Source organism: Cygnus olor, chromosome 18 (assembly GCF_009769625.2).
Source record: "Cygnus olor isolate bCygOlo1 chromosome 18, bCygOlo1.pri.v2, whole genome shotgun sequence".
Classification (NCBI taxonomy): domain Eukaryota; kingdom Metazoa; phylum Chordata; class Aves; order Anseriformes; family Anatidae; genus Cygnus; species Cygnus olor.
The window spans coordinates 6,946,722-7,189,573 of record NC_049186.1 but is presented as its reverse complement, the minus strand read 5'-3'; the positions used below and the strand labels follow the sequence as shown (position 1 = coordinate 7,189,573).

Below are 242,852 nucleotides of genomic sequence, written 5' to 3'. Positions count from 1 at the left end.
ATTTCAAAAATCCAATATGGTATGGAGGGCTATACTGTAGAATAGCTTCACAACTTTTTTTCCCTACATTTGTTCTATATCTTTAAGCATTAGAAATGGTAAATCTACAGCTTAGACTGACAGAGAAAATTAGCCACCTAAGGATGTAGGTGGGCATTCTCTTGGGACTGATGGAGCCACCCAAGCACGCTAGGTGCCTGACACCATCAGGAGCAGATTCCTAGACAATTTATACGAATCACATAAGGTGCCTGTCTCCATCTTTTTGTGTTTTATAAAAACCTGTGAGTTTAGCCTTGGGTACAGTTTAAAACAAAAACCACAAAACCCAAGGCCAATTAAAATAAGGCTTCCAAGTGGTGTTTTAGTTTTCTTTCTTTTCACATAAAGTGGAAGATATAATACTTTACCCTCCTCAAATGAATGTATTCTAGAAGGGCAAGGCATTGTATCCTATGCTTTTATTGGATTGGATCTCAGAACACTCTCCAACAATAATTAATGAACATCGCCTCACTGCTCTTTTTTAATCTAGATAAGCATCAGCAATATTTTACACAGCAGGGAATAGGGAAACACAGGTGTTAAGTGGCTTGCCCAAGGTCACACAGCAAGGCTGTACCACAGCTAGGGATGAAACCAGCTCTCCTTCACAATACACCCATCCGTAAACATTAAAAAATACTGCTGAAGTAATGCTGCTCCTCCTAACTCACAAAGCTGTGTAAGTGCTTACATGCACTTTGTGAACATCTTTAACATCAATGTGAAGAGAAGACCCTTCCTTTCCATGCCATGCTCCCCTCAAGTGAGATGCAGGCTACGGAGAAGCAGAAGGGCTCAAGAGCTGTCCAACAGGGCTCTACCATCCCTTTCTTGCACCTAACTGAGCATTTGCCCTGGCCCAGAAGCTACCTAGACACGCAAAGGGCAGGCCAGAAGAAAATTAGTGTGATCAAATATATCACACCACCCAGTAATCCTTCAACAAATAAGAATTCTGGACTGTATTAATTTTCTCTCACACCATCCTGCAAGTGAGACTCCTTTCTTAAATGTGACACCAATGGCCAGAGAGCCCTGAAGGGTCACTGGAAGCCAGGAGGAAATGGCAGAGCTGGGGGCTTCATTCTTATGTCTATTTCGTGGAAATGTAAGAACAATCCACACCTAAAGAAAAAAAAACAACACTGTCTGTTTGACTTTCTCTCTCCTAGACAGCTTTATGAACTATATTGTTAATATAATGACATAGCTTGTTCAGTTCTTCAATTGCTAGTCACCTGAATGTGGCAGACTTTGTAAGTCCAAAAACAGAGAGAAGGCAGCCAGTAATTACCAGAACCAAACCCGCTATCCTACTAGTAGAAGAGCTAGAAAACACAAATTATCAAATATCTATCTATCTATCTATTTCTATATATTCAGTTAAAGAAAAGGGCTACATACTAAGGACAATATGCTTCTTTTATTATGTCACATCAGAAGTTACCATGACCACCAGTTTTAATCAACATTTTTCAAACAGTAAGGAAAGTATGTGGATTCCTCGTGGTCTTTCAGTCGCATTCTTTGTTAGTGCACCGCCCTTGTCACCCAGCTAGCACTGTATTGATGTTGGGTGTGTAGTGCAAATTGAATTAAAGAATTTTGTCATACAAAAGATAAAGCATGGAGGTTTGTTTAATCTGCTTCCCAGCTCCTGGCTACTTTGTGATACCCAGGTTTATTCTTCTTTACCAGTCCTATGATATCCTTCCACACTTTCTTAACAACTAACAAGACTAATTAAGCATCACTTTGAAAATTCATAATCTACTAGGAGGAGAAACTTTTCTGAATATTATGGAATTATTTAGTTTTCCAAGTTGGAAAACTGACAGGGGGTTGAGTTTTCAGCTCATTTGAGTTGGTATAGCTGGAACCAGACTGTAGCTGCCGGCATTATCTACCACAAGCTAAATCTTTATTCAGGAGAATAGATCTTCATAAATACAAGGAGTAATGTTCCTCCCCTCCTCTCCCCCCAAAAAACAAAACAAACAAAAAACCACTATTGACTGTAACTGAGCTCTTTATGAGTAAGGATTACTCACAAGGGCAGAAGGTGCCCAAGGAGACCACTAAATCAAAACACACTCAAAAACACATAGGATTATATTATAATAAGAAATACAGACAAAAATCAAAGAGGGCAGATATTTGGAGGTAGAGAAGAGTGGCAACAGAGATTGAACTGCACTTCCCACATTCTCAGCTGTCTACAAGGAATCAGCTTTACCTGCTGCTGGTAGTAAAATCAGATTCTTGCCCTGTTAGGAATATTCCACACTGTTCTGCCTTGTCCCCTTCAGAAGTCCCCATGTGAGCCATCTCTTCACATGCATATTAGAAATAGGTATAACTACAAATAGCTAATTTCTACAGCTTTCTGATGGCAAAGTTTGTCTTAATCAGATGTAGAGCAAGTGACATCTTGCTGCTCTGTCATTCTGGCTGATATGTCACATCCATTCTCTAGGCACCACACTTAAATGACAAAAGAGGCACACTTCACAACGAGAACAGTCTTCCCATTGCCAAACTGGGAAACCTCTGAAATGAGCCATGGCTCTTGCTCTATTTGTGTCTGGGTTTTGCTCTGATGAAAACAAGGTCATGAAGCAGAAAGCAAGCAATAGAGTGTGGAAGCATACCCAGACCTTCAAGTTATGGGACACTCCCAAGCCCTCCAGTTTAGGTGCAGCTAATGATAATGCGCCATAGGTCACGAACATTAAAAGAATAAATGTATAACTTATGTCTGATAAAATATTTAATATGAATGTACTAGAAATCCTAATTACATCTGGAGAGTTTAAAATGAGCTATCCAGATTGGATAGTGGCAATTAACCAGCTGTGACTAGGAACAAAGGGAAAATAGCCTGTACTGAGGAAGAAACAGCAATGACATTTACATAATTTACACATACTGATTATGTGTAAATCAGGGAAGGGAAGTAGCAAAGCTATTAGCTCCAGATAGGATCATGGGGCATTTGCGTTTATATCCAACACTTAGTTCTGAAGCAACATACATAGGTGTAAGGTGGGAACGAAAGTCATCCAGAACTTAAGGAACTAGGTAAATATCATAAAAAAACAACCTTTTATTTACAAGGTTAAAAGTTCCCCTTCAAACTGTAACTACACAGACACAATTACTTGTGTTGGTCATATTTAAAAAAAAAAAAAAGTGTCTCAGCCATGATTACTTCTCATTTGGATAATTCAGAGTGTCACTGTTAGTAGTTTGCATACCAAACCTTGGCTGAAAGGGCAGTCAGAATGGATCCCTTTACCCATTCTGTGTAAGGAATACTCTTTTACCCATCATTGACAGTCCAATGTTTGATTTGAAGCAGTTTGATTTGCAAAATACAATCGGCAAGATCAAAAAAGTCATTTTATTCTTTCTTATTCCCACAGAAAATTTCAGCCTTTGTACCACCTTCAAATACTGTATCATATTCCTTTTATCAACTTATAATGCAAATAGGACACCCTTTATTCTCTACAGGCTTACACCGCAACAATACACATTAGTTAGAGATGTCGATGTATGTTTTATTACAGAAGTTAAACTAGGCTTTATCCATAATTTTCTAAATCTCATTAAAGGTTCTTCTATATTCCAGATAGGATAAAGTAGCACTTTAAACTTCACGGATCTGTTTCTGCTAGTACAAGGAATCTATTGCCATCTTTAGTTACAGTATATGACAAAGGGATGCCTTGGAGGTGAGTGTGTTCAAATGTAGATAAGGTGGCCTGCAATGAATCACTGTCCTCTGGAAGAGACTACCTTGTTAATAAAAGGTCAGAGATCATAGCATCACTATTTCTCCTATTTCTTCAGCAGAAAGAAAAGCAGTGGCTGGATTTTCCTTATCGCTTCCTTTTTTTTTTTTTCTTCTCACCAAAGTACTCTCAAGTATAGGTTCTTGTTCCTACTGTCTGTTTTGTAGATGAGCAGTGCTTTTTGAGACACCACAATTGCGTAATATATTTTTAAGTAGGTAGGACTACTGTAGAATTGGACTGTACATATTTCAGACTTATTTGCAGGATGTTATTCAATTTCACTTTTGTAACACAAACCCTCCTTTTTTAAAATGAGGCTAATACCAAAAGATGGGCCTTGGAGGGCATTGCTAATCAGGGATTATCCCCTGGGCCTGTCAGTGATGGCAGGTTTATTCCTCTTGACTAATTCCGCTGGATTGTCTGAATGAAAATATAATAACGGAAGTTTTTCTACATAACTTACCAGTGTATATGTAACAGTCGAGGTTATGTTTCCATTTAAAACTTATTCAGCCTCAAGCCCCGATTCAGCAAAGAACTTCAGATCATGACTAAGTGCTTTGCAGGAACAGCATTTTGGTGGGTGCATCTTGGCTTGGCAGTCATTTCACAAGCTAAAATTCCAGAAGCACTAATCAGAAGTGGTTAACTCTTCTCATATAAATTTGCATTTGGCCAGAAGTCTGGTGATCTCTCAAATTCCCAGATGTACTTTTATCAGGATAATTTACCTGGTGAAATTTGCTGTTAAAGACTCCAGGGCAGCTATTCTTGTGTTTAGACTGAGAAGGCAGTAAGAGCTCTAGCCAGGAAACGTTTCCAAACAATATAGGGAATAATTGGTATAACCCTGTTTGTATTTATCATACACGCTCAAGGGACTGCTCCCAGAATAAAACAGTCCAAAACAAATTGACAACCAGGTCCCAGAAATTCTCCTTATTTTTGTGTTTTACACAATTATTTATTTATTCAAAATTATTCAAAAGCAGCAGAGCTACAGAATTCAACCTCAAAAATGGAAAACTTCCCTGAGAAACCTTGTTGACTGACAGATGGGAGAGAAGGGGAGATAGAGCAGTGCTGGGATTCCAGCTAAAACAGCTGGTCACTACTTAATGGATTTTATCAAGAGTGCAGGATTAAATTTCATTAACCTATACAGACACAGTAGGTACAATTCACCTGAGCAGATCAGCACATTTTATACTCTAGCAGACTTACAAGATTGTTTAAGTGTTGTGTGGGTCTTGTCCTGATATGAATTTCAGTGAAGAAAGGGAAATAATAAAGGAGAATCTTGAAAGGCAGTTTCTCTCACCTGCTTTTCAATTTCCTTGTTGGAAACATATTACATCCCCAGCTCCTCTGACCTCATCCTACCCCTAGAGAAATCTTATGATTTTAAAAGCATCTTTCTAGGCTGGCCATCTATTTATTATGTAAGTAGAGAATATGCTCTATGCAGTATTTGATGCTTCTGATACCTAAGAAATGCTGCCACAGAAAGCCAGCCTTTCAGTCTAGAAAGGAACTGTAGAAAGAGAGAATCTCCCATTAAAGCATCCTTTGGTCTCAGAACAACTGTCAGATGAATCAACTGGAATGGTAGCCGCAGACCCTTTGAAAGAAAAGAAGGGTTAACGCCCTTCTGGGACAGGGTCCTCTCCCCCTCCTTTTTTTTTTTTTTCTCCTTAGTTTTCCCCAGAGTCTCGGAACATTCCTCTGAATTGATCTGGATTCATGTTAAGATCTCACAGTCTGAGTCTGTTCAGCTGTGACTGTAAAAAACGTTGCTACAGAATTTTAACAGTATGATTTTGCAAAATTTTCACCGCCTTTGCATAGGTGACCATACTTGTATGAAGGGCAAAGTTGCACAGTGAAGCCCAATGAAATTCTCCTATACAAAAGATGTTGACTCTCAAATACACATATTTTCCATAGAGGGAGATAGCCTTGCCACTTTTCTACCTAAAATTTTAGAATACATTTGGAATTCAGAGGAACATGCGATCTACTCCACAAGGAACTCAATTCTCATTTATACAATGCTCCATTTATACCAGTCTGTCAACTTAAAGGACCTTTGGAGTAGGAGTAATTACAGTTATACACACTTCATGGCCCCATTATTCTGACAAAGTGGCATAAGGAAGCTCCGATGCAGAAGAAAATCAGGTCTACTTATTTTTTAACACAGTGACTTTAATATGGTTGTGTTTTATCTTCAATTCTGTCTATATATCTCAGTCCTCTCCTGTGCTTTTTTGTGTTATTTCTATTACTTGATACTACACTCAGTCTTTGTGGAGTATTGCCTCTTCAATAAAATATGAGAACATTAGGGGCGAAGAGTAAGCTCTTAATTCAAGTCACATACTACGTGACAGGGGAATGAAGGCCTGTGTGTTTTGAACTTACGCCATTTTCATCCTTTCAGATGTGTTTGTGGTTCTGCTCTGACTACAGGCCTGTTCTCAGTACTTTATTTATCAACAGCAACTCCACACTCACTGCATGGTGGAGATGTTATTAACTCAAATCCTGTGACATATCATACTTTTGAACTGTTTTGATTCTCCTTTTTGGCAATACTTCCTGCTTTTGCTATCCCCAGTTTTAGTAACTTGTAAAATACAGGAAAAAGTTCATTTCTCTCTTTTAATGTCTCTCATGAAAGAGTCACAGTCCTTGTACTTTATGGGACTTAATTTGTCTTTTGGGTTTTTTTAAGCAATCATTTCACCATGTTGCATTTTTAGAAGGTTCCATAAAACTGTAAGATGAAATGTAGATGACGTGGGACAGGTTGTAGGTAGTCACACCAAGGGATCTAGATATCAAGGATCAAGAAGTTGCCATCTCAGTAGAGTTCTAGGGTCTTCCTGGGGTTTTAGGTATCAGGGGATCTACGTAAACATAACAGAGATACTAGATCCATGAGTTCTTGGAAAGCCATTGCGAAAAATCTGAGAAGCTCTTCAAAAATTCCTAGAAGGATTCTCCATCAGTAAAGTGCTAGAAAAGCTTAACAACTAGGAATTATTAGCAAGTTCTGGGGAAATTCTAGGAAAGTTTTGGACTGGGAAATTCCTTGAAAGCATGAGGGATTCCAAGATGTGTTCTACATTAAGGAATTTCCAAAAAAACGGTGGGGAACTCAAAGCAAGCAGTAGTGAATTAATATCTTCTGGAGTGCCACACAAAGCAATTTCTGGGTTACACATCTTTAAGGGAAAAGGAAGAGTCATGCAGCAATGAGACAGCATAAAGGGGGACAGAAGGGTAAATGAAGAGATGACAGTTGTCACCTAGTCAGTTGTCTTCACTGTTATAACAGAACCCCATTAGTTGGGATCATTCTCATGGTGCCTTTCCAGCATCTTCATTTTTCCTCACCATAGAATCCTCTTTTCCATGATGATGTGTCTGACACAGGACTATAGCTTCTGACATATGGCAGAGGTCAATTGGAAGGTAAGCATCTCCAGGAGGGAATAAATTTCCCCTAACTGGCCACTAGCACACCTCCAAGTGGTAGAAAGATGATTCTCAAATTGGAGTGTGCCCACACCTCAGTTTACATCACAGCCCCTCCTGGAGGTTCATCTAAGAAGGCCATAAGAACATAGCTTATGACTATTTTCACACAAAGTGACCATGAGTAATGCTACCAGAAAACAGACCATACACCAAGCATTTGTCAGGGAAATACGGGTCAAAGCAATGGGACTTGCAATTTCAGCAGTGGAAGCGGCATTTCATAAAGTAGTATCAGATGACAGCAGGGCCCAGCTGTGCTAGGCTTTGTACATCATAGCCTGTCATCCACAGGGACTCGATGCAGGCAGAAGAAATAAAGCAGAGGTGAAAGGACTGTCTCAAACAAGCAGAGCAAAAATGCCATGGTAGCAGAAGGCAGGTTGATTCTGCAAAATTGGGTTATTTCACTAAAAAATTCAGAGTTCTTTTCCCTCCTATTTGCTATTGCTTTCTAAAAAAGAAAGTCCCTGTGCTAGAAGCCTATTAGTAGCAACAGTGATTTAAATATCTGTAGGCAACTGGATTCAGATTCAAGAATGACGGGCATGAATTTTACAAGGCATATTCATAGAAGCATATTCTTATGATGCAAATATAATGCATGTGAAAGCTTTGCTCCCTGCAGGATCTAAGGTCTCATATCTGACAATTCGGCTGAAGTACCAGGTAATTCATTATCATGCCAGAAAATATTGTAGTCATGCTCCTCATCTGTAGTGTGGGCAGTTCTACACCAGTTCTTCCACTTTTCCCTGTGCAACATTTGTCTTTCTGAAAGTGGCCTCAAAGACTGAAAAAATTATATTCAGATTTAGCTCTGTTAAAATAAATATAGCAATGTGTTTTTTTTTTTTTTTTACAAGTACATCTTAGGCAATAAAAATAACCTCTTTTCCATTCCAGTTTGTATGCACAAGTCTGCATATGTATATTAAAAAAAATGAAGTACCCATCTATGTACTGTGCTGGAATGTCATCAGACCATTTAGTCTAAGGTAGGAAGATGGAACATTTGATTCAGATTTGTCCTTCTGGAATCGGGGTTTTGATGCTAAGGGGAAAATGGGTGCGAGCTTTAGTAATCACAGTGAGCTAGCTCTGTTACCCAGTAGGATTTAAGCACTTAAATGTCTATATGGACCTGGTTTGTGGTGTGTCATGTTTTTTTCATGTCTAAACTGTTTATAAGCACAGAAAAATCAGTAACAATGACCTTGACTGTAAGCATATCACAATAGCATTGCGAACTCCTGGTTGTTCCTTCTTAGGCTAACAGGAATTTGTAAGGAATTGCCATGTTAATTCTAGTACTTAGTACTAGAATTCTTAGTTTCTTAGAACTCTTAGGAATCTCCCATCATGAACAACTGAGAGTCAAGGCTCCTGTGCTCTGCTATACTACTGTATACATTTATTGGTTTGCAGAACACAGGGCTTAGTTCAAAGATTTGCTACGTTTCAACTTCTTAAAACAAACCCAGTAACAAAGAATGTCACCAATTCTCTTTCTGAAGACCATCTACAAGGATGACTTCATAGTTTGCTGAACCATGCCATGCATGAAACAATAGGCCGGACAAAAGTAAAATAGTAGTGCTGAATAAGGAGCAAAGGATTTGGATATATGAAATTTACTGAAAAATATTTCAATTATGGTTACTAAATCCTCTACTGGAGGATTTTTTTGTGTGTAACAGGCTAAATATAAAAATGATTCACTTACTACAGCACTACTAATATGTGTGGCCAGAATAAGAACAAGTTACCTCCTTGCTTTGGTCTTTCACTTGTCCTCTTCCTTACTACTTTTGTCACTGAGGCTCAGTTCAGTTTTTACATACTACTGTGATTTCAAAGTAATGCTTGACTACATCCATAAATTACCAACTACTACACATACTCCTGAATCTCGGGTAGATTAACCAGCAAAATTGTGTAACAATGCTTTGCACCTAGGAAAATGATTGAAACAAATAGATGCACTTAAACTTGTTGGCCAGTTCCTTTTTGTTTTGTGTCTGGAATGTTCAGCTCAGACGAGGCAGCAGTTTCCAAGCAGAATTTTCAAGGCGAACTCTCTGCTAGACATCTTAAAGATATCCCTCCCAACCTTGAAGTTTACTTTTGCACAGATATTTTGATGAAAGGACTTGTCTAGCGATCAAGGTTCTAAAATGGATGATTTCTGTATAATAATCAAGTAATACAGAATGTTATATACGGTATTGCATATAGCAATACCACCATAAAATAAAGTCTGTGCGCTGTGTCAGATTATTGAGCACCTTGAGAACAATATTCCTGTTAGTTTTATGGTGCATTAAGATTCTTTTTGGAATAAATTAGTTTTATGCAAGTAGGATTGGTTTCTTACAAATAAAAGAGTAAACAAAACTTGACACGTGAAAGGAGATAAAGGAAAGAGAAGGACAGGAATTTAAATCTTCAGACTAATGGAGATGCATCATCAGAACAAAAGATGCTATGTATCCCAAGGAAAGCAATCGTAATAAATGTGGGAGCAGTGCACGGAACAAAATTCAGAGTGAAGAATTAAGGCCTTAATTTGGAGAAGAGTAGAAAGGAGAAGAGGTTGGATGGATATAGCCCTCCCTGCTCACAGTATTACATTTTACATTTTCCTAGTGAACAGACAAAGTGTGTAAAGGTGAGAACATACACATTTAAGAAAGTTTAACATGCTTTCACTCTATGAACATAGAAATTTTAATAAACTCATTTATAAATTATGCCTGTAATGCTGCTGTACAATGCATAAAGAAATCTAATTAACCATAGTAAGCCTAGCAGCACTTCCACTGTCAGTCAACAGAGCTGCACTATATGATGAAATTATTATGTGTGCTATTTGCTTTATACACAAATTAATTGACATTTTGGATGGTTGTTACCATGATCCTTTTACAGATTGCAATTGAAATAAAGCAAAATACACACCAAATGGAATCAAATCTAATTGAATAATGTAATACGAGCCTCAGTCCATTTCCCCCCAATCAAAGATGTAATAGGTTTTGTAATACTAATTATTAATGACTTGCAATCTGTAGAACAGATTTTTAACAGTTGAGTTACACTACCCACCAGCCTGTAATTTCCAAATTATCTTTTAATTCACTGGGATTACAGATTTTAATATGTGATGAAGTTTCTTTCCAAAAACTTAATGAACTTAATAAATTTTGGCAATACATGGTTTCTGTATTATGCACCTGTAGCTCTCTATTGAGAGATGATTATTTTGTTTCTACTCTGTAGCAGGCCAGTTAAGAAGTATAAACATCTCTAAACACAAAGAAAAGTCCAAGAGTTCCGGAGAAAAAAAAATACAAGTTTATCTGAGCAAACTATACAAGGAAAGTGGACTGTTGACTCTTGGTTTTGGTAAAGATGACTGAAGAACAGGTGATCAAGTTAAAAAAAAAATAGGAGCAGAGTCCAGAAGTAGTATGGATAGAGAAGTTGAAACAATTAATTAATCTCCACTTCTATGGGCTACGGTGTGCATGTCCTAATTATGTAGAAAACCAAGCAGCATGTTCTCCATGTCACACAGTGAGAGCCTACACGAAGCAGGGCTTGGTGGCACCAGAAAATGGCAATCCTCAAGAGTTTAAACCTCTGAGGCCTCCAGATCACCAAGAGGACCTGGCTCTGCAATAATGAACGTCCCTGTTAGAAGGAATTTCCCGTCTGATGGCAAACACAAGCAAATATGAGTGATCACTGGGTCAGGACCTAATGGGCCAACATCTATCCTGACATACCTGATGTTCTTAACAGTTTTGTATGCCTTTTACTCGGCCAAGAGGTCTAGCATGTGCTGAGCTGAACAAGGATGCTTACATTCAATTGCTTAGTTTTAATCTTATGGTTAAATACTTTGCTGACATATACTGGGGCACAAGTTAGTCCTTAGGTCTCTGATACTCAGTTTAGCTTACTACTTACTACCATTATTATTTTAATGAAGAGGAAATATTTCATCCAATTGTTAGCAAAGAGATCTATGGTATTATCCGTGTTTTTTACCAAACATTTTCCAAGTATTTGTTTTTCTCTGTGCAGAGCAGAACCGAAATTCTAGCCTGTATTTGCAACTGACTCGTATTAAATGAGGCATTTTGTTTCAGTGATTCCAAGCACAAGGACAGAAGGTGAATTTTGGGACAAAGAATAACTTGTTCGTGAAGGAGTTAAAGTGTTCATCAACATGAGTACTTCAAAAACGTAGGAAACTGTGATCCATCACTTAGCTGTAGGCTTATGTGACATTTACAACAAGCGTGTATATTTTGAGATAGTTGACAATGACATCTTTATGTTTTTGTTATCAAAGCTTCCATCTTACAATCCCCTTTGGTCCTGAGTATTGTTAAAAATGTGCCAGGGTTATGGCTGTTCATACCTTTCCTCTTCTAAGTGGTACAATGATCAGAGAAGAGCAAAGTTTTATGATCCCTTCAAGGTATTTGAAAATGACACTAAATGACGTTTATAAAGATTTCTAAAAGTCAGAACAGTCTTATTTTCTTTTTGAGGGCTCGTTCTCACCCTTTGAATTGTGTTAGGTGCCAATTCCCCTACTCTCTTTCTAGAAAGATACAATGCATAAGTTTCACAGGTCCTGTAATTCTACTGACAGCACTTGCAGATCAGCCAGCCAGGAAATTTTTTGAGTAACATCTTTTCCTAGGACTTACATGGTTCTTATCTTCAGACCTTACTGCAAGCATTAACTGTTAACCTTTTTTTGCATCCTTGTGAGGATTATTCCCATTTTACAAAGGAAAACTAAGGGAGACAAAACCAATTGAAAACAAAGCATCAGTACAAGCAATTCTTCCCAGAGCCTGTAAGATTTAGGGGAAGGAGTTACAAGAGGGTTAGTTTCTTCTGAAATGCTGCAAATGAACACAAAATATTGGTTCACACAGCAGCTGAGGAAGTGCCATGCAGACTGCAGCTATTCCAGTCTGTTGACTATAAACAGCAGTTCTGCAGTATGAGACGCTGTGCCTCAGGATGCCTCCTACAAAAAAAAAATTTGAGTGCATAATCTGTTTTAAGCACATAAATAATTCCATTTGCTGAATTACTTTTGTGATGAAAGTTATCCAGCTGGCAAAATGCTGAATTGAGGCTTAATTTCAAAGGAAATGTGGTAAAAATCAGAGGGTGAAACCTCCCATTCGCTGTAATGGAACCAAGCTCAAGCCCATAATTGATGCTTTATGGACATTTGCAACATGTGAAAAGTAGCAGGGAACAACATCTAATGTTACAATGATTGTATTAATCTCTGCTTTTGGAATACTCATATTAACTGTTTTTGCCTAAAAAAAATACTGGAGAAGTATTTTCTTGCATAATAAAGATCTGTTTAACGAAAACCTTGATTACAAAATGTAAGACAAAATCCAGAAAGAGACAAGAACAATATTACTTACTGTGTTCTTCCTTTTCCCTCTTAATTGCTATTTGTAATTACAAAAACCAACAACAACAAAAAAATGCATTTCCCACAGAAAGCAAGATGGTTCATGCATTAATATAAAAAACAGTGAATATAAATAGACAATTTTAACAAGATTGTGTCTCCTTGTCCACATGCACACAAACCTAAACAATAGCCGCACACAAGCCAGGCAACATGACTTTTTTGCTAGATATACATCCTTTAGGTTCAAGCACGGAGCTCAGCAGAGAAAACTTCTAATGAGTTCCTGCACTTCTCACTGGGCTGTCATGCAGGAAACAAGGTACGCTCAGAATTTACCTCTTTCCTTCCAAATGCCCTGGTAGTAGATTTTAGCACAACAGGAGAAATCCCCTGCGAACAGATGCCTTTACTTCCTAGCAAGAAACATGAGTTCCCTACTCAATCCGCTCCGAGAGGAGCATAGCCTGAAAATTTACAACATAGCTGCCTTGGCTCACACATATATATATTATTAATCTGATAGTGCAATCACCATTGCTCTATGCGGCATAAGAAATTATATTAAATAGGCACTAGGTGACAATTGACTGTCAGAATCTGTAATAAGGAACCAGTAAGATCCATATCAGAATCATTTTAAAGATATGTGTTCTTTTCTTTCAGATTGAGATGACAAAGAATCCTTGATATCAAAAAATATATATTGCTTTTGATCATTTAATTAATTCAAACTTGCAAGAGAGGAGGATTGTGGCAGAAAAACAGAAAACAAGAAGTTCTCTTTCCCATATCCACTGCAGGTAGCATTAGAAACAATCAGAAACACAGAGTGACTTTCTGAGGTACATGACAGCAACTTTGCAGCCCTTTTTCCAAACCAAACTTACCTTGAAGGTGGCAAACATGCACGGATTCTGGGGCAAAGCCCAGCAGTGTGCTAAACCCAACCCATCTGTGGTTGTGATGCCAAGAGTGCAGCTAAATGAGAGGGGACACAGCATAGGCACCCATACAGGCCAATAACTGCTGTTTTCCAGAAGAACCCTGCTGGAACATGAGGCACTTGGAATAGTTTATATCAGTCCATACAGTCTCTGAATTTAGTCAAATCCATGTGCTGGATTAAAAGAATGCCCCAGCTTATCATCCACTACTCTTGAACAGACTGCAGTCAGTTACACTCAAAACAACCCCTCTTTACCTCTAAATGCTGCTCTTTCAGCTTTTCATTTACTTCTAAAGGCAAGATCAACAATACACTTCCCAGCTGAGGGAAATAAGAATATTACAAGAACTGTAATCACTGCATCACCTGAAGTCAATTTTATCTGGTGACTGATACTAGTAAAAAAGAAAAAAGAAACAGTTTTCCCACTCCACTTGCCTACTCAGAAAAACCTACTTCTGTGGGCACACAGCTGCTAAGTCTCCTAGGAACCTACTGAGGTTTATTGAGGAACTGCAAGACAGCAAGAGGTTTTAAACACTCTTCTGACTAAATTCTCACTTCCAGGAAAACTAAATCACCGCAGTTCACATATGTCTTTTTGAATTAGAAGAATGTTATTTCACAAATACTTGATGTCTTAACACTGTTTATTGGAGTTCAGATATGAAGAAGGAGGTTTGGACTGAAAATAAGTCTTTATGATAATGAATAGACTGAGTCACGGGAAAAACACATTGATTGACTTAATAGTTAACTGCCAGTCATTTTCCTCACTCCTTTGTTAGGGGTGTTTTTAACTTCAAATAAATTGCATCATTATCTCTACCAGTAAAATGTAAATTCCATCTCAGTTTTGATAAAGACCATCAATACAAGAAAATAATTACCTTAATGTCCATCGCACTGATGGATTCTTAGAAGCTGTATTTTTATAATGATACGTTAAATTTTTTATCAGTTTCCTTAGTGAGGTCAGCACTATTTATAAGCACTGAGGATATTCTCAGAAAATACAAGAAAGCATGGCAGTAACAATATATGGAACAGGAGCACTAGGACTATTTATAGTTACACTGTCAGCAGCTCACCTATTGCTAGTGGCTTTCTAATGTTAACTCGCTTAACACCTGAACCAAGAAGGTACTTTAGCATCTCTGGAAATTGAGGGGGTTAACTAAAAGATTAGAATGAGGCACATGACTATGAAGACTGTGTTCACATGTAGGCAAGCAGGGAATTGTCACAGGCAGCAGACTGCTGACGATGATGAAATCCCAGCAGGGCTACAGCAGAGCCCTTAAGCCTCATCCTCCTTGGCTGACTTGGACCACCAATGCAGCAGGCCTCATGGTGCTGCTGCTTTTGTGGGGAGAAGGGAACACACAGTGCATTAGAGAGTGAGCAGTGTTGAAAAAAAATTGCAAGAGCTGAGGAAGGAAGGCCTGGAAGCTGGCTGAGTTCCTCAGTGCCTCCCTACTTGCTGGCTCATGGTGCTCTATAGCCTCAGAGGAGCTTGGGCACTTGTGAGCTGTTCTTACTCCTGAAGTGGCGAAAGTCAATACCACCTTTCTTACTGCAAATTCTTAACCAGGTCTTACTGAATTCCTTGCTAAATTGCAGCCTGTTTTATAAATGCAAGAAAATGAGATACAGAAAGCTTGTCCAAAGCCCTATAGTCAATGCTGGCACAATCAGGACTATGAATTCTTTCCTAATCCCATACTCATTTCCTAAGATTGGAGTTCTTTATAGAGGAAATAAAGACTGAAGGTGCGAGTAGACAAGTTTTGATTCTTGTATTAAAAGAACTGTGTGTTATTCTTTATTATAACTTCAAATGTTTGCGTAGAATGCACAGAAATTTTTTGGAAGGGTTTTGCTATTTATTATGATATTTTACTGCCTTATCTGAAGTCTTTTGGAACTTGCACTGAAAGACATTCAAATGTACAGCCTAAACACAAAAGTCCTTTTTGTCTTACTTCTACAAACAATTTAGTTAATTGCAATAATAAACTACTACTGCAAGTCCAACCTGGAGTATAAGTGGAAATATAGGATAAACTTAAGACAAGGAGGAACAGTATCATACTCAAATGATTTACAATAGCAAGGCTCAGTGCTATCCCTATGATAATTTATTCCAAGGAACCACTTTCATTTTAATAGTGGTCAGGGTCCAGTTCTTTTACACACTCTGGTGAGGTTCCCTAAGCTGGACACTAATAGACTGCTGGTTTTGGATGATCTTCAAATCCCCATTTGGATCTGGAGACCCTTGAGCTTTCTTCCACCTGAGTGAACTGCAGCGATAGCCCTCTCTTTGATTTTGATTTAGCATTGATTTTGGTTCATGCTTACATCCTAGCCTGTTCCCAGTGGCAATTTGGAAGCTGACTCACAAGTTCTTCCATCAGCCCTGCCATGGGGCCAGCAGCCCCCCAGACAGGGGAAAACAAGTCTGAGCAGGAATTGTTCCAGCTCTGCCAGATTAATTGCTGGAAACATGTCAGAAGCTTCAGACAACTTGAATAGCAGGCCTTTGCTGATCTGACTTACTTTGACAGAAATGAGCCAGGGAGTGCACAGGCAAGCTGCTGCACCACCTCAGTGGGAACCTTCGGCAGCTTGGTAGTGATGAATGGCAGCAACCTCTTCCATCGACACAGCGGGAGCCACCGGCCAACCCATTTTGTTCAGAAGTTGCCCAGCCCAAAACCATTTCTACAATTGATCTTTTCCCATCCAAGCTCATTTTGTGTCAAATGAGTCAAAATGCTGGCTCCTCTGAGAAGGTACGAACCATAGTTTTGTTTTATTGAATTGGAATGTTTTACATTGGTATAAAAACCTTTAAGCATGTGAATTTTTTGAGAACTTTTTGAACTCTGTTAGCATAGCTGAAACAAAAATATTTCCCTGTAACTCTGGCCTGAAGATACTAAGTGTCTGGCTTGTAATTAATATGTTAGGTACTTTTAAACTCTGACAGAAAATCCCAGCCACAGCTTCCAGACAGTAAAATCCTCACAATTAAAATATATGAACGTGGTTCAGATACTTGTCTAAGAACACTTTATAGTCATCTTTACCTCTAGGCACACGAGTTGTCCAATGACTTCAGTACAGCTCAAAGGCTGGCAAGATTAGGTTTAAGAAGTTTAGCCAACTGTACAAATACGAATGTAAATCAGATAAAACCAGCAAATACCAAACCCCTTCATTTTAGTGAGTTACAGAAGGAGTTTTTTATTAAATTACTTTCCATTCAAAATGATGCCACAACTAGCATTTTTGTCTATTTTGAACTACACCGATAAACACAGGAGAGTTACATTCTGCTCTATAGTACCTTTTCCTTCTCCCCCAAATACACTATACTATATTAAGGCATCTCTCTTGGGACCAAATACACTGTGCCAAATTTGGCAGTGAGAGCCTGGTCACCGAAGTCTGCAGAAATATTTCAATTGATTTCAGTGGGCTTTGGAATCGGCCCATATTGACATCCATTCAACTTCATTGAAGGAAGCTTTCCTGTGGAGCTGCAGCAGCCAATGCAGCCATAATGACTTCAAAACCAAGCTTTAAGGCCACTGCCAGTCAAATAACATCAGAGCGAGTGAACAACAGCAGAAGGAACTCATTACTATTTATCTAGATATTTTTTTTAAAAGTGTATATTTTCTGAGCTCACTACTGTATTTTCCAGGTGACAAAAATTTTCAACTTGCCTTTCATTCCTCCTAGATTCGCTGGTCTAAGACGCAAACTACTTCTTTATCTCAGGCCACTGAAATAAGCATGAGGATTGCATGAGGAGGATAGGATAAATATACCAGACTAAAAAGATGAACAAACATTAATGTAGTTGGGATTTTTGGCTATCTGCTAGCAGCCAGCATCATTTATTTATTTATTTATTTATTTCCTGCCATTAAACTGACATTAAAGTTCCACTAATATCAACAGGAATTAACTATGAGCTTGCTGCATAGGATTTGGCATTCTCTCGTCACCAGTCAGATTCCTTGCTGGCTTAATGGACAACACACGCTTTTACAACAAGTGATTTCAATACAGACGTTAAAAGACATGCTAGCCTTTCACATCTGCATCTTGATCCTGCATATTTCTCACTTGCTTGAGACATTCATTTCCCCACATATGACGCCATAATTTCAAGGGCACTGTTTTAGGAACAAGGGTGACTGTGTAAATATGAACATAAAAGATAAGGGTCTCTTTGTGTTCTGGATAGGGATGCTCTTTTAAGAAATGAATTGGGAAAGTCCAAAAGAGAATTTACAGCCAACTCCATGGGAAATGTTCATCAATTAAAGTAAAGGAGTTTAGTGAGCATCAATGAGAGAGAATTTCCTAAGGCATGCTTAAATATGTCTAGACGAGAGTGACACTCATTCCTTTCATAATGCCAGAGCAGGAGGTGTTAACTTGGCTTTTAAAAAAGGGATAAAAAAGAGTTGTATGCTATTTTATATGATTCTGAAAACACAGAATGCTCAACAAACAAGGTCTTGGGTCCAATAATAATTGTTTCTTCTGCTTATTGGAGTCTTCATTTGATAATGTGATCCTAAAGGAATGATTCAGAAGGGCTCCCTGCAGTTCTTATTTCATTAACTTTTCAAGAACCAGATGCAAATCATATTTCAACCTCTTTAAAAATCTATACTAGTTTGGTGCTTCTGGACAACTAACTCGGTGCCCAAAGGCATATCTATATTGTGACATCCTTAATAAATGCCTGCTCGCCCACAGTTCCCTAACTCCTATACATTAATTTTACTAACGAGAGATAATTCCCTCTTCCTTCAATTTAAGTATTCAAACTAAACCCAGCATTCTGCAATCCTATCAAGGAAAGAAATCCCTCTTGCTACACAGTCCTACTGTTTACTGAAAATCCATAGAACATTATGGGAATTCTTTAAATTAAGTCATTTGTCCTCAGAGCCTTGAATGACAGTGGCCCCTGACCAGCCTCACTTAGCTGGTCTCACTGCCCAGATGACGGCAAATAGTTTCTTAAAACCCTGAGTCCCTTTTAACTCATCAGAAGAGAGAGAGTAAACATCAGCAGAGGCTGCTGCAGTGCAAAGAGCACTTATACTACCTTAAAAACTGGCAAAACGAATACAGGAATTTATATTGACTACTAAGCACCTGCAGTCCAGTTCTTCCTTTCAAATACTGATGATTTTGTCCCATCCAGTGTCTTTGAATCACTCAAGGAACCTGATCTACTGCAATTAAATACTGTCAGGATGACTTGAAACCTATGACTCCTACACATTTCTCAGAGCCGATGAAAATAACAACCCAGGCTGTGGTTTCGTCTCTTGAAGATCCTCTCCTTCCCCGTTCAGAGATCCAGGCATTCCCATTTTGCTAGAATCCAGGCAAAGGTGCATTTTACAAGCATGCCTCGGGCTGGAGTGCTGTTTATAAGCCACCCCATGCTCACTCTATTATGCATGCATCCCCCGCTGGAGGATTTGTAATACGACCTCTGCGTACCTGCCAGGAGCTGGGGAAGCTGTTGGAAGCCCAAAGCAGCTCCCTCCCTCCCCTCCCTCTGTCACACGGTGCTCACGAAGGCTCCCGCAGTGGAAGCCGAGCCAGGTGCCCCTCTCTGCCCCGAGCCGGCATCCCCGGACCCCTCTCGCCCTCCCGGTAGGAGCCTGCCAGGGGCAGCCCCTGCCCCGCGGCTCCCCAGCTCCTTGCCGGTTTTTATCTCCGCAGAAAGGGAAGCCCAACCCCTCCCCGAGCCAGGTGCCCTCGTTTTTTGGGGCAAAAAAAAAAAGGCATAAAAAATAATAATTAAAAAAAATGGATCCACATTTAAACCAAAGTGAGCAGCAGCTCTTAGAACGTCCCTAGGAAGCCGGACAGCCGATGCGACCTGGAACCTTCCTCCTTTTGTGTGTCCCCCCCCACCTCCGGCCGGAGCAGCCCGGTGCCCGCCGCAGCCCCCCCCCGCCCCCCCCGCCCTGGCACCGCCTCCTCCGAGCCCCGCGCTCGCCGCCGCCCCCCGCCCGTGCGCGTCGCCGCGCCGAGCCCCCGCCGTGCCCGGCGCTGCCGCCCCGCGGCATCCCGCAGCGCGCTCCCGGCCGGGGGGCGATGGGCGAATAGTCGGCGATAGGGCCGGGGGGGGGGCGGCCGACCCCGGTACCTCCGCGCTGCTCGAGGGGGCGGGCCGGGGGCGGCTGCGGCAAAGCGGCTCCGAGCCTGCCCTCGATTCGCTTGTGGGACCGCGGGCAGCAGGGGCGCAGCGGGCGACCTGAGCGAGCTAACCGCCGGGAGGATTTGGGGTAAGTAAGAGGTTGCCCCCCCCAGGGGACGCTGTTATTTGGGGCTGGGGAGCGGGGCTGTGCCTCTGCAGGAGCGCGGCGGGTGCGGGATGCGCTCAGCCGCGCTGCAGCGCCAGCACTTCGCCAACTCCCGGCTGTCCGCTCCGCCTGCCTCCCCAGCGCCAAACCCGCCCGAAGTTTGCTATTTTTCGGCGTTCTCTCCTTTTCCTCCTTGTTTAAACAAGTTTGAAAATATCGCCAGCCTCAGCGGAGCCGGCCGGCGCTGCGCACCAGCCCCCGCTGCTAACAGCTGCCCCGCTGGGGCAGCTCGGAGCCGCCGGGGGGGGGGGGGCAGAGCCGATGTAACACCCCCAGCCCCACCGCGACAGGCGGGGGCGACCCGGGGAGGGGACCCAGGACCGGGTCCGGGGCCAGCCCAGGCGGGGAAGGGCAGCCCCGTACGCGGGGCAAGCCCGACCCCTGCAGTCGGGCGGCGGAAAGCCGCTTGGGCTCGCTGGGACTGCAGAAAAAGCCCGGCAGGGCTGGAGCCGAGCCGGCTGCCGCTCCGGGCTGCCCTCCCCGGGCTCTAGGGGCGGGAGAAGGCGTTGCAGCGGGTATTAATCTTTTTCCGCTCGTTTTGTAGCAGCCGGAGAGGAAAGCCCTCTCCCACCGCCGCCTCCCTGCCCCGGGCATGTTGGCAGCGCCCCGCTGAGCCGTGCGGAGTTTGGGGTAACTCGCGTCAGGCCGCCCTGGAATAGAGACACTCTCCGGACCGGATCGGTTGGGGTTTGTGGTCTATGTCTTGTTGGGAAATCTGGTGGATTTTTTACTCGCTTGTGGAGGAAGAGCCCTGTGCTGGCGGTCGGCTTCGTGCTCTTTTTTGGAGGGCGAAGGAAGGGAAGGGATCTCGCTTGAGCCATACAGAGAGAGAGCTCGGACATGTGTTGTCAGCACATCTGGGGAATACAGGCTGCAAGTCCGAAAGGAAAATTGCTGGGATCGTTCAAACTGCGATATTGATCTTTGTTATTTTTTTTCGCCGAGGGATGCACTTGGCATGAGAATCGGAGGATGGAAATTGTTTGGGAGGTGCTTTTTCTTCTGCAAGCGAATTTCATCGTCTGCATTTCAGGTACGCAACCGGCATCGAAAAGGCGGGTGTGGGGGAAAAATACCCTTCAGGGTTCCCAGGGCTTCCCTTAGCAAGGGGCAAGTGGTACAGCTACATCCAAGTCAAAACAGTAGTCAAAAAATGCGTGAACAACATATCATGTGTGGAACGTGACAGAAATCCCCAACCATAGTGCCCCCCTTAATTCCACTACCTGTTTCGTGATTATGATACGTTGGTTGCAAGAAATAACCACAGCGTGCTGGTTAAGGAGATGCTTAAAATTCCTAATGTGCTAATGGCTGTGATAATTAATCCCACCATCACAGTACTCTCAGAATTTCATAGTTCCTGAAGTTCTTAAACTTGGTTGATCTGTGGATCTTTCAAGGTTTGCGGTTCATTGGCAGACTTGTCATGTTCTGCTGCCACAGTTCAGGGACTGCAAAGGGAGGAATGATACTAACAAACGTGCCTCTGCTTTTAAACGGGAGCTTTGCTGTGCCTATGCTCTTAAAATGATTTTTATTTTAATAACCCCATCCAAAGAATGCCTTGGGGGCTGGGATTCCAGCTTTAGGCTTCTCATGTTAAGCTTGAAATGCTCTCTCTCTCTCCAGTATGTAGAAATCAGGTAATTTCAGTTGTCACCAGAGCTTGTCCAATTAATGAATAGGCACGGCCGGGTGTCTAGCGTAAAGGATTGGAACAATTTATTCTTGGGGAAAACACTCCCTTCTGCTGCAAAAGCCCTGGCTGCCTTGTTAATTTGTCATGTCAGTCATGCTGGAATAATTATGTTGCAGGAGGCAGTGGAGGGGAGGTAGCCAGTTTTCTAGTTTGGGACACTCTGGGGAGCCCCGTGGGGATTCAGCTGCCTGTGGCTCTTGCTGCTCCGCTTCCCTGCAGGCGGCTGCTGCCCCCGAGTTGTTGCGTAAGTCCAGAAAGGGGAACGCGAGCAACAGCAGGCAGAACGCTGCAGGGGGGCAGTGGGGCATCCTGGTGGGCATCACAGAATCCCCCCCAGAGGTGCCTGGGGAGAGGGAGCTCCAGAGCTCCCCTGGGACCGCGCAGACACAGGCCTGGCCCAGCACCTAGCCTGCAGCACCTGCAGCATCTCGCCCTGAGAGCGCCTGCCTGACTGCACTCTCTGCAGCACTGCCCGGCTGATCCACCCCTGCAACCCTTGGACTGGTGACACTGGTACTGACATTTGGGGTGGCAGCATCTACATTAATTTGTACTGCCGGTGCCTACCCCAAAACTTCTTGTATTCCTGAACAAATTCTGTTGCTCTCAGCCTGCGGGGTATGCAAGTCCTTCTTTTATCCTTACAGACCGGCACCATCTGCCACCAGCCACCCAGGTGACGCTGGCAGCACCCCAAGCTGACCTTCCACTTGTGCCCACTGGTACCATCAGAATAATTCTCTTTCTCGCTCTTTAGAACCGCAAAACCTGCCGCCTCTTGTCATTTAAATCTCACACTTACCTATTTAGCTCAGCATGATATGCCACCTGTACAGTTCCCTTCAAATTAGGCACTTCTGTAAGTACCACAGTGAGAATGGAAAAACAAACTCTCATCCCTTTTTTGGCCATTCTGACAGTAATATCTCGAGACAGAAAAAAGCTGTCCCATTCTGTGCAGGTCCTTATGCCACGCATTTAGCTGCCAGGGTTTCCTAACCTTCCCCCTTCCTTTTCTCACCTTCAGACATGGGAACCCAGGCATCTGAAACCGACAGTGGGATCAGTCCTGCAGGGGCTCTCTGCACCCTCCATCTCCCTCTAGCATTAAAAGCAGCCTGTTTTCTTTTTCTTTTTCTTTTTCTTTTCTTTTTCTTTTTTTTTTTTTTTTTTTGAGGAATACATTCAATAAGTGAATGAGGATGTTTTTGCTTCATGGTTAAAGCTGTGGTTTCAGATAATTTGTTTAAACCACATACAGGATGAATGCATGCATTTAGCCTTTCTTTTTTTCTTCTTAGGGATTTTTATTTTTTTCAGGAATCCTTCGTCATCTTGGTGAAAAGGATTAAGATTTGTAGATATCTGACTGGCACTAATGCTTTGTATCTGTCATCCTTTTTACACTACGTTTTGTAGCATATTATATAGCTGGGATGTCTGGATAACAGTCTAAGTAAGAGAAAGTGTAATGAAGCCTCTTAAGGTTTGCTGCAGCTTAACACTGGTTTTCAGAACTATGTATTTTTAGCACTTCAGCACTGGTCGTTCATTCAACATGTTTCTTAAAAAAGACACTATTTGAGCACATTGTTGCAAATTACAGAAATGTGAATTAAGGAATATGGTAGTGTTTTTCTTTTCTTAGTGAGTTAATTGTTTCAGCAATGAAGACTGTTCTTCTGTGCGTGGATCTTTCCTGAACATTAGCAAAGACTAAATTCAGTGTGTATTTAAACCTGTGATGGCCTTCCTACTAATTTCAGTGGATATTTGGACTAGGGCCTTTTAAGGGCTGCTGTTCAAAGGGATGATGTTAGTCACTGAACAGAATTGACTATTAAGTTAGCTTATGAGTACTTTATCATTATTAGTAAACGTATTTATTAAAGATAGGTTTGATGTAACGTCACACTTTTGGTATGTATTTACATGACATTTACACATAAAATGTGCTGAATGTAGTACTTACACTGTATCTTCATCAGATTAAATAATGAAGATATAACATACAATTGTTTTTTTGGTGTCTTGCGTGAATTTTTATAAGACTGTAAGTTTTGGTAGTACCTTCAGAGTACTTAGAATATGGAAAGCAATTTAATCTATTAAAAAGAGGTATATATTTTTTCAAAATATTTTATACCTAACATATTATTTATTGGTCAGTTACCTGTGTGTATGTTAGATTGCTTGGTTTGGAAGAAATGGTACTGATAATTGACATATATATATATTTTTAATTACTACCCTGTATGTTTGGGAAATGATGTATCAGTGAAAATAAATGGAGTATTTTTGTTCTCTTAACATATTGAATTAAGGCTTTTGCTATTTGAAATCGTTTGTTTGAAAGGAGAGTCTAGTTTCTTTGTACAGATGCAAACAAGAAATAAGAATAAATTGAAGGACCAAGAAAACAATTTCTGTCCTTTAGAAAGAAATGAAAGCCCTCTCTTTCCTTCCATGTCATGATGCATATTTATTCCTTTGAGTTGTAGTCTCTGAGGAAAACTAGTCATGATTTGTATTATGATTTTCGAGGGTTTGTTCCTTTTTATGATAGCACAGCATAAAGGGAACACAGAGTATTTGAAGTGAAGATGTCCTGTAGATAGAATGCTGAATTAAGACCCCTCTGGTTGTTGTTCCTTTGAAGATGCAGATAATCATAGCATGGGGACTATACTGTTTGTATAGAAAAAGAATTATAGTTGTTGGTATGATGACCAAAATATCCTTCCTGGCTGAGAATACTACCTAAGATTAATTATCATCAGTGTTCTCAGCTGTGAGTGAGATGTTTTTGATCCCTTAATGGCTGCCACATTTGCTTGCATAGTCATTTGTATAAACCATGCGCACTCTTTGTGATTCTACATATTAAAAATCAATTTCAGGATAAAAATCAGAATGCTGTTTTCAAACCCTTGCAGGATACTTCATTTAAATAAGGAAGTGCTACTATAGTAGGCATTGATTAAGACGATATCTATGTACATTTTCTGTTAATCCATCAACAAAATGATTTACAGAACCTGCATGTTCAACATCCTTGTGGCTTCCTATGAATTGATATATTATCTCTTACTGTTTTGGCTTGTGGGAACTAATATGGATGAAATTCATGCAAGCCCTACAGCTCTCATTATTTGAAAGCATTTTCATCCTTTGCTGTCATCCTAAGTCAGGTAGGGGCACATCCCTTCTATGATATAACTGCTTCAGCCTGTTTGACAGAACACACAGGAGTCATAAATCATGTCTCATGAACAACTATGATGGTATTAAAAAACTTCTGGGTATCAAGGAATCTCCTGTGTATTGAGCATCTCCTGGCATTGAGGTCTATGAGTGTTCTTGGAGCACAACTGCACTTCATTTTCCATCTTGCTGCTGCTTTGGTCTCTGAGCTCTTATTACCTGGCATAACACAGATGTCCTATAGGATCTCTAAATTATGCCAGGGCTTGAATTAGCTATTGAATGATGATGTGTAAGGTCTGATAACTCTTCTTCTCCTGCCCTTGTACAACTGGCGGTAATTCAAGGCAGCATGTGTGCTTGTAGAAGAGAATACCAAGGCTCTCATGTCCACTGGTAGCTAATGCTGAATGCTTCATTGTTATGTTTGGACAAAAATGTTGAAACCACGTTAATTATTCTCAATGTCATAGAAATAGCGTTTTCTGGCACTTTTGTTAAGAAATGTGATATCCTAGGGGAAGAAATTATTCATAGCACAGATATATGCGAGAGGAAAGCAATCACTAGGCGCATAGGCATGTGGAATATGCAGCCTGGTACATCTGGTGCCTAAGAGCTTCTGGCATCCGATCCACTATAGTATTCTTTTCTGCTTTATCCGATCTCCACAGCTTCATGTGTGTGGGCAAACCTTCATGCTTGCATGGGGTTTGTTGATGTTACTGAAAATCCACGTGGACTCAATCCTCCTGCTCACATTCAAACACAGGATGGAGGCCATATGTTGTATCCAAAGACTCTCAGTTTCTTATCATTTGAATGCTTTCTCACTTCAGAGATGTTGCCGCCTTTTCAAAAGGTGTGAAGATGTTTCTGCTTTAGAATTCTATGGAAATAGCCTTGTAGTCTCCTATAAATGTCTGCTTTACTTTTTTTTTGTGTGGTTGTGTGTGCGTGTCCTGTGTTTTTCATCATTCTATTTTTGTTGTTAGTTTTACAGCTAGAGCGTGACCAGATAGGCGCTAAAGTGTCAAAACAACACCAATATTTTTAACCTATGTAAAGGTAGTAGAAAGGAACATTTATGAATAGTTTTGCACATATTATGCTGAGCTATTTTCCATCCAATAAACTGAGGGGAAGAAAATGGTAATCATTGCTATTGTTTTCCAAATCTCAGTGATGAATATATCCAGTTTTCAAAGGGACCTCTTGTCCTCATTGTGTTGCCTCATTGGTAATCCAATTGATCTAGATACTAGCCCTCCAAAACAAAATTATTTAAAACAAGAATAAAACCCCAACTCAAATAAGCACTCTCAATTTAAAGGTATTCTTTAAGTCTTTAAGATACAGCTGATGTTAGAGAGAAATTTTGCCCTTGAAAATGTTTTTGTTTTAAAGTCTGTTACAGCTAGATTTTGAATTCAGCAAGGACTGAAAGGGCTTGCCATCTGCATTATGAATATTCCTTGTATAACAATGAACAAGGAATTCTGCCTACTATAAAAGGCTGATTTTCTGATTTGTTGCTATTGGTCAAAGCATTGCTTTCCCACTTGGCTGATAGGCTGTCATTTAGATGAGGAGTGAACTGCTGTTTTCACCGTTACCAATTGTTTATTGCTAAACTTAACATGGCAAAGAATGAAGATCGGTCCATCTGGGCTGTTAATAGAAGACTATATAAGCCTGTTTAACATCATCTTATTACCAGCTCAAGCATTAGACAAAACTAGATGACAGTTATGGACAACACTGACATACTGTGATAAGTGTTATTTTGATCCTATCTTCCTTTCATCTTAACTATGCATCATGTTGTGAGGAACAGAAAATAGGCAACAAAGTTTTTAATGACTTGTTTAGAGGCAATATTGTCTAGTATGACTGTATTTCCATTGTAATCATAGAATGGCTCGAGTTGGAAGCGACCTAAAAGATCATCATAGTTCCAACCCTCAATGCCATCAGAAGGTGCAAAAGTGCCTGTCCATACAGTGGAGAAAAAATGGAACAAAATTCCATTGTGATAGATAAATTGAAACAGTAATGCTAAATAATTAGGAAATACATTCTTTAAAAACAGGGTAATAGGGTAATTTATAGCCCAAACTGTTTACATTTGAATTCAAAGTAGAATGTTTTATTGCTGATTTAAACATTGATTGTTAAAAAGCTATCAAAGGTCTTCCACTGAAATTCCACTGGATCTTGAGATATAATAGGAAGTTATTATTGTCATAAAAATAGATGACTAAAACATTTTAGACCTATGTTCTGTGTAGCATAGTAACCTTTCTGGTGATACAGGCAAGTACTGGCTGTGTCATAGGCAGTGTAATGTTATTTACCAATATGGGAAAGGTTTCATGCAGTACTTAGCAGTTGACAGTTGAGGTAAGAAGGCATAAGGAAACCTATATTTATACACACTTTAAAAGACCTTGTAACTCTGAAAATGTTATAAATTGCTTTAGTGTTAATGAGATTTGGGCCTTACAACTTTCAAAAACTTAATGCTTGACAATGAGAAAAGCTTTAAATGGCAGATCTCCGTGCTGCTGTTGAGAACAATGGGGTGTCATGTACAGCTCTATCCAGGGCAACAGCCCTAAAATATTTCCTTTTATCTTTTATTTATCTTGAAAAATGATTGGTGATTAGTTCACACAGACCCAGAGTAATGAAAGCAATGGGCAGAACTAAACAAAAGATGCTTTCATTGTTTGGTGTATTTTTCCATACAAAAGTACTTGTGGTTTAGATTTGTGGATCTGTATTTCTGTAGTAAAATAATATTAAATTAATATGTCCCACAGTGTCATCTTTTGTAATGTTATTACTAGAAAAATATCACAGCAGCTGTAGTTCACAAAAAAATAATAATTGGAATGTACTTTTTAACAAGATAATGAAATAAAGATGGGTGTTATCCATAATGTTATCTATTCATTCTGACATTCTTTCTTCCTTTCTGTATCAAGTGCTTAACTTGATCAAGCTCAGAATACCCTATGTTTGTCATCTGGCTTTTAAGCATGGAACAGAGTTGTGCACTGTCTGGTCCAAAGTGGCTTTTAAGCACATGCAGGGAGGAGGAAGCTAAACTCTAAATGTGTTGACATCTCTAGCTTTTGGAAGTAATGTTTGAGTAGATGGATTTAGAGGGAAAATGGTTTTTTTTGCAAAATCATCTTGTCAGTTTTGTGGGTTGTTTCCAATTTAAGTTCTTTCCTACTGTTAACTACTATAATGCCCTGTTCTGCTTCAAGAATAGTCCTCAGAATGGAGTTTTTCTGTTCTGCCATGGGTAGAAAGACTAGCATAGCAGGACTCCTACAGAATTTGCCTTTTTAATGCTGCAAGATAATGAGCAATACTGAAAGGCCTTTTGGTGAGCCTGAGTATGGAAAACTGTATCGTTCAAAGTGATGTTGGAATGACCATGCCTTCCAGCAAACTGCCTGATAGCTCTTCTGGCAGTTGGGTAACTGAAGGGAGTGGGAAGGATTGCTACAGCCACAGCTAAATTTTGTTTGGCCAAATGACATACTTGGGCTGCTAGAAGGAGCGTTAATTTGCGTTTGCCACTGTGGCAGAAAAAAAGAAACTGATTCTAATTTTCTCTTTAAGAGCAAGGTGGTACTGAAGATTGCTGCATGCTGGCAGTAAATCATAGTAATACTTTAATACACAGTCCTCTAAAAATGAAATTATATGGAGAATAAGCTATTTGTTCATACATGGGTAGAAAGCTATAGCATTTGCAGGTATGTAATTTCCCATAGGGGAAGCTGCAGTTAGTTATGGAAAGGAAGGGCAACTGTTGCTTGAAAGAAAAGGTGTTTGATGCTTGGGAGGGTGTGAACAGCCACTGTCAGCAGATTTGTCTGAATGGGATTGTGCAGCCTGGATTTTTCCAAGAATGAAAGTAATGGATGGGAAGAGACTGGGTTGTACTTCAATAAAAAAGAAAAAACAATGGTGTGGTTCATTCGTAAACCTTGGAAGAATTTGCAGATAGTAAGTAGTGTTGGTCACACTTCCACAACAGAGATCCTGAGGTAAAATGTGTGACAAGTCTCCCAACAGCAATATAAATATTTAATTACAATTCATTTTCACTCTCAGTTGCACCTTGAAGCACTTGAATTACTCTTAAACCTTGTTTCTGGTCAGGCTCTGACACTGAATCACCTCAGTGAAATGAGGGAGCCCGTGGGTGCCGGAGCCAGGAGAGAAGGTGCTGACAGGCCCTGGGGGGCAAGCCCACGGGCTCTGCAGCCTCACCCCAACACCCCCAGGATCTGCCTCTCCCTTCCACGTCATTTCTGATCCTACACAGCCACATAGCCTTGGCTCAGACTGCTGTGGCAAGAGAAGCCACGTGTGGTGCCTCTGTGGCTCAGAACTAAATGCCTTTAACCTCAGCCCCCCACATGCCCCTCAGCCATGCGCACCCTGCCGCTCCTCACCTCACCTCGCCTCACTGACTGGATTAATCGGCTTGACAGCGGACCTTCTCGCTAGGGACATGTCTCCTCTCCTTGCCACAGCTGTGCCTGGTGATGGCAGGAGGGTGGCTGCCCTGCGTGGCTCTCCTTGGACCTGCTGTTCACCTCAGGGACACTGTGCCCCATAGGCAGGTGACTGCCCCCTGTGGCACTTCCTGTGCTTGCAAATGCCTTCTAGAAACATCTTCCTGGAAACAGTTTCTGTGAGGTACATACTAAGCTGTCTCTCGATTTCTGACTGGAAGGGGGACAGCTGCAGCTGGATGATGAAAACCAGGCAAATCTGCCCCCGAGAAACATAAAATAACCATTTCCAAACTTCTAAAACTTGAAGGGCTATGAGCTTGTGGTAGTTTCTGCTCCTTTGCCTCATGTAGTTTGCTTCAGCTAGATTTATCATAGAATCATAGAATATCCCCAGTTGGAAGGGACACATAAGGATGATTGAGACCAACTCCTGGCTCCACATAGGTCTACCCAAAAATTCAGACCATAATTATCCTTGGTGTTTAAACTTGCATGGCTTCATGCAACAGTCACGGCATGGGGCCTGGTGTGTTCTCTCAGGGTCTGGATCCCTCCTCCTCTCTCTGCCTGTCCATTAGAAGGTATTTTTTTTTCTTCATAATACTAGCAGTGAAGGTATGAGGAAGTACATTTATGGTGTATTTAAGAATCACATCAATTAGAGTTTAACTTAAATTGGTTTGCATGCTTTCCAGGAATTAGTGTATTACTAAGGTAAAATTCAGTCCTGTATTACAAGGTTCTTCCATAAACATGTTATTTAAATTCTGCTTAAATTTTTAACATTCATTCAGTTGGCCTCTTTTAAGTTTTTATTGTGACTAGGAGTAATGAACAGGTTCCTTGAAGTGCAGCACCTACATTCATGCCTCATGTTTCACATCTGCCTTGTGCTGGCGTAAGCAACAACAGAAGGTTGAGGGCACCACAGATTCTGGCCCTACATTTTCTTTGGAGTTCATGGTATCAGCAGACCAACAGATTCCTTTACTTACTACTCTAGTTATTGGATATGCTGTGCATATATATATGTGAATTTATTTTGTGGCCTCATCTCAGGGCATTTTGCTCATGATGTCTTAACTCCTGCTTTTTATTTTCCAGTATATTTGCCTGGCTTCACCATTTATTTATATATATTTTTTGTTAATATTCATATTTATAAGTGGTATCTTATTGTTGTAGTAAGTTTTCATGCCTGCTGGAAAGCAAAATAGTCTGCAAGGACTCCAGTCTTCTCTCATTTGCCCAGATGATCCTGAGGCAGTTAGTAATTGCAAGTGGGATTTAAAGTTACCTGCAGATGCATAATTTTTATCCTCAGTAAACCCCTTGGCTCTCTCCAAGGTGTTAACAATTCATCTTTGCCAGTCTGTAATTGTGTCTTTGCTCTAGAGTCACAGGTATTTAGCTCACTATGGAAGGGGATGCAATATAGAGTAATAAATAATACGATTTAACTTTATTAGGTAACATTAATGTGTTTTCATACTTGTCAGCTAAAAACTTATTCATCCTTTTTAGATTTTATCGTTATACATTAATACATAGATTCAGCAAAATGCAAAGCGTAAAAGACATGCTTAATTGTTTTGCTGCATCTGAGTCTTAATATGCAATTGTGTAAAATAACTTAGAATAAGGATGTGCTTAAGTGCTTTGCTGAATCAAGGACTAGCAGTGGTATCATAAACGAGTAATGCAAAATCTTTGGAAATGCCCAGCTAAAATGAGCAGAAATTTTCATAATCACTGATTAAGTTAAGCAGTTGTATAGAAAATAGTTTTGATCTAGGTAAAATCATATTAGTTCTTTGTGTGGTAAAGTCAAGTTGTGGACTTTTCTAGTATGACTAACATAGCAAGAGAGAGTACAATCAGAATTAAAATTATTTGCATTGTAATTAGTTAACTCTCTCTGTATGGATGCCCTGAATGATACAGATGCCATTTTTCACAACAGTAAATAGATTACCCCTAGACTGTGGTAAACAAAAACAAAAATAGCAAGAGATGGGTGACAGTACACAATCATTTTCATGTGTGACTTTCTGGTCCACTTATTTTCCAGTACAAATTTTAAATTTATTTTGATCAGACCTCAAGTACTGATATAAAGAGGACATCCTGTGTAGAGACCTGGGCTGTGGGGCTGCCTATGTGCCTGCTGGAGGGATGGGCTGTGGGGCTGCCTGTGTGCACTGCTGGGTTGTGTGATGAGGGAAGACCCACAATACTGGGTGCTGAACAGTGGTGCCTGGGTAAACCTCATGCCAATTTTGTGCAAGCAGCTGGGATGGTCTAAATTGCAAAAGCAGAGTTTAGTCAAGCTGATACAGGGAACTTCTCATGGGGAATATATAAAAAAAGTGTGGTTCATTCTATCCCTCTGTCTGTTACCGAAACAAACCAAACACTGCCTATCTACTCCTGAGGGAAGGTGGTAGCATAGTCAGTATGTATCAATTGAAAAGTTCTTCATGTTTTAAATGAGGTCAGGCTTCATATGTGGTGTTAAGAATAAATTTATACTGTGGTAAGAAAGTTTACCTAACTATTGCACTATTTATAAAAATGGATAGATAAAGCTCTATAATATATTTACATCATACTTAAGTATTTGGGCTGTGACTATCAAAGGACTTGGAACCTGCAAACTTTCTCCTTTTTCTTCTCCAGCCATTATCCTGCTTTGGTTTTAGTTGGTGCTACACAAAAACATAACTCTGATAACTTGTGCTCCTACCTCTCCCATTTTAACTTCATTACTCTTTGTGACTGGGACTTCCTATGTCTTCATGTTTTTAAATACTTCCTTACTTCACAGTAATAAAAGAGCATATCTGACAAGATAGTCATCATCTTCCTTTTAATGCTCCTGAAAAAGAGCTTGTGACTCAGATTTCAGAACGCAGCACATAACAGTGGAATATAAATCGTTTCTGAAAGGTCTCCCTTTCAATGGCTGCTTTACTGATTTCCTGGTAATTGCTCTGGAGGACCAAAAGATGAAGTTGTATCTTGATCACATAATATCATCACATTGCTTGACATCTAAAAATTGATTCTAGTCACTAAATACCCCAGAACCTAAAATCTTGGAAATAGAGCGTTCTTAGGTATAATAACAGAGTACATAGCATAATACTAGTTCATTTAAAAAACTCTTAAGTGTTTTGGATGTTACTTTCACTCATATTATATAAATGGTACAGAAATAATCTCCTGGCATTTGCTTGGAATGACAGTCATCAATACCTACACATTGATTAAAAGTCTTATGTAGAAACAAAAATGTATTTGTTTTACACAAATGTGTTTTGGATATTCTGCCGGGGGGAGGGTGGGGAAGTACAAGCTTTGCTAATATAGACTGAAATAAAGTCTAAAATAGAAGCTTCAGATCAGCTCCCAGTTCCTAGAGGTAGTATGCAATGGAATTACTCTGCCAAAAATGTTGGCATTGAGTTTAGTCAAGTATTAAGTAGAGGTCTCGTGGTAAAAAATCCCATTAAAAACACCCTGTGACCTCTGCTGTGGGATTCAGGTATGTGAGAGAACCATGCTTAGAAGCTTTGCTAGTCATGTGGTCAGAATGATTTTCAATCACTTTGGTCATTGCTGGATTAAAATTGAGGCTACAGAGATTAATGGTCTGTTGTTACTAATCCACTAAACCTCTGTTCCTAGATCTTTTAAATTGACTGAACCTATAGATTGTTAGGTTACTGAGATATGGTTTGTAATGTTTTTAACTGTCTTTCTTGATGTTTGGTGTTAGTAGTATCCCATTATTTATTGCTCTTTGAGATGCTGATCTGGGCTTTTCCTGAATGGAAGTGAATTTATACATTTTTATTTATATTACTCTATAGCACAGTAAAAGTTTATATCATTTTAAATGAATGTGGAAAGAAAGTTTTACTTTGTTTAGAGATGAGTTGTTATTAGTAGAGGCTCGAGTAAGAACAACAGAAACTAGATCTTGCTTTAACTTCCTTGGTACAAGGAAGTGGTGGTCACTGCTCCTAACTGTCAAAATAGCCACTACCTCTCTTCAGTCTGTCTGTCGCTAACAGTGCTGGTGGGTTTCACCACCCTCTGGTGGAAATCCACCTTCAGGTGGATTTCATTGACATTTGAAGATGTAGCAAAATGCAAAATTAGTTAGAGCTTTGGGGAAATTTTATTTTCTAAAACAGTGTAGGATTTGGATTAGTAGGGCTCAGGGCTGTTCCCAGAGATCTAGCCTGGCTAGGCTTAATTTCAGTACTTATTTCTGTGCAGGTGTAAGAAGTTTTCTTCAAATTAAAAACAATGTATAAAAAATAAGAGGAAAGCAATGAGGAACTGGTTGATCCATTTAGAGAGATATGAGGAAATTTGGGGCACTACAGTGTAGTGGTTTGGGTTTCAGCGGGGATCTATAAAGAAGAGGCATGAAGAGAGCTTTATCAGGTCTTCATCAGTACAATATGGAGGGGACTGGAACTAGGGGAGAGGGAACAGCATGCAGAAGAAATCAGATTGATAGTGGCTGGGAGAGTTCTGGGGACATTTAATTTGAATGGATGGTTTTATATTAGAGAAGCAGAGTGATGGAGGCCCTTATTATGTGTTTTGGGCCCTATTTACCACATCTGTGCTTAAAGTTGCAAATTGGAATTGTTTTGGCTTTCAAGTGTTTGTAATTTTCTGAAACACTCCATTCTAAAAGTGTAATTAAAAAAAAAAGAGTTTGATTTTGTTATAGGAGAATGTAAAATACATTCTTTTAAATACAGTTTCCTTTGATGAAAGGAGTTGAGTACCTGGTGCCTGCCAGATTGGTGTAGACGCAATTTCTACATGACATACAGAAGATGAAATGGGTTTTGATTGAATAAATAATGACAACAGTCTAGCTTTAAACAACTAGATTTTGGTGTTTGTTTAAAACACAACGTAACTTACTCTTTAACAGGAAGCATGCTTAAATTATCATCTAATTATATCTTGCTTTGAATGGGGTTTTGATTCCTATCATTATATGCTGAAAACAGGCAGAAATATTTTGCTTTTGTGTTCACTGCAGGAGATGTGGAAAAGTCGTAGGAAAGTATGCTTTTGCATTTTAACTGCAATTGCATTAATCTGCTTGGGAAAAGGGAGTATAAATTAATTACCCATTAAACTCACTGAAAACGAATGCATTTCTGATTTAAAGGGTCACTATGTCATAAAATTTTATGATTATTAACTTACTACAAATGTATTCTACATGTTTATACTAACATAAAGTAAGGTAACATGGCTTTAACTTTAACTTACAACTCTGTCAGGGAATTCTAGTAATTAAAGTAAACATTTTATTTCATGTGACCATCTCTGTTTCTGAACCCTGGTGATTTGGCTTATCCTTTTGCCTTCTGGTTATCACAGTAGTAGTAGGTCTTGATTAAGGACTGCAAAGAGCTTTTACGTCTGCTCTTGTCACAAAGCTATGTAGGATAAACGAGGCCAAAGAAAACTCATCATGCAAACTACAGACCTACAGTTATTTCCCTCCAGATTGAATAGTGTATTCAAATAAAACTGGGACTGTGGAAGTAAATCTGAAATGTTCAAATGGATTTTTGGCAATTTCTCAAAACTCACTTGAAAAAGAGAAAAATATTAACATAAGACTGAAATGTATGACTATATGAAAGAGGCAAGATCCCTTAAGAAGTTAATTGTCTTGACAGCCATTAGGAAGTACAGTCCTTATCCTCCAGGAAATGAGAGTTCATCATCAAAATGAAAACAACTGTTACACCTACTGAGGTGAGTAGACCAATGAGAACAGATATTGTGAAAATGAAAAGAAAAAGTGTCCTCTTTCTTACTTAAAACGGAAATACACGGTGCTATATAAATACAAGGACTCATATAATATTCTTTAGAAGACTAATCTGTGAGAACTAGACATTATATAAGCTCCCAACATATGGGATCTGAGTAATGTTTGCAGCTCCACAGAAAGTCTTTGAAGCTTCAACCACATGTTGCAAGGGTTTTAGACCTGGCTCTAAATTACAGCCCCACAGTAGGATCTTTAGCTAGCACTTTGGCCAGCCACTGAGCAGTTCTTCCCACTTGATCAGGTTCACATTGCAGACAAATGAGGCATTTGTTGAGTGGAGCAACACAAAGTAGTTTCTCTGTATCCCTGTGTTTGTGACTGTCTACTGAATGGCTTCAGGAGAATTGAAGTTGAGTAGATTTGAAGTTGAGTAGCCCTATCTAATAGCTGAAAATGTATTGTGCTGTCAGACTTATCTTTCTCTGTTTAGACACTTTAGGGACCAGGGGCTTGACTGTCCAGTGTCTAGCATCCAAAGTAGCTATAACCCCAGTGAGTTAGTGAGAAATACTACTCTATTAGAATTACAGCAGTTTTTACCCTCTAGGCTTGAGTGCAAAATAACAAGCAAACAGATCCTGTGTTTATGTAAATCAGTGCAACTTGAAAGATCTTTTCTGTTTTGTAAGATAAAGGAGCTAGCTCAAAGCATGTGTGCTGCAGGATCAGGCCCTGGGATCTGGGATGCATCAGTGTGGCGAGTTAGGCTTTGAATTGGAAGTCATATGGCCACTAGCTCTGCTAACGGAAATGTTTATTCCATGGTTCTAATCCAGATTTAAGACTGACTTAAATATTCTAACAGTTACCAAATAAACATGTAGTTTGCTCATTTTGGGGGATTTGTTTTTACAGCAGTCATGCAAAGAGAACCCTGTTATGGTTGGTCCATTTTTTAAAGCTTCTGCCATCTCTTGCACTCTTGGTATTGCTGTTTTTTTCTCAGTTGCTCTTAAAGGCAATATTAACAGATGGTATGCATTGCTCATTAAATCTGCATCTACACCTCTCCAAGGACTGCAAAGATGTTGGGAAACAGACCATGTTACTGCAGTAAGTGCTTAGAAGCCTGGAACTTACTGTGCTATTCATGATCAGTTTTCACAATCAGTGTCTTTTGAGTACTATAGCAGTAGAGTTAAAAATACATTGATTGAATATTTCTGATTTAGCCAAGCCCAGGTATGTCCCATTTTCTCACAGATTGGGTAAGGTGCCTGTGATTCTTTCATACTTGCCATAAATTCTTTGGTAGTGTTACAGCCAACAACTCTTCCCTTTTATATAAATTAGGTTCTTAATGCTGGGCATTAAACCTAGATACCTGTATTAATTTCCCACCTCCTTCTACATCTGCATGCTTTTCCTTAAGATTGCTTTCTCTGTGATTCTTAGCTCTTCTTTTTCTCCTGCAGTGGTGACACTCTTTAAATAAGTTAGATACATAGATGTTACTTCTAGGCCTTCTCAATTCCAATGTCTGAAGAGACAGCGCTTTGATATGTGGGTTGGAAGGGCATCGTGCCAGCATGGAAGTTGCTTTCCGTATGCTTCAGATTGGTGGTGAGAGATGCAGAAATACAACTAGCAGATAAGAAGTCTCATTTCAGCTTCTTTATTACTCTGATTTGGAACTGATGGGATCTGACCAGCAATCCCAAGCACATCAATATAGCCAGAAATAGGGTGCTCCCATCTTGTTTCTCTTAATCTTTTCTTTTCTTTAGTAAATGTTGGATCAGAAAGGTTAAGCTGTTGTTGATTTCGTGGGTCATGGAAGGTTAAGATTTAGTTCACATTTCTTTTATAGTTGACCCGTGTTAGGGATAAGGAAGCTAAAAAGTGGGTAGTACAGTAAGTGGAAATGATATCAACCCCTACTGTTTTTACAGAAAGAACCATTTCAACCCTTCTGTGTTTCAGGTGGTTTAAATGGGCAGTGAGAATTGGAAATTCAGTAATTTCTCCTAGTATTTTGTATTTTTATTTATGATTTTCTGTTGGCTAAGGATGTTTCATGTTCTGTAGGCGAAGCCTAAATAAAAAGTGATTTTAAATATATCAATTTAATTAAAAGGCTACAAGAAGTAGTGTAGGCACTCCTAAAATGAAATCAACCTTGTTTGTATTAATTTAGGTTGTTTACTTGGAAAGGGCCTAAAGTGAATCTAATAGAGTTTAAATTTATCCAGTGTACTTTCTGAGCATTAAATAGGAAGACCGCCTAACCTTACATGCACATTTTTTCCTTGTGATTTAAGAGGCAAAAGTTATACGCATGGAGACTTGCAAAAAGAGGGGGCCATCTAAAGCAGCATCAAAAAAATAAAAGATTCTTTAAATTCCCAACTTAAGAAGATGATACCAACCAAGAGTAGAGCAAATGTTCTTTCTTGTACTGTTAATAGAAGTGACATATTTTAAAGCTAAAGTATTTCAAAGGTTAGGGAGTATGAGGTCATACACTTGCTTTCCTGAGCATAATTTTCTTTTCTTCACCTCCTGTCATTGCTTGCACCCATTCCTTAATTCTAAGATAGGAGAGAGAAAGGACAGGAGTAGACCAGTAAGGGGGATAAAAAGCATATGGTTGTGGTGGATGGAATAAAAAAAAGAATGGAGGAATAGGTAAAAGAATGAGGATATATACTAATAGCAAGGTTGCAGACAATGGAAAATGGCACTGGGATTGGGTTTTTTGTAGTGCGCTTTGTCAGAAACAAATGAGAAAGAGCACTGATGATAGTCCACTTTCCTAATTGCTTTTAGTTCTGGTCCTAAACGTTCAGGAGTCTGGTGGCTTCCATAGGAACAAGACAATCTCTTTGTCTGAAGAATCACAGAGATAGAAATATAGAGAGCTTGACTGTTCAGTCATCAAATCTTGATTTTAAACCCATAAGTTGGAGCACAAAAACCATCAGAATCCTGAAAGACAAAATTGTTAATAACATAAATGCTCTAAAGTTCTTCACTATGTAGCTGTTGACCTTTGAGGAGTTTGACTGCTTACTCAGATTATTTCATTAGTATTTGCACATTGACTTCCTGCCAAAAAGTCAATCTGCTTTTCCTTTGCATAGTTTTGTTATTTTGAAGGTCTTCAGCTGTGGAATAAAATCCGCTATGTAAAAAAGAGCTGGCAGAGTTGGAAGCATTCCAGTAAAAGCTTTCCCAGGTTAAACTCTGGTGATGCTGAAACATTACAAGTGTTTTATGTGGCCTCTTTTCCCTTGTGCCTTACCTAACATAGCTGTTCCCGAAGAAGGGCAACAGTTAGTTTTAGTTCCCACTGCCCCCAAGAGAATGTTCTGCTTGTTATTTACAAGACGGAATTTATACGTCATTCGGACTTGGGACTTGGGTTTTGTTTTCATTCTTTTATCTAGCTCAAAACCATTTTTTGAAGATATTTATGATGAGCTTAATGATTCCTCTAACAGAGTTGATTAGTTATGATGTAAATCACAGTATGGATCTCATATCATATTTAGATGCTCAGCATTTCTACATTGTTGAAGACACTTATGCAAGCTGTTTAAAACAATCTGTAAACGACAATGAAAAAAGCACAATGAAAGGCTGTGTCAGAAAGGGGTGACTCAAGAGCAAATTAGCTATCAGTGGGCCAAAATGTCACCTGAAAGAGCTGGATGGAGCTAACAACTTTCTGCAGGCAGCTGAAGATGCCTGAACTATGAATGTCCTGTTTCTTGTGCCTACAGGGCTGATACAATTATTTATTGTTTTTTGTGATGGACAGATACTGAGTCAGTCAAAATACCTAGAGCCTGGAGAATGAAGGTATGTTTTATACCGTCTTATGAGACTTTGAGTTCTATCCTTTGCTATATTGGCAAGGCCTGCATTTCGCAAGGGGTAGAGTAAAGTAATTCTCATGTTCCAGTCCAGTGGAGTAAACAAACAACTACATTCTGCAAATGTTGCAGACTTGGGATCTGTTTCAAGGAAAGCCCAATTAGAAGCATATGAAGGCAGCCTAGCTTGTCTCCCTGGGATAGGGCATGCATGACTGTAGGTATTTATCTAGTGCCTGACAGGATGGAGCTCTCCTCCTAATTGGAGCTTTTGGATGGTACTCCAGCTTAACTGATATTGTACACAGTAAGTCAGCTCAGCTCCACTGATCTCGCTAAATATACATCTGACGCACACTAGCTGTAGGCTGTCTCTTCCTTGAGATGAGAGCTGGGGGCCTTATTTTGCTCTGCAAGTAGTAAGGAACTTGAAGCAAGAAGTCATTATTGGTACTCTCAGTTATTCCCAGGTTAATAGAGTGCAACCCCTGGCTCAGGAGATTCCTAAACCTCTGGCTGCAATGGCTGGAAGGTCTTAGATAAAGGATCTCTCTTGGCTGGCTATTTTTATTTTTTCCAAAGCTTTTGCTGATGGCTATTACTGCAGATAAACAGTTCTCAGACTTGTTTGCCTCTCTTTCAAATGCATACAGGTTATGGGCTGAAGGGGCTCTGAGAATCCTTTGCCAGAGAAAGGATGTCAGTGTGAGCAAGGACAGTCCATGGGTGTTAGGGCCTTAAGGCTTAAGCACTGGTTCACAGTTTTCTCCTATTGGGATTACATTCAGGACCTTTACTCACAATCAGTGGGGCTCAGTAAAATGTGTTCCAACAGCTGTTGTCTCTGATCCTGTCCTTGCTGAGTGCAGTGCCTGCCCCTTTCCTCAAGCTTCTTGCAGCTGCTGGTCCATGTGCTCACTTCCCTGGGTGTTTCCCCCTCCCACAAGTTCCTCTGTAACCTGCTCTTAAAGGAAGTATTCATCTCATCTACTGGTTGCTTCCCAGGTTATTTGATCTGAACTGTTGTTGTTCTTACTTTCATGTAAAGTGCATGAATGTTTATTATGGTGCTAAATATTATGCGTATTTGTAAACAGATGTGTACCATGTCACACACATGTACATGTAAGCGTGATAAAAATGGGATCAGCATCTGGGAAAATCAGCTCTCCTTCATAAGCTTCAAATAAGTTACAAAGCCCGCATGTTTATCAGATGAAGTGCTCTGGGCTGGATTTCGGTACCTGCTGTAACTGGGACTGGCTGGCTGGGTGAAGACAGCTGTACTGGGGCTAGGCTGGGGAGACGAAAAGACAGTTGGTGTGGAGGAGACTGTGCCTGAATGAGGTGCTGTGGAATGGGGAAGGCAGAGAGAGAAAGGAGAAAATTAGGTCTGAGACAGGTATGGCAAGGAGAGGAAAGACCTAACCTTGTGATCACGTTGGTAGATACTAGAATTATGCCATTTGGTAGATTTTTCTTTCTTTCTTTTTTTAGTTTTCTTCTAAAATAAAAGAAGGGGAGAGGCAAGTGAGGAATTTATACACTCTCACAATCTAAAGTTATCTTAATACTCCAAGTATGAAATAACAGAAGTATTGTTGCCTGCACAACAGTTACTAGTTTAGCACTTTCTCATTTTATTGCAGAGGTTGCGGGACACAGTGAATAGAGGGGACTGCAGGAAGAGGAAAAGATAGTCACATAGGAATTTAAGGCTTCTCTAGAGAATAGGATTTTATCCCTGTCTCTGCCAGAGTTTGTGTTGCTTGGCAACTCACTTTAATCAAACTTTTCAAGGGTGGTCACTAATTACATGTTTCCTCTTTCCCCTGAGGCCCCATTTGCAGAAGTGCTGAGCAGATACAGCTAAAAGAGGTCAATGGGAGAAATGTTTCGTATGTATCAAGTGCTGTGCAAGTCTTAGCATAGTAAAAATTGTACACTGAGGCCACAGATTGGGTAAGCAGATCTGGGGAGTATCGTTCTTTGACTGTAGTATTAATTTGTAAAAAAAAGGGGACACCACCTCCTCAGGAGTGCTCACGAATCAAACATTTTAGGAGTTTGAATCATGTGTTTAAAAAAAAACACGATACTTTTACCCTGAAATGCTAGGAAGACTATGACTGAAGTGGCCTTTCATAACATTGCTGGGTTGGCTTCAGATAATGATGAGCCTTTCAGGGTTTTCTTCTACACTGAGAGTCTAACCAGCTGCCTTTCTATCTCCATCCCAAGTGTAAGGTTGTGAAAAATAGTCAAATAGCCATCCAAAGGAAAGCATAAAGCAAAACCAGTCCCCTCCTTTTAGTCAGCTCTATGATTCCAAGTGTTGCCCCCCCTGAGTTTCTGCTAACTTACCTAACCTAAGAACCACAAGGTTCTTACATAATTGCTAGGTGCAGATCTGGGTTCAGATCTTGTTCTGTTGAAGTCACTCTACATTTGACCAGACTGCAGTGGAGGAGAAAGGGATCAGACTCTTAAAAAGACAGCTTTTGCTCTTTCTACAAAACGAGGCAATGCCCAGAGCTATTAGAGCTTTGGAAGTGTAGCAATCCTCTTCTCCATTGTGATTTGGAGTGAAGTTTGGAAATCTCTTCCTTTGTAAAGACTATTTAGGTCTTGTAATGCATGGAGGACTGTTAAAGAATTCCTATGCTAGCCTTTTAATATCAGCGTGGGTAGGAGGTTAAGTAAAATATCTCACCTTTTAATCCATTAGGAGGGATTGTGGTTTTTAAAGCCTAGAGAAATATAATTCATTTAAACAGAACTTTCTGTAGTACCTTTTGCTCAGGTATGTCAAAATGTTTTCCCCTAATTGTTGCAGAGCATTAAAGAGTTGCTGCTGCTCAGAACCCTCTTTGGTAAGTCAAAGAGTGGACTCATATCTCACTGCCAAATCAGTGTCACAGGGCTTTGCACTACATTGCACAGAAATAATTTCCCAGACAAACTATAAAGCAATAAAAAGACACCTTGAGGGTTTTGAGGATTCCAGGTCCAAATCTTCCATTGTTTTTACTGCAGATTTACGTGAGATAAGGCTGCACACAGCTAGTTGATACTCAAAGATGAAATAGTGTAAATGATACCAGTTTTATATTGCGTTAGTTAAACCCAGCACAAATATCTGTGCTGGCATTTTAAGTTGATTCTGATCTCATATATGTTGACTTAAGGTTGTGTTTATAGCTGGAATGCTAATCTGACTAGTACTGTACTAGTTTCTCTTGACTGATGTCAGATGAGTTCCTGTAGCTTCTGGGTTTGCAGATTAACTTCTTTGAGAAACAGTGCCAAGGAGAAGAGTAGGGGGTGTTAAATTATGAAGAAGCAGCTTTTATGCAAAATGCCTGTACGTGGGGGGAAATTGTCCTAAGAAAATATGCCAGTGCATGTCCTCCACATCATTTTCTAGTGCCAAACCCCATTTCACTATAGCACTTGTGCACATTATACTGCACTAAATTCAAGAACATGGCTGAACACAGGTGTAAGGAAAGTGGTGGTGGTGTTTCAGCAGGTGTTTGGAATTTGGGCTTTAACATTTTCCTTATATATACCTAGTATTTCTTTGTCTTCTTCTAAACCTGGGATGAATGAAAAGTTGCTTGGGGAAGAAGAGAAAGATTAGCACTTGAGATCAGAAGTGACACGATGTGAGAATTGTTGTGCTTTTTGAGACAGTTAAAATTTGCTAGGCTTCTGTATCACCTTGACGTTTATTCCAATTGCTGTAGTGTTATCCGTGGATTTCCACTGTGCTGAACAGAAACAGAACAGTTATGGCCTAACATTTTAATGTGTACTTAGCCTCTGATCTGTGACAAGTCTATAACTGTGAATTAAAAATCCTTTAAAGATGTATGATGACAAGTGATTAGTGATCACTTTTAGATTATTGAGTTAATTTCCAAAATGGAATGCCTAATCGTTTGGGTTTTTGTTTTAATTTTCAGTAGTATAGCTTGATGGTCCACAAAGCCTTACATGTTTGTTTGGTTGTTTTTTTTCTTCTACAAAGAATAGCTAGCAAAAGAATTACAAGAAAGAAAATGTTGATATCCTAATGTGGTAAAGATAGTTTGCTAAATGCCTGTCATAACAAAGTGTCATTTTACTCATGCCAAATTCACCAAAAAATTTTGCAATTGTATTAACTAAATCCCACCCAAAGAAGAAAATTTGTTCTTTTATTATGAGCTGTTTTTGTGGTGGGGAAGAGGGAAAGGAGTAGATCTTTCAACTCAAACTGCTGTTATCCCTACAGAGACTGCTAGGATAAATATTGCCCTACAACAACTGTTTGTGTAAATGTTGACAATTCTTGGATTGTCGTAGAAGAAAACCGTATTTTAAGAAAGCATTAACCTAAAATTGATTATTTTTAAGTAGTCTTCTGTTCTTGGGGAGTAAATAGACCTCACTTACGTCTTTAGTATCAGAGGTGGTTGTTTTGTTTACTATCTTGACATCTCCCATACACTCAGGCTACCCTCTAATGGCAGAAAATAATGAAAAGAAATGGTGACTGTTTGTAAAATAAATACACACCACTGGGCAAGCCTGCTGATGGCACAGCTACACAACCAGCTGAGCTGTGTAGCAATAGTACAAGCCCAGTGCCACATTCTTCACTTCTGCCTTGGGTTGCAGTTGGGGAAATCACAATTAAAGAAATCCAAACTCAAAAAGAAAGATGGTGATACAGATGGGTCTCCCTCCAGATGTGTGTTCTGGAACTCTATTCAGAGCTTATCTGAAGTAGAATAATTCCTATCAGTTTAAATCTTTTATAATGGGCCTAGAATAAGCTGCTACAAGAGCACCATTTATCAAAATGTTGTGTTCTGCAGAGCACTGTGTCAGTCTTGTTAAATCTTGTTAATCTTCACTCGTACAAGAAATCCCTTTGAGTTACATGGGCTGCTTGCATTACTGCGAGTTATAGACTCAAGCTCCTTATGTATATTGATGTACCAGTAAGAAGACCGTAAACATGCCTGATTTTCAGAACCAGGAGGTGAAGGCAGGGCTTTGGCAAACACTACAAACTGGAGATGCATACAGTAAGGATTTGTCCTAACTTCTGAAGGTCCGTAGAATAGTTTAAAGCAGGTAGAGTCACGATTAAGCTGTTCGTTCTCCAGCTAAAGAATGGGGTCTCTTAAGCTCTTGAACATTGATGGTCCTCTGTGTTTTATGCTGTTTCTAGCATATGACCTCTACAACTCTTCGGTGCTGCGAAAAGTACAAAAAATAAATAAGAGCAGTCTTATCAACATATTGCTGCACAAAATTGTGTTGGGGAAAAAACAAACAGATGCCACATACACAGTACCATAAGGATTTAAGAAAACACATGATTCCTTTTAGGTATGTGGCTGGATCAACTCCAAGAATGTATGGAAGGGTGGGGATCAGTCTGACTAAATGTAAAATAAGTTGGCATCTTCTGGTACTGTAGCTCCGTTGTCTGTGTAGCTGAGAGAAAACCTGGCATCGTAGCATGCCAGTTGCAGTGAACCTGTCCTGGTATGAAGCTGAGAGCTGGATAAAGGACCCTGGTGTAAGATCCTTTCCATGCATCCAGTTTTGTCATCCAATTTTGACCCTAGCATCTGTCTAACGGGGCTCAAAATCAAGCTTACAGAGTCAGTAGTATTGTTCGTTGCGTAATTGTATGGTCACCCAGCCAGATGTAATGGACTTTGATTTTTATGCATTATTCATCAGCCCTCACTGCATTTCCCTGGTGGCTAGTGCAGAGTTTTCACGAACAGCTCGGCAGGCATTTGTATTAAGGGAAGAACTGAGATGTGCAGCATTCAGTCAGTTTCTCCTGGCTGCTGCTGTGATGATTTTAATATCTGAGACTAATGTCAAAATGTCTTAATTTTGGGGGTGGGGGGGTGCACAAACAAAAGTTTGTTTTTGTTAGATTAATTTCCCTATTCCAAATATCCTGTCAATCTCCTGGATAGTTTGTCTAACATTCAGAAGGCTATTATAAGTGGACTTAGAGTTTATCGAGTAGCTGAGATGTTACATATAAAACTTGGTGTGTTCTAGTGGGAAGAGCAAAGGGCTGGAATTAACTTAGTTCCTCCAGTCTGACTTCTGCTAGCATTGTCACTGACTTCCACAGGCATTTCCAGCCAGCCCATATCTGTTTGTGCTCCTTACTGCCCAGGCACAGACCAGGTCTAATCCTGCAGCTGTAGAGCCAAGTTAGCCTGGTACTGCTGACAGACAGAGCAGTCTGCAGCTGCTTGGATATCTATGCCGTGTGTGACTCCAGGCAAATCCTAGTAAAGGCAATGTCAACAAGCCAGTTGTCAGCAGAATGTAGTTGGTAATTTCCTTTCAGGAGTGCAGACGCTTTGAAGTGGGCACGCCGCTTGGCCGCAGCTTTTTCATCTGTACCTGCAACCAATTCTGCATACATAAATCAAAGCATAAATCAGAGGCTTAAGTGACAGGCTGAAACACAGAGAAAGAAGCAAGTACAGGACATCAGGGCCTGATTTCTGTTAGATGCTATGTTTATGGACTAGGTCTGTAGTTCTGCATATCCTACTGTTCTCTGTTCCCATCTCCAGTGCTCAGCATATGTGGAAAGCTCAGCAGGCATTTATTTGTGCATAATCAGGTATGGGATGTCTGTGTCCCCAGGGTATGTAGTGTTTTCTGCAGGCAGCTGCATAGAAGAATTTGCCAGAGTTACCCTCAATTGTTCTTTGAAGCATTCGCTGATAAAAATTTAAAATAATAAGGATCTTAACTGAAAGAAGGAAAGCTTCTCTGAATTGCCTTGCACTTGAGGATGTTTTTCCCTGTCTCTGGTATTTTGAAAGCTGCTGTTCTGGGGCTCATGGGCTTACTGCTAAGGTAGTATGTTACTTTGTAGTACTGCACTGTGGTTGCATTTAGGTAGAGATTTAGTGGGTATCTACATATATCAATAGATGGATAACTGTTCAGCATGTTTATAAATTAAATGATGTGGGCAATGAGTATTATTGACGGACAGATTTTCATGTACTGCCATCATATTCAGTAGTTTGCTCAGTAGGTGGTGGGCAGCTGGTGTTTGTGGCTGAGCTACTGGGATGATCCCATCTGCAGCTTGTCACCAGTTCTGCCCCATGGAGTGTGAAGGAGGCAGGGCTTTCACAGTTCCTAGGATTTCTTTCTTTTTTTTTTTTTCATTTCAGTCAAGGTCTCGGCCAAAGATGAAACATAGAGAAATAACAAGGTTTAGCACAGAAGCAGACCTTGAGAAGTTTTCAGAATAAAGGTAAACATAAATAAAATATGGAGGAAACCTGGGTAGCAGATGCAATGCTGTCTGGTTTTCAAAGGACACTGGAAACTGCCAGGCATCTCTGCTTCAGATATGCAAGGCCAATAAGACGGGAAACATACACATTTAAAAGCTACAGCTTCCATTTCCAGTCCTGAGTTGGTTTTGTCCTCACTAAAGAAAATTCTTTCCTCTTGCTACTGGCAAATATAAAAGACTGTCTGAAACTTCTGTGGGTTTTGACTTGGAAGAAACAGGAACACAGATGAAAAGAAGGAAAGCTAGGAAATCCCTGATGAAATCTTTGCAGTGGTATATTTCTCCATACAGTTCCCTTAAACTAAATATATTTTTTGAATTCTTACCTTTAGTGTTTTTATTTCTTTTATCTTTGTCCAAAGTCTCATCTCTCAAAGACAAGGAGAGCAAGCTGTGAACAACAGAGATAACCAAATGAAGGTGTGTTTTTTTTTTTTTTTTCCTACCTGGGATTTATACATCAAAAATTTAGAAAGTGATTAAAATTCTAAAACAGCAAAATGAAGAAGGTACAGGTATTGCAGCCAGTGTGAAATGTCTTCCATCTTAACTTCAAAACTGAACAAGAGACAGAGGAAAGAAGCATATCGCTGCTTTCGACTAATGGCTGAAGAAGTGGCTGAGGAGGATGCATAGGGGACACCTTTGCAAGGACCAAGAAGCCACGAAATTTAGTAAGATTTGGAAGGATAAACTGTTCTCTACAGTCACCTAAGGTAGACATAGCTGCATCATTTCTAGCCAAGTGTATTGTTGCTTGGAATAGGGTGGTTGTTGAAAATGTTTCTTAAATAACAGAATAGTAGCAGAGTGCCAGAATAATGCTGCTATCTCAGGAATCAGTCCAGAGAGGGGGAAGGGTATGACTTTGTCCAGCATCAGTGGATAAATACAACTATGGACAGATGGATGATAGAAGTAATCTCTGAGGGATATTCCACAGAACTGCAGGGAAGCAAAAATGGTGAGGAGAGGCAGAGAGAGTGATTTGTCTTCTTTCAAGGTCAGGAGCATGATGAAGTTTAAAAAAAAAAAAAAGAGAAGTTTTTATTTTCTTCCCCATCTTCATTGGACCAGGGAGATAAACAAGCAATGCTTCCAAACTAGGAGAATTTGAGCAATGTCTGCTGTCAAAAATAATTCAAAATAAACCACTAAAAGCTGTACGTTTGGGAATTGATATGGTCGTCATCACTGTAATAGCTAAGCAGTAATTAAGGAATTGGAAATGTCGATACAATACAACATGGCTGGCTACTGAGATCAGTAAGATGTTTGTTTCTTACCTGTTTTGTCCTACTCTGGCAGCTGATCTGGCTCAAATGTTTTTTCCCTCTGGCTTCTCCTCTGGTTCTCCTACTGCAGTTCAACTTTCCCCAGTTGTTTCCTGCTGCTAAGTTTAGAAATCTGAAAAAAAGCTGCTTTTCTTCACTTTTTCTAAGTTTGGATAGTGTTTCATCTTAACATTGATGGTTACTTAGGATAAACAGGTAGTGGTGAAATATATGCATGTCATTTTATTGATAGAGGCTGACTCTCCATCATTTAGGTTACAAGGAAATAAGTGGATTGAGGTTTTGATGAGACTACTTTATTTTCTTCTCTACTTTACTAAGTTGCCTCTGGTATCATAAATTTAATTTATGCAAAGTAAGTTAATGCTGTTGATACACAGTGTTCATGTTTGTCTTGTGGCCAGGTTAATACTTCAGGGATTCTGAGCTGTGCACTTTGTTTTATTAAATGATTTGGGGTTCATTAATGATGTAGTGGGTAAGTATACTCTCAGTTTGTGACCTTCAATACCTTTTTATGATGCAGGACCAGTCTTTCCTTGCTTTTCAGGGTCTCTAAAAATCTTTTCTTGTTCTGAGTTGCCCTTGTATCTCGCAAGCAGATCTCTCTCTTCAGTCCTTTTTCTTGCCTCCAGTAATATACACTGATTTTCCACAGTTTTCCAGGAATGGAGTGAAGGAAATGTATATATAAACCTTGTATTGTTAACATGGGCCTTGGAGTTTTTGACAGTTTGTGGCATCTCAGTGTTTGGTTGCACACAGAATTAAACCCAATGAATCTAACCCTTTTTGGCAGTTTAAAGGGAATTTAATGAATTCATTGCTGTTTAAGACTCTTCTACACTTGTTATGTGTAGTGATGGTGATATGCACAAACGGGCTTTTCTGAAAGTCTGCATGATGTAGAAGCCTTATTCTGAGCAAGTCAAAATCTACGTCAGTCTGAAACAATACTTGAATGTTGAAAAATACTTCACAATCTTTTTAACACCACTGAAAGAATTTATGGTGTAATCTACTACTCATTGGCATAAAGGATGTCACTTTTAAATTCAGAAAAATTAGCTAGAAAGTTATGTTTGTTTGTTTGTTTTTTTGTATTCTGTTAGGAAATGTCTAGTAACTGTAACCAAGAACCACTTTCTGCTAAGAAACTAATAAACTGAAGTGCTGATGAAGAGCAATTGCAAGAAAGTCACATTATGATGGGTTCAATTTTCTGTCTTGATACCACTGCCTGAAATGGATCCATATCTTGGCTTATCCTCTGACATTAGGTTTCTTCTTGATGGTGGCAAAGCTGTTATTATATGGTCAGAAAAACATTTTTTGACTTTTTGATCTCTGAAAACATCAGGACATAAGGTTTAAGTGCTGAGGATTTCAGTAGTCCAGTGAGCTGTGAGATGATCTGGATTAGTGCCCTGACTATCAACCCCAGTATGCCTAGAAATCTAGGTCTCTGAATCCAATTCAGCATAATCAGAATAATTTTGCCTCCCCTCTATTATCTTTTGAATGACATTGTGTTATTGCAGTTGTTTATATGCAGCTTTGTTAGCCAGGAGAACATAATTCTTCCTGTCTCAGGAAAGTGCATCATTTGGTATTAACTGAAGTTAGAGTAACATGTGTGTAAGGCCTACAGAGTGTCATTTATAGTTCTGCTAAGTTTTCAAGGGTGATTAAAGGCAGCCTTCTTGCTTCTTTTTCAGGTATGTCCCCACTGTTAAGACTGTAGAAATATTTGTAATAGGATTGGTTAAGCATTTATTAATTCTTTGTGTATGAGGTAGCCCTCCAGAATGTTTCCATATCACATTGTGGAGGTTTCATGAAGCTGTAGAATTCAGTGTGATATGAGGCTGCTGTGTATTCTGTAGGATCAAGCACCTAATATTGATGCCATGCCGTTTGTCTTGAGGTTAATTGGAAGACCTTTATTTTTTCCCCTCGAGTTTTCCTAAGCAGTGACAAATATTAAATTCTGGGCACAGCTCCCTCACGGGAAGAATGCTGAAGAAATCATTTTTCTTTACTGTAGCCAAGGAAAAGAATAAAAAAAAAAATCTGCCTGTGGCACTTAACAGGACGGTCTCTGACTGTTTGTTCTGTTACTGGTTGGTAACTTTATGTTTAGAGAGTACAGAGAGCAAGTAGGGTCAGAAACCCGATGAGATGTCAATATCATGTGTGCTCCTGTGGAAGGAACTTAGTGGTTTCCTTTTAAAGGAAGCCCTATTAATTTAGCATTAATAATGTATTGAAGTTTAAAGGCTCAAGGATATTGAGGCTGTTGCTTTGAAGTTGCTGAGTGTCCCCAAACTGCATTGAAATTAATGGAAGTGGAGGGCATGCAGCACAATGTAAAGTAAGAGCTATTTCCGAAGTTAATATCACAAGATGTCTTGATTCTTCTTACTACATTATTTTATAGAGCTCTTCAGACTTTGTATCTAGACATGATTAAGCAACTGATCAGAGAGAAACTACCCCATCGATCACAACACAGAATAGACTATGCTGTGTGCTGATACTCATAGAGGAAACTCTGGAAAACGGTGAGAGCCAAATTGTGTTAACAAGGTTTAGGACCCATGAAACCCTAAGCATGCCATCAATGACTGTCTTGAAATGAAAGGTGCTGAGTCTCTGGCTTACCCTTTGAATTTCCTGCACCACTTACAAACAGTATTTTGTTCTAATTGCTGCAATAGAGCTATGTATTTTTCTCCTGCATTAATTTAATTGCTTTGATTTCTTACAGTAGTTCAGCTTTGATGCAGTTCTGACTCTTGTGCCAACCATACCTCATTCAAAAGCAAAGTGAGTCCCACAGATGCATCTGGGATCTGGGTAAGAAGAGGGTCACATCCCTAGTTGATAGGAATTTGTGGATAGAACCTTCAATATTCTGTCATATCAAACAAATCTGCTCAGCTTTCCTGGACAACACAGAGAGCTATATTGAAGTTCCCTATTTCTTAACCTCTTCAGAAGTTAATTTTTACTGAAGGAAAATTAACCAAAAAAGTATTATTTTAAAAATTGAAGCGAATAACATTAAATGGAACAGCATCTTAGCATTCCAGCCATTAATGCCAAAAACTACTTGGAGAGGGCTAACATACTGTCTTTGACATTATATGGACTTCCTATTTTACATGTGCATTAGTCACATTAAAAGGATGTCTTTACAGGGATGTTTGATGTTTTACAACTGGAGTTAGGAACAGTATGCAGTTTTCATGTTAAATTGGGCGCAGTGACATAAATTTACCCCGCAGTGCAATCCATCATTTACGTTGGTGTATTTAGATGCTCAGGGAGGAGTACTTCAAAGTGATTTCAACTTTTTCTGACTAAAAGCTTTAGATACAACTAAATTTAATATTACTTCAATATATTAGAACTTAAATAACGGTTGCATGGTTAGGCATATAACCTTTATGAAAAAGTGCTTATCACAAGTTAGGACCCACCACTCAAAACCATCTATTTATACGGATGCCTTTAACAAGCACCTAATAAGCACAGTTTCATGTGATCCCTTCTACTAAATCCTGCCATTTCCTTTTCTCGAACACAACAGGATGATAACTAGTATTACAACTCATATTTACTGGTAGGTAAGTGGAAGTGCACAGTCACCTGCAGGATTAATAGCAAAGGAAGAAGTGAAGTTCTGAAGCCCTTCCTGCTGATTCTGCGCACTGACTTCTAGACTGGCTATCCCTTACCTTTGCCCCTTTCCTCCCTTTTAAGTTTTGAAATTCTTCAGTCAAAAGGTTTACAAATGTATTTGACCAGAAGGGATGAGAGTAATACCTGCACAAGACCTGCCTCTCCACAGAACAGAGCTGAGCCTTACATACATGTTGCACGTCCTGCAAACCAGGCTATTGCCGGATACTACCAAAGTCTTGCAGAGTTCTGGTTAGACAGTGTTGTAAGAAGAATGTTTTTCCTTTTACTCTGGGCTTAAGCAGTAGCAAACATCTTAGTTTAAGGTTCTTCAATAAGCATTTAGTGGCTCTGGACACTTGGTGGCTCTCATCAAAAGCCAACTACGCAGGCAGAGTAGATGCAGCTGTTAGCTATATTGCGATATTATGCCACGTAGTTTGTCACTACTGCCTGCATACATATGAGCCTGCTCGTATGAAATCTTACCCTTTGGCCCAGGTTTTTAATTGTAGCCATACTGGAACACAAAATTACAATAAGTAGAAAATACAGAGAATAGTCAAGTCTCTGTGCCATAGCAGAGTTCCCATGGTAGTACTTTGCTTTTGCCCTCAGACATGATAAAAACAGGTCACGTCCCTTTTGCCTGTGTTGAATACTGTTTGCAATTCACAGCAGCAGTGAGAGCTTTTACACATGGGGACAGTGGAAGAAGGATTTATGGAATTGGAAAGTATTAACTTAATGAAAGAGCATTTGCATGTTTTCTGAGCAAAATGTTATCCAGGAAAAAAAAATCTGGCATAGCTGATGAAAGTATTTTATTTATTGATCCCTTTATAATCCTTTGTTTTGTTTTTCCTCCCTCATCGTATGGTGATGCATACAATGTAGGCTGTAATATTCATAAGCAGGCTAACCTTTCATGTCCTGTAAGTATTCATTTATAAATGATGCTTTATATAGTGCCTGAAGTGCATGTGTTGTTAGGTTTGTTTTGGTTTTTTAATATATAAAAGGTTACATAAAATGTCTTAAATAATAGCTACAATTATGTACAGACTTGTTTTAAACAAAGTGAACATTAATTTTAGAAGTCTGAATCTTAAGCTAATTGCATCTGCTTAGCTCCCCTGCTGTCTGGTCCACTTTAAACATGTCTATTCCATTTGCTTTAAGAGGCATTTGTTGGTGTGAGCCAAAAGCTGGCACTTGTATGATTCAAGATGTCAAAAATGATTGTTTAGATTGAGCAAGTCTGTGTTCCCTCCAGAATTTGGGCAACCCATCCTTGGGTTTAACAGTGTGCAAAAAATCCATATAAAATGTAGCAATTAAAACTGTGAATTTAAAATAATTACAAAGTGTGTACATTACCTAGCATTCTGGAAATGGAGTTTAGGAAGAAATATTAAACTTCTTCTTACACTTTTTTTTTGTTTAAATATATATTCTTATGTATTTAATACCAGAGCAATGCTAATCAGGTCATCAAAAGCAAGACTGTTATGAGAGAAACATACAGAATGATTGATTAATATATCAATCAGAAGAGCTCAGATCAATAAAATTCAAATATAAAAAGGTTTCTCCACAGTCCAGCATTTTTCATCTGTGTGAAATGGTAGTCAAGGAATGGAGAATTCTGATCTGGCAGGATGCTGCTGGCTTATGCTCAGGTGTGGATGGCATCAGATGCAAGCCATTCTATCTTTTGCTTAAATAGAGAAAGTAAATAACTAATCATAGAATGACTTATTTATCTAATCCAAATAGACATATTTATTGAGGGGAATTTTATATTAATTATTGTGTTTTATATTATGTTAGCATTAGCCATCCAACTAGATGAAGGCATCTCTGAATCTTCTTATGCAGGTATTTCAGCACCTGCATGCTGTACCCAGCATCTGGGTACACTGGGTACACTGTTATGTGATGATTTTAAAACAGTTTTACTGAGTACACAGCTGCTCTTTGAATTGCAAGCCTACAGGTTTTAACCAATAAGCTAGACATAGGTAACTGATGAGTTTATGTGGCATTGGCATCGTCTGGCGTTTGTGTTTATAGCACTGTAGCTGTAATACAGGAAGCGCTGCTTCCCTGTACATGGAAATCACAAGGAAACGAAAATGCTTGACACCTTGCAGAGGTTAGCCTTTAATTTTACACTCCACAATAAGATAGACCTCCAATAACCTGACAAAATGAAAGCAACACGTCATTTCTGCTCTGAATAAATATCCTGTCTCCTCTACAGCAGCTGCATTGCAATAGGTCTGACATAATGGCGTTATATCCGCATGATGACTAATCTCAGATACTAGTGATTTCAGTAGGAGGGAGAGAACACTGTAGCAAATGGAGGTCATTCCAATATCCTCTAGCACTTTGGACAAACGTGGCATTTTGGATCTTCCCTGCTAATGCAGAATACCTTGTTGATGCTAACATAGCTGTTGCAGAGCTACCTGTGCTCTGTTCCAAACAGTGAAGTGTTTCTTTGGTTTGGCCTGTTTATTTTGATGCCTTAGAGAAGCAATGATGCTTCTTGGAATCAAAAGGCACGTAAAGGTTCTCTACAAGTTCCTACCCCAGGTATTTTGAAATCAGCAGTAAAAGCATAAGTCCCAGAGGTATTGGAAATGATTTATTTTACTTAGATACTTAACCCTCTCCAGTAACATAGAAATGCTTTCTAGGCCTTTTGCCTCCCCAGTATTTTATGTGACAAGTCCTGCCAAAACAAAGGAGCTGCCACGTAGGCACCTCTCTATTCAGGTAGGCACGCAGGAATACCAGAAGCTACAAAGCAAGCACACGTCTCTTTTTACGGTCCTCAAGCAGGAGAATTGCAATGAGATGTACAATAGTTTCTCTTTAATTGAAATAAGAAGGATGTGGAGAGAATTTTGCTATTTGCAGTGTCATGAGGTGGCACATAGGAAGAATCCTTTTCCTTGGCAATAATTTCTAAGCCATAAGGTTGAACCTGTTTATCCAGGCACAGTGCCATGCTGTCAGATGGGCACTGATACACCAATTGTACAGACCCTGTGTTGTATGGGCATCAGGTGTAAGTGGCCCAGATAGGATTCCCAGCAAGGACTGTCCATATGTCTGTTCATTCTAATTTTATATTCCTTTGTTCCATTGCTAATCCAGGTATGGGTCTGTTTCATAAACAGAGAACAGCTTTTTTGCTCCTCTGATCAGACCACTTGCCCACTTTCAAAAGACAGATTGGGTAATGGGTTAGGAGAAGTTCTCAGAAGACACTGCTTCTTGCCCTTACCAGTCCCTTCTCCTTCTGCAGCAAGAGGAATGAGAGCCTTATAAATCTTCTTCCTTAAGCAAAGTCCCTGCAGGATCAATCGGAGTAAATCTTTGGCACCAAGCTAGAGTTCATATGCACGACAGAGTGAAAATCAGTGTTCAGTCACTGTGCTGTTATTGCAGGATGTTTTGCCTGAACTGGTATAAAAGATAGAGGTTTCAGGGTTCAGGAAGCCTTGGCAGGGCACTGGGCAGCTCCCTAGCTCCTCTCTCAGAACAACAATGTGCCTTTCTTCTCAATTTCCTCAGTGGCCACAGTTTTCTGTGAATCAGCAGTAGCCCACCAGTGCTCTTGCTCTATCTTAGGCATTTTATATAGCTGTGGAAAAGCAGATTATTTTGCTTATTGCATTCCTTTTTGTGTGTTTCATTTTCATGTATATTGAAGAGATAAGGATCTGGTATCTGGGGGAAGTGCAGAGTGATGCCAGGTCATGGTCTTCTTTGATAGCTGAAGTGATTGCACAGACATCCAATTATTTAGTACAAAGCTCTGATAATCTAATTTTCTTGCTCATCTCATGCAGTCTTTGTTTCCATACTAATGCAACAGATTTTTAAAAATATGGCAAAAATTTTAGTTTTCCTGATACTGCTTTGTGTGTGGGGGGGTGTGTGTGTGGGTGTGTATGTGTGTGTTTGGCTCAGCACAATGAAACAGAACTGCAGAGCTGGTGCCCTTTGATTTTGGTTTAAACTGAGTACTGGACTATTTCTTTCAGACCTGGCACATATTTAGATTGGGAAAACTTATACATTTTTCTGTTGTGTATGTTTCTATAAATGCTGACATAGAACAGTTGCTTTTGAAAATTCCAGCCTCCCTGAAGTCTCCTTAAGTTACCTGTATCTACATGTATACTTTTTTCACCCTTTTCTAAAATGCAGCTGACCGGTTGGCTGTACTAGCTTTAGATGTGTGTATTAGCAATGACTTGAATGCACTTTAATTTTCTGGGGAATTTTAAGTGGAAGAATAATTGCTGTGTTTTTTGGGACTCATGTATTAGTGTTCTCTCCTATTGCTGAAGCATCCTGAAATCTTTAAGGCCTTCTGTTGCACATAAGCATAAAAGTAACCTCTGTGAACCAGTGCTGAGATTCCAAAAATCACCGTTCAGACTGGGTATGAATATTTTGCTGCTCAGATATTTTGGATTGTGGGTTGGGATTTGCCATTTTCCAAATGTTTTTATAGTGTAGTCCAGCACAACAAAGCCAGACACAGTTTGAGTTCTCTACACAGTGATACAGAGGTTAAAAAGTGAAGGTAATGTCATCTGCAGATGGCAAAGAGTACACAGTATGGCAGCCCTTTCAGTTTAACATGTCACCATTCAACTGATGGCACAAGTGTGAGTACTGCAAAGGGAATTCTACATCCAGAAGCACCCCATTCCACTGTGTGCCTAGGCTTCTGGTAACCAGAAAGTGTTGGGCCTTCTGTCAGTATGTTTAATTAAATTCAGCTTTACTTTTGTTTCTGCAATTTACAGTCAGTTAAATCATAACTATTATTTTGTTGCTGATAGAACAGTGTGTAGTGGTCCTCATCTTTTATCCCTTTTAGTCTGAATATCACATTCTCTTTGTAAGTTTTAATGACGACAACAACAATTTTATTATATTGGAACTTTTCCCAGGGTAATTGTGCCTTCTGTATATAATATGTGATCTAGAAATGAAACTGCAGCAGAAAGCTGCTAAATCCAGCATCTTTGTAGCTGTGTATTAGATGTTAAAATTTCTTAGACCTAGTGCAAGGGATTGAAAGTATCTGATTAAAAAAAAAAAAGCTAATAATACACAACCTAGCTGAGCTTTCTGTAGCTCAGTGAAAGAGAGTTGCTCTAAACATGAAGACATCAAGCAAAACACAAGTGATGGCAGAACATTTGCATATTGTCTGATCTGCTGTCTTATGGAAATCAACTGAACGTTCGTCTTGCTGTGTCTGTATATGCTTTGAAACTATTATATTGTGTATTTTTGTATTAATACTTTATATTTTAACCATAAAATTTGTGCCAGTGCTGACTTCCTGCAAGTCAAAAGGAAGCAATGACCTCGTGGAGTGGTCAAGACCTTTCTATCATTTGCTTCTCAGGGAACGTAAAGAAGTTATTTAAGCAACAGTCTCATCAGGGACAAATATTATCCAAAGCTTAGATTTTTATCTTTATGGCATTCAGAATATTGGTCAGAGAAGGCTTTTATTGTTTAACTGCACTGTGCTATAGAGTTGCATGTCATAGGTAACAGAAGCAAGCATCTTGCCTAGCTTACAGTATGACTGGGGTGGGGGACAACTAGTGGGTGCTACGCTGCGGACAGAGAAGATGGCAGAAAAAACTTATCTTCCTGCCTGAGCAGTATAGTATGAGCCAATGTTTGTAAAGCCATGGGTTACCCATTTCCATTCTAGTTTTGGAACTCAGGGCACGTGGGATGAGAGGACAAACAGTTACAGATACAGCTGTTGCCTGCCATTCACTCCGCTACTTCTTCCTATTCAAAGTGAGAGATTACTGGAGAACTTGGGAAAGGAAGGGGAGAAACTGCTGCTCAGTCTACAAACTTGGGCTCCGATACTGACTACCAAAAATGATTGCAGTGCACTCTTTCTATCTGTATTTTTATACTGTGTTGAATTTACGGTTGGCATAGAAGTGTTCACAAGTGTTACAAATTCTCACTTTTTATTTGAAATTTTACATTTAGTGATCAGTTCTTCAGAAGGTATGTTTTACTGTCTGAGAAACAGAGAAAAGGTGCTCTAAGATAGAGGCACTAACATAATTCAGTAAATTGAACAGACATCATTTGGGAACTTAAGGAATGGCTCCTCTGTTGAAGATGATATTCTATTTAGAGTTCCCAAAGTTCTGTAATTAAATACTTCCTATGCCTTTTGTTAATTTTATGATTTGTTTATTTCTTTCTAGCTCAACAAAATTCACCAAAAATCCATGAGGGCTGGTGGGCTTATAAGGAGGTGGTCCAGGGAAGCTTTGTTCCAGGTAAGTGCATTTTAAAAATCTTTTTTTTTTTTCTTTTTTTTTTTTCCCCCACTGGAAATTAGTATAATTGGGTTTGGGGTGGCGTATTTTTTTTAGGTTTGTTTTTTAATAGACTGCAAAGATGTGAAGTACACAGGTAATCAGCATCATATTATTATTAAAGGTAGAAAAGTTTTTATCAATATATCCTCTGAAGACCATCGCTGTTTTCAGGGAAAGAGAAATTGCTTTGATGACATTCCTGTTTTCTCACAGTGAATGCGCTCTGTGTATAGGAAAGAGAAAGGGAAGACTGAAAAGCAGAGGACTGTGCTTATGTGATGTCACTTTTATCACTTTTAGACAATCCCATTTCTATAAATAGAGTGTATTAGGAAAACAACAAGCAACATAATTGAAACATGAATCTAACATGCAAATTTCCACTGTTTTTGGTTTTCAAAACAAGAAACACTGGGGGGGGGCGGGAAGACGAAACCTTAACTTGGCTTCAGTAAGATTTAGTAAATGGTAAATAATCAGTGGGTAGCTAAAAGGATATAAATGAGCAATGCCAACTGAATTTACCTGATAGACAGAAGTGAAATTCAGGATAGCAGTAGCCCAGTATTCTCAATACTGGTAGAGTTCCTCCAAAACATTTATACCAGGAATCCTAATGATATATGCTCCTTAAACAACCTGCGCTCTGATTAGGCCTTAGCTTGCTCTTTTCTAATTCTCTCTCTAACATTTCAGGATTCAAGCTGCCTGAGGTACTAGTTGTTCTTAGACTGACTTCTTTTTATTTTGTTTTTGACTCTCATTTGATACCTGATCTTTTTGTGCTACGTTTCTGTAAATTATTTTATTCTTCCTTTCAAACAAAATGACTTTTTTGGGCCTTTACTGTTCCATTTGACTAGTTGTTTCCACTAGAGGGGGCGTACAGGAAACTTTAGCAATGTTCATTTGCTATTCATTGCTTGCTCAGTATGCATTCACTGTATACTCAGAGACATTCACTGATTTTGTTCAATGTTTTCAATGTGATTGAGACAAACATGTATTAATTTATTTATATTAGCTATGTATTATAAGTTGAAACAGTGGTTCAAGTTCTGTCATGAATGCACCATAAAAACTGTTACACGATCTTTATTTCCTCAATGTACTAGAACACATTACTTTGCCATGATACGAACTATTCCTCAGAATCTGTTGCTTTAATCTATCATAGATATTTTCAGTGTTGTGACAACAGATAAAATCTGACAGTCATTAGAAATATCCAAAATGTTGATTATCTCGATAGGATACTAGTGCAAATTAGATGAAATATTTCAATGCAGACGTTTCTGGCATGGAAATTCATGTGAAAACACATACAAAAATCAAAATCTACAAGCCCAGAGCTTAATTTCATATAGATGCAATACAAAGCTGCTTTTCAGGTTTACTTGAGAATCATTTGGCCTGTTAGACACTACAGCGTGTGCATGTTTAGTTCCTAATGTTAACAGAGGGGAAGAAAACCTGGAAATCATAGTAAGCTTTGAAGAACATGTAGATGCTTGTGGTATTCCAGTCTTAATACCATGAGAAATTTGGGCTTGGGAACATGCTGAATATCCTTAGAAGAATCAGGAGGGAACAGTCATGATTCAGACATTCAAGACGGAAGACTTTTTAGACTAGTGTGGAGAAAGACATCCTTTCTGAAAGAACCTGGAATTACCCTTGCATGTTAAATATTGGACTAACCTAGCATACATAATCAAGAATAATTGGTCCAGAAGGACTATCATGAACAGCTCACTGATGTAGCCATGCAGAAAGTAAGGGTAATCTGGGGGCACCTTCCCTGCAGAATGTCACATGTCTTTCAAATTCAACTCTACAACCTATGAGCCCCAGCAGAAGAGAGAACTCCCACAAATTTTTACAGAACAAACAACTAATTCTTTTCAGCAACTTTGGAGTCTTTGACAACCACATTTAAAGCGTTTCAATGATTTATTTTATGGCTATGATCTCAGAGAAACACATCACAAAGGATATGTTAGTGCATATTAAACTCATCCATAATGCTAGCAGTCACACATCAGATCTCACATGAGATGCTAATTAACACCTGAGAGATGATAGCTGATGGGCAGCCTGAGGAGCTATAGCTGAAAGTGCTGACTGGTGCACCTGAAGCAAACAGCTATAGCCATGTGCAAAGATGTTTCCCTTCTACAGCTGTTTGTCCTGTCCTTGTGCTGGAAGTTACTGTCCCAAAAGCTATTAGAAAGGAGTATTTGTCCAAGCCTCTGTCATTGCAGCTCAAAATTGATATCTTTTGTCAGTGTAAGCAATGTGATTGACACAAATACAGCTCTTTATCTGCTTGGGGGAGAAACCACAGGCATAGAGATGACTAATTGAGGGTAACTGTACTATGAAACACTTCAGGATGAGTTGCAGGAGTTTGTCATGGCCTTGGCTGTATGAATAGTTTGCCTACTTCAAAGCAAAGTCACTGTCTTATTTTGCACTATTACTTCTTGTTTCATTTATAGCTATGTAAGTGCACATTTAGGAGTATACCACAAAGTGCCTACATTAGAATATTCCATTCATAAGTTTTTCAGTTGAATACTGTTTTGGATGTATTTCAGGTCCTAACTAATGCTGTGGATCCTGCAAAAATTTGTTTTTGAGCATTTCATAAAATCAAACCATACTTCATTACATTCCCCTCTCTGTATATTCTGGGACAGATTTTAGAAACATTATTTTAAATCCCTTTCCAGTCATAACACCTGTAGCGGCACACATTATTTTTCCCAGAATCTTGAATTCCCAGCTTAAATTACATGTTAACAACCAGTGGCTTACAATCACTGATTTGTATCTCACAGCTAGGAGAAGATATAAGCAGAGATGAGCTACAAGGCCCCTCACACTGTCTTCTCAACCCCCCATTCTTGCACTGCTCAACTGAGAAGAGAGTGATGGTGACTGTCAAGTTTTTCAGTTTTCTCATAGTAACTGTGGCTCAGGTCTGTCTTAGTGCTAAGCCTTACTTGCTAAGGGTGCAGAGTTACTCAGCACAGGAAGGAGGGTGCATCAGTGGCTGGCTGGGTCTCTGTGCATACCAGAGATCTTTTCCATCTCTCACCTGTTCCTAAAAGCAAAGAACTGCTCTTATGATTTAAATCATGTAGGCAAAGAAAGTAGTGCTTTAAAATGTTAATTGAATGCAAATTAGGTTCTGAATTAAACTTCAGGGAATGTTCAAGGATGAAGAATGGGTACTTTTCTTTCAGCTTGGTGATTTGCATAATAATCAAATAATCTATATTACATACTTTCACTACACAGACTTTTTTTGTATGGAATATCAAAGTAGTTCATGATGGGTTAAAATACTTCTCTTGATATATCCTTTGTTTGGCTGAGCTTTGCTCTGACTTTCAATATGTTGTGTATTGCAGTCATGCAAGCATTTTCAGGGTGGCAAAAGCAATAATATTTCGAACTGCTCTGTACCATTTCTTGTACTTCAGATACATGCTCACAACCTTTGATGCTCTTGTGTCTGACTGTATTGATTCTCTTGATCACGTTCATGTTTTTTTTGTAACATCACAATAGTGTGCTGTGGTATGTATAAAATACAAAGGTGGTTAAATCTAATTTGTGGTCATAGACTTCTCTTGCCAAAACTCCATCCTGTTACCAAATTTGTGGAATATATGTTAATAAAAGGGCATGCGTATTTCTTGCCCTGGGAAGACACTGTTTTCGTGACCCTTACTGAATTGTAGCAAGCGTGAAGTTACTTTACATGGTGATAATGCTAATCTTAGCTATGAGGAAGAAGCCATTTTGTTGAAGCAGATAATTTTCTTCTCCTTCCTTATACTAGAAGTTGTAAAATCACTTTCACTCCAGATAAAGATCTAATTCCGCAGTGATTACTGGCTACAGATCACGAAATCAAAGGCTACCCATTTCTCTGAGATGAGAAATCTGTTTTTCATAGTTCCTTTTGTAACTTGTTGTACTGTAAAAGGGAAGAAACAGCTAGAGATTAATGCTGCTCATGCTAGACTGCTGTTGATGGGATTATGCCCTAACATAGACCAGCTGGCAAAGCTACAATGACTCAGAAGGAACACAGGGCCAGCATTTGTGAAGCACTAAGAAATTCCCTCCGAGAAGGAAATGCATGAATTTGGTAGTGATTTACAAGGAAAAAGAAGCCTGAAATATCCAACAATTGTGGTCATGAGTGCCAAAACCTGGTATTAAACTTCCTGCTCTATCAATATGTTTTTGCTGTGGCCTGTGCAGGCAGTTCAAGTGTCCTCAGTTTCTCCTGTGTGGTCATTAAGATTTCTTTTTAATTACAAATTTATGTACATGTTCAAAACTAACCTTTGACAGATAGGTCACTGTAAGAACCATGAACCATTTGTCCAAGGCCTGAAACTGAGGTATGAAACTTCACACTCAGAGACATCTTAAACTCGTAACTGGAGGATGGCTTAGTGCATGAGCTTTCAGAAAGTTTATTTTATATGTTGAGGTCAGTAATCATTTAGTTTGGCTGCTTACATAATACAAAACATAAACCTATTGACTGCTACTCCCGCATTGCTCCCTTTTACACTAACTGTAACATTTCTTCTTGTCTTATTTTAGGACTTAAGGAGGCTGTAGCATTGCTCACCGTCTGGTGCATTTTGATTGTCAGTGAAAACAGTGGTGCTGTCTGAGCTACAATAGTGTTTTAAACAGTCTGCATGCACTCTCAAAATCATTCAGTCTAGTGCCAACTCTGAAGAATTAACCAGCCATATATAATTATTTATTGGAACAATAATAGCAGTCTTTCTTTTAGAAAGCAATATATTGAAATACTTCATTTCTGCAGGGTGATAAAGCATAGATTCTGGAAAGCATTCATTTATTGATTGGAACTTAGGTTAGTATATACAATATTTCAGCTTTGGTTGTCAGTTAAAGATAGCTCGAAGGAAATATATTTTGTAATAGATTTTTTTTTTTTTTTTTTACTTCGGTGATTCTGCAAAAATGGACTGTTTACAAATACTGTAATCAGAAAGGAAACTAAGTAGTGTTTTTTGTTTGTTTTATGGGAGTCAAATACAATAAAAAGTAAAGCCAGTCTCACTTTTGAATTAATTGATACCATCTATTATTTTAAAATAGCAAGGAACATGTGAGTTGACTGCTGTTAACTTGGAAGAAGAAAAGAAAATTATTGACAGTGGACATTTGATGGCCTCATTTTTAATACCAGATATGGCATCATTTGCTCATCTTCTGAATTGAAACCAAATTACAGCATTGAGTTTGAGATCATTTTTATCACTTTCTCCCATGAGTAGTAGCACTGTGCTTACTGAGACCATCAGAATCAGCCTGAAAATTTGAGTCTTTATCTTAAAGATATAAAGAGGCTGGTTAGAGGGCAACTTAGACCTCAATGGTTTGATTTATCCCTAAAATTAAATATGAAAACATATGAATAAATATGGAACTTAGCATATTGGGATCTGGTTATGATTCTACATTAATAGTATACCTTCACAAGGAAGTATAATACCATGTGATACAACCTGGTCTCCAGGTTTAGTCTACTTTTATTCTTACTGAAAGAAAGGTTTTTTGGGGTACTGTCTGAATTAAATTCTGAATTTTTCAGATAAAGGTTTGGTGCATTAGATTTTCCTGGCAAAGCCTCGAATACTCGTGTTATGTAGTGGCTCACATTTTACTGTGAGATGAAATATCCCTTGGCAAGTCACTGATACAACTAAGAACAATGCCATACTTGCTTATGGCAGAAAGTGTATTTAACAATCTCAAGCTGTGTCTCTGAACTTTAGATCACACAAAGCTTTAAGCAAATATAAATATCATGAGTTGTTTTATGTATTTACCTGCTTTTAATACAAATCTGAATCTGCTTGCTTTCATGAATAGATGGAGAAATAATGAGATACTTGATTTGGGTGGTGATCTGCAATGTTCCCCTTCAATAACAATCACAGCAGCGGTAGAAAAATCAAAGCTGACATTAATTGTGAAGCTGTATGTGTGAGAAATGGTATTAGTTTATTAATTTAAGAAATTGCTGCTGAACAGAAGTTTAAATTTAACAGCATTCTGGGATGTGCACTAGGGGCACGTTGCTCAGCTCGTCAGCACTTTCATAGCAAGTTCCAGTGAGAACACATAAGGTGCTCATTCATCTGGCTGTAGCCCAGTGGTATTTTGTCTGTCCAGTAACTCTAAGTAATTAAGCAGGATTAAGGGTTTTGTCTTAAAAGCTTTGGTAGTGATCCTTCCCTGGGTTTGTCAACCAAGCTGAATCCTGAATTCTCATCTACCTTGTAAGCAGTACAAAACAAACTTCAAAGGCACAAACCACTGTGGCTGATATGAACTCCCTGTTTGCTGACATTTCTGTTGGCTGTGGCTAGCCCTTACAAGGGCATGCCAACAAAGATGGTTGCATTAAATAGGAATATTTTTTTTAAGCTATATCCAGCTTCTGCAGTGGCTTTCCAATCTGCACAGGAAGTTTTCTTCTAATTGGTTCCTCATTTCAAGGTAGTTTTGAATTACCTAGAGATCTCCCTGGATGCTTTCTGAGAGACTGTTTCCTGAATTAATAACTGTGGTCAGCCTCAAACCAGGAAGAAAAACAGCCACTACCGCCTTCTGGATGGTGTTTTGTCCAGAGATGCAAAGGCTGACAGGCAATGAGGGGTTTTTGGAAACTCCCTTTCTGTTAGTATGGCAAAAGGAGGGAAAGACAAGAATGAAAGGGAATAAAACAAGAGACTGATGGGGAAAGTATGTGTTAGTCACATTATCTTGATCAAACTACATTATAAAAACTGTGATAAACTATTTGGCCCAGTCGTATCTGATTTATTCCCTCATCTGTGGCCTGTGGACTTTTAATGTTGCAGTGGTGGGTAGTGTGAGCAGGCAGAATCAAAGAAAACCTTCTGTCTATAGATGTTCTATGCTTGATAGTAATAGGTAGAATATTTCTTAATCAGAAGAAAGCAACTTCAGCTTTTTATCACTTTCTCCATTAGTTCCGCTTAGCAGTAAAGGAAGACTATAACAAAATATTGAGTCCATGCAGAGGAAAATATACAGGACCTCAAGACATTACACAGTTCTCCAGGGCATTCTGTTGTGAACTAAGCACAGTAAAGATCTCTGAAAATCTCCGATTTTAAACCTTGCTGTACTTGTGGTTGGACCACAGTTCTCTGCTGAAGTGGTCTCCAATCCCTTTTCCCATCAACAGCCTAATTACCTTTCTTGGCTGCTTTTTTTTGTTGCTGTTGTTCCTCTCCTAATTTACAGTTAACATCCACAGAATGAAAATTGCATCTAACAGATGTGTCTCAGACTTTGCTTTATTACGCTGACAAGACCAAATGATTCAAGTTGTCTGCCTGTCTATTTCTAGCCACGGTCAGGTACTCCAAAGGTCAAGCCTTCCCTTTATAACAAATACTGCACTGGATAGCCTGATGTATCTTGCTGTGTTACCAGCTGTCTTGTACCTCTCCTGCTGAATGAACCCGCAGGCTCCTTCTGCTAAGACACAAGCAATATCCCCCCTAATATGGAAGATGTTCAAGGCACTAATCTGCAGATCCTTGTCAATTACTGTATCTCACACTTTACTGTAAGGTCAGATGCCAATTTGGGGAAAAGTAACTCCAGTTACTATCCGATGAAGTTAAAATGCCTCTTTCCCACTCTTTTGAAATTGTTCTATTTACCTTACAGTGACACTAGTATGAGTTATAAGAAGAAAGAACAGCTAAATAACTAATTCTTTGTGACAGCTGTAGATGGTACGGCTATCACAACTTGTGTGGAAGATCGCTTCTAAATGTAAGGAAGTTTAAGAGATAGTGGTTGACATATATACCTTCAAACAGGAGAACAAGGAGAAGTCTCCAAAAGGTCTGCTGTCCTACACACTGTGGAGTCAAAAGCATTACAGAATCGATGATCGCTGTACAGGACCTTAGACATATCATTTAAAGTTTGGGTGTTTGCACTGAAACAATAAGGCCGATACTAGGAGTGTTTTTCTTAGGTTCTTCACTGTGACCTAAAAGCAAAGGAAGGAATTCTAAATATAAATACTGGTATATAGCAGAAAAGGTTTATTGTATTCTTGACAAGCTGCAAATATAAAAGCAGTAGTCCATGACTAAGTCATAACTGAAAGCTTGTAAATCCTTACTTTGTCTGAAGGATTGCTCAGAACGATTTTAAGTGCCAGCCAGCAAAGCTCCAGCATGTTGGTGCCGCTGAGTATACGTATTGTTACATTCAATAAGTTTCTCTTATCTTATGCCGTGACAGGCTACTCTTTACACAGTAGTTGTGGTATCAGTAGTTCATATCACCCTTTGGCAATAGGGGTTTGATAGTATCCATGTCCTAGAGAAGCAGAATTGAAGCACAAAGAAATCTGATAGAAGAATCAGTGGCTATTCAATCTCAGAGACCCAAAGAACTTCTCTAAATTAATAATCCATACTTTTCCTTATACAGAAAGAAGTCACTGAGAGTACCAAGAAACGGTATTTTTCTTTGTTCTTCTGTAATGGCACGTCATTGGATTTAACCACAGAAGGGATACAATGCTGCAGCTTAAGTTTGCTTTGGTACTTCTAGAAAACTGTAGTGGGGGGGGAATAGAACCGGGAGGGATCACAGTTTAGCATGGAAACAGTTAATGAGTGCCTCACCACTCCTCCTATCATTATCCCACTTACAAAAACACTCTTGTAAAGCACTTTGATGAAGAGAAGTATATTTTAAGAATTACAGTTTGCAAGTAACAATTAGGAATCCATCTCTTATTTTGGTGAGAATATTTACATTGGTTTATTACACTGTCTTCAGGGAGATTATTCCTGAGTGTTACATGGGTGATGAACCCAGCACCACTGATGATTTCCTATTAATACAGCATGCCATTTTCAGTTTGTACATCTTATTAGTACAATTTAGTGTCATTGGGGTAGAATTTGCCAAGTCATACAGAGGAAAATAATACTAATTGCAGACACACTTATCTATAAGTGAAATAAACTTCTGTGGAATAAGATCACGCCATTACACTGCATATGGTCTGTTGTAGCATGCTCTCTCGGTCACTTCTCATCAATGAAAGATTTATTGTTGCTCACAAAACTTCCTTGTCAAATCCAGTCCCCTGCCTAAGGGAGAAATAGGTCAAAAAGAAAAGGAAATGACACTTTTGCCTAAAGGAGATCTGTCATACCATATGCAAGTACTTTCTTTACAGACAGCTATGATTTAAATTGTAAATATGGAATCAGAGGACTGTAATATTATAGTATTTATTCAGTAGCCTGCAAGAGATTTATTTCCGAAAGCAGCGTGTGCATGTATGTATAGGATTACTCTTCAATTATGGGATTGCTATTGACTTGATAGTCTAAAACCACTCATTTGTACTCAGTGAAAATTTCCTCCTCATGTAGCACCTCTCTAAAAAGGTCAGTTGTGAATTCACTGAACCATGCATCCATTGAACAAATTCAGGAGCAAAATCCATGCTCATCATTTGCCGTGTCTGCCTGCCTAAGAGTATGTGGAATGATTATTTGGCAAAACTTTACTGCTGTTACTTACACATATTAAAATACAGCTATCATATAACATCATACCACCATGGTATTTGTGGATCCATGCTATTTGCAGTCACCAAGACATTTAATATGTCTTACAAAGAAATTCACCTTAAAACAGTCACCTACATAATGCATTTCCAGCTACCTGTTGACCCTTTTCAGAGCTGTAAATTGCATTAGAATTAATGACTCTGGCCAAAAAAAGGAAGCTTCCTTAATGTTATTGATTTTTTTTTCAAAAAGTGAAAATATTACTTAGAATTGCCACTTTTTGCTTTCTGAATAGAGTGTGGCATTTTATTAGGGCACTTTTTCATTTTGTATTTATAAAATGTACAAAAATGCATTAGTGTTTCCAGACCAAGCAGTCACCAACTTTATAGTCAGGACATAAACCCTGAAAATAACAGCGTAACATCATAATGGGAAACCTGACAGGTCGTTAACTACAGCTGTGCAAATGGCACTGCTATAATTCACAAGTGCATGTAGACAACATCACAGCCTACAGCCTTCAGGATCTGGTGGAAAGAGAAAAATATTGAAATATGTGACGCAAATAACCAGGTCATGCTGGAAGTCGTTCACTTGACACCAGAACATATCGCTGATAGATGTTGCCCCCCAAAGGAGAAATATTTTTTTTTTTTTAGGACCATCTTATGACCTCCCTTTAACTTATTTTCTGTATGTCTTTAATAACCAGGAGCTTCAGTTATGGGGATTTATGTGGAAAATGGAGATCTTTACACAGATAGGTCATTTTACAAATATTAAATGAGTTGTAGCTAACGTAAAAGATAAGCTGAGTTCAAGGTAACAATGCAGACCCTGGGAGAACTAACCAACCACTTGAGATGCCTGTTATCATCAGGCTAGTCTGTCTAGGGTCACCATGCTGTTGATTAGAAAAGAAAAAACATGTTCTTGCAGGTCCTTTGGAGAAACCTGTGCCTTTTGGCTGCCTAAAGTGAAGCAGTACAGCTGCCCCAACAGAGAAGCAACAGTAGCCAACAGGATTGGCACTGTGAATTTGGCATACCTACTTCATGCCCATTAGCAGATTTTTTATTTCAAAGACTCTTTTTAATAGAGTTGATGAAAGTTACATGATTACTCACAGTTAAGTTTTGGCATTATCTCACAGTATGGCATAGCTTTAGTGGAAAGGAAGAGGAAGAAAGGTGCAGGCCAAGCAACAGCCAGTTGCACAGCTGCTATGTTTCAATTCAAACACCCAAAAGTTGAGAAGCAGTAGCGTTTAAACACTGGTACTTCAGTAAAAATCATCAGATGGTAAAGAGATGAAAGTTTTCTTCTTTGCTTACAAGGAAGACTTCATGTTGTATTTATTTCAATAATGTCTCTGGAATCCAGGCATTATTTAAAAAAAAATACACTATAATATTGGAAAGCAAGTCTTTGCCACAGTTGTCTGTACAAAAGCCAGCCACTGCTAGTTTTGAAAATTGTGTTATTACTTTTGTCTGAAAATAGTTCCCACTGAAACCAGTGGGATTTGCTTGTTGAGTCAAGTGCTCCATCCCTTTGATAAGGACATCAGAAATGAGTTTTTAAAAATCATCAATATTTACAAGACTGTATTCATTTTATGATAGCTATATTTAAAAGAACTCCCTCCAACTTCTTTACCTTGAGTGAAATTAACTTATTTACACAGCTGTGCAGTATGGTATCCACCTCTTTTTTTTCTAGTGTTTACACTGCAATTGCATTAATAATGTACATTTTCAGGATATCACATTTTAATACTGTATCCTTTATTTCTTATGGGAAGGAGAGGCTGAATGGAAGGAATAAACCTTTGTACCTGGGATCACACTAGTGGTACCAGAGCACTAACCATATAGGGTGAATAGGATGCTCAGATGTAGTTAAGGCTCTGTCATGAGCCAGCTGCGTTTCTACAACATGCCGATATGACGGATGGCTAATTCCCAATTTAGAACAGTGGAATTTAGCTGTTCTGTATGACTCACAGGATATAGCATATAACGTAGAAGAAAGCATCCCGGATGATGTAGTTAAGCTTTCTGAGCTGTATTTTCAACAAAGACTATGTAGGCCGTGGCTACAGAATACCCATTCACTATTGCATGTTGGGCCATTTCCCAGGAGCAAGTTCTGATTCCATTCAGCTTTTCCTATCTAGTAGTTAGGCATCTTCAAATGGCTCTCTTCCTACTTTTAAATTAGGCTCTCTTAAATAAAGAGGAAATAAATGACTGAAGTTTAATAGGATTTGGCTGAAACACTTACATTGCATGGCCTCACCAGGCTCTATTATCCAGATACTGACATCTTTAGAATTACCTGGTACTTTAATGTGCATTTAAAATTGGTTAACACGAGTATAAATTAAAGTAATAGAGAAACTAATCTGTCAAGATTTTATCGCTCATTGTAATTTCATGTTTATGGGCATATTGCTTTGAGGCTGGACTTGTGGCTTTTTAATTCTAGAGTTTAATGGTAAGAAGACAGTGCCTTACCCCAGAGCCTGGTGAAATCAGTGGAAGTCTTCCACTTGACTTGAACAGGCTGTGGCTCAGGCCATAGTCACATTATTCTGGCAATTGCTTAGATATAGCTTCCCAGTTAAGAATGCCATCCAGTGCAAATTCATTTTTAGATAGACTTTTAAACATTGTATCCCAACTTGTTTTACAGTATTTTTCATAAAACTCCTATGCGTAGTTTAAGTAAAATAATAGTTAAGAGGCCAAAAAGATAAAAAATGAAGATACATTTACTGAGATGTGAAATGAGATGCGAATTGTGAGCAGAGACATGACTCTCTTCCTACACATCTAATTCAATGTAACACAGTGTTGGAATTCTGGAAAGGACCGAAGGGAAAGTAGTGATTAAAGTGGCAAAATTGCATTGAAATGAAAGAGATAGGGCTTTTTGCCTGTACTACTGATGCTCAGGTTTCTGCCTGCCTTACCATTGTTTCTCCTTTGTTGCTGACTCTGTAACTACTCTTCTTAAAGCCTTATTTGAATTATTAGTACATTCAGGCAGGCAGCAATACACAGTTAAGCAGGCATATAGGGCTACAAGTATTTATTGAAGATAACAGAAACGCTCCCAGGTAGTTACATCAAGTCATAAGTATTTATGGTTATTTGTATCCATTAAACATAATAAGCACTTTACATTTGTGTGGGTTTTGCATCAAAACTCTATCTAAATCACTACTAGATTGCAAAGATAAAGACATGAAGAAGCTCCAGAACATGAATATTAAAATACTGAAAAGTTACTCAGTTTCATAAGCAACACTTCTTGATTTAGAAAGTCCAGATTAAAACACAGGATAATTTTGTCTAAGAGTTTTCAGTTTCAGAAGTGGTTTAGCAATCTAAGTCCCAGTGGCTTTTTAAGATTGATGGCCAGATTGAGAAACTCTATTTAAATGGTTTAAAATGCAAACAACTGGATAAGGGAAAGGAGCTAAGTAGGTAAGATGCACAGTCTCTCAAAGGCTCTGGGAATTTAGCATCCAACTTTCTTAGGCAAGAAGATAAGATGATCCCAGTAGGCACCTACTGGATCATTCAGTGCCTGAAGACCGTTGTAATTCTCACTGCAGAGTTTCAAAGTATCTAAATCATCTTTAAGTGAGAATTTAGTCCCTGGAAGACTGTTCTTTATTCTTGTAGGGGTTGAGTGGTGTGAATAACTGAAGTTTAAGTTAAACCCCTACCCCTAAAACCCTGCCACATATTAAATGGAAATACAGAGAAAATTAAATGACTGCTAGGCGGCAGTAAAGGCAGAAGAAATAGGTGCAAGTGAAAGGTATTCTTGTTTCTTGACTCCTTCTGGGAAGATTTCTGGTAAACTGTTCCTAATGCGCCCTTCAGGAAGCTGTTACTGAGATACTGGCATTTAATTTTCAATTTCCTGCTTGACCCCATTCTGCAACATGAGCTTGCATCGGTTTTCGTGCATAATGTACATAAAGACACATTCCACTACTTAATACATACTACTGTTGCTGGGCCATATATTTACAGCGAGAATTTTGTGGAGCGTGCTGTTCATAATTGGAGAAAGGGGGATTCTTATTTGCAGACTCCTAAACACAAAGCTGTTGGAATAATGTTAGCTAGCTTTAATAAGGAAGTATTTTCAAAGCCATTTAATAGATGTATTTTTGCTTACCAATCACACACCTACAGTCACATTTCCTAAACTGCATTAAACTACAGAATGTTACCCTCTGTGTTACATTTGCCTTTGCAGAGAAATAGCATGCTAAATCTTGCAACATGACCTGTCTGCAAACACTGTGTTTGAGGGATTGAGGTGTAAAGAGGGTTACTGGGTTGTTCTTTGCGTTCTGGATAATCCTAGCACTTTTATAAATAGAACAGTTGTCAAAAACCCTGCCATTTGCTGTCCCAGTATAGAGACAGTAAATGAAAGTTTTAGTCATACTTTTCTGTACAAAAGGAATAGCATAAGAACTTCTGTCTTTGTGTCCGTAAAGGAAAGCTCCACTTCCCTCCAAATAGCCTGTTCTGTGGCTTGATGTATTTGCTTTTATATCCAGAGTCCGCTGTCAGAAACAGTGCATTAGGCTGTCTAGCCCAGCATATATTCTTCTATGATTATAAGGAGTTCTTACTGAATGTGACTTCTAAAAGTCCCCCATATTGCAGTGTTAAACATGCAGACAAATTTGTATTTTAGCAAAGCACTTTCCTTTTACAGCAAAACTGTAAGAAATAGGACTAGATTCAAGTGTCCTTATTCACAGAATCTCCGGATTTGGTACATTTTGACTCCCTAACTGTCCTCCATACTTCCTGACAGATATTTTCAGTGACCCCAAGATAACACTATACCCATAGCCTTTTGGAGTTAAGACAATCTCACAACGCCATGTTATTTTACATTCTCTCCTGACATATTTCGCATGCAAGTAACTGTTAAATAGATAGAAAATGTCATATTGTGAATGGACATAATCCCAAATATATTTACATCTACTCACTGGCTGCCTGAGCTAACACCCAAATTTATTCATTGACTGGAGTCTAAATTCACTATCAAGCTTAACAAAAATGATCAAATTTTAGTCTAACCTTACCATGAGCTCAGCTAGACTTTTTATCCTGAGAACCTCTGTTAGTGCCTGTCTCTGCTGAAGCAACATTAGCTAGCTGGTGGTGCTTACAAACCTGCCCAGTCCAATGAATAAGCAGAAATAGCTGTATTTTTAGACATTCCACTAAGAAATGATCAATTTCTGCTTTTTGTATTTTCTTCCTCTTAAACAGCCAAAACCTCCAACCAGCCAGTGCTTAGTGCAAGCCAAAGGAGATGATCACAATATTAAATTTCACTAAACTCTTAACAGCTTAAATTAATTGTTCTATTCATGCTGATAATTAGGTGCATTTTTCAAGTTCCATCTCAGAATTACTCTACTATGTGGCTCTGCAGTTGGCGTGCATACAGACACGTGTGTGTGCATGTATATAGGTGCATATATGCATATATGTATATAATTCAAACATTTCTAACATTTATCACTGAGGTGCTTGACATATACAACATTTATCTGTAGCATTCCTTATATAAGATCTACAGCTGTGTAACAACAGCAGAAAACATTTCTATGATAGAAATTAATCCAGTAGTTGAACAGCAGATGTAAATTATACTATAAAATGAGGGTTAGTTCTGTGGAATTTATGTGGAGATGAATAAATTGCTCCTTGAATGCTAGGTGGCATCTTTGCATGAAGATGCACAAATAAATTATCATGGTTTTATTTCTTTTAAGAATTGGAACAACTACTGAGATGCACAACTTTCCCATCTCTGTCCCATCAAGAATCAGTCACCATATCTATGCAATTTTTTGTTGTCGTTTTACATTTTCAGGGAATATTTTCCTGAAATGATTTGGGCTTTTAAAATTTTGTTTTCTATAAATAAGCCACAGGAAATCAGTATGATATGATAATGTGATGAGTATTTAATTCTACATTAATGTCAGCCAAACAATAGTTGGCAAAAGCCTATTGTCTTATTTGCAGATGCAAAAAGAGAGGTCCATATTGGAAACTTCTGATGCCTGTCCAGAGCTTTTAGTCTACCTGTTTTTCATTATTTCCAAAGAATTCTTACTCCAGATTTATTTTTTTTCCTCCAGTTTCATTGCTCTCAGGTACCAGACTGTGTGATGCACAACCATAGTTACCTTCATGTACCTTCAAAATGCTCCTACTATTTTAAGAATAGCTTGTACACTGCCATTTGTGAACAATTTAGAGCACTGTATCCAAAACAATGTCTTCAGCAATAGCTGTAATTCAGGATTTGGACTGATTTTAAATTTCAAACATAGATTGTTGAACCTTCAAATGACAAACCAGCCCAATTTCACATTCATATACAAAAGTACATGCCAACTTTAAGGTGAACACTGTAAGAACTTTTGTACATGTTTCTAATGAGAGCAGAGATCAAATACGCATATCAGTTGCTGTCAATTTATGAATCTGGTTTAGAAGTAATGGATGAAATTACAATACTCGATCATTGGAAACAGTTGAGCAAAAAATTCTTTCACTCAGTTGAAATTAAATTACTCCATATGTTTTTAACAACAGGAAATCCATTTGGTGAAGTTTAAAGGAGGGTCCACTGAATTAAGAGTATAAATGCAAGTGTTCTGTAAATAGTGAACTCGAGAGACTTTGAGGGGAAACTGACAATGACAGATGAATCTAAAAAAAAATGATAATAAATGAGGAAGAAAAGATCATAATGATCAAAGATGAAGTACACTAGTTTTTAAAGACTATCTTCTTTGGGATTTTGTGGTAGACAAGATTTCCAGGGAGAGACATTGAAATAGACTAGCATTGAATCTACTACCGCACTGAATCTACTACTGTAATTCATTTGATAAAAGATTGTAGGAATTTGGGTATTTATATCCCACATTTATAAACTAACCACTATTGCAGTACTCCTGTGCAGACACAATGGAGAGCTAACAGGGCTAATCAGAAAAGGGAGGATTTTCTTGTAACATTTCGGTTACAGAAACTGCATATCCATATTGTGCAAATGAAAGCAAAAGGAAGAGACTTAACCACTTTCATTTTGATTTAGCAATGCAAGTTAGCATGCACTTAATCCAACATCCTTTCCAGCTGCACTATCTAAAGTTAGTATAAGTATACATGAAGTATAAGAACGTCAACAGCAGACTTCGCTCTGACTGCTAGGTCCATGAGCAATAGTTTTATGCAAAACGGGGTTTTGCTTTGACTGAAATAAATGGGAATTTTATTTAGTAAAAACAGTAGGCCCAGAATTTAACAAAACTGGCAGCTAAATCCAAGAACATATGTCCAATTTACTGTGTGGGCATGGCATTTCTACAGAAGTCTAAAAATAAGTTGTTGTGTATGTTTTCTGAAGGTGGGAGTGACCTTCTGGAGATACTTGAGCTTTTAGGAATCATCTTTTACAGGAAATGAATCACCTACTGAGTTCACCGTGTTCTGTAGGTATTTCTTGTTCTAAATTTAGAGGCTGTGGGACTAAGTCTCTTCTCAGTTTTTTACCTCAGATTTGCCCTGGCATAACAGGTGTGGGGAATAATCTGTTTTTGGAGAATTGCTTTTGGATTCTACCACAGCCAAAATAATAGTAATGAGATATAGAAGTAAAAATAGATAACTAAAAATGACTATCCTCTTGTTTTTAAGGTGGGCATAATATATAAATATGTTAGACTAGTATGTAGCTCCCATTCTAATCTCCATTTTCAAGCTGATTATAAATGCTTTATTAAAATAGGTTGGTTCCCTGTTTTGAAAGCATCCCAAAGCATCTTTGACCAAAAGAATTATGTTTTGTACTTATATTTGAACCAGCTATCTTCTTGTATTTGAGGTTTTCAGATACCGTTTCGTTTCTCTGCTCTACATGGTATTGCCATTCAGTAGCAAAAGACAGTATTGGAAGTACCTAAGGTATGTCGCAATATTTAAGCTACCCCTGATAGAAGCCTGTATATACGATCACAGTGATGTCAAAATTATCAGCAGTGTTTTTGCACTGTCATGGCCTCATCACAAGACAGTACAGTTCTTAGTATGTGGCTTCTCACCCTTCTGCTACTGACTAGCATACTGTTGAAACTAATTTGTAGATACTGCAGCTAATCAGCTAAGCAACTGATGTTAATCAGCTAATCAACTTTGTAGATATTGCAGCTAATCAACTGGTTAAAGCCTTGTCACTTGTACCAGGTCCTCTGCTGGTTTATGCTAATAAGACTTTTGAGCAACATTCTTCAAAGAACAGAAAGGAGAAAATATGCAGCTTAGTTATGAAAAAGTTCTTATCTGGTTAGTTCAATGAGATTAATTATTAAATGTGCCCATAAAAGCAGAAAACCTCAACATTCAGTTCTTTTCAAGAATGAAAAGGGTTCCATTTCCCTCTAGTGGAGGGACATGTGGAAGTGTTCCTGATCAGCAATCCAAAATGATCAAAGAAAAAACACCAGGTGTTAAGACTTACAGTACTACTGACAACTCCCTAGACACATTGCTCTGCCCCCAACAGTATCAGGCAATAGAAGACCTGAAATCTGAACATCTTTGGAAAGAAAACCTGCTTCTCAGCAGGCTTTCATAGTGAAGATACATCAAGTGGTACTTGTTTTGGGATATATGCTATGACTTCATAGGCAAACTTCCCAGAGATTATTTAATGGAACAGAGAAGCCTCATGGCAACAGCCCAGCTGGCAGCCTCAACAGCACTTCATGATCTTTGGAACCTATGAGAAGCAAGCAAAGCTTCCTCCACAGATGGCTATCTGCCTCCTCCTCATCCGTTCCTCAGTCTGTGACTCCGAAATCAATATTTTCATAGGCGGTTGAAAATTACATCTGGACTTTCTATGGGCATGCATGCTTCCAGCCTCTGTAGGTAACCATTTTTTTTTCCTTTTTTGCATGGGCTTAGCCAATGGTTCTTGGTGTTGGAAGTCTTCATCCCCAAACAATAGGGATTGCACTCTCCAAGGTAAAGTTATTTCAACATCCAGTCTCTTTTTTTCAAGAAACTTTCTTCTCCCAAATATATCTACCAAAGTAAAAGACAAACTTTACAGTGGCAAAGTGACTCAGATTCTAAGTTGAAAAACAAATTTTCTAGCTCTAGTTTTAATAGGGCCTTTGGTCCTTGCACTTAGTTCCTTGGATCCATCCTTTAAATACAGAAATCATCAATGGTTTGGGAGGGGGACCTCCTGTTGTCTGCTGATTAAGATACTTTGTTTTTCACAGTACTGTGAAAGCGGAATTTTTCACTTTTTAGTCTGGCTATGGCACCATCATATTTCAGGAGAAGATTGAAGATTAGTCCTCTTTGGCAAGTAGCTAGCATTCCGGTATGCCTCTGTTTTTTGAAAGACTCGCATATGTCATATCTGAGTTGCCTGGTGAATTAAGAGAAATCTCACCCTTAGCCCTGATTTAACTGTTTTTGTCTCCCTCCATTGAATACTCCTAGTTGTTGTAACACAGACTATTATCCCCACATGAGAAAGGACTTGCTTCAAACTAGCATGTCAGTTATATACATCTATCATACAGATTATACAAGACTTCATAGATGAGTAGAAAGGAACCCAGATTTTCTGGTTCTGAGTTCAGTGCACCATCCACAGACCATTTCCATTATTCATAACTGTACATGCACATCATTTAGCTCTTTTGGAAAAGACATCTCAATATCAAAATACAAGCTTGTTTCATGAAACAGGGTTTCAGTGGCAGTATTTGTATTCTTGAAATTTTCTTTTAGTACATCATAATTAGAGTACCAAGGGAAAACTGTGTCAAAGCAGTGAATAACCTTAATTAGAGGCCTTGTTGTACCCTCTGATCCTAATTGTTGGTGTTCTTGCAGTTTGAATTAAGAAATATCTGATTTACTTTCATTAAACAATATCTTATAAGCATTTCCATCTTGGTTTCTGGTTATAACATCCACTTAATTTAATTAGAAAAATTGTATTCCTGTATTTCTGGGGACACACAAGTGTAAGCACTGGAATTAAAAAACCAAAACACTAATACATCGATAAAAAGGTACTAGCTTCAGGCTTTCTATTCTACAAATACACATTAAAAAGACTGTTCCTCAGTTGTCTTTAAGAAATGAACGGAATACAAAGTAATATAAAATAGTGAAAACATTGCACGTGTGTTTTGATATACTAAAACACTAATTTTCTGTGTTCTGTTACCATCACTTGTACACTACAGTATTTCATTTTGTTTCACTGAAAACCTTCTACATAGGCCCAGGAATAGGACAATCACCTGAAAGATTAGTCTTAGAATATTCTGAGGCTGATCATGGAAAAGGTATGCATCTTTTGCTTTGAAAATAAAGTAGTTCTCTATCAGACCTCCAACACTGCATATTTTAAAAACACTTATTTCTAACTAGAAGCTGTTACTTTCTACATTTTGCATATTGCTTTCTGTATTCTTTAATGTACATGTTAGTACACAGTTTAAGTTAATATTTCAAATGTTTTGCCAACTCATTACATCTCTTTGCAAAGCTGAAAGAACACCATGATCTGGCCTTCTGACAGTGTAGCCCAGGAGTAACTCCTGTGTCTTGACAATGTTGAGGCTTTTATTGTTGTTTATAAGCCATTGCCACTTTCCTAATTAGGTTTTGCCATGTTGTCTTTGAACAGCTAAATAGCTGATATCTTTCAGGTGTCTTTCCATTGAGATTAATTGTAAACATCTGCCAACTGGTGAAGACAGTAATTCTTGTAGTTGTTCAGAAGAGTTCCTAAGAGGATATTAGTTTATTTTCTGAAGCCCTGCTTTGCAATTTCTTTGTGACTTCAAATTCTGTGTATGGACTTTTCCCTTCTCTCCCTCATCAACAGTGTGTCCCTTGTTCTATATGTAATACTTCAAAACAGTAAAAAAAAAAAAAAAGGTGAAATCAACAACATAGCAAAACAAATACTCAGTTACTGTTATATTTCATTCATAAGATAGCATCAAAAATGTTTCTACAATCTGTAAAATCCTTTTCTATTGTCAATGAGAACAAATGAATTGAAAAGTTTAATCTAAACCTTTTCTATAAGGGAATAAAAGACTTCCAGTATCATACCAACACTTCTGAAAATCTCAAATAGCTCTTTCAAAGGCAAGTACAAGTAGAATATGATAGGAAAAGATTAAAACACATAAGCAACCTGAACAGATGGTTAAAAAAATGAAAGCGGATGGCTGAGAAAAGGTCCCTCTGACATTCACTATTAGAGACAACAGTGGCTGTTAATAAAGCAGAGTTAATTCTATAGCAAGGAGTGAAATATTATTTAATCAGCGGCACTTCATACATAATTCAATTAACTGCCTTCACTCATCAGTATTAATGAGAGCTGGAGCTTGGATTAATGTGCTTGAGCTTCATAACAGCACTCCCAGTCTACTTAAATGCTGCCAAAATTTAATAAAGCACTGCCAATCAAATTACAGTATCTGAGCCCAGTGCATCAATGTACTGATATTACAAATCATCCTATGCTCATCATTGTTTGCTAATTCCTTATTTATGCTGATCTCTGCACTAAACAGTTTAATTAATGTACAATGGTAGAATAAGTGAAATTTCTTACCACTTTCTTGATGATGTTTTTAGGATCATCCAAGTTTTTGAGCAGTAACTATAAATGGTGTTTCCATGTGCTTTCAGTGCATAATTTTTAAATAATTATTTATTATATATTTTTATTATATATATTTATATATATATATATATATATTTAAATAATAATTTTTAAATATCAACTTTAATTTGTTGCATAGGCTGCCATAAAGGGATTTCTGTTAGTCACAAAAAATAGATTGCTGATTTCTTCTTCTGTTCTAAAGAAGATTTCTATTGCTGTCTACTTTTGTAGACATAGCAAGGATCTCATCCTCAGTTACAACAACTTAACCCTGACTGTGCCATTTGCTGCTGCTAGTACTCCATGCACTTTCACCCCAGGGAGAGAAAAGAGACAATGAAGGTTTCCAAAATACTTTCTCCTCTGCCATTACTGAATTTGATTCTCAAGAAGCTGATACGGCTGCCCCATTAGATGCTGAGAAAACAGTTTTGGGGGGATATATCACATTCAATGCAACCTGTGGCCAACCTCATTTAGGAAACTTCAGAAGAGCTAAGCCAAACCTTACAGAACTGCTGAAGGTGGAGGCAGCCTGATGCTTATTCCACCTTTAACTGTACTGAAATAAATCTCTGCTGCTCCTCAAAATCCTTGGCCATGTTTCATCTGGGTGAATTAAGGCCGGATCACGGCACCCAAAAGGAGATTGAATTACTGAAAAGTTATTTGAAATGTAAGCTCTGGAAGCATTACAAACTGTCAGGAGAATCAGAATAAGATAAATGACATTATAGAAAAAACTACAGAAAGGCATGCATTTTTTATATTTCTTTTTAATCTTAACAGAAGGAAAGAAATGAAGATGTCAGAAAAATATATTATTGCCTACAACAGGGGCCTACCTGACAGTGTGAGGAGCCCACAGCGCAAGTTTTGGGGAAATTTTGTTTAAAAGGAATTTGGAACTATAGATCATTCAGAAACATGTTTTGCAGGACAGAGGCATGTGCAAGTCATACTTGAATGGATTCTGCAAAAATAGATTCTAACCCTTTGCTTTGCCTTTTGAATGTAATTCCTGTCATCTGGAGTGTGTGAAATCCAAGTAAAGAAAAGGTGCCATAACCATTCAGTTCCTCGATTTGAGGTGAAATATCAGACAAGGCTGAATTCGAAGAGGTATCATTCTGTTGGGAGCTCTAACACTGATTTTGGCATCAAGTCTGTTGAGGATAAGAAGATTATAAAGTGCAGTACAATACATAAGAACAAGAGAGCAACCAGACTTTTCTCAGATGAACAGAAAACCCGAACGTATTAAGTACCAAATAAGGAGGAATGATATTTATGCTATATGTTCACCAAGTACTGCCATCTGAGGATTTGGCAATTCATCCAAAAATGTTGGATGGTTAATGCTAAGTTGGATATATTTTATAAACTGAGAAAGTAATGGAGAACCAAATCCTTTTCAATAAAGTCAGTATGATTCTATTTAATCAGAGCCTCGGAAGCTTAGAACCTTTTTCATAAAGTTAGTGTTGTCTTCTATACCATGCTTTTGATAGGAATTTTAACAGAGAAGAATGCTTAAGTTTGCAGCAAGTATTTCCTGCTCCAATATCAGAAAAACCTTTAAAAGGGAGCAGATCTTCAGGTGATGACATTGCAAACACCTCACAGGTAGTGTTAAACTCTTAATTGAGCATTAAAAAAACAACGTACACTTTGGAAAAACATTCAAATCTGCTGATAAATGTTAAATCATACTTGACCCTTTTGCCTTCTATTTAAAGTATAAGAAATAATTATCATCTGAAGGAAAAAGTATAGTGTCTACACGAAATCTGGTCTAGACTAAGAGGCGCTTAGGCTTTAAGATGTTTTAAGCACTAAAGTCAACAGAGGAAGGAGAAACTGAATTAGAAAATGGTTCTAAGTTTCAGACACTTTTGGTGACGTTCAAAGTAAAAGATTGATCACAAAAAAAATCATAATACAGTGTTACTGTTCAGAATTTGAGAACAGAATGAAATGTGCCAATGCAAGTAGTATTTCAAGATGGAAAGAGAAAACTTAGTTATGAATGGATTGCAGCAGGATGCTTTTTTGGTAGTGGTTATATTTGCCAATGATATAAAAGCTGGCAACAAATACAGTGCTATGTAATTATGAATGATCTAGACAGTTTAAAAACTAAAGAATAAGTAGTTCATAAAACTCACTGCAGCAAAAGAATATGGTGCATGAAGCGGAAGGACATACAGAAACGCCCCATTCCCCAATCTGTACTCTAAATAGTAACGTAAAAAAAACAGTAGACAATCTCAATTTTAGTAATTATCACAAAAAGTAGATCCTCCTGCCAACCTTTCGTACTGGTGAGTTTTATGCCCTCCACGGGGAGGGGCACAGATTGCACGCTGAGTGTCACTGTTGGTCATAGCTCCTAAGTCAGCTGTAAATTCACAGATCTCAAGGCTAGATGCTGCTGCTAGATAATGGGTATGGATTTTCTGTACATCATGACTGTGTGTCATCCACCTACCACCTGTACTGAACCTAATAATTTGTCTGAATAAAGCAGTACTCCATAAACTTTACTGCTGAGCAAACAACAGTGTGCTGTTGGCAACATCATACTTTGCTCTCCCTTTCAGCTCATCAAAAGATGACTCAATTACCATTTAAAAGTTTATACTGCCTATGAAGTCAAGGACTGAAGAATTAGTAGTCAGCTTGAATGTGTTTTGAAAAGAGTAAATGTATCTTAATGTGAAGAACTGACAGGTTTGCATGCAAGTGTTAACAGATAAGCTGCAAGCCAGTTTTACCGATAATTTTAACTAGCAATATGTGTACAGTAAGTAACAGGCAGATAAAAATGACAGATTCTGTCAGCATTTAAGGGGGGATGGATCAGTCTGGTAATGAAAAAACTTGAACAAGCCTACCTAGTTTCTGCAGTTGCCCGAATTCAGAGAGAGACAGATTCAGAGATACAAAATGGGAAATACCCCCCAAATTGGCATCACAATTTATTCTCCTTCTGGAAAAGTCAAGGCAAAAGGCAGCACTGGTAATTAGAAACACGCTTGCGGTTTTGAACATTTTGCTTTCTTAAGAGCTGTGGCAGGTATTTGACTCTAAGGCGCTTTTACCATATTCAGGGAAGCATCCTTAATTTTACAGCTAGTTTGATGTTGAGCCTAAGCCTGAAACGTTATCTAGTTTTTAAGGGGTGAAAAGTAGCATACTGAATCTTAAATCTATTTATTGTACATAGTGCCACCTGCTCTCGTACAGCTAGCAGCCAGATTGGTCATTGCCAAATTCAGTTTCTGTGAAATTTGATAAGGCAAAATTTAACCAAATTTCTTTGTAATTTAGAAATGCTAATGTACAAGTGATAACAAGAACCTAGGAAAAAAGATTAATAACTACTGACAAACTCAGGAATTTCAATTTAAGCCTCAGTCATAGCAAAATAACAGGATGTGTGTGCAGACGTAAGTGTTTAAGTTTCAACACTTCCATGTTGAAAATTTTTTCCTAGAGTATTAGCCACAGAACATCCTGGGACATATTGCTTAAGTTTAAAGAAAAATGTTTAAAGATAGCTGAGTTAAAAGACTTATTTTTCAGTAGGAGAGCAGACAGAATAGACAAGCTATCTGCATTCATCTGTCATCCACATAATGCATCAAAATCTGCCTAGTAGATGGTTTGTTACAATCAAATCTAGATGCACCTGAGGCTATAGAAATAAAATAAACATAGAACATACAGCTTAAAAGTAAAGTAAATATATCCTGTGCATCTCACTAAGTTTTTGTATAAAGACTGGAAAGTTGCAGGAATTGTCCTAAACCTAATGACATGTTACTCAAAAGCACATTGTGACAGTGGACTAATGGAGTTCAAATCAGATCTCTGAAGAGGAGATTTTCTCCTCCTAGGTTTGAGTGTGTTCACTGGGTGATTTTCTCATTGGCCGTTATAGAAGGACCGTGCATTGTACTAGGAAGTACAATTCGTGACTACTTTTATGTGGGCAATTAATGCATGTGTGAAGGAGACACCTCTAACATGCAAATAATGAATAGATCCTGGGAGAAAACTTGAGTCCATCAAAATTGTTTTGTTTTGTTTCAAAATACACTGTTAACACCTGTTTTAAATGTGAGCTTTATGCAGCTTCAGTTGCCTTGAAAGTAATATTTGTTTTTGCAGAAAATGAGGTTCATCTCCTTAATGAGTTATAGAGCATTTCCAGACTTTTAAAGAGTTATGAGAAAGTGTCACCTCAGGGAGAAGAGATCTTAATGAAACTTCCTCGTGCTGCAAAAACTATGCTTTCTACTTTTTCAAAGAATATTCTAGAACTGGAGGCTTTGTAATCACTGGCATCTTTGGGGATACCCAGGCAGGTTGGTGATGGCTACTGCAGACTTGTACACTAGGCAGTCCATCAGAACTGCTTTATCCAGGCATTTCACATGAACTTTTGATTTAAAGTGCATCACAAAATCCTCCCACCAACGATAGCAGCAGGAAACTTCAGGTGGTATCAGAGAAGAAAATTCCCAGAGGTTACAATTTATGGAGTTTTTCATCCTGCAAAGTGCAGTGTATGTTTTTAAAGGAAGAGAAACTAAAAACGGGCAAGCCCAACTGTGTGAACAAAAATACAGTATTTTCCTCAGCCATTTGCAAATATCCCTTCTGCTTAAAAGGCTATGTCCACTTTGATTTTATAAGCTACATAACAAACATAGAAACATGCCAAGAAGCAGAAGTTTAAAAAGGGGAAATTCAGAGATTGTAAGAGACATTGAGCATAAATTTGCAATTAGATGTAGATAATATAGTACCTTTTAGCAAGTGATGTGTATTCAGAATGTTTATATAGCTCAGGGAGTTATTTAACTACAAACACTAATTGTATTTTAACAAAAAAAAAAGTTTCACCTAGAAAAGAAAGATAATCTGAGATAACCTGATAACCATGGCTTTCCTGAAGCAAACAACACTGAATACTGTTTTGCTGAAGAACTAATCAGAATTTTTTGAAACATGCACAAAAGGAGAGAAGGTGCTTTAGATAGTCTAAAATGAGATGTTCTTCCACAAAAAAAACAAAAGCAAAACCAAAAAACTGCAAGACATCCATTTTGAATCACCATGATTAAAACTGTTTTCTGCAAAACCAAGTAATATTTTTAGCTGCTACTTCTTTCTTGTTAGGAAATACTCAGTGCTCAAGTTGTTTCCTTTTGAAGCTGTTAAAATCTTCAAACTTAGTAAGTGTTGCCACTGAAGTCACGCTGAGGCTTCAAAAGAGTGATTATTACTCAAGAACCACAATCATAGCATAACAGTAGATTAACAAGAACACCAAGCATTGTTATGGTATTGAAATATCTCACATTTGAATGTGAAGATAGCAAAGTTTAATCTCAAGACTGAGGAGCAAATCATTGGACTAAGTACCAAGCAATGATGTATAGAGACTATTTTCCTATGAAACAGGCCACAGTTAATGCTACAGAAAATAAATGAATTCTCCTCTTGTACATTAGGTAGTAGCCTAGTGATAAGTGTTCCAGGAATTGTCATTATATTGCTCTGCTGGTTTTCTTCAGAACCATAATAGATATATCAGCTGCCCTAACTGACAACAGCTAATAGCACAGAACAAAGACAAAGCATCGCTATTGATGTAGATGAAGCTTCCAGTGATAATTACCTAGCTGGGAAACTCAGACTTTGCCCTGTTTCTCTTGTACCACAATTATGTAGCCAAAGTTCTTTTGAGCTGTTCAGGTAGGACTTTATGAAGACAATGTTCCTAATGCTAGCCAAGAGGTTAGTTTTTATTTATTTTTACGATTCATGCTCAACTTTCCACTTAGAAAATATTCCTGAAACAAGCACTTTCCTCTCCATTTTCCTTGTAACATATTCAATCTTTTCCGTTAAAGAAAAAATGCAAATGTACTGGAGTAAGTTCAGTCACTGCACATAACATGGTTGCTAACCTACTGCTGCTCTTCCGCTAGGCTGAATGCAAACCAAGAGGGATTTTATTTCAATGTACACCAGTACAGCTGTTTGAAAAGCAGGCTAGGAAGTGAATTGTTTTGATTCTTGAAATACCATTCTTAAAGCTCAGACAGAAAAATAATTATATGTATTGTTGTGAGATGAACATAGAAAGCTTTTCCTAAAGGAAAAACTGTTTGTCCTGTCAAGTCTCTCCATTCCCTTTCCTGTCAGCCAGGGACGGTGCTGAAATTCAATGAAGTGAACCAGAAAGAAATACAATTTTGATTGTAAGCCTGGTATTTACTTTTCTTTATTTGGCCAGATGATGCTGGAAAAACTTGTTGAGAGTAAACTTCATCTGTAGTGAATGGGTATTTGTACATGGCAATCGTAATAGGATTTATGATTACTGACTTAGCTTTGGTAGCTTTGTGTTAGACCAAGTTTAAACAGAAGTAAGAACATTAAAGGTGGCTAATCTGTACTTACTAAGCCTTCTGAATATTACTTCTACTGGAAGTGCACAATAGTAAAACACACTGCCATATATCTAAAGCACAAAAGGCTGTTATACAAAAATAAATGTTCAGTTCATAAATAATAATTTGTGTTCATTTTCACTGAAAGTACAAACTAAAATCATGCCAACTAACAGTAAATGTATTCAGCTAATACAGTTTGTGTTTAAAAATGTGTATTTTTTGCTAGTGTTAAGGCCAGACTGGAGCACTGATAGACACTGGCCAACTGTATGGGACCAGTTTATTGTCCTAAATGATTGTTAGACAGGAGCAATTTCTCTGTTGGTACAAAGAACATTTATTTCAGTATGTTTATTCAACTAATTCAACATAAAACTGAAAAACCAAGTGGCAACTTCACTCAAAATTTTTTGCTTCCAAAAGAAAACCAGGTAGGAAAGGTTACAATCTGATAATTGCCAAGACTTCAGTTGGTCATATTTCCAGGATTAGTTTGTATTTTGATTTCTAAAAATGGTAGCAAGTCTGTAACAAAGAAGTCAACTTGAACTTACATTTTCAGTGGTTATGAGGCTACAATTTTTGCCTGCAAATGATGTTTTGTTGATTACCCAGTGTATTTGATAATATTCTTAATGAATTTTGGAGTGATTTAGGAGCTCAGAACCATTAGAAAGTACTTTTGACATTAGTCACCTTTGCAGCCTTTTCCATGTACATAGCCATAAGTTTTCTGTCCCACTTGGATGTAACCATTTAATACTTCTTTCCCCTAAACCTCTTTCTCAGGGAAGGTATGATTTTTCTTATACTGCTAGAAAGACCATCAAATGCTGTGTCCACAGGCTGGAATAATTCAGAAAATAAGATGTATTCGGGTCTCTGTGAAGGTCACAAGTAATAAAGCCTCCAAGGCACTATCTTCTGGTGAATCTTGGCTGCCAAAAAGGCAACATACATTATCCTTCACATGCTTCCCCTGGAAGCAATTGACGCTCATTCTTTCTGAGCTGTTACAGTCTCTGGCAGAGAGAAATAGGCTGTCAGGAGCATTCTAGAGCTACAGGTCGTCTGTTCTCCCTGTGACACTCTGAGAAGTAGATTATAGTTTTTGTGCCTGTGAGTGGCTTTACAGTTTTGCATTCTGGGCATCAGACCTCTGAGTGGTCTCTCCACTGCTTTGCTAAAACATGGTGGTACTGCTGTGGTGCTTTGCAAGGTGGAACAGTTACCTTGCAGACTGGATGATGCTTGTGCACTGCTATATTTCTCACATACCTAATGTTTGCTACTGTCAGTTTTCACAAACTGAAATAAGTCGCTGCAAGCCATGGTAAGAAAGCATCACACAGTTAGTGCCTTACAAACTCGTGCCACCTACCAGTACCGGTCAGATGAGCAGCATTTTTCTGTAGTGCTCTGACTGACACTAGCATGAGGCACGCATACACACCCACAGCTTAAGAAAACAGTTAGCTAAGGAAAGGTTCAGGAAGGATTACTGCTGTGCTGAACAGCTTTGCAGTCATAACTTGTGGAGTTCTTAGCTGGAAATAATAAAGGGTTCTCCTTGTGGCAGCTATTTGATCTAACCTTGAGCACAGACCTGGCGTCCACAGCTCGGTTGGTCCTGTTGGCTTTATGTGAGGTGGTGCATTTCCATTTTCAAGCACTGATGGCAGCATTGCAGCACTATTACAGATCCTGTCTTACATCAAGAGGAAGTGTCCACTCCTTGCCAATAGCCCGCATCAATTTTTTTACTGGCACATTGAGAACAAATTCGATCGTATGATTCAGTTGCTAGATTGAATTATGTTTGCTAGCAGTCAGAAGCTTCCAAATTATTCTGGGAACATACTCTTTGTATGTATGTGTTAACAGTGACATCAGGCATGACCAGATTAGAAACAGCATTAGCAGTATATTAGAATCCCACAAGAGTGTGATAGCATCACCCTACAACACTGAGAGGAGATAGTTCCTTCAGCCTCCATCTTCAGAGTACCCATAATGTTCTGGCACCTCGGCGAACACTAACAGTCTCCTTGAGCTGTTTGCAAGTAATCTTGTCTGAACAGGCTGTCCTGTGCATCTGCTCTCTGACCTGATGCTCAGTCACATAGCTCCTGGCCTCCTGCCAGCAGCTGGGAGGCTGCTGCGTTGCACAGCCCTGCCTTATTGCACAGTCTCCGTGCTCGCCCTCCTCCAACTCCTTGTTTATATAATCCCTGGCCTGTTCTACCCCATCCATCCCAAGATCCATTTACAAGGGAACTGCAGACACTGAACCCAGAGGATGCACTAATAGAATCCTGCCCATTTCAGCTCCCTGGCCCAACACAAACCTTTTATGAACACACGGTCTGCCCTCTGGCGGCTATTTTTAGATGAAATTATGACAATACTTTGGCATTGAACTCTCATCTTCTGATTTAAGAATTCACTGTAGCATTTGAAAAGGCCTTTTCATAAAAAAAAAGCATTAAGAAAATCATGTATGCCCTGGTGTTACATACTTAGATTTCTTAGCACCAAAGACCTAGTAACTGTAACATATCCAAATATATATATTTACCTTCTTCCAGAGTTAATTCAAAATTTCAACAGCAAAATAGATGAAAATGCATATTCTGTGCTAAGTTCAACATAAACTTCAACCCCTATGGGCTAAGTCTACAGCAGCTGAAATCTGTAGGCTTTCTTAAGAAATATGTGGAACAGCAGTGGATCACCGGGTACCCTGCCCACCTACTCACTGTCCCCACACTTATTGCCTTGCCCCTGCACTGCTTTATACATTCCTGCACAAAGCCATTCCTTTAAAATCCAGCACTCTCTCCTTAGAGTTATTTCCTTCTTCACTCTCAAGCAATGCCAGAGTATTAATTTGCTTGGTTCCCTTCCCCCCCCTCCCTTCTAGATTATTTTTATTGGGGGGGGGGGGGGGGGCGGGTTGCAGACAAAACCAGTTTGAGAGTGTTCCCAGTTGCCTGTCTGATGGGAGCACTGCAGAACATTCTTCTGTATTTAACCGCAAATACAGAAACTTCAAAGTAAATAAGAAAACACTTAGTGGTGTCATTAAATACACATTTAGGTGAGTATTTAAGAACCTTCATAGCCTTGTGAAAACCAATACATTTTCAAAATGTTTTCTCACTGACAGCAGAACTCAGCAGTTTCATGCACTGCATCTCTCTTCAAAAGCAGCCTCAGCAAGATCAGCAAGGTTGTTTGGGAGCTCAGATTCACAGCAGAATTCAAAGCTGAATGCATTAGTGGACCAAAAGGTTTGAAATATGACCTTGTGATTAACAAAGTTGCAGTATATTTGAGCAACACATATGGCAATTAATCCAATAGTAGAACAGCTCCCAGTAATGGCAAGTTCTTTAAGGAAACTTGGTTGAATGATAGGTGTGCAAAACCATGAGTAAACAAGTAGCATTTGCTACAGAAGCCGACACGACCAGGGACTAACCTGCCTGAGTAACTCTAACAAGCAGTGGCAGAAGAGGAAGTGAGTGACATGAGATGCCACTTCAGCTTTTGGTACGTTTTATTCATCATCAGCAAATGGCTAATTTCATTCTTCTCTGGTTTGTTTGGGGGCTTGCAGATAGACTTGTACCAATGCAGTTTCTTTCCTTTTTAAGCAGTTTCTCAATATTTATGTTTGTACAGAATTTTTCTGGACGAGACAGCACACAGATAGAATTTTCAGATTATGTAAACGGCCCAGTTTTTCAAAAAAGTGACCTTCCACATCGTCCTGTGTTTTCTCTGATTTAAGAGAATTCTGAGAATATATTTCAGCATTTCTGAAAATTAAACCAATAATGACCAGCCTTACACTTACTATACTAGTTACCATTTGACATTCAGCTGATTGATGATGCAGGGATCTGTTGGGTAGAAAACCGTTACATTTTCTATGCAGCGTATTTGTCCCTTGGTGCACATACAGAATACAAAAATCAGATAATGTGGCATCAACCAGAAGAATACCCTTGCACTCAGCTATCCACTTACATCTCAGACAGTAATTCCTATGTAAAGGGTTTGTCCAATGTAGAGATCAGTAGGATACAACACCTATTCTGGAGGAAGGGGAAAGGGCAGCAAGTGAGACTGTCCTCTAGAAGATGCTTAGCTATTGGGGCTCCTGTGCAACCAAGTTCTCCCTAAATCAGAGGGACCACTAAACCTTCTCTGCTTCTCTTGGTTGCGCATGCAGCACAGCAGAAATAGCCACAAGTATTTGAGCTGAATCACTCAGTATAAGAGTGAAATTCTTCCTACACATGCAGGTTTTCCTAGGTAACTCTAGCTTCTGTATGCAGCAGCAGAAGCATACCTGCAGAGGCTATGTACCACGTGCTGCATGTACAAATCATTAAGAAAGCAGTGACTAGATTCAGAGCATAACTGCAGTTAGGAAAATGAGTAGATTACTTGGAAGATCAATTCCTGGACAGCAGTTAGCTGAGTGGTCTGATGTAGCAGCTAAGGAGAGGCCAAGGTTTCTTTCCATCCCAAAACATTTTGTAGTAATGGCTCTGTTTAGAGTTGTGGCTTGGCAGCACTGTGTTGGAATTCTAATAGATGAGTATTTCCCCAACAATATTTTCAGGCTGTAAGAGCATTTAATCAGCTGTCCTAAAGACTTCTGGCCTTTCCAAGAACAATCAAAGTTAGAGCTTTGGTAAACTTCCTGTGGAAACAGCATCCCCAGGCAGGGCCATAGCCCTTTGGAATGGGGTCAGAGAAATCTGATTACTCTAGAAAATATGAGAGCATAGAACATCAGTGTTACTGTCTTGAACTGTCATTACAGATAAGAACTGCAGCACTCAGTGGTGAGCTCTGTGCTTGCTCCTCGCTTGTCTTGGCAAGTCAGCAGAGCCAGGACATTCCTGCATTACGTGCTGTCATTAGCTGTAAGAGTCTTGTACACAGCTACAAGTAATTCTCAAGAGGCCACTGTCATCCACAAATGTTTTAGAGATCAGGACTACTTAACCCTTACTGATGTTCCTTACACACTGCCCTTAAGTTTCTGTGCCAGCCTTCTCCAAACTGAATCCTGTAATGCCCTGCAGTTTCTGAACATGATGCTTGTTATGTCCAGGCTAACGAACAACTGAAGCGCTCAACAGATGCAGACATTCAATTTGGCAAGAAATAGCTAGGTTCCGACTTACTACCTGAGCACAGAGTTTTAGTAAGTCTGCTGTGAAGCACTGCAGTATCCAGTACTCCAGAAAGAGCACTTGTGGAAGAATAAAACATTACAAGAAAGCATATGTATGTTCCTTCTTTCATTTATATTTTTTAGAAAAAGGATCAATAATATCCCAAAGACATTAAAATAAAACAATCTATAGAACAGAATTGCTGAATCTTTCTCTTTCCTTTAAAGTCTTTTCCTTTAAAGTCTTTCCTTTAAAAAATGTTTTAAATTACTTTATCTGAACAGTTTTCTGCTGCGTCCCAATTTCATCTATTTGAAGCTTTCTTCAATTTTTCTTCTGGATCTTCTCTAAAACCTTAGTGCTTTCACCCTGCCTCAGATCAGTCACTCATTTTAGTAGCAACAAAGTCCCCAGATTTACAGAATGAAAAACAGCACAAACAGAAAAATGAAAGATGAAACATGAAGAGGAAAGGTTGTGTTTAGAGGTATGTGATGCTCAAAACCTGGGTATCTTACATTTCAGTTTAAAGGACAGAATGACCATCACAGCTCTTTTGCTTTTCTTTTGCCCTTTCAGTCTACCTTTAAATCCAGGACAAACTCTTCCCCACAAGTTACAATGAACATCAGGCAAACTTACTCAGTTGTGGTTGCCAACTTGTTCTTTGCCTGCTTCAAGGGGAATGTGTTGAACCATGGCAGTGACTGATCACTGAGAGACTGACCGGGCTCGATGAGAAGCTGCCAGCTAGTGGCAAGTAATTGATGCAGCTAGTTACTCATACAGGCATCCCAGGCACCGGGATATTATGGGCAGACATAAGGGAGACGAATGTTTTATCTGAATGGAAGGCAGGCAGGGATCCAGACCACATGGATGCTCAGTATCTTGTGTTCTTTCAGAAAAGGGGAAGAGGGTGGTGCTTTCCCCCCAATCCCATCTTTTAATTTTTAGCTGTTCTACCAAGAAGGATTTCCTTTATCCAAGACTAGAGTTCAGTCTGTGCTGTCTCCACTAAACAGCTCAGTTTCTTTAACCTTTAAAGCAAACTGTCCTTGAACCTGTTTTCATCAGTTTCATTTCTTGCCATAGTTATTCTAAAATCTTTCAGCAGTGCGAACTTCACTAACATTACAGAGACAAACAGTTTTTCCCTGACTATATCTTCTTTCTGAACAACAGAAAGCACATTGCATTTTTAAAGCAGTAGTAACAAAGACCCTGGAAAATTCTTACTGAAGCTGCTTAGTCTTGGACCTGGACATACCTCTGCCTGTAGACACACCACTGCCATATTAATAATGCAAAAGATGAGAGAATGGGAAAGGCATCTATAAGTACCTTTTAAGTAGCTGACCTATATTTTGGGAAAGGCTGAAGTAGCGTGTGATTGTACAGTTTTAGGATACGTGTTAACTGTCCACATTGTGACACAAGATCTAATTACATACTGTTGTATAACTGCTCTCTACCTTATCATTAACATGGTTTATAAATGTGAATTAGTTTGTTCTTATCAGTGTGATGAAGGAAGTCGTGGTGTTATCTACACTGGTATCCCAAATGTGTACATGAAAATAAGCAAAAGCTTGGAAGGTTAGAGGTCACTAATTGTGATTACTAAATACTTTTTTTTCTGGGTAATATCTTTAATTGAAGAAAATGCTTAATTAGGCAGAAATGAGCAGCTATAATTTAAAAGGTAAATTGAGAAGAGTATTGCAGGGTGTCTGTATTAAAGCTACACTTCTAAAAAGTATATTTCCAGAATCTTAACCCTTCATATACCCCTTCTAGTTTTTTCCCCTCATTTAGCCAGTGGAGTTGTTGAACTTCCCGTCATTGAGAATCTTCCATACAAAGGGAAGATGACATTTGAACAGACCAGTATGGAACAACTAGTATGATGCTGTTGAGTTCTTCATGATTCCTACTTTTTGATACGTTTCAAGATCTATTGGTGAAAAAATTTATTTCTTTTCAATAATGGCAGTGCTGTCTTATTCTCAGTGATGTATTTCAGCTATCAACTTTTTGCTTGTTAAAAAGAAATCGGAATACTTTCAGTTCTCAAGTTTGAAGCCATTATGATACTGTCTGATATTACTGCGGTCTGGAGATTTCTGTGACCAATTACTTACATGAATGCCATTCTATACTGTCATTTCTTTAGTGTCCCCGATTTATCTCTCAAAGCCTTTATGACTTTACATTTGGCTTTTATGTAGAAGCAAAGCAGGTCATGTGGTTATCCAGAGGCATTAGTATGGTAATTTTCTTCAAGTTGAGTAGGTGGAAATAATTAATGGACTGCTTTATTGATGTACATAGATAGCTGATTCTCTCTGTGGTTTCAATTCCCAGCTTCAATAAAGTAGCTTGCGATTTTATCTGAGGGACCAGTAATTACACAGGGCAAGAATAATTGCTGCACAAATACAATCTGATTGTGTTTCATGCTATTGCCAAGGCTGATGGTAAAGCTTAAATATATAAACAAGAACTGCTGCATGAATAAGTTGACTCCTTTTATTTAAACTTGTCGACTCTAGAGTAACTTAAATTCACAAAATCTGTGCTCTTGAAAGCTGAGCAAATTTCAAGGAGAAAGTTATAGTCTCAGTGTAACACAAATAACTTCACTGTCTTGTCTAGATCTCATCTCCTATTATGGACTGTGACCAGTAGCAGAAGCCTTGGGAAAAATAAGCAACTATTAAACACTATTTCCTTTTGCTTCCAGCAAGTTGCTATTTAGGGTTTCTCTGCAACAAATAGCTCAGTTCTTCAGTCCTGTTCTCTATGGGGAGGGAAAAGGTGGAAATTAATTCCACGTGCCTGTTTGCTTTTAGGTCTGGAGACCTGCAAGTAGAAGACTCCTTAAGTCTCTTTAAAAATATGATCTTATTTGCTACTTTTTATCCTCTGAAGCAGTACAGATTTTAAGTGATGATTTTGGCAATTCAAGTCACCATGGTATTCATCCAAGAGTTCTGACTGACCTCAGTGAATTTGTTTATTTTGTCAGTTTATACTAAAAGTAATTTTCTGATGCTTGAGTTTGAGACAGTTTCTCAGATTCATTCCCCATAAAGAAGCTCCTGTGAGGGAACCTCCCTAGGCACCTTTGTAAGCAATAAGGAGAAGAATTGATATAGCTTTGCTGCTACATTATCTTTCATGTGCTTCTTTTGCAACAACCAGCTGGTCCTACAGACTCTAACAGGAACCTTGCCTCTCATACACTTGAGAGAAGTTGTTAGTGGTTTTTATGATTTTAGCAAATTGTTCTTCAATATCTTCTCTTGACTTGTCTTATTTAGTTTTATATTTAACATGTCAGAGTTACCATTTTTTCCATTTTTCTTATTTGAACACCATTTTTTGAAGGATTCTTACTTTAGCTTTCTTCATTTTTGTTGACACTTAATGACTTTTCCTTGACCCTATTTAAACATAGACTCTGAATAAACACACAACACCCAGTTTGGCTTACACTCCAGCAGTCCCAGTGTCCATTTTACCATTTAGTTCTTTTTCTTAAAGGGGTTACACAAAAATTCACTATATAAGGGTTTTTAATTTATATATGAAAATATTAAATTCAGTATAGTAGTATCTATTATACAGAGCACCTCTTCTATAGAGGCTTCTTAAACTAGAGTCTCTGCATTGCTCAGGTCTAAATCAGAGGTTGCTTCCTCAGTGAAAGGTTCGCACAGCAAACGCTCCCCTTACCACGTGTTAAAAACAGTGCCGAAATGATTTTACTGTCCTACTTATTCCAAGCGCCCAGTGCAGGAAGCAAGATCAGACCAGTGAGACACATGAGGTAGACAGGAGGTTGGTGCCAGAATAGTCTCAGCTTGTTCTATCACTGAAAACGTCATTTTTATTTTTATTTTATTTTTATCATGCTTTTCTCCCAGACATCCTCTATTTGTTCTGCTGCAATTCTATCTCATCTACTTATATGAGGCAACAAGAAACATATTAGAACAGCTACTGTGTCCTACTCTAAACTCAGAAGCTATAGTGAGAAACACTCGGATATTTCCTGGATATTACAGAGCTTTGCAGTCACACAGAGAGTCACGGAGTCATTTCAGAATGAAAAACATCTGGGATTTCCATGTAGCAAACTGACAGCCCAGAACAGCCTTACTACAGGATGAGCCCCAGGAGCACTGTGCCCCCAGAGCCATGTGTGCAAGAAGTGCCAAGCTGTCCCCCACTCTGAGGGTTGCATCTCTTCTCCTCTGAACTAGACCAAATCTCTTTCAGCCAGCGCCTCTCAAGGACTCTTCAGAAAGCACCTCAAATAAGTTCTAGTTAGACTTGTGGCTTTGCTAAGAACAAGATGCAGAAAGAGAACAGGGCAGAATTCAAACTGCTTTATAAATAAGCCCTCCAGTGCCAGAGAAATGAACTGGGAGACAGTACTTACCTGTCCCCAACCCTTTCATGACCTAGACCTATCAATCTAGCATCTTTTCTAAGATCAAGTAATATTTCAGATGTAGTACACAGCATGCACCTCTGATCCCATACTAGGAAAATTTCTGCCTCTCCTCTCACAGCATGGAGATTTGTTACTACTGCCTCCTCTACCTCCTTACAGAAACTCAGAAGCCATCAGGAGATGGTGCTGGGCAGCTGGTACTGGGTGACCCTTCCTGAGCAGGGCCCAGATGACCTCCAGAGGTCCCTTCCAACCTCAGCCGTGCTGTGGTTGTGTAACATGGGTGCATACTGCTACACGTCCAACACACACTACAGACGGTATGATTACACTTATCTGTAAGTTCACTGTACCTACAAAAGGGCGTCCTTATGGGACACTTAGCATTCATTGCTTTGCTTTTCCTCTTGAGATGCATTTATTCAGGCAACTCCACAGTAGTGATCACTAGGAGAATTGCATTCAATCCTTACTTTATTGTTCTAGCTGCTATTATTTCACTGTTGTTATGCATAACTTTGGTGAAAGCCATCAGAATCCCTCATTCTATCGTGTCATGCTGATACTAGAGCATTTTCATATATCTCAATATAACTCGTTCCTAGTAAATTGAAAAAACTAGCAGCTGCAAGAAGATCCAGGCTATGAATAAGGATATCAGCAATTTTTGCATAGGTATAATAAAATGTGATCCCCTCACCTCCTCCTCACATAACACACACAAAACCTGTTGTCCATAGTGCACAAACACAAAGTAAATAGACTTTGAATTTATCCAATTTTCTTTGTTATGAGAAGGTTGAAGGCATGACACTGGTCAGGCAAAAACTTGTCACCTCATATCTGTGTAACATGTTTGTGAGAAATGAGCTCAAGCAGCGTAAGTTTAGGAGGATTTATAGACAAAGGCAGAGATGACATGATCAATATACTGAAACTTTTGGCAGAATGACCAGTAGCTGGAGAACCTTGTTAAATGAGATTGTAAACTCCTGTGTGGGCTGCATGCAAACTAACTTATAAGAGCAGCTGCTGGACAGCACAGGAGCCAGGCTGCTGTCAAGAATGCTTCAGAGGTCCACACAAAAGATGCAGCGTATTCCCACTCACACATGACCAGATATTTATGGAAATACAATGCACGTAATGGTGATGAAGGAGGTACTGTTTCATTAATGACCTACTCTCTAGTAGAACTTTCCCTGATAGTTAACCTGGAATAATAGAATAATGCATATTTTGCTATGTTTTCCTAAATTCAGGTACTAATTTCTTTAGGCTAATCAGTTAATTCAGTACTTATATTTAATTTAGGCCTTGGTTTTCTACATGAATACTGCTGGGATTTTTCCATCGTGGTTCTGAATACTTTTCTATTACTTTGAGCATCTAAGCAGCAACACTAATTACTTCAATTGAATATAATTAGACATTAATATTGGATGATATCCCCATCCACTAGTTAACTTAGGTGTGCACACTTAGGTCAGTCTTCCCTAATTAACCTTTGTTTGAAGCATAAGCAAAGTCTTTCTGATCACAGAGGAAAGTTTACCATTACTGTACTTTCCGTCCAACCGTATATAATAGAGATAGCACCAAGCACATCTTGAGGAGATGCTCAAGCATAAACTACCCAGGCATTTAGAAAGACATCAAAGATAACAGCACAAAGTTATGTGTCTGGGTGACAAGACTAACCTTCTCTGTGCTGCATCAAGTCAGAGCTCCACCTCCTTGACTTCCCAGCAGTGGGCCAGCATGACCAGCAGTGCACAGAATGCAGAGTTGACCTGTCAGGACCAGAAGGGACATTATGAAATATCTACTCATAAAAGATATTTTCCATCATGGCTCTTCTGGGACAATCTCAGTTACATCATAAGTTCTTTAAGTAATACAAACTTGAAGATAATGGACTGCCCTATTTAGCTTACCATTTTATTGCCCTTACCATGTCTGACTTGTTTGTTTCTAAAAGGATTGCTAAAGAACTACACACTTTTAACAATACCAGAAGTATTCTTGCCCAAAAGATTTTTAGAAACCATCTCAGTAATATATTTCCTTTTGAATGTTTTCTCTCTTGAACCTACAGCTCTACAGTTTCATCATTAATATTTTGTTTGAATTAACACCACAGTGGGATCTATCAAGGTAAACCTGACCATCTCAATTAAGCAAGACTTAATTTAGGCCTCTGCATAATGAGGTATTTTCTCTCTGATGAAATCCATGCTGAGATCCTATGGTATTTCCCTTAAAAAAAAAGGGCACACAAATAATGAAATGTACTTTGTTTTACTTTAAACTGTACTACATTTATTTTATTCATTTTCAGCGCATTACCGCTATTGCTTAGTATACTCTGGAAACTCCTGAGGTTACCTAAATTTCCCATGGAAGTAGAAATTGACTAGTAGAGTAGACAGAGGAGGTGCAGGTGCACAGACTAGAGACTAGTAGAAAAAAAGAAAAAGCTTTCACTGAAAAAAGAGTTTTCAGGAATTTTGTAAAAGAAGTAACATCTATGAACAATAGCTTGTAAGCTACTGCAATAGGCTGATACTCCACTGCAAAACACTTTTCATCACTTCTATGTAGATACTTAAGCTAGAGCTTTGCTGTGCAACGACATCCTGAGAAATCCTAAAGATTATTTACTTTTGTAGCACAGTTAGACATAAAGTTATATACTAACTTACAGATTAAAATTAAACTTTGATTGGGTCAACATTAAACTTTGAGGGCAAAAAAAATGAGTTGTTCTATAAAGTATAACACAAAAACACAAGTATCAGCCACTGTCCTGAGGCTACAGTACTTGGAAGAGATTTTCCTCCTGTCTCCCCTCAAAGAAATACCTTCCCAATGCATTAAGTCCACTGCAAATGGACTTATCTGGGTCAAATCCAAGCAACGCTCCAAGTAGGTTCTCACTAGAGTAACCAAAAACTGCAGGCAGAAGCAAGTATTCACACCACAAAGTCCTCCAAACAGCAGGCTGTAGTAACCAGAAGGCTTTTTATAAGCAGCGATGGGTTGTGCGCAGCTCCACCCTCTAGGCAAAACACCTGTGCTTCTGCCCCAGGGGCTCAGCCACAGGCTCCTTCCCCCAGCCTGGGTTTGTAGCCTTTGTCACACAATTGATTAGAAGAATGCTGAGAGGCTCGAAGGTTAAGAAAACTTTCAGCAAAACATAAAAAGAAAAAAGAAAACCAACAAAGAACAGCCAAATGAGCACCACTGAAATTCCCACCTGCTACACGAAACCACACAGAATAATTCTGATAAAGTCAAAGTTGCCTTATATACTTTAGATAGGGATAAAGTGTGCACCTAAGTTTGAATCTGTCTCCCTGTATTTTATTAGTTGCTTATTGCTCATTTAGTCAGGATTTTTTCAGCATCCAATGAGAGGCTGACGTTGTCTGTAAATTGCAGATTAGATGCAATAGGAACCTTCAACCTGCAGTTATCTGATGAGAAGCAGTATATAGCTAATCAGATCACATTTCTTCCTTTTCCAATCAGGGACACAGAACCTTTTAAAGTAACTCAGCTTGTCAAAAGTCGGGGTTCCTCCATGTTCCAAACCATTGCACATACAGGGAAGGAACTATCACCACCAGAGCATGGCTTTTCCAACAAGATTTTTTTTTAGATCCTATTCTGACTTAAGAAAGACTTGGGTGAATGGAATAGAAATGAACAGAACCTGCCTAGAGAGCAGGCCTGTTCTCTGGGACCACACTGTGCGTTTCTCCTACAATTAAGCTGTATTTTTTAATGAATTCTACTAAATATAAAAACTTTTAAGAAGTTGAGTAAAATGGAATGGTTTCAGTCCAATGATACATAGTACGTGTGTAAAATTAGCATAAGGACAAATGAGTCACATACCTATTGCTAAGTAAATATTCTATAAGACTGACAACAAAGAAGCTATTTATAATTGAATCTGGGACTATAGCTAGGTACATTCATAAAGGCAAAAAAATTACACCTTCTTTCCTGATACAAAAATATATGAAACAATATATTTTGGTCTTTGTGTAGGAAGTTTTAAATATCAAGTGCTAGATGAATTTGCCAGTGTTCACTTCCAATGTGTGCATGCAAAGAGCATGACAAGTTTAATTGTCTGGCTATCTGCCTTGCATGTATTTCTCTACTTTTTCCAGACTTTTCTTGAACTTGCACTTTTTTTGTTTTACAGTTCCCTCCTTTTGGGGTTTGGTGAACTCAGCTTGGAATCTTTGCTCTGTCGGGAAAAGACAGTCACCTGTCAATATTGAAACCAGCCATATGATTTTTGATCCCTTCTTAACACCACTTCGCATAAACACAGGGGGAAGAAAGGTAGGTGTTCTATCATGTTCTGGTATAAAAACAAGACATTAATAGACTTACAAACATTAGCTGTACTTTATATTTCCAAAGCATTTACACTTCTGTCTCAGTCGGATCTGAGGCAGAATAAGAGCAACATAATCCTTTGCAAATTGTTCAATTTCATTCACCATTGGAGAGACAGCAACTGTACATTTTCAGATGTCTTCTAGCCCATATTTATAATTTCACATGAAACTCTGCTGTCTGGAAGAAAAGCATCTCACTTTTAGAAACTGCGTGTTTGTAATTAAATCTGGTGTTCACCCTGAATGGCATTTTAAAGCCATTATTCTAAAAGTGTTGTTTAAGATGGCCAGAACCTTCTTTTATTCATCTAAATCAGGATAACATTGCAGTAACATCATGTTAAGGGGTAGGAAGGGATGAATGACTTTATTTGTATTAAGAAATAAAGGGAACTATGTGATTCATATCCAGGCACAGGACAAGCGGATAAACATGTTCAAAAAATAACCTAGTTTCTGTGTTATCTGGAGAGTATTGTCACTTAGACTCATAGGAAGATTTTTTTTTTTTATTGGACATACCCTGACATACATTAATTAGAAAATAAAATGACATTTATTTTAATAGGTCATAAGTAAATCTCCAAAGATATTGGATCAGATGGAAACGTTAGGTTGACAAAGACTTTCTCAGCTTAAAAATTTTTTTTTCAGATAAAATCAGCATGGTAATTCCTTGTTGAAAAGTGACTGACATGGCTGACTAGTCTGTTAAGCTCTGTTTCTGACCAATAATACTTTTTAAATGTTGTATATAGAAACCTTATCTTGCTTAAACAGATTTGGGAAGTTTATCTTAAAAAAATGAGGTGTGCAACCACAGTCATCTTGGGTTAGCTAATGTGTCTACCTGTGGCTCAGGAACCTAGACATGCTGTTCAAACAGGTGGAGATTGGTGTCTGAGGTATGTGTACACACCAGAATACTACTGATAGGTCCTCATTAGTGATCTTTTTATACTGTATCTAAGTTATGGTAGAAGCTAAAATTTGTACAAGTTTTTTATTGTAGTAAAAAACTCAAGTTCAGTGATGTTTCTACAAGTTTTTGCAACTCAGATATTGCAGTGTTGTGCTAATACATGCATATAGGTCAAAGTAATTCACCAGAAATTATTTATGGCTATGAATTTAAAAAACACTCAAGTATGTGCATTTGTGCTTGCTGACTCAGAGCTAATAAGCAGAATTAAAACTTTTATATGTCAGTGTATAACATAAAAAAAATGTGGCAAGTTAGGAAATCTAAACAATGAAAGCAGGTTTGGATCCCAAGTATGTTTCACTCTTAATAGTCTCCTGTTCATACCAGTAGCATATTTAGGGACGTTTTACATACATGGTTCTTAAAATGATTTTCTGCATCGCTGAGGTTAGGTACTAATTCATTCTTCCCTTTTATGTTTACTAAAGAATTATACTTACTAAAAATTAGGGGTGCAGACAAATTTTAGCAGACAGCACTGAAAGAATCAGCCACTTCCATTTCTGAGATATACTTTGTTCCAAAATTACCATGCCGAGTGAAATATTAATTTGAAATTAATTTGATTATCCTTAATGATTTTATTTTTTTTTACTAAAGAATACATTCACAGTGTGGAAGTTTAAGAGCAATCCTCAAAAAAATGATGTATCAATTCTGTTCATCCAACTGGAGGGTTTATATTTTTCAATTCTCAAATTATTTTACAAATTAAACATCTTGTTCCTAGTAGAGCCTGTTAGTACACTTGGAAACAATCATTAGTTCCTAATTTTTCTGTTTTGTTTGTTTCTTCCCCTACGTGGGCATATTTAAAATGGTATTTTAAAGATTTGTTGCTTATTCTATGTGGACAGTTCTTTTATTCAGTCTCTGTAACACAGAGCAATGCAAATGAAAAAGCACTGTGACTTACAATATTGGAACTAGCAGAGACTAACAAAAGGTATTCCAAAATCATTTATCTTCTCCTGTTGTCTTGACAAATTAGATTTCTTCTGGAAAAAAATGTGAGATGGGAATTTGCTCTGTATAGAATCATAGAATCATAGAATATCCTGAGTTGGAAGGGACCCATAAGGATCATCGAGTCCAACTCCTGGCACTGCACAGGTCTGCCCAAAAGTTTAGACCACGTGACTAGTGCACAGTCCAATCTCTTCTTAAATTCAGACGGGCTTGGTGCAGTGACTGCTTCACTGGGGAGCCTGTTCCAGTGTGCAACCACCCTCTTGGTGAAGAACCTCTTCCTGATGTCTAGCCTAAACTTCCCCTGCCTCAGCTTAACACCGTTCCCGCGGGTCCTATCACTGGTGATAACGGAGAATAGGTCACCTGTCTCTCCACTCCCCCTCGCGAGGAAGTTGTAGATGTACTTCCCATTGAGCTTCTGGTGGTACATGTGCACATAGACCAGAATTGATGTAAACTTCGTCAGAGAAAGGAGAAAATGGTGGTATTGTTACTTACTGAAGGACAGTAATGCTCCCAACTATGGTCCAAATTTCAGGGGAATATGCACGTTTTGCTTTATACACAGAAATGCATTGAGACTTTTCATTTTGATACAAAAAAAAAAGCTGTATCAATTTTGCTATGTATGTAAAGAATGACGTTTTTCAGGTTCTTTATAAACTACAGTATGACATAATGCAAAAGTCAAGAAAAAAATTACATGGGCATTGTCAGTGAATCAAAGCAAGGAGTTTCAGACTATTTAATGCCTTCAGCAGTTCTAAGAATTTAACTGGTTTTTATCCCATTTCAGGATGAAGCAAATGTCTGATTATTAATAAAATATTAGAAGCATGAAGGGCCTGGGAGATGTTATATCAGTAATGAGATATTCTTATCTTACAAATGTTATCCTGCTGCTGTCAAGCAGTGATAGCTTTCTATTGTGTTATGAGAACAGGATTTGTTCTAGTTATGGCTAATCTATTTTAGAGATAGTTCTAAAATGGCTGAATCAAAATTCTCCTTTAAGGAAAAGATTGCAATTTGATGCCTTAAAAAATCTTTTCTCATAGTTAAGGCTTCAGTGTGGAGTTGATTTCGCAGGTAGTATATTTATGCTCACTTTTTTGGTAATGTGTTTTATACGTTAAAAACTGAGGTGTGTTTCAGTTAGGCTGAAGCACTTCAGTTTCAGGGCAATGAACCAATTGGTACAGCAGCCAGGGAATTTCTTAGACAAGACTTTACTCTGATTATGCTGTACACTAAAGAAATTTATGGAACTGATCCTAAGAAAAATGATGAATAAATAAAAAAGGTGGTTGATATGGTTTGAAATCAAATTTATAATAAACTAGCTTAAATACACAAGAGACAGGTAGTTGCATACAGAGACAAAATTATACATGGCTTGTGAAAAGGGAGCTGGAGGAGTCATGCCTTAGGAGAGCAGCTAGAGGGAAGGAAGTTTTCATACCAGTTACTCTTGAAACAGTAACTTCAAATTTTTAACAAAGATTTCTTCTATTAACATAGAAATCGTTTTTATTTGAGTTCTGATTTTGAAAACCACATTTCTACTTTGTGTTCTTCACTTTTTTAATTAACTTAAGAAAGAACAGAAGAGGTTCAACCCCAGGAACAGAATTCAAGCCCAGTCTAGAGCAATTCAAGTAACGTACAGCTGGGCAACTTGCTCACACACCTAGTATTTCCTCTGAACTTTCATTCCCTACCACTGGTTTCTTTTGCGGCTTTATTTTTTGGGGCTGGAGAGTGTTGCTTAATTTCTGTAAACCAGTTACCTGTTTAGTTCTCAATCTCTATAACAACAGACCAAAACTGTTCCGAACCATTTCCATTACTCAGTTTATCAGGACTGAGAATTCCACTTCACATTCTCACCTTTCTAGCCTCTTTCAACAGAGAGTTTAGTTTATTTCAGTATTAGTAGTGGAAGACGCTTTAGTAAACTGTATTGAGGTATTCCTGCATTTTTTTAGACCACTTGGGGAAAATATATATATATATATTTTCGTGTTCCTAAAGAAAAGGAATGGTCTAAAAGGAGAGTATGAAGGAAGAACATTACTGTCTACCTACTCCACAGCCTACCACGAGCCTGTGGCCTGTTACCCAGCAGGTAGGTTGATACTTCTGACCTGAGGCTGAGAAGAAACTTCTTCCCAATCCATTCAGAAGCAAATGGGATTGCAGTGCAATTTACCAAATATATCTTTGATCCAATTTGCACAGTACAGATGCAGTGAGCAACAGTATGTTGCTTTATATGCTGTTAAACCATTGCAGTGCAGTATCAACTCATGCGATTTACAATTCAAGAGTAGTCAGATGAATTGTGCTGTGTTATTTTGTATGTTTGTGCTTCTCCATTTCCTGAGAAAGTGGCTTTTCAGGTCCTCAAGGCTGAATATCATTGGTACAGCTAATTGGATTTCAAGATCCAGAATCTCAGCACAAGATACTTAATGAGTTTACATGCAGATAAATTCCCCCAAAGAAATGCTGCTTTTGAGGAAACTCCCAACATTTCAGCTCTCTCTCAGGCCCAGATTTGTCTCTTGATTATCCATTTTAGTGAATTTAACATGCAGCCCTTTTCAGATAAACAGCCCTTTTTAATAAACAATACAAACCCTTATTAATATGCAAATCACACTTCTCTACTCTGTCACAAAGGAAAATACAGTTTTACTTTCTCTACTTTTTTTCTTTGGATTCACATAAACACCAAGGCAACTAGCACAGTACAACAGAATAACTTTGCTGCCGAGCTGCTGCAGGCTCGTGCCATTTTGGCAGCAAGCACTATGGATTTCAGTCTATAAAGCAGGGCTTTCTGGACCATCACGTGTGTACTACTACTAGTAGCAGATGAACAAATCTCCTCATTTTGCACTGAGCTAGTCCTCTGCTGGGATTTCCTCCTTCATTCACCAGTGCTGGCATCTCTCTTCTCCAAGATCTCTGCCTTTGTTCCCCCAAAACTTGTTCCCTGTAAGTTCCAGTGGGTAATTTCACACTCACCTTCAAACTACATGTATGCCACTTCTGCCTTTAGATTTTTAAGTACTTGGCGATAGTGCACTTAGTTCTATTGATGGGATGTTAAGATCTCTTCAGGAAATCTTTTTAACCAACTAGCAGTTTTTCACCTGTTCTTGGCCATACTTTTTTTCTTTTCTTTCTCCTAAAACATGTTAAGTAACAGCATTTGCTTTAGACACTGAATCCCTGCCAATTAATTAAACCTTGTCATGTAAGCAATGCCCTGTGTTACTAATCATTTTAGGTCACGCTGGAGGACTTAAATTGTTGTTTACAGCAGGTAAAGTTCTGTTTAAAAAAATCACTTTATTTTTAAGACAAGGAAGAACGTTGTGCCTGATTTTGACCTCTGGGGAGATGAAGAGATTGATGTCTGCTGGCCAAGGGCTGTTAGATACATTCGCTAGCTCAGTGTACATAAATGAAAGTTGCTCGGTAAAATCCATAAGTCTGCCTACTTATAAGGGCATTAATGAATGCAATCACACATTAGTTAAATTAATATATTTATAAATAATGGGTTCATCCTATGCATCACAAGATAATGGTAATATTTAGCAGTTTCTAAACTAAAATAGGGTGGGAGAGAAGAGATTTATGAATTGAAATCAGCTAATGGTTTCTCTGCCAGCTAGTTCTGATTCCACACTGATCAATCAATTCAGAGTATTACTAGCATTTTTCTCAAGAGTGCAATATATGACAACTGCCAAGCTTTGCTTTGGTGATTACTAAAAGGACAGATACTGGTGTGAACCATATTTCAGCACTGCAGGAATATAAAAAATGAATTGTTAGAAATGGTCCAGGAGGAATGGATAGCAATAAGACATCAATGTCATCTGTAAACTGATTTGTGATGAATTTTTAGAGAGCTTACTAATATGATGTTTTGATTTAGAGTGGCTTTAGAAAGTCAAAAGTCTGATGCAAACATCAAAAACTTTAATGAATAAAAAATGTGATACAGTATTGCTGCTTAAACAATTTCTAATACTTCTACAGCATTGCGTGTTCTCAGATATATTAGTAAGTGAACATAAAACAAAACTTAGCACTTTAAAGCAACTGTTGTTTGTTAGTCCTCGTCACTGTTTAGAACAGGAAAAAAAATTGTATCTTTTCAGAAGTACTTAGGAAAAAGCATTTATCTAGGTTCTAGATCTGTCTCTTTACAGGGTCTCCTGCTTCCTTATCGCTTCAGTGATCCTATCTTAAGATTGAATTAATTTGGAATATGTGGGAACTCAGATGTGCATCTTGTTGTGTTTTCCTAAATTTTTGGTTGTCTATGATGGTGGAACACCACTGACATCGTGAAGGAGTCGTAAAAGGGCACTGGAATGCATTTCTACAGCTTCTTCATAGTATGGAGGTTTTGTTGCTGCTATACAATTCCTCTTCTTGCCATTTAATCTTGTCCAGTGTCATAAAACAAACTCACTTGTCTGCCATGGGAAATTTCCTAGGAAAGCCTAGATACGGCAGGAAGAAGTGATTTAATGGGATTATTTCACAAGCTATATGGTACCCTGGCTTGGATCTCAGGATGTCTGATTTTGACAGCAGCATCTTTCAAATGATATGTCAAACTGTATCTCAGCTGCAATTATGTAGTAATTAAAAGCAACCCATGGTATCCTTGCAAAGGTGGTTATGCAAAACCTGGAAATGCATGTAGTATGCACTATGCACTTCCCATGTAATTAATAGGAAAAAGCCATAGGTACATATACAAGAAGGGGGCAAATCTACCCTCTCCTATGCTGATTTAAGCATGCAGTAACTTAACTGAACAAATGTGTGGGCAGATACGTCTCATACATTGTAGTTAGTCTGCAGCATTCATGGGATGTTTGAGACTATTTGATGAAACCCTAGATAAAATTTGTAATGTTGTCTGAAACATCGAGGGGATCTGCTGATGTGGACATTGGACAGTAGAACCATGAGAACATGAAAGAGTCAGTGCTGTTACTGAAGCAGAGCTAACTGACACTAGCCATAGGTCTTGCCCACCGCTTTCTTTTTTCCTTCCTCAATTATTTCTTCCAATAAATTGCTTTCAAGTTTCTAGTACCTTGGAGAGAAGTACCTTGGTGGCTGAAGTAGCAGCTGGCCTCCGATTTCTAAATATTTTGATATATTCAAAGGAATTTTCAAAAGTAAAAATTTGCTCTAAATGGTCTTTTTCTATCTACTAATATACATTGTGCTGTATTTTGATATTATCTTATTTGGATTTATTTCATCCTGCTCTTAAGTCTATTTATAAACCTAGATGTTTATTTCAAACCTTGCAGAAGTAAAAGTAACATATATCTTGTCTTTGTACTTGATGCTGTACTTGAGGCTATAACCACTATATGGAAAAGCTGAAGATTTTTTTTTCTCTTGCACTGCTCACATAGTAAAGGTGTACAAGTCTCCTAACACTACGTACTTTAAATGGAATACAGTTTGTATTTTAGCATTGTTAAAACATATTTCCTGGTCTCAGATGCATTCTTTGTCTTTCATTTTCCTTCCCTTTCTTTCTTTTCATTAAAAACATACAATAATTAATGTATGACATTATATTGAAACCTATTAAAATATAATAATGTTTTCTTACAAGCAGATATTTTTGGAATAATATTAAATAAATGCTTTTTACAGACAACCTGATGTAATAAATGGGAATGAATCATATCAAAGTCAAGATATATGGAGAAGATACTAGCATATGTAAGATTATTTTTCAGCTGCCACTAGGTCAATTAAAGCAAAACACTTTCCATGCCAACCAGAACTAATGAGAATCCACGTACCTTCCCTCCTGGTAAATCATGGCCTCAAAGCTTTATGACTTTTTGTTCTCAATTCAATGGCAAAAGACTGCACTTTGGAAAGAAGCTTTTATGATCCCTGGTTATATATATTGGAGACTTCTTTTTCTAAGCAAATGTGTGATACTCGTTATATTGCTACCAGTGCCATGAATGTCCTTTAGGAAGGTGATATATTCTGAATTTTAAATAACTATACAGCAATGTAGCTAACATTATCTGTGTTTAAAAACAGCATTGCAACAGTTTCTTAAACGTTTGAGAATAATTTATCCAGCATCCAACACAGATTTTCTTTTTTCTCTTTGTAATCAATGTAAGGCCAACTTGAACTTACAATAATTATTTTGAACTGTTCATAAATAATTCTTCAGTTCTTCTTATTTCAATATTAGTTTATTCTCCTATGTAAGTTCAAACATTTGAGCTTTGCAGCTTCCTAGTTGGCAGGTGAGTATATTGCATAGCAAACAGTGCTTATGTAAGGCACTACCTTGACTATGCACTTGGCTCTTCACCACTGGCAGTTGGTGGCAAGGCTATTAGCCATTCAGCCTTTATAGCCTGCACCCATCGAATATGTGTTTATATTCAAGCCATTTTTCCTGAAGATGATTAACAAATTGCTCTGGAATTCTGTAATGGAGTGTAGCTGGGAATCTGTTTGTATGTGGGGGAACAGGAGGCTATGATGTATGCTACGTGTCTGCTGCCCATGTAGGCAGCAGATACATTTTGGCTGAAGATCTGTTTGTGGGTGAAAGGTGCTAAGTCAGCTTTCCAAATAGTTACGCAGACAGCAGGCACAGCAATAGCTTGTGGCCTGTTGGCTGCAGCTGTGAAGTGTGAGCTGCAAGAGATCCAGCACCCAATGAACTGGAATCAGACACAGCCCGTAAAGAAGCTGGAGAAAAGTTTCTCTTTAGTTTTGTACATTAGGTCTCACTTTCATCCCTGATGGTTAAAGTTATGAACTGTGTTTTTGTTGAGTTGCAGCAATCTCAAATAAGGAAACAATCAGGAAATAACTAATCTGTTTGACACAGATTTATCATCAGGTCATTCACATAAAAGTTAAGAAAGTTAAGGACAAGTAAACCTGCTCTGTGGCTGGAGAATTAGCACAAAATAATTGCAAGACTGGTGCTTTTAAAAGTTGTTGGTTTTTTGTCTCAAGCACAGCAGATAACAGTTCTCACAGTCACATCTCCTTACATTGTTTTATACTGAATGTAAGCAAGAAACCATCGTATTTTTGGCAGGGGTTTCTGCCCGTCTTGCAACTGGAGTAGGGACTTTATAATAGACACATGTCAATTCTGCTGCAAGCTAGTGAAGACAAGGATAAATAACACTGCTGTCAGGGTGAAATACAAATTGCTGTGGTAGTCAGATATGCCATTCAGAACTTTGAGTGTTAGAGAGAAGTGCAAGTTCGTTGTTCTTCCTCCTGATACTGTTAATCACTGATTGTTGAAGGGTGAAGCGGGCAGTTTGCTTATAGATAGGAGAATTAATCAAGGTGTTTTAGAATTTGATGCCAGAAAGGAGGGTAAGGGCAAAAACTGAAACAATGGTCAATTATCTATCACCAGTGAATTAGTGGTCTAATAATTAAAAACAAATCTGTGATCAGCAGCTCCTCGTCCAACTGGGAACTGGATGGTGAAACAGTAGGGGTATTTAACCTGTGTGTCACTCAACAGGCTGAGAAAAAAACATCAGTAAATAATTCTGAAGCAGGGGAAGAAAAAGTACACGAATTGGGGGCAAGAAATTGTTCTTAATGTAAGAGACAGTATATATTACAGGGGACTGCAAGCTGTACAAGGAAATTGGAAAGAGAAAATAATCCTTTGCATGTACCCTTTTTTATTTGGGATACGCTGTTCCTGTACAGAAAATGACAGAAAATCATAGCGCATGGTATTATTACTAAGATGTGTGGCAGCCCTCTGTGTCATGTAGGTAAGTGTTTGAATTTATAAATAGTTCAGTGTATGTACCTTTCAACTGAAAGCAATTATAACTAAATAGTTTTAAACCCAGCTTCTTTATCAAGTTATTGCTCATGTCCCTGAACGATACACAGTCCCAAACTGTCAATTTAAGTCTGACAATGGAAATCTTAGCTTCTAAACTGAAAAAAAAAAAAGTTAAACTTGTCTGCCAAAAAACACTAGGGAGTCTGTTTTAACTGACAAATATGGAGAAGATGATTAAAGAAACATTTTTTGATGTCTCCTTTTCTAAACTTGGATAAAAGAAGAAAGTGCAGAATTCTGGTACATCAGTAGAAAAACCCAAATACATAACAGTCTCATTTTCATGAGTTTTCTCTAGAATCCAATTTGTCTTTCCTATCTCAGTTTACAACATTTGTCTTGAAAGAAAAATAAGTACGTTTATATGTATCTTTCTGTCTGTACGTGTATGAGACTCTCACCTTACCTTTTTCCTAAAGGCTGTATCCTATCATTCATCATTTCAGCAGTCAAATAAAAGTGAACAAGCATATAATATTTCATCTGCAGTCTATTTTCCAGAATTTTTCAGAATCCAGAAACTCACTGTAAGACATTTGATTAAAGCATCAGTCTAAAGAAACAGCATCATCTGTAAAGAAAGTCAATAAACTGTTTATTTTCTGAATTTATGTTTTGTCTCTGTTGCATCAGCCCCAGCTCTGAATAATGCTGTAAAATGGCTAAAGGGATGGCTTCTGGAAAGTTATCTTTAACTTAAATCTGTATAACTTGCATCATAACTTAAAACTATCTGAAGAAAGTTCATTTGGGTGCTTATATTCCCTGAGGGGATCATTTCACAAGACAGTTGGAGCATCTGTAGTGACTATTAAAAGATAATTCTGTTTTTTCAAGAAAGATGACTCCTGGTTTCAGTGTCGCTATTATGAATTTGCAAGGTCTGACTATTTCAAAACTGCTTTTGGTACCAAGGTGAAAATGTCCTTCATATAAATTTAAGTAGTGCTAATCTCTAGCCTGTGACACACCACACAGAAGAAAAAAAAAATCTACTGCACTCTTACTTACTTACTTAACAGTTCAGTGCCACCTGTCTCAGGGAAGCTGTTCAGCAGAAGAGGGTGTTGCACAGAATACACTTACTTAGATGGCATGTTGCCACATTGATCCATTAGAGATATTTATTGGGGTTGGGGGCAGGAAGGAGAAAAGTGGACAGGGATTAATAAGGACAAATTGTGACTTCCTTGGGATATGTAGGAAAAAGGCATGGGTAGTATATCCTTCACTCCCATATACTTTCCACTGTGCCCCAGCAAGCAGCTGGCGGCAGCATATCAACATCATAACTTGCTACTTAAATCCCTCTACTTGCATTCTGCAGTCCTCTGTTCCCTGCCACACAAACAGTGCAAAGAAATACATCGCAGAGATGAATTTAGATCACAGCAGCTTCCAGGGCTATGCCAAGGGCAGTACAGCTGTGCTGAGGTGGCACATAAAAGCTCCTTTGAAGACACTTTGCCTTAACTAAGGATTTAGCCTTAACTAAGTATTTCATCTAGTCCTATTTCATCTAGGACTATTTCAGACCTCTACCCAAAATAGTGTTCAAATGTAGTGTGCAAAGAAGCCTTTGGAAAAAAAAAAAAAAAAAGATCAAAATGTGCATTACTTTTAGTCACACAAATGGCCTTTTGATATTATCAGAGCCCTTCCGTATAACTGCATTTTTGTGTTTAGTTTTGTAAAGCATATTATTTATGTGATGGACATTAATAGCTACTTTCGAGTGACTTCAGCTTTTGATGCAAATGTACATTCGTGATCTTTTCTTTCAGTGTGTTATTAAAAATGACAGTCTGCCATGGTTCCTATAGCCTGAAGACAGACTGGGATGTAAATCCCTACTTGACACATCTGGGGCCATTTACTAGGTATTGCTCAATTAGAAGTGCAGAAATACTGCTAAACAGGTCTCCTGGTATGTTGCCAAGGGACAGATTTGAATGCTGGAGAGAGAAACTCTGCACCCAGAACCTCACTACCAAGAAGGATTTGACATGGACAGAAGGCAGTGATATTGGAGAGATTCTCAGATTCAACAGATACAGAACACTAAATCCATGCCTCTAAATCTCAACTTCAGGCTTAAACCTTTGGCGCTTTATCTTGTTTATTTGACACCTTCTTGCTATAATGAAGCTACTGTCTGCCCATGACAAGATGGTTGTTGTATCAAGGCTCTATAGAACTTACACCAAACTCCTTGGTGTAAGTGTATAAATAAATATAAGTATACTAGAAGAATATTGTTTGGAAGCATGGAGATGTATGCCAGCATCTGTGGTCAAACTTCAGATGGAATCATCCTCTCTTATTGTGCAAAGTTGTGTGCCATCTTAGTGCCCATTTGCTATCACCCAAATGCCCATAGTCACTGAAGTGGCTACATATTAGTGGAATGATTTTTGTATTTAGTTTGACCTTCTGGCGGGGCTCTCTGTGGCAAGAGGTTATGCAGGTTTTCTTTTAACACAAAATGTTCCATAAACAGAAGAAATAATGAAGCCTGGTTTCCTACGGAATCACGTTAGCTTCCTTATAGCTTCTGTCCCCTGTTACCACTTCACAAATCCCCGTCATTAGAAGGCAAAGGCAGCAGATGCTGTGGCTATTTTCAAGCTCTTTGTGCCAGCCATCCTGCAAATGCACCTGCTGATTGCTCAGTTGACTGCTGCTAACAGCAATCTCTAATACCTTCATTTTACCTACCTCTTTCTAAGACAGAATATTTTGGTTCCTTCTACACAGTTTCCACAGAACGCTTAGATATCTTCTTCTTTGTCAAAGTTGGATGAAACTGGCCAGCAAATACAGGAGTTACTGAAGGGAAAGTAGAAAACGGGTCAAAAGCAGTTATTATTATTACGAATTATTTGTGGTATCATAGGCATCTTACTGAAAGCCATGTGTGTCTATGAAGGCAGGAGCTATAGAAGCTAGGGATTTATGCACCAAACAAGAAATTTCAAAGGTAGATATATATTAAAGAAATTCTGTATCCTGTAGATTGCAGCTGTTAGTACTGTAGTTTTGCACATCAGTGTTTGGCTGCTATTTTCTCCAGCAGAAATGCATCGTTTTCAGTATCTTTCAGGGAGTGCAGCACTGATAACTCAATATTTAAGCAAAACAAAGTCAGTAAACTAATAAGAATGTAACATTGCTTGTACAAAAAATCTTAACAGCATACAAAAGATTTGTGTCTTGTCCAAGGAGTTTTCATCTGTTTAGAAGATCCAGCAGCGTTTGAACATACATTGTGTGCTGTCTTCTTACTGTTGTGATAAATTCAAGTCAGGAAGCTAAGCATGACAAAGCTTTCTGGGAACCACTGCAAAGGTGGTAAGAATGTGTAAGGACTACAATACTCATCCTGAGCAAGGTCACAGCTGAAATCCTCATACAGTTATGTGATAAGTCTCACAGGCCAAAGGTGCACTACAGGAGAATCTGCTTAGAAGTACCCAAGCTAGTTCAGAGAAGAACAAGCAAAGGTATCAGCTCAAATAATGAAAATTGGGCAGCTGAGTTGGTACTGCCCAGCTGGTCCAGAGCTCCAACAGCCATGGTGGGCATCTCTGCATTGGTCTCTTTGGTTTGGGGAAAACTTCTGCTGAAACAGCTCGGGGTATTTGAATGGACTGATATTTTTTCCAAATGTCAGGTTCTTTAAATGCTATTTGAATTTGAAGGTTTGCTCAGTTCCCTTTAGAATTTCACTGCAAATATCATCAAGATGTTTATATGTGTCCAGCTGCTTTATCACCTCCTGTTCCTGCTCTCCCAGAACAGTGCATAGGAAGAGGAGAAATCATTTCACACAAAGAAGTCTTAGACCACTTTCATGATACATACTTGCCACTGCAAGTGAAGGCATAATACCCTCATGAAAGACCAGCCTTCCCTGTGCTGTGACTACCATACTGTCTGCATTTCTGCCTGGACTGTTAACAATTACCTCTCATCCCCTACAATCAAAGCAAAAACTATAAATCGGAAACACAGCTATGAATATATTCTTGACCACAAACTCCAAAATTTCTGTTCATCGAAGCCTGTGCTAATGAAAACCTCTACAAGGCACTTAATAAGAACCCAGAAATCATTGTAAGTGAGGGAGTATTTCACTTGCAGCTACATCTTTCTTTGGGTAAAAACTTGTTTCATTTGCAGATCTCTGCTAATCATGAGGCATTCTCAGTCCAGTGTCTTTCCTCAGCTAGTTCTGGGCTCTCTGATTATCTCATTGACAGGATTAAGCATTTTTGGCCAGCGGATTTTGCTCATATCCTCTTCTACATAGCCTCATCTTTTCCTGAAAGTATTTTAGCTGTACAACCACATATCCGTTTCAATATCTAAAATCATTTGTCTAGTATTGTTTGTCCTTTAGTACACCATAAATATTCACATGAATAAAGGCATGTGCAGTGAGCCATATACTAAAGAGATTCCTAAAGAGAAGAGCTACTGGGAAGTGCAAAATACATGCCAGCTCTTAACTTTTCTTCCTGCTTCCACCAGATACCATCTGTTATCTTCAGTAGGCTTGGGACTACTCTTTTCCTGTGAGCAGCATAGAGGTGATTACTGGAGAAAGAGCCACGCTGTTGAGCTGCAAGCCGGTGTGGAGCCGTGTGGAAGTCTGCAGCAGCCTTTAACTGAACACTCCACACATAAATTAGGAACAATATTACAGCATCTGGTGTACGTAATGGGAGAATAAAACAGCTGTGCTAGATGAAATATTGAGTCTGGCAAATTATTAGAACAAAGTTTATAAATATTACTGTTAGTCTGGCTGCAATTACTGTTTAATAGTTGAGGAGGCAGAAAGAGAGAGAAAGAGGCAGAAAGAGAAAGCAGTTCTGCATATCCAGTGTTATGAAAGAGTGATATATCAGCTGAGTCCAGATTTCCTTAGAGGTAGATCTCTTGAGGTACGATGGAGTGACTGTCCTGTCCAACCAGTGTCAATCAGTCGCATTGGCACAATGGTAAAGCAGTTTATCAGATAGAACACAATTTTTCTGTGATTGTCCTCAAGTGTTTGATGATGGAGAGAGTTTTAGCAATAAATCCTCTACTATAATCTTTGGAGACAGTTCTTTAGATAAAACTGGCTTCCTCCCAGGGATGCATCAGAAACTTCTGGGTAGCAGTTCAGGAGAGGTTTTAACTGCCCTCCATAATTACAAATTATAAAACCAGTTTGGTCCTTAAAGACTTCTAAAATGAATTGGCAGGCAGAACTGAATATTATCATGGCATTATTGGTGATACAAAAAATATAATATTTGTATGACATTTGTGAGAAGAGGGAAATTATAGGCAACGGCTTTGGATCAATACACTATCACCCACTTATCTTCCTGACACCTTAAAGGGAAGAATTGTTAAAGCTGTGTAGGAAGAAATTACATTGTCTTGTAGAATTTGAATCTATGCAAACAGTAAATCTATTTTAAAAGCTTCCCGGTTGTGGGATTATTTTTTTTTTGTCATTGCCATCATCTTTCTAAACCAACAGCTGTACTAGATGAAAAATTGAGTGTGTCAAGTTATTACAATGAACTTTATAAATATTACTGTTAGTCTGGTTGCAATCATTTTTTTAATAGCGAAAGAAGACAAAAAGAGAGAGGAGTTCTGCACATCAAACATTATTAAAAACAATGATACTACTGTACAGTGCATGAGGACCAGCATCCAATTAGAGCTGGCAGAAACTAGCTGCAAAGAAAAGGGAAACTGGAACAGCAGCTCCAGAATGAGGATAGTTCTCATCTCAAGATCTGCTATGGTAGCAAGAGCCCACAAACATTAAAGAGATGCACTTTGCAATTTTTCGCAAAATTAAAGTTACATTTCATTACATTTTTATGGTATTTTGAGCCCAATCAATAAGCTTTGCTACCTGCATCCTCCATTGTCTCATTGCAGCTAAGTGGACGGTCGGCTTTCTTTCTTGATGTTCTATAGATATGCAATCACACTTTATTAATGACTAAAATGGACACTTTTGGAGATAAAGGATTCTTCAATGATATATATAATTGTTTGCAGCTTATGCAGCTTTTATTGAATTATTATTGAAAACATAATTTCATGCTTGGATAAGTGGTAAATTTAATTCATTTGCTAGCAAGAGATAGTAACAAATACGGCTTTACCAGTATGACTTCTAAGAAAGGACAGGAAGTTCAGTATAACTACCCGACAAGTAGGAATTAGCTCTAAGCACTTGTTGGTTTGCTTTTCTACATTCACTGCTGATGGATTTGGAAATGCAGGAAAAAAATGTTCTATCAGAAGTAGATAGTTTGGTTACAGTTGTAACCAAAAGCTGTCATTTCACTGTAATAATATATGCAATGAAGTCTTGTGGGTACAATTTGCATCCCAATTTGTTTTGGTAAAATGGAATTACCACGGGTCTTGCTTTTGGGGGTTTTCAGAGCATGGATGAGTCACTGAATGGGCAAAGGACTTGCAGCTGTTTGTAGCATTTCATTAGCCACAACTAAAAATTTAGCATCTTCCTTCATGTAGATATGTACATATCTATGCAATATTTTTACAAATGTGTGCAAAAGTCACAGGGAAAAGGTGAGGACTATTCTTTGTTAAACTGAGGTCAGCGAGAGATGTCTGTATATAGACTAGGTAGAAGGTGAACCCTCTTCCCTTTCTCGTTTTCAACAAAACTCAGCTAGATGAAGCCATGGATTACCTGATGTAGGACTGACAATAGTCCCACCTGGAGCAGGCAGGAGGTTGGACTAGAAAATGCCAGAAAGCTCTGTCAACCAACATTGCTCTGAGTCTGTGTCTGTTGAACAGATTCCGCCTGCTTTAATTCTAGTTTCTCTCCCACAACATTGACTAGTATTCCTCCGCTTTAACACAGACATCTAAAAATACCCTGTGGAAATGCCTGCCTTTTTTTTTTTCCTAAGAAAAACCTAGCTTTTTAGATGGCTACAGTTAAAAAAATAATTATTTTCCTCTTCATTTCTTGAATATATAGTAGTTCAGACTGTATTTGACAACTCAAAGTAAATGCATTGTAAATTAAAGGTAGCTAGACAAATTTTCAGTGAATTTGATGAGATGAAAGGATGAAGCATTCACTGGAAATATATTTTCTTCATAATGGATTGGAATTTATGGAAACCCGTGATGAATTTGCAATTACACCACTTGTTTAGCATTTGTAACACTACTTACTTCAAATGTCATCATTTTTAGCTTACTAATTCAACTGATCATCTTATAAGCACAGTGAAATTACAATGAATATATTTATTTTTCCTTAAAAAACAAGATGATTGAATTATTTTTGCAACATTGCACAATATAAACATGTATTGCAAGATTTATGGCTTTGACTCTTACTGGCTGAGCTAGTACTATTTAATTTAAAAGTCCAAGTCCCTTCATGTAGTGAGTAACCAGAATTAGACACTGAAATCCAGGCTGCATATCTAAGAGACAATAGTGCCTTGAGATGATTAGTATTTAAAAAAACAAAACAAAACATAAAGACACACACAGGGGAACAGTAAATTCATAACTTTTGAGTAAGAATTGGCAAACTGCATGTCAATAGCTGTAAAATGCCTTCTCTGTGGGAATATTTCAGGACATTAAAGACAAGAAAGGTCATTTGGCCCAGCATGTTTCTCTCAATTTACAATCCATGTCAGTTTTCTCTTCCCATTTTTAATGCACTTGAATTTGTTGTTTTTCTTCTTCTCCATAAACAGTGGCCATGCAGAAATCAAAAATTCTAGTGATGCTAGATATTTTTTGTGAAATAGAGAGGTAGGTCACGGTCATTGCTTTGATGTTATGCTGGCCACCATTTTGTATCAGTGTTATCAAACTCAGCAGCAACCCAGTTGCTAGATGCTTTGATATTGTTTTCTTAACCAAACGTAAAAGTACCTGCAAAAAAAACTTTAAAGATATCTGAACTTAATTCAACAATCTCTCTCTGCCTTTCACAGGAGCAAAAGCTATTCTTTTTTTATAAAAAGCCTTTGATTATTTGTCCCTGGTCTTGATATCCTTTCAGAAGGTGCTTTACAAACATATATAGTCCTTCTCTATTGATAAAGGAAGTGCTCTATGTAATACCACATTTTTTCATTTAAATACTTAATCAGTGTTCCGCTTTTTTATTATTATTTTTGCATCTGTTTTAATGCACTTTAGCTGAAGCCTTCAGAAGTACACATGTGTCCTTTATTAGCCTTTCTGTCTTTGTCTGTCATGATCATAATTTTCTTTGAATGCCTACGTCATTCTTTGATAGTTGCATATGAGATTGCCAGTGTGGCTCTCAAAAACAAGGGTGCATTTTAAAGTGCCTGTGAAATCATTTCACTGCATTACTATAGCTTATCTTTCTACTTTCATAGTCTGTAGTCCCCATATGGATTCATTTCATCTGTGCTTGCACATAGCTTTGATATCGCCTTGTACCCTTACATCATTTGGTCTGTTTCGACTCACCATAAAGCCTTATACTTAAAGGATAATGTTCACGATGTGGGAAGTATACAAGGCAGTAAACAGCTTTTGCAGGTGATTAAACACACTGAAGCAAAGCTGAGGCATTTGAAAACCCCAAAAGCTGTTTATTGTAAGCAAGGCTACACGTCACAAAGAGAAGCTGTGCTCAACAAGCCACGATGTTAAATAAAAGCTTTTCTTTACCTTGTCTTGCAAGGCCTGGGAAATTTTGTAGTGCTGCCTTCATGTAACCGAATAGATCCTTTCCTTCTCATTTTTAATAATGCAGGTGGCTTTCATTGTGTCAGATATGGTGTAACAGGAGATAGTTCTGGTGTAATTGCTCAGGATAAAAGCAGTAAAATGCCTTTCTTTAAATCACCCTGGAGGTTCTTGATGATAGTCCTTGCCTCCTCTCCCCACCCCACAAGAGGCCCCCTTTATTCCCAACGCCTTTTTTTTTTCCTCTTGTTGCTACTCCCTTTGTCTCTGTTTCATGCTTTCCTTTTTTGTTGTGTTGATTTGTTTTTGTTTGTGTTTGGTGTTTTTTTTTTCAATGTTATCTTTACCTCTACTTTCCTCACCACTTCAAAGATTTCCTAAGAATAACGCTGGAGCCAGAAACATTTAGTCACTTAAAGGAGGTGGATAGAAGCAGGACTATTATGAGCCACAATATTTTCAATGCTAGGGAATCTCTGCTACACAAATTGCATCGCTTTTGTAATGCTGAGTTACCAAAACCTGAACAGCATTTTAAGCAATTAAAATTTACTAAAACATATTATTATCAAGAGTATTTGCTTTAAAATCTTTTAATTATTATTATTATTCCAACAGAAGGTCATTTGATATACTCTTACATATTTCGGTGGGTCTCGCTATCAGATACAGACAATCTAACTAACTGCACTTGCAATTTTTCAGCCCCAACTTACTGGCACACATCATAGTACTTACATATTACCATGGCTATATGTGCAAGTTAGACACTTACGTGACACTATAGTTAACAGCTAGCACAAAATGCATAACAGAAAAGTAAGTCATAGGTCAGTAACTCTCATGAAAGGTCTATAATTTCATACAGTATGAATGGAAGGAAGCTTACAATCTGAGGAAGGAATATGTAATATTTTGGAGTGGGTGACAAAGACAACCTTTTTACTGTTTATTGCTGTGAATTACAGCACAGTGTTTCTCATTTATAAATTTGCCCTTCTATCTTCTACAAAAGGCAAATATGAAAGGAATAATAGAATTTTGGTAACTAGCTTAGATTGAAGCCATATGCTGCAAAACAGAATTTATCAGATAAAGTGATAGTCAGAAAAAAATCTGGTTAGCAATTCCAAATAGCAGCTGACTGAGGATTTTGTCTTTCATCTTGTCCTTTAATCATTTCTACAAGAGCAACATTTTTTATGGAAACTAATATTTACCCATTTATGCATACAAAAACATTCTAATAGTATTTAAAAAACTCTGTACATTATATTCTTGTCTCAGATAAATGCAAATCCAGTGTAAATCTGGATTTGTACCAGTATTACTGAAACACAGATCTATTATTGAATATCTTTATCCATTGTGCCCTGTTAACTTCAGCTAAAAGGCCAGATCCCGAATCAGTAAAATTGTGGCTAAATATGGAGACGTGACATTCTTTAGCCTCACTGAGAACCAGGAAGATCATTTACATCATGGCAGCCCTTTGGGGAATTTGTAAGAACTGGATGCAGATGAATACCCTGTTTTTTGATGACTCCTTGAGAAGGCAAATTCAGAGCAGACACTCTGAATAATAAGAAAAAACACACACAGGAAAAATGTGTTTAATCTACAGTCACTGGAATACATTCAAAGGTAACTGCTCATCCACAGATTGTGCTGTACCATTTCTGGAAAACATGCACATGTTGTATCTGCACAAGGCAGAAAAGATGAAGTACAGAAAGAGATAAAAGTCACTGAATGTGAAAAAGATATAACTGGCAGATATTTGTGTGGATATTCTGGGAAGGTGGGTGTCATCTGAAGATGTGTTAAGTATTTCACCCATAGCATTTAGAACTGGAAATAAGAGTAGTGAGAGTAAAAATATTGACTTTCCTTTAGAAATCTCCTTTCCTTCTAAAAGGAATGAGTTGTTTGTTCCCATTTCAGTTTAGGAAAGAAGCTCTCACAGACTGTTTTGAATTTTTTCTCACAAAGGTTAATCTTCAATCTCTGTTCTCTTACTGTTATTTTACCAATCTCTGTCATGTATATCAATTAGCTTTTTTATATTTATTGTATACTTTCAAATATACTCAGAATAATACATGAATACATGGAACATGTTTGAAAGAAATAGAATAGGATGCTTGTATTTTATAATTTTTAAATCATTTTGAGTTAACCAAAACTGTTTTTTTGTAAATGGATATTCTCTTTTTGCTGAAAATCAACATTTCTCATGCATGCGTTTGACTAGTGGATTACATATACCTAAAAGAATGCTTTTTCTGACGAGTAGTCAGAAAAATCAGATGCTTTTAGTGGGAGTTTTTTGTTTGAAATAAATTTGTTAGGGCTCTTTTCTCCATCATGCTTTCCATCAAAATGTTTGTTGCTCATTTTAATTAAAAACATGAATTCTGAAAAGCATGTACTTTATTGACTATTTTCTGAACTACGGGGGTGAGTATCACAGTAAAGAATGTTTTCAAGAGAAATAAAGGTATTCTATTAAAACATTTTCTTCTGAAGCATAAAGCCATTTCCATTACAGAAACTTCAGAGGAAACTTTCTAAGAGGTCTAGGACCATTTTTTAAGGTAGTTACATACCTAATGAGGATTTACAAATGTTCTAATCCCCATTTTCATTAAGAGAAGTTAGCGCCAAAATGAGTCTGTCTTTCAAAATCACTTCAAGCGCCTATTTGTATCTTAAGGACTGAATTACTTTTAAATTCTGACCCTTTGACTTCTGTGAAGTAAATGATCACTTAAGGCAATGTTGTCCTCCACTAGATTAAATAGACATCCAATATTTTATCTTCATCTGAATGCATTTTCACTTCAGCCACAGTTAATATGAAGTATATTGCATTTTGTATTTTTGTGTGAAAGGATGATTGATTTATTTCAGATAGTTTATAGAGTATTTTTTTATTCACATCAGGATCTCATCTATTCGTTCTGCATTCATATTTTATAGCACTTTAACTGATTGATTTGATTTGACTCAACACTTTGACAGCACGTTTGGCATGGAGAGTGCACACATATAACACAAATCATTTACTTGATTCAACTTACGGCCTTTTGGTTCTGACCAAATTAACCAGGCAAATGCGGGTAAAACACAAGTCCCAAGTCTCCAGGGGTAAATGCCTTACTAACTTACATGTCTTATTTAAAGTGCTGTACAATATGCTCATGTTCATAATAATGCAGCAAAGGCTTCAGAGCTTAGGCCTGAAGTTGTGTAACTTCAGAAGCACCTTTTGGTGCTTGTTTGTCTCTGTCTCTCACTTTCCGGACTGAAAGGAACAAATCAGGTCTGGCATAAATGGTTTCATTTCTGCTGAAGTCAAAGGAACAATACTGTCTCTCACCCATGTCAGAATTTGCCAATTTTGTGATGCAGAAAGGCAGGATAAATTTTTATTCCCAAAAGCTTGCTGGTTTATCTGCAATACTTGAGGTAACTGTGCTGAGAAGGCAGAAAGAGAGCATGAATCTGTGCTCCCAGAGGCAGACATTTTGCACTATCCTTCCTCTATAGAACACCTTAGAACTCTACCATACTCATAATTTGTGCTGATCATTTACAAGCCCTTAATAAACTACTCAGAAATGGAGCCTAAATATAAATTCTTCCCCAAAAAGGTGTTTAAGTTTTTTTAGGACAAAAAAAAAAAAAAAAAAGTAAATCTGGGTATATTTTATGACTTCTTTCCTTTAATCTGTTACGTTTCCTTTCCTCCATGCTCCTGCATGGTCACAAATAAGGAGAGTTTTGGTGCACCCGGGTATTATCAGAAGATTTGATCCTTCTGGCAATAAAGTTCCTACTGCTTTTCACAGTTATGAGTGTTCCTCTTTCATTATAACTCTTCCAGAACTTTCTCAAAGTAAACTTACTCAAGAATAATCTGGCCTTTGTGACTGCTCTCACGCATATACCTCATGTGCTATCTGTGATACAAATGCAAACCTCAGTTGTAGCTATATTAAATGTAACTACAATAGAGCATAGTACTGCAATCCCTGAAGTGAAACTAGCTTAATGGGAAGTTGTGGTGAAATACACATCAGAAAGGAAACTAGAATGGAAACTTCATAAACTTTAATTTCAAAGACTAGCAGCTGTCCTGCATACATGCATAAAATACCTACTCACTTCAGTGAACCTGATCGATTGCACTGTAATGCTAGTGTTTATTTATAAAAATAAATACTATAGGATTTTTTTTAATAGAAATTGATGCTTTTCTTAAAGGTATAAGCTTGCAAAGAAATCGTATGGTTAACCTTAACATCAAGATAAAATTCATATCTCTTTATGGCTCTGACTTCATAGCTTTAATATACATATTATACATGTTGAATTAGTAACTATTGACTAGGACTGCTACCCCAAATTGTTACTTAATGATTCTCTTCATGGATCGGGACTGTTTTTTTTGTTGTTTTTAACCTAAGGGCTGGAGGACATTCTTTAGCTAAAACCTTTGTATCACAAGGCCAAAAAACTGACAGTGACTGTGTTTTCTAGGTGTCTTCTTTCTTTACAAATCTTATTTTATGATTGATCTCTGGCTTCATGGCTTACAAACATGCTAAAACTACTTTAAATCTCAGAGAAAGGTAAAATAAAGTTCCAAATAACAGGTTCTAAGTTCTCGAGCTTTCTGTAGTATATCTGCTGATGGTGGATGACATTTCTCTGACTGAAATGCTTTCAGCATCTGGCTTTTGTAAACAACAAAGGCCGTTCTGAAATGATTGTATTTGGGCTATGACCGAAGCTATGCGGCTGTTATATTTACAGTACAGTAGATGTCAAATAACAGTCAAAGTAATTTGGGCATCACGGGAAATAATAGGAGTGATTCTAGTGCTTTCTGTGAAAACCTTCAAATTCCCATTTCATTAAAAATTCCACTCTGCAGCTGGTAGCAGAGATTACTAGGTTTCACCATCTGTGCAGATTAATGTTTCCTAAAGGAGAATGAATGCAACAGATGAGATGGCTGGCTTTTCAGATAAAACAAAAACCCAAAGTAGAATCTCTTTTCTGACTCTTGCATCTCACACCTGTTTCCTTTTAATCACATGACTGAATTGTTTAGGACAAATGATTCCAGCTTTCCTTAAAGCTGATTAATTTTAAGACTGCAGATCACCAAGATGTTTGTGGGCTTGTAACTATGTAGAATTAGCGATGGGAAGAGTGAGATTATTGTTAGAAATAGGTTGAACACCTTCTTTAGATGTTATTCTGCTCATATTCAAACAAAATGTCTTCACCCAAACATGCACAGTGATTTAAAAGCATCACCATATGTGTTATAGGCTGGATTAACAATGACGAACCAACACGTGGAGTCTCGGTTGCTTAAAATCCATGCCCTTGCTGTTTTCAGTCTCATCTCTTTCTCTTCTACTGGCCATTACTAATCTTTCCAGGGAAGCAAGCATGTGATCCATTTAGATTGTGTTTTTAATCAATCCTATGTCACTACATATCTTACAATGTTATAATTTTCAAATTACATTAGCTTCACTGCACACCAAACACAGAAATAAATTCTTGGCAGTGATCACTGTATTAGGATGAATCACTAAAATTAATAGAGTTTCTGGATTTGTCAGGAAATGGGATCATTAATTTGATTATTTCTTGAGGGCAAAAAAGGAAAGCACAATAGGCAATTATGATGACCTTGAAACATCCACTGTGCTTACCAAGCCTGGTGTCAGCCATTGCATTGCCTGGGTTTCCCGGTATACAGGCATGTCTTCCCTCAAATAAAAGGTGTTTTGCTTTTTTCTTAAATGTGCTGGTGAATAGACAGCGGCTGCTACCTGAGACTGCAAATCACAACACGGTGGAGCCTACAGCCTCCCGTAGAGGCAGCACGCAGCACAACACGGAGGGGGCGGCTGCCTCGTGCGGAGGCAGGTGTTCCCAAAGCTCTCCAGGTGGCTGCGGAGTTCCATGTTTCGTCTCCACAAAAGCACTCACCCATGCGTGAGGAACAGCAGTAGCAGAGGGTATTACCATCCATATGGATTAAACATTAAAAAAGCCCAACACCCCAGAAACCAATTACTAATACAAACATGAAAGTGGATAATTAAACTCACTGGCAACACTGGTCCTTGCTCTCCCTTGCATTCTCCTTTTATTGAAACCCAGCTGTTCTTTGGCTGTTGCCAAGGGTAACCAGCAGTGACATTCAAGGTCATCAATGAAAAGCAAGCCTTTTTCCCATGAATATTTTCCACTTTCTCAGAAACTTGCATCTTTGAATAAATTCCTTTAAAACAACAACTTTGGGTTAATAAAGCATTCGCTTGTTTTGGTTTAATTTCCATTCCCTGCACTTCTTTGGTCAGACTGTTCCTGCTCTTCTATGCTAATTGCAACTAGCAATATCCCCAGTAGCTCAACGTTCAAGTAATGTCTCTCAGAAGTGTATTAACAGGGTCGCCAAGGCTGCTCTGTCCTCCTTTGAGACAGATCGGTGACTCTAGAGGAACGTCCTTGTAAGGCTTCCCGGAGCCACAGAACCGCCAGAGCTGCTGTGCTACCAGCAAGCCCTGTCCCATTCCTGTATATGCTTCCCAAGCAACTGCAAGTCTCTTCATTTTGGTATTTTGTATATGCTACAATTTTCCCCCTTCTATATAGCTGGTGATTCATTTTTATATAGTTTTCTGCCAAGCAAATAGTTTATAGAGTTCATTAAAGCACTTTCAGAGGAATAAAGTTAGAGTTTCATAGGAAGATATGGAAAAAATCCATTCTTTTAATGTGAATTCTGTGGTGATTCATCATGCAGTTCTACTTTATTTGATTCTGAAATGGTTAGGAGTACACTGTATGGTTTAAATTTATTTATTTATTATTATTCCGTTTTATATAACCTGTATTTGTCCATTGCTCATTTTACACTTCTGATGTAAATAAGCTGTCTGATTATGAACTAGAGAGAAATTAATATTTTCAAATGTTTCATATTGAATGTGAGTTCCCTGTGCATTTTTTATTATTTTGCCAACTTCTCAAGCCAGTATTTTTCTCTTAAAAGATACTGCTTAAGATACGAATATTTGGGGACAGAGGAGCCAAATTACAGCTTTGCTTAGGTGAGCATAACTGCTTTTGATGCAAGTGGGAGTTTCACTTGTTTACGTGGTGCTTAATTTAGAAAAGTGTTTTACATCTCGTTTGACCCAGATTTTCCTATATGATATTTGGAAAATACACAGAACATGCACAGCAGACATCAGAGGCTGTATTCAGTACCTTCCCTGACCTGAGAGCATCCATTTCAAAGTGTTTCACAGCCAGCAATTGGAAGGTGAAAAAAGACCTGTCTGCTTATCTAGGAAGGGATTCTCTCTTCCAGACGAGCACAGCTTTTTCTGAGTTGCTCAGTTAGCATCTAAAAGCCCTGGAAGTGGTTTAGGCTGGATTATGAGAAGTGCAAATGACAGTACTTACCTATTTTACAAGCAGATTATAATGATTAAGTATTAATTGCTTGCAATGTAGGTGGATAGATTTTCAAACTCACCAGAGGGCTTTATAGCTTTCCTGTGAAGCTTCCTCAACGGATAAATGTCAGACCCCATCTTAACAGAACAATTCTCACTGTCAAAATGTTGTCAAATGCTGGTGTGACAGCAGACATCACAGGCAGCATGCCGGGAAGGGAGCACAGGACTTGAGCTAAAATTGACGCAGCTGCAGGTTTACTTGCTCGGAAACGTCTCTGCAGCGGGGTGTGCCAGCAGAGGGACGACACCTGCATCACACATGGAGCAGTGGGTAAGAAAGGGCTTATACACACAACCCAATGCCCCCCAGCAAGAGTTTAAGATGGATGGCACTGTCACACTTTACAGAAAATACTATCTTTTTTTTTTATTTTTTGCACATGCATATTAATTTCCTAAGTGCTAGGGACCAAAAGGTGCCACTAAAGCACACAGCCTGGGCTTTGAGAGAATGCAGAGAAATTTTTCTGAAGCCCAGAGCAGCTTTATGGATTGTTACAGAAATTCAGAGTGTATAGCTAATTGGAGGAGTGTTTGTGCTTCACTGCTGTAGCCAAGGCTGCTCTTCTCTTCTGTTTTATCTTTTCTCCTTTCTGCACTTCACAGTCTAAGTAACTGCAAGTGGCTTTCAGACTTCATTTGCATCCTGCACAAGGTAAATGACAGAAACTTTCTTATATTACTGCAATTGAATTGACTGTAGGAGGTTTTGCAAGGATGACTCATCAGTCCTTATCCTATCAGGAGGGAGACATATTACGCTCAAATACAGTTATTATGTTACCTGCAAGGTAGGTTTCCTCTGGTGGGCCTGGTCTTCCACTTCCACCTCAGTGAGAAGGACGTTTACACCTGTCAAAATAAGATTTTCATTTTATGAAAAATAATTAGGACAATGGAGAAGAGGCTCATTGTTTCAAATTTGTGTATATGATAAATAATCCCATAAACCTTTCTTCCTGCATGAGTATTTCTGGGATTGGGCCTTGTATTTGGAAAATGACTGGAAAACACTCTTTTTTAAACACATATGATTTCAGAACAGTGAAGGTGGCTGAAATGTAAGCATCTCTGAAAATGGTAATTTATTTACACATCTAGGAAATAAAATTAACTAGCAGCTTTTGATGATCAGGGCAATAATTCTTGGGTGCTCTTCAAATTTCTGGAAAATATTTGCATTTTCTGTTTTGTTTTACTTACAGATACACCCCCCTACTTGACACCACTGGTAATACATGTTAGAACTACTCCCCTGAGTAGACTTGAAAAGGTTCTACCTGAAATATAAACCTGATTAAGTCTAGCATATTCTGATTTACAGAAGATTAATCGAATTATGCGAGGCCCAAACCACCTTTTTCTTCCTTATACAGATTGTTACGTTTACTTCAATGAATTATTCAAATGAGGAACGAAATATCAGGATGGGGCCCAGAAACATCTTACAGGGAGCTGAGAATACAATTCTGTCAAACCTTTGCTCAGTACTACAGATTTTCACTGGAACTTAAATTTTGCTGCAATACATCCACAGCTAATCTGACACAAATTAAGTGTCCTTGCTGACTTGTGAAACAAGGAGTTTCCACATACCATGCCTTTTGTGCCACCACCCCCTTTTTAACAGGATTAAGAAATCAATAGTTGTGCTGTCAAGGGAGCATAAGCATTTCAGAAGGTACTGTGGGATATTTTTGCCTGATAGTTCATTCAGAAAAGTATGCCGACCATATTTCAGGTTCATAATGAGTTGGAACCATTTCACGTGTCTAAAATTCAGGGAAGAACCATTTAAAATATAGGCCATATATAGCTAATTTAAAAAAAAAAAAAAAAAAAAAACCTTCCATAACATGAGTTAAGCCTTTTTAAAATCTGAAATACAGACATTTACTGATGTAAATCCAGAGATATACAACTACAGTTGTATTCTGACACTATCAGTTTCCATTGTTCACTGAATTAATAGAACGCTAAAAAGTTCACACCGCAGATGTGTTTAGAAACGCTTGGGCTAAGCATGTCATGTTGCTGAGCTGACAGACGTCAGCTTTGTTGAATATTCACAAACCAAACCTATTTGTTCACAGCTGTCTCAAATGTCAGAAATCTGTGTTTTTAGGGAATTCCCATAAGAATCTCTTCCACTTTTCTGTTCATCTTACCACTGACTAGATTTTGTTATGCTCAACTTCTTTTTGGCAGACAGTTGACTGATCAGGTGATGAGAGAGGTTACAGACATGTCTCCTTGGAACTACAGGCATTTGTAGGACATAATATTCTCTCTTTTTATACATTTCCCTAATATTCCAGTTTAAAACTGGTGACCCAGTTGGTGAGGAGAATGTCACAGGAGTGTTTATATTTCATACGGGACAGTTGCGAAGAAATACTGAGAACAGATGTAGTACAGGAAAATGCAGAGGAACAGGAAAGACAGTGTTTTTTTCAGATAATAACAGAAAGCTATTTTTAGTGGCCATGCAGGCTGAGAAAAGAACGAGTGCCTAATGGAAGCGGCCTGCTGGTTGTGTGGAGAGCTGTCCTCTGTGCATTTGCAACCGTCTGTCAAGATGAACTTGACTAGCAGAGCAGCCTTCTATACACCTTTTGTACATGTGTCCTGCTCCACCTGTGCCTGTGTGCAGCCTTTGCTGCAAGTCGTCATTATGTAATCCAAAATCACTTCAGCTCTTAAAAGTGTAGACTCTATGCCAGATGCAGTGAAATTCACTTTAAACATTCCCTGCAGGGGCTGTTTCTGCTGTCTTCATCTTGGATCAAGGTTAAAGACACAATACAAATGTGCAAAAGGCAAACTATTCCCTAATCAGCAACTCAATTTTCAAAATTCTGACCTTGAAAGCAGGAAAATATAAAAGAGATCTTATGAATAATAGAGGTGAAATTATGGAAAAACAGTGGCAGACAGAGTTTTGGGAAAAGGGGGCATTGTTCAGGCTGCATTGGGGCCGCATCTTTATCTGCATTTTGAAGAAACATCAGAAGAAGCTGAAGGGTAAAGCCATCTGCAGAATGATTGTCCTTTTTCTCCTTAATTCCATCCATTTTCACTGATGCTTACAGACCCAGCACCAACAGTTTACAAGTAAAAGGCTTATCTGTATCTCCATTCCTTTTGAGAACAGGATGATAAAACTCCTAATCTGTAATCATGTCCAGCCACCCGAGGGTATTGTAACTTCCTACTGTCAGAACAGAGAGACCATCACAGGTACTAGTAAAGAAGTTATTGAGTATAACCCACTTGTAAACCTTACATCCAGATCTCAGTCCCTATGTCCACTGCTATGTCCACATAGAAAATTACCAGGTCTCTTATCTGAGAGCGTAACACAATATCAAAGAGTCTAGTGCTAATAGCACATTTCCTACCTCTATAGATGGACATTCAAGATGCATTTCTTACTACTGCTGTCTTCTCAAGTACTACTTCAGACATCTTGCCATAGCAGCTGAGCCCATTGTAGTCAACTGTAAAAGCTGTCCTGAGAAAAGGATCTCTTTTTACCTGTATTATCAGCTCCTTATTCTTATATCCAACCAACCAGCCAAGCCAATACGGCTTCTTATATTTATATGGATAACGGGAGACACCACTGTAATAATGCAAAAGCCAAGGGCCTGCCACTGAGACACAAGTGGCAAATCACTGCCTTCTTGAGCAGATTTGTCCTGTCAGCCCTACAGGAAAATCGAGGGAAGTAAAATCATAACTGCACACACTACTCAGCTGCCACATTAAAGCTGACAATGGACCAAAAAAAAAGGGGGGTGGGGGAGAAGAGAGAGAGAAAGTAAAGGGAGAAATCAAGATTGCTGGGAATTTTGCAGAGCTGGACAGAGAGTTGGAAAAAAAAATTAAAATTTTGGCATCACGAAACTTCCCAGCTAGATCTGGAAAATCTTAGAATGATGCAAGAGCAGCTGCCATGGTTTGGAGGGGTACTGGTGAGTTGAAGCCATGGGTTTATCACCCACGCCTTTGCCGTGTTCATGACAGATGGGCATCAGCTGAGTATTCTTATGTTTGTCCATTTTAAAAGCAAGTATTTCCTCCATGAACAGCAGAATTAATTGGAATTCTGCACATGAAAATGTCAACAGTCTGATTCATCCAGTGGCCTGCTATGCAAATCATTTTTTCTGAGTGGAGCTAGATGTGTGGAGCCTGTATGAACTCTCATTCCCTTGTAGCCCCTCCAGGTTCATCTAAACTTGTTTCAGACTCTTTGTGGTATGGTTCTTCAGGTATCCAAGCAGGTGTTTATACAGGAAGCTGGCATTTCTAATGAGTGGTTTGAAAGCTATATATACTTAGCCATGTGTTTTAACCATAGCAGCATTTATATGTGTTTTCTTTATCCCTGCCTCCTCAGAAAGCTAGTGCGTTCTTAACAAGGTTGTTCTTCGGTATATATTTATGCTGGGATGCTCTTCTATGCATTTGTATAGGTAGAGCTTCTGTATATATTCACAGATTATCCAAAATAAAAACTCATTAAAATAAAGTTGAACTCATTATCTCACTTTTTGCAGGGCTGTAAAGTCACAGTAGTCACATTAGCGGTACTGCTGATATCAGACTCTGAGGTGATGTGTTCAAGAAGGAAAGGGGAGCAGAGCTGCGTACCAAAAACACTAGAGGGTCACATCATATGCACATCAGTATCTCCAGCTGAGACATTAATATCACTCCTGATGTATACTAGTGTAAGGAAAATTTTCAATTCAGTGGTCTTTGTCCACTGTTCTTTGGTGCTCATCTATACAATGTCAGCAGTCCTTAAAGCAGTCTCAAGCATCAGTTTGAGAAATACATCTCCAGAATGAGCTGAGACGGCAGACATCTACAGGAAGAGTATTAACAGTTGTTTTGAAAAAAGGATAATGGAAGCAGTCTCTTTGGGAAATAGTATTACATATTTCATGGTGCCTGACTCAGTAGCAGCGATGCCCAATCTATGTTAGCAGTCCCTAGACACAACAGAAATACAAATAGTGAGCAGTTGCTTTGTGGAGACCACAAACACATCATCAAAAATTAAAAAAAGATTCAAAGATTGTATACTGGAGATTAACAGAAGTACAGAAATACTGAGGCAGTTTTCAGAACTACTCACAGTCAGGCTCCTTTGATTTGCTACTTCTTGTCCTAGTTTGACTCCCATAACTTATCTTAAGACAAAGCAAAAAGACACCTACAAGCTTTCAGCTTGATATTCTGGGAGGATTCTCATCTGGAAACAATCCAAACATATCATGGAAAGGCTGAATAAAATCTAAGGGTCACATTGTCTCTTTTGTAGTCATTGCTAAAAGAGGGAAATACCTGAGAAAAAGCTATCCAAAACTATTTTCACATAATTTTTCCAAACCCATCTCACAAGTAACGAGCACCGAGCACCGGGCATATCCTTCAATCTCTTTTGAACCTGAAACTTTAGGGTTTTTCATTAGGAAGACCTTTTGAAATACTCACCTTGAAACTGCTCCACAAATCCCTAAGATGGGTTAATCTACGTTCTTATGAGGGTTAAAACAGAGTCAAATATTTCTCAGCTCTGCCTGCTCCTTCTGTTTCATCCTGCATTTTGAAGCAAATTAGTTGAGATAACAAAACTGAAAACCAGCAAGTGCTGTTACTTTCCAAGATAAAGCAGTATTGTTTCCAGGTTGCACCTGCTCCACTGAGCTGTAAAATACAAGCATCAAAGCAATAATGCTGTTTATTGCCCTGAAGAGCATTGGTGCCTGATGCCAGCGCTTTTCCATGGGGGGAACAGGAGAGGGAAGAAGCTGCATCAGTAGGAGTGCATGCAGGCTGGGAGGGGAGCCCTGCCTGGGGCTTTGGCTTCCTTGGCCGCCATCCTTAATCTGGTAATAAAGTTTTACAGTGGAGAATAACTGCGGTGTTGAAAAGATTCAGTAAGAAGTAAACTGCTGATGAAGCACAGAGATTAGGAATTTGGAAAGCAGAGTGAGCATATTTTATCTGGATGAACACATTGCTTTTTCTCTTGCAGGCTTCTACCATAAGTTACGAATTGACCCCAACCCAAATTGTCTAATCCAAACAGGGCTAAAGTCAAAACGGCTCAAATCAAACTCTGCCTAGCAGTAATAAGCAAAAGTATCACTCATCTTCACTGACATTTTCCTTTGCTTTTAGGTTAACAAGAACTGGATTTTTAGGGGATGTTTTTAAACTTAGTTCTCTTATATGGTTTTTAGTACAGCTGAGTAAAGGATGTTTGAAACACACACTGGAACCATATTAAACATTAATGAATAAAGTGCTAAAATAACACAGGTTTAGTAGTAGGCTAAAAATGTTAGGTCTGAAAAGAGGAGACCAGATTTCCATTTTTATTTTATAATACAAACACCAGCATTAATAATTAATCTGGGAGTCTATTAAGAAATACTCTGTTGTTCAAGGAGAGGATAAAAATGGGAGCAGCAGGAAAAGGGTTGAGACAAATGTGCCATGGCTTAGAGTTGTTTAGTCACCAGTGGAAGTAGCAAGTGTAAATGTATTCCTGATAATGCAGAAATTCAGAAAATTGTATTAGCTTTGCAAAAGAATCTTTACTCTCTTTGTTCGTTTTTTAATGCCTGACTTATATACCTTGCCAGCAGAATGAATAATTGCTACCATTCTGCTTTTGTTTGTATTTCCTTATAGTCCAACATATTCTACACCATCAAGATGAGATTCAAACATCAGCAATAAATTAAGCTAGCTGCCATGGCACCTTTATCGTTTCTGTGGATTGCATTTGTTGACACTAGATGGATGATGCAAGATAAAAAGAAAAAAAAATGTTAAAAAACGGTGGGGGGGTGAGGGAGAGGAGGGATTTAAAACTTTCTGAGCACTTTCATTTGATTCAAATGCTTATTCAGGTTTAAAGCAAACTAAATGTTACTTGTCTGCTCTGAACCATCACAACAGCTCTAAGTACTGCTGCTTAGTGGCTTGGTTTCCACTATATTCACCCACAGCTCTGGAAAGGGGACCCAGAGTGCAATTTAGCCCTAGATGTGTATTATAACAAAAAATTCAAGCCACCCATGGGCAGAGTTAGAGAGGCAGGATAGCAGAGCCCGTGCCTGTCAGTATGCCCTTCCTCAGAAGAGAAATATATAGGATGTTATCTTGCCTCAGGTAACAATCCCAAAGCATTGAAATGTCTTGTCTTTTCAGATTGGTAACCTGAGTATCTCCTCAGAGAATTTTGCAGGTTGTTAATTATAAAAAGGCAGTAAAATTGTAAAAGGAAAGACCAAGACTGTGATCCTGGGTTACACTGCTGAGCCATAAGTGGCACATAACTGGAGTTATGGGAAGAAATTAATGGAAAATTGAAGCTGAATATCAGGAAAAACTTTCCAACAGTGAGAGCTACTGGACTATGAAAGTCTCCCGTGCAAAATGGCAGATGCTCTTATTGCCTGAGAGTCTCAACACGGAGCTGGACAAAGTGTTCTGTAAGGAGCCATGCCGAAGAACCCCTGCAAACTGATCTTTTTTTTCCTGATGTACTCAAAATACTCTGAGAATACGAAAGACACAATGGCCTTGACAGGAAGCCCCTGTTCCTTTGCTTTCCTTGTCAATGATGCTACTTTACTTTGCTATTATATGAGGTTAAAAATATCCAGTTAAAATATGTAGTTGCTCTCTCACTATATGAATCAGTGCATGCTGAAGAGGAGAAGCCTTCCTGAACATGCTCGTACATGTAGGTGCCCTTTACACAACAGAATGCATTTAATTTTCAGTCCGAAATTTCTTCTCAACCCTACTTTATTCATTCTTCCTAGCAACACGAGTCTTGTAGCACTCATCTTGAATGCTTTAACGTACAATACTTAAGTGGGCTCTATAACGTTTTTCAGAGCAACTTTTGTTTTTTATTAATGACATTCAAAAACCAGTTTATAACCATCTGTATGCATTTCTTTCAAGTCTGTTTTTTGTAGGACTAGCCTACATACCACTGGATGTGACAGTTTCTATCTGGTTTTATTTTTATTGCTGAATATAAATGTAGAGTTTGTCTGTGAATATTACTGCTGCCCTGCAGCTCTGGTAGTTTTTTATGCTTAGTCTTTTTAATGATTATGTATAGTTTGTCTTCTAAATGCCTTTTCTACTGTTTACTGGAGTTGTGAAGTATTCACTGACTTCATGAGATGTGACCAGTGCGTAAGAAGGAAAGGGGATTTGATTATTTAAATTGCATGGAAAAATATGCGTACTGTCAAAACAAAGAAATGCGTAGGATTGTATTCTGACTTACACTCATACACATCAGGAATAACTGCATTTAAACTAGTGGTCTGGTATCACTGCAAACCCAATTTAAATGTCAGTAAAATCAGGTCTACCACTTCCGTATACAAGAATATTGTAGTTTTAAAGATCCCGTTATATTCTGGAAACTGTTTACCTTTTACTTACCTTGCTATCAGTAACACTAGAAGTAATTAAAATTTGCATAAAATATTTTCCAAATCGTGGCTTCCCCCCCCCCCCTTCAACAACATTTCTTACAATCACTTTCTCTCATTTTATGTGATTTTTTTTTGGCAGTAGGGAAAGCATTTTATTATTATCGCTTTTATTATTCATTATTGTGAATATGAGACTTCACAAATCGGCAAGGATCTCAGGATATGTTTTCATATCCAAACTGTGTTTAAACCTTTCTTATTAAGCTGCATATCTCAAGTTGATTGAAGCATATTGAGGTTTGGATTGGCTTGGGTCACACAGCATAAATTCAGCAAGAGTTCAAATTACTCTAGATATATACTTGTGCAACTGAGTTAATGATCTGATTCCTAGAGTGGGATTCATCTGCTGTACTTCAACCAACCACTTTCATTCAGGCTGCAACAATGCAGAGAGAGGGGCATTTCCACCAGTAATTTATCCTACTCTAACACAGTGATCAAAGATAGGTGAATGATAGGGACCTGACACTCTCCAGTAAGTATACAGGTAGCTAAGACAATTATTTAAAAGATAATTAGGTATGAATAGTAACAAATAAGGCAAGATGAATCTTGGCCCTAATACCTGAATAAACTTTAAAAAAAAGAAAAAAAAAAAAAAAGACAAACTGTTTCCTCCAAAAAAAACTTCTAGATTTCATTTTTCAAATATTTACGTAACTGTAGAAGCATTTAGACTGCATACAAGATAGTTGTTGCCAGGGGCTATCTTTGCTGTGGCACCTTGCAGCCTTTGGGCCTGCTGGGTTGCCTACATGCACTATGCAGCACGGCAGAAATACAGCATGGCCATGGCCACTGTAGCTGAAAAGTCTCCTGTAGCTGTACACATGTGCTGGTAGGTGCCGGTGTCACTGTACAGCCTCTGGTTTTAAATCCCAACACAGAAGCATCTCAGAAATATTATGTAACTAGGAGAAAGGACTTACATTGCTTTAGTTTGCTTTTTTAAAATGATGTAGGTTTTGTTGATTAATTATTTTACACTGTTCTGATGCAAAGTGCACCTTTTACGAAGACAAACTGTTTACATTTTCTTACAGTTATCTCGAGTAAAGAAAAGGTAGCATTGAGGCTCATCTGATTATATTATACATCTATAGTTTAAAAGATTTTCCAATTTTATCTATTTATAAAATTACTTGAAGCTGAGGATTAAAGAGAAAGGTTTAAAGCAGAAAAGCTGATTTAAGACTGAAGATCTTTCTTAGCAGCATCCATTTAAAGTTAATCTTTGATCATCTCTGAAGCTGATTACCTAACATATAAAACCTATAAAAATTATCCCCTCTTTTATTATGCAATACAAATATTGTATTCCTTCAAATTCAGCTTGTCATGGAGTAACATTCAGAAAATCTGTTAATAAAATAGTCGTGTTACAGACAGAGACAAACAGGCCATGATGGAAGAAGGCAGAAGGATAGTGGAAAGCTTTGTCATTGTCACTCACAGCCGTGAACTAGAATTGTAGCATTACAGAGAGGGCTTGTAAGGCACCAGTCCCCTTACCTGAAGATAGCAAAGGGTTTAGTATTTAAATGTACTTGATAGAGAACATACAAGAGCCCCATGCTATACGCTTACAATCTACCTATTGATTTCACTTGCTGTTCTGCCTAGCTATTAAATATTCCAAGTACTCCTGTATGCGGCATTGCCAAAGTAAAAGTAAAAACCTGTGTTCAGCTTGCCAAATTTTCTCTTTGGGCCTCCTGAATACTTACTTCTTGCATTCACCTCAGGAACGGTGTGATGCCAGTTAATGCAGTGTCTCCACTATGTTGATACCAACATCCATCAAAGGCAAAGACCATCCATAGAACCTCTTAATGGCAGAGCTCCTGCAACTGCTACACTTTGGTGTCTCTGCTGACTGTTTCTGCTTCTTGGAAACCCACTTAGTTTGAGGCAGCTCATGCAGCATGTAAGAAAAGTTTTCCTAAGCTTTCACATACTCACTTACTGTAAATTAAAGGTTTTTCATATCATCCTTTACTTTATTCCCACAAGCCAAGATGGGAGTTGGGAAGAAGATGGGAGTCAAGGACAACACTACTGATACCAGAATCTGGGCAAAAATTAAGCAACTTAAATAATTTCTAGGCTCATAAATTTCTCGTAAATCACTTTGTTTCTATCTCCATACTTTTATTTTACACAAGTTTGTTTTAAATTATGCGGGAGCCTTAAATTTTTCTCTGCTTCATCCTATTTGTATTCCAAAGGTTTGGTTAATGATGCACAATGCCTGCAATAAATAAGTCCAGAGCAGTCTTGAACAGTTAGGAAAGCTGCTGGGGCACACTGTTCTCAATACCTTCAGAGTACTTAGCTGTTGTTACAAAAATGGAACCATAAGATGCAGGCCTATTGTTACTTTAGCAGGAAAACAAAATCTTGCTTGCCACAAATCAAGACTTGGCATTATCTAAATATGAAACCTTACCATTTGACTGTAAGAGTATCTGTATTAAACTGTGAACAAGTGTTTGTTACACCTTCTGCCACACAAACCCGTTACACATGTGATTTGTATTTTGTGTCTGTTATGTGTCCCCTAGCTTGAAATTAAGGACAGGCTTAGTTAGTTTCATATTTGGGAAAGCACTGGATAACCTTTGTGAAGGAAAAAAAAATCTATGTTCAGTATCTAATTTGGAGCAAAAAGACCAAGTGTAGGATATTGCTGTGTAAAATGTGTCACTGGCAGATCAGTAATACCACTTGCAAAGTGTTCTCACATTGTCTGAAATTGCAGTTATTGAGATGATTCTAGATAAACATCTTTGCTCATTAAATGTGGCTTCCCTGGCACAAAAATCTGTCCTGTGGAGCGCGCTTGCTGAACTCAGGAAAAATTGAAGAGGTTGCACTGGTGCAAAGATGCAGTCAAGGGAATCCAGCTGCAGGATTGGTGGTAGTGCTGCTTACGGTACTTCATCCACTGAAAACGCAGAAGAGAGATGGTTTACAGGTAATGCTCACTGTTTTAAGAACTGTACACTTCATATAGGTAGGTCACTTTTGCTATTTGTTCATGCCTGATCTTTGTTTCTTCACAATTTTAGGAAGTTTGGTATCAACAAGTATTAAATTCAATTTCATGGGGTTTGTATGACTTGTTTTCTCAGAAAAATGCTACTCTGCATAACGTTATTGACACATCGAGAACGATAATGTAATTTTGTTTTAAAATAATCTGTTTTTTCAAAATGACTTGGACTGTTTAAAGCACTTTTTTAAAATAACCTAAATAATACTGTTTGCTTGCTTACAGAAATAAAATCTAATTTATAGTAATTAGAGCACATTGACCTGATTAAAATTTATCTCCATCATTCTGTATTTAATACCAAGCGGCTTTGTTGCCAAGACAGTATTGGTTTATGCTGAGAAGGGATTTCTCTATCAAATGGGCATGTTCAGCAGCAAATAAAATAGGGGGAATTGGAGAAGTTGAAAGTGAAAAAGGAGGTAGTAATTTTAGAAATTATTTAATTTCTTATATATTTATCTGACTAGCAATCACAGTTTCTTGGGAGGGAAGGAAGAGGGTTCTTTAGAAATTATTCAAAATACTGGAGGACTTTTCCTCTGCGATGATAGCTCAGGGAAGATTCTCAAGAACGAAGCATAATTAGAACAAAATACCAGAGGCTCAGAAAGCTCAATCTTGTCCTGGTACAGCTACTTTACAGCAACGTATAGCAGCAATGCATTTGGCTCCAACTTCTCTATCTACACTGCCACCCAACAAAAAATAAATAAATAAATAAATAACAATCAACTGGAATAGTGACAAGATTTTCAAAATGGTTAGCCTCTGAACTCTAACTTCCCCCCAGAATGTTGGATATCTTAAAGCCTATTATTGCTGGGCTAGCACATCTTCTTTTTGTGAGTGGAACAGACAAGTGGAAGACGTGAAATATGTGAAATATTCATACCCCACTTCATTAGGTGTGAATAATACTATGGGATGCTTCAGTACGAAAGCATATATAAAAATGTGAGTTACTGCCATGTGTTAAGTATGGGCATATGTTCTCACCTATTACCACAAAAAGTTATGTGATCCTTCTAGAAAAGGAAGAAGTATTCACCTTTCATATTTCAACAGGGCAAAAAAAATGAAAACATACAGATTCATATTCTGCTCTTCTGTGTTCCTATTGTAACTTAGAAGTTAGACATTTTCCTCCTGAACACTAATTGTTGGATCAGAATCATTGTTACCCCCTACCACAGTGATGCAGGCAACCCTGTATTATTCTTTCCAGAGGACCAACTTCTATGGATTTCAGCCTTACTTCAGCTTGCAGTAACCTCAGAAAGTAAGCATTACAAATACCTGAGTGAAATTCAATCTACCATCTAATTAAGCTGTTAAAAAAATCTTTTTGGAGAAGAGAAAGCAAATAGGTTGAAGATATTTTTACTATCCACAGTTATCTACTGACAGTAGAACTCATGGTTCACATTTCAAAGGAATGGAAATTATGTGTTTTAAGTGAATTGTGAGTTTATTAGTTTTAAAAAAAAAATAGTTTCCCAAAGTCATAGATCCTCTGAAATACAGAATGCACAGGGAAATGCATAACCTTATAAGTACCTATTTTTTCTAGGTTTTGGTTTGAAGTGAGTAAAAAAGAAAGTGCAGTGTACAATTATACCTTATAAACTTGAAGTATATTAAATATAAATCATTCTCATGCATCATATGCTACTTTTTAAAGGAAAAATATGCATTAAAATGATTTGTTCAATCTTACGTCTGCCTTCTAGCATCAAAGATCAATGTGCAGTCTGATTAAGTTGTGCTCTATAGATTTCCGCAGTCAAGTTCATCAAAGAACCCATTTCTCTTCCTCTAATGATGCTTGAACCTAAAGTTCTTTTCTGAAGTACTTTAATTTTCACTTGGTCATTACAAGAAGACAGTGACTTAATGAACTGCAAATAGGAGAAGAAAGTAACATAAATCATTTTTGCATCCTTTTTTGTGGTATTAGCATATCTCTTCTTTCATCATTTTAATGCCTCCAGTGATTTCCCCACATATGATGGTGAAAATTAAATTATACTGCATTTTTTTTTGCATTCCAGTGCACCAATAAAAATATAAAATTATTAGAATAATCAAGATAAATTAATGTCAGCAAGCTGTAATATTATTTTACATTGTGCCACAGTAACTGTTAGAGTTTCCAGCTAAGATAATAGGCAGTAGACATTTATCATAGAAAATCAGAAAACAAATTGTAAACGATTCTTCTGTGAAAGGGTTCGTTCTTGTAATGCTTCTGTTTTTTCCACCTTCTCCAAGACACTTACTTCAAAAGTGTACACCAATTCTTTCTCAGCTTTAAAATGCTTCTGACTGGAGGTAACATTCAGAACTCAAAAATAAGATAGTAATTTAAAATATGTTTTCTTTCTAGCCTCATGTTTCTGGCTTCTCACTGTACTTTTGTGTAATTTTAAAAATCATGTTGCCAGTATATTTTTCTAAAATAGAAGAAAAATCAGTCATGAAAAAGAAAATACACGAAGATGTAAAAACAAAATAAAAGGATGAATCACATCAAAAGGTAGTAAAAAGCAGACTGAAAGGACAGAAATAATTTCTGGTGTAATTTTTCTCGATTTAGTGCACTTATGCTGGTCTTTACTATGTTCGACTGTATGTTCAGTTTGGAACCACCAGGAAGAGAGACTAGGGGAGAATTTGCCTGAGAACAGTCAGATACACTTATCGAAGCAATATGTAAGCAATGAAAAAACATCATGAAAAGGTATTTGGCTTTTGGTAGCCTCCTTCCACTCTTCCCTCTCACTCACTTCATCCCCTTTGTGCACTTAAACCAAAGGTGAAAATTCCTCTGCCCTTTTTACAATCTTTTTTAAACTTTAAACTCATTTTGCATCTTTTTGTTTCTACAATCAGCCTTTCTATTAAAAAAAAAATTTGAATTATTACTACGTTCTCAGTACCAATGGAGTGCTTGTTTCTATTTTGAAGTGCTGCTTAGAGGTGTTGAGCTCCTTGCCATGTTCTGGAAAGGCTCTGATACATGTGTATGAATAAAATTAATATTTATGGTCATTGGGGCCTATAAACCTTTCAAAAAACTGAAATTAAATGCTTGAATTAATTGCAAATGAATAGTTCTAAACTGTCCTATCAATTGTTGCAATGTGATGGTTTGAAAGGAAGTATTTTCAGCATGAGTAGTCAGTGGAAATGGAAATCACTGGCTAAAAAGAGATACTGCATATATAGTTTGTCAAGTTTTCTTAACTCGGCACTGCTGTACCTCAGCCAATGTGAGCAGCATGTGCCTCCAGCCCTGAAGTTCCCTACAGAAGCAGGACGGGGTGAGTAGCGCTGCGGTGGCTGCGCACACGGGTCCCCCAGCGGCTTTAGGCATTCAGCGTTAAGCACACAGGAACACGTAACTTACTGAGCAACTTCAAATGAAGGGATAAATGTTGAATCACTTGGGTGTGCACACCTACAGGTAATACTCCAACAGTAGAAACTGTTTAGCTTCATGTGTTTTAATGTTTTTATGCATTTGTATTCATTTATTTTAGAAGATGATCTTATTTCAATAGTGGCTCCGAAGGGAGCTATAGCACAGGATCAGGCAACAGGAGCAGCTTACTCTTGTAACACACCTTTAAATATCGAGTGGTATTTTTGAACAAACATAAAGCTGCTAGAGATTTCAGCTCAGCTGTATGAACCTCGGTAGTAAATGCAGGATAAAGCAGTTCTTTATTAGACTTCTCAGTTACAAAGAGCCAAATGCTGTTACTCTTGCAACCAACTGGGATTTGCCCTGATCACTCTTAGAGAAGGCAAAATCTTTTTCCTTTTAATTACACACAGTCCCAAATCACTGGCATTATCTAGCTGTATTTAGGACTGGATTTTAATCCTAAAATGCAATTTCCATCATTAAGAAATTATCATTATTGCTTTGTGTATTTCATGCAAGGGAAGATTTTGCATCAGTTTTATAATTTCAGTATCAGAAACATACACACACCTCAACCTTTGTAATGCAATTGCCGTTATTTTTTTCAGTTGTCAATGTTGCCCTCAAAAACAAGAATTTAAGGAATCATGTTCCTTATGCCCCCCTATACTCATTTTAGTGTTTCATCTTTGAAATGCAAATTTAACTAGTGAGGGATTAGTACAGATTTAAGTGTATCTTACTGATTCTGTATCAACTTAAGTACATTGGTGTAAAGGTTTAGTTTTCCTGAAAAGCCCTTCTGGAGAGCTGGCCAGGCCTCTCACTGCCAAACCCGTGCCCCAGCTCCTGAGCCATTATGGCACATAAACATTGCTGTAGGCTCTGCGCACCTGGTTTCTCTGCCACCTTACCGATATTTGGGGCAGTAATTCAAAATATAATTAAAGAAAGGACATTTTCTTATGTGTAATTGAAGGCATAGCTTGTCCAGCCATAGCTGTAGCGTTTGTAGTCACATGGAAGAGGAAAAACTCAGTTAGGGTCCTGGGTCCCATCTAATATTCTTGGCAGGTTCTCATTAAAATATTATCTTATTGAGATAACAGCAGTGAAATGTGAGAAGGTAGAATCCCAAAATATCTAATGCACTTACTGTGCTATGCTGTGTTGTAAAAACTAAAATAAATTAAACAACGCCATTTTTACTGTCATACTTCAGTACTGCAGTATGCAGCCTTACTTTCAAACGCTCTTGGCTCAGTACTAGTATTGAAAGAAATGTTTAGAAAATGTCTAGCTGCGATATACAGGGAAGGGAATAAATTGCTCCTCATTCTCTTAGGTCTCTCTTGCACCCTCATCAGACAAGCTGACAAATTTTTTAGCTAATGCAGGCGTCTCCTTTATTTTCCATTCCTCCTCCCTGTGAGCAAAATCCCAACCTCTTCTTTCTGGGGAATAGAGCTTGCATTAATTGCTGCTTCAAACAGCATATACTTAGACATGGAAATTGAGTCAGAGATGAGACAGTAATGGAAATCTTGCCCCCAAAAAGGCAACAACTTTTCTCATAAGGATTCCAGCACAGAAGAAAAGAAATAGAGAAAATATGCTATAGGCCACATACAGAATCGATTTCAAACAAGATGTTTCAGAGATTTCCCACAAGGTATCAGCAGCTTCTTAATGCAGTTCATTCACAAATTCCTTCAGGGAGCTCAGTAAATAATGGCAGCTGATTCCCCCTGTCACAGGCCCATGCAAAGGAGTACATTAAAATGTACTCGAGGATTCAGAGAGGTGCTCAGAGCATGCAGAGCAGCTGATAAGCAGTTGACCACTCGTTGGCTTTGGTCCTAGAAATTTAGGCTGAGTTAGGCCAAAAGTCCCTAGTGGAGCTGCGCACCATTTTGTAATTGAAATTCAATGGCAGCTGAGTACCTTGCTCCCTTGAATGTCCAAATCTTGAGTCAATAATGGCTAAATGAACAGAAGCAATTCTCCTGGTGCAGTACTCCATTTGTAGCTATAGAGCCACCTATCACTCTGGCGTCTAAACTCATCTAAACCATCAGAACTCAGTAACAGTAGCAGAAATCCTAATGGATTTCAGGGACTCTCCAGAAACACCTCAGGTTTTTGGCAGCTAAAGCTAGGCTGTAAGCAGTAACTTCAGATTTGAACAGGGTGCTTTTCTGTTTTCCTTATGCCTCCTAAGTCATTGGGACAGGTTTACAGAGAAATTGTATGCATAAGAGTGAACGAGAAGGGGAAGGAGCAGAGAAGCACTGAATCCAACTACATTAAACATGAAATTCTTTCTACAATAAATGGCTATCTCTGTTCTAAACTACGGAGCAGGAAATGTTTTGTTTGGCAAGATCATCCACAGTAACTTTTCACACAGAATAGAATATAAAGAAAAATATACTTTTGATAAGCCTCCTAACATGAAAACTCAAGAGATCTTTCCAAATCCTGTTTTCTGAGAGTTTTCCAAAAAACACATAACTTGTCCTAACATAATTAAGAGTACACTTTACAATGTGAAACAGCTTGTTTCACTTGAGAGCTAGCAACAAAAAATTCATACAAACTGGAAACACACAGTCATTCCAGACTCTTGCATTAGCAGCTTGATCACCCCCACACATTTCCTTAAATCTCATTTAAGGTTTTGGACTAGAGACTATTGAAACTATTTTTATTCCCCATAGTACACTATGTCAGGAAATCACAAGGTCAACATTTTGTTCAAATAATATCTGTGTATGTGTGAACACCCTGAATTCTTGTTGCAGAATAATAAGATAATATTTTTAATGCCAATCAAAGGTGTTGAAGGGAAGAAAGCTAACGAAAATTTGTAAGTGATTGGAAAGCTTTACATAATGGCACTACCTGTACACAGAACAGAGAGTTGTAGGTTTTCTTCTTGGGAAGGGAAATGCATCAGGATGAAAAAAGATTTGTGAATTAAATGCAAAGAAGTCAAAATGAGAAAATACTGTGGGAGATACAATGCTGTGGGGAATCTTCCTTATAGCTTATAGAATATTGGTCCAAGATAATTAGATGCTTCTAGGATGTTGTAAAATTCTATTTATAGGATAAATCAGATGCCTGTATTTCTCAAGCCTTTGGAGTCACAAAAATGTGTAAGTTTTAGATAGATCTTTTTAAAAATTGGTTACCAAGTCCATGCTTAAGTTCTATTACATGTAATTTCTTCAGGCTCCTCTGAAAAACTCATGTTTAATATCTGTATAACTGCTCAATAGTTCTAATATAATAAAAAGCTAAAAGTAACAGGCATCTTACTGACTTTATGAGGTTAACACTGACCACGAGGCAGGCTCTACCTCTTTCTGAAAAAAAATTATGAAAAATCACTTACTGATTATAGAAATATTCAATATGAAGCCTGCTGTATTCTCCTACTGTGTTCACAGAGGACATTCTTTTATGCCTAGGGGCAGTATACAGTAAGAGCTGCAAGCAGTTTTGTTTACCTTTACTAATATTTAAATAAAAGAAACTGGTGGTTACTTAGAGAAGCTGTGCATCACGCAGATTCTGTATTCATCAACACAATGAGCTGCCACTGTACTGGGACTCCAGACACAAACAGCCTACAGATTGGTAGTGCACATAAACCTGAAAAAGCCCTCTTCTGAATGGGAAATTTCTCTGTGTTGGCAGCTTGCAGCCTGATTCTGCTCGACACCAGCTCTGACTTGATGAAATCCACGGGCCAAAGTAGCAGGCAGACACTGGATATTCTAGCTCTGTGTGTGACTGCCAAAAACCATTCCGTGGTGCTTCTAGACCTGGGCAACCAGCTGTGAGACATGGATTCAAATGACCTGGAAAGAAAACTTGGCTTCACTGAAATCAATGGCAGAAGTCTCTTTTTCTTCAGTAAGCCAGGATTCATTCCTGGCAGTTGCAAAGGTTCTGTTTGCACTGAATTGTTTTCCTACTGTCAAGTGTTGTTAGATGTGGGGGTAGGGTGGATGCCTGTTTTGCCTGGAATTATTTCTGTCGCTGTGCCAAGATCTAGAGAATTCATCTCAAGCAAACCACTTATTTTAATTTTCAAAGGATTTTTTCTTGGTTAGTGCCAAGGAAACTATATATATATATATTTTAACCTGAAAATCAAAACCTGGATATAATTTTATGAGTCAAAATAGGATATTAATAATAATGGTTTCACAAGGAAGAGAATTTATGAAGTTACGAAGTTACGTATAGGCTGAGCAATAGGCAGGCTCTATGGAGAAAGGTTTTACATCCAGAGCTGAGAGAAGCCAGTGGTCAGTTGGAACAAATTCTTATTATACCAAATACGACTTACTGATGGACTTGCTGATGCAGAGGCAGCATGAGAATTTGAAAGCTGATGGTGTGAAGCTTTCCATGCTGGTCATTGAACAGCTCCGCTGCTGCCGGAGGCTGCTGCGCGTGTGGTATTGTACCGTCTCTGTGCTCAGCTTGGCTGCTGCCGGGTGTTTACATGCACTGAGACAAGTGTCTCAGTTGCACTAGTGAAATTCTGATTGTTTTTAATCCTCCTCCAGCAAATCTGCAAGGCAAAGATAAGCAGACCCCAAATGTGAAGAGGCAGGTAGGTATATTTTGCAGCTACATGGAAACATCTAAACATGAAGGATAAATTCCTGTTTTCTGAGTTGGGGAGAAGATAAGGTAAAGGAGCCTACTGCCCGTCCCAGTAGCAGCTAGCGGTCATGTGCCTGGCTCCCTTGGCACTGAGAGCAGCTGGAAGGTTTCATTACTGGAAACTTTTGGTTACATGGAGGGGATGAAGGATGCGTGACAGGGAACCAAAGTTATATATTTTATGCCATCTTAATTAATATTAGGTCTTTCTTCAGTACTAAACATTGAAACTCATAATTCTAGAATACAGCAGGCAGTATTGAATCAGTTTCTTGAACAAAGAATTTATTTTTTTTTAAGATTTCTTTTAATTTTGTAGACTGTCCTTTTACTGTGAATAGGCTAGCTTTCCATGTTTGGGGTTTAAACCTGCAAAAATGATGGCTATTTAAAAAATAAAAATAGAAATTTCCTTCTTTAGTTTCCTAGCGTGTAATTCAAATGCAGTTTGATATCTGTATGTAACAATTCTCAAGAAGGACGCTGATATGAATACTCATTATTTCTAACAAATAGGATATTTATTTCTGGATAGACTTATACAGACCTAGCAGACAATGTATCAGACCAAATCACTGGGGTTGACTTTCCTTTTATTAGTGTATTAACCTCTGAGCTTTCTATATACCTTGTCATTCTTGCTGACAATAAAAAGGAAGAGTTTCAGCCTTTACCTTTATTTAGTTGCACCTAGGTGTATTTTACAAGAATGTATTTGCTACTGAATGCAGTAACAAATCTTCACATTTACTGAACACCTTATGGCAACAACCACTCTGCGAGGAAAATAATCCTCTCTGGAAAAATAAAGGCTAAGTTTTGAGCAAACTCATTGATTGCAGTGCTTTAATACTTTAGTTGTCATTGGAAAAGTAATTATAATTCTAACAGAACTGACAGACCACTTTAGGAGTATATGAAAATTATTTTAAAAGCCCTTAAAAATTATTAAACTGGTGGAGCATACCCTACCCATGACTTATATGGTCCTATTGCTTTGACATACTGTATATGAACAGCATCCAGCAATGTGCACTTCTGTTGGCCATTATTTCCCTTACCCATGGATATTTGCATAGGGTTGAGACTATCTGCAAAGCTACTTGTTTGGAACTGAAATTTATTGTTCATTTAGCTCCTGAAAAATAATCTAATTTTTCAGGCCAATAGAAAATTGTGTGAATTATTCACCTTGGTTCATTATTATGAGATATTTTATGGTGACACCACAGAAGTCATTATTTATAACGTATGGGATCATCTTTTACCAAATGTTTTCTCCTTTATCTTCTTGTAAATGTCTCAAAACTATCAAGTAAATCTTGAATCATCCAGTCGAAAGTGCCAAACAATGATAAATAGTCACATTATGTGCACAGGATTGCAACTGTAATGTTTCTCCCAAAAGTGCATATTAGCTTTTACTTCTGAGAAACACAACTTTTGATATGAATTTTTCCCTAAGTGCTTCATTTTATCATAACACTGAATATTTACCCTGAAGTTTAGATGCAGATGGAACAAAAATTAGGGTTAGGGAAACTGTAGCCTTCCGGTTTCGAAAGAGAGTAAAATAAAATTAAAACACTGAGTTAAGTGCAAAGGAAAACCTATTACTTGCAAGAGATAGGACAACTGGAGTAGCTGTGTGTGTTTGAGGGGATATGGGGGTGATAAGTTGTGGGAAGGAGTTTAACTGCAGCAGTCAGACTTTGGCAGATTAATTTAACAGAGAGGTGACTTTTAAAATATCAAACCAGATTTTTATTCTGGAATTATGGCTACAGCACAACCAAGGATGCTGTGACACTGAGTTGGAAAGCTCACTTTGTTTAGAGAGAAAACGCTCACCTGATGTATTAGATGTGGACAAACTATAAGAAAGATTGTCAAACTATCTTGTTTTTTTTTTTTTTGTAATCCTGATTCAGATCAGAAGTAACTTTCCCATTTTCCGCAAAATATATTTTCTATGAAATATCTGCTTAGAAGCATCAATATGTGGCCTTTCAGAAACACCGTATTCCTCACAACGTTAGATACTTTGTCTGAAACCTGACCTGCCAGTGCAGTCAACCACTGCTGACTTCTGAGTAGTTCAACACCTTGTCCCTTTCTTTCACTGTCTTCACAAAGCAGCTGCTTTTCTGTGAACAATGGAGTCGCAGCTCATGTTCCTGCATAGAAATTCTGGTATGCAAGTAGCTAGCTGCATTTTGATACTCATTTGAAAAATCAAAACTCAAGATATGACAAACTCTTTTCTCACAGACTCACAATTTTTAAATCATTTCCCTAGCTGAGGGCGAGGAAAGTGGCGTAAACTAGTTGCTAAACAGAGAGTCCTTAAGAGACCAGTGAGGGAAGTTATCAAGGCATGCAAGGAGAGAGTGACGTGGCAGCACCAGGAAGGATATTGCTATCCTTTCAAAGTTTACATATGCATTTTGTGAGTGCTTGACAGCAATCTGAAGCACAACATGCATTTCACATATTCAAATCTAGCTCACACTGTCCTTGTGGCAGATGAGTAGATGAGTGGTTCCTGACCCAGAAAAGCCTAAACTATGACAGATTTCTGGTTCAAATCTTGAAAAAGATGCGCTGGTTAAAATTACCCCCTTTTCCGTATTAAGCTTTATCATCACATCTTCCTTCTAGCTTTAAAATCCTTGAGTGAAATCAATAGGGATTTTGTATTTATTTTGAGACTGGGACTCCATTCTTTGAACTTTCTGTGTTTACAAGTGCCCTTAGACTGAGAGAAAGCCAGAACACCAGTGTTTAAATCAATATTCCTGCACTATTACTGAGAGCAGAATCAGGTTCATCAGCAATGTTCCTGCTGTACGTGCATGAAATGATACGGAAACAAACCCAACAGGGCATGAAGAAGAGCAGAATTTGGTTAATATTAGACAAAAGATTTCTGTTGCAGTAAATTATGAGGTGATGTCTTGGTGATTTAAGTCTCTGAGGAGCACCAAAATTGTAACGTTAAGTATGATATTGACAGGTTCATGTAAAATTCACTGCAGGCTGCCACCCCTTGGCAGCCATTCTCTGCAAGAGTGGAGGTGTCAACCCTCAGCAGTAGCGTTGGTGGCCAGCACAAGATGTGCCTCAGCGCTCCTGGAATTTCCTAACGGTCTGCGGAGCGGGTGTGAGCATCCCTGTCAAACAGACGGGCGGCTGCTCGGGGTGGAAAGGCCTTCCTACCGGTATTAACGCTGGCAGATGTTTTCAGTGTTCCTTGGAAAATAGTGACAGTGTAACTGAAAAGAAAAGACAGCAGAACAAGCAGCAAAACGCAGTCCTGAGCACCTCTGCAGGTGACCGGGTAGGCCTGCAGAGCTACCTTCCATCAATATGGTATTGGGAAGAGGGGGCTGCAAAGTCAATACTCCTGGTGGATCGGAAAAAAAAAAACACCAAAGCACACACCAGCCTGTTTTTATATCTCTAAAATATGTATCCCTGCTTACTGATGAAACTTCAAAGTCTGAAGAGAGCAGGCAGCAAAACAAGACGTTTAAATGTTGTTTAGATTTTCTCCCTGGGCGCTGAAAAAGCTTTACTTATAAACTGTCTTTTTAAGATGGACTAAAAATACCTGCCTCTTCCAGTTACCTTCCAGAAATCAATAGGCAGGAAAACAAATTACTGCTTCTTCTCTTATGTCTGTGCTATTATGGTCTCTGTGGAGTGAAATTACTTTACAGTTAATTAGATTTTTAAAAAATATAGGATGGTTTCTGTATAATTCCCTTGGGTGTTTCTGTACCTCCCCAACTTTTTTAATCCATTTCCGGAAGAAGAGGCATTGATTTGGAGGAGATTTAATAACCCATTGGTAACTGTATAATCACCTGTAGCTGCCAAGCTAGCATTGCCCAGACTTTCTAATAGCTGTAAGCAGCAGGTCAATACCTTCAGCAAAAAACTGTATCTGTTTTAACAGCCCAGTCCCACAAAAGTCATCTGGAATTTTTAAAATCCACATCTACTGTAGAGCTGTAGTTCAGCTCAAGAGGGTGCTTTAGAAGCAAATCTGCTCATCTCCACTTACTGACACTTAGTTTACATCACTTGCGCTTTCAGAGCATGCAAGCCAGGTTCCCTCAGGACTGAACAAAACCTGGGTGCTCCAAAAGCAAGTCCAGGGCCCCACAGCCACACCCGGGTGTTCCCTGCCTGGGTCCAGACTGGACTTTGTCCCAGGCTAACCCTCCACACACCACCTTGCCTAACACACCTGCTCCTTTTACACGGTGCTACTTACTAATACAGACACAATTGTTCCAAACTATTTTTTTGACGTAGGACTATTAGTAAATCTGTGGAACCACCCAACAAGTTAGCAGAAATAAAAAATCTTACATCAGAGTTTGTGGGTGGGAGACAGCAAGGACAAGAATGTGAGGGGGGAGGCAGGGGCTTTCAAAGACGCATCTGAAAAACATGCTTCTGCCAGAAAGCTCCCCCCTCCAGCAATCCAAAACATCTGATATCTGGGACAGCACATCTTCTCACCCAAGATCTTGCAGTTAGGAAAAGCTACTCTATGCCTAGAGATAAGTTTCAGAGACTTACTAAGAAAGAGAGCAGAATATATATTTTTTAATATTTGGATTTCTCTTTGTTATCCAACATAAATCTGTTGCTGACTTTTTATTTGTGTTGCATTTGGTGCCTTGCCTTGGATTTCAAGTTTATCCTACAGATAAAATTTACACTGAATTAATATTTAAAAACAACCCTCACATGGGTATCCTTACTACTGTGGCTGGAATGTTTTCACTAGCCAACTTTGGCAATGTTTGTTCACAGCACTACAGTTTGTAGTATAAGCGTGCCCTCAATTTCAGTCTGTTATTATTTCAACCACTTTCTTTTTGAGCTTGAGATAAGCTCGTCCAGTAGGCAGCACGCAGCAGCACAAAGAAGTGGTATGCAGTTAGCACGTCTATTGGAAACATTCCTCCCAATACTGTTATACTTAGGTGTTGAGTGATTTGAAACAAGTGGAAAACTGTGACTTTCCAGGGTGAGACACCACCCTGGGAAGTGCCTTCAAAATACCTTCTATCTTGTGCAATTTAGTGATTTTTTTTAGCAAAACATTTGTTCTTCAGAAATCCCTTTATAGGTACCAGAGAAAAGTCCTTAGCTGCTTAGCAAAGTAGCATCTGGAGCATAAGGAACTCCATCAGCTTTGGGGAAATCATCCTAATCTTCCCTTTGTTTGCACTGACATTTTTATAGGGGCTCTCCTTTTAGCACATCATTGACTGCCTTTGAAACAGCATAATCAACTCAGTGGGAATTACCAGCAAAAGATTACGGCCAATCTACTTCCAGTTATGGCAGTCTGTATCTACACTGAGTTCACATAATTTTCTTGGACTTACTCTGCATTTACTTTAGGGTAATAAGGATCAGAATTCATGAATGTGCATTTCCAAGAGAGCATGGTATTTATAAACCTAGGGTAGTAACTGCTAATTGAATTTCATTGTTTAGCTGTAGGTTGTTTTTCCCCTGAAGAGAGCTGTCTATTATCATTAACTAACAGTATTTAATGAAGATTTTACTTTCCTTCTGACATTTTTAGAGATTCACATTCATAAAGTTGAAATTTTATTGCCTTATGTTTGACTTTACATGTATGCTATATAGTTTAATACTACTTCTTCCTTCAATCTTTATATTTCTTTCTTTTCTAATGCGTAGTTAATTTAGTTTAGCTGTGCTTGGTTCTTATGGAGAAAAAAGGGAGCTGTGCTTGGATTTAAATGTTTTTGCCTCTCTTCACTGCTAGCAACTATAGAAAATGTACTTTTAATATTATGGGCTATAATTCATAACTTTTATCAGTTGTTTATTTTCAATTTACATATTATTTTATGGGTACACTTCCTAGTAGTATCTGGAGTACACATTGGAATTTTGTTTCTTTGATCCCTCCCTCAAAAAAAGAGATGATTTTCAGTGAGTGCTGGTAACAGGCCTTCCCAATTTAATGTACTGTTTAAAGTCCTGCAGTTTGGTCTAAGGATAGGATATATACAAAATGAAGCCTTTATTGTTTTAAAAGAAGTGCTCTTTGCTGATAGATGTGGGAATAAAAATGAAAGGATAATGTGAAAACAGTAAAAGTCACATAAAAATCACTCCATAATCACTTCTTAAGCCACAGTCTTATCAGGATGTTTCATGGGAATTTTGAACACTTTGAATTGGCCTTTAGATTTAGCAGGATACTTAAGAGGCAATGACAGATATTTTATGCACATCTTTTTTTTGATCAGATTTTTGAAGTAGCTCAGTTCCCAGTTAACAAACACTGTAACTGAACCACCACTCTCTTGAACCCCCATTAGCTTCCTCTGTTCTCGGTTTTTGTTCCTGGGTGCAAAATGCTTCTGCAAACCTTGCCCTCGTTGGATATCCCTCAAAACTGGTCAGAGCGCAAGTATTGTCCACATACTGGAGAAGACATGAACATGAGCTTGAACTTGCTGTGCTGGCAGCTGAACAGAGAAGCAGATGAAAAGGCAAAGGTGCAAGTTACAGCACCTGAACTATTATCACATGAAAGAGTTTGAGCGGTGCATCTCAAAACTGCTCCCCCTTTCCCATATATGAGTTACAGGCTGCCACTAGTCACAATAAAATAAACTGCATTTCAAAAACTGACCGTGTCTGTCAGGTGCGTGATGAGGAGGCCAAGGTCTGAGCTGTCCTGAAGCAGATGGGAGTCCTGCAGGTGGAGAAACGCTGACCCTGCCTTCGCTGAGCGCCTGACAAAGAAAGGTCAGCAGTGAGACCACAAGGAAAGAATTCCCAACTAATGCAGAGCATGTGCCCAGTGACACTAGGGAGGAGGAAAGTGTCTTTTCACCACAGATAGCTTGTTTCCGTACAATAATTTAGCTATCAATGTCTATTCAGCGTTTAAACTATTTTAACACTGACTTTTTATTTAAATTATAACTCGTGCAATTTAATGATAACCTTTCATTTTCTTCCACCTTCATAACTTAACGGGAAGCAACAAAAGTAGTAAGAGCAGAATTGCAGACACCAGAAGGACTTTTTATCAGAAGAATATAAAAAATTACAGTCGTGCACTATTATGGCTGAGAATTTTATTATGTGATGTCTTTAAACATTTTGTTTTCCCGCAATCACTGTTCATTGGCACTTGTTTGTATGTTTAATTCTATTATTATTATATGGAGTAGTATCTCTTCTACCCTAGAGTGACAATGTAATTTTTAGAAACGCTAAGGATTTTCATGTCCCACTGAACAGCTGCGAACTAAACTTCTGAGCTTTCTTTTAAAAGACCAAACAGTTTATAAGTAGCCTTCATACACAGCCCGTTTACCCATTCTGTCTATCCACAGCAAATAAAGTTTTCCCTGTGTAGTAATTTCTTATGGCACAGCAAAGAAGAAGTCTGGGTCATTCCAATCAATTTGATTTGCATGGCTAGTGCTGTGGTTTGGCACACTCAATGGAGAGAATATTCACCTTTTCCGAAGCTAGTATCATCCCATTTATGTATTTAGGCTTATTTTACATGGTGCAGTCAAATTGTACACCAACTCTTCCAAGTATAAATTACTGGAGAAGTATCTTACAGGAAGCATCAGGAGGCATTGTTGTAACTGGCAATAGAAAGACTACGATTCTTTAGTGAGTGAGTGAGTGAAAATCTACTGAGTGGGATTTGGGAAAAGGACACAGGAAGGCACAAAAGCATAACAGTTTCAGGTTTTTCCCCCAAAGGAAACTTATTTGTTTCCTTACTTTTATTAGAATCACGCAGATCAAAAGTCAGCCCAGACTTTGAGAACAGAAATTTCAAGAAGTCAAATGCAAAATTCCTAAGACATTTCTCACAGATGATGCTTGCTACAAAGCTGTCCTGTTCCCGTCGCTGTCGTGCAGATTTAGGTCAGCCGATATCTGCCTGATTACGCTGATGTCCGTTCCCTGCTCACGCGGCACACCATGCCTGCATGTCCACTACCATCCTTCTAGCTAACCTGCTGAATTAAGAAGCCTGTATATACAAATAACAGTGTGCTTCACAGAACCTATCACTTAATGTAAGCTCATCTTTCGTTTCCTAGACTCTTTATGTACATGTATGCATGTGGACACAAGAGCATTCTAGCATGACTTGCAGGTTAGAAAAGCAGGCAGGGATATGGAGATGCTCCATACAAGCTGATACGTATTTTTTCACAGGAAATTATTTTTCATTTATCAAAAACTTTAATGCCATCTGAACACATACATGTCCTTTTACTACATCTGCAGGATGCTATATATTTAAGCATCCAAAATATTTAGAGGACTGTAGCCTCGTGACCCACCAGTTACCAGGCCATCACCTCCCGTGGAACCCAGATCCATGCCTCTGGCTAAAGCCGCATGCATGAGGCTGCATTTCATAAAGATCCTGAAGCTGCTCTGCATGGCTTCACTGGCGTGCCTAACTGAAAAATGGGTAAATCAGTGGCCCAGAGTGAACTGATGGCAGAATTGCATCCTGTGTTCATTCATATATATTAAACAATAAAACAACTTCATCCTGAAACAAAGCAAGCAGGGTGCCTGCTTCCCCGTCTCCATGTGTGCACACCCACCAGCACTCCCTCTCCCACACCCACATCTCATCTGTATAACAGTATTGTGCAAACACATGTACGTATTTATAGACTGCTATAATGTTATTGCTTCTCTTATTTTCTTGTGCACACAAGCCTAATTAACAGCTATCACTCAATTTGTTCTTGATTTGAACATAATTAACAATATGCTTAAGTAATGATTTTGCTTATGTCTAGTAACTGAAGCCAAACTTGTCAAACTATTGCTCCATTAATTTAATTCTTCCTCTTCATTTAGGGAAATTCAATTACTCTAATGCAGTTAGTCATACAGTAAATGTTTTCAGTTTTCTTCTGTTGCTTAGACACTTCCAGAGTATTTTCTAGATCATTATAATTTGTTGCCTAGGGAGTGCATAAGCAAAAAATGATATCTTTATAAATTGTCAGATGTACCTGACTATTCTGTACAAGTTCGGTATTATAAAAGGCACTAGCTTGGTTTTGGTTTTAAATAATCCTCCAAATGTCTTTTCTTCTACATTATCATTTTATAGTTAGGGAAGAAAATGATCCAAATAATATGATTAATGGTCTTATCTGTTACTGTCAGCCCAGAACACATTAGCAAGACATTCTCCAGGGACTGGGGATGGGCAGGAAGGGAAGTTTTCCTCCAGAAGAAGCTACCTTCCACCTCTTTTTCCTGCATGGGGCTGGGTGGTGAACTTCAACAACTGAGCCTTGAGAGGACTTGTGTCCAACAAGCTGCAGATGGGGCTCTGGGTGATCTTACAGACTTCACGTCTGCACTGTGCAAAGAAGCAGTGTATGTATTTCCTTAAAATCCTTTAGTTCTGCCCCACGTTGCTTCTATTACATACATTCCTGCCATTCCTACTTGGCAGATTTAAACATGTTTATTCAAGTCTTTAGCCATATGAACATTGTAAAAATAATGGAGTTGCAATTATTATTTTAGTTGTTTAAAAAAATTGTGAAATACAGTGTGACAGTATCACCAAATTCCACATAGTGGAAGAAAAACTATTGACTGAAATCAGAAAATGCAAGGAGGGATTTGATCTAGTGCTTCTTTAGCTGTCTATTTTGCAAGTTATTGATGTCAGCCCTTAATCAATAAATGTAATTTCCTAATTGGAGCTTGGAAATAGCTGTTTCTCAAGTAATATCAACATATTTTGCAGTTATAGAAATCTCAGTAAATGGTTTTGCTCTTCAATTAAGACATTGCTGCATATAATAACTACTTACAGCTTTATTCTAGTATTACTTCAGGGCACAATTTAATCAGACAGTGGATATCACAAAGCTAAGCAGAATTAACATGCATAACAAATGCACAAAGACCATCTACCACAGCCTATGTTTAGAGAAAGTACTACGTACTACTCAGATCATTACTGAATTCTTCCCCCACATTAGCTGGTGGGGAGTCTCTGTCTCAGTATGGAGGAGCATGTCACCTTCTCCTATTATTACACTTAAAGATCAAACTGTTATGCAGTCAGGTTACTGACCTCATTTGAGTGTTTAGGAACAGGGATGGGATCCTTAAGATCTCTGAGAAGCACACAGTGCTACACTGAATGACTGATGCCATTCACTTGCTAGTAAAATTCTGGTTCTTTGACTCTTTTTCAGCCGTATTTCTCTATTCAGCTGCCTGGAACAAGGCAAGACAGGGATGCTGTTATGATGTCTCTCAGGACTTGAAAAGCTAGCCCAGTTGCGCTATCTCTATTGATGTAGAGATTGCTGTCTTGTGAATATTGCTGGCATTTAAGTCCCTAGTAGTTCAAAATACACCCTGAATAAGAGACAGGACAGGAAAACCTTGTGGGAATCCAAACGCAAATGTCCTGCCTTACAGAGCAGCCTGTTGTTAGCTGAAAGCTTTTGAAAGGTTTGTGGTCATGTGGGGGGAATCTTCAGCCATCTATACTCTGATGCTCCAGGAGCTCGGTGAAGGCTCATTTTATTCAGTACAGCTGAGGACAAGGGCCTGCGTTTTCTGAGCGACCAAGCCTCTTAAATTCTCCCTTGATAAATGAAATAAATGATACATGCCTCTGCTGTCATCATTTGAGTGAAAAGGACTTGGCTTGAATCTTCCCCAGCTCCCACTGATGCCAGCAGAACTCCAAGCCTACAATTCAGTTTGTACCAGTTCATCTAACAGCGAATCCGTTTTGTAACACTGATACAGCCCCTCTTAAGCCACGATCTGTCTGCCTTGTACTTAGGTTTCCTATCCATTAAATTTAAACCCATGTAAACTATTACATAGTCTCCAGATAAAGACATTCTAGAATAAAGGCATCATTTCAGATCTAAAAAAATACATTTATAGATATATTTATGATAATATATTTAGAATATGAAGATGGTGGGAGTCCACATGAAACAAACCAAAAAATAAAGTGCTTTTAAGGGCACATCATATTGCAGGGTGCAGCAGGCAGAGGAGCATTAGGCCAAGGGAAATCAAACTGTGAGTAAGATTGCTGTGCCAAGTTTTGATTTGATGATGCCTGCCTGGGCTGCTTCCCTTCAATACTTTAGCCCACCTGGTGCACCCTGCCTCTCACTGCACATTTCTCCCAGCAGGAAGCTACTTAACTGCATAGCGCTGTTCATACATAGGGTTATGTAAAATTACACATCTTAATCTGTGAGCCATAGATTACATGGCTCTCTACAGCCATCCTACATCTTAACTTGCACAATAATTCATTCATATGTACGTTACTTTCTGAAATTCTAAACATAAAGGTCTATCAGGCAGCTCTAACTCCGCCAGGACCCTGCCAGCCAGGTGGTAGACCCAGGCCTCTCACCCTCCTGAACACGCGCCCAGGGGGATGCGCAGGGCGCTCAGCTGTGTGCTGTGCGATGCTCTACACAGAGCGCTTTCTCTTTGCTGACCTTTGCTGATACTCATGTTCCCCGCAAATTGGATGGCACACGGTGTCACTGCTAATTGCTGTCTGTGCCCTATGTTATGGAGCTGACATGATGTCATTTCACCCTAAGGTAAGAGGTCTTTCTATCAAAACCAAGTAAGATCTCAAGCTGTGCTTAGCACCCAAAAAATCGCAAGAAGTGGGGGCAGAGTGGTGCCCCTCTCCCCAGAACAAACAGGCTGATTTCAGCTGATTTTGCTATGCTTCTGAATCCAAACCTGGCTTTTTGTTTTGGGACGACCTGCATGCTAATTAGCCTATTGTGAATTCTTCAACATTGCACAGGTCTGCAAAACGCCCCACTTGCCAATAATCCTCAGATCTCGTGTGCTGCCAGGAGATAGTTTGTTATTTCATCTAAAAAAAAATCACCAAGGAATTTTGAATCTTAAAGAAAAACAAAATATTTGGACACAAGGAAGTGTTGTGTTTCAGATGAGATGCTAGCTATGTGGACCAAATTGCCAGATGACCTCTGTAGTTTTTAGGCAAATGTATTTGCTTAAATTCATGTGTGCATATGCCACCATGGGAAGAGTTGCCACTTGACTTGTACAAGTAAACACGCTCACAATTTGTCACCTGTATTAGTTAGGATAACTTGAAAATTTACCCTAAACGTGATTTAATACCTCATAAGGCTGATTTATATGCACTCTGCCATAAATGATCATTGACTGAGTATTCAAAGCAGAAAATAAGTGAACTATACATAAAGAATGACTATTTATCTTCAGAAGGCATCTTTTGCTGTGCATATTGAATACTTTATCTTTTCAATGGTCACTTAAAAATTCTCATCTATAAACTATAGATCTGAATCTCTTCTCACAATAGTGTAAATCAGAAGTAGCTATACTGAAGCTTGTGGATTTATACTACAGTAAGTCCACAAAGAGAGAAGAACCACTCAGTTTCCCATTGACACCGATAAAAAGAACACCAGACTCCTTAGAAATAACTGGCAAGAAGCTTTCTAGAGTCCATTCCAGCTGACAGAAGTTATTGGATAAATACATTTTAACGAAGCCCTTTTAAGCAGTGCTATATTTCACCTGATGTTTATATGGTAATTCTTAGAAACTGGTTTACTGCATGAAATGTAAGATACGTTGATGCAGTCATCTATATGTATATGTGAGAACAGGAGGTTGGGTGTGCCACATATGGAGAAAATGTACAATTCAGGGTTCCCAAATGGCATCTTTACATAATTGTTAGAAGACTTAGAGGAGCTGAATAACTATGGTGGTTAAAAAAAAAAAAAAAAAAAAAGGAAAGAGAAACAAACCTAATGGTAAATAAATATTTGCACACACACATGACACACAATAATTACTAATTTAATGTCAGAAGACAAGGAGGAACAGCTGCTAGCTGTATTTTCCATAATGAATAAGTTCATAGGAATTTAAATGTGATACTGGAAACAGATTTGAATCCTTTTCTGTATTTTGCAGGTATTGTTAAATATTCCCTGAAGTTATCCTTTCCCATATATTTTTAGTAGTAAGCAGATGTTTTTCTCTTTAAAAGTATGTGGATTCTCTGTAACGACAGGCTTTTCTGTAAATAGGATTTTGCTTCAAAAACAATAGAAGGGAGCTTTGCTAGTTATCAATCCAGCGTATTGCACAGATCACAAATATTTTATATATTGGGGTCTTATCAAAGATAACACAATTTCACAGTACTTTGAAGACAGGTCGCGTGTCACAGGCGGTATGAATCCAGGGCTGCACAGGTCTCAGCAAAGCCTGTTTTTGAAGAGCTTTCTGGTATCAGCTCGCCATGGCCAATTAGCTGCCAGCAGGATCGTTTTGCTCCTGGCTCTGGGGCTGCTTCTGTTAGCAGCAGCTCCGAGTTGCCTGTGTGAGCTCCATCACGCAGCATGGACATGCTTACTATTGATCTGATTCTGTTTCTCTGAAATACCGCTATTTCATGGAAGCAGAGTAAGTCCAGCACTGCTGTCTTATGGAAACCCAGCCTGAAGGCTTCAGCGTTCTGCTTCAGAGACGGAGAGGAGGGCAGCACGTAGCTGTGACAGTAAACTAAGCAGAGGGAAGAGAGAAGGACGGCCTTGTGGGATCTGATAAATGTGCCGGTGTGGATGAAAAGCAGAAGTGTCCTGCTTTATCCCCCAAACACTGTGACAGAAAAGTTAGAATAGAAGAAAGTTTCAGCTCTGCTAAACCAGCCCATAGCAATATGGAAATGTGGTAACCTGCAGCTGAAAATGGAAATTTGAACAACTCTTGAGATGTATGCAAGAAGAGGGTAGGCTGCTCCTGTGAATTTGTCCTGGAAAAGGGAATGCTTAAGTACTGCAGAGCTGAGCATGACAGCTGTATGGAATTACTCGTTTATTAAAGTTTTGTAAGAAGAAATGGATGCTTTGATGTTGTCTCAATTCATGTTGAATCTCGCTGCATCCTGCAATAATAATCAATAGTAATTTGCAGACATCATTAACGCTACTTATTTTTGAGTTTGTCTAATGTATTGATGGCATGAGTTTGGGGGCGGGTTTCAGGGGTGTTGTTTGTTTGTGCTAGAATAGACGTAATCACTAAAAGGCTTTCTGCTTGACAAGTCAGCTTTTCCCTGCTCATTTCTAGAGTTTTCATTTGAAACGAAACTCACCTTCCTCAAAAAATTGTTTACTGTTCCTTTATCACCACTTGCTTTCATAAATGCTGTCAGTGTATATGATTCTCTCTCTACTTCAGAACCTGCTCATAGCTATGTATTCATAAAGGTGATAAAATACATTTGATTTTTCACTGAAACAAGCTTGAGGGCCCTGTTTCTAGAATATCTCATAGAGTCATGCGGTGTTAATTCCATTTGTGTGCAAGTTAAGCTGTGAATTTCAAACAAAATAACGATTGCTCTGCCTCAGTGGGGTGAAGGTTGAATTTTTCAATATAATCAAGTTTCAGAAAATAGAAACACCCCGTGTCATAAGTGAGAAACTGTCTGCATAGTAAATGTCATAATTAATTTTAAAATGATTAATATTAACTAGAACTAATTAATATTAATCAGAGTGAAATATTCTCTGGTGCATAATCTTACTGTATAAGTAGAGCACACGTGGATGAAAACTTTCAGAGGGCACACCACAAAGTTTGAACGCAACTAAGAGGTGATGGTTTTCATGTTAGCACCTAACTTGTATGTTGTGTTTGTATTGTAGGTTGCTAAACAATCCCACAGCTGTCACGCTCACAAAACTGAGGACAGGAATAATTTTGCTTTACTTTGAAAAATTAAAGAGCCTACAGTGATCAGAGAGCTGCTTGTGTCTCCCCCTTGTTTCGTTAGTTCAGGGTCCTGAACCACTTGGCCCCCGGCCACTTCCCTCACCACCAGCTGGGGCTGTTTCAGAGCATCAGCTCCCTGCTGCAGTCCCGCAGGGATGCAGCAGCCCCGTCCACCCGCAGAAGGGCCGCTTGCTGGCAGTGGTGTGAGACCTGAAAGCCTTGTCCCTACCTGAGCTCTGACTCTGCAGCTCTCCCATTGATCCCTGCCAAAAATCTGATAGTGTGGAACTGGAAATAAACCCCAAGCCACAGCTCGTCCTAAAGCATGATGATAATCCTCTGTAGTGCTTGTGGTTTGAACGCTCACTAACAACTGCATCAGTAGCAGAGACTCTGAAGATAGGCTGGTAACAGATCAGAAGGATATTGGGAAACATGAAGAAGCTCCTTAATTAATTTCTAATCCTTTTTCAGCCTTAATCTTCTTTTTTGTAGTAAGATCTGGCATTACACATTTTCTGCACACATGCTTTCTAGATGATGTAGATTAAGCCTTAGGTCCCTGATTTGCTAGAAACAGCATATCAGTAGGCTAGCTGGTACTGCAGCTGCATACTGGAATACTGGGGGATTATTCTGTCTGGGGTGATATATCCAGCTGAAATATTAATTAAAAGTGTATGGACTTCACCCAGTCATCCCGGGTTTTAAGCCATGCTTTCTTCTGTGCTTCACGAGGCTTTGTTCAACCATTTTAGTGTAACTGCTGCTACTTTATTTGTGCATTTATTCCAGAATAAAGCTTTGTACATAGAAATGCTGGGGCTGTGTGAGGGGGTGTAAGGGGTTCTGAATACCTTGTGGCTAGGGTAGGAGGCACATTTCAGGAAGAAGAGAACAGTAATACCACAAGTAACTGTTTTGAGTACATGTTGGTTGGTTATCCACATGTAACCAAAATGTTTTTTTCCTCACTAGTTAATGGAATAGCATCTTCTAATTTATGATGTGAATACAGAAAATAAATGGATAGGACTCTCTTACTAATATAAAAAATATAGATGCGAGACAGGTAGTCAGCAGTGCATGCTGAATGATGGAACCCTATATTCCTAACAGGAGAAATATTAATCTTTTCTATTGGACTTCTTAATATCTTCCTCCACAGATACTCTGTAGCAGAATCTGAAGTCTCCCAGTTTGGGATGTTTGAAATATTTTTGTTAGACTATTCTCTCTCTGTAAAATACTGTTGCAAAATAGCTTCAGAATCCTGGAGAATAATCACAATGGGCTTTTTTGAAGGTCTTTCTATAGAACCTTCTAGGTTTCCCTACAGTTAAATAAGAGTTTCCCACATGGATAGGTTTTTTCGTTTTGTGTTTTTTTGTTTGTTTTTTTTTTTTACATCTGGACAATTATCACCTGATCTTGCTTCTGATGATTTCAGTAGGAGAATCTCAGGGCTGTAACTGTGGTATAGATACAGAAGGATATGTTCAACCTTTTAAACTCAGAACTAAAGGTAGGTCAGTGCTGACTACATTTTGAGGTTCTCCCATGTCATATGCTCTTGCAGCACTACCAGATTAACATTCAGATAAGATAAGAATTTATAATCTGCTGCACAGCCTTGATCAGGAGAAAAATGTGTTCACTAGCTTGGATGAAGCCCTACAGTTTGAAAAAGAAAGGCATTTACTGGGCATTTTTAGTTGGGTAGAAAACACATTCCTGTGCTACATGTTTTGTCAGGATTGAGGTATCTTTCAGGCAGCATACTGCAAAAAACATTTGGAAATCCTTCTGCAAACATCACAAAAAATAGAGACACAGAACAGACAATGTTTTTGCCCAGGAGAACAGAAAACCCTAGGGATCTTCCTGCACGTATTTAACTTGTTTCAGAGGTACATAGAAACAGGTATTTTAGGAAAAGCAGACTTACAATTATAACAGTGCAGACTACACATGTATGTAGGACAGTAAAAAGGGGACCAAACTAACCAAATCACTGAAAGATAAAGTGAAAAAATCACTTCACACAACTACAGATGAAAACATTAGGATTAACATTTTCCTAATAACCTAAGGGACATATTTAGGAGTTTTCTAGTATATGAAAAGCAGCCCTCTCTGTTGAAATGTTATCATTTATAGAATTCTGTTTACTCAGCACTTCTGAGAATCAGGTCACGTCTGCTAAAGTGCTTGAACGTGGAAAAAGTTGACCTAGATCGGTATTCCTCAGGCTTTCAGCATGCGTGGACCACTTTGGGCTCTTCAGTCTTCTCGTGTCTGCAGGTCCTACAGTGGACACCACTGCCTTGAAGGGATTCGGCTGCTGCCAGCCGGTGAAGGTAGATGGCAGTCCTACATTGACGGGGAAATAAGCTACTGACATTTGTTGCTTTGTGCCTCCATTTCCGTGTGAAGGGATCAGGGCTCAGAGTTTGAGGAACACTGACCTAGAGGGCAGAATTTTTATCCTAGAAGTTGTTGGATTGATTTTGTTTTGCTTTTGCTTGACAGGGAATACAAGGGATGAGAGGCAGGGATTTAGGAGTATTAAATCTTTTTTTTTTTAATATATAAATGGAAAAAGACAACAAGCAACAGTATTTAAACCAGAAACCCCTTAAAGGTGGTTTGGCCATGACATTCTTATTCAGGTTTTTACTCAATACCCCTTACTACATTGTCAGTTGTCAACTTGTGTATATCACATTTTGTTCAGTAATCCCCCCTCCCTTTTTTCCTTTTTGGTTAGGGAAGCATAAGCTGGTGGAAAAAAAAGAAGACAATGCTTTAATAAATATCCACACATACCACTGGCTGGACATGCAAATGTGCACCTGTGTATTTGGATAATTACGGATATGCTTTTAGTCCCAGAATGGGTTTGTACATGTACAAAAGCACAGTTTTAATGCACCAGCTACACTCACACTTGAGGTGGAAGTTAGAATATCAAAAATATTTCTTTATCTCAAACCAAAACATTTTAGGATGTTTGTTTCTACATTTATTTCATTCTACTTTAAAGGGTGCAAGAATTTTGTATTGTTTCCATCTTGTATGTTTTCTTTAGTAATAAACATGCTGTGTTCATATAAATTTTCTGCCAATTTAACCAAAAAGAAATATAAACAGTCATTAAGGCAAGTAACCCTTTTTCAGTAAGTAGACTGAGCATACGATGTTTGAAAACACCATTATATTCCTTAATGTGTCATATGTTCACAGAAAAGAAAGATAAATTCCAAAAATGCATTTGCAATTACAAGCAATATTTTAAATGTTACATGTTGACCCAGTCACTGGGTTTCCATCACCTTTTCTGAGTTATATGGTTAGCCGTAACATTATCGTAAAAGTATTTTGTGTACCATCTAGCAAAATAATCTAGGCCAGAGGTAAGAATGTACCTGCCTTTTATATGGTGAAGACACTGAAGTTATTCTGCTACAAATGAAAATAATCAGTTGTTGGAAACTTTGCAATTAAGGAAAATAGCATCTTCCTTCCCTTACCATGGTGGTTCACCTCCAAGTTATGAAAAAAAGCATCACCTTTTTTCAGCATTGCTGTCTTACGTTACCTCTAGCGCTAGGGTCTAGAAACTCCTGCATACCTGCTGCTCACGCTAACCAAAGCAGCCGCATTAAGCAGCCGCAGCCCTTTGCTCAGTGAGTGATCTGCCCATACTTAGCGATGGGAGTGGGCAGGAAGGCTGCCTATATACAGAATTTAATTTGGTGACTTCAGGCATGGTTAGAAGGATATGTTATTTATTCCTGAAAAGAGCAAATGTACCGCAGAAACTTTTAGGTAGACATACTTGTCTATTTTTTATTTGCAGCAGATTTGGCCCAGTGTCCTTATTGCAAATTAATGTCAACAATAAAAGGATAATGGATTAGAGTTCTAGCAAAAACTTCCCCAATAAATTCAGCCATTTGCCAAGTCAGTTGATGCCCTACTTTCAAGACTGTCATAGCAAGCAATTCTGAACAGTCTCTGCTTATTAAAAATGGAGTACTAAAATCAATATAGCAATATCTTGTTGGAGAAAATTCAATTTATCAACAGGTTTGTCATTTTAAAGATGATTAAAGGAGTTGTTTATTAGGCATCATCTAGACTTACAAATAGTTGGTGTGAAAATAATAAGACATAAGCCACGTTAGACTTACAAATCTTTCAATTACATCAGGGAGTGGATATTTTTCTGTAAGTGTAGACCAGTATTTCCTATCTTTACTTTAGACTATATCAGTCACCAATTATATATTAAAAACTGGTACTCCTCACAAATTTCAGTTGCTCGTGGGCAGACCCATTATTCAGAATCTAAGCGCATATCAAATTGTTAGAAATACCAAATGTGCTAAAATTCTCACTAATGCCTTGTAAGAAATACTTATTCTGATCTGGAAGACTTCATTTTTGAAAGCTCCAGTCCAACTTCTACCTAAGTTCTATCTAATTCATAAGAACATAAGCACACAAACTATGTTCCTTTTCTGCAGGCAAGGAGAACAAACCTATGAGAGTGAACTCTAAAACGTGTCTTCGTCTAGGATAAAGAGAGCAAGGTTGTCTTTACATTGTAAATAAAATGTTTGGTACCTTTCAACTTCTCGGCTGTAACTCATCAGGAATAGGAGTGTGAACACACCAGTGTGTGTGCAAACACCCAGAGGTGGGGAAGATACCACTTCAGCACCATATGGGAGCTTTTTCAGCCTGTGGTTTGCACGCTGTAGAGAAGGAAAAAGGTGTAAGAAATAAGGGGAAAAGCAATTGCTAATAAATGGAATGCTGATTCGTTACTGACAACAAGCCACTATTTTAAAAAATTCTTCCTGGGAAGATAATAAAAATGAACTTGTTTCAACAGATTAAACATTCTTGAAACTCTTTAGACTATATATGATAAAACATTCCTTAAAAATGAACTTGCCTTTTATGTCTGGAAAGCTAAGACCCTACCTAGGCTAAATTGTACCCCTACTGGAAAAGCATTCAGTTCTATGCTGATTCCTAGCTAACTTTATCGCATCAGCCCTTTTCGTCTTTTCCCCATGGACTCCTTTGCAAAGCAAGAAAAATCTGTATGTTGGTAAGCACGGTGACAAAGCAAAACAGAGGGAAACCGATGGTAAATTAGCATGATGCAAAAATATCTTTTCTAATAGCCTTTTTCAGAGTAGCGTCTCATCATTTCTTTATATTTGAGCTAGTGGAAAAGCATCGTTCACTGCATAAAATAGGACATGTTTGGGAATGATATAAGAGTAAAAAATTGATTCTTGGAATTCTGGACATTGTGTCATTTTGATCACTTGTAAAAATACTAATTTTCATGACTCCACTACATGTAGAGATGTACAGAAGATTAGAATATCAAACAACCAGCTCTTTCCCCCTAGCCATGCAATCTAAAAGCACAGCAGGTAATGTGGAATGGGGGGACAATTAACACAAAATCTCTTGAGCAACTTTTAGCAGAATAGTGCTCATAAGTGAAGCCTTAGGAAGCTTTCTGAGTGGAAGAATTTCACATCTACACCCGCTAGAATGACGACGAATAACCATGTAGCCCCAGGTCTGGAACCACCAAAGGAGGTGAGGGCTGTCCCCATGCTGCCATTCAGCCTGCAGCTCCAGTTCATGCTGCAGACCAACCTTCCCTATCTTCCATCCAACTTGCACATTGAATTCAGATACATTTGAATTAGAGGCATGCTGAAACACAGAGGAGATTCTTCTAGCTAAGCTAGAATTGATAGCTATCAGCATTAGGGAGATCCAATTTTTAATTATTTTTTTTTCAACTTGCATTGTTGGGAAAACAAAAGTAAGTTCAGGATAAGATATGCCTGTTTTTATTTCTACCTCTACTGCAGCTCCTCTATTCTCAACATAAAAAGCTACACAAATGCTTTGGAGGCAGATAAAATGAGTAAAGTAAAATAGTCCTCTGTTAAACAGAAACAGTAATATTTGTTACTGGAAAAGCTAAGTTATTCATCTTCTTTAAAGGTTCTTTAAAGAACTAGAACAAAACAGCTCCCTTCTGTTCAAAAAAAAAAAAAAAACTAAAACTAAAAAAACAGCAAACTATGCTACTAGGCAGAATAGCTCATGATTTTTGCATGTCACAAAGGATTTGCCTTTACACATAATGAATTTTATTGAGGTCAAATTTCAAGTTATCTAAATACTAGTTTACCTCCAGAGATACAGGGCCCAGGAAGTTATTTTGCAATAATTATGCATTTTTTCCTTGGCAGTGATTTGGGAAGCAACTTGTGAAATACACTGCTCTCAAAAACTTGTTACACTTCTGCTAAAAAAGATAGTAATACTTTTATCCATTTCCTGGCTAAAAAGTTGGGCTGTATAGATTCTTCTTTTCATCTCCACTGATTTCCAGTTTCAGTGAAGCATTACCACGCTTCTCTGATGCATAATGACATTGCTCAGCACGTGCTGACAGACGCCCAGCCCATCCCCAAGTGGCAGCAGCCCCCCGTCAGCTCCCCCAGTTTTAGGGTTGAGCCCTGAGGCCGTGGTGGGGAACATCCCCCTGAGCAGCCCGGGTCGGCTGGCCCGCCTGTGTCCCCTCCCGGCTCCTGGGGCACCCCCGGGCTCTTCGCTGGCAGGGCAGCACGAGGAGCCCAAAGCCCTTGGCTCCGCGTGAGCACTGCTCAGCAGCAGCCAAGCCATCGGGGTGTTACCAGTGTGATTCTCAGCCTAAATCCCAAACACGGCACCACACCAGTACTGGGAACAAAACAAGCTCTATCCCAGCAAAAAGCAGAACAAGCGGTCAGAGGATATCAAAAAGCAGCAGCGGCCACTTCATGAATTTAGAGGATTTATGAAAACTTAAGAGGCATAGAAACGTAGAGCTTCCTAGCAGCAAAAAGAATTAGAGAAATGGGGTTTTCGGGCTCTTGTAAAATTGTATCATTAAACTTAATAATGGTATGTTTTGACTGTGGTGTAAAACAGATGAACTTTGTATGCACATCTTTTAGCCTGCTCAGAAAGCCGTATGCTTCTCAGTCATTCGGACAGCAAGCTAATGCTCTGGATGCACCACAGCAAGAAGGTTTTGCCAACTCATTAATCCAGGCCTGGGTGTGAGGACAGGCATTTTTCTTTCTCTTTCTATCCACAGAAGTTAGTAAAAAAAAAGGAAAGATTTTATTTCTATGTATGTATATATACAAATACATACTTTGAGAGAAATGCATATATATGTATGCATAGATGGATGGATGCAGGTAAATAAAGTAGTGAGTGTATTAATAATCTACACTTTACTACAGTGTTATTTACAACTTAGTTTGAAAAACGTTTCCCAGACTAATTTAGTGCAGCCTTCTTTTTAATGCTACATGCAAATAGTAAAGTAGAATATAAAGCAACAGTTTCAAAAAGAATTTAAATCAATCAAGTAGATATACCTCATCTGTTCAGCAGGGAAATTCTGAAAGTTTTATTAGGAAAGGAAGCACTGAAGAGAAAATACAAGCAAAACAAAGATATTAGAAAGTCTGGATACATTTATCAATACACAATCAACTGAGATATTATCTAAAGTCTGCCTTACTCAAGAAAAATATAAGGGAAGTGAACCACTAACTTCAATACAGGTGCTATAAATTTCCATCCGATCGGGATTCCATTGGAAAACCGCTGGCATTTCAACCAAAGCACTCTGCAGAAAGAGCTCTGAAATCCAGGCAGCTACCAGGAGTCAGTGCATCTCAAGATCACTCATTAAATAGTGACTTAATTAGAGCCTCGGGATTTTAACATACTCAATTTTACATTTTAAGCCCCCCTTTAAAATGGACAGGGTGAAGTTTTCATCTGTCTGGATTTCTCACCAGTTTGAAAATGCTCTTAAGCCTTTAGGTTTAAAAAAGGCAGCTCTGACATCCTTTCATCAGAGACAAAAATTATTCCTAACAGAGTTTTTAATGCGAATTCTTCAAACTAAAATCTTGTTACAGATTGCTAGACTAAATTAAGGTAATGGGTTCTCTAAGCCCCAGTTACTCTCTCAATTACTTATTGACTTAGCCTAATTCTAAAATAAGGTTAATGAACAAAAAGGAGCATGAAAATGTAATTTTTCCCTCTTTCTCTTCCATATAATGCTTGTAACTGTGTCACACCAAAGGATAAGTCTTGTCATCAGTGGTAAAAATGCAGCTATAGAAGCACAGGGCTGCAAATTGCTGAGTCTAGTTAAATGCAGTGTGTGTCTGGTTTAGAATGCCCCCAAACATCTTTTTTTAAACACCAGAGCATGACACACGCACACGACACTTCACAACAAACCCAAGTTCTCTGCTAATAAACCAAAGTCACTCCAGAATCTACCATAGTAAAGACACATCTGTGACTGCTGTTGAAGCACTACCAGGTATTTATTTAAAAATCCCTGCCAGTGATCTCAGGATGGAGACTGTGCCCCATTCTGCGTATGACCACGTTTAACTCGAACTCAACACAATCCCTTCACTGTTTTACTTGGCTGAAGATACACCTGATTATTCTCACCCTACCTTCTGAGTAACCGCATGCTGTTTACACTGATACTGCACAGTTCTGCTGCATGCAAAGAAGCCTTCTGAGGTTACGCTGTCTTTTAAGGTAACTTGTTTTCACACATTCCTCTCCATGCTTCAGTTTCCCTGCAAGTATTCAGGCTGCAGGTTTCAGAGCAGAAGATGGACCCTGAGATCCAGCCTGCTTTCTTAGAGCAAAACACTCTTAATGATTTTTTTTTTCACACCAAACAGCATATAATGGATCCAATGTGCAGGAAGCTCTCAGAATCAAGATATATCCCACACTTAAAAGCCTTACTGGTCCCTGAGGCTTCAGCCAGCAATGGTGGAAGCTGTCCAGTCACAGAAGCCAGTTTTTCTGCTCGTCTATTTCACTAATTCGATTTTCATTTTAAAATCTAGCGAAAGCTCTGGGATCTAATTCATCTGCTACATATGGTTTAAATATAGTTGGAATATTTTAGATTAAGGGAGAGCAGTAAACATCAACACACATACAGCGATTATTAATGCTAGACACCATACATTCTGCTGCATCTACTTTAGCCTTCATGGTTACTAACAAGGTAAAACCTTTGCATTAATGTAGTAGCAGAAATATAATAAAACACTTTATTATCCCTAAAAGGCAGCATGTGGCATATACACTCTGTGGGGTATTACCAATGTCCTAGGAGCAGTTTCATTCCTTCACATCCTGTGGCATATAATTATCTCAGGCTAACCATGACCCTGCGGGTCCTCTATTAAAATTATATTTTCATTACAGAAAGGTGTATACATTATTGAAGCACATTATTTTGATCACTGAAAATTGACATATTGTGCTCATTAGCCAGTAAGCCTGAATATTTAATTTATGAGGTTTGCTCCAAGATTTTTACAGATCAGACACTTAATGCAAGTAAACATGCAAAACTGAAGATCAGTGAATAGCAGAGATTCTTACTGAAAATGGTGCTTTAAAAAAAAGTGTGTCATGCCATATGCTGAAACATGCCACGTTACATTAAGCAGGTAAATAGATTAATTGGACTCATTAACATCATTTCCTTTTTAAAACTTTTCAACTTGCAAGATGAAAAGATTATTTTAATCTTTACCCTTCTCTCTTACATTTTACATTTCTTCATACAGACCTTTTTAATCAAATATTGATGATGATGCCTATTGTTCTTCAAAGCTCAGCACTGACGCTGCAGCTTCCTCTCAGTACGTGGTACTGTATCTAAACTCTGGGATTTCCTTATCTCTAATTTTCTTCACACCCAGAAAACTTTTTCTTTCTTTTCTTTTCCTTTCTTTTTTTTTTTTTTTTGCAAGCACAACATTGTATTTTTTCCAGAAAAAAAAAGCACTCTGGATACGTCACGTATCTGATGGCCTTCAAGCCACCTGCTGAACCTGCAGCCTCCAAACACAGGGGGGTAGACCAGAAGAAAGCTGCTTGACCGATGCGGCAGACTCCACACTTCTGTCCCACAGCCAAAACTACCAACCACTTCTGAAACCGAAGGCACGGATTACAGCCGTGTCACAAACCAAACCAACCAACCAACCAACTGATTTTAGTTTTAATTTTCTTCCTGGCCGTGGAAGTCCCAATGGTATAGAGGTGATAGCTCTATGGTATGGGTCAACAGTGCTCTCTGCTGGTAGCAGGGAAAAGTTGCAGGAAACACAGCTAGAATCTACCTTAAAATATAAGCATGAAATACTTTGAATATATGTCTAAAGCCCCAAGACATCTATATGCAAATATATAAAATATCATAATTTAAAAGTCCGAGAAAGTATGTTATTTATTATACTGAATAAAAATTCAGAAATAATTCAGAATTATTCAGAAATAATTCTGGAAATGATGTTATATGAGCAGTGTTTCCACAGTTTCCTTACATAATGTTGCACATGTTGAGCTTAAGATACAGGCAGGGAAAAAGCGTTATGAAGAATAAATATTCAAATGTACAGAGATACATCAAATGCACTTGAATGTTCTGTAGAAAGCAATTGCTTACAAACAGTTAAAGAAATATAATCCTTACGTATGCGTACAGAAATACTGCAGAACAAGGACAGAGCTCTCCATGACAGTTTGTAAAAAATCTGCACAACAGTTGTCTCCTATTTAACATCAATCTCTTCTTTAAGAGAAGACTTTAAAAACAATTATACTGTTTTAAACAACTGTTAAATACCTTAGAAGAATATCACTGAAATATCTTTTATTTTCCATCATAAGTCCCCTGTTAACAACTTCTAGAAAATCACAACAGCAGCATAAAACTACTTCTAAAACTAACTGGATGCCATAAGCACAACATTAAGAAAAGTTATATTCTTCTCTAGGCGCTGCTTTGAAATAAGGGAAGGTAATCCTGGTGCAGAGAACTAAGCAGTGTGTCTTAGCACATCTCAACTCCTACTTTGGTGTGATGCTCAGTCACAGTCCTAAAGTCAGATTTCAAATCACAGACATGCCCTGGAGTCTATGGAAACTCTCTTTTCCAACCCTGAAGCAGTCTCTGCTTTGCACAAGAGAGATACAAGCAGCTTACTACAGCACAATCAATCCAAATCAATGGGAACAATATTTGTATCACAGAAAGCGTCTGGTCAAGATACTACAAACAACAACAACAATCATTAAATGAAAGTGCTTGGAGTACTCAAAAAAAAATTTAATCAGTTTGCTGCTGTACTTAGAAACTCAAGCTCAGGTGACCTGAGCTACAGCCAGAAGTGTTGGAGGGGACAATCCTGCCAAAAGGACAATCCCCAGGCAGAAAACAGTACAGCCTAGTATTAAAGCTTACTGACACCTGGGAGACAGAAGACAATTGCATATTTATTTATGCGTTTGTGAAGCACTTTGAGACCCCTAGATAGCAGATACTAGGGACAGATTAATATTACTATTTTAATGTCTTCATGGAGCCCTGGTCCCTCCATGAGCCTCCTAGGGCCACAAGTTGAGCAGAAACCTGTTGGCACAAGATGTGTCCCTTAGGTAGGATCCGGGTCACCTGCTGCCCTCACCACATTGACACCGAAGGGCAGAAAGTGAAGTCAAGACAAAGCAAGTGGCATTAACAGCTCAGGTGCTGGTAAAGAGGCAGAAAGCCCACCCCCCCGAGCTTGCAGAGCTGCTGTCCTATTCCATAAACTGTAGCATTCAGGAGGAAAATACAGAAGCCAGTTGGCAGGCAACAGAAATGTGGCTATTGCAGGGTATAAAATTGGGGCATTACAACACCTTCAAAACACTCTTCAATACTTGGTGATTTGCTTCCCTACCCAGCGCTAGGCCTTCTTTGACTGTACCTATTTTCATCCCAAAGAAAGAAATGTCTAATACCACAGATAAGATCCAAGGACACCATAGCAGGGAGCCATACACAATTGATTTTCTCGCTTCCTTACATTCAGTGCTGCTCCACTGGCAGGTACTGATACAAGTTAAAAAACGTTCTTGGAACTGATCTTCAGACCACTGTTACCTGAATAAATCCAAAATAGCGAGAGACTATTTCACTATTTTGTCAAGACCCTTGGGAAGCAGAGAGCCTGCTGAAGAAACGTGACAGTCAGCTGCTGCCGTAGCATGGGACTAAAAGGCAAAGAATCCATCTCAACTCCTTCGCTTTTCCTCTTGCACTCCTTGCTTACCCTCCTAGCATGGTTCGCCCCCAAACAGGCTTCTCTTTCTGTCACCTTTTCTGCACAGGGTTTTGAAGGCTGTTTAATCATAGATTAAAATGTAAAGATGTAGGACATGAAAGAAGTTCTGAAAATTATTTAGTTCAGGACTAGTTCTGGAAGAAAACAGTAAGTGAGCAAGATAGATGGTTAACTAGGACACAACAAAATGTTTTCATAAGTGCAGGGTTGAAGAATAACATTAGGAAAGATTGTTTCAGTTAATTTTTTTTCTAATGGTCATAAAGACCTGTGCGGTTCCAAGATAAACACGCATCAAAGAATTTGTGTTTATTAGTTAAGCACTTCTATTGATCTTACTTGTGTTCCACCTTTCAAGCAGCAGACTCTGGACTTCTTTGTGATCGTAGGACTAGCAGGTTACACACGTACTGCACAAGTATTGAGAGCTTCCTTAGAAATGTAGTATGGAATATATTAGTGGTACGTGCCTGTCTTGCATCAAGATAAAGAGAGAGAATAATGCTGCTGGGGAATTATGTGCACAAAGCTCTGTGAAGCAAGAATTAAAATGAATGAGATTAAATAGAAAATAACTACATCAGGAATATGTTAATAATTTAATTAAAGCCTACCAAAGTTGAAATATTCCACAATTAATGCTAAAGCCCATCAACATTTTCCGTTCTACTTGGGGATTTTGCCATAGGTAAAATTACCTGTTTGGAAATACTTCTCAATGTTTGAGGAAAATTGGGTCAACTAAGAATGTGGTATGACCGTTAACTTTGAAAATGTTGGATGCAGCTGTTTTCTCAGGCAGACTTTTACTGATGTTTTGATATACGTTTTCTTTAGTGCACTCTTATTTCTGGTGGATAAAGTAAATGTCAATATCAATCCTTTTGAAAACGAGGAGGGGGAAATACTGCTTTTTTTTTCCCTAAGCTTGTTTGCTATGTAATTATCATTACATAACATTTTTTAATAAAGTTAAATACATATATTTAAGTCAAACATCAAGGTAAAACAAAAATGTTATTAGCAGAGCAAGAAGCAACACAAAGGCCATGACTGTAAAGGTCTTAGCACCAAAGATTAATTTGACAAATTAAGGAAATAGTTACACAGATCTTAACAGATCTTTTATATTACCCTTTTAAACTACCCTATAACATTTTACCTGATCCACAGAAAGGTATAAAAATTTAATTCTATACTCTGTGGAGTAGTAGGTATTGTTGTCTGTATCAGGCTGAGTCAAGATCTTTCTCAGAAAACACTCCTGTCTTCCTACCGCATATCCTATAGGAAAATGTACAAAATACAGAGAATACCACCGAGCCAACTTCTGTGCCTGAGGCCTGATACAAGACCACACGCAACTTTGCTGCCCACAAGACCAGCTGAGTTTGATGTTCCAAAGTGACCACGCACCATCACTTTAAAGGCTCAGTACCATAAAATATAGAAAAGCCCTATTTATCAGGAGCTTCAAATAATAAGATCAGAACCTACTTCTTCTCCAGCCACAATCAAAGGTGTGCATAGTTAAAACACAATAGAATGTTTTCTGCTGAAAAAAATGCAAGGCAAACTTCTTACTTTCTTGCATGACACCTTCCCACTGAGTGTAATGCATTTGTAGACTCTGAGCTTGCAAGCTGGTGATTGCACTAAGCAATACTATGTCCTACAACTGTAAGTGGTTACACTAAAAAGTACACTTTTAAAGGTCATAAGATGTTGAGCTTGTATATAAACCAGACAATATCCTGAACTGCACTAGAGAATTTCACACAGCAAGATGTTAATGCTTCCCATAATCAGGCACTGCCTTATTATACAAACACTGCAGGTCAGAAAGTCTCCAGATTTATTTATTTATTAAAAAAAAGTTCCTTAACATTTCCATCTTTTATCTGTATGTATTCCAAGTAAATGGCAAATGTAAGACACTTCTGTTCTCCCTGCAGTGAGCAAACGCCCTCAACAGAAACGCCCATTAGAAGTCACTAGTAAAGGTGGGGGACTTTGACACTCTCGAGAAAAGAAATGAGCAGGGTCACATCGGTGCAATTGCATCCAGGATCTGGATTGGTATACGTGGCTGCTCTACCCCATGCACACAATCACAACCAGAAAGCCAGTGTTTCATTTAAGCCAGAAAAGGCTCAAAAAAAAGGGCAAAACCTTGCATTTTTGACATTGAAGATCTTAGATTTTGTCCTTCCTGGTGACAAGTTTCTATGTCCATGCAGGAGGCTCTTAGAGTTTGACTTCAGGTGTCCGTCCCTCCCTGCAGGTCAGAAATGAGGCATGTCGGATACTTCATTTCATTACTGGTGTTTTTTATCTGCACTCATGTAGGGAAATTCTGTTTTAAAAGAGTCAATACAATCTCATTACAAGCACTGCATTTTTATGAGGGGGAAAATGAGAAAGACAAATGTTACTCCTGTTCGTGCATTTGTCTCTTATCGTTTCCCCTCTCTGCTCTACAGAGAGTTATTTGATTCATATTAGAGGTTATTTGGGTCACTTTTACCTTGAGAGAGAAAATAATGGTAACCTAATTTGAGATTTGTAGCAATTTAAGTAAGAAAATGAATTCTGAATATTTTGCACAGTTTCTAAATGTAACTGAGTGTTCAGTGAAGCATGAGTTTCTGAATGTGAATAAGAGGCTTTACACCATTTCCCCCTATTTGTTTTTAAACTACATTTCTTACTTATGATAAGCAATTTTATGTCATTCATATGCAGTGTACTGAAACTGAATCCAATAAACTGACCTTCTTTCACCTATTAAACTAAACTTGGTATTTAATTATTATGCATGCAAAGTCAAGCAGAAAACTACGGGGCATTTACAAACAAAATCATTGTGTTTTATTTGAAATGAATAGGAATATTGTGTTTATTGCTTTTCATTAAAAAAATATCCCTCCTTATTTTTCAATTGGAATAAACAAAAAATAGAACATCTGTATCAAAGTTTAAAAACCTACGATAATCAAAAGCGGTTTTAATCTCATCCATTTAATTCTATTGCACAGTCTGTGCAGTGTAACTTTTTACAACATACTGTGCAACAAAACACGTCATTTAAACTCCGTAATTAGTATTACAGATAAAATGACACTGCAGCAATGTTAATTACTATAGCACTGATGTAGTACAGGATATAATACATAATAGTCATGTCTTTAATTTTAAATTGAAATGCAACAAAGCATATTATTGCTGCACTTCCTCTTCTTAAAGTAAATGAATGTTATTCAAGTGTACCATTTGTATCCATGCAGAATGTTCTTAAATCACGATTCTACTTTAACCCAAGCTGGTGTATTTCACTTTCTAATGGCATAAGTTAAGGAACTTCTTACTATAGGAACCTTTCCCGGCAGTGGGAAATATGACAAATATATTCCATATTAAACATTTCTACAATCATTTTCTTCTTCATTACAGCAACTGTAAATCAGTTTTCAAACGAAGCATAGCATTCAGTCTTTTTAAAAATAAAGATGAATCTTAAAGAGCATTACAGCTACTTAAGGTGTAGTAGGAACTGGAGACATATGATCAAACTGTAATTAATTCTGCTCTACTATATCTAAAATACCTGTCAATTGCAAACATAAAGCATTCGTAACAGGGTCTTGCAGAGGAGGACAATGAAAGTTTTTACCTGCAGCACCAGGAAGAGTAGGGCTCCCTATTTTATGAATAATTATATCTCTGCTTTTGTAGCACCTTTACTTTTGGATAACTTTGCTATAAATATTAAAAGAAGAAAAAAATGAGTTAAATTTCAGATTTGTTCCGAGTATACTTAAATAATTTATGCCAGCTGAAATGTACCCATTTTCAGTGGAGAAATTTTGTAATGAAGTCATTATTCAGATCTCACATAAAAAATATTCTAAAAGCCTACTTATTTAGAAGTATAATAATCCTATTCATTGTGTTAACCACATGCCCCTGGATAAAACATGTACACATAGATTTAGCAAAATATTTGAATATACAGTATAAGGTTCAAAGTAGAACTTGAAGTATATCCTCAGGTTGTGTATTTCATCTCACAACAATGAGAGACATTGCTACATTTAAATGAAGGTGTGTAAGGTGCAAAAGCTTGAAGTACGTGTAACAGGTTTCAAGGATTTACAAATGATATTGACAAAATGCTTTTTTTTTTCCCCTGTTATTGTTTAGGTCAGCGGGACCATGTATAATACAGGGAGACACGTATCTCTACGATTAGACAAAGAGCATTTGGTCAACATCTCTGGAGGGCCGATGACATACAGCCACCGCCTCGAGGAAATCCGGTTACACTTTGGAAGCGAAGACAGCCAGGGATCAGAGCACCTACTCAATGGACAGGCTTTCTCTGGGGAGGTATGTCAGCACACGTGGAGTTACAAATGAACCAGCCTGAAAGGGCACGCTTTCCTTTTCTGCCTGAAGGTATTTGCAAACTAATTTGTACTCATAAAAATCCCCACTTTATCCGTGAGAAATTCATTTTTTGGTTGTTGGCTGTGTTGGTTTTTTTGGCCCATGCATTGCCATGTGAGTCATATCTAAAAATGAAACTGTGGTATTAATTGCACTCAAAGATACCATATATTCACAAACAAACAGCTTACAAAGTAATTGAGTATGGTTTGGTTGGTCCTCTATTTCCCTAGTAAATGCAAATACAAGACTAACCATGAAGTAACACTGAAGATGCTCTATTTTTTTTTAATAAAATGCTAATTTACTGCTCACTGGCATGTAACATTTTACATTGACCATTGTTCCGCCTTCAATTTATGTAAGAAATAAGGTGAAACTTAATTTTACTGATGGTTCCACAGAACTCTGCTGCTCTGCTCAAGAAATAAACCCCACAAGTAAACAATAGCAGAATCAGTACTTACTTTATCTTTTAAATGCATATCTGTAATTGTCCCAGAAAAGACCATAATTTGATGATCTTGATAACTACTTGCAGGACAGCTCATTACTTCTGTCGGATAAACATTTTAGCCTTGGAGTACTATTTGAAGATATATAGGAAAGTTTGCAGATTTTCTGATATGCAAAGCAGAATCTTTTCACTCTTCATATGTACAAGCAAGAAGAGACTCAGGGGTTTTGTAGCACCCCATCCTCCATCAGCCCATGCCATGACTGTGAACTGGCATGCAACTCTGCTCCACAAATAAGGCAATGCTTCAGAGTAGCTGTCAATTATTGTAGGGATTATTTTTAAAGATTCTCTTAAGTACCCTGTTACCATTCTTTCAGAAGACCAAAATGAATAGTTTTCATAGTAAAGAACTTATTTTGTTAGGGAAGAATAACCAAATTACCATCTGAGCTGTCTATCACAGGTTCTGGTGATGAGACAATTAATGCATGGCAATTTCTTTGGCATTGTGCAACAGCAGTTATTTAAGAGTAGGCCATTAACTGCAGAATTGTCAAATAATGTTGTAATTGATGGTAATTATTTGCTTTGATAAGCTATGTAGATATATTAATATAGCCAGTGGCAGCTTTTTCAAGAAATTATTCATGCCTTACACAACTGCCTTCCCATTGCCTTGTTTAAATTCTGTGATAAGTGGACTTATAATGTATTGCTCCTTTAAGAGCTGAAAGTTAGGATCTAGTGTTGTAGTAAATAAGGTCTTTGCTTTGCTAAACAAATTTACAGAAGGCGGCTATCCAAATGAAAACAGTTTGACTGAAGAAAGCAAAAATGGGGTTGAAACATACCAGGCACTTGATATGACATATCAGTATGGTTTCAGATATTTTTAAAGGAGTAGACAAGACAGAAATTCATCACTCATAGACTATAACAAAAGTAAACATGTAGAGCACTTATTTTGTTTGCTATACTTAATGTTAATACTTAACTAGGTTCTTCTGGCTTCAAAAGTTTTGAAGTACAGTAATAAATGCAGCTGGCACTGGACTGAAAGACTTTTACTTTCTTTTCTGGAGACTAGACTTGACAGTTTATGACACTTTAATTCTCCTTCAGCTCTTTTTCCTGTAGCCAGGATAATACTAATTTAAACAACATCCACATGGCCAGAGGAAATTTTGATTCCTGAAACAACCAGATATTAAACAGCTATATTTGAGACACTGCCCTATTGTGCTTGAAACATCACTAACTGATTTAAAGAAAGTTCACACCAAAATACCAAAAGAGACAGTGAGACTTCAAAGTGGAGATAACATGATGGTTTCTTGGATGAGAGCAGGGTAGCAAAGCAGCTGCTCGGCTGGGACAGCTACAGAAGCTGCTGACCCAGCTGCCCACCCGTTTGAGGCATGCCTGACTGCCTGTGAACAGCCGCTGGAGTTCATAGCACAGTCCTCAGTGAAACCACTGAGCTTGAACCTTAGACGATGCAGAGCTAAGTTGTCACACTTGCCAGCTGGAGCCCTAGTTTAAATGCCCTGAATCTTTTCCAGGCAGTGCCCAGCCCATTTACTGGCTGAGCAGAAAAGTCAGCTTCCTAACTTGGTTTGCCAACATCAGCAGTGAGACAGCACGATTAGCTTCCACTACCCTCAGTGTTCCCTCAGGAGTTTCTAGACCAGGATCATTGCCTTCTTATTACTTCTGACTTATTGCAGGAATACATTTTGTTATTAAAATTTGGTATTATTTGCTTACAGAGACCTCAAGTTTTTATTAATAAAAGCATAAAATCCACCTAAGTGGAAACCACTGTAAGTCAGTAAGTCACGCACAGCTGGATCCACAGCATACGCAGGTTTCATCTAGTTATCTGAATTCCTCCTGCAGTGAATGGAGAGAGATTGGCATCTTCAGAGGATGATCATTCCTGACAGCCAGAGACATCTCTCTTAGGACAGGACAAATCACCCTGTGGAAATGCATCTCCCCTGACAACGGAGCAGAGACAAGCAGCTGGCCAAGTAGCTTAGACTAGATGCCTCCTTTTCAGATGCTGAGATGAATTCTATCCTTCAAGGATGTACTTTTCAAAGGTTCAGATAGCTGTTGTGGGCAGCCAGACAGGTAAGCTCCAGTAAGGTCAAGTATTAATTACTAATTTGAATCTGCATCTACACAGTTAAGTTTTATTAATAAAACACGTACTGTTTCCAAAGTACAGGCACAGAGTCAAATCAATCATGTTGACTAGCATGGGTGCAAACTTTCAGTGAAGGATGGCAGCTGACAACGTTCTTCGGATATACATTCATCCATACAAGTGCTGTCTGTATAAATAAGTGATTTTCAATAAGCTCCCAACACTGGGAGCTGTAATGTTTACAGCTCTCAGCAACTATAATAAAGAAACTATAGACCTGACTTTATGGTTACAGAGTACATGACGGTATAAGGTAACATGTTTCAAGTCCGCTGCTGCTAATTATTATCACTTCTGTGGTGGGTGATACTGTCAGAAGAGATGGGATAAAGAAAAATAACTGCATAACTGCATTAGTTTAATTTGGTCAGGTAACCACAGCAATGAAGAATTGCTACCCTGAGCTTTAGCAGGTGAAGGCAAGCAGAGAAAAATCGTTGCAGGATTACACTGTTTGGTTGCTAATTGCACACTAACACCCACAACACTGCTCTGTTGCTGCTGCTCTTCATTGTGTTGGACAAGATCACTATGGAGTTTACTGCAACCTCTAGTTTGCCATGGAAACAATGCCCAGGGATGAAGTTACTCAAGCAGTGTGATGCACTCGAGTAGATCACAATCAGCTCGTTGTTCCTCCTCCTCTCTCCTCCCATCCATTTCTGTCCCCTCACTTTCACTGATGCTGAATTCTCCAGTGCATGTTAAAGTCACTGTATTGGAGAGAGAAAAGGGACCCTGGGTGGCAGCTGGGCAAAAGAGCAGTGCCTCTGCAGCAGCACTGGCAAACTGCTAGACTGGCTCAAACACACCAAGTGACATCCAAATCAGAGAAGGCAAGCAGAAGCTGTCAGACAGCCTCAGCACATCTTGAACTAGGAGCAGTGTGTTTACACATCTGAAAATCCAACCTAAGATCCATGCTAAGCAAGAGGTTTGTTCTTAGAACTTTTTTTTTTTTTTTGCCTAATGAAGATGTTCCACAAGTGCACAGGCACTCGGAGCAAGCTAAGAGAGCACTGGAGCAGTACCATGGAATGAGAAAAATCTAGAAATAGCAATTTGCTTCAAGAAGTACTGTGTCTGAGTGATACTGAGAGACTTGTAATTTCCAGGCTTTAACATCTAACTAGGTGTTAAAGGCTGTCAGGAGAGATCTCTACAATAATCTGGTTACCTTTTAGCCTATAATTATAAGTTTAATAGACAGAATAACTGAACTAATGCTTAAATAGCTTGAGTATAAGGGCTTTAAAATTGTGTATCAGATTATCGACAATATGTTTGACACTGCTAACATGGAAAGAATGAAAGGCTTTGGAATATTTAAATAAATTGAGCATTTGCTTGTCCCTCAGATACGTAGCTGAGTGCATTCAATTCTCTACTCCTTGCATAAGCATCCTACTGTATTATAACAATTAAAAGAAAATCTTGGCTCAAGCAAAGTCCCCAGCTAGGACACGAATCAATCTTGTCTGTTGCCTAATAACTCTATGCAAAACTGCTTCTAATCCTTCCGAGTCTGTATCATTTAACAAAAGACCCTTCTTTAAGACAGAAGAAGCAGAAAATATGGCAGAATAGTGCTGCTGTTCAACCTCTGTCTACATTGTTAAAGTAAAAATTAAATAGATCAGGTAACTGAATCTCCAAAAGGTTCATGTTGAAAATGGGCCCCTCTAATATTACTATGTGGCAAAATCTTACAAATCAACACCATTTTGTTTCCTAAGCAAAAAAAAAAATATATATATATATATATATATAAATAAATAAATAAACATGCTGCAGGAGAGCTCCAATCATTTTATGGTAATGCATTGTAGTAGTAGACTTTAAAAAGAAAGTTAAGGAGCTTAATTATTTGGGGTTATGCGCTTTTCACATACTCAATATCTAGAAAATCTCAAACAAGAGGCCGTAGTCCAGAATATATTTTAAAAAAAAACAAAACTCCTCTGCCCACCAAGTTACGTTTTGAAAACCCACTGACACATTATAAACACACAGTGATAAGAAATATAATGAGAGCCAGAACACTAACTAGATAAGTGAACCCTATGCACACCATTTGAAACAGATATTTACTTCTGCTACTGCTAAAAACCCCTAAGAAAACCAAGTAAAATATAAGAAAACAGGAGTGGGAGAAGAAGCACGGAAATTCTGAAATACCAGCCTTCTCCTACTACTTTGATTCCTATGTAAAATCAGGCAAACTTTCCCTGAGTAGGGAACTTCTAATGATACTAAAGGATTACTTATCAGAGAGATCAGTGTTGCAAATCCAACTTCTGATATTTTTAGAAGCAGGACTGACAGATAAACAGCCTATGAGAAGCATCAGGCCAGCTGGAATAATTTAATCCAGCCCGCTGCAGAATTAGAACGGTCTCAATTGTTAAATCAGCAGCAGTGATTTTGTCACTGAGACCTTCGGCACACCTTTGATTTGCCTGTGTGGTTCCAAATAGTCTCCCTCAAATTGCTTCCGTTGGTATTGCTTATAGCAAACAGAAAAACTTTACCGAAATAGACAGGATGTAGCCATATTTGAACTATGACTTCAGTTATGTAGGCAAAACACAACGGGTCATGGCTGATTAGTATGTCAGAGGAAACTGTAAGCAAACCACCTGCCTCTCCTTTCGTTTGGTAAAGCCCCCATCTTCTTCCAAAACTTGTCACCTAGTAAATGTTCAGATGTGACTCCCATGTGAAATTTGGTTCAGGTGCTGACTTATGTGCCCATTCTGCACAAAAGCATGTTTCTCCACACAGTTCCCTACCCAACGTTTAGATTCCTCACCCAGGTCTGCTGAGGCTGGGTGCAGAGGACAGCAGCCTCCTGCTTCTTCACAGCTGCCTTCCCGCAGCAGGCAGGGCACAAGCCCGCCCCTGCTATGCCCCGTGCCGCGGGCACTCCTGCCAACAACCTGCAGAAAAAGTCTGAAATTCAGATCTGTCAGTTGCCACGGTCCACCTGTGTTACATTTTAGAAATTGTCTATGAAATGATACAGGTCATTTTTAAGTATTTCAGCCAGCAGACAAGTTTACTGTACTCCCGTGCTGATTAATGTTGAAAAATAAGCCTCTGAGGAAAGTACCAGATGAGGGAACACATGTCTAATGGAAGGGTGGTTTAGTAAAATCTCTATAACCTTCAGATTAATGTTCAGCTTCAGAGGAGAAAGTCAATAGGATAATGAATTAAATTGCTATAGGAATAGAATATAAATCAGGAAGAGGTGGTGGTATTGTCATTACTACAGGATAAGGAGGCTATTCATGTGAGTAATTCAAAATCAGTGGGAGACGAACGCGTGCATTAGGTGCAAGAGTGCACCTCTGTCCACCCTAAAGATTCTAGGTGGATTCCACCACAAGTTTTATAACATATTCATGCACATAAAAAGCAGAGTTACAGTCCAAAAGATATGCTTATTCATTAACACATGAATATTGTGTTTTTCTAAACCCAAATCAATTTCATATTTTCAGTTGGGCGGGGTTGCTGTTTAATATAACAGAAAACAGGATTGAGCGATATCAGCACAAGGGTTATTTCACACCTGGCTGTGGTCTGCCAGTTTCTGAGCTCTCAGTTGTCCATTGGAAATTCCTTTGCGCTCTCAGTTGGCTCTATAAGTAAATTAGGCATTTTAACAGAGATGTGATTTAGTAGGGCAGTGCCTAGGTTGCCTCCCCTCTAATACTACGTGCTCACACATGCACACACACCCCTCTTGACAGCCTTAAATCTTGTCAGATCCAAAAGTGTGGTCCATGGGGGGGGTGGAGGGGGAAGGCACAGTCCAAGGAAAAGACCGGTGAGATAATCTAGGCAACAAGGCTTGCAGGGAGGCATAGTAGAAACCTAAGCTATTTTATACAGTGAAACTCATCAAAATTATTTTTAAATGTTCCCAGAATACTTCCCAGCGATACCATAAAGCAAGTTGCTAAGCAAAAGCAAAGGAGTTGGTGATGTTTACAGCACCTGAAACCAGGAATAGCACAGTAGGTGACAGCAGTACAGTATGAATGGAAAGGGAAGATAAAGATAATACTCCAATTCGCTGTACGGTGTGGATCCTGTCAGGTATGGATCATACTGCTCCAGAACCACGACATGAAACAATACACAATAATCAACTGAAGGATACAAAAGTTTTGGGCACATACCAATTGAACAAGTAACTTAACCCCCAGTGGCTACATGGGGAAATAGAAAGGGACATCTAAGCCACAAAATATCTGCAGGGTTCACGAGATACAGAAATAATTTCCGAGAAAAATCTAGCACTGCAAATCGCAATGGTAGGTTTATTTCCCAGGTTTCTCATATTATTTTCTTCTGACTCTTGTCTATTTTTCTTTCTTAAACAATTCAAAGCATCTGAGTTACACACATTTAATGGTTATTTTGCTGACAGATAATAAACAGGTCTGCAGATTAAAATGCAAACTAATTGCTGTACCGAATTCCATTTACTTGATTTCATGTTCCATTAGATTTTGGTGTTATTTTTCTGTGGCAGGTTTTCATTTATATACACTTATGTGAATTATAGAACGAATCGTGGAGAGAGGAGATGACAGAGATTCCTTGAAATCAAAAGCTGAAAATGGGTGAAAAGCCAGGCAGTAACTGAACTGTCTGAACATCCATGCCTACGTGGCAGTAATAACAATTTTAAAGCAGCAGTCAGAATAAGGTGTTGACATCCAGATATTTTGTAAGCAGCAAATGGACAATATTTAAAATGGAATATGCAGTCAGTGTTTCTTATCAAGGAAGCTTCTCCTTTTGCACTTACTCTACTGGAATCCACAAGAAAGCAGAATTTCCAGGAATATGAAAAGAATTATTTTTTTATGGCGTATTTTACAATAAAATACAGTGCGCTTCCTACACTGGCTGCCTGCTAAAAATGCACCTTAAACCTTGCTGACCTTCAAAAACAGTTTCATCATTAACACTTTTGAAGTAGAACCACTGAATTTTAACTTATGTTCTTCCCTGTACTACTTTTGGCTATAGAGAGCCATCTTCAAAGGTAATAGATGCTCATAAAATAACAAATCCCAATATTCAGTAGCAAGGAGAAGTTACAGAATCAAGTGGAGGTATAGCAACTATAAATTGCTGACCATCAAGAGAAAAATAAATAAATAGAAAAAAAAATGCAGCAAGTAAAGCTGTTTCCTCGGAATGGCTGTACTGCTGGCAATGCCTCTATCCTGCAGTCAGTCTTACACTTTGGGCTGTTGTAGTCATGCTGCCATTTTTAAAGGAAAATTAGATTCTAGAAATAGCCTGTTTTATCCTTCCCTGGGGAAAAAAATAATTACACAAAATCAAATTATATATGCTCAAACTTTATATCAGCAATAAAGAATTTTACTTCATGTGCAATCAGCTTCTGATATCATAAATACCATTAATGCTATTTTCACCTTCCCGAAACTTGATTAGCAGTGGAAATACAAATGATTTTTTTTGACTGATTTTTTTTTTGTAAGGGGAAGAATTTACAGTTTATGTCATACATCTAAGTCTGAATGCACAGACAAAACTGGAAAAGTTTAATGCTTCTCTTTGAAATGAATTGTAATAGCCTGTTTCTCTTGGTGTATAAGCCACAGAAGCGCAGTTATTGCACAAACAGGGAATCGGGATTGGGCCTCGCTGCAGCTATGGCCCTTTGCAGGATACAAACTAAGGAAAAGATATGTGGGGGAAATTACGTATTTATTTCTTTCAGCAGGAAGACTAATGATAACATATAATTGAAAGGAACAGTCATTTAGTTTTATAATCCCAAACAATCATTAGATGCCATCTGGAGTTTGAATGCTTTAGAACAAGTGTTTAACCACTTATAAAATTTGGGACTAAATTTCAGGTACTCAGACAGGATTTTGAACTTTAGGTTTGTACTTTTACATTTTATCAGATTAGTCTGATATTTGGGGCCAGGAGTGCAGGTGAAAAATTATAGTTCATTATCACATCAAATAAATGAAGCTCCTTCTTACATTTATACAAGCGTGTCATCATTTTGATTATTTAGACTTTGCCTCAAACAAATTGCATCAAGTCTTTCTGGAATAATGGAATAGCTTAACATTTCAGACAACTAACAATATTGAGATCACCTGATTCCTCTAAATTATTAACTGATTTATAGAAGGCACATGCATTGTTAGACATGCATGTATTAGAAAATTTCGTATATGAGTTACTCTTAAAGCAATGAATGGAAAGCTGTTGAGACTAAGGTACCAGCTGCTACGTGGTATTAAAATCCTCTTCTACTCATGTGTGATAGGACTTCTACTCTCAAGTCAGTTTTGGCAAGAACCAGAAATGTTTCTGCAAATGTTTGCTGTTCCATCACCTAACTCTGAAAGCACCCAAATCCCAAATTCCCTATATTTCTCAGTGTTATTCCTCCTGGATTCTACGTAGGATATTCTAGGCTTGGTATAAGGAGCTCCATTTCTGAAATTCGGTATTTTTTGCTTCTGTATATTGCTTTTTGAGATTTTGTGACACAGGCTCCACAGACACTGTCTGCTATTTATTGAAATTTAAGAAACTTATGTGCAGATTTTTAGAGTTGCCTTTTTTTTTTTTTTCATTATCTACACATACGTGGGTGTTCCTTGCCAGAAAACTTTTCTTCTTTGGAAACTACTTTTCTGAATCTGATGGATTCATTCTATTTATCCATTAGGAGAACTGTAAGAACTGTCCAAGCAAATTGCAAGCTCTATGAAAATGTCAGTTTGTATTAATGTAGCAACACAACAAAATATCTGCTGCATGGAATAATAAAAGTTGAATCACTTAGATACTGAGTGAAACAGATCCCTTTAGTAATAAGTATTTTTTTTGCTCATGTTTACTTTTCAGTTACCAACTGTTCTCTTTTTTGGGTAGGAGGGAGAAGTGGAAGAGTGTCAATGTACTGAGAGCACAGTCTGTCACAGACTATAATCTAAATCCCTTTGGTGCCTCAATTTTAAAATCCAGCATCATAAAGCAATAAGGTGGAGTTTTTCTGCTTAGAGTAGCAGCTGTAGGATTTGCTCTTTTAAACCACTGGGACATTAAAACATTCAGCCCTCTAAACCTCCAGTGTCACTTATGAAGTATGCATTTTGCCTTATTCCAAATTATTATAATTTGCTTGGGGGGACTTTACTTGCTATGGGGTGATTCTTCTTTAATTAAAGAGCAATTTACCTCTGCAGCCAAAAAAAATGTGTTCATTCTGCAGTGGGTTTTATGTTACTTGGTAATGATTTTTCCATTATACTTCTTGTAAATTTTAACTTTTTCCCCAAATACATTTAATGTAATGTTCCAGAGGAGGAGGAAACGAACTAATTCCTTATGCAAAAGTTCTTGCAGCAATGTTCCTGGACAACCGCAAAAGAAAATAAAAAGCTAGCGTACGTGAATTTTTTATCATCTTTGCAATTTACCAAAAGAATAAAAAACGGAGAACAATTACTGCAATCATTTCCCTAGACAAAACTCTAATGAAGACAGTGCAGTTTTGCCTTGGGTAAGACTGTATGATTTGTTATGTACATACTAACCATTGCCCTCAGACTGCAAAAAAAATACAATCTTTTTAGCCCAGTCTCTTTTACCTGATACTGTCTGTGGGCTGGAGGATGAATGCTGGCTATCAGACCAGTAACAGAAGAGTCCAAGTCAAGTAATAGATGACACAGAACACTTTCAAGATACTGATCCATCACCACCAAACCCAGTGAAATCCCTGACACCTGCACGTTTGGTGCTGGGCACTCACACAGCCACATGTATTTTGACTGCACTGAGTTGTTTCATACCTGAGAGCAGTCAAACGCAGCTGATCTTAAAGGCCAGAGAGAGCAAGAACAGCCTTTACTGCCCAGTGAGCAGGGATTCACTTTGGAAGCTGTCTTCAGTAATTTTGAGGTTACTCTGTAGAAATGGAAGCACTTCAGACAGCAGTTGTGACCCCATTTCTGTACACTTCAAGCTTGTTGGCCAGGCTTTCTTGGGGGAGGCAGGAATTCCTAGCTCACACCCATGTCCAAATCAGGCAAAGGAAGGAGCAAAGACGGCGTAAGAGGTCTTCCACATCCCACCCAGGTGCTCTGCTCACTCCCTGGGACCTGAATGGGGCAGGGAGCACAGCCTCCAGAGACTGAATGAGCCCAGGAGTCTATCTCCAGGGAGGGGCCTGAAGTCTCCTTCCTCCCTGGTAATTATTATTATTTTTTTAATATACAGTAGCAGCTGTGAAGCCGTACCATTAACTCTCTAACCTTCAGTTTATTTCTGTAGCTTCAGCTTCTCCTTTGTTAGGTCTTTGTCCCTTACCTTATGTTTAATAGTTTCTTAAGAGGTGTTTTAGTGCCTTACTAAAAAGCCAACTAAATCACGTCGATTCTAGCTGACTTTTTATTACATGTTCAGGGAACGCTGTGAGGTTGCAGAGTTACAGTTCTCATTTAGCATACTGGCTTGACCTTCCACCATCACTGCAGACCTCTCCTTAATTAAAAGCACACAGGTATACGCCGCCTCCTAGAAAGTCAAAATACTTCAACTTTGAGGTATTGTATTTTAGCCACCTAGTTTATTGATGCTTTCAGTAAAGACTGAGAAGGAAATTGTTTAAAACACTCTTTTCTTTGGACAAAATTGTGATAGATAATGGATTAGGATGTTTTACAAACAATAAAGGGAAGTAAACTTAAGTTGTGGTTATTGTTTTACAGGCATGTCCTTCTAAAGTTATTACTATTACACCAATTTCTCAAGCACACCTGTCTTTAAACTAGCATGCAATAGCAGGCACAATAGCATCAGTGTTAACTCTACAGAGAATTAGAATTGACAAGGTTGAAACTTTTCTTGAAGTCCATTTTCTTTCCATTTATCTTCTAACATTTCACCTTTACCTGTCTGCACTCTTATCTCTGAATAGACTACTAGACATTATTTCACACATCTGCCAAGATTTGCTGGATTAAAACTCAGCAGAAATTAACAGAATAAGAAAGTTACTTTACAGTAGGTTTCCCCCCCCCCCCTTTTTTGTTTCCTCTAACTACCATGAACACATTTTCTAACTTACAATTTGCCACGGGCACATGAGAAAAGCACCACACACAAGCTATTACTCTGGAAGTTATATCAAAGGCAAAGAGAGTTCTAGATTTTAGCTAGAAAGGGCAAGTCCATTACTGTCCATCTCTTTCCATCATCTCAATTTTTATTTACTCTTTCTTATCAACATATGAACATGCCGCTGCCATCTAGGCCCAGGAAATTCTGCTAATAACAGAATCAGTAACACAGCCAATCTGCTTAACCTTCAGAATAGGACTGATCAGAAGTAGCTGTAATATTTTCTCAAATACATAATTCCTATGGATAAAAACCAGGGCTTTTTATTATTTCGAAGGCATATTCAATGTGAACATTATACACTGGGCATATTTTGTTACATGATTTTTTGCTCTTTTCACCTTCAGCAATTGCTTTCCTAGTTCCTCGGGTCCTCTGACAATCTAATCACAAAGCGATCGAGGACTTAGCTATCAGTCCTAGCCACTATCTCCAACGCAGCCAGGTAACTTGAAGTCTGTGTCCAAAGCAAAGCAGGTGGACATTGCCTTCAGAGGCCCGTTATTTTTCACATTCATTCAGGACTTAATCTTACAGCATCCATGGCTGCGAGAGTTCAGCCACCCAGTTCTCATTACCTGCTGTTCTTCTCCTTCATACCATGCAAGTTTGAAACACCCGGTGAGGTTGTCTAGCACGAAGTTTCTTCCTCCTACCCCAATCCACCAAACTATCATTGCAGCACTTTTTCACTGTGCTATAAATCATTACATCAAGCAGTAGAGGATCCTGGCTTTCAAATTTGGTTCTAGATTCTCCAGAAGCAGCAAGAACAAAAAAGCTTATGGTAATATGCATACACGATGAATTGGTGCACTTGTCTGAAATAAGGAATTGTGATTCAGAGAAGGATAAAAGGCTTCTTAGAACTAAGTGTACTCCAGCTGTCAAGTGGTTTGAGGTTAACACTCATTTCTTGCTTTCTTCACATAAAAAACAGAGAAAGGTCAATAAAATATCAGAAAAATATGCTCCCAATAAAAGCATAATTAAAAATACATAAAGTATTTGCAGAACAACCCATCATGGGTGAAACTTAAAACCCTCTATATCACACTTTCCTTTATCAGGACATGCCTATGCTTCAAACACAGAAACAAACAGCCAAAGAGGTGGTCAGAGCTCTGATTCTGTGTGAATCAGAATTCCTTGTGAAGTCACTTTGTGGCTTTGAGGTTTGTGGATTGTTTCTAAAGAGTATTGTGACATTGATCTACGGGGCCAGTTTTACCTGAAAACCAAATTACTGCACCAAAATTGTTCCAGTTAAATCAGGTTTTGGCACATACTGTTCCATTTTTACCTTTAGAGCAGTGGCTGCTGTGAGTTACTTCCAGGGAGGTGGGTAATGGGCAAGCTAGGGAGAAAGCTGCTGCTGGGGTTTTGAACAGTGCAATTGATCCCTGCCCATCTGCCTTCCTGCTTCCCTAACTGTTCTGCTTTAAAGCAGAGTTCTCTGCAGAAATCTCAAAGCTCCCATGTTGTACGTGCCCAGATCATCCCTTTGACAGTCTGCCTGTACATACAAACAAACCCTTATGCACACTTCCAACCCTGCTGAGGGGAGGGACACCAAAGGAAAACCAAGAAATTACTGTAAAATAAGTTAGGGTGGTGCCCAGGCTCTTGGCTGAATCACTAGACAAGCCTGCAGGAAATCAGGGAGGTTTCCCATAGCCTCTGTTTGTGTTTCAGCAAAAGTTCTTTGAAATCAAGTTCCCTCCACAAGGTACTTGGGTTTTGACACATAAGCATTTTCCAGCAAAAACACTGTTTCAGCAAAAAAAATAATAAAAAAAAAATCCCAACTAGTTCTGCTTCTGATTACTCCAAGGCCTTATTCTGTGTGAAACCCAAGGGTGTGTTCAGTTAAGAGGATTTTCACTGTTTGATTTGTAGCTTAGAGCCTCCCTATCTCCTATTCCTAAGTCACAAAAGGCACAATAGCCGAACTGTTCTCCATCCTAACTGGCAGAGCTATTCCCTGGGGCAGCTAATTAAAAAAAAAAAAATCACCTTTATTCTCCCAGATTCTAATGAATGTCTATCTGTTTCATTCTCATAGGATTTTCTTCTAAAAATCCAGGCAAATGATGAAAGGAAAAATGGCAGGGTAAAAAAAAAAAAAAAAAAAAAAAAAGTAAAATTCAGTATCCTTTTTCCTATTTGAAAATACGTACCTACATTTTAGATATATTCAGTGCTGGAGACAAATGCCTCAAAGAAAGCTGGAAATCTTCTGCTAGAATTTTGAGTTTCCAGGCAACATTTCTGGGGTCTGTTCCCATAAATCTTCCTATGTATTATCAGCCCCATTAAAAAAAAGTGGAACTGTAGGCATTCTGATAAAATGTACAGTATTCTGATAAAAGTACAGTAGGGCATGTTTATGATGCAATTGTAGCTTTTGGGAGCATGACAAAGTTGGACACAATTCCAGGAAAGCAGGATGGAAAACAGGATTTAAAATAGTTGAATCGATGATTTAGACCCATATAAATTTAAAATGTTTTGGCTCCACTATGATCTTATATATGACCTTCATATTCATTTAATCTTGCTACAAACACATAATATATTACCAAATAATTTCTCACAGTACTTTGGGCACAACACAGAACCAATTTTTCCAATCTTATGACCTAAAATGTTAAGTTATCTAAAATAAAATGGAAACACTGTTTGAAGAGAAAATGAAAAGGACTGTGCTATTACTTATTTTTGGACAAATTCCTCTGTTTAAAATGAACAGAATTCCTTGCTAGCCCAGAAGAACGCATCAGTTTTGTGATGCCATCCGTCTTTCAAATAATCTTGTAAACTCATCAATATTTTGCTTGTGATCATCAAACAATCTTCAGCTAGCTTGAAGTACATTGATCTTACCAGTGTATTGCTAGACAGTGTTCCTTAGTTTGTGCTCTAAAAATGGCAGCTTATAACTCAAAGCGAATGCCCGTGATTAAATCTAAAGACCTACATTGTTTAAAATAAAAAATAAAAAAGTGGGGAAAGTCTAGGAAACTAAGAGAATTACCGAGTTGTATCATCTTATATCAGCTGAAAATCTGTCCTTTAATGTTTGTGAGAGGGAAAGAAAAGTGCAGCAAAGAGCTGGAAGAGACCATCTGTCTCCTTTTAGTTTGCTGTTTTGTTTAGAGTTGGGCCCGAACCAAAAACCAAATTCAGTTATGACCAGGGTTTGGAAGCAGTCACATCGTGCTCCCCATGGATATTCACAAATGCTGATAACTGCTCGCTGCAGACAATAATGATATCCCTTGTAATGCTTTTTGTCAAATGCTTTGCAGTCATTAACACGTTCCCCATTAACTATCAATTACCTTGCAGTATAATTATTTTGCAGATTTTACAAATGGGTAGGCTGAGAAAGAGGCTGAGTCAACTGCAGCGATGACAACAGACTATGGCACAGCGAAGAGCAAAGCACAACATGTTGTGATGTAGTCAAAGTCCCAGAAATGTTGCCTACCTATTTCCTCGAAATTCATTCATGGGTTATCTTGAATAGGAAGATCTTGTCATTATTTCTATAACAAAAGTTAATCACCCCAATTCACACCATCCTGTGCAGACTACAACATCCAAATCCATTAAAAGGCAATCATGAATTTCCCATCACATATGCACAACACTGCCACCCAGAAAACCTTTTATCATCTATACCTGCAGCTATCTCAGATCAAGTGCTTTTTAGACCTTCAAACTTGTAATGTAAATATAGCTAAAGAGGCAGATAAAAACACTGCCAAATACCAAAGTCTGTAGCACAGTAAATATGCCAAGCTAAGTAAGCCTTAAAGTACTTTCTTTTGAAATGCAGTAGGCTTGTAAGCATTGATGATATTAAAAGTCAACGAAGCAGTGAGAATAATTTACGAAGATGAGTCTTCAAAGTTTAGGAAATGCTGACAGTTAATATAATTTAAAATATTTCTAAATACACGGTAATTGTTGTTTGAAAGTATAATCTCAGATTTATTGAACCATTTAATTTTCTCGGCAGCGTTCAAACTCTGAGATGTTGATTGATTCTAATCAGTAGGTCTGTAACTAAAGAACTGTTTTATCACTTTGCTATTAATGAAGCAAATAAAGCAAATTTTCCTTAACATGCACATATTCCATTTGTATACATTATTTACAGTAATCATCTATGTGGAAAGTGAAGCCATATCAGTTTCTACAAAACAAACAACAAGACAGCAGTGACAGCAAAATGATGACAGTCTTCCCTCGTAATTTTAATTCATATTGGAAATCTAACTTATGGTGCCAGCAATGGCACTATGTAAATAAAAAAGCCATGTAAAGCCTTGTGAACACCTCCAACTGCAGACAGTAAAACTGTCACTGACTGAGAAAGACCAACAGTGACTTTGTAATCTGAAGTCTGCTTATGTGACCTGCTGCAATGCATCAGATTTCAAGGATTTGGGCCCAGTTTTCTAGAGTGGTCAGTCCAGCGAGAGCTACAACCTATATGTTTACAAAACAATAACAGCAGCAATTGCGCTGAGCTGCTGTGAGTGAACGGACCAGGTGGAAGTTGGCTAGGTGGAAAAAAAAAAAAATATATATATATATATATATTTATTTTTTTGCTTAGGATGTCTTAGGTGTTTTGCTTCATGGAAAAATCTCCTCCTCCTCTTCTGAAGCAATGGAAGCAGCTCCTACTTTAAGTAGATTGTACTATGGAACTGCTACAGGCTTTTTTGCTTTTACTGCTGCTAGTTATTTTAACCATTTTCCCTGTTTGTTATTAACAGTAGAGGAACTGCAAGGAAGCTAGTGTCTGAGGAGCTGACAGAAGCCCGGCTGCTGGCTACTGCTATCTCTGACCTGTCTGTATCATTTACTGAAGATTTGTTTGCCGTGGCAGCATCCTCATTCTAATTTTTTGTTGCTGTTATTGTTCAAAAGTTTTGCCTGTAGTGAGATTAGAGCTTGGTTTTGCAGCATAGATGGGAGCGAATGGTCAAAGGTACTTAGTGGGAAAAGAGTTCCTGGAAAATACAAGCAGATAATGCAGAAGTCATTTGCAATGGAGCAATTCAATACCACATAACGTTGTCTCACCTACTTTGCAACAGTGACCTGTGATTGAACCTCAGCCAAGGGAACAAGTGTTACCAGGGTCTTTGCAAGTAGTAGGAACTACAGAGCATGGCAGTGTCAGTGTAGATCTACTTTTATCCATTGTGAAATTGTTTATTCACCAGACTTTCAGTTGGCTGAGAACAGTGCAAGGATAAGGAGTGAATAAAAGTGCACAGACCTGTGAGCAAGCTTAACTTGCCCCTGTGCCATCCATAAAATTCCCAGCGCTGCCAGGAGGATTGATGTCTGCTGGCAGTTGCCATGCCCCAACTCCACAATGTTCTGCAGCTACTGGGTATTGACTATTTCACTCGCAAAGCGCAGCAAGAGCATGAAAAATGCTAAAAAGTAAATTCATTGTTCCTTAATTAAACCTTAGGAGTTTTAGCAAAGATAATAAGGACACGAGGTCATGTATCAGAAGTACAACTACAGTAGTCTCACATCATTATTCAGAGTACGAATAAATTTAGCTTGTGCACGTTGTCCTATGTTCTATGCTAAAGGCAGGTCCTGTGTCACTGCTGGTTTTGTTCTTCTTATTCAATACAAACAGCATACGTATGCTGTAGCACTTCAGATAATGCAAATAACTTAGCTATGATATTACAGACTGCCAAAGTTCAGTGCTCCAAAATTTGGAAATGTGAAAAGTTGGTTTCACATCCATTTGTTTGATTGTTTTCATCCAGTCTTGTTTTGCCTCCCTCTCCACTTTTTTAGCTGATCTATTTTTCCTTTATTCTGCCACAGAAAGAGATCAAACAGAGATAATCAAACAGGTCAAGAAAACTGAGGGGTTTTTTATTGCACCTACAGCATTAATTCTGAATTGCAGCACCACACACTTGGATTGTATGCTAATGTTGCTCTGCTCTTATGATAAAAAGAGAATAATACTTTAAAAACACAATTAACATGTTTTCTTATTTGTTTGTTCCATTCCTGACCTTTAATGACTCTAACTACGCAACATCAAAGCTAAAAAGCATAATGCATTGATAAAGTCTGGCAGCAAAAAGAAGAGGTGTGATGCTGTAACCTGCCAGAGCACCTAGAACTTATTTTTCTGTGCTTTCAGAAACATTTGCATGAGCAACCTGTGACATCCTCCAAATGATCTAGACAGCAGAGCAGCAGTGCTGCCCTTTCCCACTGTGATAGTCCCTTGAAAAAGCAGCAGCCTGGTTTTAGTCATATATTCACTAACCTCTTAACACCACCGCAAAAGGAAACTAGGATATAGTCGAGGACCATTTTGCTTCTCTGGGAAATGCGCAGTGAGGAATGGCACAGCTGGATAACAGTGCTAACGTTAGAAGAATGATGGATTTTAAGTGACAGGAAGAAACAGGACAGAGGAGGGCAGGGGACAAGTTTGGTGTTCATAAAGGCAGAGGAATATGTGGGTCAGAATATGGGCAAGGAGTATGTGATAGGCTTAAATAACAGTCTGAGTGATAGGGAAGTCTGGAAAGAGCACAGCCCAAAAGGAACCCTGCTGTTACTGGGCACATGCATCCGCTGGCATGTTTCTGATGTCATATTTTCATCTGCTGACAGTAACCAAAGGTAGCAGGGGCTACTAGGGCAAAATTTCAGCCTATTAAAGGAATGGGGACATTTTCAGTTCTGTGCAGGAATACAGACTGACTTGATAAAACAGGTGGTTTTAGTTGAAATTACGTGGGCAAAAGTAGACAAATTGAAATTTGGGCTGAAGCACAAAAGCCAACAGCAACTTCATATGATGTGTCTGAGAGCTGTAACGCCCTGAAGCAGGAGCAAAAACATTTTTACATCTCATCCTGCAAGTCTTACGGTTTCGTTCTTTTTTTTCTGGAAATGTCCTAAAAATCTCAACCTTGATGTTCAAGCTCACAATTATTTTGAGCAAAACTATTTCCCTGGTGAGTTGCCCTCTTTTCTTCTGAGGTGAATTTCTTCTGCTTGACTCCCACAAAATGATTTTAGAGATTGCATTCTTTTTCCTTCTGGAAAGTGTCAGTTTCTAAACAAGATCAAATAATCTCCTGTGCTTCAGTATTGGCTAATTGTAATTATTAAAACCTTTCTCCCAGGAAAAACTCGTGCTGTTTGCAGAGAAACCTGTGATTTTTAATAGGATTCGGGAACTTCTTGGCTTGAGAAGATCAGGGAACACTGGAGACAGAATCCTCAGTGTAAGCTGGGCTCAAAGTTCAATGACTTTTTTTTTAAAGAATAGTTTTTTCCTTTTCGTTTGTTTTTATTTGTCTCCCCCTTTAAACCTGCAGCAATTGTCTTTACAAAGGCTATAGCATTAGCAGCTTGAAACGTATTATGCAGTAAAATTTAATCATATATATCGAAATGAATTATAAAGCCCAACTCATACTACACATATACACTGCACTTATTAAAATCACAAATCAATCTTTTGTTAGGTATCATTTTAGTGATATACAGTCGCCATTGCTATAATTTATATGGGATTTATACAGGATATTTTCCTCAGAACAGCCTAGCAAACTGATATTGTTAAAGTACCGATTCCCATTATAATTTCTCACATTTAGGTTCCCTTTTTTTTTTGCATCACTCACAATTAATTTGATGTTTTAGCAAGGTAATGCGATAACTACAGTGTTGCTCCATAACTCAAGATCTAGAGACAGCACTATCTACATTTAAAGTACAATGCAACTTCTCCAGTCATTACAAAGCAGCATATAATCACGACAACAAAATTGTTTACTGCAGCGTAAGGAAATCAAATACACACTTAATGATATAAACTTGACAAAGTAATGAAGTCATGGATACAGTCAACATTATCTTCAATTAGGTGTCTACCCTGGTTGAAGAGTTCTTAACATTACAGTTTGAAGTGCTCGATTTTTATCTGCTCTAATTTTCAGCTCCATTTCATCTATGCACTAACAGAAAGGTTCTCTTTTGCTGTGCAAGAGCCACATCAGAGGATAACGTACATAACAAAGAAATTAAATAAAGGAAGAGGTAGCAGGTGCAGCGTCAAGACAAACTGGAGAAACCACAGCTGGTCAAATTTGTGAATAATAATTTCCTGGGGTAAAAATAACACAAAATCCACAAGAGATGCTGCTAGAATTAAAAGATCTTTTCTTGCACATCTAACAAAGAGCAAGACCATTCCAGTTGCCATGCTCCAACAGTTGTAAATATTTGTGCCTGCTCGATTTTATGAGATTGGCGTGGGCCCAAAGCTAACCGCGGTATTTGCCACAGCCCAGCACTAGTCACACTGCAAGCACACAGCCCCCCAGCTGCACTGGGAAAACACGACCCACGATTCACTCTTTAATACAATTATCGTGCCAGTGGTGCTTTGGCAGGTAGGGGTTGCTGCTGCCAAGGGGGGGAGAGGGACAGGCACCATCTACTGCCCTTTGCCTCTCTTCCCCACTTAGGATCAGTGACATTGCTAAAGAAAAGAGCACTGGGATGGGGTACGTTGAAAGGCAGTCATGGCACAGCTGCAGCTGTTCCTTTCGCAGCCTCTCACTTCATTCAGACATGATTTCCCCGTGGCAGTGACTCTGCAGACCCCCATTCAGGTTGTGTTTCAGGGGTCTATAGCTCTTTCAGTGGGAACTGGAAGCAGCGAGAAGTAAACAGCGTGGGGTATTGGCATGGGAGTCACAGGGACGTTCTGAAGGCCAGGCCCTTTGCCAGGAAGAATAAGAAGCTGCTTTCACAACATGGCTGAGGCCAGGCTATCCACCAGCAGGAAATAGTTTCCTGCATAGACAAAACAAATTTAAAAGCCTTTAATTGGATCATCACCCAAATTCACCTCTTCCAATAGCAGAAAGTCCAACAGACTAAAGATTTCTTCAGGAGTTTTACATTTTGGAGCACGGCACATTTCCTGGTTTTCTTTCATTAAGGAAAAACATCGATCTGGCCTTTGAGGTATTCCCATACCAGTATTTTCAGCATTTCAGCTACATAAATTGTCTTGCAAATGAATACAGACTGTGTTTTCTAATAGGAAGAAAAGCTTTGACTTCTATTCTCTGATGTGGAAAGCCTGCTGATACAAATGATAAGCATGATTTTATCGCTGCCCCTTTCACCGCCATCATGGCCATGAGGCACATTTTGAGTTCTAAACGACTTAGCACTCTTTGCACTCAGCTATGTTTTAAAGAACGGCACATAAAACACTTATGTTGCAGATCTGAAGTGCTTTTGCTGTGCTCACCTCCCTTTCCAGTGAAGAGATGAATTACCAGTTAAAAGATTCCGGATTTGTAATGAAACAGAGATTATATCACGAAAACACACACAGGAGCCCCAAAGCAGTCTGTGCTCACAAGCCTCTGTTCCACAAACCTCAACGCCCAACAGGCAGATCTGCTTTTAAGGTTAGGGCATGTTGCACCCTAGCTTCACCCTCTATGTTCATTCAGCCCTTGGACTGATATCTAATTAAAGTGCTATTCAATTCTTCATGACGAACCTGTCTGCATAACCGATTTTCATTCTTCGCCCTTCTGTTGGCTTAGCCTTCGCATCTCACTGCTCAAACAGCCCACAAACAGACGCAGCAGCTAGCGTGTTTCTGTAAGAGCTGCAATTGGTTCTCATTATTTTTCAGTGACCTTCACTTATTAAATTTTAAAACTTGTGAATAAGTGTAGGTTCAGGGCATATTTACAGAGGCTAACTCTCAGCTTTACTTCCTGGTGTTTAGATGGGATTTTCAGGTGTCTTCTCATTTCTAACCACGTGTGTTATACAGGCAAGACAAACTGTGAAGCAGAGGTCACTGGTGTTTAGCTAGTCTGGGTGACAATTACCAACGAGTTCAGAAAAACATTACTGCTGTGCTGTAATATGTCATTAGAAAGTTTGAGACAAAGGGAAGAGGAGAGCTTTTGCTGTCTGCACAAAGCTGAGCCATTTATTTGTTGTGGATGCAGAGAAGCAGCTTTGAGAGATGATATAAAACAGGATATTGCAGAAAATACCTTTAACAAAGAAAACCACTGTTAGATCCTTGAACTTCAACCAACTGCAGTATAATTAAGGCTACAGGAAAGGCTTCTGTGATCATCTTTTTCCTCTGTTTGTAAACGGGACTAATTTGTAGTTGTGTGGCTGTACTGAGCCGCTCTTACCATAGGGTAATTCTCAGTACTCTTTACAAGGTACCCAGAAGAATGTGGTCTTATGCTAAACAAATGCTGCTGTGTGTCATTTTGTGCCCTTTTAATTTATGCTGTACTACATTTGTTAAGTAGAGTTTGCCAATATCCTGCTTTCTTTTACCAAATCTGCAGATAGAGCTGAAAGGCTTACTTTGTAATTGATAACTGACTTAGAGCATAAATTCTAAGTGCAAGTTATCTTTCCTACTGAGTATAATGTCACTCAATTCATTTAGCAACAAGATAATTTTATAGTTGTCTGCCTTAAGCTGTATTATCTCATTTTCTTAGATAATTCATGTCCTCTTGTTTTGGCTGTACTCATTATTCCTCAACTTCAAACTTACCTTTTATACTACTAGCTGAAAATCTCTTAAGCGATTTACATAAACAACAAAAGACAGTTGTACTTTCCTTACATTTAAAAGAAGCCTCCAAGATACTGGGGGGATGGGAGGGAATGGCAACTTATTTTCTGCCTGCAGGGCAGATCTGTGCCATCTCTCCTCTCCATCTCTGATTCTACACCTTAAACAGGAAATCCTGGTGTGAGATTTCTTCAAATGATGTTTAAAAATCTGACTCTGTAGTATATCATCTCATCTACTCCAGTATTAATATCCTAAAGGAACTTCAATAATTCAATAAAACATTCATTCCAGAAATGCTTTTGGCTATTTTGTGTCAAGCAGGGCTGCCTCAAACTTTTCTGTGTTTGAAACTTCAACTTACATTAAAAGATTTAATGGTAGGATCACTGACAATTATATCCATTTCATATTTTTTCTCCCTTTTATTAGGCTTTGTGTTTCTCTGTTATTGCTCTTTAAGATGCTGAAAATCCAAGTATCCTGCAGTTTTCTGCCAAGACTACTTTATTGTGAGCTCCTTTTTGCACCTTTTATGGGTGATGTGTTACATACAGTCAGATCAATAACAAAAATTGTACTTCATAATATGACATTCATTATCTGTCTTGGTACTCTCTATGCTTTTCCTGGTGCCATTAAAGTTACATCTGAGCATCTCACAACATTGCTACTAGAGAAGGGCAGCTTTCCTGCTTCAGGGTTGCCAAGTTGAAGCCTTCCTACCTGAAATGGTAGGAAGATTTCCTTAAGGCAGAGAGCAGAGTTGAACCTAAATTTCTCAGGTCATATGGGAGCAACCCAATCACTAAAAGGTAAGGAAATTCTTAAAAATATAAAAAAAGCCCATGACAATAAATCATTCAGAAAGATCCCATAAGACCATTTGTGTGCTTTCACATTTAACTTCTAGTGGATATACTACTACTTAAACAAACGGTTACAACCCCATTAGTTTAAAACAGAAAGCAGATCTCCCCAAATGCACATATCCATCCTCAACATTTATGCACTGCTTTCTCTTCCCAAAAGGCAAGCAGATCCATCTCCCTTCCTTCTCCTCCTCCCTGCAAGAGCAGCCAATTTTCACACACCCTCTGCTAAATTCTCCTCCCATCCTACACAGGGCCACACAAGATAGCTCTCGGGGAGGCAGGCAGGAGCCGCTGCCCAAACAAGCTGGGTGAGGACTTACGTGGACCCCAGACGCATCGCACCGATAGCTTCTTTAAAATGTACCCTCAGTGTTATTCTATGCTTTCATCATGTGTACGTTTCATTGTCATTTTCTATATATAAAAATCCTACGCTTTATTTTTGCCACTGGAAAATTATATTCTTGGTTTAATAACATACTTTTAACTTCAAGAGTAGCCAGGAAAATTGATAAATATATTGCTTAGTTTCCGCTTCTGGTTTGTAATCCTAACGCTAACCTTTTCTTTGATTGTTGGGAATGTTGCTATATGGGGTATAATAAGCTTGACTTCTTTATTATTATTATTTGCCTCCTGGGTTGTAAGATAAGGCCAAAAGGGATAAGCCCTAGAACAACAACTGGGTTTGTGCTAGCCTAAATTGTATTGACTTACTCTTGCTCCTTCTTTTATCCATCACTGTCACATTTCTCTGTTCTTGCCCATTGTGCCCACCCACTTTGGCAAGGCAGACTGAGAGCCGTCGTGGTATCACATTGTTAGGGAAGGTTTGAACTTAATGCATCTCTGTCACTGTGCAGTGACTTTGCGCAAGCATCCTTTTGACACACTATCCTAGGGTAACAAAGCAAACAACAAAAATAGCACTGATGGCCATTTTACCATGTTTTTAATTTGCAGGAACCAATTTCTGCTGCATTCTGGACTGATTGCTAAAGAAATACAGAATTCTCCCAGAAATTCAGAGCTCTGTTACATGACTGAATCTCCCAAATTGAGCATTTATACTGAATTCATCATCATGGTGTCTGAGCATCTGTTGTATTTAAAATGAGAAAACAATTTAAATGTAGCATTTAGTCAGAAATCCTGCACAAATCCAGGAATGATGACAGGCTCGTCTAAGCCTTTTTTCCCCCACATTACCTCTATTGTCTCTTAAGATGCAGGTTTTGTTGATGATGGATTGGGTCAGTGCCAAATTACAGCTTGCAGTGAAATTTTACACCGTCCAAGACATAATCAACATTAAACATTTGAGTAGAAGACTTAATTTTGATCCTCACACAAAGTGAATCACAAAACACTGCCATTTATTTATGTTTACTGAGCTCTTGCTCATCTGCTAACAATGAATGACAAGAGTGGTGGACTGGCAGGGCAGCCAAAAATACCCCGTGGTAAGAGTAATCAGCAGTGGAAGGCTTCAGCAACGACTGCCCTGTCAAAAATTCCCCTAATGTCACACAGCAACCAGCATCACAGACACTTGTAGGTACCTCTGGGGCTCAGCTTGGGTTTTTGCTTCATTGTGTTTCCTACTCTCTGGGAAAGGGTGCAAATGATTGTGACACTTGGAACACAGTTCTGGCAGCATTTGGATGGCAGCAATCCGTCACCTTTTGCACTTATTTTTTTAGCCTATCATCTACTTAACTTTTTGGTGTTAGCACATAGGTGAAAAGTCCTAATAGATTCTGAGGCATGCACAGCCCATCTGGCCTCTTATGCTGGTGAGTTTGTAGTTTTTACTGTAGTCCTGTGGAAAAAGCAAGTTTTAGATATTGGCTAAAATAGCTTATTTTCCTGTTTGCAAATCCATTAGAGAAAGGCTTACAAAAGAAATCAAGAGCATACTAAAATATTTAAAAAATAAATACTTTTAGATCATCTACACTTCATTCAGGTCAATGATTATTTTTTATTTTATTTTCTGGCTGCAGTTTGTCTATAAACAAGCTACTGAACAGGAGGGCAGAAGGGATAAGTATATTTTGGTTTGTTAGTAGCCTCATAGGTGTAAAAGACCAGGTCAGCAGCCAAAATGGCTGGCCTGCTTCAGATCTGATTCACACTGCTCTCTTTCGTAAGTACAGTAAAACACCCAGTTTGAGCACCTTCGAACAGATGCCCCAAAACCTCACGACTCTTACTTCCCTTTCAATTGTATGTCTGCAACTAGAGATAATTACTTTAAACCTAAAGGAGCAGATGTTACTTTAAAAAAAAGTCACATGCTGAAAATAACACAGCGTTAACTACTTCCAGTGGAACCCTGGATAAGTCTCACTGGGTACCATTTGCTGAACAGAGGTACTACACGCTCATTCTTGTTACCAACTGGTCTAATGAAGTGTTAGACACCATTTGCTGTTTAAGTGCTAATTCCTAGGATATAGTTATTTCTAGGAAAGCAGATTTCACAGCCAGGTACAGTTAACTCTAAACTGCATTTCCACTTTACTGCAGAATGCATTGTTGCATTTCTCTGCACATGCTTCTATGCAGTTATCTACTCATAAACAGGACAAAACTGAGTTCCTGTCTTGTGTTCTTAGGCTTAGTCTTTTAAAGAAAAGAGAATTATATTTTATTTATCTAGGATACAATTGCTGGCATATTGCTATAAATGCAGATGACAAGTCTTTCTATTAAACCACTATTTTCTAGGCATTTCTTCTAAATCATGAAATAACTGTCAAAAGCAGTACAGAACAACAACAACAACAACATTTCTCAGCAACAGCCTAGAGAACTTGAGTTTTGATAGAAAAGAGAAAAAAATAGTTAAAACAAATGGTTCGGGCACTTTTCCTTAGTTGCTTTAAACTAAAATCTTTTACATTTATTTTAATCTTAAAACCACAGTATTCTGAAAAATGCTAAGTAAACTGCTGGAAGTCTACGTGGTCAAGTGAAATTTATGTTACCAATTTACAAACATGTAACACCACCTCACTGCTGTGGACTCAGACACGTGAAATAAGACTGGTACAGTTATGGGTTAATTAATAAGTATGGGGGTAATACTGTCTTGGCAGGTACTAACATTTCTTGGTAGAGTACCTTGTGCATGAAGAACGATGTTTTCTTTTTCTTCCAAAAAGAATTACAATAAATCTTAATTTTTATCTTCTTAAACTGTTTTAACAACATTCTTCTGAGCCTGCTACCAGCCCAGCTCTCCAGCTGTTACTTTGAACAGGCAAACTGAAAGCAAAAAGGGACTGAGAACTGGCCCAGAGTCCAAGTTCTTGTCCCACTTCAGTTGCAATGACTTGTGCCTTGAGCAGGCCAACAGTAACCACCAAAATGCAGTAATTAAACGTGTACAAGTTTAATCTATTCTCCTCACATGGGAGGAAGTGTGTGAACAAACAAGATTTGAGCATTACAGCAATTCAGGAAGATACAACATTAACATCCATCTCCAAAGCCTAGCTATGAACAAACTGCAATGAACTTTCTTTTTTGAACAGTCCACGAGATACTTAGTCCTGTTGTTAAGCACCTGCCAAAGACAGGAGCATTCCCCCTGCATCACTGTACGCTTGCGGAGCACTGCCAGGCACTGGTCCAACAAAATGAGACAAATCAGGACTACGGGTGCTGAGGAGCCTTGTTTGTGTTCTCACAGACGGTGCTATGCCTTTCCATGAAGCACAAGGTGCATCTAATTTAATTAAGACAAATCTAAAAATATTTTTGTTGGCCACACAAATTACACATCCTAGAATCAAGACACTGAAAAGAACTGGTTTGCTCCTGACAGGGGCTTGGACTATGTCCCATTAAGATCTTTAATGGTTCCTTCCAATGCAGCCCCTCCTATAATTCCATGATTCTCTCACAAAGTGAGGACCTCAGATCTCACACCTGGTTGGACTGACAAAATTAATGCCTTAAATAACTTTAAGGTGATATGCTGTTACTGCTCTTTCCAAATTGTTTGACAAAACCTGTAATGGCAAATATATTTTAACATAGGACTATCTAACACTATTCATGAGTTTTAAACTCATTTTTTTACCTAAAATTATTTTAGTTAGTGGACATCTGCCATGCTAAAATTACATTTATTTTCCTGTTTTTATTTAACTTTACATAATCAAAAATGTATAATTATTTTCCTTAATGAGATCTTGGCCACTGAATCAAAACAAACACTGAACTCGTCTTCCTGAGCAATTTCATTTGCTTTTCCTCCCTGCTGTGCTAGAAATGTGCTTTGTGCTCACTCTCAATCAGTTGTCTCAACAGTTTTTCAGGTAGCACAGCATAATACAAATATTGCAGTTACAGATTACCCATTCCCTGCTGCCATTCACTTCCCGGTTTAGAACCCTTGTCATTTATCAATCAAAATGTTTATGCACTCAATTATAACATTTCCAGGAGAGAAAAAAGGCTATTTCTGTTACTCCTAACAGGACTTTCCAAAAAATGTGATACTGTAATATCCTAAATTCATATTTCTCCATACCTCACTGCAGCAGAGCATCTTGCAGTGATGTGACGTTTATAAAAGCGTTACACATGCATCCTAGAATAGAGTTCTGTAATTCACACAGGTTTTTGCTCAAGTTAGAAAAATTGCCAAAAGATTGCTGAAAAGAACCCCTGGAATCTTTAGCACCCACAATCATCACGGCAGCAAACTGCCTCCCTCTGCTTAGCCACAGAGCCTTGGCCAAATGCCACAGGGAAGACATCCTGCTGCTAGCTTGGCCCCAAGATGCACATTTCACCTGGGTGAAGGATCAAGAAACCTAAATGCATTGCAGAGGAAAACTAGTACCATGCAAACAATATGAGTACTATGACTGCAGGGCTAATCTTCAGCAAAGCACAGGCAAAGAAGAGGTTATTACCCTTCCAAACACATACATGTATGTTGAGAAAGGAAGGTAGGTTTTTCCCCACAGCAGCCAGAGCATAAACCATAGAATCAGCCTCTGTTATTTTGCCCCTGAGATGCCGCCCACGGGGCAGAGGAGTGCACACTCAGTAATTAACCCTACCGTCCTGTAGCCAGCTCCTGCTAACATTCCCAGCACCGCCAATATCAGCTGTCTAAAAAAGTGCTGCGTCTGCTCCTGGTCCAGTGCACATTTTTGGGTGATGGAACAAGGGCACATTGTGGATTTTCATCGGCTAAAATGAGAGTAATTAATCTTAATTCTCTACTCCCTGAAAAATAGAACTTCTATTGCTTGAGGAAAACAAAGAGCTATAAGTTGTTCTGTGGCAAATTAATCTTAAAGGGGGAATCTTCCAAAGAAAATCAATAGCTTATAACAAGATTTTTTATTGTGTTTGAGCCTTGAAACTCAAGGCAGAACCAAAGGGGACTTTTAGTATTGCAAGTTCGCTCTAGTTGTGTTTTGTTTTTAATACAATGTCATCATTTGGAAAAGGGAGATTTTCACATACAACCAATTTTAGTTGTGTGGTTTCACCTTCATAGAAAAAGCTAGTAATATTTAATGCAGACTGCAAGATTACAGGTATTTCAGGCAGTTTAGAAGAAATTATTCTGGAATGAAAGAATTTAATAGGGAATTATATTTTAATCCTGCATATAGTATTCTATATCTAAGATACTTTCATTCATTTGTACCTTTTTAAAGTAGCCTGTTCCTCCATGTGAGAAACTTTGAAAATTGTCTCCTTGCATCAGCAATCTTGTTTCACTCTTTTTTTTTTTTTAATTAAAAAAACTAATGAGCTTAACCACGGTGCCATGGAAACAGCTTTAAAATTGATTCAGGTGCAGGGAGAAAGGATACAACTAACATAAAGCATGTGACAGTTCTCAGAAGAAAAGAAGTCTTCATTCAGCACTAGCTGCTTTGAGAAACAACAATGCTTAGTGAGGGGAGACAATCTCAAACTGTAGTGAAATCAGGTTTCTCAAAAACACTCTCCAAAACTGTTCAGAACCTATCTGAGGTGTGATAAGGAGAGGTGGAGTGGGGCAGACACATACAGACCTGCAGGAATGGAAAAATTGATATGAAAACCACTTGCAGCACTAGTAAAGAATGACAAAGTTCTCTGACAAGTATTTTCCTTGTAAAGACAGTGCAGCATACAGTGGAGAGATCACTGTGGGATCTGCAAAGGAAATAACTACTATAAATTTCTAATTGTTACAAGTGTGTTAACTCATTCCCACAACCAGCTATGGACTGCCTGCAGCCTGCATGCCAGCTTTGCACAGACTGAGCGGTGTCTTGCTGATGTTGAGAGAGGTCTCCACTGGAGCCAGGGCACTGCTGCACCCCGTACCGCTGATTGTAGCGCCACACATCCTCCTAGAACTGCACCACATGTTAGAGTCCTTGCCGTGGGTCTGAGACACATATCCTGTATGTGGCATATATACGCTAGGAATTGTATTTCCATAAGTCCCATCAGTAAAAATGAGAGCTTGACATCGACTCAGGGCTTCTAAGGGTAGAAGAAGAATGTGGTCCTTCCTTTTACCCATTCCTGCACTAAACATTTCGGTTTATTAGATAAGCTTGGTTTATCTAATCCATTGTTATTCTGGAACTTTGTACAGAAGCAATTCAAGTCTAAAGCAGACTTCATCCCTTATTTCCCCAGTAATTCACATGAGTGTCTGCAATGTCTCTGTGGTGTACAGTAAATGCTGTAATTCTTCACAAGACCTTTAGAAAACTTACTGCATTCGTCCTGCTTCCTAGCTGTCAGAATTTAGTAATGACTTCATTGGCTACTTTGACATTTTTACTTTTTGGTCCATTTTGGTTTGTTTGCCTTAAAAAATGCCTACTGTGTGATTTGTAAAAAGGTCAACCAACAGTTCCCAATCCAACGAGGACAGAAATAACCAAAATTAATACATGCTAGCAGTAATCTCGACCCTTACCTTATTTTATTTTTTTTGTCTGTGAGCCATTAGTTGTAAATAATAAAGCTATGTGACAAAGATCTGATCTTATTAATACAAATATTCTCTTTTCTTTCAGAATTTCCACTGCTCATTTTGCATCAGTGCCCAAGCACTAAAACTGCATTATTGAGGGATTGGGACAGGGGGCAAACAAGGCTCGGGGGATTTTTACATTAGGAAATCCTTCCTATAAGATCTTATTCTGAGTAACTTGCATATGACATATGAAAAATACATTTTACAGTCAGGGCAGAGCGTAGGAAGTAGAACTGTCTGAATACTCCCAGAGTTCGCAGGCATCATTTTTTTTTCTCAACTTGTCATAGACTGAGATAATAATGGTGTAGGTTACAAATAACTTGGGATGCTGTTATCATTCTGATCGCTGCTAGCATACACGATGGTGAACATATCCAGATAGCAAGGCTTTGTCTTTGTTATTTGAATGTACATTGCAGATTATATAGGGAAGTCATTCTTGTACAGAACTCATTGCAGTTGTATTTTGCTTTACAGTAGTGATGCTCCAGATATCACATTCATCCAAGAGGCAAAATCACCAGTGCTGTCACTAGATAACATTTCAGTGGGTTTGGGTTTTGTGGTGTTTTTTTGTTGTTGTTTGGTTGGATGGAGGAAGGAGTTTCTTCCTCGTTACAAACATGGAAAGCCCTGTATGATAAAATTCCTTTGCTGCAAGCATTAGTCTTTGGCCATTTATTTAGTTAAAATGACTACCAAATATAAATCAAATTGAGTCTACAGATTTCATTGGACCAACTTTAGGTTTACACGAGTAGATGGAAAATGCACCTGATTTTTAAATATGTGCATCAGGCTGCTGCAATTCTGAATGAACAGAACAATGACCTTTCTTTTCTAATGGACATCTGAAAACTAGATAACGTATCTGCAGGCTTAGGAAAGCTAAATAGTCTTCCAATTTCTTAGAAGTATTTATCTGCCTCACATGAGTTCATTAAAATTGTTCATCTCAAAAAAAAAAAAGCTACTAATTGCTATGTAAACTGTAACTATTTCCAGTGGTCTCAGAAAAAATGAAAATAGCATTGTTCTGGGTAATGTATTTCTACTCAGAGAGAGAGATGAACTATACCTTCATAAATTAAAATACACATTCTGATGAGTTCCAGCAAATTATAAAACTAGCAAGCAGTAGGGAAGCTGTAGGAGCTAAGGAGAACCTGGTTAACAATAATACAGTAAGCACCTAACTGTAGGAGCTTTTGTAACCAAGTGTGTAAAATCTGGAGCCAATGAATATTAGTATTTTGAATTCTGCAAGTACCGCTTTAAACAGTTCCAACCCTGCATCCCATATGTTTCTACAAATATATCAACCCCTGACTCCCCTGTGTTTGGCTTGAGGCTGAAAAGTATGGATTACTTGATGCCTATGGCAAGTGCTGTTGCAATAGGGAAATGATGTCAACCCCTGCAGTGCAATTCATAACTTGATGTGGGTAAATTCACTTACTGGCAATTTGGAAGAAAACATGTTGGTGCTGTGCCAGTTGAAGCCAGATGGTAACTGAAATTATTAAAATCATGCATGCTGCAAATCTCTGAAAAATTGCACTGTTACAAAATATCCTGAACACAGATACGATCCTAATACAAACCAAGTGGTGTACATAAAGTATTTGCAAACAGCGTACGGAATAATTTACTACTGTTTAATTGTAATATTTCCCTCCTCTGTTTTCTAGGTTCAGCTAATCCACTACAACCATGAGCTGTACACAAATGTCACAGAAGCTGCAAAGAGTCCTAATGGGTTGGTGGTAGTTTCCATATTTATGAAAGTAAGTATTTAGCGTTATCAACACCTACAGCAGGCGATGTACTTTTCCCACAAACTGCAAATCTAGGACCTGGACTCCTCGTTACATTACTGCAGTGCCTGCCTGGGGGCTCCGATCTAGAATACAGAGACAGCATCACCCTAGGAACTGAACACACAATCCCTGCTCAAAAGCACTTACAAAGTAACATAAGGAAAATGAAAAGGGATAAGGGATAACATTTAAAGAAAGAAAGAAAAAACTAGTATCATAAACATCATTCATAACAGTTTAGTGGCTCTGACTAAAGTTACTGACTCTACAAGTTTGGTATTCCTTTATGAAGCACGAGATGAATTATATAATTAAAAGTAAGCATCTCCTAGTAGACTGGGGTCCTGGGATGGAAGAAGGGGACGAAGCACAGCTACATTTGCAGAAAAGGCATGTTTCTCTGAAGGTTTTGACACTGTACATTTTTCTCTTCTACAGGTATCTGAATCATCAAATCCATTTCTAAATCGTATGCTTAACAGAGACACTATAACAAGAATAACGTATAAAAGTAAGTCTTTTCATTTACGTTGGCTAACAGCTATATGCTTTTAGTATCAAATAACATATTTAGTGATCCACTGAAGTAAGAGACGCTTCGTTATGGGAAAAAGTCACAAAGTTTTATCACCAGTGACTCTGTGATAAACTTGTGAACTTGAAGAAATCTAAGGTCGTAAGTTCATGGAGTGAATTTTGAACTTCAAAGCCTATCTTATGTTTGAACAAGCAATAAAGTAATGAAATTAAATTTAAATATATATACACACTACACTCACAGAATACTCAGGAGAAACTGCTTACTGTTAGCAGCAGAAGTAACATGCAGAGCAACATGGATTATTTCAAATCAAATTATGTCAAGATGCTGCATCATTACCTATTTTAACATGCAACTGTGGATTTAATACTCATTAATGCTTTCATTTTGTTCAGAAAAATGTCATCTCTATTTAACTATTGCTGGATATAATGGATATATAAAGAGGTCATCAACATAGCATATATATTTGTTGTATTCACATTTAGAAAGCCTTCAACTGATAATGCTCAATAATTCCATGTTAGTATATTAAATGTGGAAAACTGGAGCTTAAATGTCAGTGAAAATTAGGGTAATTTAGAGAAAGTCATGAAAAATACATAGATCTCAACGGAACAAATTAAACCTTTTCTCCTGAAAACCTTATTCCCTTTGTCAAATATTCACTTGAATTCCAAGCAGCCATTAAGTTAATAAGCTAAATGATACAGTAAAAGTACACAGCAAAATAAGCAAATAAAAATATTATGTAAGTCTGCCATATCTACAAAGAGTAGGACAGAGTTGTTCATAACTAGAATTAGACCGGATGTCAGGACGGCAGGATTTAGTTCCCAGCACTATCAGTCTATACGCAGTTTACATCTTCATATCTGAACCTCCAGAGAACTCAAAAAAGGCCATTTAATTTCCACAAAGTCCCTGAACTCGGTATGATAGAAATGTTTGGATAGGTTTCTGTACACTTCCTTCAAGTATGCAGCTGGGTTTCTTTGCCTGGACTCTATCTTTTCCTCTCCCTGCAAAGCTAAGATTACAATCCCACAATGTTTACATAAAGAAAAAATTATGCATTAGAGACCTACGTAAAGTGAAAGCACAGAATTTTACCCACTAATTCCTGAGCAAAAGAACAGTAGAAAGACCGAATCTTGCCTCATGATGCAGAACTTGAGGAACGGAGCAAATCCAACTCCATTCTGAAGTTCCACGCCCTCTACTATAAACACATTTCTTCCCATTTAATTTTATCTAATTTCATCTTCCACTTAACAAACCTTGGTACATCTTTGTGAAAATAAGAGGCTGCTATTATGATAAAGCTCTTTTCTCCACAATACCTACAGGAAGGAATGTGACAGAGGATTCTCCTGAGAACGTTTTTTCCAGATTGTTGTAGCTGCGTGAAGTGTTTTCTTCTCTGCATAGAAGCAGCAGGAGATTAGCCCAGATTTTAGACCGCCAGTCTTGATTCCTTACAAAAACACCACAATACTGTTCTGTAAGAGCTTCTTGCTTGACAGCACTGCTGCAGGGAGGGACAGGAAAAACCATGGTTAAGGCTGTAAGTGCTTTTTCAGGCTCTTACACTCCCTAATTATGTATTCCCGGCTTTTTTCTGTGGACCAGCCAGAAGATCTGACAGTGAACCTCTGAAAAAGCTATTTTCCCTATGTGCACACACAGAGACCTGCCAGGTCTTACACACTGAGCAAGAGAAGACTCCTTCCTCATATTTCCCATCACAGCAACCCCATCTCACGCATCTACGTGGTCACCACAGCTTTTCTTGTGCTCCTGGGCCACGTGTGCTCCAAGAGCCAGCCTGCAGAACAAAGACTGGACAACTTACGGTGGTTCAGAGCAGAGGAGAGGCCACAGGCATGGATATGACACACCACAGGGCTGGAAGGAACCAGCAGCACCTTTCCTTTGCTGCATGAATGAGTGTGCAACCACCATCCCCATGAGCAGGCAAGCACATCTCTCCCACTGCAAAGTATTTTCTTTTTGCACCACATTTGTAAGCAGACACACCTTCACTCTGGGACTGACTGCATCCTAACAGCTTTCCTTGGTTGTTTTGTCTCTCTAAAAGAAAATGCAATTCCAATCACACAATTTTGGTTTGCTAAATTTCATATTGAGATGAATGCATAACAGATTGCTAAATCGAAGTGTACTGGAACTGCTCTAATTCCTAACCACTTATCACTAACAGGCGTGTCTTAAATTGAAAACTTTGGTGGATACAACAGACACCCCATTCTGCAGAGCACTGGGTTACTTACTGTAGTAACAAGTATTGACCGGGAACTTTTTAGTGCAAATTGGGAATGTGAGAGTGTTATCAAAAGTAATTTTGCAGTTGTCTTGTGTGATGGATTATAGCATCATTGCTGAAAACTAATTTTACTTCTTACAGCGCATGGATTTCTGTTCTGCTTTTAGCAGCTGGAGGTTTTTAGGTTGTGTTTTAGAGGTGCACTCCTGAAGGCATACTCATTAGGCTCAGTAAGGGTGTGGAGAAAATGATAAGCAGAGAATAGTTTTGGAGTCAGGATAGTTAATAACATAACTAAAGTTGCGTGGTTTTTGCTGATTTTTTTTTCTTTTAACATAACAGCAAAAAATGAGGATCTATCCTGCATGAAATTTCCATGGGCAATGTAGATTGAAAGGGGAATTTCTACTCTCAGATAATTAATGGTTACAGTGAGGTAAAGTGGACCCCAAGGAACTTTTAAGCAGGTTTCAAATGCTTATTTTATTCTGTAATCACACCACTTTGAAGTAGTTGAAACAAGGATTCTTTCAAACAGACTTTGCTCAGAAGCTATATGAGTCTCTCTAAAGAAAACCTGCTTTAATATTCTACTTAAAGTGTGATATTGGAGGGGATAAGTTACCTTTCTTTCAGAACAGCTATGCCCAGTGTTTGCTTACCACTAAAAAGTAGTAACAATTTATCTTCCCCCAACTCTGCATTGAAATTTGGGCTTATCATTCTCCATCAAAATACTCACACATACCCAGCTAGGCAGAAGAGCTCTAAAATTTTGAATTTCCTCAAATTTAATCTTGAGCTATTTTATAGATAACAAGCGAACAGTATTCCAATTTTAACAGATTATTCTGAAAAAGCTTAAGATCCAGATATCTGGAGATATGACTCCTAATTTCTCAAGGTTCACGTTTCAGCAGGTTGCCAGAAGGACTGAGCTCCTGCAGCTCCTGTCACAAGCAGTAAAAGCTCAGCTGTCTCAAACCAGTCCCCAGGAGACCAACCTTGGGCATTCAAGGGAGTCGCTGCTACTCTCAGCCTGGGTCTGCGCGACTTGTGCAGGCTGGTAAATGGAGAGACTCTGATGCAGAGTTAAATAACTGAGGATCTCTACATACCTTAACCTTTATTCTATTTAATGTCCCATTTTGAATTATCGTATGAACTTAGAAATCAAATAGGGAATATATTAGCTGAATGACAGAAACCCCAGAAGTACTGGTGTTTTAAAGAGAACACACGTTTTTGCTATGAAAGCAAACGCCACACACCTGTTACAAATCTAAGGATAAAAGAGGATTTCTATTATTTGCTAAGAAAGTTGTCAGAGGCCTTTATATAAATGAAACTGAAATCTAACGAAATGTAGTTTGTATAAAGAAGAGTTCATGAGTTCAGGAATCACCCCAAGGCACAAGCAGATCAAGATAAACAGTGCGGGCTGTGGAGAGGAATGATGCTGAGAATCTAGTAAAGGCTGAGCAGGTTTAGTAAAGGAAGTTTATTACTGGCAAGCTATCACCCGCTGTTTTCAACCATCTTGAACACAAACTTGCAGGAAATATCAAAAAAGACAACACACTGAAGTGTTGCAGCCTAGTATTAATACAACCCCCCAAGTTCTGCTTCAGTTCCAGTACAGGATTTTTTTTATTAAGTTGTTGGGAAAGGAAAAGAGCAGAGCTCTTCATGTGAAAAGCGATAACCAAATGTTTGTTCTGTAAACTTCTCGGGCCATTCCCATGGAGTTTTCTGACTTTCACTGGGAATATAACCCACATACAGGGATGAATGAGTACCACTTCTACTTAGCCAAACTCATTTCATTCACATCCATTTTCCTTTTTCCTTAAGTGATACTTTCTCCTTCAGTTTTCCTTTAATTATGCCTGATGGATTTTGACACCTAGTATAATCCACTGACTCTCCTTAAACACACTCCAAGTGAACACAGAGGCAATTAATCAGATTTGATGCAGCTCCACTGCAGGAAGCTGGTGGGGAAGATGGCTAACACAAGGAGCGCAGTACATTTTGCAGGTCCTCAGCACGCAAGCAAGGTAACCTAGCAGCTGATCCAAAAATCAGTAAGGCAGAGACAACCACCTCTCCTCATCTTCAGAGCACTGGCATACATTGGACTTGCCTGAATGAGCGGGACCACCATGCCCCACACTGCTCCCATGCTGTTACCTACCATATTCCACCCCGGAGTGCTATGATATTCTGAGAATGACTAAACACACTAAATCTACAGGCAAAAGTTAGAAGCCCCCATCAAAATACTCAATTACATTTTCCATTAATGCTCTGCAAGGCAACTCCAAAATCCCCATGATTACCTGCACTAATGCCAGCAGTAAATCTGCTTCTGTACCTTGCTTTTGGTAAGTAGACCTATTGCTAATAATCTGCGCGCCTTTCTGAATGCAAATTAGTCCACTAGAACATAACATGCACCAAAAATACATATCATCAATCTGCATTAATCTTTAGTTAGCTTTCCATCCCCATGTAAATATTTCAGGGCAAATTGTACCTTACTTAAATCATTTTAGTCCAACTGAAGTCAATACAGATATGACAAAGCAGATTTGGTTCTTAGAGTTTGAAACTATCTATTCAGACCGACTCCGTGCCATTTGGAGTTAACACACCAGTCTCCGTGGCTCATAAATAATGAACAGGATGTTCGTGTGCAGAAGGGAAAGAAGCGTGATGACTCATTGAAAACAGGCACTGGCTTGAAAAAATGCATTCATTCTCATGTAATTCTAGAAAAATTACTGCTGCAGTGCAAATAATGTTTTTAATGAATAGGACTCAGGACACAGGTGTATTCAGTCATCTCTAGCTGTTAAAATGTAACAGCATTTTGGCTCTGCAGTACCATAGCAATAGTTTTGTACTTCCATCTGGAAAATTTGGAGTTTAAAACCAGACTTGATAACCAAGGCCATGGAGCAGTAAAGGCTAAGCACGTTAACAAAGGTGCCAGTCACCTGTAAGACACAGCCAGTACTTTCCCCTTTACTTGGGCATCCAGCTATATGGCACGGCAACTACCTTGAAGCGCAGGAAGGTGGCAGAGGGCTGTACTGCTAATAAACTTGAAAGGACATGCGTAGACTATCTTTCCTAAAATAACAAATGCATTTTAAATACAAAAATAGCTGTAAGGCACTGGCCAACATGATGCAAATACTACACTCTCACCTTGACGCTTGAACTGATGCTGTAGTCACTAATACTTTTACCCTGGAAGGCTGCAGCATGTCGACCACACTATGTCAAAAAAAAAAAATAATAAAGAAGTCACATTTGTTTTGCCTCTGTACTTGGATTTTTCTTTTGCCCAATGCAGTAGAGTCCTTTTTGTTCCTCCATTAGATAGTTTGAGACAAGCATTTTGCTCATCTAAGCTTTGTCCTTCAGCTATATGTTAAATTCCAGTTAAATTTCTATTTTATTTCTTCATTCTTACAAGCTTCCTTGATCATCCATATTTCTTTCCTTGCTTCCATTTACAATCTTCTTTTCCCAATAGCCAAGGAATTGTTTATCAGCTTTTTTTTTTAATGAAAAATAAAAACTGTTTAAATCTACAGTGACTAGCACATGAAGAATACCAGTGAATCCAGCAGGAATGCCTGAGTTATTGACACTGACTGAAAACATGGACTTGAAACATTTCTTTTCAGTTTAAGCAGTAATCTATTTCATTTTTACATCCTTGTCTTCAATTAAAATCAGTGCCAGTTTCTCTTGTGTCTTGAAAGGGGAACTGCCTAAAAAGGCAGCCTTCCTTGCCCACATTTTAGTGCTCATTCTGCAAATAAGCCATATTGAACACTACATGCAAGTGAAAGCATGCAGAGATTGCACAGCATTACTACCTGTAATCAGCCCAGCTTTCTCTGAGAGGCACGACAGCAGTAGCACACCAGAAGTTTTTCCCCGAGTATTTCCTATTAAGGAACTCCTACAGATGAAGATTTGGCAGGAAAATCTGAGATCCAACTTTGATAGCACTGCCAAAAATATTATAGGCCAGCATTACACAAGGGAAATAATGTCCATAGCATAAAAAAGACTGAGGAATTTTGATGATTTAACAGATGAATCCCTATCTTGTTTTATTTTGGTAGATGCCCACAGAGTGAATTCTGTTGCAGAGGGATACCTCATTAATTCCCCGAGTGGCTTATAAAAGAAGCAGGGCCCCTAGTAAGCTGCTTTCCAGCATACTCTTCCACCCTGATTTTAGCATTCCGAATGAGCTAGCACCGCATCCGCCCCCCACCGCGCACATGAAAGGCAACCGGACTTCATTGAACATCATTATTCTCATGCATTAACCTCAACTTCCTCCTATGGCAGAAAGGCAATGAAGTTTTAACACTCCTGGCCTTCCCAGGGCCTTGCTGAACAAAAACTGTAAAGCACTCCAAAGTATGGTAAGTCTTCTCCAAAGACTGCTGCATCTAAATCAATAACTTCGAGAAGGATTTAACTCCAGTTCCTAAAGGAGGTTCAGAGTTATACTGAATGCTTGCGTGAAACTCCCACAGAGGGTGTGCTGGGCATCTAAGAGTACAATCCAACCCAAGCAGGATGACAGAATTCATGGGACTTATTCTTGTCCAATCTGCTGGAGCACTCAGAAATGTGTTTCATGTATCAGTAAACTGATGATGATATTTTGAAGTAAGAATTGTAAATACCTTTTCCTCCCCCCTCAAATCTATTGTTTTATCTTTATTTTCCTCCCTTTATTCTCCAGATGATGCATACTTACTACAGGGGCTTAATATTGAGGAACTTTATCCAGAGACCTCTAGTTTCATTACATACGACGGGTCAATGACAATTCCACCCTGCTATGAAACAGCAAGTTGGATAATAATGAACAAACCTGTCTACATAACAAGGATGCAGGTAAGAAATTACTTGATCTAGTCTAGGTACAAAGAACATTTTAAACATATCTATGCCTTTATACATAAAATAAGATTCAACCCTTTGCTGCATGGATCTCTGCTTGCAACTTCTACAGATTACAAAAGCAAAGAAGAGTCTTTTGGCAAATAAAAATCTTAACTATTTAGAACTACCTGAATATCTGTACAAGCACCCACTTTGAGGTGGGCCCTACTTTCAGTGAGAGTTTGAACCAACCTGATAAGTTACAGTTCTGTGAATGGGGATTCTAAAACAAACAGAGCAGTGTTCTACAAAAATAACTGACATTATGAAGGGTAACCCGGACCATTCTAAGGTCAGAAAGAAACAGCCAAATCATGAGTGTCAGTTGTGTTTACACATGTCAATAGCATGTTGATGTGACAGAGATCCAATACATGGGGCTGTCTTGAAAAAATCACTCAGCCACTATTTCCTACTACAGAATAAGACAGCAGGATAGAAATTGTAAGTATCTGCAGAAAAGCCAGATTGACAAATTGAAGACCCTAGCAGAAAGAGGACAAATAAATTATGCAAAAGGAATACAATTCATTTCTTAGTCAAAATTACGCTGCTGAGGAAACACACTAGTGGAAAAGCCATGAAGACTGCATTTCTGTATGACTCGCTCACAATCCAGGGCCTAACATCAGAAAACCACCAAATCAGCACCAATTGCACTCTGCCCTGGAGCTTCCATCAACGAGTTGCCTGCAGAATGGTGAGCTGAGCTAAAGTCTGTTTCTCTTACATACTAGAATCCTGAAGGAACCCTTGAACCACAATCTGCGTGTCCCAAGCTCACAGGAGATGAAACCTGGCCTGAGAAGTGAAGTGAGGGAAAATAAAAGAACTACATGTTACATTTAGATTTAAAGTATTAACACTGTAAATAAGATGCCTTTACGAAGTCCAAGAGATGTTTTATCGTTGTGATATTCTTTCTGCCCAGTTCTGTCTAGATGCAGAGAAAGCACGTTCTTTTCTAAATGAGTAATTTGGAAGAATAACATGGTTGAACAAAGACAGACCCGTGCTGTGCATTCTGAACTTTTCCAACAGGGAACCTGAACAATTTCCTACATGAAACATTTTTAGTTACAACATTACTGTACAAAACAGTATTTCTGGAGCCTACACCAGTATCTCTGGGGTATAACCTCATGACACTTGATCCTTGTCACGGTTTACTGGTTAGTTACATCTCCAACGTTAGTGCTGCAAACTGATTTCATGGAATACTTACTAATTACATTGTGTACTCAGACTGAAAAGCTAATTCACAGCTCAAGTTTTCCCTGCAAGCTGCTAAAGATTATCAGTATGTAAAATGAAGCTACTGGATTTCTTCATGTAAGCATATTTTATTTTTTTTAGTTACCAGCTAGAGGAAAGCACCAACTTGCTACCTCTTAAATATTCCAATTATACATGGATATAGAAAATATATTTAATATTTTTAACCAAAATTTTTTTAAAACAAATTGCAGGGGGAATTATTTATTTTTTTTTTCTGGTTTCCTACACCAAGTATGAAAGGGTTTGCCTTGAACCAATGAACATGCTTGTGGTACAGGTGCACCGTGTGTACAACAACCATTGCTGTCTGCTTGTAGTTTGCATTTACCACGGCTGGGCAACCTGGAAATCCTGGGTGATCCCGTAATTCCCTCTATACTGATCTGTGAAACCATCTCAAAAGAAAGCCAGAGTCCACTAGAAAAACTGTATAGGTATCCCAGACTATCAAAATACACCTGTGTCAACGGAGAGAGGATCTGGTTTTTAACATCATTAATTTCAGGACCTCAGCAACATGACTGTCAGTTACCCTTTCCACCCTGACCGGATGTATGGCCATACACAGCTCTTGAGCATCATCACCCAAAACTGTGTCTTCTCAACTGGAAGCTACAATAATAGCTACAGAACTTCTAGGAAATTCTCTTGTCATTCATCAAGTTCATTTTCTCTGCACCAGCTGCTGCCATCCGGCACTCTGGATAGCAGAGTATGGATAGCATCCAGTACTCTATTCCATTTGCTTCCTGCTCAGCCAAGGACACCTCATACCGTTTTCATTTACTCCACACAAAACTAGCTACTTCTGTTTAAAATGGGGCTTAGAAACAGCGGACCGCAGAAGGAAGTTTTACTTTGAGTTAACTCTTTCAGCCCACCTCTGACTACAAATCACTGAAACTGTTTAACTTGGATTTATTAAGTAGCTGATTTAATAGTGTTGTATGTTGTTTACTTACAGGAAAGAGCAGCACTAAAAATCCTTGTTTTGTATTTTGTATAGATGCATTCTTTACGACTGCTAAGCCAGAATCAGCCATCACAGATATTTCTGAGCATGAGCGACAATTTCAGACCAGTCCAGCCTCTCAACAATCGATGTATCCGAACCAATATCAACTTTAGTTTACAGGGAAAAGATTGCCCAAACAATAGAGCACAGAAACTACAGTATAGAGGTATGTTCCACCTCCAGAATAATCCTTTCTATGCTCACACTGCAAAATCCAAGTGCGTAACAAAAAGTACAGATAAACACAAATGAAAGTCCAGATCTTGTGGGACTAGCGGTATGAGTCAGACATTGCATATTTGACATTGAAGAGGAAATTTGCCCAGAAACATCCAGGAAAAGCCATGACAAAAAGCAGCTGGGGACATATGGTATTTTTCAAGAGCAGATGAGACAGGCCTTCAGCTTTGTAGCCTCATTTTAAAGTCTTCTCACCTTACAAAGAGCATTTTGTTCTGTTACCCACTTGGAAAGAAAACAGGGGATGAGCTAGTCTTGCTGCCAACTGATCACAGACAAAAGAATAAGTTGCACTTTGGAGGTGTACCCCCATAATGCACACCCAGATTGGAAAGTTTTGTATTACACAGTGGACACTAAACAAATGAACTAACTCAGTCACCTGCTGGTAAGGCCTTACGCTGCCACAGCTGGGGGCTCTCAATTGAGTATCCTATACATCTTTTAACCTATGCACGTACACTTTTATTACCTTCAATAACAGTGTGAAAGTTCCTTTTTGCCAATAACTGAACAGCTGGTGACTGAGTTGCAGTGCTGCAGAGAAACCGTCATTCAGATGCAACACTTTTCCAAGAAAAGGAGGAAAACAAGTCTCCTGGCTTTTTCTGGATCTGTTTAATTTCTAAAAGAGCATTAAATCTAGCCAGTTTCATATGTAGGGTTTATTAAAGCATAACTGTTTTTGTTTCTCTTTCAGTAAATGAATGGCTCCTCAAGTAAGACAGAGCAGGCAGAACCCATAACCTCAGTGGAATGCTACTACTGTGAATTGACATAATCTAGAATGCACCCAACCTCACTCTCTTTGGGTTCGCGGCAGCATGTGGAAGCATGCTGTAGGAAAAAAGCTGCCATGTTGGAAACTCAACTAAAAATTCATTCATATGATTGGTGGTAATTTTAAAAAAAGTAAAAAGACAATATTACAGTAAATGTGATTACAATTTTGATACAGTTTTCCTGAACTAATTTAGCTTCACAAAAAAAAAAGACTTTTCAGCCTTTGTATATATGAAATTCTTCCTCCTTTCCCCTCTCCCTCAAAATAAAAGAAAAAAGAAAAAAGGTGGCTCGGTGCAGCATCAAAGTGGAGTTGTGTTCTGTGTGCCAAGTAATCCTTGGAAAGCTCTCATTATTTCACAATCATTAATGGATACTGACAAGACAGAACAAGAAGACTGTAGAGGAAACTTATTTCTAGATTATGATCCTTCTGTTCATTTAATTAAAAAGGGACAGACTTTGAGAGATAAGTATTGTAAATATATCACTGCAGAATATAAAGGAAATTGAAATATTTCCCTCTTTGTCACATATCTGTAGTAGGATTTGCCAAAATCAGAATTGATCCATTTTCTGTTTCTTGTTTTACAACAGGTCATACGTTGTGTTGGTTACTCTTAACAACTCAATAAATGTGTTTAACAAATTAATTTAGTAAACTTGCTTTGGTTTATTTTCTTTCTGAAATAAGCCTCTAAATATTTGTGGCTGCACTGTTTGTGAGTTTCTTTGTTTTTCTTTTTTTTTTAAAAAAAATCATTTATTTGTTTGCAGCCAAGTGAAGTGAGTTAATGGCAATCGCAAATGCAGTTAAAGCCAGCATTACTTTGACTGTGCTGTACGGTCCATCATTAACAGGAGCCAGGCCACGCTCAAAAGCAGATTGCAGAAGAAATATCTCAGTTTCAAATTGCCATTTTCCCTGTTCAGTCCATTATTGAGACAAATTCAACCCTGTAAATTGGTAGCGGAAAAGAATATATTTTCTTTACAGATAAAGCAGGAGCTGACCAAGTAAAAGGGAATGCCTTTTTTCTTGTTTATAATGGTCATTCACTGTGTTTGGTTACTGTCAAGAACTCAATAAATGTGTTTAACAAGTTCACATAACGCATGTTTGGCCTTCTTGCACATTAAGAAGTTTTGAATTGTTTATTTCTCTGAAGAGTGGGCAGACCTCATGCTATCATGCTATCCAGTTCCTAACACTCACTTTGCAACACATGATGACAGTAGAAGTTCGCAGAAAAGATGATGAAGCTAAAAAAGACCAAGCAGGGACTACAAAGTGTTCGTACAAAATTGAAAAATACGTACTATGAGAAGTTTGAGGGGACTGGACGCTGTAAAGAACTTGGAGGCCCAGTCTGTGTTGCAGCTTTAACATGCCCAAACATACTATTTCATCTTTGGCCAAAGAGAACAGCGTGGATAGCATCAGACTGGAAACTCTGCAGTCTGTTGCAGACAGCAGTTTGGAAAGATTGCAGTGTGTGAGCTGGAAACTGTATGATTTCATCTGTGACATGAAAGGGAAAGATATCAGGAAAGCGAGTACATGTACAGGTTGGTAGTCAGAGGACTCTTAAAGTAGGCACACTGACATAGGGGGAAGCCTGTAAGGAACCTGGAAGCTGTCAACAACTGAATTGCTCAGTGAAAGCTGCAGCAGAATCACTGCTGGAAGGGTGGCAGTCAGCCCAGGTGGGATGTGACACACTGAGGCCTTATTTGTAGCAGGAGTTGGGGCTGATGACCCTGGTCCAGGATGCTATTAGCACATATGTAGTACCCAATCCCTAACTTTCTTCAGTTTGAGCATTTCAAATGGCTTGCATGCATCAGCTTAACACTGCAGCAACCTGAAAAATCTACAACACAACCACAGAAGTGCCACACAGTAACCATTAGATCGCAGGTTAATGCTGTCAAATTCTGCAGCTGAAAAAGCAAAAGTTACTACCTTCAATTTACCTAGCTAATAAAAACTAAGTATAGCACAAGTCACATGCATTTAGTATTTTTAGATGCCACAGTGATCTTAAATTTATTTTTTAAATTTGTGGTATTCAGATTGTTTCCAATACTTTTTTTTTAAAGCTTCTCATTGGATTATTAAGAATAAACTTACTGAGAGTACAGTCTAGAATGGCTCAATCTATATTTTTTGGACAAATAGCTGGCAATTGTTGATCCAAGTTTGTCAGTGACAGAAGGTAGAGAAGATAAGCCAGGCCTCCATTATGAAACTTTTATTAAGTAATAAAACTTATGTGCTATTTTTACTGAAAGCTGGTTGAAGGGATTTAAGAGTAGGGAGAGATATGATAGAAGAGACTAGTCCTAGGAAGGAGTCATGCTGTGCTTTGGATTAGGTGAGGCTGCAATACAGAAACACTGCAAACAGAGAAATGTGGCAATCATACCAGGACACTGCAAATACGTTTGTCAACATTTCCAAGTCCATTTAGTGAACCAATAAACTCCATCTTGGTGTGATTTGTTTGGGTTTTTGTTCTAGTAACAGATTGCAGTAGAAATAGACCAAACCAAAGCTTAGAATCAAGCATCTTGTACATCCCGCACATTTAAGCAGTGCTCAGACATCTGATTTCCAGCATTTCAAATTGGGCACTTTCCTCTGTGTCAGGAGACACTGGGCATCCAAAGAAAGCCACACAAAGCCTATCACAAAGCCTTTACGCAAAAAGATAAAACATCACTAACAAACAACAGGCACAGACAATCTTCTGATAATCAGAGTCCATGCAGCACATGCAAGTAGCAACCTCTGACTTGAGTCTTTTCTGTCCATGGTGCTCACAAGAAGCCTGGCTGTACTCGAAGCCCAAACTCAGTATTTTGTGGTAAGAACTGAATTTGTGCTCTCATGGCCTCCGTACCATCCCTGCCTGAGCTGCTCAGATCACAAACAAGATTCGTCACTTGTGAAAAGGCTCAGAGCAGGCATGAACCTGACACGGGACATAAACCTGGCAGTGGTGCGCAAGCAATCACCGCCACAAGCAGGAGGACCATGTTGCCAAGGCATGATGGTGACAGACATTAAAAACATAACACAGAGTGAACGTTCAAATTTGATCTTCTGCTGTCACAGACTGTAATATCTAGCCAGGTACCAAACTTAAAGCTTATTTAATGATATAAAAAAATAAAGAAATTCAAATTTACAGTTCTGAAAAAGCCTGTTTCAAGTAGCGTTCAAAAAATTGTAATAGCTAGCCAAGTTTGATAAGCTTAGTTGTTCCTTTAATTGAAAGCAAAAAGTTACTTCTATACAAAAAAACAACAAATAAATAGGACCTGTGTGATGAAGACAGGAAAAATCATTCAGTATAACTGTACCTATAGATACCGTGCATTTCTGTCCTGCCATTCTATTCCAGCCTTGAAAGCTGAAGCAGTGACTAAACACCTCAGGGGTCTGCCTGGAAGCCTGGATGTTTCAGAATGAAACAAACTCGTTTGAATCAAAACCCACCCTTTCTCAACATTTAAAACCACTCACTTTTCTGTGATTTTCTCACTTTTTCTCACTTTTCTTCTTTCACTTCCTGAAAGAAGATGGGGCAAGGTGCTGAACACTGAGACCCAAAATCAAGCTTCTGGCTGCCCCCAGCAAGTCTAGGAACAATGACCCTTGGAGGTGTGCAAGGCTGTCCTCCCCTATGTGGATCCAGAAACTCAAACAAAAAGGTAAATTGGCCAGCAAAAATCAGAACTTAAAAATCATGCAAATTTCTGTTATAATGAATAGCACTGCTTCCCGGGTGTTCATACACAGTTCCATACCATGACCTTAAGAAATGCCATTTAACAAGTGCTGCTTGGATGACATTAGTTTGTCAGGCACCTGAGAAACTGGGGGTGCCTGGTGGAAAAAAGGGTTGCCAGCAGCTGATGTTATTTTAAGTACTTTGCATCCAACAGTGTTTCAAACCATAGGACTTCTCAAAACACTTGTTTTTAATTAAAACAAAACAAAAAAGAAAGAGCCACACACTTGAGATAATACTTTAGCATCTTTCTGCTTCTGACAGACCCTGCTGTTAGTGCCCCCATTTTGGCCTTCCAAGGGTTTCGCACTTGGCTACTTCCCACACAAGCCTTAAAATTATCAGCAGCTCTGAGCAATGCATGGAAGGTTTACCCCCACAGGACCGCAATACTGCCATAGAAATAAAAAAGTTGGCAAGTTTCTTGATATTTACTCTTGCTGGTAACAAGTGCTTTCCTTGTACATTTAAACTGCCATAAAATAAATACAATTTAAAGAAAAATAAAGTGAGCTGCTACCCCTATTAACTGGTGAAGATGAGCTGGAAAATCAGATATGATTTCACCCAGAAAGCCAAGACAAGAAGCAAATAAAACCCTTCCAATATTTTGGGTATCCCTCATACAGCAGTTCCTTTCAGGAGCTGAGCTTTTCCCCAAAGTCACGAACTAGAGGGAAAACTAGCAAGCGTTGAAAATGCAGCACAAAGGCAGATGTTTTCATGTTCTCTATTGCAGCTCAAAGCTTTAAGTACTGGACACTGCCCAAAATATCCCAGATGCTTTGTTCCTATACTCAAAACAGTATAAATTTTTCAGGAAGATGAGCTGTAAGTTTGATTTTTATTACATTTTATTCCCTAGATGTAATGGCTGACAAAACAGAGTTCACTGTAAGAAATGCTGATTTACTAGTAAATGGCTTACCACAGTTCTCAACAGCATACTGTAAAATTATTCAAGGAGCCTGTTTGCATGGTAAAGAACAAGATCCATTTATAATGTGAAACCTAACGCGGGCAAACATTTTCTGTTTCCCACAGTGTCAGGCTTCTATTCTAATAACTAAAGACGTGTCAAACACATACTCAGAGCAGAAAATGAAAAACAGGATAATAAATCTTCAAAGGAGGGGAAAATAACCCTTAGCATTTAAATAGAGCAAAAAATCCTTAGAAATATGAGGGGAAAAAACTGACACAGTCTATGAATTTAGACAGAAGCTCCCACCCTCTAAGGGAAGAGAGAGCAAGGATCAAAAAACAAATCCAGGTGGAACAAAGTTACAGCTGCAAGGTACTATGGTCACCCAGGTTAAGGCTCTGACCCTTCAGCCTTGGCTAGCTATTTCCAGCACAAGGAGACACTCACTGAAATTTGGAAAAAAGAGATCACATTTTTCTGAGGCATTTCACTATTCAAACCCAGGGCATACATTGAAACATAGACAGGCAATATATTTACGTGATCAGGGAAAAGCAATGCTGAGTCACATTCTGAACGTCTCTCCCAGTTCCTCTACTCCATTCTGGATGTGCACCCTCAGTGCTATAGCAGGTGATTTTGTGACTGTCTAGCACTCTGCAAAGAAATCTGAGACTGCCAGAAATACCTCACGCTGTGCTTCCCTTACTCTCCCGCTGCACACATTTGCTTTAGTTCAGCCTCCTTGGAACACAACCTATGCAAAACTAACATCTGAAGAGCAAAGCAGACCTCACTCATGTTTCACCGATGGTAGGATTAGCTGAGGAAGAGAGAGAGCAGTCAAAACGCTAACAATGAAAGATGACTTAATTATGAACCATTGTAACTATGATTGTTGCACCCAGACTCTCCTGCATTGTGTGTAAGAGCACACAAAAAGGGTTGCTGGTACTATCTCACCTACTTTTCCCACATGTGAGGAGATCTGGAACACTTCAAGATGACTCAGGGCTTACTATTTACTATTTTTGGTCCATCTGTCCAAAAGTGGCAGGAAATTTCCAACACCTGGCTGTGGAATGACCAAGCCCCCAGCAAAAGAAAAGAAAGTACCACCAGGAAAGCAGTAAAAAATGGACTTCCCCCATCCAAGGGCTACAGAATGGAAAGAAACAGGCCTGAAATTCTCTCACCAGTACCAAGATCAGCATAGTTGATAACTAGACCAAAAGCAAAAGAACAAGTGGTGTTTATGTATACATCTACACAACAAGTTGGTTTTTTTAAAAAGCAATTAACCATTTGATAGGGAACTTTTCTACAATGCTATCATTTCAAGATTAAGGTCTAAAAGACTTTTGGATAGCTGCCAGATTTAACTTGTAAAATGAGTGATTGTAAACTATACATAGTAAAAAGGTAGGAATGATGAGGCGAACAGTGAATTAACTATTCAAATGTGATAAAAATCTTGTGCAGGTATGTTAAGACAACATGAAGTCATAAGCACAATAGCAAAATACAGAATGGTGGAGAATCTCAATGAGGGAAAAGAAAAAAAGACTTGCCCCTGTGCAACATTTCTTCCTTAGTGATACAGTAATACAGCAGCAAGCTGATTTCAGCTTTCTGCCTTCTTTCAGGCATAATTTAAAAATTGACAGCAGTGTGATATTTTCAGACATCCATGCCAAATTTTTGCCACACTGAAGGTCCCATTCATTAAACATTTATTTATATTTGGGTTCTATGAGCTTCAGAAAAATTTACAGACATAGAGCTCCATCAACAAATATTTCACCCAAATACAGTCCTCATTCCTCCAACACAGATGGCCAGCTAAAATTCTTGCATTAAAAATTAAATCATTGAAACTCAGCCATGCTGTAAAGCAGTGGGAAGAGGAACTGTTCTGTGCGGCCACTCCTTAAAGGATGTGAACTAATTCAATTAAACATCCACTTTTGTAACTTCGGGTTAGATGATTTCAGGTCTCAAACCAACAGGACTTTGGCTCTTAAAAGCCTTGATGAATCCCAGCCTCACTGCATAATTCAGAACACATATGATGAAGCAGGTACAGGCTAATCCCAGCCTCGAAATTCTGAGAATAGACTCTTCCCGCAGCTCCTTATCTGTACCTTGTCTTAAAAAGGGACAGAACCGTCTTTGTATGAAATGCATCTTCTGTAAGAATGGGAAATACCAGAGGACATAGTTGTTACCCTAAGAAATGTTGCTGTAGAGACTCTTCATTGAAATGATCTGAACTGAAATGTTCATGTAGTGCTGTCTGTCATTGGGCTGACTCAGCATGTTAAAGAGTAATTAGCTGTATCTTTTAAAAATAAAAAATCCAAACTAAGTAAAAGAGGTTGGCTCAAAAAAAAAAAAAGCAATTACAACACTGTTTGTATTTTCAGTGCATATGGAAACAGCGGGTACCTCCAAGATAAGGGCAAATAGCAAGCTCAATTCTCTGAGCAAGAATTCACATCATTACATGGCAAGCTACCAGCTGACCCTTGTGACTGGCATTCAAGATTGTTATGCTTTCCTAGGAGTTACATGGCACAGGAGGCTCATCTGCACAGGCCAGTGCCTGAGGCTGCAAGGTTGAAAGCAAGTCTCCAGCAGCCTGGCTGTGTGGCCCACAAACACATCAAAAAGCTGATGCATGGACATGCTGTCACGATTCAGTGTCGCTACACACGTGCACACAAAAATCAAGCAGAGATTGCAGTGACGGTCATTATCAGGGCACAACACTAGGAATATGCGGTATTCCTTCTGCTTCCCTGTGAATCCATGCCTCAATATCTCCATGCAAGCTTCCATCATGTAATATTCAGCTATCTCGAAGCAAAACACATAAGCTAGTTAAAGCTTGCCTGTGCTACTGCCCACGCTACTTCAGGTATTGGGAGCCAGCAAATCAGCCTGGCCTGCCTTACCTCTGTCCCAGCCTTAAGCAACTGCACATAGTAGTGCCAAAATAGAGCACAGAGCTCTATTTACATCTACTTGATGCTGCGCTGTGATCTGGAAAGGACTATGTGATCCTGCTACCCACATATGATGGATAAGAAAGGAAACAACTGTGTTAAAGGCAGGAATGGGGTTAGATCAAGACTGTGTGCTTTTTTTATGATATTTATGTGCATGGCTAATGTGATTTTTATTTTTTTTTTATTAGCTCTCCAATTTTAACCTCAGAATAAAGGTATCAAGTTTTTTCCTCATATTTGCTATTTACTTGCAGGTGTTTTTATTAAAAAAAAAACAATTTCACAAGTTAAAGAGAAAGTCATTTGTTTGGGCCATCTAGGGGAAGAACACGTCCACGAAAATGACATTAAGGTTCCTTACATAAAAGATTCTTCAAAGTTAGACTACACAGGAAGAAGGCGACATAACTAATGATATCAACTCCATCCTTTACAAAGCCAAAAACACCGAAACAGATGAACACAAAACAAAGGCTTCTCCAAACCTTATAGGCTTAAAATACATTTTCTTTTAGTAGAATTAACCCTTATTTGATTTACAAAACAGAACACAGGAACAATGTTCTCTGCAAGCAGCTCTGTAAATACTGTGAAATGACTAACAAGAGACACACAGCAATGGAATCTAGTTGCTTTTATGGTCTAGGATTTGTCACTGTGAATCAGAAGATACTGTGAAAGGGCAGTAAAGTTTGGTGAGTGATGGTGACAGGCCAGAGCTGGTAAGCAACCCCCCTGCATTGCTAGAGTGGGCATCTTATGATGGGGGCCAGAGGGGGGTTGACTTCATGTTGTTTCTCATAATGAAAGTTTTCATGTCAACAGTCATTTTAATGCTAATGTCAACATATTTTTTTTGGAAGAAATAGTACCCTGTAACATTCATTAGGGATGTCATAAGCATCCCATAACATATGGTGTCTCAAATCCAATTACTTGTCTATTCAAACCATGACCTTGAATAGGTTTCTAAGAGAAGTAACAGAAAACAAGCCCCCTTGTTGCATCTTTTATAACGTAGTGGCATACTACTGAAATTCAGGCTTATGTTGAATAGCCTTTTGTTTGCTTTGCTTTCTATTTTTTTCCAACTTCACAAATTACAGAGTTTATTTAAAGATGGCAACATCTACTTTCCAGGCCTGTTTGCACATTAAACATGCTGTATACATAGAAAAGAATATTTTGAAATACTTTAACCAAATATTGGCTTTGTTGGCTTAAAGTTCCGCTACTCAGGAGGTTAATGTTGAAGATCACTATACCCTATGTAGCCTGGACCATTGTGATATCCTCACAATCCAGAGGTACAAGAAGCTCACACTGTCCAGGTTTTCCTCAGCACACAGGCCCACTTCATATCACCTCTGAACGTCAGTCTTAGTCTAGCAATGCAAAAAAGGTGAGAAAAAAATTTGAAGAGTGTTTCTAGGACTATTATTTAGGCCCTACACCTGATTAATTCAGAAAACAGAACCCATTTCCTTTATATTTTATGATTTGAAAGCACTAGCTTCACACAAGGGTTGTTTGGTACTTGCTGCATGGAGCTTTTCTTCTGAAAACAGCATCCTCTATAAGATTTTAACAAAAGCTCAGTCTATTGTTTATGTGAAAGCCTTAATCTGACCCATGCTAATGTCAACTGCATTGTGCCTCCAGTAAGTAAGTTCTTAACAAATATGATATCTTATTGGAATGTTTCTATTTGCCATAAGAATGAATATATCACTGTGCTGCTAAAAAATATATGAAAAAATTACTGTGTACAGACAGCATACAGTTACTTGTTATCTTTTTGCAAGTTCTTCCTAAAGCAGACTGTATTGCTACAATATAAACACCTTTGCCTTTAATGTACAATTCAATCTAGGCACTTACCATAGTTGCCACAGTTTTCAATGAGTTTCACTTAAACGTCCCAAGTCATTCTTGCATTTCAATGCATTAAAAAATGTAATTATGTTTAGCCTGTCTACTTATTATGCACAGTCACTGGAAATCAGGTTCACTTTAAATATATTTTCTAATTGATGTTTAGAAACAGTGGCATTATATTAACACAGATAAATACACTAACATAAATCTGTTTCCCTTTTTAATATGTAGAATACTGCTTAAAGGTACTCATTCATGAAAATACTCATAATTTTCCTCTTGCCTTTAAGGTAACCTAAAAGATGTGGAAAGATCAAATATGATTAATGTTTTAGAAAAATATTGATTTTTAAAAAAAACATAAAAAGAACCCAGAGTGTATAGTATTAAAAAAAAGAACTGAAAGGGCTGACTTGTCTCAATTGACATCAGTATTTTTCATGGAAATAGATCCCAGCAAGAGAAGCCATCTTTTAAAATATTCAACATTTGGAGTGTTATTTATAATATGAACTGTGCAGAATGAGAAGCTGACAGCACAGCAATAGGAAATATGGTCATTCAAGAGAAGTAATCAGCTTTCTAGGACTTCCCCACAGCCCAGGGCTTGCGAGACGTTTGTTCCACCAGAGGCTGTACTTGCTGCCTGTGACAAATCACTGCCCCCCCCTCTTATGTCTCTGTTTGCACCTTAAAAAATGTGATAAAAAGCCTTAGCACAATAGGGAAGGGTTGTTATAAGAACAACCACATATTTCAGATACTGCAGTAATGAAAGCTCTTATAAAGTTTTGGGGAGATTCACAGCACAGATGTGACTGGAACAGGGCAGCATTTCCTATCACTCCCCCCACTTCTTTAAAAGGAGAAAAATACACAGGACTCCAAAAAGACAGAGAGAAACCTAATCCCCATCCAATCCTATGAGGAAATGCCCAATCTACACAACCAGCAAGAGCTGAGCTATCAAACGACAGCCAGCAGCAACACATAGGTAACAATAGCTGGCACTTGCATAATGACGTGAATTTTCTATATGCCTTGAAAATGGCACGCCAACCTTTCTAGGTGAGGTAACCAAGATAGACTTCAGTGGCTAGGACAGAGGACCAAAAGAACTAATTCCAACCAAACAACAAGTTCTATGCTCAGGCTGCACTTCCAAAAGGTTCGTTCCCAGTTCGTTTCACTGCTTGTATATTTTCTCTGCATCTCTTCTCTCCCCCACAGTGATCATAAAGACAAGCACAACAGAAAGCTTGCTGAGCAAGAACAGATATTAAGAAAAAATTAGCAAAGCACACCAAGGTCTGTTTCATCAAGGCTCAGAAAAGTCTTTCAAAAAAGCCACAAACAAAAGAAACAAAATACTATGAGAAAAGGAAAACAATACCTTAAAACAAAGGCATAAGTTCAAGGATAAAGAAAGAACAGTAATATGAAACAACTGCAAAACAAACAGCGGAAACTATTCCTATGGCACATGATTCAGAAAAACACAAGTAAGAGTTAGAAGAGAAATGTTATTATTACCACTGAATACTTTCCTTTCCAGATACTGTTTCATACTGGTAAAATAAGGGGAGGACAGACAATGTATGGTTAAAAAATAGAAGTATGCAAGTTAAGTGCTTAAGAAGGAGACTAATGTAAGTGAAATGATCCATCTTACTTGAAGATAATTTTAAGAAATATTCATGTCTTCGCAACTTTTAGAGGTGGGGGAACACTTTGTATCCTCCACTCTGGTTTGTCCAGACACAAAGCAAGATCTCCAGTTTTAAGAAGCTTTGTTGTGTGAAGCAGATGGTCATGGGTTCAAGTACTGAAGGCAGAAAACAAAAACAAGTGTAAGTGAGAGAGAAATACAGCCTCAGTTCTAGTTGCATCACCTACAACTAAGGAGAACCTTTTCTTCTACATCCACTGAATCAGCCAACACTTATCCCTAGACACAATCCTGGGTGGCAAACCCCAGGTACCTACAAGCTTTGCAGAATCCATGTGATGTCCTAGCAAGCGGGTGAAACAGAATGCTACCATGGAATTCCACACAGTGTGCCTATGTTTTGACAAACCCACCAACAGTCTAGTTTTAAAAACAAAGTTGGATCAGTGTCATGTCAAATTTTCTTCTCCTTGTATATTCCCATTTGTTTCTTAATTGCTTCAAAGAAAATTCGTTTCCTTCCACAACCTCACACACCATTCTAAAGGACAAGATAAAGTCTGTAAAAATCTCATCAAGGTAATATCTTGCACTTTACAGCACTATGCTAGTTAAAAGTGACCACAAATTTCTCTTAAAACTGAGATTTTGTATCCACCTGTGTGCTCATTTGCTAAGGAACTAGCATTAATAAAGAGATGCCAGCTCTCCCCTGAAAACATTTTATTGAATTATAAACACACCCTAATACCGAGTGCACCATACATGTGGCAGTCGCTGATCTTTCTATAACAGTTAGAGGGATTCATATATCATAGCTCTGGCATACAAATGTGACTATCTTCATCTTGTGTTTTCAGAGCCCTAAGGATTTTCATTTTTTAGGTTGATACCATAATTTCTCATGTTGTCAGTTCCAAACACGTATATTGACAAGACTGTCAAGAAGTCGCCTTTTGTACATTTATTTTCTCTCCCTCAGTTATTCAAAGCTTTTCAAATAATGAGAAAGATGATTTATCCTTTAAGGTGCAAATAAATTCAATGAAGAAAATACATTTAAACTTCTGTTATAGTACAATTAGCTGCTCCTCTCCAATGAAGTTTTTTTTTTTAAAAAAAAAAAAATGGGTCATTTGCGTTCAAATAATATCCAGCTTTTTGGTCCAAGACTTGGAAAGGTGAGAGATCAATGAATTATTTAATATGATAACTTCCTATGCATCTCCATGCTATACCAAAATTGTAATTATGTGTTACAAATACCATACCTTGGCACTGTTAGTTTACTACACTACAAATATCACCAGAATGAAAAATACTATGGTTGAATTTCTAGAGGAAAAATAGGCACTCCTCTTCCCTTTCAACACCCAGTAAACAGAAATTTACATGACATTTCCCAAAAATACCTCTTTAAGCTAATAAGCATTCCAATATATAAACCAGAGTCAAAATATCATATTTACTAGAGCTCTCAAATATATGATGCTCAGGTAGCAGGGGGGCGGCTAATTGCGAAATGAAAAACTAAGAAAAAGGCAGACAAGTCGTCAAGAGCAACAACATAATTCAATAACAAAATAGCTTTCAAGTTCAAACCAAATCTATCACAATGACTGCACAGCACTCATAATTCGTTGATCTTAACATCTGATCAAGTAGATTTAGCAACATTAACAAAACCTCATTTGGGATGAGCCTTCACACGTAACCATATCTGCCTGTTTTATTTTTGTTTGAAAAAAGATATGGCAGTTTGTTCAGACAAAAATTTTCATTGAATAGCTTTTCTCAGCCTGAGAGCAAACCTACTAAAACACTTTTTTTGTGAAACTTGACTTTTAATTTTCAATGACCATGAAAAAAAACAGTGCCAGCTCTAGAGAACGTTTATCTTTACCACTTCATTGTAACTTCGGTAGCCATCACTGGTCTGTGTTAAAGCAAAAATCTGTAGAGTTACTGTGGGTAGTTTCTGACCATTTAACAACCAACCACGGTAGGCTAGTACACATACACAGCGCAGATATTACCACAGATGGCAATGTTTGTAATAAACAGCCGCTAGCATTTATGGAGAAGTTTCCAATACATCATACCCCCACAGTGACGATAGCTTGATTTTATTTTTTTTTCTTTTTAGAAAAAAACACAATGGACACCTTATTGCAAGTTTGGACTAAACGCATTAAATTCAATGGGCGTGATTCTGTTAACGCACTGTCTCAACCCAACATTGAAATGATGTCTCCCCTCAAGACACACCTCCAGGGCCCTATTTTCATCTCAGAAATGTGTTTCATGCTAGCTTTACCTGAAAAAGGACTTCAGGTTGGCTGTATTACTACTAACCAAGGCAGCTTAAGCTAAGCAGTATGTGGCAGTAACTAACACACCTAGAGGTCTCAAACACAGCAGGTGAGCATTTTGATCAAAGATATTGAATACATTGCTTAAAAACAAGAACTGTTTGCTCATGCAACAAAAAACATCTTTAAGGCTTCCATCTCCTGCCAGCTGTGACATAGACAGAAGAATGTTGTGGATTGCACTGAAGTAAAGTAACAGGGGTTGATCCCATTATGAAAGGGAAGAGGGTCTGGGCTGGGCAGTTTGCTAGGATCAACATCTGCCAGAAACTCTTTTTGATTAAAAATCCCTGTAGCCTAAGCTAACCCCAATGTGTCTTTAAAAAATAAAGTGAAAAGATTCCTTTAAAGTTACAGCTGTTGCTGTCTCAGTTTCTCCTTTCTTGATGACGTTATGTATACATAAGAAGGATTTTCACGCTCTCAGCATAGAGGAAAGAACTGATGTTTGAATTAAGGCTTTTAAGTCTTGTCTCCAGAAAAGTTCAAATCTTTGTCACTGATATGTTTTTCTCCACATACACTGAAAGCATGATCAGGCTGACCTTCAATCTTCTTGGCTTTCTACACTTATCTCCTCCTTCTCCTTAGGAATCCGTATACATTCCCTTTTGGAATAGTTCATGTCCTCAACTTCTCCCACATATCTGATGTCCATAACCCTTTTTAGCATTAAGGCTTGAACCCCATGGGATGCAACTTTGATTCCTCAGTAGCAAAAATCTTGAGAATAAAAAATAGCATTTCTTGGTTTGTTCCAATATAAACACATGATGGGGTCTTGTTTGTTTTAAGCAAGAGAGCATCTTATAATTTCTTTCGGAAGCAGAGAAATCAGTGGAAAGTAACAATGCAAAGTTGGCTAAATATACTGAGTGACTCTTGGTACCCAGTAACAATGTCAAACGACAAGAATCAAGATTGGAGTCCTTCACTTAAATACAAAACAGATTTAAGACAAGCACAGAAGTTCTCATCTCCTACACAAGAGAGATACAATACCACGCTAAATTCTTCATCTAGTCAGTGGATGAATAAAAGACCAGCACACTTTCTACTCTGGGTCTTTGTCCCCTTTCTTGAAAAGATGAAGTCAATGCTTTGTTACAAAGGCAGAAGTCAGTTGAAAACTAGGCTGAAGTCTATCAATTAGTATCATATTACTGAACTACAATCACTCTTTCATTATAAGAACAAATACAACCACCACTCTGCACAATAGGCACCTAGAGAGTAAAAGCAAAAAAGAAAGTCACTATAGGAGATGATTTACCTTACCTCCTTTAAATACACAAACATATTGTGGTTCACACATTTTTCATTTGTTTTTTCTAAAGGAGGGTTGAGAACTCAGACTTAATTCAGCAGCCACACAATTCCTAGCTCAACAATATTTTAATTAAATCTTTTTTTTTTTTTTTTTTAGCTTTAATACAGCTAGTTTTGATATTTCACTAAGGAAGAGAACTATACTTTTCAGATTCTACATTCCAAGATCAGCTGAGTACAAAAGACACCTTTAGACACAGAACCCATATGGAGAAACACTATTTTAAAAATTGTGAATATATTTTTATTATAGGAAAGTTAATAATAAATTCTACTGTTGCTTACATTACCAAAAATAATTACTACATCTTAAGACCCCAAAGCAATGTAGTTTATAAGTAAGATATGAGGAGTGGATATTCATTTTCCCTTTCTAAATGCAATGTCTCTTGTGACTAAAAGATCCAAAGCATTCAATAACTTCAATGTATTTTTTATTACAGTATGTCTATCCAACTGTATGATATACTGAAGTTATGCTTTAGATACCAGTAAGTACACAGGGTAATGCTCAGTAACACAATTAATATTGAAGCCATTTCTTCGTCACTGAAGGATTCAGTAAATACAGCTGCAAAGCGAATCAAAAGGTGTTGTAGCAAAACTAACATGTTAAAAGCATACGTTGAAAGCACTAAGTACTGCTACAAACAATTGCTGGAGAAAATAAACTGCAGTTACCAAGGATCTACTTCTTCTCTTCAAAGGGGAGATGATGAAAGAGAGTTTAGGGTACCTGCGCACCCTTTTACAATCACTCTAAGATGTGAGCTAATGGTGTGTCCTAAGAGGTAAGCCAGCAGATGAACCATAAATATCACGACCAATGCACCGCTGGCTAAAACACCTTATTTATCCCCTCTACCCTCTTTTTCAGAGCAGAACAATGTGGCAACCACACTTTCTCGAAAAATTGTCCAAACAAAGGGAACAAAAACCTTCCTACTCTATTTCAAAGCATTGAGAAATTTAAGCATAGGATCTTATGACCTGTTCATCTTTCAATCTCGAATTTAATTCTATATGGCATAAAATACCTAACAAAAAGAATCTCTACATACTCATCTCTAACTTCAAGATAATTTAACCATAACCTAAAATAGAATAAATCATTGTTCATGTGGAACTCAAAGTGCCATGTCAGTGGGCAGTATAAATCTGCTCTAATATCAAGGATATTTATGCAGCCTGTTTGTTTCATTTTAGATTTAATAACACTTGAAAGATTTTTCCAACTTCCACTAAAGTAGGAGCTACACCAGGAACTATGAACAGCAAAAGAATACTTCCTTTTAAAACTTCACAAGCATTGACCAGATCCTAGTTGCACTGTATTCCTCATTCAGCTAAAAGGAAAAAAAAAAAGTGTAAAACATACATTTTGTTCAAACATTTAGCATGTATAATCACAGACCTTTAATTCAAGTGCAATGGCAAAGTCAAATGCACAGAAGATTCAGCCAGTTCTTAGTTATTCTGGAGGTACGGTGGCTATGGCTAGCTAACACAGTCCCAACTCTGATTAATCAAAAGGCTACTTCCAAAAAAACGGTATTTATGCTTGTACGCTGTCACCGCAAAAGTCTTTTCTAAAGTCTGATTGATCCTGGGTATGGATGGGATTAGGCTACACAAAAACTGAATCTGTATTTACATTTTGCCAGGATTCCAGATGAACATCATTCCTTCTATTGCTTGGAAACTCAAACCAAGAAAAGAATAATTTTGCAGGAGCACTGATTGGCCAGATGAACTACAAGTCCAGACAATGGACAGTGAAGAGAAAAACAGAAAGAAAGTCATTCCAAAAAGCCTGAATCTTGTCTTCACTGAGGGTATTTGACTGTTGATGTCTCTGCCTGAACCACTATATCAAATTTTTATTTTTATGTTTTTACTGACAGCACAGCAAAGATCTTAGAATAAAGAGCATTTAAGTATTCGTGGGCTGAAGGACTGGACATCCAGGTACATGATAGCTTCAAGTTATTGTACTGCTCATCATCTAATTCAGGATTCAGAAGGGTACTATCACATATTATTTGCATTCAGCAAGGATGTCTTGTCAAGCTTAGCATCCAGATTCACTGCTTAGGTTAATACCATGGCAAACAATCCCAAAGCAAATAGCAGTCTGTTCAGCTACATCTTTACCCCAGCTGACAGCTTGTTTTTTGGGTTGGTGAGATTTTGTTTGTTTGTTTTTTTTTTGTTTGTTTGTTACTGTCTTTTGAAAAAATCGTATAGGTTGGAATGACTCCACTTTGTGTTAGAGAAAACCTTTTATAATTTCCTTTCAATTAAAAAGGGAACAGCATGATTGTAAGGTAAGAGAAAAGCTGGGGAATTCCTATGGAGTAAGAAGTTGACAAAAGCAGCCTTATTCATCGTTTCCTCCCTGTAGGTACATGATATTGGTGGTGTTTGTAATTATACATCTATCGGCAGCAGCACAAAACATTTAATTATATTTCTGACACATTTATTTCCATACCCTCTGCTTCCCTCAAGTGCTAGATATAATCACCCTGCTGGACTCCAACCTGCTATAAATCACTTGCTCAACATGGTTTATCACTTCATTTGTATTAGCCAGGAAATCCACAGTAAAGTTGGAAGTATCAAGCAACCCCCCCAGCAGCTATTTTGTGTCCTTCTGCATACACTCAGGCGCTCACCTGGATGACATTAAAACATCAAATGCCCTACTGCAAACACGGCACTGCCCAGAGCTTCCCTCACATTCACTCGGAATAGAGCTGAGCACCTTAGCTGTCCCGAGCATGAAAGATCAGATTTCTTTCACAGGCATAGAAACATCCTTTGGTTTAACGGCTTGGAGCCTCTCATACACCAAGAACCTGGGGTCTTCATTCCTTTGAAGCAAGAGGGGAGGCCATCCCCTCAAAGTTCCCATTGAAGTTGAAGCCTTTGCTTTGTTGTAACTAAAACTTAAATATTTATGTTAGTGAAAGAAGAATCTAAGGAAAAAGACACAGCAGTTCTTTCAAATACTTCGAATTCTAGGAGAAAACACTACTTTTATAGAATGTTTAGGTGAGGAGTGACCTAACAGAGACAGAAGGTGACTGTTGTTTTGCTGGGTATAAACAATGTCTACTGTGTAAACAAGGATATTTTTTTCTCCCTATCGCAGCCAAAATCGAGTACTATTTGGTGACCATTTTTACAATTTTGATTTTTTTAAGTGCTAATAGTAGCTGCAGTTATGCTTAGTATGTCAGGGGCTAAAAAAAAAATACCACCACCTTTTACTATAAACACCAAGTTATGCCCTTGAATTAACAGGCTTAATACCATCTCTGTTCCCAGCCTCATGGTATTTGACCATATTTACATATAAGAACAAACACGTCACTGCATTCTCAGAAATTAAAATTTCATGTGGGGCATCACTTGATATCTAACTGATTTTACAGAACTCACATTGGCCAGCAAGATCAAACCCTATACATCTTACATAGAAATATACGTATCTAGAAGAAATTGTAAGAGGTGCACTGTGATTTATACCATGCAAGATTACTTAACTACTTCAGAAGGGAATTCGTCACTGTAAGAAACAGCTACCTAACAAAAATGGAAAAATTCAGGTCTCTAAGCAAAAAGGCAAACAGCCCTTCAACTTCACAGGTGCATCTAGAACCTACCACAATAAATATTACTTTTGAACCCTGCTGCAGTTCAGCATTATCATCCTGCTTCACTTGCCACTCACAGAATTTGTCCTACAGGGTTTTCAAACAGTTATAAATATCGTTGAATTAAGTCTCTCTCTGCAGTATCCTTGCATGTGTTCTTTACTATAAGGAGATTTGATATTGCTTTATCATTTTCAAAAAAAATACATGAATATGTCAACACATTTTATTAATTAAACAGAAAGCCTCATACAGTAACTATAGCAATTGACTTGAAGTTTTCTCTCATTTGCTGCAAAGCAATAATGACTTGGTACATATTAATCTGACATTCAGCTGTTCCAAAAGCTAATAAAGAACCCTTTGTATTAACTTACTGTAGCATCTTTGTTATACGTGGTTATTTATAAAAAATAATTATACCTAAAAATCAAAGAATAGAAGAACTAAGACTTAGGTGTGCTACGGTCTACCGAAGACATATTTCAGTGACAGCGCAAAACCGATATTCACGTGGTGTGCAACACTACAGCTCATGATGTACCTGAAATGAATGGAGAACATCAAGCAGTGCAACACAAGCCTGCATAAATTACCATACCAAGGTGGATGGTGTATTGTGCCTACATCTGTTTCAGCAGTGCCATATTAAAACTCACCATACGGTAACATATTACATGGCTCAAATTAAATAAAAGTTAATATTTCCTGCAACTTTTCTGTTAAATATTCATCACATTCATTTTCTTGAAAATAAATCATGCAAACCAATCAGTGTTATGGTTTGCTAGGATTTTTGATAACCATCTGGCTTCACAACAATTGCATTGGTACAGGAAATGGATTGCCAAACTATTGTCTGTAATCATCATTTAAGGAACATATGCTTATACATTTCCATCCTCATTTTCAATTCATCCTAAATAGCCAGAGGTTACAGTTAGCAGATACGAGAGAAAAAAGACAACATGAGCTGCAGGAAAAACCTACAAACCCTGCATGAGTTTGATAACACCGTGGCAATGTATTCAAATAAACTACTACATTGCTATGATCCAAACAAGTCCCACAAAAACACTTAGTTGCATTCATACTTCATAAGTTATCTGCAGTGTTTCTATACCAGCATACTTCGAATTGTTTATGAGCAAACCAGGTACAAAGCAATAAACTTGTATAAATCTGCATACTTCAACAAGGCAATTAATTTATAATGTAGCTTATACAACAAGGGAAGTAAAAATACTGTTGGAAAGGGGAATTTAAGTTGTTTAGAACTCATTGAAAGTCTAGTTTTCTGTTGTATACAATAAGAAATTTCAGAGATGTTTTACAAAGAACTTGTAGATTTCAAGTCAATGTATTTAAACATTGATTTCATAGTTTAAGCAGCTTAAGCTTTCTTACCACAGCAAACGAGATTTGAGGGGGGAGAGGCTGATCATACTTCAACATCAGCCATCAAGGCACTCCTATTTAGCTCTTTATAGCTCTACACATACAGCACCTTTGGCTTCTTTTCTTCTCCCTTTTCAACACTTAGATCTTTTTTGCTCTGCTCCTGTACCCAAACATCACTGTAGTTACAGCATAGACCTCGCCCATCTGAGCTCATGGTTCTGCAAACACCTTAAGCTGCATAAGCCAACACTGAAGTTAGAAGGAGCTTTCAACTTTGATCACAGCTTTTTTCCTCAAGTTACCTCCTCCCTCCCCATATTGTTCAGCATTGCCCCAGACCCTAGTATCTAGAAGCATTTGTGACACACTGGGACTAGATCAAGAAGCCAAATTAGAGTACCTCCACCAAATGCATGTATTTAATTTTAACCTGGCTCCCCCCAAGTAAACGCCTCTGCTGGTGCAAAGGGAGGGAGTAAGTGAGCCCAGAAGCAAATAGCAGAAGTGCCCCCTGCAGTCTTTTACAGTGTTCCTGAAACCACAGCTTTAGTAATTTAACTGAAACAGTACGTATACTTGTTAGTTCAATTATGACCACTGCATGACGAGATTAAGTGGGGCAGAATACTCATTTTGGACTGCTACTAAGGATTTGGTGCTTCCTTTAGCATTCAGACTGAAATAACTGTAGAGTCTGCATTGATATAAACAGGCAAAACAAGAAGGGCTGAGCAACGTGACCTAAATAAAATGTAAGATGCTTAATACCTATAAGGAATCCCCAATGATAGAATCTTTTAGATCAACAAATGCTAGGAAAAGAAAGATTTCTATAAAATCCTAACCTATTATACACTTCAGAGTATCATTACATATATTTATTACATACATTTATTTCAGCAAATACTAAAGACACTTCAAGAGCCATTTTAGGAACATTTTAGTGCTTCTCTGACACCCTGGTATCAGTTCTGAAACAAACTGAAGTGACAGCAATTTTAAAATGTGACATAATTCTTCACTGAAACCTTTTACTGCTAACCAAAGACCGCTGGAAAAATACGACTACATCTAGAACATACTGGGGGGCAGCAGGGAGCGCAATGGTGGTGGAAATAAAAATAGATTAAAAGAACAATCAAGAGACTTCTTGGAAAGTGTCAAAACTTCCAAAGAATATCCCACTTTGCAAGTTTGTCATCCTGCTGTGCTCAGAAGTTCACAGACAGACCCAACACACTGCATCAAGCACTTGGTTTTGTTACACTAGGGAACATCCATCTTCTAGATGGGGAGAATGCCATACAGCTGTATCACAGCAGGGTCATGAGATTTTATTAACATCTGTCAGGTGCTCTCAACTTCTCAAATCAAGTGTTTCATGTAAGTGCTAAGTTACTCACAGACAAAGTCACCTATTTTTCCTTAACTTTACCACAAGTCAAGACCTTTTGCAGCATTTTGAAGCAGTGCCTAAGATGGAGCCATACATTTTCCAGCAATAGTTTAATCTATCCCTGTTGCAAGCCTGTAGTTGCTGATCTATCCCTGCAACTGCTTTTTTCTTTTCCCTGAGATTTTAACTAGTTTTGTATTTCAGTATTTTTCCATTGTTTCATTCCCCTACAGCATACACCTAGTAATAGTGTGACAACAGAGAAGTATATGCCAAATATGCTTCGGCTATAGACTAGCGAGGCCACTTTGCCACTATATTCAGCATATTTTAAGAACAGATCATCATGCATGTA

General features: G+C 38.4%; 1 protein-coding gene across 4 annotated transcripts; it reads left to right on the top strand.

Moving 5' to 3' along the window:
• The first annotated feature begins 19,901 nt into the window (after nucleotides 1-19,901).
• CA10 (carbonic anhydrase 10) lies at nucleotides 19,902-221,315 on the top strand. 4 transcript variants are annotated; one of them, XM_040530158.1, is made up of 11 exons: nucleotides 19,902-20,142; nucleotides 20,765-20,907; nucleotides 21,166-21,253; nucleotides 57,999-58,073; nucleotides 99,923-100,065; nucleotides 177,412-177,597; nucleotides 209,796-209,891; nucleotides 210,363-210,435; nucleotides 217,536-217,690; nucleotides 220,023-220,197; nucleotides 220,972-221,315. In XM_040530158.1, the coding sequence occupies exons 3-11, from the start codon at nucleotides 21,193-21,195 to the stop codon at nucleotides 220,992-220,994; spliced, it is 987 nt and encodes a 328-aa protein (XP_040386092.1). In that variant the 5' UTR covers nucleotides 19,902-20,142; nucleotides 20,765-20,907; nucleotides 21,166-21,192; the 3' UTR covers nucleotides 220,995-221,315. The 4 variants fall into 4 exon arrangements, with proteins under 4 accessions (XP_040386092.1, XP_040386091.1, XP_040386089.1 ...); XM_040530159.1 differs by having other exon boundaries at nucleotides 19,989-20,142; nucleotides 20,768-20,907; XM_040530157.1 differs by lacking the exon at nucleotides 20,765-20,907.
• The last annotated feature ends 21,537 nt before the right edge of the window (nucleotides 221,316-242,852 follow it).

Excerpts from the sequence above, each read along its gene's own strand:
- CA10 (XM_040530157.1), top strand. The coding sequence starts at position 21,193 with ATGGAAATTGTTTGGGAGGTGCTTTTTCTTCTGCAAGCGAATTTCATC. Across the intron at positions 100,066-177,411 it reads TAAACACAGGGGGAAGAAAG|GTCAGCGGGACCATGTATAA; the intron begins GTAGGTGTTCTA and ends GTTATTGTTTAG. Across the intron at positions 217,691-220,022 it reads TCTACATAACAAGGATGCAG|ATGCATTCTTTACGACTGCT; the intron begins GTAAGAAATTAC and ends TATTTTGTATAG.